The 288,358-nt window shown below is 34.8% G+C and overlaps 1 protein-coding gene across 1 annotated transcript; it reads left to right on the top strand.

Annotated features, from left to right (window-relative positions):
• Positions 1–143,427: 143,427 nt before the first annotated feature.
• On the top strand, positions 143,428–267,003 carry LOC150107734 (zwei Ig domain protein zig-8-like). Its single transcript, XM_090391504.1, has 6 exons — positions 143,428–143,614; positions 197,165–197,373; positions 253,863–254,073; positions 254,479–254,775; positions 257,235–257,426; positions 266,946–267,003. Exons 1-5 carry the CDS (start codon positions 143,494–143,496, stop codon positions 257,354–257,356), a joined length of 960 nt encoding a protein of 319 aa, XP_090247630.1. The 5' UTR covers positions 143,428–143,493; the 3' UTR covers positions 257,357–257,426; positions 266,946–267,003.
• The last annotated feature ends 21,355 nt before the right edge of the window (positions 267,004–288,358 follow it).

Below are 288,358 nucleotides of genomic sequence, written 5' to 3'. Positions count from 1 at the left end.
AAAAGTGTTGTTATACTCGTATATTGCCACAGAACTGCAAATGGATGGACGACGGTACATTGACCCCTTCGAGTGGAAAGGACCTGAGTTCGATTCGAATCGTCACGAGAGATCTTAATATGGGCTTTTTCATTAATAGTGTGTGAGTTAGCCGATCTCATAGGAAGGTAGAAGAGTTCCCCTACCCCCACCACTCGAGTTTTTCATCCCGCATATAGTCAAATTGGTCAGGAGAACACAAGCAATTTATTGATAAAAATATTATTGGTGGTGGGTGGTAGATGGCGTTGTGTTTAGTTGGCGAATTTCAAGAAGTAATGGACAAGGACAAGGTGAGATGTATGCAGTAGAGTAGAATGCCCATTTTTGATGAGTCCTCGAAATACCTTGCCTGAGCAATTATCACTCGCTCAAAGGCAAAGAGTAGCGAAAAACTCGGATTTTTCTCCACTCAGACCAACCGGCCCCTGTGAACACAAAAATCTATAGACATGAGACACTCCTGAAATAAGGATTGGCCAACCTATTCGGTAGGATGTCGGTTTTGAATGTCTGCACGACGAAGTGTGGGTTCTATTATCGAGACGGCAAGCACCAGGATCGCCAAATCTGGAACACAGCTTCCTTATCACGACAAGAACTTAGATTGGAACACTTAAGTCACCAAATGCTACACGACACAATGGTAGTCTTCCAGTAAACGTATATTTGCAGAATAATAATATATTTCAGTACGTTTTACGTGCAAATCCTGTGCTATACATTTTTTCAGCAACATGCTTTTTGGTTATCCAAAGTCCATCCTTCATTATTTATATTGCTGTACAATAGGCACTAATTGATTTTCAACTAGTCATTTTTAAAATTAGTTTTTTAAAGTATTCTTTAAATTAGAAGTCGTTCTTCGAATATTTCTACAGATAAATAAAAGAAATATATGAACAACTGAATTGCTTAAAAGTCTCTAATGAAAGTATGGGAAATATTATTTTTCTATTATTTATTTTCTAATTTTAATTGGTTTCCAATGCTCAGAAATTGGCGATTATTCTAATTATACTCGATTTTGGCTTCTAACACTCGCAAATCGAAGTTTGCTTTCTTTCTACCTATATATTTTTTCTTCCTAAGCAATGTTCATCTGCATAGAATGCAATTTTTTTTTCGATTAATTTGGCAACTTATTTTCTTTTACCCTTGGAAGCCAGAGTCCAATTTTCTCCTCTATACTTTAGTTTCTTAATGAGATTATCGTAACAGCTAGCTGTAGAATTATTCAGTTGCAAGGAAATTAAGATGTCAAGAGAATAACTTATTTTCGCCTTCATTTCCACTTAACCTTTCTAAAAACGCAATTTTATATACAGATTTCTTCTGTGCCTTAGGTAAAAGCAGCATTACAATTACCTTAATAGGTACGCTCACAAGGAAAATAAGCATTCTGAAATCTGTGGAGGATTGCAGACTGTTTTATTTTGCCTCGAGCTTCATTGTTTATCGGTAAAATAGAAAAACGCAACAGTTAATCTCTTAAGACTTCTTAGTCGAATTTAATATACTGATTCCAAGATAATGGCAACATTTCGTGGTCTTTACATTAAGGAATGCAAAGACCGAGAAATGTTGGCCGGTAATAATTTTTAAAACTATTATCTGCAGGGATTTACAGACTTTGTAAATAACCACCTATCTTTCTTAATAGCATTATCAGTGGAGGTACCTTCCCAGGAATTATGTAATGGTTTAAAATCTTTCGGTTAATGTTCTATTGTCTTTAAATATAGGCTGAAAGGAGACGAAATCCATTATGGAGAAATGCAGAGGACAAATATTGGGAATGATGGTGATGATATTGGGAAAATATTAAAGCACTATTTTAAGTACGTACCACGAAATTTAATTAGTCAATTGATTATAGGAGATTCTCTTTCTAGTAAAATAGACATAGGAACAAAATAAGATGGGATACAATAAATAAATCCCACCAAACATTGTGCTCTTATTGGGTTGTTTTCAAATTGCTTTTAAATTAAAAGCTGAAATGCTCCATTTGCACACCATTAACAGAATTGTATTTTTTTTCTTTAATTTGCAGATACATCGCAATAAAACCGAAACGATCAGGTAACCAAATACATTGCTCTCTTTCTTTCTTTCTTTCTTTCTTTCTTCTCTCTCGTTCTTTCTTGGTTGAAGTTCCAGTTTTCTGGAAAATGGATGTCAGCTATCTAAACATTTGCTTTCATTCTCTCTCTCTCTCTCTCTCTCTCTCTCTCTCTCTCTCTCTCTCTCTCTCTCTCTCTCGTTATATGTCACTATACAATCTGTCCGTGTCTATTTTAATGTTATAGCAATATGAACGATGGTTTCGAAGAGGCTAGGAACACATCTCTCCACACAGAGTATGATGTATTCATAGTCGCAACAGGGAAGATTGAAGATAAACTGTCGGATAACATTCGGTAAACAGTAGAAAGGTGTTGTCATAGAAACCATCTTTAACACTTGGTATTTTTTTATTTTTTATAATAAGGGATTAATGCACGCAAATATTAAGTGCGCATGTGTAATAAAAGATGATTGCCATTAATAGTTTAATAGCTGAGACAACCATCTGGAATCTACAGAGAGATTCGCTAATTTTAAACTAAATAATGCATAAAATAATTAACTTCTCTTCAAATTATGTCATCAAATTGATTAACATTCGTAGAAAACATCTTCTAAATACGAAAATATAACAACACGAAATAGTTGATATACAATTTTAAAAAATGTTGTTTTTAATATTATTTATGTAGAATATCAAGACGTAGAGTGAAAGAATGGTTGTGGATGATACTATTGCAAATACAATGCCCGTATACAAATAAAAAATCCTGTCGAGAACACATAATATAGACAACGTAATGCATACAACGGTTAGTTCCTGTTTCTAGTAATATGCGGCAGTTATAATCTCAGTAAAATTACTGAATCAAATGAGAGAGAAGAACATTATGTATTCTTTGGAAACAAGAAAAGCAAAATTTTTATCTTCAAATTATAGGATGTCGAGCAGTGAAAAGAAAAATAAATATCGCGAATGATCATTTTGATGAAATATTACAGTTCCACAACTGAAATCTCCACCATAAATAAAGCAATAGGTTGTCCATCTTGGAGTGTAGCGTGCCGTTGCCATGACAATTGTCGAATTTATCGGTTTCGAATTTCACACGGATCTTTTAGAGGAAAGTTTAACAACAGCTTTTGTTCTTTTCTAATTTATCTTTACATGACTAGAAGGTACTCCAATAAGAATTTATGAAAATATTTTCGTATTGCAATTTCACACAGACTATTGTATTATTCAAGAGGTCTCACTCTCTCTCTCTCTCTCTCTCTCTCTCTCTCTCTCTCTCACACACACACAAACACACTCTCCTACTCTCAGGTTACATGTCATATATATAAAATAGGAATTGTTTATAAGGTCAAAGGGCCAGAGTACCCTCTGGATCACCATCAAAATTCGAAACAGTAAAAATTGGCACCGACTTGGGAAAATAGCTTTGCGTCGTTTTGATTGTAATACGCAACGTCACTTCTCTCGGCAAGAAGTTCTGTTGATGTTAGCACAACAAAAGAACTATCTGCAGATAGTCCTGCTGCAGTTTAGTTATTTACTAATGTTTTATTTATATGGTCTTATTTAGGTTTTATTTATTTGTTTTATTTGTCAATTGCACTGTTCAATGCATTTAAAGGACACATACACACACACACACGCGCACGCACACGCACACACACACACACATTATGCATTAACGTCATTACTATTAGATATTAGACAGCTGATAGATTACTATATTGTTCAATACTATACGCCCACAGATGAGAGACCTTTCGACACTTCTGCGCATGTCAGAAGAAGGAGAATCCATTCCGATAATAGGGTAATCAATCCGTCTTGTGGGATGAGTTGTTTATTATTACACGTCAGTCTTTTATGATCATTGTAGTTTTTAAAGTTTTAATTATTTTGCTTGTATAACAGTTGAAAAATTTTACGTATAAAGCACATGATTTCGCATGTTGGTGGCTAATTCGTACATCGTTTATTTCTTTTTCCCCTTCAGCATGAATGGACTCTTCTTGGCAGATTGCCAGATTAGGGTCTCGGATCTGTGGTCGGACAGTATGTTGTTATTTTTTGTGCATAAATAGACAAAGAAAATGAAGAAATAAGACAACTCCAAGACAAACAGAAAGAAGGAAAGAAGTACTTTGAGTATGAATAAATCAAACTAACCTATTGAAAGCAGGGGAAGAAAAGAATCTCGAATACGTATCTGCATCCTCAGATCAGAGTGATAATCGTCAGTCGATGACTCTCTACTGCTAATTTGTTTAATCTCTAGCCTAAATTTAGGTCAACTTCAGGCTGTGATTTTTATGATAGGTTTGTCATTAATTACTCCTACTGTTTTCTTAGAAGGATACTGTCTCTGAATACATTTTATAGCGTTGCTTTACTTTAGTAAGCAGAAAGAATTTGCTAATTTGTAGAGATGATAATCTTAACGCTGTGGAATGACTGATGTTGCCAGTGTAAGGTTAAAACATAAACATATTTAGAAATACACACTGTCTGAATAACAGATATCTATACCTTGTTATAAAATGTACCTAAACGTTTAAATATAATACATGTACATGTCATTGGTTTCCGGTTCTCTGAATGTGTTCACGGATAGCCGCGAAATCCCTAACAACTGGCCTTCTTCGGTTCCACAGTCAAGCAGTCATGTCATGATTAGATAAAAGTAAAAAGACGCGTGCGTGTCTAAAACACAAATATATAAACGATCGAGACAACAATGAAAACAAGTATACCTTTACTGCTATATTAAAACCTTTTTCTCTTTCATCTCTTCACTCCTAGGAAGGGCTGAGTCTCCTAGTTAGGAATTTACAGTCCCATTTAATACTACCGATTTTCCATTCCTTTCCCGCATCGTCAAAGTATGAATGTACAATCTTTCTAGATGTGTGTGTGTGTGTGTTTCCGTAAGCTTGCTTGCAAGTAGAATATCCTAGGGAAATAAATGGATACCTCGATATAAGTACAAATGGATACCTCTACAATAAGTACAAAAGTTTGTATCATCGTCAACAGAGAACAAATGTCTCTGCTGAACTACAGATGTACATAAAAAATTTCTAACTGCAATATGAGTTTTCTCATCCTAAATAACGTTGGCTCACTTTAACATAATTACTCCGGGAATCGATGCTGCCATTTTTTCATAATAGGTACGCATTTTTTTCATAAAATTCTCCATGTTTAAAAATTTAAGAAAAATTATACTTGCCGTTTCCGTATCTAAATTTAACTCTTAATTGTATACTTAAGTGTCTTTATGGACGAATCACTTTTCTTTGTTTTTTAATTTTCATCGTTACACAGTTATCGGTAACGCCAATGTTTTTTTCCCTTTTTTTTTAATACAAAACTATTGCTTTGAATATTAACTACGGTCCTAACGACTTGCTTTAATGTACAAATTTTAGGTGTCTCCCTCGGGACTTCGCCAACTTTAAACAAAATTTATTGTCGATTCTTAGTTCTAAATAACATTTATTACCATCTTAAATAGCATTACATATCACGTACACTGTTTTGATAGGTCTTCATTAACAGCGATACAAAGATATATAATTATTATTCGCCTTCGTTTATTACAAGTGAAAAATATGTCTCATACCTGTCATTCTCTTACACTACATGTAAGCTCCTCGTGATAATTAACCCAATTTACTTTGTGTATACCTTGCATATTTTTAAACAACACGTGCTTCTTTTACTCGAAAAAACTTGAAAATATTAAACATGTCTCATTATCAGTGTCTTGAATAATTATAAGCGACGAATCCGTAGTCAATATCGCTGTATAAACGAAGGCACTATCGCATAGAGCCAGACATTCTTAGAACTGTGAACGTTTCTAAGAATCAATCGAGCTAAGCATCTAACGAGGAAGGAAAAGAAGATATATGTTTTGGTAAACAAGAATACATTTTGGCCATTTTGTCTGCGAATGCCATTACGTGTAATTACACTCGTCTGATAAAAATAAAGAGATTGCATCGAAGAAGATAAAGATTGCCGATGAAGGGAGATCACCCGCGGCAAAAATCAATTAGTCTAACCAGGCAGCTGGAAGATATAATCCTGGATAGAGTTTTGTTGTTGAGATTAACTGAATCCAATTCTTATACGAGAAAGTGCAGTGCATATGAGTACACCATCTTGAAGCAAGTCATCTCTCAATTAAAAGAGAGAGAGAGAGAGAGATTTATCTGGTTATTTCATTTATAAATTGGACAAATCAATGATTGATTATTTTCTTCTTAAATATCATGGGAAAACGAGAAATACTTTATTTCTGATTATTATAGATCTTGCATTAGTAAAGCATTGGCAAAATATTAATTGTATTATACAGATAAGTTTCTCTCTCTCTCTCTCTCTCTCTCTCTCCGACTTTCTGGTAACTGTTACATAGTTGATATTTTTATGTACACATATAACATATTGGATTGTGTTTAACCAGAATAATCAATAATAAGGCAAAAAGATTGCATCGCACCAGGCAGGTGACGTGGATTGGCGAACAATCTCTGAATGGCATTCTCCCATTTTTCGATCCAGCGAAACTGTTGCAAAAATGGCGCTAGGTGGCGTTGCAAGAGATAAGTCAACCAAACTAGTGATGAACGATCCATATAGCGAAACTTCCCTGACCAGTCATCCAAAAACACTTACACCAAGACAGATAATCAATCAGAGAGTTAGGAAACGATTAAATTTATAGCCCAAAATATTGCCATGGTGATCTACACAAACAGATAGAACATAGTTTTGGCATGTCTCTTCATCATCCAATCATCATTTCGAAACTAGAATTAAAACTATATGACGATGTTTGGTGAAGAAGGAACATGTGAGTGTTACATTTGTTCTACTCAAAGTTCTATTAATAGTTTCAAGAGAAGCGGAAATAAAAGTAAGGCATTCAGTTAGAATTATTACATATTAAATTAATATAGTATGGTGTTATAAGTAATACATGCATTTTCAGTATCAATGATATATTACTATATATTAAAAAAGTTATTATTGGTGTCAGTAGTAGTAGTAGTTGTTAAATTGTGCTTCAGGCTCATTTTAGAAATGTTTAGAAATTTTAATAATATAAGGAATGTCATTAACTTATAGTGCATTAATTAGTTCCGTGGGTTAGATAATCTGGAGACACTGTTCTATAGAAAAAGCTAGTTTTTTTTTTTTTTTTATAATCACTTCAGGCTTCCAGTAGGTACGATATTCTCCTAAGGCTGCGTTTACGATATTCTCACATCTCATCTTCTTTATACCCTCTTTTACCTTGCGGTGTTCAGGGTTTATTAATCATCGGACCTCAAACTGTTCACAGGATAAAGTGGTCAGCCCTACTTCCCCCCCCCCCGTGTATCCTGTGTTTGTAGTGTTGAGTTCTCAAGGCCGGTTTTCCTGCTTTGGGGGATGAAAAACCCCAGAATAAACTGGGGAAAAACAACCTGCTGTCCACGCCCAAGACCGGCTATCTTGGCTATCGCTGAAGAAGATCCTCCAACGGGAATTGAACCTAGGACACCCCTTCTCCAGGTATATGGTTGCAAGCGCACAGCCACTAAGCTAACCGCGCGGACTTTTTTATTATTCACTTCGCCTGGGAGCAATTAAATATTCTTTTCTATTTAATGAAGGTGACTATATAAATATGATATTATCAGCAGAGCAAATCCTTTGATTTTGCTAGTCTATTAAAATGTAGTTTATCAAGCGTTATTCTCATCGTTCCTGACTGTTACGAAATTCTTAATAACAGTCAGGTTATTAACAACTTCTTAATAAATGCATAATAACTTCTTCTCTAGTCTGCTTTTATGAACTGCACTAAATAATCGAAATAATGTCTAAGTGAGTTGGAAAAAAAAATACACAAACATTTAATAAATAGACGTACACATCAATACGTATTGTTATTTATAACCATTAAATTATGAACAGTACAAACTAATATTTTTCTAATATAATATAATATAATTCTATCTAGAGAGATAGAATTAATCGCTACTTGAATGAGTCTATTTTGGTCCCAAAAAAAATTTTTAAATGATATTTCAGCACACTGTAAAACACAGTAAAAACTAATATAACAACAGGCAAGAAGAGCCAGTAACAACAATAATAAGAATAATGTCTGTGAAATATTTTAAGAGTCTGAAGTAACCACTTTAGAAGCACACTCAAACAGGAATTGAAAAATACCACAAAAATAGCGGTTTTTTAACACTTAAATGAAAGAAAATTCATCATAAATATTAATCGGAGCTATGTTTAAGTACTCGTTTTAGTTTTTGAAGAGTTTTTTTCAAAGTAATTGCATTCTAACTTAGCAATTTATCTGCTCAGAATAAACTTGTTTCATTCAGCATAAAGTGTGTTTTACTGTTATCTAGTGTTTTTATTTTTTATTTTATATCGTTGTCCTTATTAAAATGTCCGGATCAGCTTTTTGTACAACATAAGAAGAGGGTTTTTTTTACATATTGCATTGAACAACTCCAAAAAAATAAAAATAAATAAAATAAAATAAATTGATTAGTTATTACATTTCCCTTTGCGTTGCTATCTTATAAAAACTCATTTAAGGCTTGAATGATGCTTAAGGGGTAAGAAAACTGGTATTTTTTATATCGAATAAAATATGTTTGGAATGGAAATATGAGAAGACAAACACTTCAATTTATTTAGTGGTTCCTCTTAAGGCCCATTGGAATAAATTAATCTAAATAACGGCACATCGACTTAAGAATGTTGTTTGGCATAATGGTTTTGGATTATCAGTGAACTGATGAACTTAAAGCAAACTCTGCATTACCTGAACTAAATTCATTTTCCGTACACAATTGACGTTGAGTACTGTGTTTATTTTATTAGTTGAGATGTTACGTCACTAATGTAATTTAATAGTTAAAAAGGCGATCAGGGTTCACATAGGTCTGCCAACTTGCAATTTGAAATATGTCTTTTCATAAAATGACAAATTTTAAATAAAAAAATTTGAAATAATTAATAACATGTTGATATACTGTTTAAATGGTTTTCGTTATCTTTTTGAATAATTTTGGTAAAATCGATTTTGATAAAAACACCTATTTTTGTTTTTCTTAATTTAATAATAAATAAAGCACTGCTGTGAGATGCGGTGATTGATGGCTGAATCAATCGACCGTGAGATGCGGTGATTGATTCATTCAATCCAACATTCAATCCAATACCCTTCGAGGGTAATGGATGGCAATGCTGTAGCCAAAGAAGGTGTAACTGAGGCTCGGCTATTGCTGTTACCCTCCTGCCATGATCAGAGCCTTAATAGCTCAATAACACCTTATCCTACACTGTCCTCTACAGATAACGGGGAATATGAAAAGCATTCTTGCTTCTCCCCTTTAAGCCAGTCCTTATTATAAGGATAAGGATGCGGTGATTATTACCCTTGGAGGGTAATGGATAGCAATGCTGCAGTCAGTGAAGTTCTTACTGAGGCTCGGCTATTGATGTTACACTCCTGCCATGATCAGAGCTTTAATAGCTCAATAACACCTTATATCTATATTGTCCTCTACAGATAACGGGGAAGATGAAAATCATTCTTGCTTCCCACCTTTAAGCCAGTCTTTATAAGGACTGTGAGAAGCGGTGATTAATACCCTTGGAGGGTAATGGATGGCAATGCTGTAGCCAATGAAGTTTTGACTAAGGCTTGACTATTGCTGTTACACTCCTGCCATGATCAGAGCTTTAATAAATCAATAACACCTTATCCCTACACTGTCCTCTACAGATAACGGGGAAGATGAAAAGCATTCTTGCTTCGCTCCTTTAAGCCAGTCCTTATAAGGAAGCACCAAAAATATAATTATAATGCTATTTGAATTCCCGATGCTTTGTAATGTTCAATTCTTATTCCTATGAAAAAAAACTGAAAGTTAACTATTGTTTCTCCTTGAACTCGCGCTAAGAGAAATTCTTTTGTAATTATTGAATTACAAAAGAAAAGGGCATTGAAAGATATATATATATATTTTTTTTTTCAATAATCAATTATTGGATGAGGTTAGTCTTAATGCCTTAGCGAGAAGGGAACGTTCGGTCGAAGATCACGTAAGCTGTCACTGTGAAGATCACCTGATGAAAAGACAAAAGAACGTGACACAAACTTTCTTACTTCTCAAAATGCTATAGTGAGTTGAACAATGTATTATCCAAAAATATTGCTGATAAATTTAATAAAAATACTGATTATTCATGTTTATCTTCAAATTAATACGGAGCACCGAATTCAGACGCTTGGTCGCAGTAAAGCGAAAAAATAAATAAATAATGTTTAGGAGAGAGCGGTTGCACCAGATTAATAATGACAAGGATGATATCCGAACAGATGATGCTGATGAATACATCCGAATTTGTAATGATTTTCGTAATTATAATTGTTGTCTAACGGCTTTCAATGCTAAAAGTGAACAGCGAAGCTCTTTTAGCCTTAAATGTTTGAAATCGATATGTAGCCAGTCTTCCCCTACAACGGTTTTTTTTCTGGCATTTTAGCATTATAATACCAGAACGTTGTCACAATGCTATTCACTCATAGTTATCTACATTTTTCTGTGTAAATAGTTCTTGATATTTCGTTTATTTCTGCAATAGTTTAGTAAAAGATCCGTTAATGATTTAGGATGAGGTTAGTCTTAATTGAAGCTTTGTTTTCGCAGAATTATTCTCGCGTTAGCGACCTGGAGCCGTAATTATCTTCCTCTCTATTAAATTTCCATAGAGCTGGCCTTGAATAAAATAATCTGCATCAATCCACCTTCTGGAGCTCATACTTTGATTTCCAGAAGCGGATTGATGCTGATGATTTGTGATCTTTAATTACTAATGTCAAGAAACGATCGCAATCTTTAGGTTAAACAATTAAATTCTTAACTTTTTGCAAACACTCCTGTAAACCAACATATGAAGTTTTACTCACAGCAGTAAAATAAATGACAACTTGAGAAATCAGCGCAACCTATATAGGTAGTTCACAAAAAAATTGATCTATTACATTTATTACAATTTTAATATGAGATAATTGTTTAACATACAAGATCAAATAATAAGAAATGCACCAGAAATTCAATAAATAATAAGCAAAGTATTAACGGAAGACATCCTGAATTATTGAATTACAAAAGAAAAGGGCATTGAAAGATATATATATATATATTTTTTTTTTCAATAATCAATAATGTACTTTTATTGCTCAGTCAAAGAAACTAATGCGTGCCGTAAAGGAAATATCTCAATATCAGCAAATAGCGAACGAACGCCGATTTTAAAGAACCGCAAAATAGTAATCAATCAAGTCAAATACAGTTTTTAGAGTAGTGAGACATTTTGTACTCCTAAACATTTACAAGATTTGCCTGCCTTTAAATCTTCTAGGAACCTCCGTAGCTCAGTCAGTATAGACGTCTTTCCAGTCTTTCGGCTGGAAAGACTTGGGAGTTCGAATTCCCTCTAGGACGTGAACAACCTTTATCACCGCTTTTCAAATGAAAGTGAGTTAACCAGTCTCATGCGGCAGTTGAAGTACTTTCCCTCTCAGAAATAAACTCGGATTTTTCATCCCGCAAACAAGCAAACTGACCAAAAGAACTCACTCAGTTTACAGTCATAACGTACACTGTAGATAGGATTAACTGCTCTATCATAAGCGTTATCAGTAGATAGTCGTAATAAACCCTTGAGTCTAATAAGAAATAGAAGATGAGATTAAATCCTCTACTTTAAATCTTGTACAGATTATTTCTATAATAAAAATTCTCAGATATTTCGACGGAAGAAATCAAAGTTAGAAGAACGGTCCTATGCATTATCTATATGTAAAATCAGAATATATCGTAATTTGCATATTCTTCATCATTGTATATCCCTCTTAGTGCAAAGGAAACGTGACAGAAAAAGATCGGTGCAAAGCAGGTTTATCGTTTTTACTGCTGTTATTTAGAACAAGCTCTGTGAAAGAGAGCGGCAGTCACCTTACAACATAAAGCGTGCTTTGAAGAGTTTACCAGAAATGTTGAAATAAACTTGGATTCTCTTCCCGGCGTATCAAATAAATCAAGTTTTTTGTTATTTGTTATTTTGTTATATAATGGACATAAAACAGTTTTAGGAAATTTCTATATTAATTTATTGTTATTTTTTTCTCATTCAATACTAATGGAGAAGGGCTCCATTAGCTACAAATTTCAATCGCAATGTACAATCCACATTAACGAATTCAATTAAGAATATACTAGCATGATTTTAAAATATTACAAGCAACAACGACGTATTCAAAAACGAAGTAACGAAAACGAAAACACAGACATAATTATATTAATAGAAAGAAAAATCGCTTAAAATGTCACAAGGAATGGCAAAATGTTTCGAACAAATAAATTACTTATTAATACTAAAAACTTGCATAATAGAACAAGGTTCAAGTTACAAAATTGAATAATAATTTAGCTAAACCAACGTACACATCCTATATTCCCACCCCCTCATTTTTACTTCTATCGCACCCAAAACGAACAAACGCAACAAGTATAGTCCTGTCAATAAATCTATTCAACTGCACACTTTCTGAAGAAGAAATTGAAGTACGTAACAAAGGTTTGCATTTCACTTTTATATGGGAGACATATATAAAGATATTTAAAGAAACATATTTAAAGATATCATAAACAGTAAAATAATTAAAGCTATATCTATTCCATTGTCTTTTTTTTACAAGCCATAAAATGCAAACATAACACTAATATTATTATCTATAAAGTAGATAACACAGTTATAATGGACAAGTCCAATTACCAGAATAAAATTCTAGACACCTTTAATGATACTAACACTCATAAAATAACGGAACCCCCTACTACCAATATAAAACATATTGAAAAATTATTATATGAAGGAAGAAAAAACATAGATAAATACAGCATTAAAGTCATTCCTTGTACAAGTGCTTCAGGCATATAAACACATTCATATCACCTGACAAGATCTCTACTTTTCATGCGTCTTGCGTATGTATCAACACAGAAATTCCAAACTCAGGACATTCTTTGCACACTGCTTATAAATTGCAGATATTAATATTATATTGAACACTTATCAGTCAATAGTCATGATTCTTTTTTTTTCCTTCAGAGGATAGCATTTAAAAATGCGTAGTGTTATGCAATTGAATCTCGTAAAGCAGAGTAATTCTAATTTGATTTGCAAATTTTAGCATAATACTTTGATATTTATTTGATACATTTTCTATATCAACTTTTTGTATACATTGTAGGAATTGGTGTCTGAAAAAATAAAATAAAAGAGACAGAAAAAAAAAAAACATCAATGTTTGCTTCAGCAAACTTGGAGACTTGAGGGTGTCCCAGTGGACATGCAAGGGTTGGGAATTGTCGAATCTGGTAAAGAAGATATAATTTCGAAAGTTGACTCGAAATATTCCTGTAAAAAGGATAAAAAAAGACACTCCAACAATATAATATTCTCGTACAAGGATGTCTAAAATATATTTTATTTAAGTTATTTGCAATAAACTTTATATTAAAAGTATTTATATTTAATAATTGTTTTAACTTAAAACATCAAAAATCTTAATCTTACAATAATAACAAAATAGGCTTTTTTGTTAGATTCAAAATCAGAATAATAGAACAAAAGCTCTCTTGAAAATTGCTTCTGATATTGAATATTTATTATAAGCACTCTCCAATAAGGGATTACAAAAATATTGCTTTATATATATTTTGTTTAATAGCACCATTAATGCTTGATAATTTTAATGAACATTTTGATATCTTGTTTGACTCTCTCTAGGTCAACTATGAATATCGCAGCATTGACTTTTCGATCTGAAAATTCTCTGTATAGATTCCATCTAGGAAGACGAATCTTTACTAAGCAGAAGGTGAGTGGATAACACTTACTTTCATTTGTGTGCATGCGTGTGTGTGTGGGGGGGGGGGTTCATCAGGAAGATGTACATCTGCTCAGCCATAGCCGGTGTTTTTAATTCTTGGACTACTTTCACTACAAGCAATAGCTTGTAGATCTCGGTGCTTGGATATCGTATCTTACCCACTTCTCCATATTTCTCGCTCTTACAGAAAGCGAAAAACGAAGGTTTTTAAGTTGAGTATGGGCCTCTAAGATAAGAGAATTACTTCTCTTGAATGTGCTATTCTTTCGATAGATCGAGCAAGTACTTCACGAGTATTGCAAGTTGAAAATAGCGAATCAGCAAAGTGAAGTGTCTCCATTTCCCAACTCTTGGCCTTGATAGATAAGAAAACTCGAGTGATTTTCTGTTTTTTTTTGTTTTTTTTTTTTGAAAAAAAAAGTTTTAAGCGAGAAAAATCTTCGATATTGCAAGAATTTGCGTTTAATGATATAGCCCCACTGTAAATGTGAACTACTAATACGAGATCTCTCAGTGTTTATTATTCTGAATCACTTCAAGTTATTACTTCTTAAGAACGCCATCTGGTGATGTAAATATAATCCATAGAAAGGAAGGAGAGGTGTTGATGACAAGTTTCGCCTTTGAGAAAACTGCAAATCAATTGATTAAAAAGATAAACAGGAAGAAAAACTTTTTTTTCCCTTTGCTTTGAAGTGTGGATTTAACAGGCTATCTTCTCAGATATTTCCCTTTTAAGGAAACTTTTTCGTAGTACTCAAAATATTTTCCAGAAAAGCGAGATAGGAAACTCAACATGGAATTTATCGGATGTAAATTTGTCATGTTTCTGTACTATTCACAAATAAAAAACGTATCATTTCAAAATACAAAATATCGACGATAACTAAATACGTTTACCATATTTTATTGGATTTCGTTTCAACTGCAAGATAAACACATTTCTAAGGTGAGATGTAAAAATTATTTAAATATTTGATTATATATGGTAATTATAACAAGCTTCGGAGGCAACTTACAGCCGTCCCACGGTAAAAAAAAAATTGCAGGGGAAAGATGTTAGCAGTGCACTGGATCTAATCAGCGGGTATCTGGGAGAAACAATATCGGAAGTATTCCAATGGTCTGGAAGATAAATAAAGTAGGCCTTAGACAGATGAGTAATAGTATTAGGCATGATTTACAAAAAAGAAAATGTTATGGAGAATTTACAAGGAGAAATGTGATCAGTTCACTGACGAGCAGTACAAAGCTCAGACTAGAAAAAAGGTTGAAAAACCACCACCACCAAAAGATCCCTAGGGAATGGTTGGAAGGTAAAATAGTTCCTTTTCATAAAGGAGGGTCTAAGACTGCGGTTAAAAATTACAGACCAATCACCATCTCGGAAGTGGTGGTAAACGTATTGGAACAATTGGTTAAACACAGAATTCATAAGTGTATAAAAATATGATACTCTATGGGGACCAACATGGTTTTGTTAAAGATCGGTCTTGCCTTAGCAATTTATTAACTTTTTATAATAGAGTGACAGCTGAGTTGGAAAAGGGGAATGGCTACATAGTGATACTGCTGGATTTTGCTAAGGCTTTTTGACAGGATCCTCCATGGAATACTCTTACGCAAATTAGAATAAATAGAGATAGATATTAAACTGGTGTTGTGGATAAGAGATGGTTAATGGACAGATACCAAAAAAGTAGTGTATGGAGGAGCAGAGTCTAGGATAAAGCAAGTGACCATTGGTGTGCCGCAAGACTCTGTGCTTGGACCATTATTGTTTAATTTGCACATAAATGCCTTGAAGGGAAAGTTGTTTTCTGATTATACAAATTAAGCTGATGTAGAGAGCTTGCAGGATGATTTAAATATGTTGGCAATATGGTCAAAAGATAATAGATGTAATCAATGTGAAAGAGTGCAAAGTTATGTATTTTGAGATTAAAATATTGCAGCATGTGCAAGGTAGCTCATAGGATTACTTTATTATTGAAAAACACACTAACCTCCAGAGATGAAGTTATTATTCCTTTTTATAAGACGTTGATAGGCCCACATCTGGATTAATGTGCTCAGGTCTAGTCGCCTGGATTCCTTGGAGATGAGCAAGTGGTAGAAAAGATTCAAAGGAGAGTGACCAGTTTGGTGAGTGGTGTAAGGAATGCTCCCTACATTGATAGATATAGTTTGTGTATTACAGAGGTTGAAGACGGGATATGCCAGAAACATTTAAGTTATTAAAAGGATTTTATAAGAATAATACAGAGAAAATATTTCAGCAGTGGTACAGTGATGGAAGAACAAGAGATCATCCCTGTAAATTAAGTAAGACTGTGGTTAAAAAGGATGTGAGAACTAGATTCTTCGCTTGGAGAGTGGTGAGTGAATGAATGGAGTATATTGACAGATTCAGTTGTGAGTGTTTCGTCTGTCAATGAGTTCAAGAAGAGGCATGATGGATATTGTGTGATTAGTTTGAGTCTCCCTCGATGAGGCTACGGTTTCCATGTTTACATTTATAGAAAGTAGATTGAAGAAAAACATTTTTGTATTTTAAGGTGCGGGATTTCGTAGTGCAATTGGAAGAACGGCGGTACGTTCTTCGATGAGAAAATGCGCAAGTTCGATTCTCGTCGTGACAAGAAGAATCTTTATGTGGGATTTTTCATTTGAAGGTAAGTTAGCTGATCTTCCACGAAACTAGCAGCCTCTCTGTTTTACCGGAAAATTCGGCTTTTTAATCCCGCGTAGAACAAATCAGCCATGAGAACACATGCAATTTACAGATAAAAATTACTGTTGTCGTTGTGGTGGTAGTAAGCAGTAGACGGTGTTGATGGTAGTAGCGTCATTGTGTGTATTTGGAGAATTAAATAGTAGGGGAGAATGTGAGATGTATGTAGCGGAGTAGAGAAGAGTGCCCTCCGCGATGAGTCCTTGAGACCACGTAATAATATAGTTTGGCCATTTCGGAGGAATGTTGCTACTGATGTTCATGGTCATACAATATGGCGCAAAGCACCCATCTTTGCGCCATATTGTGATAACTACATCGATGCATGTTATGGAGTAAACGGGTGAGGACGTTCAGTACGTTTTTTTTTTTTTTTTTGCTGCGCCATACCCTCCAGTTCCTAAAATGAGCCTGTTCATAACAGCACAATGTTTAAAATAGTTTTGCACTTAATAAAGTCTTAAGAATATTTATTATTAAGAGCATGTAAAACCATTGAGAAAAAACTGCAAACACATGAAATTACAAGTTTGCTCCGTAGTTAGCAACCGGAGCCAGAGAAGTGCAAAAGACACAGAAAGAGCTATAGAAGAAAGTTAATCACCATGAAGAGAATGCCTATGATAGCCATACCTTATCTGGAATCGACATCCATCCAGAAGTTAGGTTTAGAAAACCATAATTAGCGATTATAGAAAACATTCACATTCGGTAAGTCTACTGATGTTAGCGTTAATACTGATGTTAATGAATAATGGTATGTATGTATATATACTGCTTGGAAAGAAGTCAACGGACACCCCATGTGCAAGATAAATCCCGTCATGAAACGAGCCAGTATATATTGGAGGAAATATGATGGTCCCAAGTCAGTGCATCTGTGTCTGGGTGAAATCCTGCGGGAAGGAAACTGACGCAGTTTGAAAGAGGCGTTGGGATAAGATGCCATGTTGCAGACGTATCTGTTCAGCATATTGTTGACAAAGTGGGCCATCTTAGGTCAACAATCAGAGAAGTCCAGGGAGTCAACTGTAAGCGCTACCTGCAGTGGACGACCCACCACACTCACCGAATGTGACCGTGGGGTGTACTAAGGATAATATACAAAAACCGCCATTCTGCCGACAAGATGAATGCGGAGTTCCGGGCATGAACTGGAACACCAATCTGTACAACATAGATTTCTGAGGTTCGCAACATAGGTTTCTATGATAGCACCACGATGAGCAAGAGCCACATTACCCGAAGCAACAGGCAGCGTCGTCTTCAGAAGCGCAAAGAGCATGTACAGTGGACTGGAAGCTTGCAAAGTTGCGTTATGGAACGAGGAATCAAGCTACAGCATCTATCGAGGAGGTGGATGCCCTGTGGACGTCTCCTACTAGAGTGCGTAACCCGAACTATGAAATTCGGAGATGGCTGTGGGATGTATGTTCCTGTTTTTCCTGGTTAGGTCTTGTGGTTCCACAAGAATTAAACTTCGACATGTATCTGAACATTGGACAATGCAAGGCTTTCTACTTTGTACGATTCTTACTATCTTATTAAGGTAGTAAGTATCGTATGCAGCTTCTTACCATCTTATTAAGGTGTAGGCTCCTTTCGTGCTGCCTGTGTGTGTGTGTGTGTGTGTGTGTGTGTGTGTGTGTGTGTGTGTGTGTGTGTGTGTGTGTGTGTGTGTGTGTGTGTGTGTGTGTGTGTGTGTGTGTGTGTGTGTGTGTGTGTGTGTGTGTGTGTGTGTGTGTGTGTGTTCCTCACACTATTGTGTCTCTTGAGTTCATTGCAAGTAGCGTACATACGCTAGGAAAATGCCCCCTCTCATAAATGGCAACAATGATTTTCTTTGCGTTTTCTTAGTATTGATATTACTATTGTGCAACGAAATTCTAAAAAGGAAAAGAAAGAAAGAAATCAAGATATGAAGATAAATTAACCAAGTTAAAATAGCATATCTTACTTAAGATTTTATCTTTGCATATGCAGTGCTTTAATTTTTGCACTTGTGGGTCACATTCCCATTTACTGTAGCTTCATAATAAACGCTGAACTAAACGCTGTGAACTAAACGCTATGAGTTGCTGATGTCAGCAGAAATAAACAAGAGATGAATCCATAAACATTATGTGGAAGAATACATAATCTATTGAGTAATATTTATTATTTAAATGTATTAATTATAAAATTTGAATCCTCCGTAGTTCAGTCAGTATTGACGAAGCTCCTTGGGTCGGAAAGACATAGTTTCGATTCCCGTCAGTGACGTCAGGAACCTCTATCTCTTTCCACTAAAGGTGAGTTAGCCGGTCTTATACGGAGATGGAGGGTTTTCCCTGAATCTCGGATTTTTCCTCCCCCAGAACAGGCAAACCAGCCCATGAACACACGCACCTACATACATAGAACACACAGGGAGGCACAGGGCTAACCACCTTATCCTTGATACGGTAGCGGATAAATATAGAAAAATCCTCAACATTGCAAGGTAAAAGAGGAGGGAAGGAATAAGAAGATGAAATCTGAAGTAATTATATTTTTGTTATTATTTTGTTATCTGGTATGAACCACGAATAAGAAACAAGGAAGAAAGAAATCGCTTACTATATTTATTATTATTATTATTATTATTATTATTATGAGAGATATCTTATGAGAACGAAGGACGTCGCAATCTTTACAGTTGTCCAAGGGAAGAAAGGTGTGCCATGAAGTGCAACAAGTTCCTGAAGGAATTATCGTCCGACCGGAAGTCATATAACCTGCAGGAAATTCCTTAGGAATTTCACATTACATATTCCGGATATTCAGAAACAACATGGCAACGGAAATGCAATGCCAAGCGAGAGGAATGGAAATGCCTATACTGCAGAGAGAACAAAGAAACACCGCCACCCACGACACAACTGATTACGCCAGAGGCAGAATTGGATGATGAACTGAACAGACAACAAAACACCGGTGAGTCTTATAATTTGAGTTCCGTAAATTTATTACTAGAAAATAATTTAGAAAATATAAAAGCCAGCATGGTAGATCTTGTCCAAGAACTATTTGATAAACAGAATAAACAAATAACAAAAAAAATTAGCGAATATGAAGAGTTTGTTAAATTTAATAATTCAAAAGTGTTAGAAGTCTTACAAACGGTAAAATACATTAAAACCAACATTAATGCACTAACTGACAGGCAGCACAAATTGATAAAAGACACATCGGAACTCCGTCAAGAATTTAATTCCGTGAAACTACAATACGAAGTTTTCAACCAACAACAACATAAAGAAGACCTTGTCATAAACGGTCTTCCAGAAACTGAATCCACAGAAAATCTCAGAGAAGTAGTTTTAAAGTTAGGCCATGCAATTGACATCCCCCTACAGCATAATGATATTCAGACCATAAATCGGATTCCCAGGAAGAACAAATAACAAGGATTGCCACTACCCGCACCGGTAATAATCCGTCTGACAAGCAAGGCTACAAGAGACAATCTCATAAAACCCAGCAGACTGAAAAAACAGTAGTCAAGGATTTAAATGCATCGCAAGACAATACGCCAATCTTCCTCTCTGAGTATTTAACACCTTTCAATCAGAATCTTTTCAACCAAGCAAGAAAAGAAAAAAACAGAACAAAAGTATCAATTTTTATGGATCAAAGACGGCAAAATATTCTTGAGAAAGTCACAGACTTCAAAGTCTATACAAATAAAAAGCTCGGAAGATATAGATAGGTTGCCAGAGTGAAACAAAAGACTCCAACTTAGTTCAATAAGAAGACCTCAACACAACAAAAATGAATGTGAACCATCAGATAGATGTAATTACACCAGAATACATCAGTAATTGTACTTTCGAATCGCTTGATGCATGGAAACAACACACAGTACAAGCGAGAGGTCTCTCAATTTTGAATATTAACATCAGAAGCATCCGAAAACATTGGGTATTGTTACAGGCTTATCTGAGTAATTACACTGCTATTATTGATATAATGATTCTAACAGAAGTATCCATAACTGATGACGAAGCGACTGCTTTCCAAATTCAAGGCTTCCAAGAACATAGATCATGCCGTCAAACAAAAAGAGGGGGGGGGGATATTAATATTTATCAAACAAAAATTAATAGCAAAAGAAACGGCCTATCAGTTTGAGCATGCTGAAACCCTTTGCCTCGAAATCACTAATACCACCAATAGACAGCATCCCATAATACTAAATGCTATTTACAGGCCACCAAACCTAAACTTGATAAAATTCTTACACGAACTCAATTGCTGGCTTTCACGCCAAGAAATATGCTCAACCGAATACCTAAAGATAATTGGCGATATAAACATAAATATTCCAAACGAAAACCAGAAAAACACTGTACAATACCTAGACACGCTATCCATGTATAATCTAATACCAACAATAACATCATGTACTAGAGAAGAAATATTCGGAAATACTATCACTGCCCTCCTGCTTAGATCATATAAACGTCCGAGCACCACCAAACAGTTACACTGCATCAGTCATAAAGTGCAAAGTAATAGACCATTACTTCACCGCTCTAAACCTGCACACCAAGACAATATCCATGCAATGTCCCACAGAAGAAAAGCGACAGAAAACAATAATAGACGAAGAAATAGTCAACCACGAAATAAGAAAAACAGACTGGGAACACCTGGCATCAGATTCAGCAGATATCTTATACAACAACATTAAACTCACACTGGAGGAAATATATAAGAAAGCTACAAAGAAAGTCAGAATTCGTTCAAAAACAACACAAAATCCTTGGATAACACAAAACTTAATCCTTAAACACAGAAAGGAAGTTTTATGGAAAGAATTAAAGCGATATCCAAATAACACAGCTTTAAAAACTGAATATAAGATAACAAGGAATTGCCTTACAACACAAATCAGAAATGCAAAAAGAAGCTACTACAGAGACAAAATAACTTCTGCACAAAACAACATGAAACAAACCTGGCATCTGATCAATGAGATACTAGATTGTGTTCCCAACACCACTGCCTCCGAAACCATAAAACACCGCTTCATGAAAGACGCAAAACCTATCCAACAACTAGCAAATGACTTTAACCAATACTTTGCAGACTCCATCCAAGAACTGCACAGAAATATTCCCCCAATCTTAAAACGGGACCCTCCACTTGGACCACAATCAAAACAGACATTATGGTTCCCAACCATAAAAGAACCAGAACTTCTCTCTGCAATACATCAAATGAAAGCAAACAAATACCCAGGAATTGATGGTATATGACCTAAAGATATAAAGCAACATGCAACTAGTTTAAGTCCTATCCTACTAAAATTAATAAATAAAATATTTAAAACAGGACAGATACCAAGTAAGCTGAAGACCGCCATAATCACATCCATATACAATCATGGAAAAAAATTTTAATCAGCAATTACAGACCCATAGCAACATTACCAATTATCAATCAAATTATATAGCGGATCATACTGAAGAAACTCACAGCATTCACAGAGACCTTTCATATTATCCCCAAAACACAATATGGTTTTCAGAAAAATAAGGGAACAACATCTCTCTTGGAAGACTTTACAGACGTAATTAATACCGCCTTAGACAAACACAAAATTGCCATGGTAGTCTTTATTGATCTAACTAAAGCATTCGATACACTCACACATCAAACCTTGTTAGAAAAGCTGAGGCATGTTTTAATAGACGGGCCTCTTCACAGGTGGTTTACATACTACCTTCAAAATAGAAAGCATATCACACCTATCGGATCAAACCGAAGCAGAGAGCTACCAGTAACCTGTGGAGTACCACAGGGAGCTGTACTCTCCCCAACTCTATTCAACATTTACACGCACGATATTAATCGGCCACCACTCAAAGGTAAGATATTCCAATACGTAGACCATACAGCAATAATATCCATCCACAATAACGCCAGCATAGCCCAAACAAATATGCAATATGATATAAATCTGATCATAGACTAGCCCACCAGTTGATAACAAATATATAACCATCCAACATCCATTTTCCAACATAAAAAACACACAGAACAGCAAAACCAGTACAATCACTCAGGTTGAAACAATACGATACCTTGGAATTTACTTCAATGCATATATGAACTGGAATAGCCACATAAACAATCTACACAACAAACTCCGAACAATAAGTGGCTAATTCTATAGGTTAAAAGACATAGTTCCCATATGCCTAAAAACACCAATATACAAAGCACTATGCCAAAATATACAAAGATACGCTATAACGACGTATGCTTTCTGTGCACCCTAAAAATTAAATAGATTAATGTCGCTGCAGTACAACATGATAAAACTGATCTTTTGGGAACAAAGAGAAAATAACGACTTTATATATACTGCAATGTCAGAACACAAAATAATGAGAGCAAAACATTTATGTCACTATGCAGCTTTGCTAAAACATTATTTTGATGCCAACTACAGGACAGTCAGAAATACATACCGTATAACAAGACCTCAGGCAACTAATTATATCACATATAAATACAGTAATCACTACGGAAAGGCCACGCGAAATTTCTACATCGCAGACATGATAAACAAATTACCTTTTGAATACAGAAACCTTACAAACTACAATAGCCTGAAAATAGCTCTAAGGACATACTATGAACAAGAAACACCCACCCAAAATACCATACAAACTTAATGAAACACAATATATTCGTTCAGGTTTCCAGTTCAGCAACGCATCAAAGCATTCCAAATTATTTGTGTGTGTGTGTGTGTGTGTGTGTGTGTGTGTGTGTGTGTGTGTGTGTGTGTGTGTGTGTGTGTGTGTGTGTGTGTGTGTGTGTGTGTGTGTGTGTGTGTGTGTGTGTGTGTGTGTGTGTGTGTGTGTGTGTGTGTGTGTGTGTGTGTGTGTGTGTGTGTGTGTGTGTGTGTGTGTGTGTGTGTGTGTGTGTGTGTGTGCGCGCGCGTGTGCGTGTGCGTGTGTGTGCGTGTGTGTGCATGCGCGTGCGAATTTCTCAGTCATAGATTTCGTTGCTTCCCAACACGGCAAAAAAATAACCAATAAATAAAATCCAACCGGTGTCATCCTCAGATAAGCTTATATATAAGATTCGAGGATGAAAGCAGAGAAACTAGTTCTCATCCAAGATGTATCATATGTAGACAAATGTAAGTAATGTATCATATGTAATCAAATGTATGTTATGTATGTAATAACTGTAACAAAAGTATGTAATAACTGTAACAAAAGTATGTAATGTATGTAATAACTGTAACAAAAGTATGTAATGTATGTAATAACTGTAACAAAAGTATGTAATGTATGTAATAACTGTAACAAAAGTATGTAATGTATGTAATAACTGTAACAAAATTATGTAATATATGTAATAACTGTAACAAAAATATGCAATAAAAACAAAAGTATGCAATATGGAGTGATTATATCCATTGATATTGTATATATAGAGTGTAAAATTGCAAAGAAACATCTGTAATAATCAGTATTATGAATATTATAATAATATCCGTTGTAAACAGTTATTGTTATTATTATTATTTAAAAAAATTTTATGTACGAGAAAGTATTTGTTATGCATAATTGTGTTCCTATAATGTATGTAATTTATCTGAGAAATAATCAAAATGTTAAAAAAAATATTTAATTTTGCGCGTAAACTTAACTCATATAACAATCTTGGGACAAATATAGATATATATTAACATTACATTCTAAAATTACTGCGAACATCTTAAATTTAATATGAGAATGGTCTCATTGAGAGAGAGAGAGAGACAGAGAGAGAGAGAGAGAGAGTAAGGAACTAAATGGCTGCACGTGCTGCCCAATGGCGACGATTCCTATTTCTGAGACCTGAAGGGAGTCAAGGACTCGTCGAGGGAAGCTATAAATCACCCAACCCAGTTATTATGCCTTCCCTTAAATTCATTTACACTAGATGCACTCACTACTACCCCTAAGGGCAAATTATTTCACTCACTCACTGCTCTCTGGGAGAAAAACCTAGCTCTTACCTCTTTCTTGACTGTGAGCAACCTTAACTTCAATGGATGACTCCGTGTTCTCTCCCGCCTTCCACATAACGAATCATTTCATCAGTTGATATCCTATAACACCCACTCGAATGTTTATAGACCTCTATCATATCACTCCCTCTTTCTCCTGTTAACCAGAGTCTGCAATCCACATGCTCGCAATCTGTCCTCATAATTTGATCCCATAATCCGGATATAATTCTTTGTAACTCTTCTTTATACTCTTTCCACAGTTTCTATATTCCTTGGAACCGAGGAAACCAAGGTCTGCGCACAATAATACAAGTGCGGTCTTATCAAAGCCTTATAAAGAGACAAAATGACCTCCTTATTCTTGCTTGTCAAGGTTCGCTTCAACATCGCAATTATCCTCTGAGTTGTATTTGCAACTTTTGCTATGTGATCATTGAACTTTAAATTCTTATCCACCAAGATCCCTTGCCTCTTCAGTTTCTTGTGGCGTAACTCCACTAATATAATATGCCTCTGGAACACTAATCACGCCAAAATGCATAACTTTACACTCACTAACATTAAACAGAGCCATTTTCGTTTGCCCAGATTTCCAGTCTATTTAAATCTTTTTGGAATTGCTGAATATCTGTAGCATTCCTGATTTCTGCCCCTATCTTCGCATCATCGGCAAAAAACTGCACAGCTGATGATATACCCTGCTTGGTGTTGTTAATACAAATTGAACAATAATGTCCCAAGAACTGAACTCTGAAGTACACCACTGGTTACCTTAAATCAGGCAGATTCTCACCCACTGTATACCACTTTTTGATATCTGTCTGTCAACCATCCCCTGATCCAAATCAATATATTATGTTCCAATCCCATATTCTTCAGTTTACGCAACAGCCTTTCGTGTGGTATCCTATCAAATGCCTTAGAAAAATCGAACATTATCATAGTGCATCCATTCTCTTTATTCAACTCGGCCGTATCATTGTTATAAAATATGAGCAAATTGCTAAAACATGACCTTCCTTTGGTAAACCCATGCTGTTCCTTGCAGAGTATAGCATGTTTTTCTACCATTTTCTGTATGCGAGTCCTTACCAACTTCTCTAAAATCTTCACTACCACACCAGAGATAGTAATAGGTCGGTAGCTAGTAACAGCAGTTTTTGCACCACCCTTGTGCAATGGAACTATCATACATTCTTTCCATTTCTGTGGTATCATTCCTGAGCTGAGACTTACAGTTATATAAGTTATACAAATGTGTGAAAGGCCTAGCCAATTCAGCTGAACATTCCTTTAGCAAAACGGGCTGATATTCCATCTGTCCCCTATTGACAAATTCTTATCCAGTTTATACAAGAGCTCTTCAACCTCGTTTTCATGAACCTCTCACCCTTCATCCAATGTTGCAGTAGTGCCATGCTACATACACTTGGTTGATATATCTTAGCAAAGTGAGCACTCATTTACTGAACAATCTCCTTAGCTTCCAACACTCGTGTACCATCTGCATTCAATAAAGTTATTCTTCCACATTCATTCTTTCTTTTGCTTGCGGCATAACGATAAAATACTTTTGGATTGCGTTTAGCTTTCATGGCCAATTTCTTTTCATACACCGATTTAGCTTTCCTCACAATACTCATTACTTTTCTGGACTGAGCTTTATATATTTCATAACTCCTCTCACGATATTCTTTCCATATAATCTTCTTCTTCTGAATCTCTTGTTTAATAAGGTTGCACATCCATTTCACTCCCAATCTATTTATTGTTCGAACGCTTAGGGATACATTGAGATTACGCCTCATTCAAGCACTTTTTCAAAGATTCGCATGCATTGCTGATATTTTTTCCATTTAGTAACTGATATCATGAGACCAAAGATATTATTCTCCTATATTTATCATAATTTCCAGCTTTGTAGTTCTGAACTTTAATCGGAGCTTCAATACAAGTAGTACTTTCCAAGAAAGTACAGCATGATCACTGTCACCAGTTGGTAGTAAAATAGCCATATTCTTGGCAGAGATCCCTTCTGACGCTATGAGCAAACCCAACACTCTTTTACCTCGAGCTTCTTCTTTCACATGCTGCTTGAGAAAGTTGTCTCGCAACAATTCAATAAATTTCTGTTCTTTCTTATCCTGAGATTTCTCTTCTACTCAATCAATGTTTGAAAAATTAAAGTTGTCCATAATGATCATTCGCTTGGTACCCATAAGGCTAAATTGACGATGCATTTCCTCGTCCCATACAACTGACCGCTAAGTCTGTAGCAACACCCCACCATATATTTCATTCTGTTAACCTACACTTCACACCAGATAGACTCAAACTCATCGCTACATGGGACATTATTACCATCATTATTTTCTTGTATTTCTACCCTAACTGGAATTAAGTCATCTGATATCATTAGTAGCACTCCTCCACCTCTCCTATCTCTTCTTCCATTCCTAAAAATAATATACCCATTACACTCGATCCCACTTACCATATCTGATTCTGATAGCTAGGTTTCGCTAATGCCAACAATCTTAGGCCACATCGTATTCAATAAAGCAACAAACTCCACCCCTTTGTTTCTGATGCTCCTGGCATTTGTGTATAGACATAATAAATTACGATCTAGCCTATTCTGATAATTAGATTGCAATCTATTTCATCTTGTTCTATAATTTTATCTTTTACCTACCCAAACATACTTAAAAGGTCCGAACCCAAATCATATTTTTCCACTCCTTCGCTACACACATAACCACGTTCGACGGCATTCGTATCTTTATCATATTTGCATACCATAACTGAACTTTCACACACATTTTCCCATTCTTCCCTTGTTGATCTAGTTTCCCTGAATCTCTGTATTAGATCTCATACCAAGAAGTAATTTCTCCAGGTTTCTGATGTCAAATGAATTTAAGTGCAGGCCATCATTCTTATACAAATCTTTTCTGCCATCAAACACACCCCGCACGTCTAAAAACTCACATCCATATCTTCTACATAACCTTCGCGTGAAATCATTGCTATTATTATTATTATTATTACGTGACTGTCCCAAGGAGTCCAATGACTCATCATGGGAGGGCACACTACTCCACCGCACACCAATGAGCGTCTTCTCTACTTCATCCTTTAACTACACACACACAACGATACCCTACAGCGCCATCTACCATCAGCCACTACAACAGAGTTTTTGTCTGAAAATTGCGTGCGTTCTATTGGAGGTTTCGATTATACTAACTTATTACTAACTAAATATTGCAATAAATGTATTATTGCATAATTTTAATCAGAATACAAGGTGGCACATAAGTCAAGAAGAGGTTTAAAATAAGTGGCTTTTCATAACTAATAAAAAAATCCAGGTCCTGTATTTCATGCATAACAAAAAAAAGAGTAAAAATAATTAATAAATAAAAAAGTTATAAAATGTTTAATCTCCTTCGTAACTTATGGTCCACTGTGTATTATAGCAACAGGAAATGACAGTATATTTTAAGGGATTGTTTATTTCCATCGCCCATTATGAGATCACCGGCACATTGATTACTGAATATTGTAAGTGGATTGAAAAAGTATTGTTCATCTCTAGAATAAAGTGACGAAATTATTTAATTTCTACCTAGCAAACAAACAGTGCCAAAAGGTCTCATAAGTTTACAACCTGTTGGAGATAGTATTCATATAAAAATTAAAAAATAAGAAAATAATAATAGAATTATTTTTCCATAATTATCGTAACGGATGGTAAGGTAACTTACATTTATATGCAAGTTGCAAGGCAAGTTGTTCTATTGAGGCATGCGACCAGTATAAAACTCCTTATAAATTCAGTATTCTTGAATATGCAAATATCGTTGCAGATCTTAAGGCGGAAATGTTCACCTAAAAATATAATTAGTAATGTTTATGTACTCCCTAATTTTATTGACTCAGTAAAAATCTGGCTGCTTGTTGTTTCCCTTCCAAGGGAAGATATAAACCATTCTAAAAACTCGAGTGGTGAGGATCAGTTTTAATTTCAGCCGTCAATGAAGGCTCGATATTTTTCCAAACAGAATACTAAACATAATCATAAATGCCGTCTGTGTTTACACAGGAGTGTTCTTTTGAAATGATCTCAAAATACGCCGTAAAGGCTCGGCATTTTTACGCCAATGAAAGTGTATCTTCAGTGTCCCCTACATCAGCTACTTTAATGAGAGATCTTCAGCTTGGTTGACAACAAATGCAGCGAAAGTTCTTCCCTTGAGGCCTGTACCACACATCCAGAAGAGCTTTGGCGCCACACAAGACAAGCTACCCCAGCGTAACTAAACGTATCATAGTGTCGGAAGAAGGCTTGTCTCTATAGTCCATTAAACTGTCTGACTGAGCACTTTGTTAAGGGCTGTTTGTCGCCGCATTTAATATGACTGTCAGCTAAAACTGAATTCAGGGCTATGGGATTCTTAGATAAGAGTATTTCTAAATGTCTTGCTAATGTTGGACGACTGGCAATAATAACGATACACTTAACAGTGTTCAATCTGAACTACCGACACATGACAGGTAGTCTTACTTATCCGTTTTACGTTATACAAGAATCGACTTTCTCCTACACATGGGAGCTTACAACCGAATTAGTTGAGGTAGCGATAGATTCGAGGTAAATTAACGCTCAAGTATTAGAAGCATTATTAACATTTTAGTCATAAATAAATAGTTATATATGAAACTACAACAGAAATTAATTTTACAAGAAATTATATCAATTATTTAAAAGGTGAAAAAAAAATTAAAATCTGGACATATTTAAGATTTCACTGTGAATAGATATGATACAATTATAACTAATTGACTGAGTTATTTTAATGTGGGCAGGTACGATATCAACAGCTTTTAACCCATAAAGATAAAACAAAGGTTTGAATTAATAAAATAAACTAAAACACAAATGTCCGGTTCTTGTTTGTAACTGTTATAAACGTCTAACAGTTACGAACTTCTGTTAGAAACTGTTTGAGTAATTGGGCAAATTAGAAACGCAAGATTTCAGAGGAGAACTGTATTTTGCCTTTATTAGCATTGTTAAATTTAAAAAAAAAATCGCATAAGTTGAGTAATAAAGCATGAAGTATGGCGTGGTAGTGGAGTAAAATATTTATCTAATTTTAACCTTTAGTAAAAAATATATAAAACTTTTACCTAATTTCATCTTATTTTTCTTTAAAGCTAACTGTCTAAGATGAATGAAGTCGTCCATAATTTCAACAGTATTAGCTGCTAATTTCAGTTCAATGCGATCCAACTTGATCAGATTAATTGTTTCCTATGCTACTTCTTACGTATAGAAAAACATAGATTTTAAACCTTCCCTTTAATAAAATATGATAAAATTAATATGTGCATTATAACAGTGTTTACTGAGTGATACAAAGCCAACAGGAAGACCGGTTGAAAGTGGCTAATGAGACTAGGAAAGAAAAATATTTCACGTGAGAAAAAGATAGAATTAAACATAATAGGTATCAATGCGTAAGCATCTATGAATTGACAACATACTAGAAATGTGTTGTTGGTATTCTTCCACATACCAGATGACCAAAATGAATCGTGAAGTACTGCAAAACATGTAAATGGAGATGGATAGATTAATAGAAGAAACGTGGACAAAATTAAGCACTGAGTGGATACCAATAGAAGAAAAATAAACACAGAAAGAAAATATCAAAAAACTACGAGATGGAGGGAATGTCTACAAAGGACAATAGCTAGGAATTGAAACAACAGGAAGTTTATGGGGGAGATCTATAACCAACAACGGAAGGAAAGGTATTAAAAAAGAAGAAAATAAGTAAAAATACAGAAAATTCTAGTTTGAAAGAGAAAAGGATTGATGCCTGTACTAAACGTTTGCTGAATTTTAATGGCTATTTAGTTGTATATAAAAGGTATTGTTATATATTCCATAAATATTGAGGAATATATGATATGATTGCTTCACTATAGAACTATTGTCATATCTGTAATGTCCAAATAGTAGCACAGTAGGATTGCAACTTAATGCGCATCGCAAAACTTCCCACTGACACAATAAATCCTGTTTTACTGTTGAGAAAAGTAAACCCGCTCTGTTGTTACTAAAAGATTCAATCTCATTGTTAAGCATTTTAGTTTGCTGTTACCGTTTTGGTAAAATAAGAATATTTATCCAACTTAATTCAATACAAATCTTCGGTGTTTTTTTAATAATTCCAAAGAGAAATCATTCGACACTTAATATTACATTAAATTGTGTCCATATGAATTCATTTTTCGAACGTAAAATTATCTCCACCTAACCTATGAATAAACTTAAAAAGATTGAATTCGAGGGCGGTTAGCAGTTGATCTCACTTGGGAGGTGATATTTGATAAGAGTGATGAAAACTCTGATAATTGCATAACGATTTTCTTTTTTCACAACGCCTTGCGATTATCTCAGATGAAAATTTAATAACGGAAAGGATATTATTTGGACGAGTATTAATTCTGAAGGAGAAACCATTTAAGAAATTATTTTACGATGATTATAGGGTGGATCAAACAGCTGTTAAATATGACAGATACAAGCAACAGTTGTAATTAACTCAATTATTAATGGAAGTTAAAGTTAATTTTGAACCTGGCTTAAATAGGAGTGACAAACTGCATTGCGTTGTTATTTTGTTGATAAGAAGGAATAATAAACAGGTGAATACATACCTTTTAGGAAGAAAAAAACAAGCAAATGATCGTACATTGAATGAATACCCCGTATGTGAAGAGATGGCGAAAAACTGATTGATTATTGTCATCGTTCTACACTGACTTCTGTTTTATTTAAAAGTCAATAATTGAAATTTAGATGACGGACCGAGGACCAAATCACAGATTCGGTTATGACTTTAGATCAGTGTTCTACTAAACTCTTTTCCTATATTACCATTAAGACTCAGCTTCATTCTAGACCTAATTAATGAATAATGCAATTTATACTTTTAAGAGCAAGATGAAAGGTTCCTGTTTAGTATATTTTGTGTTATCACTCCGTATGACTTATCAATTACACCTGTACTAAAATGGCATTAACTGTATTAGGAATAACGGTTCTACACTCTCTATCCAAAAAGAAACCGAACTTTTTGAAAATATAAGAAACTAATGGGGACACCTGTTTTATCTTTTTTTTGTCGAAAGCGGCAACCTTCATTAGTCTTGTGTCAACTATTTATGACATTTGTTTCATTAAAAGTCGAGTTATGTGCCAAGAGTTACAGTGTGTTTTGACGATCTGTCGATCGTCACGATATTCATGCGGTACGCGACGAATTTTCGCTCTCAGTCGCTTCAAAACTTCGAAGTAAAACTCATCATTGACCGTTTGGCCAGCGGAACAAATTCTTTGTGGATAATGCCCTTTGGAATCGTAGAAACAAATCAGCATTTTCTTTACTTTTGACTTCTCAAAGCGACTTTTTTTTGCGATGCCCCTCTTCTTGGTCTCCACTCAGCATTCTGACGCTTTATTTCGGGCTCATACTCAAAAGACCACGTTTCGTCACCAGAATCGATCGTTTCAAGGAAGTTTCAGTCCTTACGAGTGGTTTTCATGAGTTCCTTGCACTTCAATCCTATACAATTTTTTGGTAGTCGGTCAACTTGTGGGATCAAATCGCGAATTCAATTTACGAAGGCCCAAACTTTCGGTGAAAATGTTGTGCACAACTGTGCACAATCTTACTGACGATTTCGGGTTTCCCGTGATGAAATCACGCACTTTTTGGATGTTAACTTGGCTCAGTCCAGTTTTTGGACCACGCTGCTTTTCGTCGTCCTCAAGCGTCTCACGACCACTTTGAAATCGCTTAAACCACTTGTACACTTGAGTACAGGATAAGCATTCATCACCGTTTGCTTTTTCAAGCATTCGTTAAAACGTTTACCAAGTTTAACACAAAAGTCAATCGCAGCTCTTTGTTTGAAACTCATTTTCTGACCGTTTGTCAATACACACTGTCACTGTTGTCACTATAACTCGGTTTCTAATGAAACAAATGTCATAATCAGTTGACAGAACACTAACAAACGTTGCCGCTTTCGACAACAAAAAGATACAATAGGTGACGTCACTAGTTTCTTCTATTTTCGAAAATTTCGGTTTCTTTTTGGACAGAGGGTGTATAAAGAAGTATCTATAAGGAATAGATATATATTTATATTTATATTTCAGAACTTCGAAGCTTAGTTTTAATTCCGTTTTTTACGTGAAGAATCTCTATTAGGAGTTTTCAATTGAAGGTGAGTTAGCCGGTCTCTTTTGGAGGTTTCGGTTTTTTTCTCACTGAAGCTGGTTATTTATTTATTTTTTTTCATTTCGCAAAACAGGCATATCTACAGGCATAAGATACTTGCCCGTATGGAATGCAGCAGGGGAATGGCATGCTGGCTGCATTAAATTGCCTAAATCTCCTATTTATCCCCAACACGTTTTGGATGGATGATAATTGGAATTGGAATTTCTCGTTCAGCATTTATTGTCAAACGTTCTTTGAAAAAAGAATTTAAAGCCGATTTCAAAGAGTAAGTGCTTCTATTTTAAGTAACTGCGGGCATAGTTGGGCGAGTGGTTAGCGTATTCGCTCTCCAGCCAAAAAAGCTGCGGGTTCGAGTCCCGCCGTCGGCATGGATGTTTGTGATTGTCTGTGAAAATACTAGTGGCGGGAAGTAGATGGCGTTAGTGTAGTTGTGGTTCGTTGTAGGTGGTGGAGACAGAGAGTTGTAGAGTAAGTGCCCTCCCTGGACTCCCTGGTGGTGTCATGAATAATAATAATATAATAATATATTTTTTAAAATCATCAGACTTCGACTGCCGGTGATTTACTTGCATTGACTGAGCTTTTCAATGCACATTTCCCAGGAAAAAAAAGGAATTTATGGAAATACGTAAGCCACTTAAACTAATCGATTCGGCAAAGACCGTTTACAGAGACCGTATGAAATTAAAAAATCAAAAAAGAAAAAAGAACTTGCTCGTAGATTTGAATTAGGAATTTTGAAGATTATATGAAAGATTATATTTGGATATATCATAATTCGGTAATGCTACTGTTGCTAAACGCATTCACTCATTGAAGTCTTCACATCGTTATCATGTAATTGATTTTTATGATAGTGTTTAACTCCGGATTGCTAGAAAGTGGCTGCAACTGGTAATCGGAAATGCTCTCTATTTATAGTTTAGCTTTATTGGTATTGGAAACCTATTTCATCATCTGATACTTCCGATAGAAGTTCATTAGAGCAAAACATGAGAGATGCTATTTTCCTTTGTTCTGAAGTACTTCATAGAACTTCTCTATTTAATGGTTTGGGATCGAATTTCGCTTAGCAACTAAAGTCTATGAAACCTGAATCAAATGAGCTCAATACAGAAGATTAGGATTATTTGGTATCAACAGTGTTTCAGGATGCGTTATTTTTTTCACATATGATTATTAGAATAAGAGGATATTTCCCAAGATTAATTATTCAACTATTATGTTAAAGTGTTATGAGAATCCCTGAAACTGTTAGAATCGTCTGTGTTTCTTCAAAGTTCTGTTGGTTTTTAATAAAGCCCTCAAGTAGAAGTTTTCATCATCTGATAGGATTTATGAAAATTATAATTGTTGGTTAATGAGCTGAAAGTTCTGGAATATCTGGAATAGCAGTCATTGCTTTAATCATACGTACGGTATTATTTACGAAAGCAAATTAATGATGTCATCTACTGAGAAAACTTGCTTCGCAACGATTGTTATGAGAGAGAGAAAGAGAGAGAGAGAGAGAGCTGTGTTGTGATTCGAAATAAATAAAATTGATTTTTGTCGTATAATTAAGATACGTTTCAGAAAATCTGTAATTCTTCAAGAAAAGACAAATATTTAAAAGTTTAAATTAAAATTAAAAACGTATTAAACTGTTGAATTATATTAATATGCATCTGAGGAATTAAATAAAGCAGTTTAATATCTTAAAGTAATTTCTTTTTTTATTTCTTATTCTTTTCTACTTTTTGTTCTTTTGAGAGATAGTACGTTGTTATGTAAATGATTTTACGATAGCAAATGGAACGATGTTAAGCATTATCGTTTTATGAACAATCAGAAACATTATTATTTGTAAGCTGATCGATTATGTCTCATTTCTTTACCTTATATATATTCCAATGAAAATTGGAATAAATATGCTCGATTGTGACATTCTCATAATCTAGAACACAATCACTTCGTAATTATCATCGCAACTGAGACATATCTTTCCAACTGTTCTTAAACTTTCAGCTTAAACATAATTTCACTGTGTTTATTTTACAAATGGGTCTTTTCCGACAGGTAGATATAAATTGTATTTGCCAGGAAACTCGAAATTAAGTGAATCTATAGATAGCAAGGTGGCGCTTAAGCTTGAGTTATTTCATTATCTACTGCGTGAATCTTGTGTGCTTAATTAGGGATTTATATTTAATTCCAACACCCTGGCATTGTGCATAGCTGAACACTTTTACGACCCATTAATCATGAACTTTTAAATCCTGTTAGTTGAACCATCTTTCAGGAAATGGACTTCAAAAGGATTTGGGGTTTAGTAAAGATGCATGCAGTTAACGCATAATAGAGACTTAGATTTTTTAATTTAAATACAGTTTTTTTGTGGGGGGGGGACGATCATCACTCAGAAAAAAACATCATGTAGCATTCGATAGTGTCTCAGTTAACCCTTTCGCCGAGTCATTGTATACTCTGTACTTCAGGTACTTTTTACTACATTATAAATTGCTACCCGTCCGTGTAATTATATTTCAAAATATTTCGTTATGTTTTATTTAGGTAACACAGTTTAAATTGCCCTAAGCCAGCTAAGACCATCAGACTAATGTGTTTGTGTCTGTCAACTGCACCAATTAATAGTCTAATTTAATCTTTTTTACTGTTAAAAGAGGTACAAGGACTTTTTGTTCACATGTTGAGTTTCTAGGAAGATGAAGAGGGCGGGGGGGGAGTAAATCTTCTTGTTATACTGTCCTAAAACCTGTTTATTCAGTGAAATTACTAGAAAATCTTTTTTGTGTATCCTTTACAAGGATCTTGTATTTTCTGAAATACATCGAAAAAGGTCAGTGCATTAAAATCTTTAAAAACACACGAATTAAGAATTTCAAACAGCTCTAATAACGCAGCTGAAAGGCCCACATAAACCAAACATGAGCAAGCTGCACCCATATGAAAGTTGTTGGGTTGTCTCCTAGAAACTTAGTTTTTTCCTTCCGCAGAATACGCATACTGACTGGAGAACATATAGTCGATAGGCATATTATTATTATTATTAAGAGAGACCTCCAAGGAGTCAGAGACTCATCGGAGGCCACATACTACACACACCAGCTATCAAAGTTATTCTTGAATTCATTCACACTGCTTGCACAACCATTCCAATCGCGCACCACCCTCTGAGAAAAAAATCTAGCCCTTACACCCTTCATGGAGGCCTTCATTCTCAGCTTCCAAGGATGCCCTCTCATTCTTTCCCCACTCTCCATAAATTGAAAAATCCCATGAATTGAAATCTTGTATGACTCTTTCAGCAGTTTGTAAGTCTCAATCATATCACCCCTCTTTCTCCTATTTGCTAGTGTCTGCAATCTACAAATTCTCAACCTGTCTTCATAATCAGTATTCCACAATCCTGATATCATTTTTAACACTCGCCTTTGTACTCTCTCCAACATATCAGAATCACATCGGAAACCAGGAGACCAGACCTGCGCACAATAGTCCAAGTGAGGTCTTATCAAAGCCATGTAAAGAGGAAAAATAACATCCTTACTTTTACATGTGAACGTTCGTTTGAGCATTGCAATTATCTTTTGAGTTCTATTTGCAATCTTTTCCACATGGCCCCTGAACTTCCACTTCCTATCTATTAACACTCCAAGATCCTTACCTTTGCCTTATCAGTTTCTTCTAGCCTAATCCCACTAATATAATACGACACTGGATATCTAATCATGCCGAAGTGAATGACGTTACATTTACTGACATTAAACTGACACCCATTTTCCCATGCCCACAATTCCAACTTATTCAAATCATTTTGCAAGTATTGCATATCAGCAGCATTCTTGATTACCCTACCTATCATTTCATCATCATCAAATAGCTGTATCTCGCTCGTCAAATCCTTCATGACATAAATATCATGACACAAAGATGAGGTTAACTATATTAACTGAAATGAATAAATTTAGGTGGTGGAAAGTCTGATCATTTGGCCTAAACAAGATGGTTAGCCTAATACTAGGTTAATAATGTCAAAATTATTATATTGACTACGTTTACGTAGTTTGAATTGTCCAAAAAGTTTAAAACTGATTTGTGACTTTTAATTATTTGGAACCCTCTACCACCGTATGAGACCAGCTGACCTACCTTTAATCGAAAGAGACCAGATAAAGGTTCCTCACTTCGCTGACGGGAATCGAAGCCAGGTTTTTCCTACCAAACGGCTTCGTCTATATCGACTGAGCTACGAGAGTTTACGCTGTTGCTACAAAATAGAATTCCGTTGTTTCTATTTGAATTCTAGAAAGATAAATGCGAGACACTCAATCTATTTTAATGGGGGTATAAATGCGGAATGACCTCCAGTTCCAAGTAATTAGGCGTGATACTAAATCGAACTGTTTAATTCCACAGAAGTGACCACAGCTTTTAAATCTTTCTAGTTACAAGTAGCGTACATTTGAGTAAGAACTAATCATGGAAAATGTGTTGATTTAATATATAATTCATTTTACTTTTAGTCGCCGACATGTGAATGGTATGTTTACATATAACTATATAAATAACATTGCTGATTACACATAAATATTATGTGTAATTTATCTCACTTTACTTTATATATTTTGTGTCACATTTCTTAACATGTATTGCATCGCTGTGCATTCTATCCTCCTGATTTGAAATTGTATAGAAAAAATAAGCTAATAGCTAAACAATTTTTAAAAATCTTGATTAGAACTTTTTTTTTCTTAAAAACAACACTTTTTTACTTCACTTGTGATAAATTTCGACCCTCTGATGTAATAATATTTTGTATGCTTTATACTAACTTCTCATAGACGCTCTTAATTTATTTATTACGTTCTTATGAATATTGAATTCCGAATCACGCCATAGATATCTTCAAACGATAAAAGCAAGAGAATAATAAAATAATTAATAATATCCTCACAACTATAGCAAACAAAACAAAAAGAGAAAAATTACTACAAGAACGAACTAACCTCATAAGGGACATAAAAGTAAAGTTGGCATCCGATCAAAATTGTGTTAAACTGCACTCACAAACCGTCCACCTCTAAAATCCCGAAATGCAGTTTCACAAGAAAAAGTGTTCAAGCAACTGGCGAAGACGATATTTTCTTGACACATGCACACACAAAGGCAGATGGGTTCACGTATAAATTAGATTTTCGTTTCCAATCGTAACGAAATGGGAACAAATCCATCAAATATACCTCAATGTATGTAGTATATGAGGTAAATTTGAGGGATGGATTTGATGTAGCTCAGACAGCATTCAAACGATAGAATTAACGCATTTTTGCACCTGAATATAAAAATTAGGAATATTCGTAAGAAACATCTTATTATTTGCAGCTCTGTGAATAAGGAACGAAGCTCCAAAGTGAGATGGTTTAATACAATTATATATTTTATGAGGCATTTTGCTGTTTAATAAAATCAAAAACATGGCAATGTTTCAAATGATTTTACTTCAGCTTTTAATAAAACCAAATAATATAATCACAATTTCAATGGAAAAGTAATTATAGCTTTGGTATTCTAGACTAAGTCCACTCCTGGATCATACTGCGGCTTAAGAACTTTTTTTTTCACATAAAATGGGAGACAACAACATACAAAGTGTGTTTCGGTTATATATCTTTGTGTATTTTCATTCGTTTATTATTTTGTAACACTATTTCATAAATGTATGACTTTTAAACTGTCTAAATATCATTTTTTTTTTACGAGCGGGGGTTGAATCCCCCATGTAAATGTAGACCATACTTTTTACATTCGGACGAAAGTCAGTGAAAAAGGAAAGGATGACGATGTGTCAGGTGTTTTTGTTACTTAATGTGTTGATAATTTCATTTCTGCTATTGCGAACTTTTACAGACAGAAGAAAAAGCTTGGAATTTCGATGAAGCCTCCTTACATCTTTGTTGAATGTGAACTTTATTACAACTTACTGCTGAATGAGAACTCTACAGTGAGACTTCTTCAGTGTGAGAGAATATGGCTGTGTATATTTGCCAGAATGGAGAAAACATTTTGGCAAATAAATTCCAACAATAAATTGTAATTTATATGGATATCAACGTAGGGCCGACACTACCAAATAATGGCGACTGACAACAAATTGATGTGGTCAATTTCATTACTTTGTCGCCATCAACAACTGCGGGTCAAGAAGCACTTAAGTGCCCACCGATCTTCCAGTATTTTTGAATTTCGTAACTCTAATTCGAAGACAATGTGGTAAGCCCTAGGCCTACAAGTATTCTTTTGTCTGTAAATTGCATGCAATTAAATTCCTCAACCAGGCAAATCTAATGGTAGATTTGTCTGGTTGAGGAACAAAAAAAAAATTGAGTTTTGAGGAGGAAAACCCTGCATCTCCGTATAAGACTGGCTAATTCACCTCCAGTTCAAACATCCTGATAGAAGTTCCAAGATGGGATATGAACCGAATCCTTTCCAACCCAAGAGCAAATGTTTGAACATTTGCCCTTTGGAGGTTTGAACTATGTTTGAACTACTGTTTGAACTGTGGAGGTTCTTTCATTACATTACAGAATATCATTTCTTAGAAGACGAAAATAATTTACTTTAAATTCAGTTTAACTTATTATATTTAAAACATTTTAAACATGTTTATAAAGTATATTGCATAAGCATATAATAAAAAATTGTTGTCATTACTTACTTTTCTATATTTTGTCATTTATAAATATAAATTTAGGTTGTGTGTGTGTGTGTGTGTGTGTGTGTGTGTGTGTGTGTGTGTGTGTGTGTGTGTGTGTGTGTGTGTGTGTGTGTGTGTGTGTGTGTGTGTGTGTGTGTGTGTGTGTGTGTGTGTGTGTGTGTGTAAACGATCACTTGCTTATCCGAACTGTTCTCAACAATAGAGAGATAGATACCCATTACCCATTAAGTTATTCGAATTACCCTTCGAGGCACACTCACTTCGAATTGTGATAAATCTGTTTTTTCTTAGTTCACGAAACAGTATCTTCCTAAGAATTCCAACAACAAAGATGACAGCAAGCATTATAAAAGAAGATTGCTTAACTTCAACAAAGAAATACGATGTTATTCCACAATCTCGGTTATCTATTATCCAGAAACATAACTTTCTGTCGCAGTTCACCATTCTTCTTTCCTTCCTTCATCTCCTTCAGTTACACATTCTCCGGGACTTTATTTCCTGTTCAATGTGCTAGCATTCAACTTAATCCGGTGACTGTGATTATTTCTCTTCCTCGTGGTTGCGATCATCCAGTCTAAACTTGTTGTCAGCGCAGTTTTGTTAGAATGTGTTCGCTCCACTGCTACATTGATTTGAAGCATTTCTTACAAAGTTTTCATGTACGTTGTCGAGTGTGAGTGTGTGTGTGTAGTTTTTTCTTACCTGTCTAGATGACTGTTACTATCAATTCTTGACTACCTCCCTCGGTAGTTTTTCATACGCTTCATTTGCTTCCACTTTTCTTCAGACTTTAGTTTTGGAAAATGCGAACTTCACTTCGTCTCAAAGTGAATCTTTTTCTATTTACTTTTTTTCTATTTCTTTCCTTCTTTGCAACCAAGGCGCTAGAAACCATCTGTGTTAATGGAACTTTTCATGAAACTGCTAGCAAAGTGAGAAAATGCCACGTTTACAAGATACGAAGGGATCAGCACGTACATTTGAAGAAATACGTTCTTTAAAATAAATATATTTTGGGATTTTCTGAGGTTCCATTATTTAATCTTGGAACTGAAAGACACGCGTAGACATTAAACATTAAACATAGACATAAATTAAAACTAACTTAATTTAAATAAAATCTAAGTAATACCGACTATAAGCCATTTTCTGAAACTAATACGGGAACTTCTTATAATAAAAAAAGACAATTATATTTCTTTTATATGCCCCCATATAAATTCCTAATACTTTATTACAATTTAGGCATCATTTATAGGAACACTAACTCCCCTCCCTGGGTCAGAATAATCTTCTTGATATAATATTGAAACTTATAAAGCTATAACACGAAATTCCAGCAAGAAGCTAGAGAACGACTTATGTTTCCTGAATGATTTGTTGACTTCTTGATCAGAATCCTATTAAAATTTATAGAAGGAAGTCGTAAAAAAATTAAGATAGTGCTACACGAAATTAGACAGGTGTTTCTAATAACGTAGATTAGATTATTATGATTATATTTTTAAAAAAATTATTCCAATAATAAAAATTAATAATATACATCATTATTATCGTACAATTTAACCTGCTGTCATCTTTCTTTTAGCCTAATTAAGAGAGAGAGAGAGAGAGAGAGAGAGAGAGAGGATACATAGCAGTGATAAAATTGCCATCACAATATATACTGCTATATTTGACACATATGCTATATACTTCTATATACAAACCACACACGCGCGCACGTAAGCACACACAGAAAACAAAGAAAAGCACACGTAAAACACTTCTTACACGGAACTGAAATCCTACGGTAGGTTGGTTACTCTTTATTCCTGGAGGTGTCGCATGTCTGTAGAAGCGTGTGTTAACGGGGACGGTTTCCCTGTTGTGGGAAAAGTGAAAAATCAAGTGAAAAAAGTGAAAAGAAAAGTAAAAATTCAAGAAAAGACAAAACGATTTTTTGAATATTTACTATTTTTAGAAGCACTTTGATTGAATGCCATTGGTGATCTCCGCAAAATATATTTAAATGCATATTTTTAAACAGACTTCTTTTTTATTTTTTTATTTTTATTTTTCCAAACCTATACGAGTATATACGAATGGGCGTATGTGTTTTCCCGTCATTTCATGTCTAAATCAATTCCTACCGTCTGCATGTCAGGTGCTATGCGAACGATTGCTTCCGTGGTATTTTCTTTTCATGTGTGTTCCTCAATCTGCAAGATAATGCAACGACCTTAGAGTAGGTACATACAACTGGAACGTGTGGGAAATCGAAATAACTTCCGACACTTTTTACTGCCTTGTTTTGCTTTCAGCGCTCGCCAACTGTTTGCAAAATCCTCCCGAAAAGGAACAAGTAAACGAAATTAGGAAAAAAAGATTAAAAGAAGCTTCGGTTAAGTCTACCGGAACAATATTTGCAAAGGTTGAGGTAAGTATATAGTTGGCTGGCAGTTTTTGACAAATGGATTACTAAACTATTGGAGGGTTTGGTGGAACTTAAAATATTCTCAACATTTCGTATTCTCCGAGTAAAAGGAATCGAATTTAGTAAGATATTTTTTCCTTTTCTCTCTCCCTCAAAAAAAGCGTTTAATTTTGCTACTGTTGTTCAGTTAATGGCCAACCTATTCTTGGCAGTGTGCCAACTTGTTTAGTGCGCTACATTCCCACCAAGAATTATGGACTTTATGGCTAAATATTACTTGTGTCATGGCAAACACTAAATATTATACTTCTTTTCATACACCGTATGAATATAAATGCAAAAAAAGCATGAAATTTTAATGGCATCGATTGTTCACTGCCGTAAAAGCTGTTTTCTACTTCTGTTTGCTTTCAAGTCCGTTTTGAAAATAAGATCATTTGAATTTGAAATACTGTAAATAAATAAATAAATAACAATTAAGTAAATCACATTGTTTAATAATGGGGCCCCAGGATGCATCCCTTTAATTCCACTACTAAATATCGAAGTAATTTTTCTGCGCACATTCGTCAACGTTCGCCCTCAGAAAATTTCGTACACCGATGTCCAAAACTTAAGCGGATATACCTTCAACTTCTCGAATTGCGCGCAATGGGTCACGTGATAGCACTCACCAGGATAAAAGGCTGTATTAAAAGGCTAGTGTTTGAAGGAAGCGCTTTTCGTTAAGGAATAAAGTTGCAAAACTTGGATGTCTTGTAATGTCTCAGAGACATCTTCTAGATCATAGGTTCCCAAAGTGGGCGGTACCGCCCCCGAGTGGGCACTGAAGCCTTCTAGAGGGGCTATAGTGGGATCAGAAGCATTTGGGGGCGTTCAGGCGGTCTAGGGCTCTTTATTGGTAATATATTTAAAAATTAATTATTTTCGTGATTTTGCGATTAGGTAATCATTTAAAATTTAAATATTGCATTTTAATTCATCTTATGCCGTCTTACACGATCAATTTCTTTATCAATTTTCTATTTCAATTATTTAATCATTTGAAAATTTACCATGTCAGATAGAAATAGATGTCAATTTTCTATGTCAATGAGAAAACAGATCATGTATATATGTGTGCAAAATAGGGAGGCGTTACAAAATTTATGTCTTGCAAAGTGGGCGGTGGCCCGAAAAAGTTTGGGAACCTATGATTTAGATGAGTTTACGCAGAGAATCATTATTGGAAAGCTTGCAGAATTACTGATATTGCATGAGAGTTTGGAATCTCAATGTGTCCAGGCTCTGGGAAGAGTTTCGAACCAATGAAATGTATTTCAGATACTTGCTAAGAGGTGGACCTCGCTCTACCACGGAAGAAATCAAGCTTCAGGAATAAGAAGTCAGAGTTGGAATGACGGTAACTATAGCGATAACAGACGGATAATGCATAGATTAAGGAACTCTTAAGCTAGGAAAGATCAAAACGTTGAGATTTAAAATTCGGCATCATCCGAAAAGGAGAATCAGACTGCACAAAGGCACATATACCACGTGACTAAGGAAATCACATGGAGAGTAATTGGCCAAATAAGATGGAATGTGACTGTTGCACCTTCCGTTTGTGGTTTCGAAAAAACAGCGTTCGGGTTTGAATGTTTTTAAGTGATAATACAAACTTTGAAGTTGATTTTTATGCCACGAATATCGGTAAAGTAGACGTAGGAGGTTTTTTTTTTTTTTTGCAATGTCTTCGTGTTTATGAATTTTTGAGAAAAGTTTTGTTCTTATGTTGACTGCGCCCACATTTTATTTGTTTGCGTTTGCTCTCATGGTGTTATTTCAGAAGTAAAAAAGGTACAGCGACATGCAATGAGACTTCTAGACATGCTTTGAATACAGACAGCATCCAATTTCCATGGCAATACGGAATCCAGAAAATTCACCGAAAACAATTCATCGAAAGAATTTATCGAACGATAATTTACCGATAATTTCAATAGCTAATCGAAAAAGCAATTAATCGAAAGACATTTCCTCGAAAAAGTAATTCATCAAACAGCAATTAATCGAAAACACAATTTATCGAAAGGCAATTGGTCAAAAACTAACAAATCACCGAAAACTCGCAATTTGCCGAAACCACAAATCATCGAATGAAACAGTTCATCGGATGAATTATAAGACATGCGAAGTAAAGTTTATCCAAAATAACTGCAGTTTTTAATGGAATAACTTGTGATGTAATTGAAGATTAGCATGATATTCCCTTTATATGTGTGGCAATTTTCTGAGGGATATTCCTTTCAGTCAGTATATACGTTTCGTGTATTTTGTGTGTTTTACATAATCTGGAAAATAGTATGTAAATAATCTTAATTATTATTCCCACGTGTGTTCCTCTGTCCTCACCGAATGGTCGGCGGGGTAACAATGCTGTTTTACCAGGGAATAATTAGAGAACAAGATGGTTTCCCATTGTGTTCTTTATCCGGTAAATGCTTTATATCTGTAGATCATGGGGACGAGATGACAAGCCTTATTTCCGGGGAGTAAAACCCTGCCATCCTCGTATCAGACCGGAGATAACTCATTTTCAGTTCAAGAGGTATGATAAAAATTCTTCGTATTCATTCATGGATTTGAACCCGGACTTTCTAACTAAAGAGCTTCGTTTATCCCGACTGAACTACGGAGGCTCCATAAGTATTTGCACGCCTGCAAGCGTACGCACGCACGCACGCATCCACGCACCCACCCACCCACCCACCCACACACACACACACACACACACACACACACACACACACACACACACACACACACACACACCAGTTATATTGGATGAATTTTACTCCGATTTGGTATTTGAAATGTTTAACAGTTCGACAAAAAGTTGTCGAACTGTTACAGTTTTCAGTTGAACTAAATTGGGGGCTACAAAGGGGCAACATGTCGACATTTTATATTGCAATAACTCTCCTCTCTGACTTAGTGGAATACGAGCAAACGTCGGAATTTTTAAAACGCACAAGAAGTCTGTTTGGTATAGTTTTAGTTCCAGCAAGATCACTTTTATTATAAAATTCTGGTAAAGAACTTTCGAAATGATATTAATAATTCCACTCTGGATGGATGAAATTTAATAAAATTTTATCGTTAAGCTCTACATTAAAACTTGTCAGTTTTGATTTCAATCTGAACATTGTTCTTGTGAAAAAAGTAGGTAGAACGAACCTTTTATATGTAGAGATAAATCACTGTCTACACAATGAAGTAGCTTGAAATGCTTACAGAAAAATGTTATAAAAACAACGAAATAATTATTAAGTCTCAGTGATTACCTACACATGTTATCTACATCTTAGGTGAGGTTAGGTATTGTTACCGAACACTTTAAAACAATATAGTATTCCAGAAAATTAATCTTTCGATGAACTATGAAAGAATTAATCGAAAAAATATCGGTGAATTGTTTTTAGATCAATTGCATTCCTGACGAATTGTCGTGCGATAAACTGTCGTTCGACGAATTGTTTATTCGATAAATTGCCTTTTCGATGAATTGCCATTTGTTACATTGTTCGGTTAATTTTTTATTCGACGAATTGCCATTCGGTAAACTGTCTTTCCATGAAACGGTTTTCGATGAATTTTCATGGAACCAAGAAGTCAAATCCTTACCCATGCTTCATAGAGAAAATATGACATCAGCCACTTTAGAACGGAAATAATTAGCAAAGTGGTGGTATTTCGCCAGATGAATGTCGTAATGCGAGCTAGTGTCTAGATGGGATTTCCTCCAGCTGTGACAGAACCCTTTGAAAGCGGGAATACTTATTGAGAAGAAAACGGCTGCAACACGAAACAGCAGGTTGACTTGCGCATCGGACGGGCTTAACATTATGATGAATTCGATTAGTAACCCGAATTTCTTTCCTTCTTCAGTGTGTGTGTGTGTGTGTGTGTGTGTGTGTGTGTGTGTGTGTGTGTGTGTGTGTGTGTGGATTAAAAAAAATAAAGGCATTATTTAGTCGTCAGCAATGACTCTAACAGGAGCTCAAGCCCCCACAACCTTCTAATTATCCTTGTATTTCTTAACCATAACTACAGGATAAGAATAACCGTATGCCTATTGGTATTCTTTGTCTGAAAATTGCATGTATTCTAATGACCAGTTTGCCTGCTTCGCGGGACGAAAAACCAGATTCTCCGGGAAGAAAATCCCTGCCATCACCGTAGGAGACTGGCTAACTCACCTTCAATTATAAATGTCCCGATAAAGGTTCTTTGTGTCCTAGATGAGATTCACACCCATGTCTTTCTAAACAAGGACTTTGTCTATACCAACTAAGCTACTGAGGTACTTGCATTATTTAGCACCACATGAGATGTTCAGAGTTTTAATAAAACCAAACATTAATGGTCTGAAACAAATTCATCAAATTGAAGGGAGCTATAAAAATATCCTTTACGGAGACTCTGTAGAATCTTAATCGGAGTCAGAATTTGATTCTGCGTAAAATAAGAGGTCATGCAACATTTGTAGTACTCACTCTGTTTCACCCAAATGAACAGACAATAAACACTCACCCAAGAATGGAAACATATACGGAAACACGTATTGCGACTCAGAGAATCGTGAGTGGTTATACAAAAATAAAATTAATAGAATGGGTTAGTGCACCAGAGACCCAAATGACGACAACAGTTCTGTATAAAAGATTCTGAAGGATATTTTTATGTCAGCAGAGGAATGTTGTCCTATTCCTTCCTTAAACAATTAACCAGATTATTTACAGAACATGGAGAGTCTCGATCTACCTTTGATTCTCTGCTGACAAACATATATGTGAGACTTCACAGGAATGAGATCGGGGCTTGGGGAAGAACAAGAGAAGTTTATCAGGCCATTCTGTTATGAACTGTTGAGTATGACAAGGAGCGTTATCTTATACTCGTTCATAACAGTTTTGAGGAATATATTAGTCTATTGTGAATGCGGCAGCACTATAGGGATGAAGGGTAACTCCTGTAGCAATCAGAAAATAACTGAAATAGCTTATTCCCGTAGAGAATGAAATGTGAATACGACTGATCCCAGGACATTAAACCTTCAATGAACTACAAAATTTTACGTTTAACTTCAGGAAAGATGAAAGAAGTACGCCAATGATGCTAACATCGTAACTTTTCCTAAACCATTTAACGTTCTAAACTATTTGGCATATAATATTCCGCTTTTGAAAATAAGAATAGAATGAAATTCCTTTCATTTTCGGAATATGCATGATCATCAGTTAGCATTCTCTTAAGAAGGTATACTCCCTACCTCCCTACTAAATTTCACTGCCTTTCAATGGCCCATAGGGCTTGACAATTTTTCTAATGATCTTATTCAATGTTGGTTTACACACGCACACAGAGAGAGAGAGAGAGAGAGAGAGAGAGAGAGAGAGAGAGAGAGAGAGAGAGAGAGAGAGAGAGACAGACAGAGAAAGAGAGAGAGAGAGAGAGAGAGAGACAGACAGAGAAAGAGAGAGAGAGAGAGAGAGAGAGAGAGAGAGAGAGAGAGAGGAGAAACAGAGGAATTAGTCCGTAGCGCCGATTACAGAGCCTTGGCCTCCGTAAATTATTCACTATGTTGCAAAAATTATGTTTTTTTTTTGCAACATAATAAATGCATGCGTGTATTATGTATACATGCATGCGCACATGCATGTATACATAATATTGTATACATACATTGTATAGAAAGAAAAAAAGAACTCCGAAAAATCCATTGAACGTTTACGAATGGAAGCATGGCTTTCATTTACTGTACATACTCCAAACGAATTGGGCTGAATGCTATTTCTTATTGAAGGAATAAAAAGTAAAAACACGAAACGACGCTAAAAATGCATCAGTAGCCTAACTTATTATATTCTGGAGTTTTCGATAATCATCAGTTGTCGGATATGAAATATTACACTACAAATCATGAAAAACCTATTTAATATTTATTTTATTCTTTAATGAGAATTCTCATTTCGTTGGCTTCCATTTTTCTTCCAACAGCTTAGTGAATTCTTCTCTTTCAGTGCTCCTTGTAGATATCCCTTACATCTTCCTAACAGTCCAAGAATATCTTTTAAAAGATTATTCTTTGTCGAAATACGTTCAGTAGCATAACCAAAGGTTAAAATGATACGTTTAATTGCAAGTCTTTCTTAAACTAGACACACACACACACACACACACACACACATACACGTTGATATATTCGGCCACGTGGAACAGCTAATTTCTTGAAGCGTGGAAAAGTGCTGAGTGGTAAAGCGACTGAGTAGGTGTGCCCCAGAGCTCATTAATTTTAATGAATGACATAATGACAGCAGTTGAGTCGTTTATTTTGTCCAAGGAACACGAATCAGGTGTTGTGTGGGAGCGTTTCATTAATGTTCTTATAGGATTCTTTTTTTTTCCCATACTTTCTCGTCCTAGCCTTCACCAAACGAAGGAGGTCCTCATACAAAAAAAGAAAAACTTAAATGTTAAATAATTGAGTGTACCCATTAAGGAATATCGGAGTTTTTCACGTTCAAGAGCCACATCACAATTTCGTATCGCACTCGATTCAGAAGTTCGTAGAAGACGAAATTCTCTTCCCCCATTCTGATTTTTTTTTTCACTAATCGATTCCTAAGATCTTTACGAACATCTACTCTCGTTTCTTTTAGAACCATATGTCAAGTAGATTTGTTTCCAGCAAAATAGCAAATGACCGAAATCAGTAATCCGTGTATGTAGCAAGTGCTTGTGCTTCCTTTCTTGTATAGAAAGGAAAAAATAACTCCGAAAAATCCATTGAACATTTGCGAATGGAAGCATGGCTTTCATTTATTCTACTTGTACGTTAACTGATAAATGGATTGCTTTACTTTTTTTAATCTTTTCCAGTGTATAAGACAAAACAAAAGGCAATATTCACAATTTTCTAGTTTCATGAACTACACTGGTGCCAGTATGGATAACATATATCGGTAGTGTTACCCGAAAAATGCAAAGGTCAGTTATGATTTGAGGTCACCACATTTCTTTCTGGAGAAAGAACAAAAATACCACTATTATTTTATATCTATAATCATTTCACATTGCCATCTTGTAAACATTTAACACCTCGTCCCCTAATAACACTTTTATGCTACTTCCTCCAAGTAAACATACATAATTCTCTTATCTCCTGTTCCCATCTCCAAATTAACCACCCAACCGGCCAAGACGTATATATATGTACGTCCAGGTTACCATGGACGCGAAGTGCATATTAAAATTGTAATACCATTGATATTACATTGAAATATATGATGGATACGAAGTGCAGAGGAGTGATGTATTTTATCCATATTGACGGCGACGTAGTTAATATTCGTTAATATTCAACTGTCTTGATACTACCTTCTGCACCCTATTTTGTGTGTGTGTGTGTGTGTGTGTGTGTGTGTGTGTGTGTGTGTGTGTGTGTGTGTGTGTGTGTGTGTGTGTGTGTGTGTGTGTGTGTGTGTGTGTGTGTGTGTGTGTGTGTGTGTGTGTGTGTGTGTGTGTGTGTGTGTGTGTGTGTGTGTGTGTGTTGGGGCAACAACAGGGATTCGGCGTCAGATTATATACGTCAATGGGGAAATTACTTCAGTGAGTGATATTATGGTATGAAAATTTTATGATATAAACGTACGACAGTGTAATATACATATAAATTAAATATTATAATGTACATGCATTAGAAGATAATGTCTCAAGGAAACACACACACACATAACGAGTTCTAGTGAAAGTATCAATTTAGCGTAACTCTTTATTATTATCGTTAGTTGATAAATATTTAAACTTTTGCAAAATATTCGTTAAATCGCGGCTGGCGATTAAGTAAACAACGGAATTGAAATTCACAGTATTGACAACCAAGTAGCTATTTGCTACTTGGTTGTGATTTGCTTTCTCTGAGGTCCAGAAGAGAGAGAACATAAATGAAATTTGTCCTGCAATACAGAATACAAGTAATGATAAGCAATATAAAAAATAACAAAAAAAATTATGTAAAATGCAGAATTAATAGTGATTATTAAAAAGCGAAACACACTTTAGAAAAAAAAATTAATTTAACTCCAACTATTCCTGCAAAATATAAATAAATATATTTTTTACAATCCTTCTTCTTCTTCTTTTTCTTCTTCTTCAACCCATCCCTCCTTTAAGACGGATAGAATCTCCTTATTAGGGATCATAGCGAGTTAATGCAGCCACTGCTCTATTGCACTCCCTAAGGGCAAGTATTTCTGCATGCAGATTTGTGCGTTCTCGGAGCCAGTTTGTCTGTTTTGATGAAAGTGCGAAAAACTCGAGTTACCGGGAGAAAATCCCCACCTCCGTATGAGACTAGTTATACCATCTGACAAAAGTTCCTGATGTCTTAGAAGGGACCCGAACCCGGGTGTTTCCGACTAAAGGGCCCGTGTATATCAACTGAGTTATGGAGGCTCCTACAGGGTGTTCGGGATAAATTTGACAGTTTCGTAAGGAAAAAGAAAATCTTCTTTGTAGCTATTAAATTTAATGAATTGACAAAAAAAACATTACAGGCAGAGTTAATTACAATACTATCAACAAGATTTACTCAAAATAACCACCATTAGCATCGATCACAGCTTCAATTCTGCTTCGGAACCTCGAACAAGCTGATGCTACAGTCTCCCTGGGAAGGGCCGCAAAAACTGTTTTAATTTTATCCATTAACTGGGCTTTTGTATTACTGGAAGTGCGATTGGTGTCTTTTTCAACTGCGCCCCATACAAAATAATCCATGGGGTTAAGGTCTGGGGAGTTTGGAGGCCAAACATTTGGACTGGTGAAGTCGTAGAAATTTTCAGACAACCATTTTTGACTTTTCCCAGAGGTGTGGCAAGGGGCCGAATCCTGCTGCCATACATACGGCCTACCATTGGCTACCCTTGTTATCCAGGGCTTGACTACAGTTAGCAACTCCACGAACAAAGCCCGAATTCCAATGCCAGGGTTCTTCAACACCTGTTCCTGCAGATTTGCGAGGAATTCTGCTGTACGAACGCAATCAGATCGTCTGCTAGGGATCTTTCTTCTTGCTACATCCTCGTAGTCACCATTGCAAGTCTCTAGTTCATGCCTGATTGTTTTTACTGTATTCAGGGAGCATTGGGCAGCAGTCGTAATATCCTTATTTTGATGGCGGGCACGAATCATCATGATACAAGTTATTCTCTTCCATGATTCAGGTGGGTTCCAGCTATCCATCCTTTCTGACATCTTGTATATGAATGAAGAAGGGTCTAAACTTTTAAATGAAGAGAAGTGTGTGTTAATACATGTAACTTACGGAAAAATATAATTAATTATAAATATGTCAAATTTATCCCGAACACCCTGTATATCAATATTCAATACTCATATAACAGATTACAACAGTACTTATGTAACCATTTATTTAAGAATTTCAGTAAATGGAGCATATTTAAAAAATCTCCTGGAGATTCCGCCATTTTTTACGAATAGAAATTAACTAACAACGAACATCAAGGAACATAGTGGGAAAAAAAGGTAACTGGATGGAATACTTTGCTTAACTTGCTTTTCGTTGTCTTCTTATGTGTGTAATATGGTGAGATATGCAAAATTAGTGAATTAGTTACATTACAAAAGATGAAGGAAATCCCCATTTCAAATATATTTGCGTACCTCAAAAGTGGTTTGGCTCTAGCGCAAAATATCTGAGCTTTTAATTTTGATATCGCTGGAATTTTCGAACTCAACTTAACCCTTTTTTCTGAAACAGAGATGCTTTCTTTATTAGTCTGTGTTGAACGTTATAGCATTTATAAAGAGAATATACTCATCATCTAACTGAAGATCAACGCTTATTTCAAAGTCCAAAATAAGTAAGAATGTTCTGTTTTATAAGGATTATAATATCAATACACATACATTAGAATATGAAAAAGTGTGCCTGTAATAAGTACGATAAAGTATTATATTATGCAACATATGTCATTTATCTTTCACTCTATTCTACTACGTCTTATAAATGATATTCCTTCAGAATGACTGACTGTAAGGAAGTTGCCTATTGCGTACACACTTTCCAAATTCCCTTGGTACTGTTGCTATTTTGGGGACCTGTATTCCCTATCTCTGAATGAATATTTGCGCAGATTCTTATAATGTAAAATTTATAGTCACCATTTCTTCGTTCGCTTCACTTTTCCTATGGAAGCATTGCGTTTTTTTGTTTAAATATTTCCCTGTCCGTATTCAGTGCTTTGCTGTCTTTCAGTCAACGGCAATTTATTTTCTATTCTAGCAACAAGCAAGCATCCAGTACCTTCATATATACGAAATCGTGGCAGGATTTAAAATAAAATGGGATAGAAAATTCACTTCGTTCACGGACAGTTACAACAATGGAGAATATTTTACTGACAGCATGAAAGATAACTTGGAACGTTCTCCTTGGTGTTTATGAAGCCATAGAGTTAGTTTTGCAAATGAGTTTTCATGGAATGAAAATGTGACCAATTTAGTATTAATATTTGGCCAATTAATTTGACATAAATGAAAGGATCAGGTGGTACACCAGCTATCTGATAATGAGCATTGCATTAGTAAATATAAAAAGATACAATGGTATTATTTGCGTTTTTATTTCTAAAGGTATAACTTTACAACCAAATGCTTTTTATTTATAAAACTTTAATTGTATTTTAAAAAGGTACGAATTAAGGCATTGTAAAAATAGAATAAAATAAGGAGAAATACAGAAATTTTATTTTTGTAGGATTTTTTCTTTCTGCTTCGTTGTAGTCTTCTGTTTTCCGGTAGGTCCCGAGATTGGAGTTGCTTTTCTCAGTAGAAGAAGTGATCTATGGTTGTTGTAACAAATGATGCTTACTATCTGGACCAGCATCATCGGCTCGATGGTTAAATTGCTACTTGCCTTATGAGTCACATGGATGAGTGGAAATAATCGAAGTCTTTTCTAAATTGTTGAGAGCAAATAATTATAGCATGTTAAGGCTAAACGATCATCTTCCCTTGTTAATTAGTTTTAACCTCTTTTCGTTCTTCTTTGCCTTACTGTTTATTCGTAAAATTCAAATTAATACACACAAAAAAGTAGCAAGGAAAAGAAAATGAATGAATTAGATATACTTTTTTTTTTGAAGACAATTCTCATCAATCTGCAGTTACTGCCAAAAATCCACACTTCAAATATTCAGTAAGTACGTCAAAGACATTTCGAATTCTGACAACGATTTTGCTAATGGGTCAAAAAAGTTTCAAATCCCCAGAGAGCCATATTTCTTGGAACTATGAAGAAACACAAATCTTTTTAAGCCACAAATCGTATGCTCAAAGAAAAAAGCATTTCTTTTTTCCACTACAGGATCGATATTTGGTTTCACAGTTTAAAGTGATGCATAAGTTGCTAACTTTAAAGATAACGCAAGCGAGTAATCACCCTCACATTCTGATGAAACGCTGTAAAAACAAATATAGTAAACAGCTAACGCTAAATGTACATCAGTATAAAGTCAATAACAATAATCATCACTAAACATGAATTCAAGAAATATAATAAACGTAGACCACCACTGCATTTATTTATATTTAAACAATTTATTTATTTTTATATTTATATAGATTTATAATTATTAATGAACAGATATTTTGTATATTAATTCATAAATAATTTTAGAAAATATCAAAATTTATTGTTTGTGTTTGTCAGCTAATCTACACACCTTTATTTTTATTGAATTATTTTAATTCTATATAATTTGAGCTGTTTCATCATTTGTTTTGGAAGAGAGGATTATCTAATACCCTTGGAGGGTAATGGATGGCAATGCTGTAGCCAATGAAGTTCTAACTGAGGCTCGGCTATTGCTGTTACCCTCCTGTCATGATCAGAGCTTTAATAGCTCAATAACACCTTATCCCTACACTGTCCGCTACAGATAACGGGGAAGATGAAAGCATTCTTGCTTCGCCCCTTTAAGCCAGTCCTTATAAGGACTATAAGGATCATTTGTTTTCTAGAGATATTTCATTTCGCATCTATTAAATATGTGTTGCTACATTAACTAAAAGATTCAAAACTGAATTACAATTGAAAAACTTGAAGATGAAAACGAAGTACTTGTGAAAAACGGAATTTCTAAATTTCACCATTTTTTGACATTTTTCACTATTTACTAAGTTTTCCATTTTTTTCTTCTTCATTAATAATTGAAATTGCTTTTATAATTTACTAGTATTCAGAAGCTTGGATATTCACTAATTGTATGTTCCACTCATATTTCTCTCATAAGTAATCTTAAAAAGAGCGTTTTTTTTGTATAATTAAGTAATTGCTTTATTTCATCATTACATTTCATATTTTATCTTTTTAGTTTTTATGCTAATTTACATATATTCTGAATAGTCATTCAACGACTTTTTTTTGTTCAAATTCTCAATACAAAAATTCTTGGAACAGTGTTAATAAGCAGTTATGAAGAGAAAAATATCTTTCCATTTGCGAAATTAAAAAAAAAATATAAGCTGTTTAAATGGGATACTTCCTCTCAACAAAATCTGATGTTATCCAATCAGGTTGACTGGATAACGCCAGAGCTCGCCAATCAATATATTATGAGTTCAAATTAAACAGTGGGTATGGATTTTTCGGAATGTGTTTAGATAGTAAATGGTATTCCTCATTCGGGAGTTAATAAACCTCCACACCTGTTTATTGGGGATCTAATTGGCTAGAAAGAATTCGATGTTTTGTCTCTAGAGAGGAATTCCCAATACTCTTTCAGGGGAAGATGATGATGCTAAAGATTATCTAGCTGCTTTACAACCTTTCGTGGGTGTAATACTCCTAAACATATATGTTCAGAAATATCACATAATCGAAAAAAAAACACTAAAAAAATGCATTTCATAGACAATACCAAAATAATGCTAAAAGTGTTTGAAATTTTACAAGGAATTTTAAAAATTCGAATTTGCTATAAATTAAGTCAGTAGTTTTTCTCATAATACAAATTAATGTTAAATTAGATGTCATCTAAATAATCAATGCTCAGCTGCAGCTGTCTTGATTTCGGAGAATTTTTTCCTTTAGAATTCGTTACCACAGATTTATACATTTTACACAGTTCATAAGCCTTCATAATTTATTATCAAGTCGAAGGAGTAAATGCGCTTCTAAATAGAGAAAATTGTTATGAATATATTGAGTGCTTCCCATAGAAGTGATACACGTTTATACACTGCTTCGAAAGAAGTCAACGGACACTATAGTGTGAAGAGAAAATACCTTAATAATAAGATATAGGATCTCCTTTCTCTGCGATAATTACAGCCATCCTACGGGGCATAATTTCCACAAACGTATGATAGCGACCAATGGGAATTTCGGACCATTCTTCCTGTAGGCATGTAATGAGGTCCTGGACTGTTATGGAGTGAACGTCCCTTGACCTGATCCGACGCTCTAGATCATACCACAGATGATCAATAGGGTTGAAATCAGAGCTATGTGGAGGTCAGTCAACTGTGGTGACTTTCATGTTCACAACTCACGCAGTGCAGCAGCCTTGTGATACGATGCATTGTCTGGCAAAGAGACGATGGTCATTTCAGTAGAAATGCCACAAAGTATGAAGCATTGCATTCCCCAGAATGTTCAGATATCTCTCGGAGTTCAGTGTTTGTGAAACCACGAACAGAGGTCTGAAGCCCAACCAGGAAAAACATGGCCATCACAAAATCGATAGTAGGTGTACCGTGATTATTCTCACCATAACGCATAGGTTCAAGCTTCCACGTCCCACTGTACGCGTTTTATGCACTGGTAAAGACGACACAGCATATTGCTTCGGGTAATGTAGGTCTTAGGGTGCAACCATGGAAACCCATGTTGTTAAACCTCGGTTCTGAATGTTTTAGCGCAGATTCGGGTTTCAATCGTTTGCTCGGAACTCCGCATTCAACGTCGGCCGACAAATTAAGTTTTTTTTGTTTTGTTTTATTTTACATATTATCCTTCGTACACCATACAGTCATATTCGGTGAGTGTAGTGGGTCGTCCCGCAATGGACGATCCACCACACTTTCACTTTCATCTCAGTATGGTATCATTGATTGTTCACTTGGAATGGCCCAATTGGTTAACATTTTGTCGAAGAAATAGGCCTCCACTCAGCCAGTTCCCTTCTCGCAGCCATTTCACAAGGACACAGTTGCACTACTTGAGAGCATCATATTCCTCCAATTTATAACGGCTCAAAACACGTGACATGGCACGATGCAACTTGCCAATCGGCGTGTCTGCTGACTTCTTTCCAATCAATGCTACACGTGTAAATCTAAATCCAACGATCCAACGAAAATTGCTGCATCCTTGTTCCTCATTAAAATAGAATCACATGCAAGGATAGTCTCACTATATAGTTTATTAAAAGTATTAACTAAAAATAGTAACTTAAGTATTTTTCATTGTTAAAAGTAAAAATGGTGTTTTATATATACTAATCAAATTATTGAATTTTTCAAGTATACAAGGCTTTTAATAAATATTTTTATACATTATAATGGTAAAATATATATTTTTATTTAAATCAGATAAAACATATCAATATGTAACTAAATAATAAGATTTTGATGGAGCAAGAAATTAAGAGCTGAAAATTGTAATTCATAATTCGCACTTTGACTACGCTTTTCAACTTTGTTATTTTGTTATAGTTTAGAATTCTCAATGAAATCAGAAAAACAGTTCTGATTATAATATCAGCACAGGAGAGCTTTGCACAGTAAGAAATAAAACCAATATGGTGAAATGGAGTTCATATAAACCGGCATAAGTCATAACATCCATTAATAATCATTACAATCGTGTTTTTATTAGATGGAAGAGAGCTAACAAGATGCTAATCATGTTCACTTCCGGTGGTCGATGCTCACTTCCGGTTTAAATATATATTGCATACAGTATGTTCATATGCATATTTTCTTTGCATTCCTTGAACAAATGGTTGGTTGCTGAAGCGGAAAACCGAGCAACCAAAAGTGTTTTAAGATCTAATTATATCTAAATAAATAATAGATTCAAAAATGCAGCAAATTTTAATTATTATTAAAATTTAAATTATTGTATGGCAATAATTTCTTTAAATTATTTGTTTCAGTTACGTCTCAAATGGCTATAATGATGAGTCTTTGAGAGGTTCTTTTGAAACTTATTCGGGCTTGATGATTTCGTTAAAATACTCAAGGTATAAGGAGAAAATGCGTGGATGGACTTTATAAATTCCGGTGATTAACAGAATCATGTGACGGACTTAAAAGAGAAGACAGATTTAATCGAATTGCTCAGATACCGCCTTTGTGTCTTGGAAAGTTAAGTGTCTTAGATTGTATTCCTAAAGAAAGAAGTTTTTAGAAATAATGCAAACATCTCTCCCGAGATTTTCATCAAATGAATTTATTAAAATTACTTTTCCTTACTCGGCAACTTTCTCCTTGCAGTCTGCAATCAGTAAATGCTTTCTTTATATCTTATCTAATGAGCTATTTCACCCTTGGGTTTTAAACGTTCTCGGAATCTTAATCAGGCTGCTTTATTATTTGTATTTTAGAAACTCCAAACGGCACTTTAGAAATGCATTTCCTACTCGAAAATGCTGTGTCATTATTCTGATTTTAATATTGGAAAACAATACATTTATTTCGTGTTTAACTTCGAAAAGAAATCGGTGGCATACAAAAGGGAAATGGTTCATTGATTATTGTCATAAAAGCACACGTTAAACATGGAGAAAACGAAGCGCCTACAAGTGCACGACTTTTTGTCTTTTTTATTTTGCATTCCACTTTTGCTTGCTTATTACAAACATTGAAATTCCACAATAACCTTTAATTTAAAGGTTGTTTTAGATTTTCAGTGATTAAAATTATCACTTTCTTCAGTCGAAAGACAAATTTCGGAATTTTGCCATCTCATTCTAAGTCCCTAAATCTACATACCATTTCTATTAAGCAGGTAAGATAATCTAGTCGGCACTACCCGCTCAAAAAATGTAAATAATTCTTTCTTCGTAAGCAAAGGAAAAGAAATTAGGTCCAACTGAATCTAACTTGTCATATTATCGAAATCTTCAGCCAATAGTAACAGTCCAAAGCTTCTCTACACAAAGCACATGCCATGAATCGCTCCTTTGTTATACTTCTATAGGGACTAAGTGACGTTTGTCCTTGAGTGAAAGGATCGGTAGGATCTTCCAAAAAGGCTTTTCAGCTGAAAATAAGTTAGTTGACTTCATGTGGCGCGCGGATTTCCTCCCGGAAACAGAGAAATCGGATGGAGAGCACAAAGAATTAACTAACAATATATTACCCAGGTGTCTGTTACCTAGAGTGTAAGTCCAACTAATCGCCACCCCGATGCTTAACAATTCTAAACAGTAAGACTTCTGTTCTACACCTGTCACTGCTATTTCTCACCTTGACTGCAGCTTACCGTCTACAAATCCCTGAGCAGTCACACTGATTGATTATCCTCACTGTTTAGTGTAAAGACACCACAAAGTGCCGATATATTCTTTAATGTCTGTGCGCCCTCACTTTAGCGCTATACCTTTTATACAAATAGCTTCTACATTGATCATCTGAGCTCGTATTTATAAGTCTATAACTCAGGTTTAATTCTATTAAATCTCCGGGTGTCACGGTCTCCACTCATTAGCATTCCTGCTTCTCAATTAACTGACGTGAAAAGATAGGATATCGTAAAAAGTTAACCTACTAACTGCCCAGTCCACAGTTTAAGTCTTCTTTTCTATTTTAGTTTTATTGGGCTAAAATCCCTTATGTTTATCTTTACCTTTCACAAACTTGAAAAGAGGGAGGGGGCAGCTAAAAATAATCCGCTGTCTTGTTAGGTAGCAAGTTCCTTGTTTTCCAATAAAAAATTCTCATTTTCAAAATTGCAAATAAAACGTTATTATCACATAAGCCGCGGTATTTTCTGAGGTGTAGTGTACGAGGGGGGGGGGGGTCTGGAACGTTCTGATAAACACCTAGAACAAAAATTGCCAAGTAAGGAAAAGTAATTTTAATAAATTCATTTCATGTTATATCAGTTGCTTTAATACAATTTTTGTTCTAGGTGTTTATCAGAACTTTCCAGACCCCTCCCCTCATCTATGTAATCGATTCACATTATAAAGAAATGAACATTTAACTAAGCATTGCAACTACAGTAATTAGAAAATCTTTCATATTCTGCCTTATCCAATTGATCATTTCGGTGATGAGTCCTCCTGACTCATTCAGAATATGGAAGTACAATCATTTAAAGAAACAATCGCTATCGTTGACTGGAAACTACAGTCTAAAGTTATGGCTTGTAAAAACAAATCTAAATAATGAGAAAGGTATCACACCGCAAAGAGAAAATCGAATCTTCTTATTGTGCTATCTTCTATCGAAGGTCAGCGACCATCTTGGCGAACAAACTGCGCTCTTGTGCTAATCTGAGCAGTTGTGCACTGCCCTTTCCTGTCCACGTCTTGATGTTGTCAAACCATGATATTTTTTTTCTTCCTCTAGTTCCTTTGCCATCAATTCTTCCTACCAAAATAGTTTGTAGAAGTTGGTATTTGCTGTTTCTCATGATGTGTCCAAGATATGATGTTTTTCGTTTCTTGATTATTTGTACAAGATGTTTAGCTTTGCCAATGGATTTTAAGACATCTTCATTGGTAATTTTTTCTGTCCATGATATCTTTAGCATTCTTCTGTATAGCCACATCTCAAAGGCTTCGATTTTCTTGATGGTTGTCGCCTTCAGTGTCCATGTTTCAACTCCATAGAGCAGAATAGACCACACGTAACATTTCAGCATTCGGCATCTGACTTCCATGTTTAGGTCTTTATTGCAGAATAGTGTTCTCATTTTCATGAAGGACTGCCGTGCAACTTCAGTCCTTGTCTTTATATCTATTTCTGGATCCCACCGTTCATTAAGCCAGCAACCAAGATATTTATATCTTGACACTTGATCAATATTTTTCCCATTGAGTGTCAGTTTCATTAATGAGGCTGGATGTTTGCTGATGATCATGTATTTTGTCTTGTTGGTGTTTATATTTATTCCCATTCTTTGGCTTTCTATGTATACTCTGTCAACGAGTTTTTGGAGATCCATAATGTTATCTGCAATTAGCACGGTGTCATCTCGAATAATAAAACTAAATTGTGAAGGATGCACTTGTAAATTAGTACATGGATCACTCCTTTTGCGCATCTCAGCATCTATGTCGCACTGTTATGTTGCAATATGCTTCCGGTATATCATGTTTTTGCCATTTTGGTCTTCCTACAAAATATATACCCTACTATTTATAGTGGCACAAATAGTAGGGTACAATGAGATATGTGCTACTAGAGTTAAAAGGGAAATGGTTTTGTCTTTTAAGCTCTAGCAACCAGGTTGAAGAGAATATTTCATCAACGCTTTGCGTCTCAGAGACCTTTTTGTTGTTGGAATAGTACTATGCTAAATATTTTCACCAAAAGATTATAGAATTCAGCAAATAGTTATACAAATTTTTCTAAGTTACGGTTTCCTGGTTATATACTGAGGTCTACGACTAAATTTCTTGAAAAGAGTTATCTATTCTATAGCTGCTTATATCGAGCCTGCTTGGAAGGAATATTAGTAATAACATAATTTTATTAACAGCTCCACTGCTTGCTGTAACTGAGTTGTCTGATTCTACTAGGTTAAATAATACTGAGAAATAATATGAGTAAAAGTAAGTCAAATACTAAATAGTCATGGGTTGGCTGTAATTTAGAAGCAGCTACTTTGCTGGCGCTATTTTTAATAATTAGCGATGCTATTGTTGCTATCGGGGGTATGCTCTAGTTTTAAGTTGGAATTGACATCCTCAACAATTAAAATAATAATGATGGTCAACCCCTTTCTTCCTCTTCGTTACATGTGGTATCATTTTATAATAACATAAGATGTTACTTATTTTCAGATGAAGAATTTAAAATAGCCTAGTAAGAAAACTGCAGAAATAATTTGAACGATGACACTTGTAAGCGTTTGTGACATTTTACCCTCTTCCCTCTTTCTCAGTCTCCATCTTCCGTTTGGGTCCAATCTGGAAATGTTGGTGGATTTAATGCAAATGTATTTCATATTTCTTCAAACACAGTTGAACGATGTGACTTTCAGAGGTGTCTGCAGAGAAAGGAAACCTACTACAGTCTAGTCTTCGTTTTTATCTAATTAGGCCGAATTTCTAAAGAACAGAATAGATTTATTACAAACCTTTTCTCCCTCCTGTTCGGATCGCCTCTTTTCTCAACAGGAAGAGGAGAGGACAGCGATCCTCGACAATGTCGATTAATTTAACTCCAGTAGGGTGAATTTATAAGATGACTATATAAGAATATAAGAAAAAACTATATTGAGAATTTGATGTAGATGTTGATTGAATGATGAGATGATGAGGCCTAACTGGAATATGTATAAAGGACGATTTCTTCAGTTTAGTCTTTTATTTCGTGATATCAAACTCGAAGAAATTTTGGTAGCTTGCTTTTAATAATAATTTTAATACAATAAAGAGCCACAAGACTTCTATTTTTTTTTTTTAGGCGACGTAAATTATTTAATTAAGGGAATAATAAATCCCTCATTATTTCGAAGCCGAATAAGAAACTCCGAGATTTTCATCTTCGAGTTTCTTATTCGGCTTTGAAATAATGAGGGATTTATTATCCCCTTAATTAAATAATTTTAATTTTAAATTTAAATTTCAAAATTATTAAAATTAATTTTAATAATACTACGACAAGGATATTTCGCACACCTAACGTCTAATAGTATCGTTTGGTTTTGACATACTATTTAATACTGATATATTAACGATAGTTAGCAGAACCAATGTTTTCTCTAGTGATAAACTACCGTGAATAAGAGTTAAGAACATTTCATATATTGATTTCATGTCATTTAAGAATGTCGAAATAACTAATCCTATGAGATCAGTGCATGATGTTTGTCAGCTTCTTGTATAGCAAGTTATTTCTTTTCTGTAGATGTGTTTACATATTTTGTTATTATTAATCTAGAAAGCACAATATGTGTTAAAAAGCTTTAAATGTGCTGAAATATCTTGTCTACCCTTCCATGTTTTATCTTCTCATCTGTAAGCGCATTATCAAAATAACACATTTCTCTTCTTCAAAAATCAGTGGTAGAGACCAATTCTATTAAGGACGCTACGAATATTTTAAACTTATCAAGTGAAGCTGATAAGCCGATCGCAGATGTATAGTAGAGAACTCTGAGTGTATCCTCATCCAAAAAAAGAAAGAAAAAAAAAACTACCGAAATAAAGACCCAAAAGATTTCATTTCCGCGATGCAAAATTATTCAAATTAGAGGATATTGAATCCTACATTGTTTCAAAGCCGAATAGAGAAACTACAAGAGTTTCGTGCCAAATATAGAAACCATAAAAGTTTCGGCGGATCTAAGCGTAAGCAAACCTTTCATGACAGGGGCAACTCGTAGTGGAGTAAGCTCTGAGTACTTTCCTTAGTATTTCCCATAATGAAAATGAAAAAGCACATCTTCTTGCAGACAAGTATGATGCTGTACATTACTACTGGGGGGTCACTACCCAGACCGGTTTCGGGTGAGAAAGTAAAGATGGCATCATCGGCCTGCTGAGATGGAAGGCAGTATTACTCAGGGGTATTTGATATTGAGGACAGGAAGGTCGAAGCCCCCCAGCTTCTCCAGAAGTTGAAGGAGCTTGATATCAACTTCCTGGCATAGACTGCCCCAGAAGAACTTCAGGGGTTTCCTGTAGAGCGGGATTTCCTGATCCTCGTTTATGTTCGTAATATTGACGGCGTGCTGGTAGGCATATGGTCTTGATCACAGTGGCCCTGGAGGAGAGAGACAGCTGTCCATTTGTCCAGTCCTTGAGACTTTCGACTGTTGTGTTTATGAGATGGTCAACATCTAGGTCAGGCTGTGCCGCAAATGGAACTCCGAAGATGGTGAGGGGATCTTCAGTAGGGACGAAAGCCGTAGGAATGATGTTCAGGACCTAGCCTCCATACGTTTTGATCTTGGTTTTGTCGGGGGTTCGATGTTAACCCCGACACTTTGAACTTCTCTAGGATGTTGAAGAAATTCCGTATGGAGTCGTTGTCCTTGAGGGCACCCACCACATCATCCGCTTAAGCTATTACTTTGGAATCATCCGTGATGAGAGGTAGTGGAATCCCTCTGAAAACAGGTGAGTTGTTAACTGCCCGTAGGAATGGCTGAAGGGCTAGTGCGAAAATCAGCGGACTGAGAGGACACCATTTTTTGATCCCTTTGATCCCTTTGTGGATGTTGATGGAGTCGGATAAGTGTCCGTTGATGAGGAGGCGAGTGTAGCTGTTGTTGTAGCCTCCTCCAATGATAAGAAAATAGCCCACTACTGACCGCGAATTTCTGCAAGATGTCGAACAGAAAGGAGTGCCGGACGCTCTCGAACGCTCGGTTGAGGTCGATGACAACAATGCCATTGAGTATTTCTTGATGTTAACCAGACGTAGCAGTTATCTGATGTAGATGAGATTGAACTCCATCGATCGGCCAGGAACACCATTCACTTGCGTGCTCTTGATGACATCCTAAAGGTCCCAGAAAGCCTTCAGGATGTTGGGTGTTGTGCTGTATATACACCTACCATCAGTGATGGTTTGCTCCTGTCGAAAATTGACATAGTGCCTGTTGTAAAACCCAGCCGATTGCCTGAGCGCAGGTGGAGTCGGATCTTCATGTTCTTTTCTTCCACCTGTTTCTGCTTTTCCATTTCTATGTCGAGATTAATGGATGGCGTTGTGACATGGAAAGCCTTGGCGTTGGCTGGCCACGAACCAGCTTCTTTTGTATAAGTCGCGGAGCCGAGATCGTCTGAGGAAAGCACGTTCTTGGCCCATTTAATCATATTTTCTTTAATGGTGGTTTTCAGTTGTGCCCACGTGTCCCAGTCCCAGCCAGCAATGTTCCAGGTGGAGCATAGTTGGTAAAGCTTGGCAGAGAACAGAGACAGAGACAGAAAGTCTGATGGTAAACTTCCAGGGACCCGTAACAACTTCTACTGTTTCTAAATGTTGGTATGGGAGCACAACTAATTTGTGATCCGAGATGGTAGAACTGATTCGAACGCGCCTTATCGCCTCGTTCTGAAAACAAGGGAATGAGACAGGTAGAAACGGCCTAGTCTTGTACCGATGCCTTGGCCTGTTCACGTATAATCCCGACAGTAAGGGTTGCTAGCCCTCCAGATGTCTGTCAACTGGAGATTCCTGATGTGGATTTCCAGATGCTTGTAGCCAGCAGTGCCTGAGTTTGGATTTTCCCCCTACTTTGTCATAGGCCCGGTCCGCCACGCAGTTGAAGTCCCTCATCAGGATGACATGATGGACACCATAAATGTAGGTGTCGAGTGATTGCAAGAATCTAGAACTTTATGATGAATCTTCCGGGGCATAGATGTTGCCGAACCTAGTGGTGCTGCCCCGGTACTACCAGCCAATTCCGAGAACTCTCCCTTCTGTCCCTTTGGATGTTATGGAAGGCTCCGAGGAGGGAACTAGCATAAGTGCCCTTACCACGGTGCTGTGTGTCTTGTGCCGAAGCTCCAAAATGATGTTAAGCGAGTAATTTTAGCTCAGTTGCTGCATGTCCCTGTAGTGGAAAAAGTGTGTTCCTTGCAGGAACAAGAGCCGGATGTTAAAAGCTATCATTAGCTTCCACACCTCCTCTTGGTTAGATGGCAAACGGAGCCCTCTGATGTTGAGTGAGGCAACACAGAAGGGGGTGGCGGTATTATGATGCTTTATGTTGTTATACCCGGCTTAGGTCTTTAATTCGCAGATGCTTGACATAACTTATTAGAGAGTCAATTCGTAGGGGGGGAGGCAGAATTCGTCATGAGTTCGAGAGGACCTCGAACTCATGACGACTGTTCTTGATCTTGAAACTGGTAATTTTGTTATCGACTTTGTAACAACTGAACTGGGAGCCTGTGTATTTTCTGATTTTGGAGTTGGTACTCTCCTACGGTGGAGAGGGGTTTCCACCTCCATTTCGGACTCGAATGTTGTGTCCGTGCTTCTCCTAGGGTGGCTTCTGTGCTTTTTCTTTTTTCTTTTTTGGGAGAAGCCTCCTTTTTCTTCTTAGGTGATTCCTTGGGGGGTTGGCATTGTTGTTCCCCCTCCTCCATCTTCATTTCTTGTGCAGTAGGATGCTGGCTACTGCAAGGGAGATCTTGGGAGCGTCAACAGATGAAGCCTCCTCTGATGTTGTTGAGTGGGTGGAACGCTAACCTTGTCTCCTCTGTACCCTCAGTTGTTGGCTGTTTTTCCATCGTATTATTGGTGGTGGTAAAGTGGAAGTAACTGAGGGAGGAAACTGTTTCCTCATCAGATGCTGCTGCTGGAGGGGGGGGGACAGTTTATTCTGCAGTTGTTGCTGCAAGACGAATTTTAATTTTACCCTAGACTGTCTGGGCAAATGTTTTTTCCCCGCTGGTGTTGGCAAATTCCGGAAATTCTGTGGCATCTGTTGCTGGCTAACTGATTCAACAGGCACCCCTTCCCGCTCTGCAAATATGCGCAGAGGACACAATGTTATTTGCTCGGTTCTGGAGTACTTTCGGCAGGGGTGTAAGCACTGGCTAGAGATGTGGCCCACGCCGACGCAGTTGAAGCACTTGGCTCGGGATCACTGCCGAGATGCTCTACCGAGCCGCACCACAGACACGGTCTCTGCACACCGGGGCAATTTACCATGACACGCGACGTACCGATGGTGACGAGGTTGGGCGCTGGTTGTCGTATGTCCATAGTAAAATTCACTTCTCCGGAGTACCAAGCGGGGTCCTCCTTGGAGACGCTCTTCTTTATGTTGCTCACTTTTCCCCACTTGCTGAATGTCTGGATGAGCACGTCGTCTCCCGCTTCTAAGTACTCCATGGGGAAGCGCTCGATTTTAAGTTGTTGCACTTGTTATCCCACCATGGTTGGGATCACCTGCTTCCCTTGAACAGGGAAACCCTCTAAAAGTTTATCTATCGATGCGATGTTCTTGACTACAATCGAATATCGCCCTCCTCCTCCGTAGGGGGTGAAGGAGTAGATATTATTAACTCGTATTAGCTCCTTGAGTGTTTTCGAAAGGACTCTGGGATCCTCCATACCTGGGATTTCCACTCCTAAGGTCCGGATCCTGGGGGTGGCAGGGATCATATTACTCATATTACTGGACTCTGCGTTCTGAAAATAGAAAATAAGATCAATTAAGAGTCTGGAGACTCTATTCCCGTAGCGCTATAAAACGCTACCAGCAGGTTAGTAGTTAGTAACAAAAAGCAAGAAAAACACAATATAACAACGTTAGTAAATATTATTAAGCAAAAACACAATATAACAAGTAAACTAGCAAATGAAAAAAAATCCTCTAGTAGCCAATAGCGTCTCAGTGGATCGGAAGATCCAGATTCAGAAGTTATACTTTGCATCTGGATGCAGATATATAACTTCTGCATCATTTCATCCTGGGTATTTACATCTGGATCTAACTATCCACTGATGAGACCTCAACACAGGTCAAAACCGGTCTGGGTAGTGACCTCCCTCATAATGTATAACATCATATATGTCTGCACTGAGATGTGCTTTTTATTATAGGAAATACTAAGGAACATGATCAGGACTTACTCCACCATTACCACGAGTTGCCCCTGTCATGAATGGTTTGCTTACGCTTGGATCCGCCGAAAATTTTATAGTTTCTATATTCGGCACGAAACTCTTGTAGTTTCTCTATTCGGCTTTGAAATAATGTTGGATTCAATATCCACTTAATTTGAAGAAACAAACTGGCTGATAAAGCACCATAGCTTTAGCTGGAATCACATTGATTCACATGTCATGAATAGGACTGGTATTGGCATGATACCACACATACAGATATATTTTCATATGTACGAGAACTTCTGTCTACACATAACTTACAACAAATAAAAGTTAAAGAAAAATTTAAAATTTAAAATAAATATTTAAATGCTTTGCTACAGTAGTTTGAATGAATGAAGGATATATTTTAATATCTTGAATCATTTGAGAGTGATTCAGGAATAATTTGTAGTCACATTTTAAAGAGTTAGTAACACTACTTTGAGATGATATATTTCTTATTTCCTGTTTTAGAAAATATCACTACTACAATACATTTTCTTTTTGAATTTGGCGCTTTTCTATTTTAGGCATCCATTTAAACAAATTTGCAACTCCCTTACCTAATAGCAACTGATATCTTTTACGGATATCTCATTAGTTGTCAACATACTGTTTCCATATCGTCTAAAATAGTAATAGTTCTATCCATAGTTTACTTTTGTTTAGTTTATATAACTGCGGATTAAAAATCCCGTTATCCCTACAGGAATTCAGATAGAATTAGAATTGCTTGATGATAATATGTTACCAGTGGCGGCCCGTGTCTTGAAATCGTGGGGTTGCTGCAAGTTTCGAAATATACATACACGCTGTAAGTACAGTGTATACGTGTTTGGATAAAATATCAAAATTATGGTAAAAATTTTAAAAATATTAAACATGAAAAAATATTGTTCATTATCGATAAAATTATACAGTTTGGTATAATTCAAAATTACTTAAAAATAAAATCCAATCTTCTTGTTTTTGACTGTTGACGAATTTTTTCTCAGTTGAAATCATCGCAAGTGCCTTTAACCTATCCTGATTCATAGTGCTGCTCAGAAATGTTTTTATTCTCTTTAATGTTGAAAAACAGCGTTCAGGCTCTGATGTAGTCAGGAATTGTCAACAGAATTTTTATCAATACAGTAATTTCGCTAAGAACATAATCTAAATTATTTTCTGTTATAAATTTTAACAAGTCAATTAATTTACAATAATCATGCATGTCGGGTCTACTGTAGAATACTCGAAGTTCAGTTTCAAGTTTCTCTTTGTTGATCATGGGAAATGCTTCAGTAGTCAATTTTGTTTCTTCTGTAGGCAATTTATTCTTAGAATTAGTTAATTTATCCTTGTTAAATAATTTAGCAGCTACTAAAAGTTTAGTAAAATAATATCTTTCCTCCATATCAACACATATGCAGTCGCATACTTCCTTTGATTCAGCAGTGAACGTCTTTGAAGGATGCTCACAGTAATTTGAATTTCTTATTGGCAAAATAGCAGTAAATAGTAATTTGCTATACGTTCATGTACTTTGAATACATCAATTTCACGAGATTGTATTTGATTGTAAATTACTTCAACATGAGGCATTATCTGATGAAAAAGCACTACGAACACTCTACTACTGGCGCAAACTGCATTTAAACAACAGTGGAACTGCATGACGGACAGTGCCGCATTACGCTAACAGCTCGCATCTCACTATGACGTACATATGTTTGCGAACGTAGCAATATGACACTGTGGTAAAGACATGCTGCTAGCGTCCGAATGCTGAGAACCTATTTATGAGATTGATTTTGTTTGTTTCGTCAGGTGTGATCCGATTTCGAATATTTTGTCATATTAGACAAGTTATTTAAGCCGTTCTACACATGCTACGCATACGTCACAGTGCGCGATCACATCTGTTGTAAGAAAGACTTTCATTTATGTTTTATTACAATGAAATAAAAATGTTTTTTTTTTCTATTTCCAGTTGAATTATACAAACTCTGTGTACTACAAAACTTCCGTTTTAATCAACAATACTGAGTATTCAGTATTCAATGAGTACTAAGAGATAAAATTGCTAATTATCATTTTCTCTCTTGTATCTTTATTTTGACTCTCACCTTTAACTAGGGAACTGAAACTATCTTTCCAAATGTAAATATTTTTGTTCTGAACAACATATACAGTGCGCGCGCATGCATAAACACACACAGATACACAAAATAAATAAATAATGTAATGTGAAAGATAAAGGTAAAAATATACGACATACAATACGTTTTGATGATTTCTGTGGTTTCTTTGACGTTGCAATATTAACGCATCTTCATTAACCGCATCTTCTAATTGTTTTGCTGCTATTGGAGTGCTATAAGATGAAGCCTGGAAGTAGCGTTATAGTAATAAGCTAAATGGGGAATTAAGACAAGATCTCACTTAGTCTGGAATTGGCCCACTATGACCAATCCAGCAATCAGATAATGCCTCGTTTAAGAATGTTATCACAGCCACAGTGTAATTCTTGATGGTATCATTGTCTTAAGAGGAAGCCGACTGCTATTCCGAATAATGTGGCATTAGCCATACCAGTTGGTACATTGCAGAAGGCTATACATTTAGTAGTTTTCTGGGGGAAGAAAAGGAAAAACTCTAAATGGTTTGGGAATAGTAATGAAAACAAATCTGAATATCAGTTAAAATATATGTTTTTAATCTTCAGATAGGAATGTTATCGTAGTTCACTTTTTTGAAAGCGAAAACTTTACTTACTCATTGAAAGCTGGATTGTTTTTAATTATGGCCAAACAAATAAAGGCAATGGGGCCAATTTATTATGCTTTTAGTGGCTTATGTGATTTTGACCGGTCTGCCCCTTTTGCAGAACGAAATTCCCGAGTATCCGTGAGGAAAATCCTTATAACGATTCTCATCATAGGCAAATTCGAACCCGGTCTTTTCTTACAAAAGAGAGCATCATCCTTACCGAGTTAACTGTGGAAGCTCAATAACTGAAAGTAGCGCTTTTCATAATGAGCTTATCTTTGAACAACAGCAATGTGATATATTAGTACATGTTCAACAGTTCTAATATGTTACATTTAGTTCTGATTATCTAGAATTTAACGGTTTCTGCCTGTAAATTGTTTGACTACAATACCGAAGTGAGTTATTCTGATTAGCTGGTGCTAATGGAGTTCAACTCCATTTACGATCAAGATACCATGCAATGTCGTGAATGCTCATTTTGTGATCTGTAAAGGAAATCAGATGATCGCTCAACGGTCAATTAGATCTTAGGTGTGTTTTAATTAAAAGTTAAAAGTCATGTCATTTGAAGAACACGTTAATACAAGTTACTGAGAAGCAGTTAAGCATTCCAGGCACTAGTTTGCGAAGCACTGGAGAAATGAAAATTTGCAGGTGAAACTGTTCCAAAGATGCGACTAGGTCGGATTAATAAACTGACTGAAAGAGCACGCGCTCCTTGAGAAGGATGGGTACCTCATCTCATAGTCAGACTTATAGAGGATCTGTATGGATTTGGCAGCAGCTATAAGCAATGTCCATTAGTCCTTAAGTGTATGAAGAGCAGCATGCAGTTATTAATTTGAGGAAGGGCTAAACCTCAAGAACCATTTCTTAACAAAAATCGATACATGCATTGCATTGGCATGAATTGCAATACAGAGATTTCGACCATTATGCAATGGAAAGTTTCCTATGAGGGTGAAGACCAGCTACACTATCCTCTATTGTGTGAAAAATCTCTTTGCTTACGGATGATTTCTGGAGAACGACTTTTACCTAAGTGAGTTTTCTCAATAATCACGATCAGAGTTGGCATTTTGATTGACGATATGCGGTTGCTTATCAAAGGATGGATGAAATCCACTGGCATGAGTACATCGCATCACGATTCTATGTTCTATGTTATGGATAGGTATTCTAGACTGTGTGTGTGTGTGTGTGTGTGTGTGTGTGTGTGTGTGTGTGTGTGTGTGTGTGTGTGTGTGTGTGTGTGTGTGTGTGTGTGTGTGTGTGTGTGTGTGTGTGTGTGTGTGTGTGTGTGTGTGTGTGTGTGTGTGTGTGTGTGTGTGTGTGTGTGTGTGTGTGTGTCAATAATCCCTAAATGATATTTAGTGATTATTGACTCCAAAACAGTCCTCCTAATTTAATCCGTGGAACATCACTGCGATGAACTGAAATGAAATTTTACTACAAGACTGAAACAACAATTTTCGTGAGTGTAAGGCACTAATATTTCAGTAGAGAAAAAACATAAAAGTATTTCTACCAGTTTATAAAAAATCCTGAAATCGGGAGATATTTTACTTAGTTCAAAGCAAGAAAGACACAACTTTTCCCCCGACGGGTTTTAATCTATACCATGAGGAAATGGTATGGATTATGACATTTGGTATTGTGCAGATTATCATAAATATAAGAAAAATAAAATAAATTAAAAGTTTGATATCAAAAGTTTTTCGCCATCGGCACATAATTTTGATGAAGTCGATTCACATATGACAGCAAACAAAGAATTAAATAGTTTCATTGATATACTTTCTTAGTTTTTGCAAACCTATTCACCTTTTTGATGATGTCATCATTTCCCTTGAACGTCTTGTTTCCTCAGTTACTCTGGATACTTTTGAATATGTAAAGAAAGTTTTCCAGTGACGTACTAAGCACTAAAGAAGGGCTTGTTTCCATTTTTTTTTTAATTTTTTCAATAATCAAGTTTTTCCTCCTTATATTAAAGACACTACGTTTTATGTACTTAAATGCTTGTACATATTTAATGATTCCTTCATGTTAAAGCCATAAATAGAAAATAGATTGATTAGATTCATTCATTCAACTGAATTCTTGAAAATTATCTTCTTTATTATTAACAAGTATCCGGTTGAAAATATTTGTGAATTGGGAATCATGCCGATACTAAAGTTGCTGTTTTTTGGTTACATCGATAATGTGGAATCAGATAATTCTCGTTAACTAACAGTTCGTGTATCTTATCTTAATGAATTCTAACGTTGATGATTTTGCACTATGATATTGCACTTATAGGAAAATGGGTTTCATTATTCACCATTTAATATCAAACATCGTTGGGTAAATTTGGAGTTCCACAAGTACATTTATTGACTTGGAATCTTTACTATCTCTTATTGACTCGTGATCTTTACTCTCTGTTCTCACAATTACTCTAAGAAAATAATTGTGCTGATTAATCTGATCACATATTTCTACAGCAGGATCGGTTCGAATTGACCAATCCAATCTTCACCTAACTATGGGATTAATGACGAAGCTAGCTCAGTCCAAACTAAAATTTTAATTATTATTGAATTATATGCATCGCTGATTCTAATAATCCAAGCATAGAAGGCTCTCCCTTGCGATAGTCAAATTCACAAGTTATTGCTTGTTTCTCTCTCTCTCTCTCTCTCTCTCTCTCTCTCTCTCTCTCTCTCTCTCTCTCTCTCTCTCTCTCTACTATGTTTCTACCCTTAGCCCTTAGTAGCGGCAGAAGGAGCACAAGAGGACCGGAAGTATGCCCTACTTCTAATGTTCTTAATAATCTCGTATCTTTTGTCTGTCTTTTATTTAATTTTTCTGCGAAATTTATTTCAGGTTATTATCTTGTCTTATTCCACGAATTTTCGTGGAATAAGACAAGATAATAACCTCGGAAATTTATCTATTTATTTTTAACTATAGCTTTGTCTTTGGTATGTGATTATACACTTTCTACCAATAATTGTTCGGATACTTCAGCAATTTCCAATTGATACTAGCAGGTGAATCCTAATATCGGGTATGTCCGTCCACCTTTGATTTTGATCACCTCCTGCACCCTTTGAGAGAGGCTTTCCACCAATGTTTGTGGCAGATATCAGGTGGAATTTGTCTCCATTCCTCTATCAAAGCAGCACAGAGTTCAGCAACAGATCGAAGAGTGCTGTTCTAGACCTCAATAGCCGCATCAGTTAGTTCCACAGGTTCCGATAGGGTTGAGGTCAGGCCTCTGTGCAGGCCTGGGCAGTCGTTTAACACCCATCTCCTCTTCATACCATTTCATAACAGCTGCAGATTTGTTTCATGCGGCATTGTCGTCTTGATAACACAGGTTGTTCGTGCCATAAAAACCTCCACAGTGTAGGCAGCTTCTAATTATCCAGAATATCAAGGTAATGAGCTGCCTTCATAGAACCACGGAGGACGACCAGTGGTCACCCGTCAAACCAGCTGAATGTACCCCAGTACCATTACTTCTCCACCACCAAATTTACTGTGGGTACAACACACTGTGTTAACAAGCGTTCACTGGGCTGCCTCCACACCCGCATTCTCCCATCAGACACAGGTGAACCTTGGTTCATCGCTCCAGAGTACCGTTTTCCATTGATCAACTATCCAGTTCGCAGGGTCGTTGCACCAGGCCAAACGAGGCGCCTTGTTTGTTGTTGTGATGTTCGGCTTGTGTGCCACTGCTATTCAGTAGAAAGTAAGGAATTATTTTCGTACAGTATTAGTTCTCACCATGGTGTTACTGGCACTCTGGAACTCATCACGGATGGTCTGTGATAAAAGATCGTATCCGGTTTTTGCGTGCCACCCGTTTTAACACCTTTCTGTCCATGTCAGTCATTTTCGACGGCCGTCATCAGTGTTTTCGTGCAGTAGTGATGCCAGAACGTCTCCATTTGTTGATAACATCGCTAACCTTTCATTTTGGATGCTCCAGTTGAGCAGTAGTGTATCACCAATGTGATAGCCTACGATGACACCTCTCTGGAAGTCACTGAGTTCTCGTTGCCATACCACCTGTATTCAACTGCTACGATGAAATATTGCTTCCTACTATCTGTACACCGGTATTTATGTTATTACCATAGCTAGAATATTCCATAACTTCAAATCATAGGGGTATCCGGACAATTATTGGTATATAAGCAACTGAAATAACCACCAGAAAGAAGATACGATGATATAAGAACATAAGTTACCTTCATAACTCTGCTGCTAGTATGTTTTTCTTGCGGTTATATCAGATGTTTTAATATCGTTTTTGTTCTAGGTGTTTATCAGAACTTTCCAGATCCCCCTCCCCCTCTTATATCTGAAAATAAAAGACTGTCATTGATAGTCTTCATATTTCAGCATGTTATTTTTTAATGCGATCCCCACCCACGAATTTGTATGCCTGTAGTATATTAGCAGTACATTACTGCTAGAAAGCAAACATGAAACTTTTCAAACCACTTCAGCTCTCCAGTAAGAGGGACGGTGGTCTCTCACAGTGGGAGGGAGAGAATTCATCTCCCACATTTTTAAAGACAATCACAAACATCTCATGTCCAAGGCAGGATTTCAACCTACAGGTGGTTAGAGAGTGGATATGCTAACCACTTGGCCAAACAGGCGGGCTTCATAGAACATAAAAATAATACCCAAAGTAGATATATATATATATATATATATAAATAAAAATGAATATTGGCAGAACAGTAAAATATCACAAACCAGTTTTATTTTTTTATTTTTTTTATTTATCTATTTTTTTTTGCTAATTAATTTTTTTTTAGTTCAAGTCTGTCATCATTGGTATGCAGAGCGTAAAAGTGTTGAGAATCAGTAGACAGTATAGAGAGGAAGATAGACAGAGTAAGAGAGTAAAAAGTTGAGCGAAAGTGGCGCAGTTGAGGAGTTTTAGCTGTTGCTCTCCTGGTTACTTCTAAAACGACCGTTTGACTTTTCTCCTTTTAAAGGAAAAAGGTATTTAGTATTTTCTCCATTTCTCCCAAGAAATGGAGAAAATACTAAAAATACCAAAAACACGTGTAAATGGAATAAAAATATAACACAACATTAAAAATGTATAAAACCCAGTATAGAATAAAAAACAGTAAATAAAATAATAAGAAAAATAATATAAAATAAATAAAGCTGAGAAGATCTTCCTCGGGAGATCCAGCCTTAAAACGGCTGAGGTACCGCCTCGATGTTGGCCTTGTTTAGGCTAACCCCTTTCTGTCTTGATATAAAATCAAATGAACCTAATTTCGATGATGAAAATAAAATGGATAGCGTAAGATAAAACGTATAAATCACTGATATTTACAGATAAATGCTGACTCGAATTTTCTCTTGTGTGATGTGACAGTCTGTTGAATGCATTTCCTGAAAAATCAATCTTCTTCCAACAGGTATCTCTCCTATTCGAAAACGAGCAAGATAGGTGAAGAAGTAGTTCCTAATTCGACGGTAAATTCCACTTTCCGGTGGGAAGATCTCTTCCGTAGCATGATGTTTTCCGTGCCATAGATGGTACTTCACTATATTCATGAGGAAAATCAGATTTTTTTTTATGTTTCCACACCTCCCAAAAAAAAGTTGGTTTGGGAATTCTAAGCGCCTCAGCCGACCTCTATTAAATGCGCTACGCTGGTAGACAACGAAAGAAGAGGTATCCCACTATTTCGATTCCGTGGCACATATTATGATACGCGTCGCATGGTTCTGGTCAGTACAGCGATTTCATCAATTTCACCGGAAGTGAATGATCTGTAGGGAAATTTCCAATATACGTTAAGGTGAAATGGCTGCCCCAACTGTTTTTGATGTTCATGGAGAGCCTCTCTTCATTTGTGCCTAGATCCGGCGTTTCGAAACCAAAAAAGTCAAATAGTTTCCTAGATAAATGTTCAGGGCTAGGTAAGACACGTGCATTCCATCTGCTAAGAGTCTTTCGATTATATGTTACATGTAAAATTCTACCACTTTGGCACATTTACCAGTGAGACCTGTGTTGCCCCCAAAAATTTATAAAATAAATCTTTTATCCTGTGCATTGGTGATGTTTGTAATGTTAATGGTGTAGGACCATGGGTACTATAATCGTTTTGATTACCGTTACTTTCCCATTAAATGACAAATAACTTGGTTCGAAGGGATTAGCTTTTTTACTGCAGGAATTAAATGGTTTATGTTGGAAGTTTATTTTTGACTTCGTTAGACTATAATAAATTTAGTTTAGTTCTTTATCCAAGTGTAAGCAAAAGTATCTCCACCTTTGGGTCTGCCTCCCACTGACGAGACCTCGATAAAGGTTGAAACCGGTCTGGGTAGTGCCCTTCCTTTAATGCATAGCAGTATACATGTCCGCAAGGAGATGTGCTTTGCATCATGGGAGATACTGAGACAAGGAGTGATGAGAGCTTGGTCCACTTTTGCTCGGAGTTGCCTGTTGTTGCACCACCTTACCTCAGTCCTGGAGATATTTTCAGGCGCAAACTTTGTTTGCTTACTTGGATAAAGGATTAAATTAAATTTATTAAATAGTTTATGTATAGACAGCATGAGGATTGCAAGGGAGAGTGGCATGGGATCTCTTTATGGTGATAAATCACATGAAAAATTGAAAATTGTTAGCGTCGAACTTTCCGAAAAATGTAAACTTAGTTTTGTCTGTTTAGCACCAAATCACTGACCTTGCTCATCTTCCTCAATATGCTGAAAACTATGTAGATGGATTCGAAATCCCGAAGGGTTCCAACGACATCATCGGCGTAGGCGGCTTATTGTCTTCGAAGCTTATGGGCAGCGGTATTCCTCTCGCTATGTGGAATCGTCGAATTAGCGTATAAAAAGAAACGAAGGAGGCTCGAGAAGAGCTCTGCCCATCCTTGTTGCGTACAGGAATGAGTTTTTGACAAAAAAAGCATTTACAACAATTAATATCACCAACCTGTCATAAGTATTTTTATATATAAAAATCACGAAACTTCTAATTACACACACAGAAAAAAAGGATTAATTGTACCATATTTATAGTTACAATAAATTTAGTAATGAATGATTTAATATTATTATAGAATAATTTTATTAAATTATTAAAGATTAATAAATTTTATTGCAATTTAATATTTACTACTAGATTGCAGCTAAATTTTTCTTAATTAATTATGTACAGAAAGCTAACTATAATTTAACTAAATATAATTTTCAAATGAGTACATCTACAGAAGACTGATTCTGGAAAAGAAAAAAAACTTTATTCTTTCTGACAAAAAAAAAAAAATAATTTTCTCGCAAGATCACTTTTATAACATTACTGTAATTGTAGCGCTTCTTGTTAATAATATTTGGACTTTTATATGCGTCCATATTCGCTTATTTTTGAACTCTTGGCAGATTATTCAAACAAACTTGCAAGGTTTATTGATCTTTATTCTTCTCAAGAGCGATACACGTGAATATAATGATGATTTGTCCGGTTTAAAAGGTTCATCCAACCGCACAAATGATGTAATCTTTGACTAACGTTCCATACTTTCATCTCTTCTCAGAAAATACCGCAATATTTCTATAAAACGAATGATTTCGTTTAAAATAATGAATATTCTTAAGATATTGGTACCTTACAATGAGCAGATGGTTGTTATTGCATCACCGAGGGTTTACTATAAATCATCATCATCTACATGAAAGAAACAGCAGATTTCGCTAGATGGCAAGTATTTCGGAGACAATGTGACATCGGATATTACATTTTACGTTTGTATCGCATTAAATGAATTTATTCTATCTGAACATCGAAAGTATGCTAAAAGAGGTTATGTCATGGAAATTGGAAATTACGTAAATTTAGTTCACGGCATCCTTGTGTTTTAATGAAGTTGAATGCCCCTCTTTATAACTCATTCATTGGATGAATCCTGGAACCACAAACGGATATTTATTCGTCTGAGTAATAAATTAATAGAATCAATACTCTAAGGCCAATAAGAAGTAGGAGTAATTCTTTTATCTATCATTTATCTAATCTAAATTTTGAAAATGCAGTAAGTGTCTTTACCCTTAACTGTCACTGACAATTAAGTTCAAGACTATCGACGATTTTAAAAGCATCAGAGCTAGAATAGCAGACGAGTGCTACCGAATAATGATCCTAAACCATAACTCGCATTATTCTCTGTAATAGGGCTGGTTTTGATTAGATTTTTCTGAGTTTCAGAAGAAGAATTCCTAGTTTACAGGCGAAAACGCCTTTTTCGTCAGAGACAGGGATCGATTGTATCGAACCTCTGGAGTCAACGTATTTCTTCTAGAGCTCTAGAATTATAAAATCAGATGGCTTATCAGAAGGTCATCCGTGAGCTTCGTCTGACTAATACAAACTATGCTCTAAGTACATTTGGACGTATTTTATTTAAAAAAAGGAGTGGATCCAAATTTTAAAAGCAAGCTTTTCTGATATGCGATTCTTGCGTTCTATCTATTTCACTTGCAAATTAACTTAATTTATATTTTATGAAAAACTTCATAATTAATTTATCTTTATTTAATATGTAAAGGAATGGAAACTCTTTTTTTTTGGTTTTTGACTGAAGAAGATATAGAAGTACTGCCTTCTTTGGCAGAATTTCCAGTTGACACTATCAGCTGCCATTTTATACCCCTACTCTCTGCCTCTTTGTCAAAACCAAGGAAAATTTCCATACTACTGAAATCCTGAACCATTCTCTTGTTCTTAACCATTTGCCACAAGCAGTATCCTCCTTATCTATTTAAAGTGCTCTGCATATGAAAATCCCCTCCATGTGGGTGGTATATTAGAATTCGTACAATTTTTTTAAACTAGAGAAAACAAATCCTATGACGTTCTCATTTATATCTCCTCTCGCTCAAAATATCATTCCTTCATTTTACTGAATGGGTTGATGAATATGCTCATCCACGCTCATCCACTTGTGCATATCATTCAATCTCTTTGACCTTTTATCTCTAAAGCTTAATTTTGGGCTATCAGAGCAGAAACATACACTGAAAAAGATACAGTTCAGTACATATAAAAAGGAATATACAAAAAAAAACTGTGTACGAAACTTGTAGCTGCACTTATAAAGTACCCGTGATTTGCATTTTCTGTTATCTCCTAAAATTCCAATGTGCCTTCACGAAAATATACGAATGCAAAAGACGGAAAAAGGAATTTGTGATCCTTCCCATTTCTATTCCTCCTGCTATGAAGGAATATAATTTCGCTCTTATTCTGCATACATTGCTTTGATATGTGTGCGATGACGTGAATATAACTGTGGCAAATCCAGAAACCTCTTATAGGGATACAAGAGATTGAAACAACAATTCGGGCTCTTTGAATTCTGATTTGCTAAGTCGACAGCTTATACGTTTCTTTTCGCTAGATAAAATTTCCTAGTAGTTCGTTTTTTTTACGTTTTCCAACAGGATGCTATTTTTTTTTCAGCTTTTCTTATAGTGGTAAATAGGATTATACCATGAGTGATGCAGAGCTGATTCTAGTTCACAGAAACAACAAAAAATATTTACGAAAATGTTTCTAAGCATAGCGGAATTTTCGATACCACCCAGCAGCTACCTTTCTTTCTAAAAGGTTCGTTAAATTATGGTAGTATAGTGTATTCATTTTTAATGAGAATACATTTAAAATATTCCATCGCATTCGTCTGTGCCTACACCGTGCATGGATTTCGTAATTGATCACAAAAATTCAATTTACTGCGCTTTTTAAAAGAGTCGACTTCTGGCACTCCTCACCAGCAAACTCTTATCTTTTTAGACTTAGCTTCAAGTGGAAATACATGTCTCATTAACAAATATATTTCGACGAAAGAAATGTTTTGCAGTAACGGATCGAAGAGCTGAACGATGCCATCCTTTGGGAAGAGTATGCAGTTAGGATATTAGAGAATAGCGAAAGTGGATTGCCGATAAAAATCGTGGGTAATTCCCAACAGGAGAAAACTAGACAGACAAAAGTCTCGAAGAACAAAAGTAAAGGAATCAACTATAAGAGAAACTAAGCCATCAGACAAGTTATGCTCCAACAAACGAAAAACAAGATTCTGTTTCTCAAAACTTGTGAATTACAAAGAAAGACAAAATGAAATAATGTCTTCTATTAGCTCATTAAAGTCAATATATAAATATAAATATCCTGAAATATACATATTAATAACGGGATTATAAATGTACAAATATTGTTATATTATAAATGAATATTAATATCAATTTAACAAAATCAAAATTTAAAACTAAATATATATAAAGTAACATAAACGCATTAATCATGGACATAATAAATGAACGCAAATAATAATAATAAAAAGAAGAAAAGCTTCTTTCCCTGGGGAAAGAAACATTCCCTGGGGCGATAAGGTAGTTATTTGCTATTTTCATTAGACAGAAGCGACTTGCATTAGGTAGCAACTCGACTCAATTTAATCGGGCAAGAAATCGATTTTAATCCAATTAAATATTTTGAAATTGGATGCTTCTGGAGACCGCCTTCATTACTATTAAAATTTTGTTTCATTTTAATACGTTATTGAAAACTGAAATAGGTCAATAAATATTATAAAGATGGCCATACCTAAATTTAAGTAAAAATCCATTCTGCCGGTTGCGTCTGTATATCCTTGTGTTGCCGCTAGAAGAAAGATCGTAGGTGCGATTCTAACCGCTTATCGGAGGAAATTTTTCAGATTTTTTTTTCTGAGCAAATCGATTTATATCACAAGTAAGGCTTTCTGTTGTTTTTTTTTTGTTTGTTTGTTTTTTAGCCTAATAAGTTAGAAAAATCGAACTGTGAAGTCAAGCCATTTCAAGAATAATACTAGTTATTGTTTAGGAACATGAAGCAATTGTCTGAGACATTCTCTCTCCAAACTCTTAGATTCGTGGATAGTTGCCATGATGGAATTAGCTACTGTCCGCAAGTATAGGTGGTGTTCGGCTCAATATCAGTTTTCAAAGGTTTGAGCTAAAGAGTACCACGTAGTCCCTATGAAAAAAAAAATATTAGTACATTTTATTTTATTTATCTATCCACCCAGAGAGAGAGAGAGAGAGAGAGAGAGAGGGAGAGAGAGAAACTCGTTAAACGTGTACATTCATCAATCAGAATAATATGAAGCATTTCATACTTTTTGATTTCGTTACAATATTCACAAAAAGATCAACAGATTCATTTACCCTAACTGTACATTATGTTCGTTGCTAATATCCTTTTTTTTTTCGTTTGTACACCCTCTGTCCAAAAGGAAACAGAACTTTTCGAAAATAGAATAAATCAGTGGCGCCACCTGTTCTATCTTTTTGTTGTCGAAAGCGGCAACCTCCATTGGTGTTGTGTCAACTGTTTATGACATTTATTTCATTAGAAGCCGAGTTATAGTGCCAAGAGTGAGAGTGTGTTTTCATGAACGGTCGAAAGAAACGCATCAAATGCTTCACAAAACATACGGTAATGAATGCTTATCCCGCACTCAAGTTTACGAGTGGTTTAAGCGATTTCAAAGTGGTCATGAGACGCTTGAGGACGAAGAAAAGCCAGCCTGTCCAAAAACTGGACTGAGCGAAGTTAACATCCAAAAAGTGCGTGATTTCATCAAAGAAAACCCGAAATCGTCCGTGAGATTGATTTAAGATGAATTGGGGATTCCAAAATCAACTGTGCACAACATTTTGAACGAGACTTTGGGCCTTCGTAAATTGAATTCGAAATTTGTTCCCACAAGTTGACCGACGACCAAAAAATGTATCAAATGAACACAGCAAGGACTTCATTAAAAGATCGTAAGGACTCAAACTTCCATGAAACGATCGTTGCTGGTGATGAAACGTGTTGTTTTGAGTATGAGCCCGAAACGAAAGCTCCAGAGTGCTGCTGAGTGGCGACCACCAGAACAGAAGCATCCGAAAAAAAGTCGCTTGGAGATGTCCAAAGTAAAGACAATGCTGATTTGTTTCTACGATTCCAAGGGTATTATCCACAAAGAATTCGTTCCGTCTGGCCCAACGGTCAATGGTGAGTTGTATCTCGAAATTTTGAAGTGAGTGATCGAGAATTCTTTGCGTACGGCAGGAATATCGTGACGACCAACCGTTCGTCAAAACACACTGCCACTCTTGGCACTATAACTCGGCTTCTAATGAAACAAATGTCATAAACAGTTGACACAACACTAATGAAAATTATCGCTGTCGACAACAGAAACGTACAACAGGTGGCGCCACTAGTTTGTTCTATTTTCGAAATGTTTGATTTCATTTGGACAGAGGGTGTAAATAAAGATTTTTACAATGTAGAAAAGAGAGATTTCTTTCTTTTCTGTTGCTTTGGAAGAAGAAAAAAATTGTTATAGGAACATGCTATTTCATAAAAAATATACCTGTTATTGTGACCAATGAGTATTTAATTTTCTTTGCAGATGAATAAGAGTCTGTTAATTCTTCGATCGCCGAAGTAAAAAAAAACGAAGCAAAAACACAACAATATACAAATTCACTTAAATGTTCCACTTGTTATGTAAGTAATGCCAAGCAGATGAGCGGTCGCTTTATGTTCTGGACTGTAATCAATTAATATCGAAATGAACAGCTCCATATAATAAATCAAGTTGTAATTATTACACTAATTAGAAACAGATAAGGTAAAGATAAACTGGACAAAGAACATTACTGATAAAAAGTCAGCCGGGTATAATTTCTTTGGAACATATTTCACATTTAATCACTCAGAAAAGACATATAATTATATATGTTTCGAAAAATGTTTAGTTATGGGTATTAATAGTGTACTTTAAAAGAAAAGGGAAAATTTATGATCCAGACTTAATGTGTTCCCGTAGGGTTAAAAAGAACTATGATTTAAGAGACTGGTAGCAGCAAAAGTGAGAGAGAATGGCCCTACCAAACGCTTATGTCTCTAAGGGCAATCAGAAACATACGCGTTGTAATTAAGCAGAAGATATCGCTATTCAGTGAAGCAGAATGCAGTAGAAAAGTGCTGCACCCTGGTTCACGATAAGATAAGCATTAGCTCATCTGCAGACTTTCTTTAGCCATGTCTAATATTCCTGTAGGTTCTTTGGGAGAATGAGGTTACGTGGAGATGGTTCTTTTGATATACTGTCATCGCTTCCAGCATTGTGCATGTTCAGACATTTTTCTTTCCGATGGAATGAAGTAATTAAGAGTAACTCCGTAAAGTAATTACAAATCAGACGAATCTCTCTTTTCTTCCTCTTTTCTTTAGGGGGGGGGGGATTAAAACAGAATTTTTATTGCTACTGGGCGTCAGAGATTGTCTCGAGTCTGTTCTTTTTGATGTACTTTAATTCCATTTTTAATCACGATCGAACTAATAAAATTATCCGAGTACAGGAAGGTTAATCTAACATAAAAATTGGATATCTGAACATACCATTCTTTTCTTACAGATTAACAGGAGCTTAACAAAAGTTGATATGAATTTGTCTGTATGGAAGTCTCGTCTCTCATAAATTGATTAGTATCATAATAAAATAAAACAAATAAAGATAATGTCTGTTTTGCGAATGATGCTGTTTTAAGTGTGTGTGTGTTGTTGTTGTTGTTGTTGTTGTTGTCGATGTTGTTGATTGGAACGGTAGAAACAGTACAGTGCATTGACATCAGGCTATGATGTCAATGCACTATATCAGTTAAATATGCGTGTTCTTCTTCTTCTTCTTCCCAGTTTGCATATATATCAGTTAAATATGCGTGTTCTTCTTCTTCTTCTTCCCAGTTTGCATATATGACAAATCCTTATAAAGGTTCTTCGGGTTTTATAAGGGAATCGAACCCATGTCTTTCCAAACAAAAGCCATCATCGATACCGACTGAGCCACGGGTGTGCGTGCGTGCGTGCGTGTGTGTGTGTGTGTGTGTGTGTGTGTGTGTGTGTGTGTGTGTGTGTGTGTGTGTGTGTGTGTGTGTGTGTGTGTGTGTGTGTGTGTGTGTGTGTGTGTGTGTGTGTGTGTGTGTGTGTGTGTGTGTGTGTGTGTGTGTGTGCTTTTCATTTTCAGCTACTTTCCTTGCTAATGAACTGTGACTTCGAATCCTAGCTGGTTAGCAACCTGAGTTCGAAACACACCAGCTCTGGGGCTTTACATTTATATTTACGTTTTATTTTCCACATGAAATCATGAGTCTAATAATATAACATAATATTGAATTATACGTTAGGTAGCATTAAGGGGAAGCATTGATGGTGAAGTGGATAAAAAGAACTTGTAACATAATATGACAGCTTACGTAACATAAATTCTCTATCCTGAATATAGAGAATTCACGTGACGTATGTTCACATAAATGTGACATTTATGTGAACATACACACTATACTGATAAAAGTATCAAGACACCTAGTTATAATCTAAAAAATGCGTTTTATTTACATTTCTGGTACCGAGTGGGACTACCTTTGGCCTGAATGACAGCAACTAACGTTTCGGAACATACTTTCAACCAATTCAACCAATGGAAGAATATTCCTGTTGTTTTCGCAAACAGGAGTATTCTTCCATTCCTCCCTCAAAGCTAACTCCGTTGCTGATGATCACCGCTGTGACTGAAGCGAATTCAGCGTTCTAATTCGTCCCCTAAATGTTCGATGGGGGTTGATGTCTGAACTCTGAGGCAGCCAGTTCAACACTTAAAAAACATTATTTTGTGGAAACTAGTCTCGGGCACGCAGTGCAGTATGATATGGAGCACTGTTGTGCTGAAACGGGTAAGGATCGTTGCCGAAGTACTTCTACAGCACCAGAAGCATGAATTTGTCCAGAATATCCAGGTAGCCATCAGACGTCATGGGTTTGGGCGTCCACCAATGAGTCAAGCCCCCCGCCCCATCCAACTGAAATCTTCCATACCATCACTGAACCTTCGTCAAACTTGATAGTAGGAATGATGCGGTTCTACTGCAATCATTCTCCGGATAATCTTCAGATCCAAACACGACCATTGGACTGACACATTTGAAAGCCTGATTCGTCGCTCCACAGAACTCTCTTCTAATCATTTACGTCCAGGAATTTGAAGTGGTGTGAAGGACACCATTTCAAACTTCATCTGTCATTGAAGGGGATCGGGGTATGTGTGGCTTGTTCACAGCGAATCTGCAGTAGTAATCTAAGGCATGCAACTCTCTGTGGACAATTCTAGTGATGACAGATATCCCTGCAGCATTTTCCAGGTTGACTGCGAGGCCCGCTGCTGATGATGTGAGGGATACTCGAATATTCCGGGACAGAGCTCGTCGATCTCGGTCGGTTAGTGTCGGTGGCCTCCTAGGGCATCAACTTTCCATCTACGAATGACATAAACAATGGTAGATTTCCGTACTGAGACGAAGAGCAATGTCACGGATGGAAAGACCACTGATGTGACACCCAACTACAATATCACGTTGGAGGTCTGTTAGTTTAGCTGAACGTGGCATCTTGGCATCGAGTATACACAGTGCAAAACCTGCAGCACATCCGCCCACTTTATATTATGAGACTTACGTAGTCAATCCCTGAATATATGCAAGTAGTAGGATCCGAAATTTGCATGGCATCTAAAGTGTCAAAATACTTTTCTCAACATAATGTGTGTATATGTATTGGTATCTAATTTTAATAGAACTTATCTTAAGCTTTCAAAGATGAACAACAAGAAGACTAACCTTGAGGAATGAACCTTTATCTTTTTATTTTCTATGCATAAAATGGGAGAAAGAAGATGTTGAAATTTCATATCTAATAAAGTATATAGAAAAGGAAACTTCTTCATAATATTCCAACAAACATTCGCGAAACCAATGTTAAACCAATGTATAAGACGCATTTATACTTTTGTTTGGCCTGAACATGACTAGCACGAAGAAATATTGTCTGAAACTTTCGTTTAGAACAGAATGTACTGTCATATAAACGTGACATTAACGAACATAAAATGTTTTTGAGTTAATAAAATGTGAACTAATCATTACTGAAGTTTCGCTATTCACATGACGAGTTTATGTAATTCAGTTTACACGCAAAATCTGGATTATTTAGGATTTTAAAATAATACCGGAGTAAGATACTTGCACTTTAGCGACACCTAGTGGCATATTCACTACTACGAGGCAAATCTATTATGTCTATTAACTGCATATTAATTAAGGACCTAATGATTTGTGATTGAGATTTGTCAATATGCCTATTTTGCTGAATAAAAACCCTCGCCACCTCAGCACAAGATCGATCAAACCCACTTTCAGTTTGAAAGAACTACCAACTGAGCTACGAATTGGCAACGTCAGATATTGATACAGTGAAGCACTCAGTAAGACTGCTTAATCATTGCTAGTTGATAATATTCTGCATTATCGATATATCTCAAGTCATGAAACACCAAAATTTCATTTATAAATTGCCACATATTTCAACTATTTCGTTTCTTTAATAGATAGTTCATTTAATAGATAAATTGACTGTTTTTGTGAATAAATTGACTCTTTTTTGTTAGCATATTTCAGTACGTAATTATAAACATAACACACATTATTATTAAAATAAACAATTGGGTTTCCACCCCGTACATTTTGAAGGTCTTTAATAAAAGCTCCATTGATTTCTTTATCTCTGAGCAATATGAATATACTTATTTATTTATCGCAAAAGTTTGTTAGCCCGCTATGCGATAATACGAGGGCGTTGTAAAGGTACATCAGCTTCGATACGAAGTTTTCTCATTTTCTAACCTTACACTTCACCGACTCTGCTTATTACGTGCGAATTGCAGACACCTTATAATTAATAATGGAGCTACGAAAGAGGGGGGATGCAGCCACAACAACATTAGCGCCATTTATACAGGCAAAACAAGTTTTGTCGATAAATTAATTTAGAAAAGCATGCTGTCATATTTTAACAGTGCTTTTTTTTTTAATTTCCTACGCTCTTGGCTCGAGAATGCACAGGAACTTTATAAGTAATTCAAAAATACGCATGAGAATAAAATCGATATTTACATGTTTAGATTTCGGTAAAACAGTATTAGCTGATTTTAAATATAGTTTATAGCTATACCAATAAAATCTGTTACCGGATGATCAGTTTGTATTACCCATGCTGCCATCTGATAAACGAAAAAGAAATATACATATCAAGTGTTAATTTCTTCCTGTTCATTGGTGTGGAGACTTGTATGGAGAAAAGGCTGGGATCTAACAAAAGATCACTGGAGAGCATGCGGTGTCGAAAACTATACTTGTATTTCAGAACAAGGTGCGACTGTTTCTTTTGTTCATCCTCCTTTACTTGCTACTTTTCTACAATGATATGAGATGAATATTATAGTGAGTATAAGAAAGTGGTGTTCGCGACTTCCTATATAAATTTGTCACTTTCACCTCAGGACAAAAGACAGCGGTGTTTAGGTTGTCACTACAAATAGTTAGACTGAAGTTAAATTTGAGATGTCTGATCAATATTATAATTGCAAGATAAATTTCATTACGTTAAACTAAAGCAGAATTGCTGTTATCATTCTTGAATGGGTTTGCTATATTTTGTCAATAAGAATCGTACCCAAATCTCAGCAAATTATTTTCTTTCCATCTAACAACTGAAGCGATTGTTTCGACTTAAACGAAAGCAGAGATATCTCGACATTTTTCCTTATTAAATGCTGAATTTCAATAGAGACGTCTAGTCGAAGCCCAGACAAAACGAACGTGATGGATGCTTCTTAATTCGCGAAACTCAACTAAGAAATGTAAGTGGTATTCGCATTATAGTATACACAAACGTTTTCAAATATGGAAACTGTCTTTATCTATCTTCTTAATTCCTTTTATTACATGCCATTCCATGAAGTGGACATTACCGAAGATTTATATTACAATAAACTGACTTAATCACGTTTCTGTTTTTCAACTGCACAAACAAACAAAGTTCGATGCTATTATTTCTTCAAGTTTCGGTTCGTTAATGAAAATCACTTAAACTGACCCTGCCACAGAGTGGGAATCTGAAACAGGCAAGATTAAGCAGATTAATCGTTCGAGGTCTTTTCTTAAGACCGATGTTTTATGTAAATTAACAATGTAATTAAGTAATTACCTTAATTAGAAAACAACTCATTATTTTTCTTGAGAGATGCGTTCAGGCAGTTGTTTCCACTTACGTAAAAATAACAAAATAATTGGTTTCTTTAAACATTGAGAAATAATTTAATTTTCTTTGATAAAATACTATTTTTTATAAAGTTGTTCGTTTGTAAAAATCACGACAGTCCTCTTATATAGTGTTCTATCTAAAATACCAAAGAATGGATCCTTCTGACTATGGAAAGGTTCATCCTCGTAAATGAGAATACTTCAATGAAGCATTCCCATTTTCCTATCAAAATATGAGAGTGATTTCAAAGCTTTTGCACATTGTATACTCCTGTTGTTAAATTAATAATTTATTTAGCAAAATCCACAGGCCTTCAATATGATCACTAGTTTGCCATATCACTGCTGATGAACGTGAGTAATGTTGGTTCACATTTTCATGCACAATACGCAATATCCGACCTGTGTCAGATTCTCTCTGATTTTGAAGTCTCGGTCCAAAAAGAAACCGAACTTTTCGAAAATAGAAGAAACTAATGGCGCCACCTCTTGTATCTTTTTGTCGTCGAAAGCGGCAACCTTTCTAGTGTTGTCTCAACTGTTTGTGACATTTGTTTAATTAGAAGCAGAGTTATGGTGCCAAGAGTGACAGTGTGTTTTGACGAACGGTAAGTCGTCACGATATTCATGCCATACACGACGAATTCTCGCTATCAATCACTTCAAAACTTCGAGATAAAACTCACCATTGACCGTTTGGCCAGGTGGAATGAATTCTTTATGGATATTGCCCTTGGAATCGTAGAAACAAATCAGCATTGTCTTTATTTTTGACTTCTCCAAGCGACTTATTTTCGGATGCCCTTCTTCTGGTGGTATCCACTCACTACTCTGGCGCTTTGTTTCGGGCTGATACTCAAAACAACACGTTTCGTCACGATTAACGATCGTTTCAAGGAAATTTGAGTCCTTACGGCCGTTTTAATGAAGTCCTTGCAGTGTTCATTTCGATGCATTTTTGGTCGTCGGTCAACTTGTGGGAATAAATCGCGAATTCAATTTACGAAGGCCCACACTCTCGGTCAAAATGTTGTGCACGGTTCATTTTGGAATCCCCAATTTATTTTCAATCTCACGGACGATTTCGGGTTTTCTTTGATGAAATCACGCACTTTTTGACTTCGCTCAGTCCAGTTTTTGGACGACCCGGCTTTTTATCGTCCTCAAGCGTCTCACGGCTACTTTGAAATCGCTTAAACCACTCATAAATTTGAGTACGGGATAAGAATTCATCACTGTATGCTTTTTGAAGCATTTGATGCGTTTCGGTAAAACGTTTACCAAGTTTAACGCAAAAGTCAATCGCAGCTCTTTGTTTGAAACTCATTTTCCGACCGTTCGTCAAAACACAATGTCAATCTTGCCACTATAACTCGGCTTCTAATGAAACAAATGTCATAATCAGTTGATACAACACTAATGAAGATTGTCGCTTTCGACAACCAAAAGATACAACAGGTGGCTCCAATAGTTTCTTCTGTTTTCGAAAAGTTCTGTTTCTTTTCCAACAGAGGGTATATTTCCCAAAGCAAGATTATCAGAAACTGAAAAAGAGCAAGAAACCATTTAACAACGAGCCTAGCTTGCAACTGAAGTGAAGTTGGAAACTATGATATATAAAACTTGTATATATATAATAAACTTGTGATATATAAAATTCGCATCTGGAATTTTGCCTTATTGACTAATAGAGATGAGAGTGTTGACGTTGCCCCTCATATTTGAAATTTGATAATATTTTATCTTTCCACGATCATTTATGTTTCTCTTGAGAATTTCTATTTGTCATTTTAATTATTTTTGCAATGATCACAATATTATAACATAATTAAATACATATCGACAACATACTTAAGATCGTCATCATTTGTAAATATTTGTCTTCTAAGGTGATTTTGAAACATATAGGTGGCTTGAAATTTCTCAGAGGGCAAATCGTATTTCTTGATCTGTGGTGCACTCTTGCGTCGAATAATGTTCCTTATCCATGTCAGTTATTGCAATAACAACAACTAAAGAAGGAGAATTGTAACTTGTTTTCCGATTGACATGGTTGCCTGACGCACCTTTCTTTTTAATCTTTGGCACTCTTTCTTACGTAATACATTCTTTTGGATTTGAGATACCATGTATGAGTGATCTAATCCTCCTGAGTAAGGATTACACCAAAAATGTTTCTCCGTCTTAGATACGATGTATGTTCGAAGATTGTTTCTAAGACTTATCTTAGGATTACTTTTTCGAGACTAAATCGAAGCACCATGTTTTTTCTATAGTTATGTCTGGAAAGAATTCATTTGTATATTGTGTAAACGTTCTTGTGATTAGTTTGGAACACTCTTAGGGAAATACTGGTTTTCATTTTATCACCCGTGCTGCATGGAAGATATAATCTCCATAAACGTGCAAACGGCTAAATTCCAATTATTGTGATTACGACAGCACTACTATTTTCGTATTCATATATGAGGCAAAACTCAATCAACCTATCAAACACAGCAAAAAATATTTAAATATGCATTAATATAACAAAAGAAAAATTAAGGGAGAATATTATAATTTTTGCTGCCATTCTCTGCCACTTTTTATTATACCAAAACGATTGGAATTATATAATAGTAATTTGTAAAAAATAAAAAAACAGTATTAGTATTCATTGTTGTATTCTTCCTATTTTAGAATTTCTGCACGGCTTCATCTGAGAAGACTAAAATGATCATGTAAATGAAGGTGACTTAATGACATGATTATTTGTAATTAATAATTAGGTGTTGAACACAATACGAAACCCCAAAAGAATCAAAGTCGGTCGCATAACAGTTATCTAAACACAGTTCTTAATTCTTCTTCTTCTTCTTCTTCTTCTTCTTCTTCTTCTTCTTCTTCTTCTTATTATTATTATTATTATTATTATTATTATTATTATTATTATTATTATTATTATTATTATTATTATTATTATAAGAGAGACCTCCAGAGAGTCAGGGACTCATCGAGGTAGGCCTCATGCTACACGCACGAGCTATCATACTTATTTTTGAATTCATTCACACTGCTTGCACTCACAACATCCAATGGCAATCCATTCCAAGCACGCACCAAAAGAATCAAAGTCGGTCTTCATTCTCAGCTTCCAAGGATGCGCTCTCGTTCTTTCCCCACCGTCCATAATTTGAAAAATTTCATCAACCGAAATCCTGTATGACCCTTTCAAACGTTTGCAAGTCTCAATCATATCACCCCTCTTTCTCCTATTTGATAATGACTGCAGTCTACAAATTCTCAATCTGTCTTCATAATCAGTATTCTATAATCCTGGGTATCATTTTTAATACTCTCCTTTGCACTTTCTCTCTCTCCAATATATATCAGAATCACAACGGAAACCAGGAGACCAGACCTGAAGACCAGACCAGACCAGATCGAAGAACAGTCCAAGTGAGGTCTTATCAAGGCCTTGTAAAGAGGCAAAATGACTTCCTTATCTTTACATGTGAAAGTTCATTTCAGCACTTCAATTATCTTTTGAGTTGTATTTGCACTCTATTCCACTCTATTCAAATCATTCTGCAAGTACTGAATATCAGCTGAATCTTTGCTGTCAAATCCTTTCCAATGTCATTAATGTACAAATTGAATAACAGTGAACCAAGATCTGAACCCCCTTTTTCACAGATATCAAAAAGGTTTTGAAATCTGTCAGTCAGCCATCCTGTTATCCATGCCAGTAGTTTATAATCCAATCCCACATTATCAAATTTATGCAGCAGTATTCCATGCTGTATTCTGTCAAAAAGCCTTAGCAAAATCCAAACGTATGATGGTGTATCCATTCCCCTTGTCTAAATCAGTGGTAACATTGTTATACAATGTGAGCAAGTTGCTAAAACATGACCTTCCCTTAGTAAACCCATGCTGTTCATTGCAAAGTATAGTTTTTCTGTCAACCCATTTCTGTATGCGAACCCGTAACCAACTTTTCCAAACTTTTCACCACCACCACTCCTGAGATATTGATTGGTCAACAGTTGGATACATCTGTCTTTGCACCACCCTTGTGCAATGGGATTACCATACATTTTTTCCACTGCTGCGGAATCTTCCCTGTTTTGAGACTCATATTATATAGCCTTGTCAAGGGAATAGCCAATTCAGCTGAACACTTGTTTAATATTCGTGCTGATATCCCATCAGTCTCTATTTCTGAATTCTTATTTAGTATGTGCAAAAGCACTAATACCTCCTCCTCCTACATCTGACTTTATTCATCCAGTGAAGAGGTGGCAGTAAGCTCAATGTTGCATACGCCAGGTACTGTTATCATAATGTTGATATCTCTTGTTTTTGTGTACATATCTGACGCATGGTTGCTGCAGCGTTTTGTCATGTGCTAAAGTGAGTATTGGGACAAAAATATCTTCACCAAAAATCAAAAAATCAAACTGCAATCATCCACATAATAATATCTACTTGAAATAAAACTTCATTATTTATTTCATTTATGGTTAGTTTCATTGCTTCAGCACGACCAGAAATTTTCTTTATTGAAACAGAATAAATCTAAACTTTTCCTAGCATAAACATATCATAATGGAAGTTGTCTCAGCATCCAAAAATGTGGGCTATCACCTAAACTAATTTTAATAGGATAACTCTTATCCAATAAAGATCCAATGTCATTCCTGGTTTGTAATAGAGATTTCTATTCTGGACTGTTCCTCCAAATGCTGCTTAAACGTTCATGATTCAGTTCAACATACTTTATTTGCTTTGTTTAATGAGAACACTTATTACAAAAGCACTCACTTCCTAAAAAAGAAACGATTCAGTTTCTGTTCTGTGTTTCTTCTTTAGATGATGCCATAGCAACATTCGTTTCAATACCATTAGCTCTGTTGGGAATATCATTGCCTGCTTACCTGCAAGGGGGGGGGGGGAATAGTTAAAATCTTGAGGCATACATTTTGTAAAATTCTGCTCAAGACCAAAAAATACAAAACAAAAACATGCCTAGATAATTCCTTGTCTCTTTCAAATTCTCTTTTAAGACCTAATCAGAAATCAGCCCTCACTCTTTCGTCGTTATTTATTATTATTATTATTATTATTATTATTACGTAACACTTGCAGGGAGTCCAAAGACACATCGAAGGAGGGCACCTATCTACAACTCTCCGTCTCCACCACTCCACTAGCCGCAACTACATTCATCATCTACACCAACGCCATCTACCGCCGACCACCACCACCATTATCTTCTCAGAGAATCAAAAACATCCATGCCCAAAGTGGGATTCGAACCCGCAGCCTTTTGGGTGGAGAGTGGATACACTATTCACTCGGCCTATCAGGCCGGCAATTAATTACTATATATAATATTTCGCACTCATTATCATTAGCATATTCAGAGAAACATCTCGATTTGTTCATTAGTAATTAGCAATGATACTTAACAGTCACTAACATTTTTGTTGAATTGTATCCTACTCTATCGAAGAAACACGATCACGCCTCATACACGAATAAGATATAAAGCTGCGTGTCTTCTTGTGTTCTGTTTGAAACTTCCCCACCAGTAGTATTCCCAGTAACTGAAATCTGCAGACATTCTCCTATTGTGCAGAATCCCTACAGTTCAGCCTTACTGGCGACAATCATTCATCGAAGATTCACCACTAAAATAGATGTAAGATGCGTTTAATGTTTTTTTTTTTTTTGCAGTTATTAAAAACAAACGAAACTATTTTGTTAAATTCATATAGTGACCTGTTATTCATTCCAAACAAGCGAAAAAAAAAAGAACTACCTTTATTTTCTATTATTTACTATCTACTAAACACTGGCTATATTCACGAACGATTTATTAGCAAATAAACGTATTAAAAAGGATCACATTTGACCAGAGATGAAGCGGAAAATATTTGTGAGATTTTCTTTGATATTGTGCATCACTCAAGCTTTACCATTTACAGGGAGATTCATATCACAATGTCTATTCATTCCCCGTGTTACTACTAAAATATTATCAACAAAAGAAGAACAAAAGACGTTTAATTTCGCTGCAATCTAAGCTACCACGCTATAATTCACATTTAATTAAAATGTGCAAAGTTATTTTCGAAAATTGGAAACTTTCTCGCCATAAGATCTATAACAAACGGGATTTTTGTTATGTACAAAATAACAAACTACATAAACGCAAAGTTATGGTTCAAATGGGAGCGTAATGTCCACAATATTTTGTTTTTTCTTTGGCCGCAAGCTTTCTATTGCAGTCGATATAAAAGCCCTTATATTCTTTCATCAACGGAACTAGCAGTAATTCCCAAGTGAGACATCGTCTTGTGGAGCAAATAGCATTTCATGACATATTCATACGTCAATAGAAAAAGAAAGCTTCTAACATGTGATATACGGCCATATATTTATAGGCTTAAGCCTAGAAACGGAAAACCGATAAAAATGCGCTTCGGTGTCTCTGGCCATCTTAGAAATGCGGCATATGAGTTATCTTCACATTTATAATCTGGAAAAAAAAAAGTAGATTTTTTCCCCATTCTAAGAACTGTAAAACACGTTTCAGATTTAAAGAGCATCGTGGCATTTTTTAAGACCATTATATCGTATTTTGTATAATGTGATACAGAATAAAATATCTTATCGCAAAGTGAAGGCATTTTGTTTGTGTTTTTTGATACGTCTTATACTTCCAATTTTTCATTCTATACAGGGATTTGTATTTTTTCTTCTTTATTTACTAAGTCTATTCTTCTAACAGTCTTTGTCATATCTGTAGGATATATAAAATAACATCCTAATTCACGGAATTGCAGAAATTTCAAAGATAAACACGTGGCAAATTAAAGATAGGTTTAAACAAAAACTATCTCTGTGATCATGTCGTGATTAAAAGAAATCAATAAATCATAATGAAAATCGTGATTAAAAGAAATTATCGAAGAAAATTAATACCCAGTTTTTTTGGAAAACTCTCAAGTCATAAGCAGTCACCTGCATGCATTATAATCCTGTCGATCACCCGGTAATCTTCTTGAATCTGGATAATGCCCTTCATGTTTAGACAAAGAGTTTGCGAAGTCACAACCGGTTCTGATTTCGAGAGCAATCTCTTAAGAGCAAGCACTAGTGAATTCCGCAAGTGCATTCAATGTTCGGCACAAAAGCTATATTTAAGTAAATTCCCATCATGCACTCTGCCTTCTGAAACTGAACTTTAACTATTATTTTAATGGATAATGTAGCCTACTTTCGTTTAGGAGTGGATTTTTTTTACAATATCACTGGCTCTTTAACCAAAATTCTAGGTCATTACTGAAGTGTTATTAAACTAATATATGAAGAATAAAAAAATAGGAGAAATTTTGACATACCTTTTTGGATGTTGTTTTCTGTTTCCTTATCCCTGCGATGATGTGCCTGTTAAGCTGTTAAAGGAAGGATTTTTTTTTTGGGGGGGGGGGGGGGGGAGTTGGGTGTAAAGTAATTTCCCCATTTTGTTTTAATATATGTATCGTCGTCGTCTTCCGGTAGAATCCTCTAGAAAGAGGTTGCAGCAGATGAGCAGCACTTCTCCATTTCTCTCGGTCTGTCGCCGCCGTGATTCTTAAACCAGTCCATTCCACGATGTCATTGAACCACTCTCTAGTTGGTCTTCCACGTCTTCTCTTCCGTTCAACTTTCCCTCGTAATATAGTTCTTGTCGGATGTCCTGAGGAACTTCTCAGAAGATGTCCTGCAAATCTGGTCTTTCTTTGCATAAGCAGTGTTCTCTTTCCATCCCAAGAGTTCTTAAAACTTCTTCATTTGATATTCTCTCTGTATAGCTAATCTTTTCCATCTTTCTACAACATCACATTTCCAATGCATTAATTCTTTCCATATCTCTCTTTCTGAGTGTCCATGAGTCACTTCCATAACTTGCAATACTCCAAACTGTTGCTTTAACTATTCCAACTCTAACACCTATTTTAATATTCTTGTTTATTAAAATTCTATTCATTTCCATAAATGCCGATTTAGCTTTGCCTATTCGATTTCTAATGTCCAACTATGAAGTTCTTTTCTCTGAGATCCAGCTACTTAAATATTGAAATCTTTCCACTTCTTCTAAAATCTTTCCTCCACATCTTATCTTTACATTATCTCCTATTTTTCTGCCCATGATCATTATCTTGGTCTTCTTTGTGTTAATTCTTAGTCTGTGCTCTTTACAGGAGTTTTCAATTCTTTGAACAATTTGTTGTAATCCATTCTCGCTTTCTGCCATCACCACTACTTCATCCACATAACTTAAGTTATTAATGATTCTTCCATTTATTTTTATTCCTTCTTCTACGTCCTCAAGGACGTAGAAGAAGGAATAAAAATTTCATTTACACTCTCCATTTACACATACTGACGCTGTTTGTGTCCAATATAATCTCTTTAAAATTTCTAAGTCATAAGAGTTAATATCAATATTTTCTAGAATGGCAAAAAGCCTTTCATGTTTCACTGTATCAAATGCGTTTTCAAAGTCTAGAAATCCCCAAAACAACTTTCCACCATGGTTTAGTGTTTTCTCCCCAGTATATGTATAAATATTATTATTATTAAGGGTGGATAGAGAGCATTTTGGGAGGGGGGGGGGTGTGAGAGAAGGATCTGAAGATTGAAATTATTTTTTTGGAGAAGAGGAGGGATTTAAGGGAAAAAGTCAGGGGTGGGAAAACAAAACCCTTCCTTTAACAGCTTAACAGCATATGAAGGCACATCGCCGGAATAAGGAGACAGAAAACAACATCCAAACAGGTATGTCCAAAATTTCTCCTATTTTTTATTCTTCATATATTAGTTTAATAACACTTCAGTAATGCCCTAAGCTTTTGGGTAAAGAGCCAATGACATTGTAAAAAAGGGGCACTCCTAAACAAAAGTAGGCCGTGTGAGCTATTAAAATAACAGTTTATTTTAGAGGATAAAATGGGAATTAATAATGATGCCTATGAAATTTAACTTCTTAAGCTATGGCCAACTGATGTCGTGGGTCCACAAAACCCTGTTCGTCCACCTGATCTCGTCGCCTATATATATCAAGACCGTCTGCTCTTGACTGCATTACTTATTCTCGTTTCATAAACCTTGCAGTCTTCAGATCCCCTTTACTTTCAGAATATCGCTGTGTAAAATCCTACACTTTCATCGTCATGCCATTCTTCAACAGGGTTGCTATTAATCTGGTTAAATTCAATGTCAGTAAATCTCAGCAATGTCTTCTTATTTCTTTCAGAAAAATTAAATTTTAAAAAAATTAATTAATTAAAAATAAATTTTCAGTCCCTTCAGAGTACTAATATTCTATAGGTTACAAAATTCACAAAATAAAAAAAATGCTTTTCTTCCATTCTTGACAACACCAAACCCACATCTCTGAATATGAGATGAGATTTCTCTTCTTCAGATAACTGGTAACTCTAAATTCCATTATTTTTTGTTGTCCGTTGTTATACAAAACGTTATCATGTTTACAGATAAAGAGATTTATCATCTCAACGTTTATTAATTCCTTATTTCAGTCATATTATAAAGTGGATAACATATAGCCTATAAGTCATTGAATACTATAATATAATAGATAAGTTTTAATCATTTTTAAATAAAATTGCTTAATTTTTTTAGAAATAGGTTAAGACACAATTATTGTTTTATATACAAAATAATAGCATTATAATATATCGATTTTATGTTATCAAATTAATTATGAACATGATATCATTTCGATGAACAGCTAAGGTGTTTTTTAGGTGCCCTATGGTTGGAAAGACCAGTTCATATTCCTTCAATGACATGAAGAAATGGAAGCAATCACTTCTATTGCTTATGGTCACATAAAACCTTCATAAGAACTTTTTAACACTTTCATTGCCAAGCTGAAAATTGGAATTTCGTGTGGTGGCCAAATTTTTTTTTTATTTAGTTAGCGACGTCCACGCGATAACACGTGATCGGCCGTTTGGTGAGAACTCGCATCGCGTGATTGCGCGATATCGTTCATTGCCAAGCTGAAAATTGGAATTTCGTGGTGGCCAATTTTTTTTTATTTTTTTATTTAGTTAGCGACGTCAACGTGATAACGCGTGATCAGCCGTTCGGTGAGAACTCGCATCGCGCGATATCGCGTGATCGGCAATGAACGTGTTAAATGAGGGAGGCGGTAAATGTCTTTACAAAAGTATTTTTTCCTACTCCCAGAAAACACAAAACGAAAAACACAAATAAAATATATATAATACAGACTTTCGCTTTAACTATGATTCCAAAACAACAGCTACTCGTGGGAGGAAATATTTGAACTAAATGTAAGATCGTGTTATTTTGCAAAAGGCGCCCATCTTCGACACATATTTGCTAAAACGTGTACGGATATCTAAAACTTATTGGACCGTTTTATTAAAATGCTCAAAGCAAAAGATAATCTCTATAGCGATTCTAAATGTTAAAGTTCATTAAATGCCATCAAACAAGCAATCAAAATTGCTATTATAATTTCAGATTGCTTTGAAAATAAACTAAAATTAGAAGTAAAAAAAAACATCATCCGGTTCTCTACCGCAATCGATTAAAAAAATGAAAATCAGTATGTTTTCCCTAATTGCTCAACCGAACATTATACATGAAAGGCTTTGATTGGATACATTTTGCAAAATACGAAAACACCTAACCTACAACCGTCGTTTGGGTCCTCGCAACACAAGTTATTCCAGATGATACGGATTTTTACTGAAATTGCGCATTCTAAATGCATATAGAAATTTTTTAAGCCATTCTAATGGTTCAATCCAGCCATTTCACGAGGCAAAAAGGTGAAGAATTTATTTATTGTAATTATTCCGCTCTGGCTAGACACAATGTAACAATTTTCTTATTTAGGATAGCATCAGTGCATTTATTTGGTAAATTTATTAGAACTAATATTAACATTCTCGTGACTAGCTGAGCTGAATTGAATTTAATAATATGACATTTTGGGATCATTATTAATTACTAAATATATGATATATGAAGAGCCAAAGGCTTCAATTCGGCGACGTAAAATTATTTAAAATAAGGAATATTACATCCCATATTGTTTCATAGCCGAATAAAACTCAAGGAGTTTCATGCCGAATATAAAAACTATATAATACATAATATAAAGTTCGGCGAGTCCAAGCGTAAGCAAATACCTGGATAGTGCAACACATAATCCATCTGGTAGTGCAACACACGGCAACTCATTGTAAGGGTGGAGCAAGCTCCGTTCACTGTTCTTGGTATTTTCCCATAATGTGAAACCCAGCTCCTAGGAGCTGTATTACGGTTCTACATTATGAGAAAAGGTCACTACCCAGACCGGTTTCAACTTTTTTGTATAGGTGAAGCGGGCTCTGAAAATAAGACGATCCCGAAAGATCGCCCAACTCAGTGTTGTTCCACTCAGTGACAGACTCACCCTATCACGGAGTAGAACTTCTCAGCATTGGCTCTACCCAGAGGCAGGTTCAATCCACCACGAAGCAGAGTCATAATCTCAACGGTGACCCCACTCAGAGACAGGCAAAGACCTACCTCCAAGCGGAGCCTCTCAAAGCCAGATCCTCCCCGCACCGGTTTCAACCCTATGTATAGGTGAAGCAGGCTCTAACAATAAGACGATCCCGAAAGATCGCCCAACTCAGCGTTGTTCAACTCAATGACAGTCTCACCACGTCACCAAGAAGAACTTCTCAGCATTGGCTCTACCCGGTGTCGGGCTCACCCCACCACCAAGCAGAGCCATAATCTCAGTGGTGGCCCTACTCAGAGACAAGCAAAACCCTATCCCCAAGCAGAGCCTCTCAGAACCCAAGCCTAACCCGCACCGGTTTCAACACTCCTTGGGGTCTCATCAGTGAGTAGGTAGACCTAGGTAATACCAAGTTTATAGCGAACAGAACTTATATACCCTACTATAAGAATTGCTAAGGAGGTGTTCTAAGAAATTACTAAATATATGAAGAGCCAAAGGATTCAATTCGGCGATGTAAAATTATTTAAATTAAGGGATATTACATCCGATATTGTTTCATAGCCGAATAAGAAACTCAAGGAGTTTCATGCCGAATATAGAATAGAAAACTATATAAAGTTCGGCGAGTCCAAGCGTAAGCAAATATCTGGAGAGTGCAACACATAATCCACCTGATAGTGCAACAGGGCGACTCATATTTCATATCCCCCGTTATTCGGCATGAAACTCCTTGAGTTTCTCATTCGGCTGTGAAACAATATGGGATGTAAAATCATTATTAATTTTTCCCCAAACGTTTCTATTCAATTTTGATTTAAATCAGTTCATTTGTTGCGTCAAAATGAGGTAAGGACAACATTATACAAGCCAATAAGCACACTGTTGCTTTTGGCATTCAGGAACTGTTTCGCTTTTTTTTTTTTTTTTTTTTGGCTGGATGGGTGAAGCAAAAATGCTTTTCGTATTCCCCGTTATCTGTAAAGAAAATGTATGGATGGGGTAATACAGAGCTATAAACTCTGATCATGGCATCAATAGCCGAGTCTCAGTTAAAACTTAATTGGCTACAGCATTGCCATCAATTACCTTCCCTATTTTAGTCGCCTCGTACAACATGCATGGGCTGCAGTGGGCTGTTCTTATCCCGATCCGGGATTGTTTCGCTATTATTTTCGAGCTACTTATTAAATTAGATGTAAAGAATTGTAGAGGTGTAGTTTAAGATTTCTGTCGGTGTAAAGGCATTGTTGAAATTTTCAGTATAATAATCCCATAAATGACATACATTAAAATACTTTATTTAACTATAAATGCCTGGCATTTACGTTTCACGTTTGAAGAGATACACTTCATCATCAGGGTGCATGTGAGAGTAAATAACTATACGTATAAGGTATTATCACAGTAAGCAATCAACAAGAATAAAACGGATAAAAATTAAAATAATGAACGAAGTAGCAGGTATTTGTTGTTCTCTAACAACTTGATGCGTACTCTCATCTGTAAGGTGTGTAAATGTGAGACTTCTTTTGATGACGAAACTTAGAACAAGATAATGTCTTAGATCTTACTGCATTGAGGGAGTGCAATCATTTCGGAAGCGTATATTTTCTGATTAAACAGATGCGGCATTTCTAATTTTTACCTAAGTACCCGATGGCTATCATTGATTAAGTTCATTAGAAACACTAAATAAGATCTATGTTTTTAGACATCTTTAAAATGTTCTGAACATGCATATTTCTCTGAAAACTGCCCCGTTTTACTAGCATTATAAATACAATGCCGCACGACCCGTGAATCTTTGTAGACACCTGGCTTCTTTGGAGGGAGGGATGAGGAAATTTAGGGCACTAAGAATTTCTAGATCTTGTCTATTGGAGAGAAAGCTACCTTCTATCCTCACAAATTCGGAGAGAGAGAATTTTTTTCTATAACATTGCAAGTGTAAGGAAGGGTGACTGCACTGTTGAATATGTTGATCATATTGGGTTCAAATCCATTCAGGGAAAGCGTATGGATAAGGTAACAGAGCTCTTTATTTATTTTCTCTTTATAGCTGTGGATGTTGTATTCTCTTTCTCTCTGTCTCGGTGCTTTGATTATTCCTGCCTTCTGCAAAGGATACTGGTAAGAAGAACAACCATGTAGTTTCTATACACTGAAAAATCGTATTTTTATCCTCAGAGACTTCTATTAAATGTCCACATGGTTAGCCTAGTGGCTATGAGTTTCGCAATCATATTCCTGTGGAAGGAGTGTCATAGGTTCGATTCCCGTCGACGACGTGAGGAGTTTAAGGATCTGCCATAACCAAGTTAACCAGTTTTGGACGTGGACAGCAGGTTTTTTTTTTCACCGGTTTGTCTGCGGTTTTTCATCTTGCTAGCAGGCAAACAGCCCCTTGAACACACAGGCTATAGTCATAGGACATAGTACTGCAGGGAAGGCAACGGCAAACCACCTTGCTCATAATCATTTTCCCAGTATGGTAGCATATAGCTACCCCCACCCACCGTATGACTGAGGGAATAGAATAGAATAGAAATAATATATATATATATATATATATATATATATATATATATATATATATATATATATATATATATATATATATATATATATATATGTGTTAAAGTTACCAAGCTATTTTAAACCTGGTTTATTTGTAATAAATTTTTTAACTTGGGGATATTGCATATTAGGATAACCAAGTTATTTTATATATATATATATATATATATATATATATATATATATATATATATATATATATATATATATTAATATATTAATATATTAATAAATACTTATATCATTTAATTTTTAAAAAAATTATAATTTCCCAACACACAATCATTTTGCTTAGTACGTAAACCCAAAACGGCTCCAATTTCAATTTTTGTGACAATGAATGGTCTCATGTTACAAAAGTGCTATTAAAATGCTAATAAAATGCGATAAAAATGCTTTTAAATTTGGAATGATCGAAATGAACACAAAATGATCCAATTGAAACCAAAGAATTTAAATCCCTATGCGTAGAGGTACTCGTTTGCCATCTTAGAACCGAAATATTAAATTTTATCGAACCACAACGGAGTTATTGTAATCTATAATTATTATACGATTGTTCCTGAATTGAAAGATAAACGAAGTTGGCGTGATAGAATTTTTGTAGGAATTCCTAATACGAAATTTTATTAAAGTCCGTCTAGATAGACTGCGGAATGATTTGAATATGGACCGATGGGAAGACCAAACAATTCTTTTAGGTACTGAAATATTTTTCAGAAAAACACTGGCCTCCTTTTATCAGTTTTATCATTTTTTCTTTCTCTTTCAATACTTTATTTATTTAGTTAGTTTTTGAGAGTTCCCATTTTACCGTTTTGATAACTGTTTTAATGAAGTTTATGACTTCTGAACGTTATGCCTTTTTTTTTTCATATATCTATATAAAGACTTGCGTTCTCATTTACATATTCCTTCTTAATGATGCAACGAGGAAAATGTAAGAAAATTTCAGCATAATTATTAATGACTAATAGATTGCAAATTAATGAATGAAGTCTGAAAAACGGATGCGACTGAGATGTATGTTTAACAAAAACGAGACGTGCAAAAAAAACAAAAAAAACATAAGCTTTAGCTACAAGTATTCAACGTAAAAAATGAGCAATCAGAAATAAATCATTGCATGTATGAATTAAGGCAAAGTCATGAGAAAAACCACCTGTGGGTGGTGTAATTATCCGGTTTTGGACCGACGTTTTGTATAAAAAATATTGCCCAAAGAAACAAAACTAAAATAAAATATTCGAATAACTTGATTGAATATTCTTCCGTATAAAATTAGATCTGCATTATAAAATGAAAACGAAATATGACTGGATAAGCATGCATAAAATATAGATAGAACTAGGCTTTTCACATTAACCTTTATCATTTACAATATCCTAGAAAAGAATCTACTTTAAATCATCAACTTCCCACACATTTAAGTCGAAATCCCCCAAGTAACATAGCGAGCTAGAAATGTTGTTGACATATCGATCCTCAAAATAATGAAGAGAAAATGAGTGAGTGAGATAATGTAATGGATACATTAATCGTATTTAGAGATAATCACATACAGCGATTCTACTGATGAAGAGAATTTTAAGTTGGGTTTTCATCGTCATAAAAATATGTGATAGATCAGAATACGATTATTACGGTTCGCCAAAATGCCTGTCTAAATCCTCTTTACATGTACAGTACTAATTAGCGTGTGCAATCATATCTAATTCACCACCTAACAGAACATTATTATAATTGGTCACCATAGTAACAGCACTGGTAGAAAGTGGACATTTATGAAACAAGATTTCGGAGATTATGATAGTTATGTTTTGTAAAATAAAAGACTGAATTCTAAACCCAATGAAAATATTGAATTAAAAAAATTATTTTTTCTTTTTGAAACCAATTGTTTTCATTATTTTCTAAGGAATAAAATCGCTCTGAATTTGATATTTTATTAAATCTTAGTGGGTAAAGGAAAAGCAGCGATATCATAGTCAACTGAGAAAAGAAAGTCAAGCTGAAAGACGCATGCCTTTCACTTGAATCGTAAAAGGTTAACCTCACCATTCCACTCGAAGAAAACCAATCACGCGTGTCGGGTATGTCGAAAAATAGGGTTCGGCCACTCCAGTTGGTCATACCACAGGAGAAAAACTAAAAGAAAACACTTTCTAAAACTAGAGAAGGAAATAGTAGTATAATATGTTGGATTATTTCTTTCTCTCTCTCTCTCTCTCTCTCTCTCTCTCTCACACACACACACACACACACACACACATACTTAGCTCAGATTGAGATTTCAACGACACCTCGCTGGATTACCCTCAAAAGCCAATTTCGGTGGAGAAGTCATCCCTACAATTGTGACCAGTAGCTAAACAAACTCACTAAAATAACTAAGTTTTGTTTTATACAAGCAAATGCTGTTGGTTTTCCATAAAAACGTTATGCAACTATAACTATAAATATGATAAACTATCTTATATTTTAATCGTTTACATGAAAATAATCTATTAAAGAAGGAAAGAACTTAAAATGCTTCTAAGAATCGTAACATTTTTTTTTTCAAATAGAAATTTAAATTGCAAATTTGAATTGACCATTGGTAAGAGTCACTGTATTCCAATAAAAAACAAACAGCAATGAAATTAACAGAAACTATTTCTGGTTATATCTCTGTGGTGCAACAAAAGAACGAAGGTATGTAGTCTTAGTAGGTATTCTAGGTTGCTATCTGGCATTTCGTTTAGAACCAGCTTTTCGAAATGAGGATGTTTTGCTCATAAACCTGAATATAAATTATTAATAAAATGCAGTTATATGGACTCTTAGGGAAACCGTGTCTTTTTACTACTGCAGTACAACATTAAATAGTGGTATGTCATAGCATAGCACTCTGACTTGGAATCAAAGTAGAATAGTATTATCATCATCATGATCAATTTCCTGAATGTGTACCTTCACGGAGTGTTCCAGTTATTATGAGAGTACTACATGACTAAATTTACATTATTATTAATCACCTGCCAACAATTTTCCTTCAAATTATTCTGTTACTTGTCAACACTTCAATGTTCTTCAATGTTCTTGTTAACATTTCGTCCTTCTAAGGCGCTTCTGACTGAACCAATCCACCTACATCTGAGTCTTCCTTATAGTATTCTTCCTCACTTATTCTATTTAAGTGGCCAATACAACCTTATATTAACTCTGCTTACACATTATTGAATGATAAAAATGTCTCTTTCATTTCTAATATCTTCATTTTTGATGATTTTGCCATTGATGCCATCTGTTCACTCCTAACCCTCATATCTATGGTCTCTAGTCTTTGATGAAGTGCATTATTTCTAACCCAACTCTCAGATCCATAACTTCAAACTGATTTAAACGCAATCTTCTATACTTTTAGTTTGGTGTTTTGGCTAATTTGACTTTATATCAATTAATTTAGCTGGCAACTCAAATTACCAGCTTTGCTTTGTTGTCTATTTCCAGATTTTATTTCCCATCTTCACTAAAACCTGTACCTAAATAGCTAAAATATTTTACTTGTTCTATAGGATCTCTTCAGAAAATCCTATAGGTGAGGTTTTCTATATTTCTGACGATTTTCATTGTTTTGGTTTTTTCCTTGCTGATTTTCATGCCAAATTTGTTACAGCTGTTATTCCTTTTAGTTAGAGAATACTGGAAACTTGCACAAGATGTGTTTAGGAGTACATCATCTGCATAAAACAAAGAGCTAAGTTTGACATCTCCAATTCTAATATCAGGCTTGATGCCACTTTCTTTCATAATGCAATCGATATAGGTGATAAATAAGAGTAGAGATAATGTGCATCCTTGTCTTATCCCTGATTTCACATCAAACCATCTTCCTGTATTTCCTTCAATTCGAACTGCTAAATGACAACTTAAATATAGATTATGCATTGATCTGTATAACGTTCCATTCATCCCATATAACAGTACGGTTTTGAAAAGCTAGCTTTTCTCATTTCCAGATCTACATTTCCAGATCTACAAAACGAAAGCACAGAACCTTCTAATATTCCCACGATTTCTTAACTATTTGTCTTAAAGAGAAAATCTGATCTTGACAACTTTATTTGGCCTGAATCCAGATTGTTGTCCAAATTTCTCTTCCACAATCTTTCTCAATCTCTTTTGAAGTATACCCGCATAAATCTTACCAGGGACATTTATATATTCTAATTTTATAAATTATAACATATAAAATGAATCCGTTATCGACTATTTTTCAATTCCCAAACAGAGTAGGCAGAATCCTTTTTTTGCGACTAACTTGTTGGAAATCAGTATGCAGCTCGCTCCCTAATCATATCTAGTAGCGGAGTTTATGGTTACTGAAACGTTTGAAGCCATCGATTACTCCTTCCCCCAGAGTACGTAGAGACTGAGGCCATTTCATGTTCCTAAACCCTAATTGCTATTATTATATGAAATGATGTAAAGTCGATAATATTTTCTTCTGAGTTGCGTTTTCCTCTTTAATTTCCTTGCGGGCGCTGAAATCGTTAAAACTGAAAGGAAATATATATTATTGATAATGATGACTTTTAGTGTTCAACTTTTATATTACCACTGATAAATAATCTATAATTCGTATAATACTTGACGGTATTAAAAATAGGTAAGTGAAATAAATAATTTTAAGAAAAAACAATAGCAAATTTTAAATAAATTTTTTTAATTTTCTTGTTCACCAACAAATTTTTTATAATAAGATTTACTTTAATACTCAAAATATCAATTGAGCCGCTTAAGGGGGATGAATCGATGAATCGACCGTGAGATGCGGTATTAATATGCTTGGAGGGTAATGAATGGCAATGCTGTAGCCAATGAAGTCTAACTGAGGCTCGATTATTGCTGTTACCATCCTGCCATGATCACAGCTTTAATAGCTCAATAACACCTTATCCCTACCCTGTCCTCTACAGATAACGGGGAAGATGAAAAGCATTCTTGCTTCGTACCTTTAAGCCAGTCCTTATAATGAGCCGCTTAGGGAGGGAAAAAAAATTGAATTCGATAAGAGAACGGTTTTGATAGTGAGCTTTTCATGCTGTCAGGCAGATGAGCGATCTTCAATACAGTGTTCTTGCAGTTATATTTTATGCGAGATAAGATTTTATCTCACTGAAATTTTCTCAGGCCCTCTCCTGTTCCCTGCCCAGTACCGGCAGTAGTCTTACGCCTTTAAAAAGGAGATTTCCACTGTCGGTCTACACTCGGTGGTAGGAAGGGACATGGCAGGTACTGTTCCACCCGAAACGCCCTTCAAACTACAGATTAGGCATAATCATGAATATCCCATATGATGACATAAACTTTAAGGAACTCCTTGCAGTTTTCAAGCATGTTGGATACCCCTTAACTCCAAATGGCCCGGTAGGGTAGAGATCGAAAAGATTACTGAAGTCGAATCAGACGACTACCAACCCCCTGATCTACTTTCCAGCACTTCTCAAGATAGCACCAGGGAGATTATGTCGCCAGCTATCGACCAGCCTCTAGTGGACTCAGATGACTCTACAGACTATCAAGTAGTCAGTAGAAAGCAGCGTAAGAAGGAGTCTCCAGCTACAGAACCTGAAACAACAGCCTGAAACTGAGGCTCAGCCCAAAGATAGGTTAGCACAGATGGAAACATCGGTACAGCTTGAAAGAGCGGCTTCAGGGAACACAGCGGCTCAGCCCAAAGAAAGAATTCCACCAGTGATTCTGAGATCTAAAGACAAATGGTCGACAGTAGCAGAGGTGATGAAGAATACCGAAATCAAGTTCACCTCTGCTAAAAATTCAGATGAAAGTGTCCGCATTCAACCAGAAGGAGCATCGGACTACTGTCGGTTTACTAAATTTATGGACGAGCTGAAAATTCCATATCATACATTACAGCTAAAAAGCGAGATAAACTTAAAATTAGTCATAAGAGGTCTAGTGGAAACAATATCATCAGAGGAGATAGCCGCTAACCTCAAGTCACAAGACTTAAAACCTATAAAAGTTTCGCGCATGTACCGTGCAGACAAACGTCCCATGCCCCTGGTTTAAGTTGAAATTAGTAAAGACCAGACCAATATATGACCTAAACATTTTCTGCAACCTAGTGATTAAGACAAAGCCTCTCCGAAGGAAGACATCTGCAGGTCAATTCCACCGCTGCCAGAAGTATGGGCATGTGCAAATGCTTTGTACAGCAGAGTACAAGTGCGATAAATGTGGAGGTTAACAACCCTCTCATACATGTTCTAAACCATGCACTACTCCCGCCAAATGCGCAAATTGCGGTGGGCCACACCCAGCGAATTACAAAGGTTGCTCATCCTGTCCATCTAATATATTTAAAGCTAGAGAAACAGGAGTACCATCAACTCAGAAGCATGCTACACCTCTTACACCAGAAAACCCTTTGCGAATTTCTACATTAACTGATCGCACGCCTCAGTGGTTTCCTTACACACCAAATCAGCAGAAACTATACCAAGCAGTCAAAACTCCGATGCGATGCTTGCCGCCACTTCAGGAGAAATGCTAACAGATTTTAGCAAATCAAATCCCAACCAGGCCGATATAAACAGATTTCTTAAAAATACTCATTAGCATTTTGGAATGCTATTGGGCTCAGTAACAACATTATAGAACTTCAAGAATTTGCTAATCATTTCAAAATTGATATCTTGTTAATTAGTGAGACTCATCTAAGGCCCTGTGATAATCCCAAGCTGAAGAATTACTCTTTAATCAGAAATGACAGGCCCAATGCCAGAGGTGGAGGTACTGTAATCTTTATCAAGAAAAATATCCGTTACAATGAAATAAATGAGATGCCTACAACTAATCTGTAAAAAACTGGCATAGAAATTCACATCATTAATGCAGGTATTTTAAAAATATATTCAGTCTATAACCCTCCAGGCAAACCTCTGCTATCCTCTGATCTTTCTCAACTGCTTGACACTACGGAAGCAGCAATAGTGGCAGGAGATCTAAATTCAAAGCATCCCTTATGGAATAGAAGGTGTGTCAATTACAACGGAAAAAATCCTTCACAATTTTGCTAAGCTGAGAAATATTATCATCGTAGGTCCGATTGAACCAACACACTATGGAACACACGGAAGGTCCGATGTATTAGATATAGCTATATTCAAAAACACATCTCATCAAATCCAGCTGCAAGTGGTTAACGACCTCAGTTCGGACCACAACCCAGTACTTTTAAAACTGGGAAAGGATCCGAACTCATTCCCAGTCAGTGATTTACTAATTTCACAAAATGCAAGGCTACAATCAACACTATCATATATTCAGTACCAAACATCTCCTCCAGTGAAGAAATTGATGCGGCAGTCAACAACCTAGAAAGCAAAATTCAAACTGCCATAGCCGCAGCCTCTTCTATTTCCACCCCAGCTCAAGTAAACCTACTTCCAGAAGAAATCCTTGCTCTAATCAGAAACAAAAACAAAATCAGACGCCGCTTTCATAACACGCTATCTCCTCAAGACTGCCAAGAGCTGAACAGAGCATCAAACTTACTTCGGTATGTACTAAAAGACTACAGAAATCAGCAATGGGAAAGAACACTTTGTTCCCTGAAAGCGGAAGATAACTCTTTATGGAAATTGGCAAAAGCCCTCCGTACAGATCGTTCCAATATCCAACCCATTCACGGAGAAAGAGATATAATTTATAGGAATGATGAAAAGGCAGAAGCTATTGCTGACACTCTTCAACTTCAATGCAGTCCTAATTATGCGCATGCGGATTTGGTCTTCATAGAGAAAATTCACCGTCGAGTCCGTATTGCTCTCTAGCAGCCTTGTAACCGTGAAAATATCTGTCCCACCTCGCCTAAAGAGGTCTACTCAACCATTAGGACGCTTAGCAACAAAAAAGCCACTGGCCCAGATGAAATTAACAACAAAACAATCAAGGCCCTTCCGCACAAAGCTGTCATGCATTTGGTAGCCATTATAAATGCAATACTCAGATTAAATTATTTTCCCGTCCGATGGAAATAAGCAGACATAATCCTCATTCATAAGTCAGGAAAAGCGCCTCAATTACCGCAAAGTTACAGTACCATCAGTCTCCTTTCATGCTTGGGAAAAATTGCGGAAAAAATCATCCTCAATCGACTTCAAGATGTGGTAAACAAAAATAACATAATTCCGAAAGAGCAGTTAGGGTTTCGAACCGGGCACAGTACTACACAACAAGTGCACAGGTTAATAGAAATCATCACAACTGGATTCGATTGGCGACAACACACAGGAGCTATTTTTTTAGATGTTGCAAAAGCCTTTGATAAGGTTTGGCACAAAGGCCTCATCTATAAATTGTTTACCAAACTTATTGACATACCTTACCAAACTAATTGGCTTCTTTCTAAAAAACCGGAAATTTCAGGTCAAGTTAAGAGTACTCAAATCCTCTTCGAAAAGAATCACTGCAGGTGTTCCTCAAGGCTCGCTGCTCTCTCCGCTGCTTTTTAACATCTTCGATGCTGACGTCCCTAGCACGACATCAACCACCACAGCTCGCTATGCGGACGACATGGCAATTCTGACCGAACTTAGCTATGCAGCGCTTACAAATCGCAGCAACAAACCTAGAAAAATGGCTCAGGAAATGGAGAATAGCTGAATGCGACAAAAATAACTGCTATTCTCTTCACAAGATGGAAGGCATCCCACTACGGAGAAGTCAAACTTTTCAACACAGCTATCCCATGGAAACAGCACCAAATATCTAGGTATTCAACTAGATAACCGTCTCAACTTTAACTCTCACATCGATTATGCCTACAACAAGTCAAACTCCGCAATTATGCAACTTTACTGTCATCACTGAAAACAAACTATGAATCTACAAAGCAATCATTAGACCCACATTGACTTATGGATCACCGACTTTGGGTCCCACCTCCCCTGGCAATATCAAAAAACCACAGGTCATCCAGAACAAATGTCTCTGTATGATATTTAATGCTCCGTGGTTTGTCAGGAATACTCTCCTCCACCGAGACGCTGACATTCCTGATATTCACGTTTCTTCGTGATACTGCAATTACATATTTCAGCAAAGCAGCTAACCATCCCAATCAACTCATTCGAGAGTCGTCTAACTACGATGAAAACGATAGGTGGAAACACAAGCGTCCGAAAGCGGCTCTGCTCATCGGTACAGACGGGCCCACACTGCCCTAAAATGGATGAGCCAGGGGCTCGATAAATTCTCATTAATTTAAGCCATATTTCATAGAGATGAAGGGATTATAATCCAAGGGATTGGGGTCCGTCGAGCCGCAAAAAGTTATAAGTAGAGCCGTTTAGGAAAAGAGCATTTTTTTGCACCACATGCACCAAGCCCCGCTCAACTCCAGTCTGCTGTGCAAAGTGCAGAGGACCTCACCCCGCCAACTACAAGGGATGCCTTTCCAATCCAAAAAATCGAGGATCAGCAAAATTCAATCTTGCTCCTCCACGTAACAACGTTTTAAGCAACCAAACAGGTCATCCCCCAGTCCGACACACCTCATCTTCAACCGCACAGGAAGGAACAACCATGACCAAAACATATGCTGAGGCTGCACGAACTAAGCCTCTTACATCTCGCGAGCTAGAAAGCTCCAACATAACATCAGTTTTAGCAGCCTCGCTTGCCACCATGCTGCAGAAATTATTCAGCAAGACATGCCCCTCACCATCTTTCAGAAAGAGAGATTCCTGCATGGCACTCAAACCATTACAATAGCCATCTGTCATGAGTAAAATATTCAAACCAACAGCTCTCACGATAATGGCATGGAATGCAAATGGATTGATGAATAAGGTTTTGGAACTTGTTCATCAATTCATCAAAGAATTTACGGCTCGTCTCAGTGCTGATATCATCCTGATTAGTGAAACACACCTAAGACCAGCTAATAACCCAAAAATCCTTGGATACACTATGTACGGAAACAACGTTATTGGCACAAGAAGTGGAGGCACAGCCATATATATATTAAGAGTTACTTGAATCATAATACAATAGCCAAGCCCCAAACAGTAAACCTGGAGGTGACCGGTGTGGAGGTACGTACCTGCAATGCTGGGAGTCTCAAGATCTATGCTGCTTATAATCCTCCAAGCATTCCTCTGCTGACAGCAGATCTGGACTCCATACTTGGTCCAAATGACTGCATAATAATAGCAGGAGACCTCAACTCAAAACACACAGCTTGGTGCAGCTCTTAAGTTAACACCAAACGCCACACACTATTCACTTTGCAATGCTCAACTCTGCTGTTGGGGCCGGTCCTACCTAGCCCACCCACTTCGGCCCTTCAAGTACACCGGCAGGTAGAAATCATTACTAAAGGATATAACTGGAAACTCAATACAGCTGCCATCTTCATCGACGCAGAGAAGGCGTTTGACAAAGTATGGCATCAAGGCCTTCTCTACAAACTGATAATATTTAATTTGCCAATCAAGTTAATAAAAATAATCCACTCTTACTTGAAAGAGAGATATATGCAGATCAGGATCAGGGAAACGGTTTCGACCAGACGTAGTGTCTCGGCAGGCGTACCTCAGAGATCTCTTCTGGCCCCCCTCCTGTTCTCATTCTACGTAGTGGACATCCCTCTGAACCCGAGAACCACATTCACTGCATTGTATGCGGATGATACTGCACTGATGGCAAGATCTCTGAGCCAAAACTGGCAACTGAAGACTTCAAACCAGCATACCTCATTTTAGAAAAGTGGATGGCAGACTGGAGGATCCAAGTTTGCCATCCACAAGACCCCCAGAACCATACTGTTTACTAGAAAGAAAATCCATAGCATGGAGGACATTTATTTATTGGGAGGAAAGATTCCATGGCAAAAAAAAATTGAAGTTAAATATCTTGGAGTGATTCTTGATAGTAAACTCCTATTCAGCAAACATATAACTTACATTACCTCGAATATATCCAAAGTCTTAGCACAGCTCTACCCTATGATCAACAGATAAAGTAAACTGGACACACAAACAAAATTAACAATTTACAAGAGAGTAATTCGACCGGTCATCACTTACGCATCCCCGCATGGAGCCACACCGCGAATACAAACATTCTGAAACTTCAGAGATTGCAGAATAGGTGCCTGAGGGTGATTCTGGATGCCCCTTGGTTTATTAGAGACTCCCAGATCCATAGAGAAGTTAATATCCCTTATATATCTTCCCTTCTCCTAGATCTAGCTGAAAAGTTCTTTACCAAGACAAACAACCATCCAAACCCGTTTATCAAGGAAGCTTTGGAATATAATGAAGCGGAAAGTTACAAATATAAAAGACCAAAGTCTATCTTAAGTTCAGCTGAACACAACTAATTTCACTGCCCTCAATGGGCGAGTATAGCTCACAAACACTCCATTCAAAGTTCTTTCATTACAGATAAAGGAAAATATGAAAAGAAATTTTGCTTCACCCATCTAGTCAGAAATGTTATTCGTATTATTCGTTATATTGTATATAGTATATGATATATTACTATAAGAAACACTATCTTAAAATATTATATGATATATTACTATAAATATATTACTATAAACATTATGCTATTTATATTTTATACGATATATTGCTATATGTACTATATTATTCATGTATTATATTATACTATAGTTTATTTACAAGTTTACTAATGAAACGCAATAATATATTACCCAAAATACAAGTGGTGTATTATTTCTGAAATTATAAATAAAATGCAGTATAAAAGAAAGGAAATCTGAATAATTAATTTTAATAAGTATTCTTCAATTATAATAAGTATCGATGATGTCGTTTCATCGAAAATCTTGAGTTCACAACCTGTTTAAAATGCGAATAACAAAGAATTTTCAAACTAAAGGTGATTCAGCCAGTTTCATGCAGGGGTATTTTTTCCCCTTTCCTTCTTAAACTTTGGTTTTTCATCCAGAAAGACAGACCAACGGCTACAGAATAAACACATCTAACGGACATAGCAAACTACAGAAATATGAGCTAGGAATATGTTTTCTACGTCAGGAGAAAACGTAGGATAATTTCCTTTTAAGTGAAGTGCATATACGATTCTGCCTCCGCATGTTTATCTATACAATCTAATAATCACTGTTACCCCGCACCTAAAAATAACTAATTATTATTTATTTTTTACTCCAGAGTTTGATTATGGCTAGTTTTATATTACCTAACTAAACATTAAGGGCATTGTTATTTTACATCACTGGATTATTACGAAGTGATCCCAGCTTTAAGATCAAGTATAAATATTATTAATCACGTGAATTTGAGTGTCTTCCCATAAATTACACAACTTATTATATTTATTAATTTCGAGCTTCACCTGCTTTACTTAATTTACTTATGAGTGGAATAAATATGTAAATCAACATGAAAAGGACCAAGTATTTTAGGCCATTGAATATGATATTGTTAGATGTGTATGAGACCTTATATTATGAAGAAAGGAAAATATTGTTATAATTACTAAAACGCAGAAAAACTATAAACCTATACCACTTATGAAGGAAAAAGTGGAAGGACCATAGTGAAACCAAAAGCAAAAAATCAAGGGCAAAAAAGCTGCGATCGCACACAGTCAATGGAAACTGGAATATAAAAAACATCGAGATGCACGAAAATCACCGAACATGAATAATAGATCGGAGTGATGGAATAATAACAAAATGGGGATCACCGCAAGGGGAAAAAATTGATAGAACACGGCGAAGAAGTTTAAAATCTTTTCAGTTTTATAAAGAAAAACTTTCCGAACTATTCGAAGGAATAATTCATTCTAAAAGAATTATTTCGAAAGGAAAGAAGTAAAATGATTCAAGAGACCTTATATATTCGCCATGCTCTTTCTTTAGGCAAGAGAAGAATCGACTGTATTTCTATCATGTTTTTCTTTCGAAAGAAACGTTGTTTGTACGCAAAGGACAGCAGAGATCTTTGTGACAAACGGAGCAGTCTAAACAATGTGGTAGACCATGACCAGCCTCCTTAGGCTATCGCGTGTATCATAGTTCTTTGGAGTGTTTCTAAACTGTAAACCCTTTGTGAAGTGTATTCGTACCTTATTTATCATGAAACTGTCTGCTCACTTGAATTTTCTCTTCCACCGCATGCCAAGTTTGTCAGGCAACTTTTGCTGAAACTGTAAACTATTTTTCAACGGGTGGAGATAATTTATTCACAGAATCTAAAAACACTTGTGTAATATACAGTAATTAATAAATGCTTAATATATAAAATCTAACACAAACGTTGACAGATATACAACAACGTATTAAATCTGATTCACAAAAATTAATACATACACAATAGCGCCAACTTATGTAATATAAAAATAAATAAAACTTTCATTTAGAAAAATCAATGGTGTAATATTAAACAAGCAAACTACATCTTATAAACGAAGATTTTATATTTAATTATATTGTAGTAGTAAACTAATTTCTTTTTATTATTGGGATTTACCTCATCATTACTATCATCCTTGTTATTTCTTGATATTATTATTATTATTATTATTATTATTATTATTATTATTATTATTATTATTATTATTATTATTATTATTATTATTATTATTAAGAGGGCGCTGTGTAGGCATACGAACGGATGCACGGTGATATCGCTGCTCAAGTTTTATATAGTTTTAAAGTGGTTCCAACTCCTGTTCTAAGTTGAAAGTGCTCCCAAGTAACCCTACTTATCACGCCGAAGACAGTGATATAAAATTCAACGAGATCGGCTAAGAAGAAACCAAATTTTGAAGTGTTGAAAAGGGAACAGAGAGGACCGTGGTCAACAACGAACGAAGAATAAAGGACGTCGCCATCTTTATAATCACGCCATACTGCCTAAGGGGAAAAAGGTGAGTCATGAAGTGTATCAAATGCCTGGAGGATTTATCGTCCAACGGAAAAAATATAACTTGTACGAAATGCAGTAGGATTCTACACTTAAAATGTGCCGGCTTTTCAGAAACAACCGGACAACATAAATATAAATCCGATGTCACACGCGAGGAATGGAAGTGCGTACTCTGTTGGAAGAACAAAGAAACGTACCTAAAGCAACCACCTACGACGCAGCCAATTATACCGGAGGAAAAATCAGACGACGAACTGAACAGACAAAAAAATGCAGGTGAGTCCTATAATTTCAACTCTTTAAATATACTAATAGGAAACGGTCTAGAGACCATAAAAGGCAGCTTAGTAGACCTTGTGCAAGAACTCTTTAATAAATAGAACGAACAAATAACAAAAAAATCTAGCGAATATGAAGATTTGGTAAAACATAATAATTTAGCAGTTATAGAAGTGTTGCAAATGGTAAAAGACATTAAAATGAGCATTAAGGCACTAAATGACAGGCAACACAATTTGATCAAAGAGACATCCGAACTCCGTCAAGAACTTCATTCCCTAAAACTACAATACGAACATTTAAATCAGCAACAACATAAAGAAGTTCTTGTCATAAACGATCTTCCTGAAACTGCACCTACAGAAAACTTCAGAGACGTGATTTTAAAATTAGACCATGTAATTGATATCCCCTACAGCTTAACGACATTCAGAGCGTAAATCGGATTCCTAGGAAGAGCAAAAACCAAGACTTGCCACGACCTGCACCAGTCATAATTCGTCTTAAGAGCAAGTCCACAAGAGACAATCTCATAAAAGCCAACAGGCAGAAAAAACCAGTTGCCAAGGACTTGAACGCACAGCAAGACAATACACCAATCTTCGTATCCGAATATTTAACACCATTCAAACAGAATCTGTTGTACCAAGCAAGAAAAACAAAAATGGAAAAAAATTACCAATTTTTGTGGACCAGAGATGCCAAGATATTCATAAGGAAGTCACAAACTTCAAAGCCGATACAAATTAAAAGCACAGAAGACATAGAAAGGCTTCCACGGTGAAAAAAAAGCCTCCTAAATAGTTCGAAAGAAGCCCAAAATAAAAAAGAATGTGAACCATCAAGACAGATGCAATAACACAGGATATATCGGCAATTTCACTTTGATCACACCTTTCAGATCATTCATTTGACCTCCCAAACATCGGCCTACTTCCAACACAGCAACCAAATCAATAACATATATATATACAGTGTATATATATATATATATATATATATATATATATATATATATATATATATATATATATATATATATATATATATATATATATATATATATATATATATAAAACCAGTATCACCTCAGATAAGCTAATTACAAAGCTTCGAGGGTGCAGTTCAGTTACATCCAAGTAGTAATATTTATCTAACATTATTTACTTAACATTCTGTAATGAATACTTGTAGTAAACAGAAAATGTGATAGTAATACTTCCGTTATATATTTAAATTTAAAATTATATATTTAAATTACATATTTAAATTTAAAAAATTATTATTATGTAAACTGCAACATAAGTAATATTGTTTAACTTGTGAGTTATTAAGTGTAAAGTATTACTATGATTATCACAAATGGTAATAATACACACTTTTTACTCTTGTGTCAATGAGAAATTCTGCAAATGATAATGATATTATGAGTAATTATAATTTTTACTGAACCATTTTGCAAAAAAAAGTTGCACTGTTGCCTAAATTTTAGTATATTCATGTAATTATTTGAGAGATAATAAACTATTATTATTAAAAGAAAAAAATTATTATTATTATCCGAACTATATAATTGTAAATTATTGTTATTTTAGAAGATAGCAAAAAAAACTATGTTATCATCATTATTATGCATAATAATGATATGCATTCATAATATGCAGCACTTCGTGCTGAACCTTGTAAAATAATATACTGAATGTTACTCAAGATGATAATTGTATATATGTAAATATTTGAGAGATCAATAAAATAAAATAAAATAAAATAAAATAAAATAAAATAAAATAAAATAAAGTATTATTATCTGACACCTCCAAGGAGTCAAGGACTCATCGAGAGAGGCTATAAATCACCCAAACCATATATCATGCCTTCCCTTAAATTCATTTACACTAGATGCACTCATTATCCCTAAGGGCAAATTATTCCACTCCCTCACTGCTCTCTGGGAGAAAAACCTAGCTCTTACCACTTTCTTGACTGTGAGCAAACTTAACTTCCATGGATTTCCCCGTGTTCTTTCCCCACCTTCTATATAACGAAAAATTTCATCATTTGAAATGCTATAACACCCATTCAAAAGTTTATAGACCTCTATCATATCACCCTACTTTCTCCTGTTAACCAGAGTCTGCAATCCACATACTCAATCTGTCCGCATGATCTAAATCCCATAATCCGGATATAATCTTTGTAACTCATCGAGGCTTATATATACGCTACAAGTATATACAGTACAATAATAGTAACATTTTTACTAGTAATAGTAACTAGTAATAGTTACTAATAATAGTAACATTTTAAAATTTTTATGTTGCTCCCACTAAAGACTGTTTGCAAACCTACGGGGCCTAATAATATTTAAAGAAAAACACTTATTAATGACTAAGCATGTTATTACTACCCATTTATAAGCATTTCCTTCTATAATTAATCTGTTTGTCGAGTCTACAATATTACTGACTGCAACAATCCATCTGAACATTAGCCTTTCTCTGAATCTTTTCCTACCATCCATCACCTGCTTTGCTAATCTTTCCTCTTCCGTTATGTTTGAGTCACCATACTTACCTAAGTTGCTTTGCTTACACACTTGTTTAATATGAATTTGAATTAGTATCGATATCAACTTCTTTTCTAATACCGAAAAATTTAATATTCTTCTGCCATTAATATCAGCTGTTCATTCTTCTAATTTCTAAGATCTTACATCTGTGTACCCTAGTGTTTGATCATCCATTTTATTTCTACCTCATCTCTCAAATCCTTAAGTAAAATTTCTTTTAGAATCTGCCTTGCATACTGCTCGTTTAGTGTTTTGGGTAATTTCTTTCTTATTATGTCTTTTTTGGCTCTTCTTGCCAAATTACCTAAACTTATTGTCAGTTTCTTTATTCTAGTATCATTCACTAAAATTGTGCCTAAATAATCTAGATGCTTTACTTATTCTATACGTTTTCACTGGTAATTCCATTCTTCTGCCTATCATTATAGTTTTTATTAATATATTTCAGATGCTCATACAGATTAATTATAGGTTTTATAGAGTTTGTTTAAAGGGATATGAAGACCTTTGGTTGATTTGTTTAAGACAATACCATCCGTACAAAGTAAAACGTTCCATTCAATGTTGTATCTAGATTTCGATATCAAATTTAATGCTACTTTACTTCATACTCTGACTCCTATTGATGCCGACTACAGTTAAGATGGCGTGAGTCCTTGTCTTATACCTGATTTTATATCCAACCATCTGCCTGCACCTCCTTCAATTATAAATAATGACTTAGAACTAAAGCATACAGCATATATTGCTATGTATAATATACAATTTACAGCATATACAATTGCACATTCATGTTCTTCTTTCTTATATCCAATTTACTGAAATCGATTACTAGCGGCTAAAATTCTTTTTCCTGAATCATCTGCTTAGGATTCTAGTTGGTTGCTGGAAAATCAACACCGTGACATGTTGGTAAGTGTTTTATTCGTGCTTCTCTTTCGCATTTTGTGTTAACAGGGAAGAAGCAAGTGCAACTGATAAACTCTAGGTCAATTACTGAGAAGCTCCTACCCCATGATCACATATTGCCAATTAGCTTTCTTTTCTTTTCTTCGTTAAGGGTGAAAGGAACTCGAGGAGGTCACAAAAGATCAGTACATATATTATAAAATTAATAAAACCTGAGCTGTGTAATATATTTCAAAACATTTTCAGATCATTGCATTATTAATAATTAATGAATAGATATATGGAATATTTATGGTTATTTTGTAAATGAGAGCAGTGATTAATGTAAAAATTACACGTTTATCTTGCATTAAATTTAGCCGTAATTTAGATTCAAATATTCATTAATTATTTAATTAATTAATTCAATGAATTAATTCATTATTCCGATCTACAATGTTTTATTTTGGTTTATCTCGGCCTAAAGAAGATTCACAGGCTCTGCCTTCTATGTGCCACCTGTAAATGCATGTCATTAACTCTTCATTAAAAATCTGTTTTATTCCCCTTTAAGGAATAATTCCGAAGGGTGAAATTATTTTCGTTACTTGATTTTACTCGCAAGGAAATCGACTTTACCAAGTCGATTGAGTCATTAAAGACATTCATTTAATTCCTAAATTACTATCCATATTTAATTCTTTGAGATTATTTGCGATACTTGTAAATATTTCTAATTTATTTAAATTAAATCTAGTTTATCTATTGCTTGGATGGCAGAGTTTGAATCTCTCAGGACAGTGTATCATTTGTTTGTTTTACTGGATTTAATTTTATGCTTCAAATCCATAATAATAATAATAATAATAATAATAATAATAATAATAATAATAATAATAATACCCCCGAAGGAACACAGCCTTGTGTGATGGGGCTTGTGTGCTTCAATAATGTTGAGAGCTATTCTGGCGGTAGCAAAGCTGCCAGCAAGGCCACCCTTGTCAGACAGGTCTCAACTGCGGAGCCAGACTACCAGTGTTCCATCCCCCATCGTAATGGTGAAAAGGAAGAAGAGATCCATACCGGATCAGTCGACGACCGGATCATCAAGGACTGCATCAGATGTTGGGGATCCTGGGCATCCGGCGACCAGTGAGCTACCGGACCCAGCTCTCCTTGCTGGGCAATTAGGGCAGGAAAGTGAAAAGCAACTGGAAGAAACCAAAAGCAAAAAATGGACTGTAGAAGGAAACAGAGAAGTTATGAAATGTTTTTACAGATCAACACCAGAAAAACGAGGTTTCAGAAAGCATATGCATTTATTTTGGAAACAAAAATTCCCAGAATTTCCAATAAGAGAACAAAGACTTATGGACCAAAAGAATTTCATTTTCCGTAACACAATATTTATTGAACTTGAGTTGCAAGAGTTATGTAATAAACCAACAACTCCAGTAACAGCAAATCATCAGGAGGTAGCAATATCAAATGGAATTCAACTCAGTAAACATCAAGCTAACGACATACATCAGAATGTTTTGACAGAAATGCAGTGTAAAATGAAGTCAGGGATATTGAAACATATGAACTCCATAAATGACCGTATACGACTACCACCATTAAACACTCTACAAAATTCTAAGCTAAAACGGTTCCTCTTAGACGCAAATGCTGTAATTGACACCATCACAACTAACAGTATAAAGGAAACAAATCAGCTCCTATACAGCACAGCCTATATCATTTCAGTGAACTTGGCTGCAAAAGCCGAGGATTAAACAATCTGCACCATGGAAAATCCGGTTAGAACGAAAAGTCAACAAACTTCTTGCTGATCTGAGCAACTTAAAGAGTTTTAAAGAAGGACACCTGAAAAATAATAACATCAAAAATAAACTGATTAAGACATATGGCCAATAAAACAATTGCTGCAGTTACCGAAGTGCCAAAACAAAGAATTACAGCGACTGCACAGAAAATTAAAAGATATGATGCAAGAATAAACTAATATGTACAAAATATATACAATTTCGATAGACCCAAGTAACTATCGTTCTTTCAGTCTCTCCAGAGAAATACAAATGCAAACCATCATTCACCTGGAAAGGAAGAAACACACAAATTTTGGAAGTCAATCTGGGATAATCCTATTGAGCACAATAAATATGCCTCATGGATTAAGGAAATAGAGTCAGAAATGAAACAAAAGCAAATGCAAAATGTCATTATCACTAAAGAAATGGTCAGTGCTCAAGATATAAAATTAAAAAACTGGAGTGCACCTGGCAAAGACAAATTACATTGATTTTGGTTAAAGCATCCAATCAGTCTATATGATTGAATGGCAGAACATTTAATTATTTGTTGCATTCAGGCTCAGTGGAAGACTGGATGATATCTGGGCGTGCTTTTCTCTTCATGACAGATAAGGGTGCAGACCCAAGTAACTATCATCCAATAACATGCCTACCAACTATGATTAAAACTGTTCACTGCAATCATAGCAAATTCCAAATACCACTACTTATCAGATAATCAGATTCATCCGATTGAACAAAAAGGCAATTTTCAAAAATCTAGAGGAACAAAAGACCAGATCCTTATTAATAAAATGATTCTTAGAAACTCCAAAAGACGAAAAACTAACTTAAGCATGGCATGGATAGACTACAAGAAAGCATTCGATTCCTTCCCACACTCCTCGATCCTACAATCACTAAACATATTTGCAATAAGCAAAAACATATGTTCTTTTCTGGCTGCTGTTATGAAATCATCGAAAACAATTTTAACGGTGAATAATGAACGATTTGGAGATATCAGCATTAAAAGTGGACTTTTCCAAGGTGATTCCTTGTCACCATTGCTCTTCAACATTTCTCTGATATCTTTGTCTATGATTCTGAAGAAAACAAAACTTGGATATGAAATTCCTAAATATAATATTAAGATTTTCACATCTTTTATATATTGATGACTTGAAGTTATATGGAAAATCGGCCCCACAAAGAGACTCTTTATTGAACACAGTTCGTACTTTCAGTCAGGACATCAAAATGGAATTTAGTTTAGAGCAATTTTATCAATTAAACAAGAAAAATTAATGATACTAGCAGTTTTAATTTTGGTCAAGAGAAATATATAAAGGTAGCTTCAGCTGACGAACACTATAAATACCTAGGAATATTAGAAACCAATGATATTATCCACTCGAAAGTTAAACAACAGGCAGCATCAAAATACATCAAAAGAGTTAGAAATATTCTGAAAACAAAACTAAATGGATTAACCACAATTAGAGCAATGAATTCTTGGGTTATACCAGTGATCCGATACACAGCTGGCATAATAGATTGGACAAAAGAAGACCTGCACAAACTGGACAGCAAAACTAGAAAACTAATGATCATGCATCATGCATTACATCCACGAATTGATGTTAACCGGTTGTACCTATCGAGGAGAATATGTGGACGGGGTCTACTGCAAATGAGATAGACTGTGGAAGAAGAAGAAATTAGCGTAAGAAGTTACATCGACAATAGCTCTGAGCCAATGCTACAAGCAATTACACAAGAGGACCTTCTAAAACCAACAGGAAACAAATCCAATTACAGAAAGGAACAACAAAATAACCGATATGTGCGCTTGAAAAATAAACCCTTGCATGGACAATTTCGTCGAGATACTGAGGACAAAATTGACGTGAATAAGACGTGACAATGGCTACAATAGGATATATTAAAAAATAAACAGAAGAATTTATTCTAGCAGCTCAAGAACAGGCATTACAAACTAATGCAATGAAAGCAAAAATTTTGAACATCGATAATAACAGCAAATGCAGATTATTCGATCAGAAGTTGAGACTGTAGAACATCCAATCAGTGCCTGCAGCAAAATAGCTCAAACTGACTAAAAATACCGCCACGATGAAGTGGCCAAAATGATTCATTGGCATGTGTGCAAAAAGTATGACTTTCCTACTTCTGATAACTGGTGGCACCATAAAATAGAGACAGTATTGGAAAACAAAACAACAAAAATTATCTGGGACTTAAGAATACAAACTGATCAGCATTTGGAACACAATAGACCTGACATCACAATTATTGAACATCAACAGGTTTGGATTATCGATATCGCATTACCCAGTGATAACAACATTAACAACAAAGAACTGGAAAAAATTACTAAATATCGAGTTCTGGCAATCGAAGTTAGCCGACTGTGGCATAAACACACCAAAGTCATTCCAATAGTTATCGGTGCACTTGGTGCAACTTCAAAGAACTTACTTGGAACAGTTCATATTTTACGACGCTACCTGGCGGACTATTCTTAGATTCTTGGATAGAATCTGAGTTGTTCTGTATCACCAGTCAAATTTTTGTTTATATGATATCTTGTTTTGACTGTTTATCAGTTATGTGAATAAAATAATAATAATAATAATAATAATAATAATAATAATAATAATAATAATAATAATAATAATAATAATAATAATAATAATAATAATAATAATAATAATAATTATTATTATTATTATTATTATTATTATTATTATTATTATTATTATTATTATTATTATTATTATTATTATTATTAAACAGAGTGGATGCAGATAGCATCTTTAGACTCTGCTGAAGCTGTATATAATAATCTTAAACTTGCATTTAACAAAATATACAACAAAGCATTAACAACAATAAAAATACGCCCCCAAACGAAACAAAATCCATGGATAACAGACAACATACTAACAGACATACAAAGAAAAGATGCCCTATGGAAACAACTTAAGAAGTCACCGAACAATATCGCTTTAAAAGCTGAATACAAAAGAAAACGGAATCTCCTAACAACCCAGATTCGAACGGCAAAAAAGAAACTATTACAGCAACAAATTAACAACAGCACAGAATGACATAAAGGAAACCTGGCACCTGATTAATGAAATGCTGGACAATATACACAGAACCACTGCCACAGAAACAATAAAACACAGCTTTGCCTGCGACCCCAAATCCCTTAAACAGTTGGCAAACAACTTTAATCAGCACTTCGTGAACTCTGTCCAAAAGCTACAAGAAACAACCTTTCCTCACACATACGAACATTCTCCACTAGGTCTACGAGCAACCCAGTCGATGTGGTTCCCCACAGTAACAAAAGAAGAACTATCACTGGCAATTCAACAAATAAATCCTAACAAAGGACCGGGGATAGACGGAATCAGACCAAAAGACATCAAGAAACACTCAACCGACCTACTTCCAGTTATACAAAAACTGTTAAATAACATCTTCGAAACGGGACACATACCTGAAACACTGAAGACTGCATTAATCACACCCATACACAAACAGGGAAAAAGAAACATAATAAGTAATTACAGTCCTATCGCCACGTAATCAACCAAATCATGGAGCGCATTGTACATCAGAAACTCTCCACATACGTTGAAAAATTTCAAATCATACCCAAAACACAATATGGCTTTCAAAAAAATAAAGGAACAGCAACACTCCTGAAAGATTTCACAGATCTAATAAACGCTGCATTGGATAAAAACAGAATAACATTAGTGGTATTCATTGACCTAACAAAAGCATTTGACACACTAACACATAAAACCTTGTTAACGAAACTTACCCATATCGGAATTGGAGGTCGTCTACTCCAGTGGTTTAAAGCATACACGAAAAACAGAAAGCACATCACACATATAGGATCAGCACACAGCAAAGAGGTACATGTAACCTGTGGAGTACCGCAAGGAGCTGTCCTATCTCCCATTCTATTTAACATATACACACGCGACATAAGCCAACTCCCCCTAAAAAGTAAAATCTTCCAGTATGCAGACGACACTGCCATAGTATCCATTCACAACACTGCAAAAATCGCTTACAAAAATATGCAACACAACATCAATCAAATCACTAACTGGTTAACCGAAAATGGCATATATATAAACTCTGGAAAAACAAAGCTAATGATATTTAAAAACCCCCAAACCCTGCCCATAGAAACTAAATATCTCACTATCAAACATTCATCCTCCAATACACAAAGTGCAGAACATAAAATCACAACCATCACACAGGTGAAAACAACACGCTACCTTGGACTTCACTTCGACGCAGATCAAAGTTGGAATATCCATACAAACTACCTACATACCAAGCTTAGGATAATAGCAAGCAAACTATACAGATTAAAAGACATTGCCCCAACCCACATAAAAATACTAATCTATAAAGCATTATGTGAAAACATTTTAAGATATTCAATCACATCATACGCATTCTGCGCAGACTACAGACTTAACAGGCTACAATGGTTGCAAGATAAAATGATAAAACTGATATTCTGGGAACAACCCACTCTTATGCAGGAAGCATGGACAAAACACAAAATATTTAAGGTGAAACACTTACGCCACTACACAGTCATGTTAAAACACTACTACAGCCCAACATATAGGGTAACCAGAACAACATATCAAATAACAAGACCACAGTCAACAAACTACATAACATATAAGTACAACAATCAACACGGCAAAGCCACCCGAAACTTCTACGTACCTGACATGATAAACAAACTGCCGTTCGACAACAGAAACCTAGGAACATACAGAGAGCTGAAACAGGCACTATATAAATATTATAGCGAGAATGAAAATTAGAGCAATTCCTGTTTCTCTCTCCCCACCACACATATACACACACACACACACACACACAAACCACAACAACCCCCCCTCTCAAAAAACCACCACTACAAGAACACAAAGAAACAAACACACCATGTCCAAATCCAACCTTATTTGCACAAAAAAAAAAAAAAGAAGTTAAACTGTAATAGCAGTCGAAGTCTTTCAAGCACGTACCAACAAACAGTAAAATCAACACCTGGCTTGTGACCACTATAGGAACACAACCATGAAACCACCACCCTCTGTCATCTATTATAAGCTCAGATAAGCTCTGCTAAGCTTCGAGGAAGAAAATTACCAACTTGCAAGAATCTGTTATACACACTTGTAATACGTTATAAATATTATATATATATAATTACTACAGCAACTATGTATGCAATTCATCTGAGACATAAAAAAAAAAAAATTCTGTATAATCCTTATTGTAAATACTGTAAATATTATTATTGCATGTAATTTATACTGAGACATAATAAAATGTTTAAAAAAATATATATATTATTATTATTATTATTATTATTATTATTATTATTATTATTATGTTATTATTTTTATTGATCTCTCAACTATTTACATATATACAATGATCATCTTGATTAACATTCAGTATATTATTTTACAAGGTTCAGCACAAAGTGCTACATATAATGAGATTTCAATAATAATAATGATAACTTTTTTAAATATATTTTTAAAATAACAATCACAGTAATAATTTGCAATTACATAGTTCAGAGTTACACAAGTTATATAATATTACATGTTGTAGTTTACTATTTTTTTCAAAGTTTGAGAAAGTGTGATTATACAACAGTATTTACACATATGCAACTAAAATATTATATTTCCTAATTCTCACAAATATACAATGTAAACTCATTATTTACATAATTTTGTAATGATTAGAATAATTTATTACATTATTTTTTCATGTTAGATAGTAGTATTATATTAATGGTATTATTACATAATAATCAGTATCTTCAGTATCTTCTCTATTGCTATATACTTTACTGACTGTTTTGGTTTTGTTACATAATCTGCATTCTTTGATTATAAGGATTACGTGTAGATGAGTGAGGCATGTTTTTAATACCACTTACTTCGAAGCTTGGGTTAGCTTTTGTGAAGAGAGTGGGATTTAGGCTTCACTGTTTATGTTGTTGCTACTGTTTATGCATGGGATGTAGGCATTGGATGCTAGTGATTTGTGATGTGTATATTAGTGTTAATGGTTTCTTAACTTTGTTGGTATATTTTCCAGAATTCGTGTTTTAATGCTCTGTAGTTATCTATGTGTTTTAAATTTCTTGGTAGGTTGTTGAGTTGCGTGGGTATCTGATATGATCTCACAGAAGAACCGTATGAGTTGTTGAAGGGTGAGGGATGTAGTTGGTGTAGGTCGTGTTATACGATATATGTCTCTGTTGTTTCGATAGATGATGTTGAAGTATTCCTTGTTAATGTCATGTATTGTTTCAGATTTTTAATGCTCAGGATTCTGTGTGTCGCCATGTACTGGTCGGATATTGGTTGTTGCGTGTAAGGTGTCCAAATCACTATTGACACAATTTTCCTGTGTAATGTTTCTAATTTTGTTAGGTAGCTGTTTGATGTTTTTGCATAAACTGTTATTCCGTATCTGAGTAGGGATTCACAGATACCGTGATATAGGAATTTTTTAACGTTGGATGGAAAAATGTCTTTTACTTGGAACAGTTTTCCTGAGATGATCCGGAGTTTGGTATATAGGTATTCTATATGTTTTGGCCATTTAAGGTAGCAATCTATATAGAGACCAATGTATTTTGCATGTGTTACAGGTTTGATTCCGTGATATTGGTAGGTATTTTTGTTGTTAATGCAGCGGTATGTGTGACAGTGTATCGATAATGGTGCTGGGCGCATAATTCTTGGGTTGTGTATTATCAACATCTGTGTTTTGGTGCCGTTGATTAGAATTGCGTTTTGGTGGAAGTATGTTGTGATTTCATTTAGGTTGTGCTTTGCAGAGAGCCGTGTTAATGTCTGTGTGGATTGCTAGTAATGCGGTGTCATCAACGTATTGAAGTATTTGACTTCTTATGGCCAGGTTATGAACATCGTTAATATATATGTTGAATAAAGTGGATGATAATATGGCACCTTGAGGAACACCGTTTTTTATATGTATACCTCGGCTGTGATATGCACCTATTTTTGTTACTTTTGTTCTGTTTGAGAGGTAGTTCTTGAACCATGTATTCAGTGTTCCTCTTATACCTATTGAATATAGTTTGGTGAGTAGTATGTCATGTTCAAGTGAAATCAAATGCTTTGGTTAGGTCCAGCAGTATAAGGACGGCGTACTTGCTTTTGTCGACAGCTTTGTTTATTGTGTCTGCGATGTCTTCTAATAAAGTGATGGTGCTTTTTGTTTTCTGATGATAATAATAATAATAATAATAATAATAATAATAATAATAATAACACTTTCACTTCAACCTTTAATACGGAGACTGAATAATATTTTTTAGTATTTAATTATTTCAGACTGAGAAATATAAGCAATGGAAGATATTCTTATGATGTCTTAGAAATATTTTCATCAATGTGACATGCTCTGAGCGATTCGGTTTCCATTTTGCTCAGGTCTTGGTATGCAATTTGTTTTTTTGCTATCTTCGGTTTGCAAAAGACGCAGCTGTGCTCTCTGACGGCGGTTTCTCCTTTATTCTGTTTGTTTGTTTGCTTTACCTACTTCTTTGTTGAGTGTTCTATTTGAAAGGTTCTATTACTTATATATATTCATGCATAGCGAGGCCCAGTAAGCGGAAGAGAAAAGATATCTGCCTCACTTTCAGTAATACTGTTAGGACAACGTTTTAAGCTGTGTGTTATTTTCTCAGTATTGTATTCTGCTAAGAGGTCTGATACGTGGAGGATAGGACGTTATTAAATCGAAATAGCATTCCACCATAGTAAGAAGATTTAAATTGAAATATTCAGATATGATAGTAACTACTTTATGGAATTATAACATTAGGATAGTCCTGTGTCCACATTACTTCAAGGTAAGGAACAGAATGATTTATTTTGCGCTTCAGGTGGAAGTAAAAAGGAGTAAAGTATATCAAATGGAAAAAAATAATGCGATTTGAGTCAGCGGGAGTCAAACTTTTTATAATGGCACATTTCAGTGGGGAAAAAAATTATATTGCCAACAGTTACGAAGAAGATATTTTAACTTCCCATTTAAATCAATCATACATAAAATTACCAAAACTAAAACAAAATCTTAGAAATCTTTATAATAACTGAACAAACAAATAGCCTAGACTTTATGTAACAATCTACAGTTTATAGATATCACCCACTAAATATTTTTAGATGCTCCCAATTAATGTCAAAAAATTTTCAAAATATTTCGCATTAAAATTTATATAATTAACTTGATTGTGCATATTCATTACAGTCTCTATTAGCCTGATTAATATTCAATTTAAACTATTAATATTTATTGTAAATCCCTAATTTAAAGATGAGTTTGTTAAGAAATCTATGGCTAAGAAAGGCTAACTTAGTACTGAATAAGTATTGGTGTGCATCAGTTAATGGTATATTTCATAACTACAAGAAAACATAAATACACCACAAATAAGTCTTGATAGTTTTTTTTTTCCAGTTATTTCACCTTGACAGATATGGAAAAGCTGCTGAACGAGACGATATTTGAAGACGTATATCGAGAATTCATTAGATTAGGTGAACTACTCAACAATAATTGGCTGGGAAAAGTGAAACGTTATTATAAGTCCCCCCTCCCCTCAAGTGTCGCAGATGCTGTCGCCGGGAAAATAGAAGATCAGTTAGAATCGGTGACTTCCACTCCTTCAGACTTTGTAGAGGTGCGCGCTTGCATAAAGCGAAGAACAACAGAAGAACCACACAAAGACAATGAAATGGAACAAGATGGTCAAGGTTCGGACGCCGCTGTTTCTCCCAAAGAAAAGGTGCCTCCGACCATCCTAAGAGAAAATCACAGATGGGCAGCTCTAAGATCTGCAATGTCCAATCTGCACATTGGCTTCATAAAGGCCAAAAACATAGATGAAGGCGTAAAGATACAACCGACAACAGTGACAGACTATAGAATGTTGACTAAAGAAATGGATGACAGAGGCATCTAGTATCATACCTTCATGCTCAGCTCCGAAAAAAAATTTAAAAGTAATCCTCCGTGGCGTCTGTGAAGACATTGACACAGCAAAAATAGTTGCTGATCTTAATTTACACGATCTGCCTCCAGTCAAGGTCAGCGCGGAATTGCAGATCCACCATCAAGAACGGTGGCACTGCGGATATCCTGGATGTAGCTATCCTGCGGGATATTAATCTTCAATACAGCCTAAAATCAATAAATGAGTTGTCATCTGATCACAACCCAATTCTACTACAGCTGGAAAAACAAGAATACCTGTCTCCTCCTTCTCATTCCTATATATCATGGGAAAGACTGTCAACAGCACTTACGGATTATATTGGACCAGTTGCTCGCATATGTACAAAAGAAGAAGTAGAATCTGCAGTTACAAACCTCACCCAACAAATTAATTCTGCTATATCAGTAGCTACCTCCTACAAACCTGCCGCAAACCAGGTCGTTTGCCCGAAGACATTATGAACTTGATCAGAGAAAAAAAAAACAGAGCCAGGAAAATATTTCGTAACACTCGTGCACCACAAGACAAAACAGCTCTAAATAGACTAAATGGGGCAGTGAGAGATGCACTCAAAGCTCACAGAGACCATGTATGGGAGGAAAATTAGCCTCTATTTCACTCCATCTGAGGACTACTGAGAAACATCAGAAACAAAGATAGATCGCTTCCCCTAATATTCTCTAACCGGGGCCTTGCTCACACAGACGTAGACAAGACAGAAGTCATAGCAAACAATTTAGAAGGGCAATCCAAACCTTTATATGAAAACCTAGATTTTGATCACTTGTACAAAATTCACAGACACTCACTCAAACTTCCAGATATCAGTACTGACCATATTGCACCTACATCACCTGCTGAAATATATGAAATTATTAAAACACTAAAGAATAAAAAAGCTCCCTGGCCAGACGGCATTACAAATAGGGTGATCAAACTACTTCCCCAAAACGCTGTAGTGTACCTGAACCATAATAATAAATGCAATCTTAAGACTTCACTATTTTCCTTCCACCTGGAAACTGGCTGATGTAATTCCTATACACAAGCCAGGCATGGACCCACGCCTGCCTCAAAGTTATTATCCAATTAGTCTCATCTCAAACCTGGATAAGGTTGCGGAGAAGGTCATCTTTCACGACTTCAAGCCTCAGTAAATGAACTAGATATCCTTCCTAAAGAACAGTTCGGTTTTCGACAACACCATAGTACTACCCAGCAGATCCACAGAATTGTGGAATATATTACAAACAGCTACAACTGATACCAATTCACGGGAGCGGTTTTTCTCGATCTATCCAAAGCATTTGACAAAAGATGGCACTTCTGTTTGTTACATAAACTCATCACAGCTGGAATCTCAATGCAAATGGTACGCCTAGTCAGATTATCCCTACAAAACAGAACCATGAAAGTCAAGATCAATGACACCACCTCATCTCGGCGCCACATCTCAGCCGGAGTACCGCAGGGATCTATACTGGCTCCATTGCTGTTCTGTATACATGTCATCCATCATGGACATGTATGCGGATGACACAGCATTGTTAGCCAGATCTCTACGATCACAAGTTTTTACCAGAAAGCTTCAAGAAAATCTTATAAAGTTAGAACGATGGTTCTCCAAATGGAGACTGCAAGTAAATCCTCAAAAATGCACAGCCATTCTCTTCACGAAAAGGTCAGTATCTCTTGCAGGAGACGCCTTATTATTCAATATTAAAATTCCCTGGGAGACAGAAACAAAATACCTTGGTGTCGTCCTCGACAAAAAATTAACTTTTAACCAACAATCAAGGCAACTTGTGCAAAAGCATCTAAAGCCATCGCTCAGATCTACCCCCTAATTAATAGAAACAGCAAGCTAAACATCAGAATCAAATTGCTTTTATACCAGCTGATGATTCGTCCTATAGTCACGTTTCTCAAGCCTGGAGCCACACCTCCACTACAAACTTTATCAAACTGCAACGTGTACAAAACAGGTGTTTGCGAATGATAATGAACGTCTCATGGTTCGTCAGAAATAATCAATTCTATCGAGACACAAATATTCCTTATATGCTCTCTTTCCTACAATATTTAGCAAAAAAATTCTTCCTAAAGACGTCCACACATCCCAATAATCTAGTTCAGAAAGCTGTAGCGTACGATGAGGAGGATGTATTCAAGCATAGAAGAATAAAATCTATTTTAACTTCCTATAGAGATGCATAATCTCCATGCCCATTCAGGGAGAGTAAACTGCTCATAAAATCCTATCTTCACTGTAGCCGTAACAGATAGCGCGGAATATGGAAAGCTTTTTGCTTCACTCCTAAAGACATTAATGGCAATTGTCAATTCGCTGAATGGTTGTTAATAATATGTTGACTATTATTTGTGCATTTGTCTCATTTTAACAGTTTTCTTTTAATTAATTCAATTGACTCCCTTAACGTTGAATTTTTAACAGTTTTCTTTTAATTAGTTCAATTAACTCGTTTAACATCGATTTATATTGGCTCATTTTGTCTCTTAACGTTGATTTTTAGCGACTGAACTGGCTCAATTAATACTGATTATACTTTGGCACGCTCACTTAATATAGGTCTTTACATAATTTCATTTGATTCATTTAATACTGATATTTAGTCAATAAAATTAATAAATTAAAATGTCTTCCGACTTTACACTGGCCCAATTAATAAAATAACGTCAATATAGGTTTTTACAATGGCTTAGTTAATGCAAAATGATAGTGACTGATAGTTAGAGTAATACATTATAAAGATTATATATATAGCTTTATAGGTTTTCTATCTTTGTATCAAACAAACAGGTTTTTAATGACCTGCATGGGATTTTAAACTAGATCGTACCAACCGACGGAACAAAGAGCAGAAAATTCTCCTTTGCGCCAGGAATAGATTTAGTCCCCTTCATTCAAATATCTATAATAATATTATTGATTTTCTAGACTAATAGATCTTTTCATCGAAAAATGCCATCGCCATTGACTAAGTACTGAGAAAATTGTGCATAATATCACTCAGTCCACCAGGTTAGCCACCAAATTGACCGAGCAGTTAGCTCATCCACGTCCATGCAATGTAGTATATATCGAATCGTACTGTCTCCTGGATGTCTATGAATTTTAGCTATAAGATGTTTTATCTCCCATGATGTATTACGTACGTAATGGGAGACCTCAAGTGGGTGGAAAAGTCCATGTTTTCTCTTTTTAAGACGAATTTCTGAATTATTTAACACTCAACTACTCATGATAGTAAGGTGTTACACATACCGGTCACTGAATTAGAATCTTTTATTTAATACACTGTTTCCGTGTAACCATGCGACTGCCAATACCGATCCTCTTCAATTCCCTGGGCACAGTTCGGTGAGATATGGGACGAGAACAGCGTCCATTAAATGCTACAGTCAACTGCTGTAAGGAAGAAGTTCTGTTTGTACGTACAAGCCTTCGTGTTCCTGACAGACTGTCTTATGATCGTAGTTACGCCTCTTAGACAAGCAATGCGTGTTCTTTTTCCACTGATTGAACACCTTGGATATCTCACTTTTTGATAAATTAGTCTGGACAGACACTCACATAAGCCCTTTATGGAATTCAAAGAGATCCTATGTTTTTTTCCATTGTAATCAACATTATTGACGATTACTGACATGCTTAAGTAGTTGCCTAGAATACGTGGCAAAATATTTTGGATGCGTATATATATACACGCACGCACACACACACACGCACCCACACACATATATATATAATAAATTTAATTATTACATCTAAATAAAATTATTACATCTATATCTCCTCCAGAAATTTTTATTAAAAATAAAAACACCTTGTTGCAACTTCTATAGGTAAAGTTGATAAGGCTCCGTATTACTATAACCTTGGTATTGGATTGGATGGATGAATCAATCGACCGTGAGATGCCGTGATTGATTCATTCAATCCAATACCCTTGGAGGGTAATGGATGGCAATGCTGTAGCTAATGAAGTTCTAACTGAGGCTCGGCTATTGCTGTTACCCTCCTGCCATGATCAGAGCTTTATTAAATGCTCTTATCCATACACTGTCCTCTACAGATAACGGGGAAGATGAAAAGCATTCTTGCTTCGTCCCTTTAAGCCAGTCCTTATAAGGACTATAAGGAACCTTGGTATTTAGGGTCTAGCTATTCACTGAGGAGACCTCAAAAAAGGTTGAAACCGGTCTGGGTAGTGACCCCCACCCATAATGCATTGCAGTATACATCTTCTAGTGAGATGTGCTTTACATTATGGGAAAATACTAAGAATAGTGATCAGATCTTTATCCACCTTTACAATGAGTTGCCCCGGTGTTGTGTCATCTTTACACTTGAATTTTGTTTCAGGTGCAAACTTAATTGTTTGCATACTTGGGATTAGGAGTTAAAATAACTTGGTCATCCTAATATATATATATATATATATACATATACACGCTGCGTATGTGGCGTTTACATGCATCTGTAAATATATATATATATATATATATATTTTTTTTTTTTTTTATGAAAAAAAAAATTGAATGACTAGAACCGAGATTTAATTAAAAAGGTTTTAATATAAACACACTACTAGTTTCGGCCTGTAACAGCCTTCTTCAGGTGACATTATAAAAGAAAAAACACTAAACATTGAGGGTTAAAAGACTATGAACAACATAGACAGTCTTAATACATAATTAGCATGAAAACGTTGTAGTTGTATTTGAAGCTGTTCTTTCATTTGTTGCATTGTTGGGAGAGTGCGTGCTTGCTGCATCTCGTGAACGCCAGTACATGATTACAGCTGAATGACTATCTGGGAGGTTGTAGCTTAAGTTGTTATTTAGATGAACAGGATTGAAGATGATTTCTCTCGATTCCACAATTTTTCTCTCTATTTCGTCACTGCAACGGAAGATGTTTGTAGATTTTTCCCAGCAGACTTTGTGACTTTGGTTATCATCATTAGGATTAGCCGAGAAGAGAATATGACTTGATAATGCACTTGCTCGCTGTCTCTTGTAAGTAATGTCTCTCATGTGTTCTTCCATACGCATTTCGACAGATTTGTCTGTCTGCCCGAAATAAGGAATATCGCAGTCACATAATATTTTATATACGCCAGGGTATTTGAGTTGATGATGACAAGGTTTTGGGTGGCTAATTAAGGAACGGATCTTTGGAAGTGGAGTGAACAAGGTTCTGATATTGTATTTTTTTAGAACTTTTGCTAATTTATGTGAAACAGTACTTATGTAAGGAATAGATATATTGCTTTTGAATCTATTTGTTTCTTCTGAGTGATGTCTGGGAGGATTAAGAAGGAATTTGTTTATGATTTTCTTGGAATATCCATTAACTTCGAAAGAAGTTTTCAGATGGTTTATTTCTGTAAGCAGTTCATTTGGATCATCAAGAAGAGAACGGGCTCTATGTCCCAAGGTGGAAATTATTCCAAGCTTATGAGGAGGGAAATGATGGGACTGACTGTGCAGATATCTGTTGGTATGTGTGGGTTTTCTATATATCGATATTTTTAGTTTACCAGAAGAGCGAGTCAATTTGACATCAAGAAAAGGCAAGGAATTATCCGTTTCAAGCTCAGCAGTAAACTTAATACTTTGATGTCGGCTATTGAGATGTTCGAGGAAAACCATAAGGGATTCATGTCCATGGCTCCAAACAATGAAGACATCATCCACATAACGTTTCCAAACTTTAGGTGTTAAAATAAAGGAAGAGATAGCCTTGGTTTCAAAATCTTCTAAGTAAATATTTGCAAGAACCGGAGATAAAGGATTACCCATAGCCAGTCCATGATTTTGTTTGTATATATTATCTTGAAATTTGAAGTAACCGGACCTGATGCAATGTATAAGCAAGGCTAACATTTTTTTGGATAACTTGTCCTTGAGTAATGTTAGGACTTCATCTGTTGGGACATTAGTGAACAAAGAAGTTATGTCCAAGCTAGCCATGATGTCATTTTCATCAACTGTAATATCCTTGATGTATGTAACAAATTCTGTAGTGTTCTTGATAAAGGAAGGTGATTTCCCTGAAAAACTTTTGAGGTATTTGGCAAGGTATTTTGAAAGATTGTATGTAGGAGAATCGATACCTTCTACAATTGGGCGTAATGGGGTGTTCTCTTTATGGATTTTAGGAACACCATATATGCGAGGAATTAACGGATGGCGAGAGCGTAGAGATAAACGGACGTTTCGGGATAATTCAGTTGTTGTTTTTAATAAGTTGTTTGTACGATTTTGAAGTTCACGAGTTGGATCTCTCTCAAGTATTGAGTAGGTATCATTATGTAGTAATTCAATCATTTTATTCTTGTAATCTTCGGAGTTCAGGATGACTGTTGCATTTCCTTTATCTGCAGGGAGGATGATTATATCTCTGTTGTTTTTTAAACTTTTAATAGCTTTGCGTTCAGTTGAAGTAATGTTGTCTGCAGGTGGTTTTGCGTTATTGATAATAAAGATTGATTCAATACGTAGAAGGTTTGCATCTTGTGGAGGGAGAAAAGAAGCAGCTTTTTCTATTTTTGTAAGTAGTGTCTCCTTTGGTATTAATTTTGGGGAAGGAATGAAGTTTAGACCTTTACTAAGGATGCTTTGTTCTACATCTGAAAGTATATAGGAGGATTTGTTGATAACGACTTTATCAATATTGATGTGTGGTTTTGAGTTCCTATTATTTTGTAATCTCTTTAACGTTTCAAATTTTCTTATAGGATTTACTTTGTTATTATATTGTATTCTGGCTGCTTGAGATTCACAGTATGTATTAACGGTATGCCAACTTCCATTAACTAGAGATTCTCTTCGCACGTTCAGTTGTTATGTTTTCTTTAAAGCATATAAATTTAGGAAAGATAGCATGGAATTGCGAAGAGAATCTATCATAAAGCTAAATTATACTAAATGCACTCTCGCTTTTCTTTTCAATAAAAAAAGAACCATAGCTGAAATACTGGAAGAATCTCTAGATGTTTATATTAAAACCTTTTTAATTAAATCTCGGTTCTAGTCATTCAATTTTTTTCCATAAAACTATGTATGTTAACCGAGTCAATGATCATTCTGTCATATATATATATATATATATATATATATATATATATATATATATATATATATATATATATATACACGCTGCGTATGTGGCGTTTACATGCATCTGTAAATATTTATATATATATATGTACGCTGCGTATGCGTTTACGTGCATCTATAAAACGTTTTCCAATTCAGTGGCTTGTCGCAATATACAGTAAGTACGATTTGGTTTTTACAATGCCTAAAATTTCTTTATTGTACCCAGAGCAGATGTTGTCCAGAACTCGACGAAGTATCTGTATGTAAAGAGTGGTAAAATTCAGCATACAATGGGAAGAAAGTTAATAATTCTAGCTGCTACTTTCATTTAAACTCAAGTTCATGTAACCGCGAGTAACACCTAAACACTCTTCAATTATATTACTTTTTCAAGACCAATTTTCAATTTTCTTATCGTGATTGATATTACGCTATTTAGGGATATTTAATTAATTCTAATGCTCAGTTTGTTTACACACCAGTGAATTCTTCGTTAGGTTTAACAGAAAAGTGAGGTTGTTTCCATACTCTTAAATTTCTGTAAGAGTTTGGAATTTTGTTGGAAGTTAATCATTTTGCTAATATTAGCATTCTAAACTAGTTTTAATATTTTAAGAATAATGAACATCTCCGAAACTTAATGAACATTTCCTAAAATGAATTGCTGATTATGTTCGAATCTTAACTGAGTCGCATATATCACATTCTGTGTTAATAGTAATGGTAACGTTTTTGTCATTTTCTCTGACTCTTCGACTTAGAAAGTCAGATCTTCAATCTAAATTAGAAGTAAAAGAAAAAAGGCAAATTATAATCTACATATGAGATATGCAAAGATTTTGAAAGTTTTTCTTCACTCTAAAAATAAAAGAAGAAACACACATTCTGTTGTACAAATTAATCTGTTTTTTTTTTTTATTTCTTTTTATTCGGAAGCCAGCATATTGTTTCGCTAACATCAACACGTGCGATTTTCATGGTAACAATTGATTCTGTTATCAATTTCACGAGAAAGGAAGGAAACGTGTAATTTGCTTATGTATTTTACTTTGATACTAGCAAAGGTGCTTTATTTCTAAAGGATTGCATCATTTCATTGGGCTTGAATCGAATAATCACGAAATAAATGCATTAGATGAATTTTTCTGATTCAATATTCATTCTCTCCTTCAACATCTTCAGTCTTCGAATGCACTGAAAAGAGCGGTTAATTGTTGTGTGAGCTTTATCCAAATTTGGAAATAATTCATAAGGAGATAAGAAATCAATCAAGGAAAGGAAATTGAATAGTATAATAGAATTTCAATCTGAAAACGTTGATTTCTTACTGTAATGACAAACATGTTAGCGGTTACAATCAATGGTTTGGCCTGAAAAGGTCCAGGTTGTATTTCTATAGTAAGAATCAACAGTACATGCTATCTTTTTCAAGCATTGTTCAGACAGAGTAGGGTGATTGTTATCCAGGAAATTGACGATTTATTCTAATTGTGGGATGGAGATTAGATTAATGTACTGTATGGTGCACAAAGCAAAGTGAATGTATCACATAATGATAACGCTACATAGTCACATCCAACTATGGACATCTGCATGATGAAATGAAATGAAAATGAATTCTGAGTAGTTAATCTCACATAGAGATGAAAGAGAATTTTTTCTTATTGTTTTTCGAAATGCCAAGATTAACATGCCAGTCTATAATTCTAACCAGAATCAACCAGACTTTACCTGCTACGATTAAAATGTAATTCTAGGCTTCAGTTAGAAAATTGTATCGAGATATTTGCGGCTAAGTAAATTCATCAAAAAGATAAATAAAATATAAAGTAACATTCCAAAGACCCTGTAGAGAAAGATTCGGTTTAGTTAGAAAAAAAAAAATCGGTCAAGATCGGAGACTGACAAAATTCTTGTTAAGCACTTTGTCAACTCAAACTGAGTTCATACAAAGTTGCAGAATATATTTTCCCTAAAACTCCCAGTTCGTTCGGCGATATTAAACCGTCTATCCTCGGAACCTCTGATTTTCATTCCATAAATCAGTCAAAACAGCCAGAAGAACACGCGGAATATTCCAACATAACACACACACACACACACACACACACACACACACACACACACACACACACACACACACACACACACACACACACACACACACACACACACACTGGCCACACAGCGTTCTTTGGTTCGGCCGTAAATCCAACATACCAAACAAAGCCTAAAATTCGGATATTTTCTCAGTCAGAACAAACAACCTGACCACAAAACACAAGTACCATTAACATTTGTTTAAAATGCGATATATTTATATTACTTTTCGGCGAAGATTAAAGCGAATATGAAGATATCAATATGAGTGAAGATATCAGCATACTGAAAAGTAATATTCCCCTCCTTCTTTTTCTTATAATAGGAAGACACATTTTCATGAAATAGAGAGGGGTTCTTTCTTCCGCATTCTTGTAGTTTTACATATCTGAACGTAATCGCCAGTGCACTACACACTACCGCCAATCGATTAATTTATGAGCTCGTGATGATAGAACAGTCATAACGGAATCGACTTACACTGTGTGTCTCCTCTCAGATGTTCCTTCATTATCGGTAAAAGTAGAAAATCATAGCCAGGACTGTGCTGTATACTGTACGAGGAAGAACTAGCCAGTTACAAAAAAAGCATGAACTTTGCAGTAGCTCAAGTTCTTATGCGATGTCATACATTGCTGTGTTGGAGAAAAGCTGCTGCATATCAGAATGAACTGTTCAAATCGATGTCTTAAATTTTTCCAGTATTTCAAAGCAGTGCTCAGAATTAATGGTAACTTTCCAGTGCGTGAATAGTGCCGTTCTCAGAATTCATATCTCTTGGCACCACCATGCGATTTTCTTTGCGAGTACATTGTCAAACGTCGAATAGTGTCGATGTCTACACACTTTTCCTCATAAATACCTTTAATTCGCTGATGAATGTGAATTGATGGAACTTTCGATCAACACACACTGCTTCATCAGTATTGACATCGTTCTCTTCATTTTTGTCATTTTCGCTGCTAATATTTACGAGTATAGAAAGTAACAAAACTGCAAAACCCCCAACTAAAACGAAAAGTCAAGCAAATCAGGGCAGTCACATTGCTATAAACAATATTACTTTTCAGCTTTCCTTTGGTTTACAAAGTACCTCACTGAAAATTACGTATATGAGTGGAGAGTTTCTAAAGCTTTAGCAAGTCGAGGATTCTCGATTACATTTCATTTTGCGAACCTCATAACACATTAGTAATGTAGGTGGACTAAGTATTCAATAATCCAGAAACCTATACTAAATATCAAATATGGGGCTTTTTTGAAGCTATTTCAGTCCTCCTGTAAGTAGAGGGGCGGCCTCACCTACCACCAAAAAGCATTCACAGAAATCTATTCGAACAGGCTTCGAATTTACGGCTTGTAGATTGAAATGCACAGGTGCTATACATTAAGTTGGATAGGATAACGGAATGATTTCTCTTTCTTCCTTTTTGTTTATAATAAACACGTCAGGAAAAATCTATCTATCCATCCATCCAATTCTGGTCCGTCTAAGGACGGCTGAACCTGCTTATTAGAGGTTTTAGGCCAAATAAAGCAGCCAGAGCACACCACTCCACTGCTGCATCTCCCTAAGGGTGTCCTCAATATATATATATATATATATATATATATATATATATTACACATCAGTAATATATTATGATTTCATTATGATTTATTCTTTTCTGAGTTCTTAAGTATATTTCTTATTGCTTAGTTAACCCCCACCCCAAACACACACACAAACGCCAATGATCCATTTACTTCACGACAGATCTGTCTTAATATTGGAGAACTACTGAGCTACTGCTATTATTAATAAGAAGCATATCCTTTGGACTGTACCGTGGACAAAGGAGATGCTTCTTATTTCAGTTTTTTTTTTTCTTTTTCATCCTCTAAACAACAATCCCGTCTTCAAATATACACAGTCGATAGACATCAAACTGATATCCTTCGTCTGACAAATTTAAACAATTCTCAGATGTAATTTCTATTCACCAAAACTGGAAACAGGTCATATAAATAACAACCAGATCATTTTAATGAAACGTTAGATACCGTCTGATGACCTTGAGTGACATACTGCCCTTCAGATAACCTTGTGACTTTCTCACTTGAGGAAATAAATAACAGAGGGTAGCCTTAAATATTACTTAGATTTCCAATAAGGTCCGAGCTTCTTTGAGACATTTCAAAATATAGAATTCTTTTAAATCAGACTGGGAGTTATTTTTATTCCCTATAGATCAAATTTTAAAAAAATTAAAAAAAAGAAGCAGATTATCTAAATTATCAACGGCTGTATTAACTAGGTGGTGCTGTTAACTTTTTTCAATTATCGAGAGTTTACTAGAAATAGGATTAGTTGTGTAATGGCATTACCGAAATATGTCAAACTTCTGAACATCTTTTTGCTTGGAAAATGCAAATTTTTCCTGCTCACTTGTTCGGAAAATCCAGTAGCTCGTTTAAACTGATTTTATCTTCCGATTTATTGCATAAATGCCATTAAAACTATGATCCACCACATTTGCGAGGATAAAACAAGAAGCTCACAGACATATTCGTGCTGTCATATAAATTAACTTGATCCAGAATTATCTAGCGATGATGTGAGGCCATTTAGCTACCGTACGCTCAATCGATTGCCTTCGTTCTTTTGTTTATTTTTGCCATTTCCAGGGATGACATTCGACTCTGTTAGAAGATCTTCGCGTAGATCGGTGCATGCCTTTCCTGACTATTCGATTTAATTTTTTTTTTTTCTCGAATGTTTTTATCGAAAATACGGAAGAGTGTGATTCGTTTAAAAGGTTAGATGTTTTGATCCACTTTTCAAAATTACATTCGAGACGTCTCATTCAATTTCCACATCTAACGCGAGGATATCTTACTAATTGGTATTATTTTATCTAGACACTAAACTCTCCGATCATGTGATCAAAATCACGTGTTTGTTTCCTTGTTTTCCCCTGTGGTAAATGCAAGCATGCTGTGCATGGTGGTTTTAGCCCAACCGTAATGCAGCAAAGATCTTCTCTGCTGGTGCGGAGACTGCGCACTACGCACTACAGCACTAACCGAACTCTGCTAGCTGTGTGGTTTGCAGAATACACAGCGAGAGTTTTCGCCCTTTGTCAGCTGTGTCGATGAACTGTTAGGAAGCAATTGGCAGAGAAATTACATGATGAATTAAACTTGGCAGATCTGATCCGGTTGCTATATCTTGTGCTACATATTTGGCCTACTTTTTGCCACAAAATTTGATTTTTATACGAGAGTACAAGGACGAGAGCATAGCCATTACCGTCCAGCTTAGGCATGCCGCTCTGTGCGGTATTACCGAGTGCACCAAGACAGAATATGTCAATACTGCTTATTTATGCTACAGTGGGGTTTTTAATAAGTGGCTGTCGGACTGCTCTACAAGCTCAAATCAAAGGTAGGTACCTAGTTGATCAGCTTCTCAAAAGAGAAAAAGTTTTTAAGATTTCTTAACAATAAGTCCATCGATGTACTTTGAAAATCGGACTAAAGATAAAATAAACCCAAACTAAACCAATAAGAAACAATCTAGTGTAATGTAACTCATTTTTTTCATTTGAATTATTTATAGAAAAGTTATATAACAAAGGAAATGGTATATTTTTGTTATCATGAAAATGTATAAAAATTTTGTTTATCTTAAAAAGAAATGAATGACACGTTCGTTTGAATAATTTCTAATACATTAATACTAAATACTTTTTCTTTCGTTTGGAAGATAAATAAACAATAAAAAATTAGCTATTATCAAAATAGCTCTTATTTTTGCAATTTGTTATTAAGTGAAATTGTATTAGATAGTTCCTTGAAATGTGTTTTTCAGGTTTTAGCGATATGTTTGTTTTGAAATATACTATTCATTTCAATTAAAGTATGCTATTTAAAAATGCTAACTTTTCGACTAGTATTTTATTTGTTTTAGAGGTCATTGTTTTACCTAATACTCCGTTTGCGCGTTATGCCTAATTCCCTACGATGGAATCTCGTTTCTCAGCTGTTTGAAAATAGCAGCGTCAGATAATCTAGATCCTGTTCTTTGTGGTACTCGTTACTTTACTAGGATTCTATTAGTTACTGCTGGGTAGTTTTATATAGAATACGTTGGTTAGATAATGTACAACATTATTCTTCATAGAAATGAAAGATAATTAAAATGAAATTTAACATCTTATTGTAATTAATGCTAAGATACATGGAGTAGAATTTATTGTAGAGTTCAAAAAATAAAGTAAAATAAAATAAAATTACTAACGCTCTCCCTTAGATTGCAATAGTTTATATATTAAAAATAAACTCACCGAAGATCTAACTGAACTCACTCTCTATTTGAAGTAACTGAAAATTCACATTGCGTCACTCAAAGCTAAACATTGATCTATAATTAGATTTTAAACCATCAAGAATGACAGAAGAAACGTTAGGGCATTGCAAATGAAAAATGCTTTCTTTGTCAATAAATATCTCTTTCAAAGCCATTAGATTATATTGTATTATATGTTGTTCGATGCGTATATCCAATTATTAGTAACCAATGAATAAGCTTTGTTACAGTATAAAATTGATTATAACAATCAATTCAGCAAGTCTGTATTTTTTTCTAAAGGAGATAATAGCGACAGCATTTAAAAAGAATTGGATTTATCAGAATACGACCTAAGAATAAACCTAATTATAATAGATGTGGCTGTTTATCACATCTGTTGCAATCGATGTGGTTTTCCTTTCATTACGAAAGTGGATTAGAATACAGACACATTTGTTATTATACTGGAAACACATTCAAGAAAACTTGCTAATTGCGAAACGATTCCAATGCTGAAAAATAAATTCACAGTAAAGTAATATAAATAAAAGCAGCAGCAGATAGAACGCTTTCTTTCAGCATTCTGGAATAACCCATTTACGAATTATAATTAAAACTGATTTTAATTTACTTATGGTGTTAGAAGTTATTTTGTTTTATTTGCATAAATCTTAAAAAATATAATTAAATTTTATAAATTTTTATGTAGAATTAATATTCCAATTAATTTATATAAATAGTTTAAATCAATTACACCGAATTTAAACCAAAGAATTTTTGATCTAAAATAATCAGGTATGGATAGAAGTATATGACATCATTAGTGGTAAGAATCATGACATTCATGAGTTAGCACTAAATCTATGCTTGTATCTGTGTAACTAGTAACTGATTAGTTGTGACCAGTAATTGCAGAAATATATATTTATAACACCGAATCATCAGGCCAAATCGTATGAAATCTTTTTAGTTTCATTTTAATTTTTCATGTGACTTAATAAGGATTACAAATAAGACGATTTTTATCACTTTTTTATGTCAATCATGAATTGCATCGATGGAAATAAAACGATATGCATAGTTTAACATGCATTATATTTATTTTAAGATACACTTCTTGTGAATGTAAATATTATCTGAAATATTTATGCGCAATTTAGAATTGTACATTGATATTTGAAATCATTCTGTTATTTTAATCTTATTTAAATTATAATTCGATTTTGAAGAGAACAGTGCTTTTAAATTATTACCATCTCTTGCTGAGGTATTACAGTCTACATCATTACGTGCTACAGTCTCTAATTGAATATGGCTTTGATTTCATAACATTTGTAGCCGATTATGATATCGAAGGTTTCATTTATTTACTGAGTCGATAATAGTAACAATATTTCGTATTAATATTAATTTTTCAATTTTTTTCCTTTTTTTACAGAATAAAGTTAAAGCATAGGAGTGTGCTGTAACGCCACGAATTAGTGTTTTCTAATGTAACAATTTTGAATTTGCTATTTTCTTTACAAAAATCACCTCAAGAGTAAGATATTATCAAAATATTAATTGAAAATATCAAACTCCAATAGGAAATTTTAATAAATTGCAATTACGAAAATATTTCAAGAAACAAAACATTTACATTAAAAATTAATACGCTTAAATTCTGAATATACTTAATAACCATTCGGAGGGAAAAAATCATTCCATGCTAGACAACACATTAAAGCAACAGCCTTTTTTTTTTTTTTTTCAAATCACAAGAAGAAATTATCTAAATGAAAGTCTGTTTGAAAACGAACAAAACAACTAAATCGATATAAATGCATTCTTTTTAACTGCTTCGGACGAATAGGACAAATGGTACCCACTAGTACAAGAATCTTTCATCAGATAATCAGCACTCGGTGAACTTCAAATTATCGATTACATAAAATCGAAGAACATTATGCGTAATTCGAATTATGAATAACTCAATTAATCATAATCTATAGCAAGATACATTGAATAAATATATTCGTATTAGTGCATGCTAAGAGGCATATATTTTGATTAATTATTTCTATTTGAACGAATAGATAAATCCAGTCAGAAATACGTAAAAATCTTTGATTCTGCATTTGGAATGACAGATAAAGTAACTGGTACTTCCATGCATTCAGTGTAATCCAAAAGAAGTCACATTATTGATTAGTCTATAATATAGAGTAGTTTTTCATTCTGTAATTAATAATTCAAATATCAGATGTATGGACGAAGTGTGCCTACCTTGTATGAATCAACAAGTGAATATGTATGAAGAATAATGAAAAAGAAATTGTCACTCCCGTGACAAGCACCAGATATCTGTTGTGTATTGCAGACTGTGAGAAACAGCAGTATACAACGTGCCCATTCTACATAAATGGACTGTAGAATAATACAAAAAATATCCGTATATTTTCGATTTCTTTTAGCCTAATCAATGTAACGCATTTATTTTAAATATAATACAAATATTATTTTAAAATTTGCTTAAAATATAAATAAAATTAGTTTCATTTGAAGCTAATTTTAATAAAAATCACTTTATATAATTTAATAATCTTGAAACCAAAATTTATATTGAATAATGCAAATATAATAAATATGAGCGTGCATTAGAATTTGTTTGATCAGAGCTTTAATAGCTCAATAACACCTTATCCCTACACTGTCCTCTACAGATAACGGGGAAGATGAAAAGCATTCTTGCTTCGCCCCTTTAAGCCAGTCCTTATAAGATATAAGATAAGGACTAGAATTTGTTTAGAAGTGGTACGGAGAACAAAGTTACCCAGGGAGGGTAATGGATGGCAATGCTGTAGCCAATGAAGTTCTAACTGAGGCTCGGCTACTGCTGTTACCCTCCTGCAATGAATCAGAGCTTTTTATAGCTCAATAACACCCTATCCTTACATTGTCCTCTACAGATAACGGGGAATATGAAAAGCATTCTTGCTTCGCCCATCCAACCAGTCCTTTTAAGGATTTGAAGGAGAATTTGTTTATACGGGTATTGAAGAACTCCAGAGGGTAATGGATGGCAATGCTGTAGCCAACGAAGTTTTAACTGAGGCGCGGCTATTGCCGTTACCCCGCCAAGACCAGAGCTTATAGCTCAATAACACCTCATCTATACATTTCTTCTACAGGTAAAGGGTAATATGAAAAGCATTCCTGCTTCACCCATCTAAGCCAAAAAAAAAAAGAATTTTTATGTTTGAATTTTTATTTTAATAATAAACCAAAGTGGCTTATTTTGAGATTGAAGGTTTCAATAGATAGCATTTCTTGATTTACTTTATTTTAACCTAACCAATTTAATATTTTTATTTTAAATATAATAAAATGTTATTGTTCTAATGCTTGTTTAAAATAACACAGTTTAGTTTTATTTGAAGCTAATTAATATTTGTTTATTTTAATGATCTTAGCACCAAAATTTATATTGAATGATGGATATAGAAGTTATTTTCAAATAAGCGAAATAATACTAGATCCGGGGATAGCGGGAATGAACATCTGATTCCCGGAAAAGTCATTTTTAGGACTTACAAGGTGACAAATGGCAATGCTATAGCCAATGAAGTTTTAACTGAGGCTCGGCTATTGCCGTTACCTAGCCATGACTAGAGCTTTTTAGCTCAATAACACTCTATCCATACAGATTTACTTCATTCAGATGACGGGATAAAGAGTCAAGGACTCAGTCCATCGTCCAGTTCTTTTAAGAACTTAAATAATACTAACATTATTAAGATACAGCGAGTGCAGAACAAGTGCTTGAGAATGATTTTGAACGCCCCGTGGTATGTTAGAAACAGCCAACTCCACAGAGACACAAATATTCCCTATATATTCTCTCTTGTCTACAATCCTTAGCTTCCAAATTTTTTCTAAAGACGTCCACACATCCCAACGATTTGGTTCAACAAGCTGCAGCATACGAGCCAACGGACATATTTAAATATAGAAGACCAAAAACTATATTAGCCTCCTATAGCGATACATAATCTCCATGCCCATTCAGGGCGAGCAAACTGCTCGTAAATTTTACCCTCACTGTAACCACGACAGATAGCGGGGAATATGAAAAGCATTGTGCTTCACCCTTAAAGAATAAATGTCAATTGTCAATTGTCAAAATCGTAATTAATTTAAGATAGACTATTATATCTTGGTTTTCACCCTCCATACCTCATGCTTTAAACTATGTTTTAAAAAAACTGTAATGTAATATTTAAACTATCCTCCCTCACCACTATGGCAGTTTTATTGACGTTTCGGTGATCTACTAGACTTATTTTTATTTTTTAGAAAATAACGAACTGATGAGATCGCTATCCAGTTAAGAATAGGATGTAGCATCAGTTGTGCCTCTAATTCATCGCTATGAGGAACTGTTAACTGTAATTGCCATATGCTAATGTAGGCAATTACCATTTCATATAGTGAGTACACGAAGTTAGAATTCATGTCATTTCTAATAACAAGAGTCACTAGATCAGTATGCATTATGGAAGAGAAGTTTCATAGATTTCCTCCTCACGAAGAGAAGCTTATACTGAGTACTCCTAGATTCTAAATATACCAAGGGATGTGTGATTCGTCATATGCTTCACGACCATGTTTAAGTAAACAGCAATTGCTCTAGCAGATATAGCAAGTTTTCGTACCCACAAGTCATAACCTTTCCTCTATAACCACATTAAGTAACAGTGGCAGAACAAGATGCTAAATTAGCTTTTCTAGACACCACGTGTGTCATTGTGTAGGAAACAAATTAGCAGTCAAATGTTTGCGTGGATAGAGCTCGTATTGCTAGAGAAACGTTTGCGTTTGGTGGCGTGTTCTAAGGTCATATCCCTTTATCACTTTATAATGTCCCAAGGCCTCTACGAATCCCCATACATGGCAGAGACGCATGATTTCAGAAAGAAACATCGTTCTTTTCGACGATGGCAAGTCTCTGCTTATCGGAAAGACTGTTTTAATATCACGAATTACTTGACTTATAGAAACAATGATAAAGATTGTGATAATATATCAATCCCAAATACGACTTTAAGGTGACAATACACAGATATTTATACGTTCACAAACAGTAAGGGTTATTTATGTCTGCTATATATCAATTTAGCAAAGAAAAATCGGAATCTCTGTCTCTCGATCACTGCTGGGAATAGGGAAAAAAAGCGACTTAAAAGCGAAAGCACTATATTCGCTTTACTTTTGACTTTACGTCCCAGTTGTACTGTACGATCTCAGTCTTATGTACACGAAGCAGTACTACTGTATAGCAATTCTTTCTGTGTTTATTTTATTAGTGTACATGTGTAGTTGTCAGTTCAACGTACTCTTTATTTTTGGTTTTCTTTCTAGAACGCAAGTAAAGTGTTTTCAACTTCTGTTTTCAGAATCAGACAGCTGCAGCTGTTTGTAAATTTCTTTATTCATAAATAATAAGGAGGCCTCTGTGATAATGATTTAGCTCATGGAAGTGCTACGCTTAAAAAGGGTATACTAAAACTAGATGATCGTCTCAGTGAAGAGTCGCTTTATACGATGGCAACTCAACCGTATCAACCATTAGCACAAGCACATTACTTAATTTACTCTCATCACCACAAGGATTTTCATTTCGTAATGTTGCAGAGCGAAAGAGTTCTGTTTGACTTCCGGAGATCATTTAACCTAAGAACTAGCATTGATGTGGGCTATAATTCTAAAATCTTTCTCTGATGGAGTTAACGTAAAAGAGAGCAAAATATATAATATTAATCTTAATAATAAATAAAGAAAAATGACTTAGTGATGACATCTTAACAATATTGGAGGTATGCACTGAGTACTGTGTGAAAGAATCTCAAGCGTAGACGACGCTACATCTGTGTAACTCAACAAATTATCACATGCCCTAGTTGGGCAATTTAGCTAGATAATGCAATCTAACAGAAATACACCATTTCAAATATTATTATTAAAAACAAACTAGCAAACAGATATGCGTTTAAATATCTCAAGTCTTCAATGACCGAGTTCTAGTTGATTTTATCGGATTTTAAAAGATCTTTCAAAAGTTGACTAGATGATATTATTCTTCTTCTAGTGAAAGGTGTGTTAATAAATCAGCGATGGATATCAAATAATCAACATTAATTAATCGATTAAGCAAAAGTGTGTAGCTCAGTGGAAGTGGCTCTTGCGTCCTTTGCGCTTGGCACGGGCAAACGAGCGTTTCCTCCCGGAAACTCGGGTTTTTCATCCCGTCAACTCAAGAAATTCGACCATAGTACCCACATAATTTCAGACATTGACATATCTTGTTACGGTTAGGTATCAAGAGATGGCAGCACTTGTTTGCCAGCCTCTTCATTAGTGGCTGCTATAATTAGTGATAGACATGGGCTACCTATCTCTGATTGGTTTATCGATGGAGATTGAAATGCCCACTCAGTCTCCAAAAGCTAGATAGGATATAAAGGCCTCGCCTACTCCCTATAAGCGAATAAAAGATGATTCATATTTATTTTATTTATCAAGAAATCAATTAGCCAGCCACCCGGGTTACCGAGTGGTTAGTGTATCCGCTTTCCAACCAAAAGGCTGCGGGTTCGAATTCCGCCATGGCCATGGATTTTAGTGATTGTCTGTGAAAATACTAGTAGTGGTGATTGGCGTTGGTGGATTGATGGTTTCTGATCAGAGTAGGTGCCTTCCCTCGATGAGTCTTTGGACTACCTGGAGATGTCATTTTTTTATTAATAATAATTTTTATTGATCTCTCAACTATTTACATATATACAATGACCATCTTGATTAACATTCAGTATATTATTTTACAAGGTTCAGTACTAAGTGCTACATATAATGAGATTTCAATAATAATAATGATAAAATTTTTTAAAATATTTTTTAAAATAACAATCACGGTAATAATTTACAATACAGTTCAGAGTTACACAAGTTATATAATATTACATGTTGTAGTTTAATTTTTTTTCAAAGTTTTAGAAAGTGCGATTATACAACAGTATTTACACATATGCAATTAAAATATTATATTTCCTATTTCTCACAAATATACAATGTAAACTCATTATTTACATAATTTTGTAATGATTAGAATAATTTATTACATTATTTTTTCATGTTAGATAGTAGTATTATATTAATGGAATTATCACATAATAATCACTATCTTCAGTATCTTCTTTATTGTTATGTAATTTAATGACTACTGTTTTGTTACATAATTTGCATTCTTTGATTATAACGATTACGTGTAAGTGAGTGAGGCGAGTTAATCCCACCTATTTCGAAGCTTGAGTTAACTTTTATGCAGAGAGTGGAATTTAGCCTTCACTATTTATGTTGTTGTTATAGTTTATGCATGGGATGTAGGCATTAGATGCTGCTGATTTGTGATGTGTATATTAGTGTTAATGGTGTATTAACTTTGTTGGTATATTTTCCAGAGTTCGTGTTTTAATGTTCTGTTTTAAATTTCTTGGTAGGTTGTTGAGTTGCGTGGGTATCTGATGTGATCTCACAAAAACCGTATGAGTTGTTGAATGCTGTAGGGATGTAAAGAGTTGTTGTAGATCATGTTATACGATATGTGTCTCTGTTGTTTCGATAGATGATGTTGAAGTAATTCCTTGTTAATGTCATGTAGTGTTTCAGGTTTTTAATGCTCAGAATTCTGTGTGTCGCAATGTGCTAGTCAGATATTGGTTGTTTCGTGTAAGGTGTCCAAACCACTGTTGACACAATTTTCCTGTGTAATGTTTCTAATTTTTTAGGTGGCTGTTTGATGTTTTTGCATAAACTGTTATACCGTATCTGAGGGATTAGAAGATACCGTGATATGGGAGTTTTTTTTATGTTGGATGGAATAATGTCTTTTACTTGGAAGAGTTTTGCTGCGATGATCCGGAGTTTGGTGTGTAGGTATTCTATGTGTTTTATCCATTTAAGGTGGAAATCTATATAGAGAGCAAGGTATTTTGCATGTGTTATAGGTTTGATTTCGGGACATTGGCAGGTATTTTTGTTGTTAATGCAGCGGTATGTGTGACAGTGGTGCGGGACACATGATTCTTGGGTTGTGTATTATCAACATCTGGGTTTTGATGCCGTTGATTATAATTGCGTTTTGGTAGAAGTATGTTGTGATTTCAACTAATAATAATAATAATAATAATATCCGAGGTGGAAGTTCAAGGCCATCGTAATTTCAATATTCACTGTACCTTCTCTCTCTCTCTCTCTCTCTCTCTCTCTCTCTCTCTCTCTCTCTCTCTCTCTGTGATTTCTAATTCCTTTGAAAATCTTATCTGAAGGGTGCGACCGCAAAAGCTTACATAAAATGACCCCTGAATTTTAATTTTTTGTATTTTCTTGCTTTGGGAAGAGAAAATAGACGAACTTCTTCGGGATAGCATGACACGGTGGTCCGAACCGAATTTACATGTTCAAAAAAAAAAAAAATCAATCATATCTTTTTGATAATCTTCTTTATATAGACACCATGAATTTCGGCAGAACAAAGTTTATCTAGCTATTAACTGTGGCTGCTGATCCCTCGTGAAGAAAACGGTTTTGTTATGCTGCATGCTCCCTTAGTCCAGAAACTAAGTTAGATGGATTACAGACCTACTTGATCGCGTATTTACTGCTGCGAGTAGCGACTTTCATTGCCACCTCGCTTCTACGTGTTACGAATGGTGGACTATTAATGTTCGAAGTCTGCTTAAGGAACGGACTTATTAAATGAAGGAAACCCAATCACCAGTGCTTCATAAAGAACGCCGCAATTTCTGTGCTACTTTCCAAACCATAGCGAGTCAAGTTCAGGAGAATGCTATTTATTTACCCATCGTAAACTACAGCAGGTGATGAATAACAAATTTAGCGCGATATCACTGAACGAATCCTCACCAGCGTACTCTCCTAGTCAGAACTTCGTATAGACAGCTGAACACTAAGTCATGAATGATACAAGAGAGAAAGATTAAGTTTCTGTTGGTTCGTGGGGAAACAGTAGAGGTGTGTGACACAAGGAGTCTTTCACAATTTTTATCTTTACTCGTGCTTTCGTAGGCGTAATCTGTGACGAAACACGGACTAATCTGGTTGAAAAATATGAAGAAAAAAAATAGTTCGACTTTTGTTGTAGAGAGGTTTCCTCCAAAAAAAACTTAAACTGTACTATAATCAAGGAGCAAAGTTAATTTCGCACATCGGGAATACAAAGAGGACGCAACAAGTATTCTCCTGGTTATATGATGTTGGCTAACAATCTATGGGATCGGCTTTCGATCTGGGGGAAGGAAGAGAAGTTTTCTTAAGGAAGGATGTTGAATTGGAAGGGGAAGCTAAGAAAATATCAGATACCTTATCTTGGTGTTGTATATCAGAACAGGTTATGGAAATTACGTAACCACAACATCCAGTGTACACGTCGTCATATCTTTAGATATATATTCATCTCTTCCTTGTAAACTATGATCAGAACTAATGTTTAAAAAAAATACTAAAATATGTTCAAAACAAGCTACTACACATAAACATTTATTTGCACTTTTCATATTTTTTCATATTTACATAAATGACTAAAACTGATACCTGGTATTCAGTTTTTGATCAGTAATCTGGTTAGCGTCTAGTGGATAGTTTACCATCTCTCCTACCAACAGGCTGTGGGTTAGAATCCTGCTACAGTAATGCGTATTTTGGGAATGTCTTTAGGTGTTAGACGTGAAGTTCCACACACACACACACACACACACACACACACACACACACACACACACACACACACACACACACACACACACACACACACACACACACACACACACATGGCTTTTATACGCTATATAGGTTTTACAGCCTTTCCTGCTTCTATTGGTCTTCAGATCTGAAGTGACTTGGGAAAAAAATGCTACGTCTTCGAAGCTGACGAAATGTACGATAGTATTATGACTTTCATGCGTTGGACTCAATGAATCTGAATCGAGGCACAAACTTGTGATCTATACATTGAAACCACTGACCTTTCCAAAAACAACCAACTAAGAGGAAGGCTATTATTCTACATCCGAATTCAGTATGTAAGCTAGTCTATGTTCAGTTATTCAGAATTTCAAAAGTTCGTTAAAACCCATCATTAAACTTTTTATTTGGTTAGTGTGCATTCTCTCTCTCTCTCTCTCTCTCTCTCTCTCATGGGTATTGTGTGTGACTTCTTTTTTGAGCGACTCCAGAGCACAGTTTGTCTTGATTCTTGTCGATGTTGAAGGCAAGCATGTAAGATCCTGTGGCTTCCTCTCGTTGAGAGGGTCGCAGCTGATTACTATGGAGATAACGACGCAAGGTGGTTTCCCGTTCCTTCCTTGCCGTAAGTACTTATGACTGTAGCCATGGGCGTTCACAGGACCGGTTTGCCTGTTTTGAGGGATGAAAAATCCGAGTTACCGGAGAAACTTCCACCTCCGTATGAGACCGGTTAACTCAACTTTCGTCGAAAGAGACCAAATAATGGTTCCTCACGTCATAGACGGGAATCGAACCCAGGTCTTTCCGACCAAAGGGCTTCGTCCATACCGACTGAGTTACGGAGGCTCGCATGTACAGTACCATATTTTAATTTTCGAACTATCCACAATATTAAACTGCAACACATGATAATGTTGTGACTTTCCAACAGGATGAAAGTTGAGTGATATCAAAATGTTTATTTTTAAATTGAATATTCTATTATTCATTAAAGTCAACAATGTTTCTAAATGAAAAACAAATCTCTAGAAGAGTTAGGTTAAATTGCTTCTAGTCATCTTCTTTACATATTTAATATCACGAGATTCTATATTAAACATCCCCTATTTAATAATGGACAGTATATACTAGTATTTGTGCAAGAATATTATTAAGATAGCTTACGAATAGCATTTCTTCTTCCTGAAATTTCGTCTGTGCTTAGTCTGAATTCATTTAACTATACTCAATGCATTTTCTTTCTTCCTCCTTCCCCTCAATTATCATAAAATAAGAAAATGTCAGAGAAACATTCTATTATGAAATACTCGTATAATGTTTTGTCAATTTCCATCAGAGCTCTGATGAATTGGAACGCTTTTGCAATTTCTTGTCCAAACATTAAAACATTATAACCAATGAAATAGCTCAAAAATGATGCTTCATTGATGATGTACAGGACGAAATTTATCATTCCTATTTACAAAGAAGATTAAATTATTTCTTCTCGTTTAAATATATCATTAATTTGAATACTATTCTAACTTTGTAACAATAAAATTGTTTAAGTTCTCAATTATAATATGAAATTTAGTAAAAATTGGAACATAAACCATACGATAGAGTTAGTCATTTTATTCTATATTTCATATTTTAAACTAAGAAGTGATTTTTGTTTGATGTGGAATAAAATTATCAATATCAACAGCGTTAAAGTTATTTTGCTGTGTGTTAAAATTCGCCTAGTAACTCCTTTCTTTATTACCATGAGCTACCATTTGCTATTTTGTTGAGCATACAATTAGATAGCATTAAGTATAATGTGTGTCGTCGTTTGATTAATTCAGTTAGTTAACAATTGAAACAATATAATCATCAAATGAATATAAATAGCGATGTGAAGTTTAATCTTGATTTTATTCCAGACCATCTTTAATGAATTATGCATGATAAAAGCAGAAAGAAATAAAAGTAAATTACTGAACCTGTTTGTTTCTTCCTTATGAAAAGAATAAATAAAATTTATCACCTAAAATTTATCACCTATATTTAAAACCAGGAGATGCGGTGATTAATACCCTTGGAGGGTAATGGATGCAATGCTGTAGCCAATGAACTTCTAACTCAGGGCTCGGCTATTGCTGTTACCCTCTTGCCATGATCCGAGCTTTAATAGCTCAATAACACCTTATGCCTACACTATTCTCTACAGATAACGGGGAAGATGAAAAACATTCTTGCTTCGACCTTTAAGCCAGTCCTTATAAGGACTATATAAGATTTCAAACCAGACGCCATAAGTTAAAAGTTAAATATAATTTGACTCATGATTTACGAATAAACTCGGTAATATTTAAATTTAAATAAAATTTTATATCCATTTACTCTTCTACTTTATGATGTAGATGAGTCTTGGAATAAAGTTTGAAAACTGAATATTCGCCTTTTGAATTGAACGATTGAATGATAGCCTTCGCCTTTTCTTGATCTTGAGTTTTCTAACTAGTTCAGACATCAATACAAGCCTATATATACAGGGTGTTCGGGATAAATTTGACAGTTTCGTAAGGAAAAAGAAAATCTTCTTTGTATCTATTAAATTTAATGAATTGACAAAAAAACATTACAGGCAGAGTTAATTACAATACTATCAACAAGATTTACTCAAAATAACCACCATTAGCATCGATCACAGCTTCAATTCTGCTTCGGAACCTCGAACAAGCTGATGCTACAGTCTCCCTGGGAAGGGCCGCAAAAACTGTTTTAATTTTATCCATTAACTGGGCTTTTGTATTACTGGAAGTGCGATTGGTGTCTTTTTCAACTGCGCCCCATACAAAATAATCCATGGGGTTAAGGTCTGGGGACTTTGGAGGCCAAACATTTGGACTGGTGAAGTCGTAGAAATTTTCAGACAACCATTTTTGACTTTTCCCAGAGGTGTGGCAAGGGGCCGAATCCTGCTGCCATACATACGGCCTGCCATTGGCTACCCTTGTTATCCAGGGCTTGACTACATTTAGCAACTCCACGAACAAAGCCCGAATTCCAATGCCAGGGTTCTTCAACACCTGTTCCTGCAGATTTGCGAGGAATTCTGCTGTACGAACGCAATCAGATCGTCTGCTAGGGATCTTTCTTCTTGCTACATCCTCGTAGTCACCATTGCAAGTCTCTAGTTCATGCCTGATTGTTTTTACTGTATTCAGGGAGCATTGGGCAGCAGTCGTAATATCCTTATTTTGATGGCGGGCACGAATCATAATGATACAAGTTATTCTCTTCCATGATTCAGGTGGGTTCCAGCTATCCATCCTTTCTGACATCTTGTATATGAATGAAGAAGGGTCCAAACTTTTAAATGAAGAGAAGTGTGTGTTAATACATGTAACTTACGGAAAAATATAATTAATTATAAATATGTCAAATTTATCCCGAACACCCTGTATATAGGCTTGTATTGATGTCTAATGATGAAAGCCAAAGTCACACAGTCTGCTGGGAAAAATCTACTGACATCTTCCGTTGCAATGATGAACTAGAAAGAAAAATCGTGGAAGCTAGGGATCTTCAATCCTGTTCATCTAAATAATAACTTGAGCTACAACCTCCCAGATAGTCATTCAGCTGTAATTATGTACTGGCGTTCACGTGATGCTGCAAGCACGCACTTTCCCAACAATACAACAAACGAAAGAACAGCTTTAAATACAAGCACAACGTTTTAATGTCAATTATATATGGAGACTCTCTATGTTGTTCATAGTTTATTTAAGCGTCAGCGTTTTAGTGTTTTTTCTTTTTTCTTTCTTTTATAATGTCACCTGATGGCTATTACAAGCCGAAACGATATATTATATAGTTTTTATAATATTATAATATATAATTACTCAATATACAGGGTGTTCGGGATAAATTTGACAGTTTCGTAAGGAAAAAGAAAATCTTCTTTGTATCTATTAAATTTAATGAATTGACAAAAAAACATTACAGGCAGAGTTAATTACAATACTATCAACAAGATTTACTCAAAATAACCACCATTAGCATCGATCACAGCTTCAATTCTGCTTCGGAACCTCGAACAAGCTGATGCTACAGTCTCCCTGGGAAGGGCCGCAAAAACTGTTTTAATTTTATCCATTAACTGGGCTTTTGTATTACTGGAAGTGCGATTGGTGTCTTTTTCAACTGCGCCCCACACAAAATAATCCATGGGGTTAAGGTCTGGGGAGTTTGGAGGCCAAACATTTGGACTGGTGAAGTCGTAGAAATTTTCAGACAACCATTTTTGACTTTTCCCAGAGGTGTGGCAAGGGGCCGAATCCTGCTGCCATACATACGGCCTACCATTGGCTACCCTTGTTATCCAGGGCTTGACTACAGTTAGCAACTCCACGAACAAAGCCCGAATTCCAATGCCAGGGTTCTTCAACACCTGTTCCTGCAGATTTGCGAGGAATTCTGCTGTACGAACGCAATCAGATCGTCTGCTAGGGATCTTTCTTCTTGCTACATCCTCGTAGTCACCATTGCAAGTCTCTAGTTCATTCCTGATTGTTTTTACTGTATTCAGGGAGCATTGGGCAGCAGTCGTAATATCCTTATTTTGATGGCGGGCACGAATCATCATGATACAAGTTATTCTCTTCCATGATTCAGGTGGGTTCCAGCTATCCATCCTTTCTGACATCTTGTATATGAATGAAGAAGGGTCCAAACTTTTAAATGAAGAGAAGTGTGTGTTAATACATGTAACTTACGGAAAAATATAATTAATTATAAATATGTCAAATTTATCCCGAACACCCTGTATATATATATATATATTGAGTAATTATATCTTCACACAAAAATAAACAACGAAAGTAGCAACTTACCCGGATGTAAATAAATTAATTTCCTTTTTTTTTTTTTTTTTCAATTTTTGAAGATTGAAGTATTAAAGATTTAGGCCTAAAATTATTTGTAATCATTTTTCTTTATTTTTTAAAAGGTTAAGGTTTTCTAAATTTTCTAATTTTATCAGAAAATAACTTATAAGCGAAAGTCGACACCCTTCTGAAAAGATAGAACCAAAAAAAAATTAAATTAAATGAAGCAGGAAAATAATTGTTCTTATTTTGTGAACATTGACTGAGGCGAACATTCTATTTCCGTTTTCAATCACTTTTTATAAGTAGCGTGATTTAAAGAAGCAAGATTCCTCTTCTTCCAATTCCAATATTTGGTGCTTCAAATTACGTCCTCGACGAAAACAAAGTAGTTACTCAAATACGCTTACCCTCGAATGAAAAATTATTTGCATCTTATCCATTAAAACTCACGTGCGCCAGTTCGTAATTTGTTAAATATGAGTAGAACTTGCAAAATGTTAAAGTGGAACATCACGCAGTTAAATGGTAGGGGGAGGGGAAGAGGGTAGAAAAATTGAACTTGCTTTCGTTTGAGATGGAAAATCCATTAAATTCTTAATTTTCTATTTTAGTTATACTTAACTTTCATATTTAGTTATCATATACGAATGAATTAAATATTCATTCGAATATTGAAGCCTGTTGGCTCTTTATATTTAAGTGAATTAAATATATTATAATGATGTGTGGCCGTTTTAATGACGACGACATAAAATAGAAAAATATCAAATTTATCAAGAAAATGTTTTAAAAAAATATATCACCTTAAATTACAATACTTAGAAAGCCCCATCGTATCTTGTTTTGATAGATAAAATCACGAATTCGTGAATAATGAATGAAATCTAATAAGTGTTGTAGTAACAAATATAGTAGAAAAAATATATAGCCACCAAACATTTTATTTTATTTTTTTTAATTAATGCTTTGGCAAATATTCATTTATAAAAATTAAAAAATAAATAAAAATAAATAAAAACAATTTAGAAAAATAGAAAATAGCAGGTTGATGCTTATTGTTGAAAATTATTTTTATTTGTTTAATTTTATTTTATTTACTTATTTATTTCTTTTCTTTTATTTTATTTTCTTTTATTTTATTTTTTGCACAGTAATCGTCAATGTATCTGTTGTTGTTGGTCAAATATCCTCAGCAAGTCATGTTCATTTTAAGTAAATTACGTTGTCTAAGATTTGTATAATGGTTACATCTTAAATAGCTATGTGCACAAAGGAAGACGATTTTGTGTATTGGTGTACATATTTATGAAATTTTAATTCTTATACTATAATATAATATATAATTTATAATATATTATACGAGTATATAATATAATATAATATAATATAATATAATATAATATAATATAATAATAATAATATCTGAGAAATTACAGAGGAATAAAGTTGATGTCCCACACAATGAAAATCCTAGAAAGGGTTCTTGATGGAAGATTGAGGAAGGAGGTGGGGATTGCAAAGGAACAATTTGGCTTCATGCCTGGTAGATCAACAACAGATGCTATCTTTGGGTTACGGCAGATGATGGAAAAGTTTCGAGAGAAACAACGGGAGCTACATCTGGCATTTATTGATCTGGAGAAAGCATACGATAGAGGGCCAAGGAAAGAAGTCTGGAGGTGTCTGAGGGAGAACAAGGTTCTGGAGAAATATGTCAGGTTGGTGCAGGAGATGTACAGAAATGTGAAGACAAGTGTTCGGACCTGTCTGGGACAGAGAAAGTTTTCAAGTAACAGTTGGCTTGCATCAAGGGTCAGCATTAAGTCCACTTCTATTTAACATTGTGATGGAAGTGGTGACGGAAGAGGTAAGAGAAGATGCGCCTTGGACAATGTTGTATGCAGATGACATCTTGCTGTATGCAGATTCAAGAGAAGAAACGGGAACTAAACTGGAAAGATGGAGAAAAGTACTGGAAGAGAGAGGTATGAGACTGAGCAGAAGTAAGACAGAGTATATGTGTTGCACAGTGGGCGGCGGCCAGGAGATAGACCTGGAGCTGGAAGGAAATGTCATCAGGAAGGTGAGGGATTTCAGATACTTGGGTTCAACAGTGGAAGAAGATGGAGGAGCTGAGAAGGAAGTGGGATGCAGGATACAAGCGGGTTGGAGGAACTGGAGGGAGATGGCTGGAGTGTTATGCAATAAGAGGGTGCCGATCAGTCTGAAAAGCAAAGTCTATAGGACAGTAGTGAGGCCAGCTATGACGTATGCTATAGAAGCTGTGGCCCTGAGGAAAAATAACATCAGCAGGATGAAAGTAGCAGAGAAGAATACTTAGGTGGATGTGCGGTGTGACCAGAAAGGATTATCTGAGAAATGACTATGTGAGAGGAACAGGGAAAGTTACTTGAGATGGGTTGGTCATGTGATGAGGAGGGAGGACGAATATGTGGGAAGAAGGGTCATGCAGATGGATGTGCAAGGAAGGAGGAAGCTTGGGCGGCCAAAGAAGAGATGGAGGGAGCTAGTAGAAGAGGACTTGAGGATGAAGAACATGGATGTGATGACAGCCCAAGACAGGAGGATGTGGAAGAGACTCATCATCAACAGTGACCCCACTTAAGTAGAAGAAGCTGCAGAAGAAGAAGAAGATTATCTGAGACCCCCTGGGAGTCAAGGACTCATCGAGGGTGGCTGTAAATTACCCAACCCAGCTATCATACCGTCCCTTAAATTCATCTGCACTGGATGCACTCCCCCCCCAAGGACAAATTATTCCACTCCCTCACTGCTCTCGAGGAGAAAAACCTAGCTCTTACCCCTTTCTTGACTGAGAACAACCTTTACTTCCATGGATTCCCCCGTGTTCTCTCCCCACCTTCCATATAACGAAAGAGTTCATGATTTGAAATACTATAACACCCATTCAAAAGTTTATAGACCTCTATCATATCACCCCCTCTTTCTCCTGTTACCCAGAGTCTGCAATCCACATACTCGCAATCTGTCCTCATAATCTAAATCCCATAATCCGGATATAATCTTTGTAACTCTTCTTTGCACCCTTTCCGCAGCTTCTTTATCCCCTTTGAACTATGGATATATATATATATATATATATATATATATATATATAATATATATAATTCATATTATATTATATTATGTTATATATAAAATGAAGTAAATACTGCATCGACGTAAAGATTGTTAAATCATGGGAGTACAACAATTTTGTTTTGGCTAGATGGGTGAAGAAAAAATGCTTTTCATATTCTCCGTTATCTGTAAAGAAAATGTATGGATTGGGTAATATAGCGCTATAAGCTCTGATCAGGGCAGCAGGGTAACAGCAATAGCCGAGCCTCAGTTAAAACTTTATTGGCTACAGCATTGCCATCCATTACCCTCCCTGGGTACTCATTTTAGTCGCCTTGTACGACATGCATAAGCTACATTGATGCTATTCTTATCCCGGCAACCACACGAGGAGAATATACTCATTTTAGTCGCCTTGTACGACATGCATAAGCTACATTGATGCTATTCTTATCCCGGCAACCACACGAGACGAGGAGAATATACTCATTTTAGTCGCCTTGTACGACATGCATAAGCTACATTGATGCTATTCTTATCCCGGCAACCACACGAGGAGAATACAACAAATAGTTCCTCAGCAGAAGTTATATGCTTATTATTATTATATGTACATGGTGTATTTTTCGTTATATGCTAAATGGAATGGTTTATTGATAAAGTTTTTGAATATATTTAAAAAAAGTTATCTATATTAAAATAAATTAAGAATCCTAACATGAATAGAAAGAGACTAATACAATTTTTTGCTTTGAATTCTCATTATTCTGGCAGTCTGGCTGTTACCCATGCTTTCAAAAATAGCAATGTAGATATAAAATAACTTCGGTTGAAAATTTAATCTACATATTCATTGATCATACAAATAGTCAATGAATATTTATACATTCACGGAGTATTTTTTTTTTTTGAATATACACTTTTTTGCAATGGGAACTTATTATTCATTAATTAAAAAACAAGTATATTTAAAAATATTTGTCTCATTGGCATAAGAAGTGTTACCTTTGGATTGGTTTTTATTTCTGAAAAAATAACTATGTTGCAGATATCTTGTGGATTTATGTTGCAGTGTGCTGATTCTCTAATGGGTTCCTTAAAACCACTTTAAAAAGGAGTCTGTTTTTCGGGAATGTGCATAAGATGGAAAGATTTTTCTCTTTCAAAATGCAACTACGAATATAGAACACTGTTTATATATTTATTTGCTGCATTTTCCTTTTGTAAGATGGGTTCGAATTGTCTTAGGAGTTTAATGCATAGTTTAATATTATCTAGGTTTACGAAAAGGCAGAGAATGGGCCAAAGTTTAGTTTATACTGTTTTATTTCACTTATCTAAAGAAATATGTGCCTTACATATTGTTCTTCGTAATATTCCTTGATACCTTTATATATCCATATGCAGAGGTAGCAAAACACACACATGGATATAATAACCACATTCTCCCGACAATTTACTTAGGTGAATGGTACCCTTGTGATCGATTTAGAAACTACACTTTTATACACAGATACTTTAGAAATGATGCAGAGATATTGAACATAGACCAGATGCAGGGACCTATGTAGGTTTTTATCACTGTGTTGTCTGTTTGTATGACAGATCTAGATCCTGCTGTTTCGGTAGCATTTTCTTTTCCGATTCAAAATACCTGTGGCAGCTGGAAGCTCGGTCTATCGATTGTTGCCATCATTATCTAAGCCACATGTCTACTTCACTCTGCAGCTGTCACACTAGAGGCTCTTGGCAAACCATACTGCGGCTTTCTTTCTGACACTACAGCGATCTGTCTCTGGTCCCGTTGTCAAAAGATTGAAGCAAAAAACACCATCAGATGGCGCATACTGTTTGGAGTGATCATTATTAAGCTGAAACTTAGGAAATCTTAGGCTATTCTAGTTGCAGTAAATAACTCTTAAATCTCTTCTATATTGAACTTTTACATAAAAGTTTGCTTAAGTCATTATATATAAATTTACTCTATAAAACTTTTATTATTACTGTATTTTACATTTTTGCTAATTAAAACCAATAAAAACAAACAAAAGTATTAAATATAGATCATAAATATTAAAAATAATTGAATAAATAAATATAACAAATAAATTATATAAAATTATATAAATATATTATATAAATTATATTCTTATTCTTCCTTCTACGTGTTAGGCCTAGGCCTGTTACAGAGCTATCTTAAGTCGCATCCTTATAAGTCGTACCCGAACCGAGTAAAAGGTGACTTAGGCCTCCCGGTATATTCTATGACTGTAATCCGCGTGTGTTCACGGAGCCAGTTTGCCTGCTTGCGGGAGGAAAAACCCCAGATAAACTGGGGAGAAAAACCTTGCTGTCCACTCCCAAGACCAGCTAAATTGGCTATGACTGGGTAAGAACCTTAAGTTCCTCACGTCGGCGACGAGAATCGACCCCCCGAGGACACTTCCTTTATCAGGAATATGGTTGCGAAGCGCGTAGCCACTAGGCTAACCGCCAGGACTTATATAAATAATAATAATAATAATTTTAGAAAATTTATTTATAATGTAAAGTTTCAAAGTTACAATCATTGCTTAAAGAATTAGGGAATTCTGATACAGTTTTTGTATCAGAATTATCTATCAAGCAAATTATTTTTACATATTGTTACTTAATCGGATCGCATTATGTGATGCATAATTTAGAAAGATGACATTATTATAATCACGATTCTAGATGGTCGCTACAGATTCACTACTGAAGGATTTCCATAGCTGAGTCGATATAGACGATGCGTTTTGGCTGATAAAGACTTTGGATTCGAATCCTGTCTTTGGACACAAAAAGCTTCTATCAAAGCTATTCAGCTAAAGATGGGTTCGCCTGGCTCATACGTAGCTGAAATGATCCCCACCCCAAAAACTAAGATTTTTTGTTTGCAAAATATGCAACGTGATGTCAAGAATGCACTCAGTGCATATATATTAACCATCCTATCACAGCAGCATTAGTCACGTTTACAGAACTAAGATACTTAGGCGTCACAAGTAATTGATTTAAGATGTTAAGGAGAAGATTTTTTTTTTTTGGGGGGGGGGGGTTAGAATTATGGCTGAAGTAACTAAGACATGCATGATGTCGGCTAATTGCGTGTGTCTTCCTGACTGGTTTGATTACTCTGTATGATAAAAAGAAGGGAACCAACGCTATCATTGCAGCACGATACTCACTTACACACCTTCATATGAAAGGTCTGTATAAAAATTCTTCGCATTGTAGTTCAGTTTCAGCTAAAAACATTTTCACATTATGTACGAATAACATTCATTGGACTCGTACAAATAAGTAACTCAGATAACTACACTTCGCATGCAAGTGATGAAAAATGTTCGATCTTAAATACATCATCAATCAATAAGGGTTGTTTACGAAATTTGTTAACTTTGGAATCAGGAAGACAAAGTGCCCTAGATTAGTTTTCAGAATTTCGATCGCTTTAGCGTGAAAAGTCCATGCACTTCCTGTTATCCGTTTATTTGTAACCCAGATTTTTTTGATGAAATAAAAATGAAATATAATAAATTAATAGTAACGGAAAGAAATTTATCTTTATGTTAGTTTTATATGAAAGCATCATTTTGTGCTATACTTTTCTTTTGTCTCTTGTACTCTCTCAATGCTTGTTAAAATCATCGGTTGTATATAAAAATATATGACTTGGTAGCGACAAATTTGTAGATCACTGAATTATGTTAAATAGATTTCTTAGCCCCGTGAGGTATTCATCCTACATATCGCAGCTTTCAAGTGGCTTGAAAAAATAAGTTCCTCATTTAGTCTACAGCAAATACTCGGAAAAAAATCCTTAGCTTTTTCACTCTTTAATACCAAATATGATTGATAATTAATCATTCATTATTGATAATTATAAAAATTGACTTCGCGGAAAGCACTACATCCTGACGAAAATCTATCAAGGTCATTACTGGCATTTAATGTTGCAATTCATATTTGTATTTTTAATCTTTGCATTTATGTTCGCTATTATTTCTTTCTAAATAATATCATCACCTTAATAAATAGTCTCATTTATATTTATAATCCCCATCCTTGGAAATACTGTTATGTTTGCATCATTTAGTTGTCTGTAACCAGAAAGAAGCCGCAAATCTAATTTTAGTGTAGTTGTTTCTCTAGCACGCTTATTGAGTTCTTTCGCATATCGTGTCAGTGGAAGTCATGTACATAATAAAAGAATCATAGCCGAAAGCATTGACCACTAAGAAAAATAACTGCATCTATCTGTTCTTCATTTCTTATTTCCTATATTTGTTAACCTTCCTATCGAAGAGCATCAAGCAACAGAAGAAAGGTTTGTCTCTTTATTTTTCTGAGCCATCGAAAAAATTCCTTAGGGGATTTGGAATGTAAGAATGAGAAGCAATCCTATTTGCCCGCAAAGCAAATATTTAACAACAAAATTTAAAATTCGGGGATTGCCTTTTTTTTTTATGTTATTTGCATTTTTATAATGTTGTTTGTTGGGATGTTTCTTTTGTTCTATGTTTTATGGTAATGACCTTCTAAAATTTATCACAAAGTGTAATATTAGTTCCACACACCCAAAAATGACCTACGGCGTTTTAAGTGAAGGAAGAGAAAGTGTCCCTTGCTGCCCCACCGAATAAATATTTTAAAAAAATAATAATAACAAAACACTTCTTCCGGGAGGCCAACGAATAATTGTGTGACTTCAAATTTTGAGTTTCTTTAACTTATTCCAACTCATTGGGGGATTGTTCTATAAGACATTACCTTGATTCGAGCTTACCAAGAGGGATCATTTTTATTAAAAAAAAAAGTGTAAACCTCCTGAAAGATCAGCAGAGGAGACAGGGGAAATAACATTATATATCTCAGATCTATTTTTTATTATTCACATATTTTTTTTTAAATCGAAGAACAGAAGAAACAAGGAGAAGGAGTCATTCACACAAAAGAATGCTTTCAAACAAGCTTGTTAATTATATTTAAAGGCCAAGTATTGTTTATTTATTATTTTTTTCTTTCTTTCATTTAATGAACTGATATTTTTAGCTTATGTTTCTGCCCATCTAGTGTTGCACTTGTATTTCATAAAATGCTTAAGCATCCATTTTTGTACTTTTTCGCCGTCGATTATTTTTTGGATATCTCTACACGGATATCTGGATATCTTCTAGATATCTCAATATCTTCGTTTTAATAGGCTCAGTAAGTTTAGTAAATGAAAGTGTGCAATACAAAATTATAATGTCTTAATACAATTTGTGTCAAAAAAGGATCGGAGATCAATTATTGTGAAAATGAATAAACCATTAACAACTAAAGTAACGAATGAACTATACGAGAATCTTGTTGTAAAAGCTGTATTATTTTATTTCCCCTGATATCACAGAAAAATCACACCACTTTTAAAAACTAGACTCTCGTAGTTATGGTGTGTCAGTTTGACACGAACGTTATAATTTAATTTACTGGGTTCCACTGACAGTTGCTGTTGTCATCAATGAAATAGACGACAGTATAATCTATGACAAACACAGGAAGTATTATATCACATCGTCTTGCCCAAGTAAGCATGCTGCACTCTGGATCTCAAGCAGCCACTCTAATCAAATTGTGTAGCTCTATAAAATAACAATCCAATATTTTCTTTTTTTCTAACCCTAAAATCTCCAAGTGTCGTATCAATGATTTTTTACCTATTTTAATCAATAAAAGCTTCGACTTGTAATTGTAAAAGCAGCATACAAAATAATTTAATTTTGTGTGCTGCTTTTTTTGTACTGACAACAAATGTTTCTGCTACTTCTGAATTTAATAGAAATGCAATCTGCCTGCTATGTTATATAACTTGTATTCTGAATTTCAGCCATCAACGCCACTATTATAAATGAATGATTTCTCATGTCTCCTCTAGGTAGTTCATCGCGAAACTAAATGAGATTTGTTGTTAAAATCGATATATTGTTTCCTACTAGAATATTCAGTAATACAAGCTTTCATAAAAAAGAGAGAGAGAGAGAGAGAGAGAGAGATGATATGTTTTGTTACTTTACTGTTTCGACTGCAGACGATTTTCCATTGCAGATAGTAGAGGTGTGTGCAGTCGAACAGATAATAGTTATAAAATTTTAATTCCTATTTTACATACTACAGCTCGCTACCGTATGTAGTATCCATAGCGCGCAGACTCAAGGTTTAACAGGTAACAAAATGTGCATTTTTTATTTGTTGTGATATCTTCTCGTTTTGTTAGGGCTCGAATTTGATAACAATCCCATTGTAATACTAAAATGGCTGGCTGTTATTTGTCTTTTACCATTAACTGATCTTTTGCTATAAAACGTAGACAATGTACGTAACACTAATATTATCGATTGATGTAAATGGTGTATATGTTTTTTTGGAAGCTATCTTTAATTTTGTCCATATATTACTATGAGGTGGAAATTATTCTGAAATGTATTTTCATTTCCAAGTATACGAATTAGGAAATTCAAAGCTGTATGTAAATCATCGAAATTTGAAACTAATCTGCTTCCCTTGAATGCTGTCTTGATCTCCTAGCTGATCATGTGACACGGAGTGCTGACAGTTAAAGCTGAACAACTGTTATCATCATGATTGCTTCTTAACTTGCTGCTAGCAATTCGAACAGTGCCTCATTAAGTTGCGCACAGAGCACAAACATCAATCGACTCCCGATTAAACTGCTCGTGCCTAAAATGGATTTTGTAGCTCGTTAAACAGTGGCCTTGCGTGAATTCGGAATGCGCACGTCATCGGTAATATATCGATTGTGTATGTACAAAAATCGATATTTATACTGACCGATTTAATTATTGCAATAAATAAGATGATTATAATAAAGAATTGAAACCTTAATTAAAAAGCTGAATTTGAACTTTAATAGAAGAAAATTTTTGATATAGCTTCAGATTTCTTAATTTTATTAATATACCATTCTGAAAATTCAATATATTATCACCTTATTAAAAAAATAAGGTGATAATATATATATATATATATATATATATATATTAGTATATATAGTATATATTAGTATATATAGTATATATATATATATAGTATATATATATATAGATATACTAGTATATATATATAGTATATAGTATATATATATATAGATATATATATATAGATATATATATATATATATATATATATATATATATTAGTATATATAGTATATATTAGTATATATAGTATATATATATATATAGTATATATATATATAGATATACTAGTATATATATATAGTATATAGTATATATATATATAGATATATATATATAGATATATTCGGCATCACATAAATATACTATATATACTATATACTAGTATATATATACTATATATATATATATATATATATATATACTATATACTATATATATACTATATATATATACTAATATATATTCTATGTGATGCCGAATATATATATATATATATATGTGTGTATGTGATGCCGAATATATATATATATATATATATATTCGGCATCACATAAATATACTATGTATACTATATACTAGTATATAGTATATATATATATAGATATACTAGTATATAGTATATATATATATATAGATATATTCGGCATCACATAAATATACTATATATACTATATACTAGTATATATATACTATATATATATATATATATATATATATACTATATACTAGTATATAGTATACATAGTATATTTATGTGATGCCGAATATATATATATATATATATATTCGGCATCACATACACACATATATATATATATATATATTCGGCATCACATACACATATATATATATATACACCCTAGTTGGTAAATATATTCGGCATCACATACACACATATATATATATATACCCTAGTTGGTAAAAAAAAAAAAAAAAAAAAATATATATATATATATACTATATACTAGTATATAGTATATGTGTCTTTATACTATATACTAGTATATAGTATATTTATGTGATGCCGAATATATATATATTCGGCATCACATACACATATATATATATACCCCAGTTGGTAAAAAAAAAAAAAAAAAAAATATATATATATATATATATATATATATATATATATATCCTGATTGGCAAAATATATATATATATATATACCCTGGTTGGTAAAAAAAAAAAAAATATATATATATATATATATATATATCCTGGTTGGTAAAAAATATATATACACTGGTTTGTAAAAAAAGATGTTTAAAATATATCCTGGGTGTGATTTCAATAGAGGGATTGGCAAAACTGCAGCATTTCTGAGCATGTAAAAGAATAGAATTTACTTGAGTCAAATTTGATTTCCCATACAATACCGTAAAATTACTTACAATAGATATTTTTTTCTAATACTGACTTAACATTTATTCTGCATATTGAACTATATGCTTGTAATATTCAGGGAAAAAATATAATTTTTCATAATTTATATTTATTTTCATTCATACTTTTTACGATCATTCGTTGCACTGTTGCTATCAGGGTCATGAACATATGAACATCAGACTAGCTTTAACGAGTTTTACATGTACAGGGATCTCTCTCTCTCTCTCTCTCTCTCTATCACTCGCTAGCTCGCTCACCGGGTGGAAGTTAAGTCGGCGTAGGCTTGATTCGTGTGGTGGAAAAGCTATTATTGTGCTCTGTTCTTTTAGTTTTTTCGCTTTTACCTTTTCAGAATTGTGAAAATGAATACATTTCCAAGGAAGAGAGGCGGATTCGTGTCTTTAGCGAATGCAGTCAATTCTCTTTCTAATTCAGCTATAAAGAGAAACAAAAAAGGAAAAAAAAAGTACATGTATTTACGTAGAAAAAACATTCTACGTCTAAAGTAGATGCAATATGGAACTCATATAATTTGTTAGGCAAACAGATTCGTTCTATTCAAACATCTTCCACTCTGCTTGCTGCAGAGTGGAAGATGTTTTGAAATATGTTTGATACGTTTGGTCGCTAAGTAATGAAACTAGAATGCATTTTAGGTATAAATTACTTGCGAGTGTGTTACGAATCACGAGAAACAGCAGACAGACCGTCCAGAAACACACACACACACACACACACACACACACACACACACACACACACACACACACACACACACACACACACACACACACACACACACACACACACACACACACAAATTTAACAAACCATGCTTTGGTTTATCCTATACAAATATTTTGCTGGCTATATTATTTGTGGACATGATAATACATGTTGTATACATGTGTCAAGGTTGTAAAACAATGCCAGAACATATTATATGAAGAAAATGCAGTAGTGTGCCAGTTTGCCTAACCTGAACCTAATGGGAGACCTTTGGCATGTGCTTCAGGTTAAAGTAGCATCAACAACGGAGGTAAAAAAATGGTCTGAGTGATGGGAAGTACAAAAAGAATATAACATCTAGAGAGAGAGAGAGAGAGAGAATGCGGTAGATAGAAATAAAAATTAATCCATAACGTGCACAGAAGAAGAATATTTTCTATAGTTGCCGAGTGATCCATTTCTCTAACCTGTGCATATTTCAAATAACACAAGCAAAGCAGAGTATCAGAAATGAGTTGTGATAACAGACACTCTTGTTCGCTATACAGTTCTTGATTTACAACATTGACAAAAGAAGCATCTTTTACATTCAGCTCGCATACTGTGATTATTTAAATATACATGACCCGTGCAATATCTGGATCGATATTGTGTTGTGCTTATTTGTCTTTTCATAGAGAAAAAGAAGTACTGGATTCAAAAATATTTTTCTTTCTCCTTTTATTGTTCAGACAAACATACATACAAACATTCACATACTTCAATTGGCGTTTTCATGTTTAAATATCTACCCAAGCAGTATTGATCGTCAAGAAGTGTGTATGCTTGTGTCTCCTATTAAGTCACAATGAATTATGTATTACTATGTGAAGTATGAAGTACCACTACGTAGCAGGAGCTATAACCACAACCCCTATTATTAGTTATTGTTCACCCTTGTATTTGAAGCTTGACTGAGTCGAAAACCAAGTCATGAGATAAATTATTTGTCTACGGTCGATAAACAGAATCCTTTTAGTTCTAGTGATTTTTTATAAATTTTGAAGTATATCCGATTAATTGACCTAATTATACTATTGGATGGTCTTGTTGACTTTAGCTTTAAAAAGTTATTCAAACATTTTTATTAGCCTTTTTAAAGAAGAATTTGGTAATCTCTTAATTCAAAAGTTGTTAACATTACTGATTTATAATATATACTAAGAATAGATAGTAAAAATGTTATTCAAGGAAGAAATCAAACAAACGTGAAAAATCCATCATTAATAAATCGGAATCATAAATATTAATCCATAACTTGCAAATATGCATTATTATTATTTAATAAAACTATTCTCCGTATAAATAATATAAAAACAAAAAAATACGATCATCAGACTATATTTGATTTTGTTACATTTAGTAATATGCTCTGTCTTGTAGTATTGTCGAACTGGCAGATGTGGTGAACTACTTGAGAAAGCAAAGTTAGTTAAAATCTGGCATATTAAAAAGAAATATTTATTAAAATCTTAAAAATATTAAATAAAATATTAAAAATATTAATAAGGAATAGAAAATTATAAAAAAATTAATACTAAAATTTAAAAAAATTAAAAAATTAATTTATTATTTTATCTTGCTTTAATAATAATTTGGACAATTTTAAAGATGCTAATTCTTTGTGTGGTGGCCGGGATAACAATAGCCCCAACATAGCCTATGCGTGTCGTAAGAGAGTCTACTAAAATAGACGCTGAGTTTCGAGTGTTTCGCTCTCTCAGGTTTCTTCCGGAATTTGCTCTCGGTGAGGGGGCGGCGGTTGTCTTGGGAGAGCATTTTGAGTCTCTAGGGAGGGTGTTCTCCAGCGTGGCCCGTGAAGGGCCTCGTCGGTGGACGCTTTTCGCTGGAATATGAGCGGTTCTGCTCGGTGGTGAGGGGCCGAAAAGTGTAGCAATACCAGAAATGATTGATCAATCATTTCTGGTATTGCTACGAATTCAATGAACGTGTAGGATATATAATGCATGAAAATCTCTAAACAGTGCTTGAACCGTTTTAAGAAGAATAAAACTGATTTTGTGCGTTGATTTGTTACGATGGATGGGACTCGGATTCACGATTACACACCAGAATCCAAACAACAGTCAAAACAGTGGACAGAAGCCGGTTGTTCAGCGCCAAAGAAGACAAGGTCATGGCATCGATGTTCCGGGATGCTAAAGGCATTTTTTTAAATAATTATCTTGAAAAGGGTAAAACAATAACCGGGAAATATTATTCCTATCTTTTAACCAGAAAGAAAATCATTACCAGAAAATGAAACATTTAGAAAAAAGTATTTACTAAAATAAAGAGCCAAAGGCTTTATTTCGGCGATTCAAAATTATATCATTTTGCATCGCCAACATCATTTCAAAGCCGAATACAGAAACTATAAAAGTTCGCACGCTGTCTGGTCCATTTTCGCACGAAACGTTTATAGCCGTATTTTGCTTTGAAATGATGTTGGATTTAATATCCACTTAATTTATATACATTTAGAAAAAATATATATTTTACCAAATGGATTGAATTAAAAACTGGATTGAATTAAGGAAATGGAGAAACAGAATATAATATAGAACTTGTAGAAATGCGATAGTTAGAAAAGAAATCAAAACATAATAGAAAACAAAAATTCTCTACAAGTGATTAAATGAAGGTTGCATGAAATTAAAAAAAAAATGGACTCCAAATATGAATAATAAACAATAAATAGAGAATATACAATAGTGAAACATAGAAAATATATTACCATATCTTTTCTATACAGTAATATATTGTCTAGAAAACATACAATAGAGAAAAAAATAATGATTTTTATAACGATTTGTATACAGGCAGGGAAACAAATACAGATCATCTAAATTTTGATATATCACACCTAATAGAAGAATTATGGAAAGTTCTAAAGTCAGAAAGAAATAATAAAAGTCCTGGAAAAGAATGCATATTAGCGGATCACAAAATCAGGAGGTTCAGAGTTCAGAGCAAACATCACTGAACATATTGGGTATGTTCAGTGATGTTTTAACTACAGAATACATTACATTCTGAGGACATAAATCATTGATATTTTTATTACATAAAAAGGACAGCAGAGATTATAACAATAGTTATAGATCAATCAGTTTGTATTACAAAGTAGAAAATATTTCTATAATCACAAGATTTTTGGATGATGAGCAGACACAAGACAAGCAGGATTCGTATCAAGATTCACTACAATAGATCATATTCACACTATAGAAAAATAATAATAAATGAACATCTCTTCCACCATATTTAGTGGTTCTTGATTTGAAAAACGCCTTTAATTCTTTATATCAGTCAGAAATAATAAACATCTTAAAACAATAAGTCATCAAAGTATATCAAATTATTGACAACTATCTATCAGAACTCAAAAGCCAGTACAAAGTTAAGATATCAGGGAACAGAATTCGGCATTCAGAGAGGGGTTAGGCAAGGAGATCTGTGTCATCCAAATTGTTTTCTGATCATTGATATTAATGGAAAAAACATCAATTATTTACGTTTGAAGATGATATTGTTCTTTTAGCAAAAATATATAAGAATAAGCTCAGAAAATGCTAAATGACCTTGACAAAGAAAAATGCTTAAATATTAACATAAAATCAAAACAAATTCAAATGAAATCGAATTAAAATTAGCAGATTCTCCTATTGGCATTGTGGAGGACTATATTTTCTTAGTTAATTAGGTAGTTTTAAGGAAAAAACAAGATAAAGAAATAAACCATTTTGGCTGTATAAAGATTATCTCTTAGGAGATTTACCTGTATGCTTTAATAGAATTCTATTGAATATGTGCATTATTCCAACAGAGAAACTTGGTCAATGACTAAAAAACAGGATAAGCAAGTTGATTGACCTAGAAGGCCTTGGAGAGAAGAATGCTCCACATAACCAATAAGGAAAATAAATAATACTTAAAGTGATAGAATTAGAAAAGCGACTGCAGTAGCGGATATTATGAAGTACTCTAACGCATATAAATAGAGATCGGCTGCCATGAATATTGAGAACTGAGTGGATACTAAGTGAAGGAAAAGTCGCCAAAGAACGAGGTGGAAAGATGATCTACAAAGATTTGTCATGATTTGGGGCAGTGGTTAAAGGGCAAAAGAAATGAAAAGTTAACGGGAGACTTATATCAAGCAATGGATGGAAATAGGCTAAATAAGAAGAATAGCGTTAATAACGACAAAGTGAATGCTTAGTAGAAACCATATCTTATTAATAACGATTAACAGATCTATTTATAGCAATTGACAGATGTTATAAATTGTTATCACGACGATATAAATCTTGAGAAGATTATCTCCAGACAGGTATAAATCATCTTTGCTGAAAATATGGGAAAAATTTCCTTGTGAAATTGATTTCAAACGTTCTTAAGGAAAACTGAAAACTGAAAACCTACCTCGATGAGTCCTGGAACCCCCTGGAGGTGTCAAATAATAATAAATAAATTGAAAAAATTACCTAAAAATATTATTATGAAATAAAATTATAGTATCGTAGCATCAAGAATACCACAAATGTTCGACAAAGATTTCATTAAAAGTTCTTGATAAATAAATGATATAAGTCAAAGTTAAAAAAAAAAATGAAGCATAAATTCCATGCTACAAAAATGAAGTTGTCGCATTAGCACACAGACACCCACACACATTATTACCTAGCCCAGATTTTCTTTGCTTTTTCAGTTGCAGAATAATAAAATAAATCAAACCACGCCTTCTTCAAATTGCTGGCCTTCTCTCAACTTTTAGTAAGTATACCAATTAGTGTACTGGGACAAAACCCTTTTGCCTTGGAGCGTTGCGAATAAAACGGACCTGCTTAACAATGAAATTTATCTCCATGCAAGATAACGAATCGCGTGTTCTTGCTTTCATAAATAGGTAGTAGTTACTCTATATGGTTAAACTGCTGAAATATGAATACAGCTAATACGTTATGAATTCCGTAGCTATGGAAGTGCACAGTTTTATGATGATTGTATGACTTCGTGGAATTTAAAGAAGTCGTTTAAATTAAACAAAAAAAAATCCAATATTGCAATCACTTATACAGGTAGATTATAGCACTTCGCATGGAGGATAGGTGCTGCCATCTATTCAAATGTTGCGCGTATTTATAAACATAAATATGTATTGCATTATATATGAATTGTTGATTTGATTTTATTAGCACAGATTTATGGCCTAGCGTGATCTGCTTTGCAAATTGGATACGAAAGTTCGCAACTGGCGGATAGTAGTCGAATACATGTAGCATGAGACTTCTTATGTGTAAAATTGCTTCGCATTTAACCAACCTTCTCCGCATTGTATGTTAATAAGATATAATCAAAAAAATTTTTCCGCATTGAATTTTTTTCCCTGATGTTGGGATTTGATACAGCGAATCCAGTGTTTTGCGATATTATTCGGAACATTTACAGAACTCTAATGTTTTATATGTGAGAGGAATCACGTTTGTTTTTCTTTGAGCTGGGGTATCATCAAATCTTTTTTCCTTTGCTGCTAAATTTGAATTTTTTTAATGCACAGCAGTGATGATTAACATATACAATTTTGGCCAAAACTTCCTACGGAGACAAAGCAGATTGAGAAAGTGTTTTAAGTCTTATGATAAACTGCTTGACATTATGCCAATGAGATTCCCAAATGATTAAGTAACTTCTAGATAATAATGAGCCAGACTCCATTGTGCATGAACAGATGCCAATATGCTTTTAAAATAACATTTATAAATTGTGACTGTGCTTTTTTTTCAGTTTTTCAATAACTCATTCTACAACTTTGAAATAACGAATGATATCCGACAAATTCTTCTGCTCCTATTGAAAGAGCCTTGCACTAACTACAATAATTTAATCTGATTCAATACATTTTTATCACCCCCCCTGGTACTTTACTATTAATACGGATTAATTTGATCGTATTCACAATTCATCCGTCTTTATTCTGATGTAAGAACATCAATTAATCATAACAATGCTGATTTCAGAACCAGAATTATCCGTGAACGTTAAACCAAAAAAACTAAGATTATCAGAAGATTGTATGATCTTCTCTTGCTTGTCTGATTTAAAATAATAGATATTATGAGATATTTCTTTCCTAGATCATCATATTAAGTTCATCGACTTTAGGGATCAAAACTTCGTAAAAAGAGGAAATGCCAGGAAGCATAATGTACGAGTAAATGCTAGGTTTACTGTAGCGCCAGTCTGACGTCTTCTGCAGGATATACTGATGAGATAAACATTCACTTCAATTCAAACATAAGTTCTCTAACATACGTTGTATGAAAAAGAAAATTATCCATTGCGAAAAAGAACCAGACTCTAACTAATACTTCCTGTGTACTAGGGGAAAAAAATGTCCAGTTATCGAAATAAGCCCTCTGTCCAAAAAGAAACCGAACTTTTCGAAAATAGAAGAAAATGGCGCCACCTGTTGTATCGTTTTGTTGTCGAAAGCGGCAACCTTCAATCGTGTTGTGTCAACTGTTTATGACATTTATTTCGTAAAAAAATGTCATAAACAGTTAAGAGTGACAATGCGTTTTGACGAACTGTCGGTCGTCACGATATCCATGCCGTACGCGACGAATTCTCGCCATCAATCGCTTCAAAACCTCGAGATAAAACTCACCATTTGTTTGGCTAGGCGGAACGAACTTTTGTGGATAAAGCCCTTGGAATCGTAGAATCTAAATAGAAGGCACGCCAACTGGCCGCCATATTGTCCCCAGAGTCCCATTCTTTGAGCACCTAATTCTTTCTTTTTTTTTCTTTAAATGTTTATTTCATAACGTTCGTTATTCGTGGAATTCGTAAAGGAAAGACTTGAACAATTTAAAACATCCTCTACGCTACGAAATACACTTTTAAAGAAAAAAGAAAGAATCAAGAGCTGAAACGAATTCGACTCTGGGGACAATATGGCGGCAAGTTGGCGTACCTTCTATATAGAGCCTTAATAGAAACAAATCAGCATTGTCTTCACTTTTGACTTCTCCAAGCGATTTTTTTTCGGATGCCCCTCTTCTAGTGATCTCTACTCAGCACTCTGGCGCTTTCTTTCGTGACCAGTAACGATTGTTTCAAGTAAGTTTGAGTCCTTATGAGCGGTTTTAATGAGGTACTTGCAGTGTTCAATTCGATACATTTTTTGGTCATCGGTCAACTTAATGGGAACAAATTGTGAATTCAATTTACGAAGGCCCAAATTCTCGGTCAAAATGTTGTGCACAGTTGATTTTGAAATCCGCCAATTCATCTTAAATCAAACTCACGGACGATTTCGGGTTTACTTTGATGAAATCACGCACTTTTTGGAAGTTAACTTCGCTCAGTCCAGCTTTTGGACGGCCCGGTTTTTCGTCGTCCTCAAGCGTCTCACGACCACTTTGAAATCGCTTAAACCACTCGTAAACTTTAGTACGGGATAAGCGTTCATCACCGTATGCTTTTTAAAGCATTTGATGCGTTTGGGTAAAACTTTTACCAAGTTTAACACAAAAGTCAATCGCAGCTCTTTGTTTGAAACTCATTTTCCGAACGTTCGTCGAAACACACTATCACTCTTTGCACTATAACTCGGCTTCTAATGAATCAAATGTCATAAATAGTTAAGACGACACTAAGAAAGGTTGCCGCTTTTGCCAACAAAAAGATAGAACAGGTGGCCCCAATAATTTCTTCTATTTTCGAAAAGTTCGGTTTCTTTTTGGACAGAGGGTGTATGTTTTAGCCCAGTTAATATAAAATGTTATGAAATAATTAATTTAAAAAAGTGTAAATGTCTTAAGTTAAATTATGATAAAATAGTCAGACAGCTAGCAAGACCAAGTGAATAATTTAGACATGCACTCCAGTAATTGCGATTTAGGAAAGCCCATAATTGCTACACGAAAACATTTCAGAAAAAAAGAGAACGGTTAAAATGCAACCCTAGACGTTAAAATCATTTAGGATAATCTGGAAAAACTAGATATTAAAAACTTACTTGCTATAAACTGAAACCTGTTAAAATCTAATTCAGCAATGTTAAACATCAAAAAATAATAATAATGAAAAATCACAAACGACCTTTTTAACTACAAAAATCTAAGTTTATCTGCATATGAAATGCCAAAATATTTGCGAGAACCTGAAATAAATTGAAATCTAATAAAGATGTCGCCATGTATTGATTTAATTAATTATTTATTAATTAGTTTAAAATATTATTACATTCTTCTGATATTAAAGTCAAACTAATGATCAAATTACATAATTATAACAATCTACTTCGGCTGTCTACTTCTTATAATTATTCGTAGATGCTCATAATTTTCACCCTTTGATTTTATTTGACATAAATAATGTTGTCAACAGCAGATTTGTAGACCTGGCAATTCTTTCACTCCTGAAGATCAGTAAATACAATAAATTTCGTATATCTAGAAATCTACATTTCATGACACCCCCCCACACACGGAATGTTGTCAACTCCATCTGAAATTGCCGTTTAATATTTCCGAAAAGCTTCTCTAGTGACCAAATCTTGTACACTTTTTATACCACTTCAGGCATATAATAAGGCACTTACAAGAACATCTTATACTATCTAAATAAATGCACGCATATTCATGGCACAACGAGATCCTAATCCACAGCCTGTAGACTGAAAAGTGAATACTATTATTCCCTCACCTACAACGTGGACAAGTAATCTAAATAACCAAAAATTTATACAAGGATAATATAAATGACGTATTGTACTTTGAGTAAAGCAAATGCATTACCAATGGAATATAATAAGATACTCAGTACGTATTCTTTTGAAATGCATAATTTTCATTGCAGGGGCACACCAGTAGTCACTGTAGTGAATGGCCAATGCACACCATTAACCAATTTTCCTCCGGAAAGGATTCAGCTTTTTTATCACCATTGTCAGTACCCAAATACGGGAAACAACAGAGTACAGAAAAGGTGTGAAACTACTATTGATAGATGGTTTTCGTGTCTCACTAGAGCTAATACACATGACCATATGGAAACATCATAGCCACACAGATGTTTAGTCATTACCCTGACATACTAAAAGTAGTAGACAACTGAGTCCAACCTACCTTTCACGGAAGGATTTCCATTAAACGATGCTAAATTAAACAAGATCACTAAGATGAGCTCTGTATTATAATTATGCACATGTTTTCAAAATACCTTAAAAAGCAAAAAGCAAAATGAAGATCAACAGATACTTGACATTTGCTGTTAAATTTAAGCCAAGTAGTGGAACATCAGTGAACATCTTTTCTACAGCAGCAATATTCCATTTTTCCTTATGTTTTTTGCACTCTTCTCAATAATTTCGAAAAATATATTTATTTTATTCAATGAAGGAAATCCATTCCACAAGTTCATGTTTATTGAACATATTAGGGAATAAATTGTTTAGAGGAAAGTGGAAGAAATAATGAGTCCCACGGTTAAGTACTGCGTACAATGAATCAGCTTTGAGATATTATGATGAGGGAAGTCTGCTTCAGATTCCGACAATGGTAATGTGTAATGAGATAAGGTAATAAAGAGAGATAGCCACTGAAGATAAAAATTAAACATTACATATTTTTTAAAACTAGATACACATCCTTTAAGCTTCCGTAAATTGAAATATCTTCGACAGCTTATATAAAGGCGATAATTTTTTCATAATAGTGGTTATTGAATTTAATATTCACATAAAACAGGGAACGTAAATGATAGAGAAGAAATCTCATATATTCTGATCAGCGGAGAGGGATTCCATAGATTAGGTGGTGACGACGAAACCGTTTGAGTGAAAAGGCCTAGGTTGAATCCCGTCTAAAATAACGTGAAGAACATTTTTAAAGGGCAGTAAAAATCGAAGGGAAAAAAATGCAAATCCGGAACTATTCGCATTACTAGCATTTACGCATCGATTTTGTATATCTACTGGATTCATTCATCCATTTCGTATGGTGATTCAACGTCCGTGAGTCCCTTTTACGGGGAGGTACGGTACTATCTCACCCCCCCTCGCTATTTTTATCCGAGCTCGGAACCGGCATAGCTGACAATTCAGACCTATGGCTGGAGGGATTGCCTTAAGTATTCCTGACTGTATCCGGATGTGTTCACGGGGAAGGTTTGTCTGCCTGCAGGATATAAAACCCCAGATAAACTGGGGGGAAAACCCTTTTGTCCACACCCAAGACCGGCTAACTTGGCTGTGGCTGAGGAAGATCCTTAAATCCCTCACTCATCTACTGGATGACGTTTCTTAACTCCATTTAATGTCTACTTCTATTAGCAATCTTAACCTGTTTAGTTTTAGTTAATTCGTATTATAGAATGAATTATAACGAAAACTATTAGTGGATTTGAATTGAGATAATAGATAGTGTGCCCACTGCATCGATTCAAAATCAGCCTTGACACCGTTGCTATACAACCAATCTAATTTGCATACTTGATCCCACAGACTAAAACCTACTAAATATTTGTGCTTAATAGAAAAGTTAAAGACTTTGCATTCTTGCAAGCTCATTTTATTAAAAAGTTAGGTAAAAATATTCACTTTAATTTAATTATATTTGATTAATTTTTTATCGTTTTAGTGAATTGCTTTGAAATATCGTGGGTTAGCTGAAAAAAATGTGCAGCTTTATGTTGTAATATAAACTGCCGCAGTTTGATGTATTGCTGTTTCCTCATACAGGGCTACATTTCTTGAAAAAGCGTGTTCAGATCCTCAGTAGATCCCCTTCTACACTCCACTGATATCCCACGCTATCACAAATAAGCATGAACATAAAACGGATTATGATTTCAATGGTTTATATTTATTAACACGTTTCACTTAGAGTAAATAATACGGTGTCACAGACACTTAAACTTTACTTTATTACTGTAATTATAGTAGATCACGAGTAATTACTGGTTTATTACTGAATTTTATAACTCGTAGTGCTGCCCCCTAGCAGGAAAGTCCTTAATCTGGTCTAACCTAAAGTTTATTATCAAAGTGTAATTTTATATAATGAAATAAGAATTTAGAAGAAATCATATTATGTCCTATCCTATTCATAGCTGTTTATTTTCTGTTTGGATTCAATAACTGGTAATAAACTGCAGTAATAAAGCTTTAATAACTAATAATAAACTATAGTAATAAAGCGTGACTTGATAATAATAAACTACAACAATAAACCATTCATTAATAATAACAAACTATACTAATAAACCTGTAATTATTAATAATAAACTGGAATAATAAATTGTTAATTACGAATACGACATTATCTGATAATATCTGATAATAAACTTTAGGAGTTTCCCATTTGAACCGACAATTAATTACTGCAAGAGAAATACTTCAATAAATATTGACAATTCAAGTAAAACAGCTTTTGATAACTTGAAGATGTCAGTGTATATACTGCTTGGACTGAACCAACAATATGGATAATTACATTTTAATTAGCCATGTCTTCCAACGAAGTTTTCGCAGGTTTTATTGGCATATATTGTGCATTATTAAAATGCTAAGACGTGACTGTATCAGCAACTATATAGCTGACAAGTATAGCTATGAAATACTATTGTATTAATTCTCTGAAATTGTCATATCTGCACGCCTATACATCCCAATGCACTTGCCTGATATGATTTTAGTATAGAAATTGGATGTTGTTGAAGAATAACGAAGGATGTACTATTGTGAGAACATGAGGTATTTGATCTATTCAAAAATTATAAAAGATATTGCCCACTTAAAAGATAAAATACTTTAGTATACACTCTGTCGTATGACTTGAACGTGTAGAACTCGCCAAAAGAAATCTTACATGGGATACCTTCCATAATACTAATGTCCAATGTTCAGGAAGAATATGCAAGATGTATCGATAACTGGGGTAGTAAGTTACAGATGTGCTGGCTACGACTGATACAATACAAACCAGTATTTGGAAAATGGCGAAGTTGTATCAACCACAGAAATTCAGCTATTTATAGTCTCTTTCAGTGTAACATTTGTTGGTTAAATAGTTAGGAGGCTCTCTTCTAGTCACACATAGTCAGAAATACAAAGTATAGCAACAAAAGAGAAATATCAGGAGGTTGAATTTGGAGTTGCTTTCACTGGAGATAACTGCAACATTATTTATTTATAGTTACATGTTTTAAGTGGTACGAGGATCTATCCAACCGAAAATAAATAAATAAACAAGATCGTACATTTTAATTGACAATACACTAATTAAACCTTCTTCATACGAAACCACAATTTTCGAAATATGATTCTTCGGCACTTAATTTTTTTCTGATGCAGGTAAACAATCTCAAAACAATTTTGAGCATAGATGTTGAGTTGCTTGTTAATATAAATTGTTTTTTGTTTATCGTGGGAAGTGACCCACAGAATGTTACAAATCGTAATGCCCCGCAGCCAGTGTAACAATTTTAAGTGATTTTAAACTTTCATGATAGAAATATTCAATCGTTTTTAAATAAAGCTTTTGAAAATGTTAAAGATTATATCAGAATAAGCAAGAGCCTTCCTACCTATAGAAACAAAATTCCGGGATTTGTAGTAGCATGTCTGACAAAGCAAAGCTCATCCATGAACTCTCATCACTTGCTTATCCGTACTGGATGAAGATTTAAGCAAGCTTAGTTACGAGATATTTCGTTATGCTTCGATTTCTGGATTTAGACTTTTCATAGTTTTTTTTTTCGTTATTGAAATTTCTAGATTTACATTTCAGATTGGATTTTTTTGGATTTTTTTATTGCTTTGTTAAAATAACTCTTCTGTATTTCCAGAAATTATAAACATTACACACCAGTTGCTTAGCAGACCAATAAAACATTAACATACCTCTATTTTCTTGTCAGTTTTTCCAAATTAATTCCTAAAGGTGGTAGAGTAGAAAGCGTGTCCTTTTACCAAAGGAGCCTCAGTTTGTCGGTCGGTATGGAAGATTCACTTTGGCTCGAAAGATAATAATAAGCTAACACCTTTTTTTCCCTTATAGGGAGTAGGCAAGGCTTTAAACACTATCTAGCTTCTAGAGAAGGGGCGGGCAGTTCAATCTCCATCGGTAGCCAATCAGAAATTGCTGGCCAATATCTATCACTAATTAGAGGCGGCCACCGATGAAGAGACCGGAAAACAAGTGCTGCCATCTCTTGGTACCTAATCCTAACATAGTGTGTTACTGTCTGAAATAATGGGGGTTCTACGGTCGAATTTTTGAGTTTCTGGCAGAAAAAATCGCTTGCCCGTGCCAGAGATCGACTAACTCGGGAACCGGTCGAAGAAAGGCTTATAAAAGGTTCATCCAGTCGGCAACTGGACTCGAACTATAAGTCTATTTTTGGGAGGCCTAGCGCAGAGGATGCAAGCGCCATTTGCACTAAGCTACACAGGTCTGGTTTGAAAGATTTGGTTTCGAATTCTGTCTAGGACTCGAAGAAAGTTTGTGATTCGATCATGATCTTTACACCCTCTTTCATTGAAAGGTAACTAATCTGATTCTTGCAGGCCTTAAGTCTCTTTACAAAGTAACATATGTCGTTTCTGGGAGGGAGCACGATATTTGGATTATGCATTTTCGTTTGCCTACGTAATTAAATGCTCAATATGTCTACCTTTAGACGTTATGATTCGTATGTCGTAAATAAAAAAAACAGATAGAAAACCTTTGATATGTTCCATTAATAATTCAAAAGTTTCATTATTGTGTCAAATGTAAATAAATGCTTCCAGTCTATCTGTCTAGACTGTATTTTTTGTTCTTTTACGACAATCTATTAACATACACAAGAGCAATTTTTGAAACTGTGTGGCTTCCTTTTACTAAAGCTCCGATAATACTTTCTGTAGGTCTAATTTTAGATATCTTAAATAATAAAAGATGATAAGGGAAATATAATGGAAAACTAGTCTGAGCTTGACGAAAATTCGCTCGCCATGAAGTTCTTCGCAATAACATTTAAACCCAGATAACGATTTTTGAAACATGTCTGAAAATTTAAAATACCCGCACCATTTGCATGTGAAGATAAAGTAATTATTCATGTATTTCAACCAGCATGCTGAAAATATCCATTGTAATGATGCGGGTGATGTCATTAAGACTCAACTCCATTACGTATTATATATTATTGGTAATAAAAAGGACATTAAAAATCAATAGGCAAACAGTTCGAGTTCAAAATTTTCTCACCCCATAAGAAAAAGAGAGAGAAAAAGTTCAGTGACACAACGCTAAACAAAATAAATGGATTAGCATTACTGAGATATTATTAAGAGAGAGAGAGAGAAAGAAAGAGAGACGTAGTTGTTATGTTGATACTTATTGTTTGAGAGGGTGGGGAAGTTTTCTTGCATTGTGTTTAACATAAAGATTTTTCAACAAAACGCGCATCTTCATATAACACACACACACACACACACACACACACACACACACACACACACACACACACACACACACACACACACACACACACACACACAAAGAGGCTAATGTTGCAGCGGATGTAGTAAATTTAACTTTTTTTCCCCACCTCCTGTGTAATCCTGAAACGAAAGTGATTCATAAGTACAAAGCAGTAGAATTCTTCGTCAGAACACAAAGCTTAATAGCCCTCTTATGTAATCTAAAATGGGGTAATAAATTGTAACTGTTGTAGTAGTAAAGTCGTCATAAAAAAGCGAAGCTTGAGAGAAAGAGAGAGAGAGAAAGAGATTTTCGAGCACTAGTAATTTCCATAATGTTTATCCTTGTTTACACGACCATTGTTCTGGTTCAAATAGCGCGTCGTTCGAAGAATAATGACAAACTCCTCTGTTGTTTAGAATTGTCAAAATTACGGACTAGTTGAAGATTTAAAAAAAAAAAAAGCAAAAAAAAATCCTCTCTTCTGCATATTTTTTCTTTTGTTTAGAAACATTATCTCTTCTTTTTAGCTTTGTCATTGTAATCACAGGAAAATCTAATCTAAAGCTTGGAGCTCTGCCATTTATTTTAAGCCTCAGAATTAGGTTTAAAACATATATTGTTGGCAACGTATTTCTGTATCCTTTATTATTTGCTTAATTTATTTAAAAAAGTAAAAGGAAAAAGGAAAAAAACTAACTACAAATAAATAGCAATTTCTATCATACATGGAAAATATTCAAAAACTTATAAAATAAATAAATCCTGTAACACAGTTTATTTCCAAAGAAATAGCCCAAGCTCTTTAGCAATAAAGAAATTTTTCAAGATCGAAGAAACTGGATTCCACCTCCATCGACGATGATGGCTCGAGACTCTGAATGAATCACGACTTTCAGGGGAAATGTTACGTCAATCCAGTGCGATCCATACCTAAACGTTCGTACTGTTACATGAAACTGTGTAAGGCCTGCCGCCAATTTTTCAAATGCCTGAAGGAAAAGCCATTTACTGTCCTGTGCCACACGTTGGTTATTCCTGAACCGGCCGAAGAATGGTGTAGAAGGAGTTCCTCTTGTCAAGGACTAAATCCGTATGGAAGAAAAGGCAATTTCCACAGGAGTACAGATATACCTGTCGTTGTTGTTTTTTTTGTTTGTTTGTTTTTGGCTAGATGGGCGAAACAATAATACTTTTCATATTCCCCGTTATCTGTAGAGGACAGTGTAAGGATAAGGTGTTATTGAGCTATGAGCTCTGATCATGGCAGGAGGGTAACAGCAATAGCCGAGCCTCAGTTAGAAATTCATTGGCTACAGCATTGCCATCCATTAATCCTCCCTTGGTACCCATTTTAGTCGCCTCGTACGACATGCATGGGCAGCAGTGGAGCTATTCATATACCGGCCATCATACGGGGAAGATATACACTTATTGTTCAATCTTTATATTATAAATCAGTCAGAAAATATCCTAAATGGTTTATTTTATAAATATAAATATATTATACCTTATAAAGATAAATATATAAAAATATTCATAGCTCTTTTTTGTATAAAATATAATAAATAAAATATTATATTATATTATATTATATTATATTATATTATATTATATTATATTATATTATATTATATTATATTACTGCTATAAAGAATGTCACTTTAGAAAGGTATATTCAATGTTCAAAATTAATGTTGCCCGATTAACCAATGCACAGCATCTGGCAGTATTCATAATAAATGTATAAACTCGTTTGCATAATCTAAATTTGTAAATGCAGCTATAGATGAATAAATAATGCTCAGTTAACTGACAAATATATACATTACATTCAGTTGCTATAGTTTTCTACTCAAAATATTCGCTAATATAAATGTACATATTGATTTATTAATGAACAAACATTAATAATTTATTAATGTTAGGAACAAATATTTTCTAAAATCGTTCATACTTATTAATTCGCTATATGCGTACATTTATGTGATCCTTCATAATTAGAGAATAGATTTATATAAGTAGTAATATGTCACTGTTTGTTTTTCTACACGAGTGTCATCTAGTAACGATTTCGTTAACTAACATTAGCATTTTAAGATCATTTCCGGAGATAATTTTTACTCGGCTTTGAAGAACATAAATAATATTTGCTGACTTTCAAACTCGCAAACAATGTGTCTTATTCTATATTACATTACATTATAGCTAATAAACCACAGTAAGATTATTACACGCTTGATTACATTGGTGAATATGTTACCTTTTCTTTTGTTTATTTTAGACAAAATGCAGTAGCTGTAATTGCAAATACTTCTATCCCTATTGGATGAAATTAGCAGTAATTATAAGAATGCATTAGTCAGGAAAAGCTCTACGAAAGGACAAGCAAAACATTCGAAGCACATCTTTCATAATGGTATTTAATTAAATCCCAATGTCTATAGGAATGTGAATGTAAGCAAATTACTCGCCTCTTGCTCAATAGGGGTTTCATTACCGGAATAGTTTGTTCACCATTGAAGTGAAGTAAAGCTTCGGACTCTAAGCAAATCTTTGACTTAAATCAGAGCGTATTGTACGCGGAAGTATGAACATAAATCTACATTTAGGTTGCCAAAATAAAATTCCAGAACAAAATCACTCTTCATTCACAAGCTAGTGCATGTACTTTAGTATTTGCTAATGGATAATGACTATTTTGCTATGTCACTACATTGTGGATATGTACTGTATTTATTCGTAGACACATAAAAGAAAAAGTCCATCCCCTTATACTGTACAAAGTTTCCCTCTTTGCTGACGTAATAGGCCGACAAGTGGAAATTCAAGGAACTCTCGAGTTTCCGCTGAGTCTAAGGGATCACCAATTATTTCTCTTTGTTGCGGTCCGTTAGAGGGTGGGGAGGAGTTGCTCCTTCAAAAGTGGATCACTTACTTGCCGAAAGTTAACGGAATATAGAATCATTAGTATATTAATTTTCAAAGCTTTAATTAATTTCATTCTATTTATTATTACATTTCTTCCTGTAAGAATTAATTTCACTGAGGCTTTTCATTGAAGGTGAGCTAGCTAGTTTCATCTGGGATGAGGTTTTTTTTATCCCGGAACCAAGCAAACTCACCCAGAAAATCCATGCAACTTACGCCAGTAATATTTATTTATTTAAAGATAAGACTAGCCGCCTCACGATTCTGCAATCATAAATCATCACATCGTCTTCCCTTCAATTACGAAAATCCTGATTTGCTAGTGTCTATGCCGCATGAGTGAAAATATTGCTAACTAGCACGTTATTATTCTCATTGGATAAATAACTATAAATCTCTAGATCTGACACTTCAGTATTCTCCACCATTTCCAGTACTATTTTACTCCAAATGGAAAAATTGAACGAAGGACAATTGACATTGTTAGATATCACACATTGCTCACAAGAACGTGACATCTTTTATACAGCAATGAATTATAACTTTGATTTTTCAACACACTGGCTGCTCAGATGCTAGCTCTTCAGTTTAAAAAGAACTGTAAAAGGGAATGCAACACCTACAGACACATTCACTCATTTCAGTTAAACTTCTCTTTTTGTGCGTGTGTGACTGCAATAAAGTGAATCATTTAATTGACGAATACATAAAACCTGTTTGCAAGCATAAGAGGTTTTAAAGAGCAGACAATAATTTTATAAGAAATTATTATTATTTTGGCTAGATGGGTGAAGCAAGAATGCTTTTCATATTCCCCGTTATCTGTAGAAGAAAATGTATGGATGGAATAATATAGAATTATAAGCTCTGATCATGGCAGTAGGGTAACAGCAATAGCCGAGCCTCAGTTAAAACTTCATTGGCTACAGAATTGGCATCCATTACCCTCAATGTGTACCCATTTTAGTCGCCTCTTAACATGCATGGACTACAGTGGAGCTATTCCTATCCCGGCCACCACACGGAAAATTTATATAAATTTTCTGTGTGGTGTATGAATAAATTCTGGATTAAATAAAGATTAAATAGTTTTATATTAAGATTTAGATAAATTATGATGAAAATTATTGTTTTTATATTCTAATAGAATAAATTCTAATAATAACTTAAACTCACTTTGCAGACTTCCTGGACAAAACATATCAGTCTGATAACTCAATTTATATATACGAGTAGATATTCACATAATATTATAAATGTAAAGTAAGTGATTACGTGTAAATACAGTTCAAATTTCTGAATGTTGATTTTAATAAATTAATTGCAACATAAGCAAAACAATTATAAATAACTGATATGGAATATTTAAAAATATTAGCTATACCTATGGCATGATAATTTTTTTATAGTTTAGAAAACAGTGATTTTGATTTTAAAGAAAATATAAGTTCTATTATTCTCTCTGACAAATATTATAAATTCCTTTTTAAACCTTGTGAAAATATTCTCGAGTTCACTTGCATCTGAGAATTTTAAACTCAAAAATGGTTAATAGATCCAGAGATGATATTATATAAATAAAATATTCACTGATAAATGTTGCAGTATTAATTTACCACTATATTAGCATCATATGCATGTTACAGTATTACTTATTACTTTATTATTATTGTACTTGATTGTATTGTGTTGTATGTTTCTATATTGTATTGTAATGCAATTTTATAAAATATGAAAAGAGTATAATATCTTGTTCTTAGAAATATGGCAAAGGACCTTATTAGTGTATCATGACAGTCACTGCAGTGTTATTAAGGATATCCGATAGTGATATCCTCAATAACGTTATGGTCTGATTCATTGTACTGGCTAAAAATATGTTAGCATCCCCATGCGAGAATAACAATTACCCTAGAGATCAATTTTTCACACCTCCAAAGAATATGTTGTCATTGTTATCTTTGATCAAAATTTTCTTTTATGATTTTGTAAGGTGCAACTCATACATCAAGTGGCAGCTCATGTACTACCTGAGCATAAAGTGTATATTAGCTTTGTCCTGGCATTCTATTTGCATTCGCTCTTATCTAGCTTTCTGGTACCATGTCAGTTCGGCTAGTTCCAATTCAACGTTTCTATGGCCTCTGTGTGATATTCCATCAACTGGTTTTGAAGAATTGTGGGTCAAATTCACTGCACGCAGGTCTTCGCCGGTAGTATCCAATCGTCTATCACGCACAAACTGACTGAAGTGAGCTACGTGGTGTTTGGATAACAAAAGCAAATGATGTACATTTTACAGTCTCAATAATACATGTGTAATAATAAAACTTCACGTACGTTATTGCTGGAACCTCATATAATTTTTTCTTGTGCTCAGGTGTCAATTGATTCATTCTACTATGGCAAAAAGGTCGTAGTAATTATGGCACTATTGAAAGCGACATACTATTGCTGGCATTGGTGTGATTACAATGCTGTTCGCTAGACAAACAGGAGTGTTTTACATGCTTCTGCATGATATTAGAAAGACAAATAGCCAAAATAGAACGTAGCCAAATCTATAAAAACCAGGATAACCTAAGCTAGAGTTTTTTTTTTCCTTTGCTGATTTTGTTTCAGGGTTACATAGCCGAACCTATTTGTGTTCTTTGAATATCCGTTCGCCTTTGGTAGTGTAAAACCGCAGACTTTGAAACCTAACCCAACATCAATGAAAGAATAGAACATGTAGCCCTAATAGTTTGCTTGCGATTGATAAACACTCAAAACTCATAAAATCTTAGAGGAAACATAAATATATCATTTCACGTTATCAAATTGTTTATCAGAATTTCACAACAGTGGAGTAGGCTTTTAAATATTTAGACAACGGTAAGGTATTAATTTTAAATACTTGAAATGCCATTAAAAAATTTGAAATACTTTGCTGCCTCGCCAGTAGATAAGTGGGTTCATCAAGGTTCTCCCAATTAGCAGTTCTTTACTTTTTTTTAGGAAGAGGGGGAGGGGGCTAGTTAAAAATCACTGAACACAGCATCACACACTTCCTGGAAGTTGTATGACACAATTTCTAGGATCATGCATCGGATCGACGTTATATCCTTGTAGCATTTATTTTATTAACGTATTTGAACTTCATTCTGTTTCTCATTCACTACTATTGCAATCATCAGATAATCTTTGGAAAGAAGCCGAATGAGCCTTCTTTATTTAAATATTGAAAATTCATGAAATGTTTTTCTGCTATGTATTTCAAAAGATTTATGAATAACTAAAGAGTCTTACAAGTTAGAATATGGAAACTTTAAATAATATAAGCTGCAACAAAATCGGATTCAATGCATGTTGATTCATCTATGAACTTTGAGGGGTTTGGGAACACGTGCTGCTTTAACCAAAGTTGTCCAAAAATTGGATAACTCTACCGAATGTTGAATTTCGATGTTTTTAAAATTTCCATCGTCTCCTTGTTAACAAGAAACACTGACCTCTTTTGAATTACCCGGATATGAATGAAAATTTGTCGCTGTCATCAACCCCTCCCCTTCAGTGAAATGAACACAGAACACCACGCATCTACTTAAATCAATAACTACGTGATATATCGATAATGTTGCTGGCACTCATGAAACTGCTCTGCTTGTCTCTCCCTACTGCTCTTTACTTTTACTGCTGCTATGCAAGGATTTGACAATCTGCGTGTACGTTATTCTTCTCATCCATTCTTATGCTTGCACATCGACAGGTAAAATTACCAGTTAAAGGCAGCAAACAATGGTGCAAGTCACTTTTATGCTGGGAACTCCAAAATTTGAAGTGTTCAGCTTTTATAAAACACCTTTAAAAATTATCTTTCTTTATAACCTAGTCATTGGAGTGTCTTTAAACAGTATATGATGATTACTTATTTAACAATAAAAATAAACCAAACAATCTTTTTAAACGGAACATAACATTACTTGAAACCAATTGCTGTGCTTTTTAAAGCAAAAATATGCAACTATTTTTGCTTTAAATTTGATTGTGGAACGAACGAAGTACTGAACAGCAAGTCAACTTTCCCATCTATAATCGTAACTTTACTGAGTTTCTGCTGCCATTAGCGAGGGGGGGGTAGTGTACACGCTGTAATAAAATGTACACACTATATCTCCATTTCGAGAATGTTTTTCGTTACAATAAACGTAAAACGACAAAATTATTTTGTCATACCTTCTCAAGCCGATGAATTTCATTGAACTTCAGTATTTGTAATTCATAAAAAAATAGGTTGAATCATCTGATTGATTTCAACGAGCATTTTCTGGCTTGTTAGAGTCATCTTGGCTGCTCGAGCTAAAATTCTAAGCAATAACCAACCCCGCTTAAATCAGAATACGAAAGCTAAAATATACTTAAAAAGAATAACCCTTTAGTTCAGTTAATAAAATAATCTAAATTATTTTTACAATACAGAGGATTTTTTTTTTCAATCCAGAAATTGTTGTTGTGCTTCATTACGTGAAAATAAGGATTTATGTTTGTTTTTAGTATTGCGATCAAAAGAATAATAAGAGAGAAGAAGAAAAATGATTAACTTTATCAGTGGGATTGTGCTCGAATCTGACAGTTGCTCATAACGTTTGCCGCAAGTTTTCTTTTCCAGATTTTTTGAAGTCCTTGTTAAATGCTGTTTTCTCTGCCTTCCAGATTACCGCCAACCTGCAAGTCTCAGTCAGTGGACTTGTCGACGTCTCTCCCTAGATATGCTGAAGTCTTTTCACGTCTTTCAACGTTTACTTTTCTCGTGAATTCTGAAGATGAAAACGTTCTCCGGTAATCTTCAATACATAGTTCGAATGATTTGACTTCGTATATATATATATATATATATATATATATATATATACTTTTCATATGTGCTTTAAGGGATGGATAGAGAAGGGTGTTCCTCATTGTTGGAGTATTTTAGAGACTTAAAATTTTATCCGAGTTAAATATCACCATTTCATCTCTGGTGATTTAAAAGTGGAGATCGAATAATCTGGAGTTTTTTAAGTAGCAATCATCAAGCAAAAACGTTTAAATTAATAGGACTTTAGAACGAAAACAATAGCCTATTTTTCTTCCCAGTTTATTTAAAACTTCAGTCATCAGCTGAGATGTTCATGTATTGGAGATTGTAGAGAAATGAGTGCATGGCTATCCACTGAACCTGAATCCACTAAGTACTCAAAAATATTGGGTTTGCATCAACGAACAGTTTTTGAAACTGTTGAAAGCTGAGATACTGAGATCTATATAGCTATATATTCTGTTAGGAATATCGAAGCCGCCATTAGATATTCGGCAGACGTCATTAATTTCTAAAGTCACCCAAGCATTCCACATTTCAGAGGGAATTAAAAGTTCCTGTAGGAACTCTTCTATATTAATTAAAAAAGCACTAAGGTTATTTATTGATGCTAGGCCTCGTGGGGAAGGAAAAAAGAAATTGGTTTGTTTTAATTACAGTCTGAGCAACTTGTGGTGATGAGCCCAGTATATTATGTGTGTTCATTTTGTATTTTCCGGCCAGTTTGCTGTTTTCCCGCAGTTAAAAAAAAACAAAAACAAAAGACTGCCATTTCTTTATCAGACAGGATAGCTCATTTTCGTAGAAAAGTTCTTATTTCGACTACATGATATTTTAATCCGATAAAACAGAGCAATTACAATTGCGATAATAAACGAAAGAGATACTCTTACCGTATTCCTGTTGAATATCTCAACCATAATGCACATGTTATCATTTAGCACTAGCTGTTTTTTGTTCTTTTTCATTTTTTATTATTAAACGCATCTTTTCTCTTCATTTAAGACGAACAATGTTTTACATTTAAGTATTCCCTTATAGCTAGCGAAAAGAAAAACAAAAAAATAATGCACTTGATTTTATTCATCATCGTAACACATTAGCCTATTATGAAAGTATTTTAAAAGATGTTCCCAAATGAGCTATTTTTCTCTCTTTCTCAGAAAGAGGGAACAGCTTATTTTCTTCTTTAAGAGACCACTTAATAATGCGAAAATGAAACTTTAACCCATACTGATGTGGAGGTAAAATCTCCTGTAAATGTCTATAGACTGAGAAGAACTATCTATTTAATTAGCAGTTTTCATAGCCGTCCCAAAACTATACAGTTAACGTTTTATTAAGCATAAAACAATTTTTTAACTCGGTTTTATTTTTCGGTAACGATATGTCTGCACTTTCTAGACGTGATTCCAGACATCTGATTTCCTTTTGTGTCGTATTTTGGCAGGATTCCAGAAAGTGAAATCATACAATATGTTAGTATAAGTTTTTTTGTTTCCTTTGCAAACATCCATCAGCTCTTTAAGGCATTTGTAGGCAGTTTTAACCTTCTCTCTCTCTCTCTCTCTCTCTCTCTCTCTCTCTCTCTCTCTCTCTCTCTCAAGACTTTTAAGTAATCATATCTGAACGGACTCAAAATCTATTGCTAACTATGATTCTAAATATACTTTTAGTAGTTTTGCTCGTATATATCAAGCAGTATCCCTTCTAGACACTGTCAAATATTTCCAGTGCATTTCTGGAAATAAAACAGATTAAGTGTTGATAATAAACGATAGATATGATAGCTGCAAAATGTGCTGTTTAGCTTCATAGTCATTCCTTCTAATATATTCTTAATAATACAGAAAACTAAGCTTAGCTTATTTTTGTAAGAGATTTTGAATACAATTCTTCTCATCATTAAAAGTCTGTTAAATATTATTAATTAACGTCAGTCGAGTAATGAAAAGATTCGATTATCGAATTGTTGAGACTCGGAATAATTCTAATTCCCAAAAAGAGAAAGTTGGAACAAAACAGAATGTATTAACATATCTTACTATAGTACCAAAATAAAATTTCATTTTAAGATGCTTAAATAGAATGTATATATATTCTAAACGCTTTGAATTGTTTATAAATTCATATTATAGGCGCAGAAAAGAGCGTTATCAGATGGTAATGTGTATTAACCCTTCTGTTAATCTGTGATCCCGTCTATAAAGAATTTTTTTTAGAAGTTGTGTGTACTCCGCTGACTACATAGATTCTCAATGTTATTTAACAGTTTAATATACTGAAGAGAAAATATTAAAACATATTTAACAAAATCATATTGTAAGGTGATGTGTAGTGAGAAGGCTAAATAGAATATTAATATTAATTCGATCGTAACATATTAATATGTTAATATGTTACAATCGAAATGTATTAATATAATCTCGAACGTAAGAGAAAGAACTCTCTAAATAAGGGTTGCTGATATCAGATAATATTATCGTGTGTGAATAATATACGTAAGTCTGAAGAAATTCAGTTCCTCTTAATTTTTTTTAAATAATTGATTCCAAGTCTAATCGATCTGTAGTGTACATACAGCTGCTGATGTTCATATAGTGTTATTAGAACGTATACTGAGCCGTTTCTAGATAAAGTCACTTATTCACAAATCCCTTCTCTTCATCATCATCTAACATGAGACGATGTCCTCTAAAACACTTCCAATCTTGTTCAGAAATTAAAGCCATTAAGCCAATTAAGCTGATTCCTGAACTGAGGAATTTTATAAAGCATGACTGGTGTACTCTCTTCAATAAACTTAAAAAAATTACCTGAGAATAAAATTAGGGACACTTGCTTTTCTTGTAGTAGTAGAACTACGTCAGGGAATATTTTCGATAACGTTATACCCAGTTGCAAAGCAATTAAACAGAACATTTATCTCACTTGAATAATGTATTAGTTTCGCTTTTCATTGCAATTTCTGCAACTTACGTTTCTCTAATAACATCAAACTACAAAAACGCCTAAACGGATACAGGGTCAGTGTTAAAGAAATGTCTTATTTTAATTAAAATTTTGACATCTAATTCTACACGATTGGCGTTTTAATTTCCTTAAGAAAAGTGTTTAAATCAATCCAATGTGTTTGTCAACTTCACTAGTTTTGAACCTCTAGAATGGATTCTTGATTTAGAAAATCTGAATACTCTGATGTAGGAGATTATGCATTTTATATCTTTCTAAATTTTGTGGGAATTTTTAATTATTTTTATTGCCAAACATATGCATTGGTCAAGAAAATTGTGTTGATACTGAAATTGTAAATAACAATGTATTGTCATTTTACTTTGCTGACATTAACCCAGAGATTAACAAAATTACAGTATCAAACTTTAATTAGAAATTAAATTAAACAGCTTAATTTAGAATTCCTTCACAGTTCAAATCGAATATTCATATATAAAATGTATTTGTGATTACAGGCAGTCAAACAACAGAAGAAAAATGTCGTTTTCTATCAGATTGCTTAAGAACTCCAGCTGACAGGCATAAATCATTTTTTAGAGGATTATCTACATTTCGGTACTTCCAGCCGCCTTCTTTTGACCCAGGCGTCCCTAAGAATGTTACATCCCAATTAGGTCGCACTGTTTATCTTCACTGTATAGTTCATAACTTGGGTGACAAGACAGTAAGTATTATTTAGTTAAAATGAAAGGAATTATCAGTTATTATTATTATTATTATTATTGTTGTTGTTACAAAAGACCTCGCGGTAGTCCGAGATTCATCGAGGAAGACACATATCACTCACCCCCACATGTCACACATAGTCTCTTCAATTGATCTTCAATTCTATCACGCTATCAGTTACTATCCCCCAAAGGCTAGCCATTCCATTAATGTACCACTCTATGAGACGAAAATCTAGCTCTCGCCACCCTTTCTTCACGACATTCATTCTCAACTTCCATAGATGCCATCTCGTCCTCTCTCTTCACCTTTCATAAAATGAAAAACTCCACCTGCAGGTATCCTGATGACTTTCGCAAACGTTTGTGTAACTCTATCATATCACACCTCTTCCTCCTGTCTGCTAGAGTCTGCCGTCCACAAATTCTCAATCTCTCCTCCCAGATGTGGAAGGTAATCTACCTTCCACATCTTTAACATCCTCTATTCCATCTTCTCCATTGTATCTCCATTACCTCGGAAACCACAATCTAGGTACAATCGTTCAGATGAGGTCATATCAAAAGCCTTCTAAAGGGACGAGATTATATTTATTAATATTTATTTATCGGGAAGTTTTTATGACATACATGTTAAATACTTCTCTCTACTTATAATCATTTTCTCGATAGATCATATATTTTATTTTTTTTATTCGAACTTTAGTACTATCATTTCTAAACTAAAAGTAAAGAAGCCTATTTTCAATTTATTTGTAATCCTTGTTAGGCCTTTCAGAAAATATGCATTAATTTTCAGGTTTTAATAATAAGCTATGCAATTAAATAACTCTTTAACGCTAAGATTCCATTGGTTTCAGTTAAGTTAATTAGGAAAACAGATTTTAAAAAATACTGAAATGCACTCGGCCGCTAAATATATTCGGAATGTATAATATAATCGGATAATTAATTATGAAAAAATAAAGAGGAAAAGAAAGTACCCATAGAATGCAGATCTTATTATTGATAAAATATTAAAATATTCAAAACATCTTGCGTTATTTAAAACAGTGTGTTTGTAGAAGAAACGTTTTTAGTTTTTTTTTTTAAAAAAAAAATAGATGCAGGAAAAATTCATAAAGTTGATCTCCGTTAGGAACTGAGTTTAAGTCTCATATGGAATTATGCATTATGCTAAAAAAAAGATCTTACATAGAAAGTGGCCAGTCTGAAGAACTTATCGAATTGTCTTCTCATTAAAAATAAAGAAATGAAACAGAACATAATTTCTGTTTTTAATATCATTACGAATCTCCGCCGAACGAGCTATTAAAAAAAGGGCGAGGAGGAAGAAGTTGGGGAGGTTGAAAAATCCATTGTATGCTCCACCCACTTTTGTAACGCAACTACAAATTTTAGTGAGGAAAACTCAAGTGATAACTCTTCAATCGAAGTTAAGTTTATTCGCCCATAATATGCACGTTGTTATGGGCGTAGGCTATAGAGATGTCTGCGTTCCATTCTCCTTTCTTTGTATTCGCCTTCGTGGAATTCAGCCTCCGATTTCATAATGCGCAACACATCACAGGAGGGAGACTATTATATCCGAAAGAACGGTGAAGAAAATACTTGGAAAAGTCATTTATAAGATGGGTGGATAGTCATAAAAGATTGTAATATCGCTGTTTGCCTGGCGTATGCATTTTCGCCAAAAAAAAAAAAAAAAAAAAAATTAATCTTCATCACCGATTGCAATTCCAACAAATCTTTCTCACAATACGCCGCAGTCAATACGAAGGAATAGTTTTCATAGAGACATTTAAAAGTTATGATAATAATAATAATAATAATAATAATAATAATAATAATAGTAATAATAATAATAATAATAATAATAATAATAATAATAATGAAAGAAAAGACGATTATGTACTGCATATAAAAGGCAAGGGTCGCCCTAAATGAATTCACAATTTAGGGAGGTGGAGACAAAAAAAAATTTGGTAACAGAATTAGGGAGAGTAATTCGGAATTGAGCACTGTTAATGCCAAATAATATCTGTGATATGTATTTTTTGTGCTAATGTCGAATATAAATGCCTATCTCTGCTGCAGAGTAAAGTGCCTCTGCTTCTCTAACAACCCACATCACGCACACAGTTGATCTGGTTGTAAAATCCTTGCGATGTGTGTGTGTGTGTGTGTGTGTGTGTGTGTGTGTGTGTGTGTGTGTGTGTGTGTGTGTGTGTGTGTGTGTGTGTGTGTGTGTGTGTGTGTGTGTGTGTGTGTGTGTGTGTGTGTGTGTTGCGATTTAGGCGCTATCACTGATGTAATATACTGCACTAGTAATTAAAATGAAAAGCCAAAAGGCTAGTTTTCTGGCAATTGAATAGATATTAAATGGATAAAAATCCTATATTGTTATATAGCCACTTACTGGCTATATAACAATATAGGATTTTTATCCATTTAATATTTATTCAATTGCCAGAAAACTAGCCTTTTGGCTTTTTATTTTAATTATAAAATACAAGCACACCTTTATGGCATTCGTATACTAAAGGTATGTAAGTTCTTGGGGAGAGAATCCAATACCCTGAAAATTTGTGTATTAAGCTTGTGTTGGGGTGGGAGAAAAAATGGCGGCCCGTGTGTTAGTGTTTTGTGTAGTGTATTATTGATGATGAAATTAAAGAGTCAGCTGAGTCATTGTGTTGTTAATTAGTGGCGATAGTTTTGAATGATAAATGATATATACAGAGGTAAGTGTTCTTCATTTCTAAGGTTTTTTTAAGGTGAAATATTTGCTACCGTTGCTGGTAGATCGATTTGATCTACGGGATATATATAATAGAGTAACATTTTATTGCTGGTAGACACCTAAGAGTGTCTACGGGATCTGCTAGTGGACCCTCAAAAGTTCACAGGATTGTCTTTGCCTGCTCGGGGCACCTGAGGGACCTCTACTCTTTCTCCGTCTGTGTCTCAACACATTTTTATTTCTTGAAATGACAAAACTTCTAAATGAGACCCAATTCGAAGAAGTCTACAGGGAATTCCTCAGACTGGGAAAGCTACTGAGTGATAACTGGCCGGGAAAGGTTAAACTGTATGACACGTTTCCCCCCGAATGTGTCTCAGACGCTGTCGCTGAAGATCATTTAGAGTCGATGCCTTCTACTCCTTCAGACTTTGCAGAAGTGCGTGCTCACAAAGTCGTCGCTGAAGATCATTTAGAGTCGATGCCTTCTACACCTTCAGACTTTGTAGAAGTGCGTGCTCGCAAAAAGCGAAGAACAACAGAAGAACCGCACAATGACAATACTGCAATGGAGCAGGATTCTCAGGGTTCGGACGCCGCTACCTCTCCCAAAGAAAAGGTGCCTCCGGTCATCCTTAGAGAAAAACAAAAGTGGGCAGCTTTACGATCCACAATGTCCAATCTGCATATTGGCTTCATTAAGGCCAAAAACATGGATGAAGGCATAAAGATTCAGCCAGCAACAGTGACAGACTACAGAAGGTTGACCAAGGAACTGGACAACAGAGGCATCCAGTATCATACCTTTGCGCTCAGTTCAGAAAAAAATTTAAAAGTAGTCCTTCGTGGTGTCTGTGAAGACATTGACACAGCAGAAATCGCTGCTGACCTAAATTCTCAGGATCTGCCACCAGTCAAAGTGAGCAGAATGTACAAAGCAGACAAAACTCCCATGCCATTAGTCCTTGTTGAGATTCACAAAATATATAAGGATATCTACAACTTAAAAACAGTCTGTGGTCTCATCGTCACACCGGAACCACTCCGTAAAAGATCATCTTCTGGGCAGTGCCACAGGTGCCAAAAGTTTGGCCATGCCCAGAATCTATGCCGAGCAGAATATAGATGTTTAAAATGTGGAGACAGCCACCCAACCAATACCTGCACTAAGCCAAGGACCACCTCGGCCAAATGTGCCAACTGCAGTGGCCCTCATCCGGCGAACTACAAAGGATGTACTCAACACCCAAAGAACAGACGGATGGAGGCAATCAATCAGCCCTCCTCCTACAGTACAAGAACACCAGCGGCCCAGACATCAAAACCGGAGACTCATCGACCACAGTCGGAGACCTCCAACCAAAAGCAAACAAGAAGTTATGCCGATGTGACCCGTACAACTAGGCCAATTCCAGAACAAAATCAACCAAGAGCACCTAAAAACCTAACAGCTATTATCACGGCCTCACTAGCAAACATGCTACAAAATTTTAGCCTATCAAACCCTACTGAAACCTCCACTAAAAGATTTCTTCGTGAAACACAGGTCATCCTCACAGCTCTCATAAATGAATAATAACAAACTCATTCCAGCATCTCTTCAAATAGTTGCTTGGAACGCAAATGGCCTCAAAAACAAAATCCTGGAACTCCGTGCCTTCACATCTAGGTATCAGCCAGATGTTATTCTAATCAGCGAAACTCATCTAAGACCCTCAGACAACCCTACAATAAGGGGCTATCACCTATACAGAAATGACAGACTACTCTACAGAGGTGGTGGCACTGCCATCTTCATTAAAAACTACATAAAGCACCACTCTGTGAGCATTCCTTCAACCACTAACCTTGAGATCACAGGAGTGGAAGTAGTCACCAGCTCCACTGGCAAACTGAAAATCTACTCAGCTTACAACCCTCCCCAAAAATCTCTACTTCACTCTGATCTAAATGCCATCTTAGGCATCAGAGGGCCCACCATTATTGCCGGGGATCTGAATTCCAAGCACCCTGCCTGGAATTGTTCAACCACAAACAAGAATGGTTGCATCCTTTTCAATTACTTAGGATCAAGCAACGCTGTTGTGGCAGGCCCCACCGAACCAACTCATCTCAGTACGTTCGGCACTGCTGATATCCTGGATATAGCTATCCTGCAGGATATTAAACTTCAGTACAGTATCATTTCTATGGATGAACTATCATCCGATCACAATCCAATACTGCTGCAGCTGGGAAATCAGGAATTCCTGTGTCCTCCTTCTCACTCCTACATTGTATGGGAAAGACTGTCAGCCGCACTCAAGGATCATATTGGACCTGTTCCTCACATACGCACAAAAGAAGAAGTAGAAACTGCAGTTACAAATCTCACACAACAAATTAATTCTGCTATAAAGGTAGCTTCCTCCTACAAATCTGCCCGCAAGCCAGATCGTTTGCCTGAAGACATCATGAACTTAATCAGAGATAAAAACAGAGCTCGAAAGAGATTCCGTAACACGTGTGCACCACAAGACAAAACAAATCTAAACAGACTAAATGGGGCAGTAAGAGATGCACTGAAAGCTCACAGAGACTATGTATGGGATGAAAAGTTATCCTCCATTTCACCTAGTGATCACTCCATCTGGGGACTACTGAAAAATACCAAAAACAAAGGCAGATCCCTTCCCCCAATATTAACTGATCAGGGCCTTGCTCACACAGATGTGGACAAAGCAGAGGTTATAGCGCACAGCTTGGAAGAGCAATGCAGGCCTTCGTATGGAAACCTTGACTTTGACCACATACATAAGATTCACAGCAAGGTCAGACACTCACTCAAACTTCCTATCACCAGCACTGACCATATTGCATCAACATCACCTGCTGAGATATATGACATTATTAAAAATTTAAAGAACAAAAAAGCTCCTGGACCAGACGGCATTACTAATCGTGTGATTAAACTTCTGCCCCGGAGGGCAGTAGTGTACCTGACCAGTATAATAAATGCAATTTTAAGATTTCACTATTTTCCTTCCACCTGGAAACTGGCTGACGTAATTCCCATACATAAGCCAGGCAAAGACTCACACCTACCCCAAAATTATCGTCCAATCAGTCTCATCTCAAATCTGGGTAAGGTTGCAGAGAAGGTCATCCTCTCACGACTTCAAACCTCAATAAATGACCTAAACATCCTTCCAAAAGAACACTTTGGTTTTAGGCAACACCATAGTACTACCCAGCAAATCCACAGAATTGTTGAATACATCACAACCAGCTACAACTGGCGCCAGTGCACAGGCGCTGTTTTCCTAGACTTATCCAAAGCATTTGACAAAATCTGGCATTTTGGACTCCTGCACAAGCTTATCTCAGCCGGCATCTCACCTAAAATGGTTCATTTAATCCACTCATATCTTCAAAATAGATCAATGCAAGTAAAAATCAACGGTTCTACATCCTCCCAGCGCCACATCCTTGCTGGAGTGCCGCAGGGATCTCTGCTGGCTCCATTGCTGTTCTCTGTATACATGTCAGACATCCCACACAATCCGATGACTTCCATTTTGGCCCTATATGCAGACGATACGGCAATACTAACCAGATCTCTCAGACCCCTTTTCATTACCAGAAAGCTTCAAGAAAACATTCTAAAGCTGGAGGGTTGGTTCTCTAAATGGAGATTGGAAGTCAACCCCCAGAAAAGCTCAGCCGTTCTTTTCTCAAAAAAGCCAATGTCTCCTGTAGGAGATTTGTTACTATTCAATATTAAAATTCCCTGGCAGTCAGAAACAAATTACCTGGGTGTAATTCTCGACAAAAAGCTATCTTTCAATCAACACACCAAGTCTGCATGCACAAAGGCATCTAAAGCCATAGCACAGATCTATCCGCTAATTAATAGAAATAGCAAGCTCAGCAACAGAATCAAATTGCAGCTATACCAGTTGACGATTCGTCCTATAATCACCTATGCCTCTCCGGCCTGGAGCCACACCTCTAATGCTAACATCATCAAAATACAGCGAGTGCAGAACAAGTGCCTGAGAATGATTTTGAATGCCCCGTGGTATGTTAGAAACATTCAACTCCACAGAGACACAAATATTCCCTATATCTTCTCTTTTCTACGATCCTTAGCCACCAAGTTTTTCCTAAAGACGTCCACACATCCCAACAATTTGGTTCAACAAGCTACAGCATACGATCCAACGGACATATTCAAATACAGAAGACCAAAAGCTATATTGGCCTCCTTTAGTGATGCATAATCTCCATGCCCAATCAGGGCGAGCATTCTGCTCATAAATTTTACCTTCACTGCAACCACAACAGATAGCGGGGAATATGAAAAGCATCTTGCTTCACCCCTAAAGACATAAATGTCAATTGTCAATTGTCCAATACCCTTGGAGGGTAATGGATGGCAATGCTGTAGCTAATGAAGTTTTAACTGAGGTTCGGCTATTGCTGTTACCCTCCTGCCATGATCAGAGCTTCAATTGCTCAATAACACCTTATCCCTACACCGTCCCCTACAGATAACGGGGAAGATGAAAAGCATTCTTGCTTCGCCCCTTTAAGCCAGTCCTTATAAGGATAAGGACTTTGATATTTTCCAGGTCTACCTACTCACTGATGAGACTTCAAAAAAGGTTGAAACCGGTCTGGGTAGTGACCTCCCCTCATAATGTAATGACAGTATTACATCTCCTAGGAGCTGTGTTTTACATTATGAGAGAATATCAAGAATAGTGGGGGATCTTGCTCCACCTTTGCTTCGAATTGCCTTCGCCGATAGTTTTTCGGCATTGAAACTCATAGATCGTAGTTATCGATCTTGAGTTTCACTTACTGGCTATATAAAAATATAGGATTTTTATCCATTTAATATCTATACTGCACTAGTATTACCAGATATGACTGCAACTTCAGAAAAAATCTTAACTTAAAAATCATATATTTTCAAAAATTTAAATTTTAACTTAACGTTGTAAACGGATTTTCAAAACCGTTTAGAAGGATATATGGATTTTAACTAAACTGACTTGTTAGTAGAATTCGTTCCTTACTTCTGTGGGTACAATTTGAATGCAGTTTGCATAAAACTGATATAACCGTGCAATACTGTGAATCTATCTTTAGGTTACTTGCTATCATGTTGTTAAAAAAACACCATTCCTTTAAATTTTATACAGAAAGTTATTTACGAATTTTCTTCTATAAAAATAATCTAATGAATAATTCCATATTTTGAAATCATGTAGTGGTTAGAAATGATCGATTGAATTTCTTTCTATTATACACATCCTTATGCGTGCTACTTCTTTTACAGCTATAAAATAGTTATTATTATTTGTTTTTTATTTTTTATTTTTTTGAATATTAATTTGTGTTACTAGGAAATTGGTACTGATGTGCTGCTATGGATTGTAGAAAAAGAGCGAATTAATTATTTTAGGGAAAATAATTTTAATATTGTTTTAATTTCTTATTAAAATTTAAATGTTTACCATTATAAGAATAAAAATTACCATTATATTTCCTAGCATAACTTAATCGATTATAAATTAATTAACTTTAATATATGCTCAGGAACAGTCATGCTTCATCCCGGAGTTTTAATGTTTGGATGTTCCCGAGCATGTAATTAAATTAATAGGATATAGAATAACTTATAATTATAACTTAATGTAATTCTTGAGCAAGTTATTAAATATTTATATATACATCCTTTGTTCAAAACAAACCAAACGTTTCGAATAGAAGAACCTAGTGGCGACACCTGATGTATCTTTTTTGTTGTCGAAAGCGGCAACCTTCATTAATGTTGCGTCAACTGTTTATGACATTTGTTTCATTAGAAGCGGAGTTATAGTATGAAGAGTGACAGCGTGTTGTGACGAACGGTCTGAATATGAATTTCAAACAGAAAGCTGCGATTGACTTTTGTGTTAAACTTGGTAAACGTTTTACCGAAACGCACCAAATGCTTCAAAAAGAATACGGTGATGAATGCTTATCCCGTACTCAACTTTACGAGTAGTTTAAGCGATTTCAAAGTGGTCGTGGGATGCCTGAGGATGACGAAAAGTCGGGCCGTCCAAACACCGGACTGAGCGAAGTTAACATCCAAAAAGTGCGCGATTTCATCAAAACAAAAACCGAAATCGTCCGTGAGATTGATTCAAGATGAATTGGGGATTCCAAAATCAACTGCGCACAACATTTTGACCGAAAGTTTGGTCAAAATGTTGTCCAAAATCCGTCACCCAAAAAATGTATTGAATTGAACATTGCAAGCACCTCATTAAAACCGCTCGTAAGGACTCAAACTTCCTTGAAACGATCGTTACTGGTGACGAAATGTACTGTTTTGTGTATGAGCCCGAAACAAAACGTCAGAGTCTTGAGTGGAGACCACCAGAAGAGGGGGGCATCCGAAAAAAAGTCGCTTGGAGAGGTCAAAAGTAAAGACAATGCTGATTTATTTCTACGATTCCAAGGGCATTATCCACAAAGAATTCGTTCCACTTGGCAATAAAACTCACCATTGACAGTGTCAATGGTGAGTTTTATCTCGAAGTTTTGAAGCAATTAATAGAGAGAATTTGTCGCGTACGGCATGAATATCGTGACGACCGACAGTTCTTCAAAACACACTATCACTCTTGGCACTATAACTCTGCTTCTAATGTAACAAATGTCATAAACACTTGACACATCCCTAACGAAGGTTGCCGCTTTCGACAACAAAAAGATGCAACAGGTGGCGCGAATAGTTCCTTCTATTTTCGAAAAGCTCGGTTTCTTTTTGAACATATATATATATACCCTCTGTTCAAAGCGAAGCAGCGAAGCACATTTTAACACACGAAACTTGTTGAAAAGTAACAGAAACAGAGCTACAACCACGATTATTTTATTAACTTTGGGAAAAATTGAAATTAACAACTTACACGTGCAAATGTTGGTCTTTATAAACATTATGTGTTCCTGACATTGTCAATGGGAACAAAATCGTTTATAAACTTTACTATTAACAAAGGTTTTGAGATTTCCGAAATCTCCAAATCAAGTATGGGTGGAGAACCGATAACAGTTTGTGAATTTTACCCGTAATACCCTATGGAAATTAAAATTTTCCATTGGCCCACACTAAATAGTTAAATTAACTCACTCTATTGTTTTAGGATATGTTTAATAGCGTTATCCTATCATAACGCATTTTAGAGATTGAAGAAATCGACGCAGAAATAGAAGATAAAATATGTTTTTCTTCTACACGTATGAATAGAAAGATGATTATAAATGGTTACTTAGTACAATATTAATAATACTATCTGTACAATGTTGAGCTTATCGAATCACACCTAACTTTTGAAGCAAATCGGTTTGATTTCTAAATGAAAAGTGGAAAAAATATAGCTAAACGTTGTTTAAGTTACACAACACAGTTTTAATCGTGCTTCAACTTCTAGAAACAACGCTAAGTCAAGGCGCATTTATTCAGATATATAGCCAATGCTGATGCTAGTTGAGCATTCACAATATGAATGAGGCATGGACATACATATACCCAGAGTGAACCGCATATCATCTAGAGCATTTCTCAATCTTTTTCGAGTCGCAATTCCCTTTTATAATAGCAAAGTAACCTGTGACCTCCACCACATTTGCAAAATTCGCGGCTGAATGTTTGTTAAAGCCAACTTCGTATCATCCTCAATAGTCCGTCTGTTTGTTGTATTTGAAGGGTTGAAAATCCACTCCTGCAGAGATATTAGAGGCAAATGGAAGTAAACGTTAGAAGGCAAGTATGGTGAAATTTGGATATGACTGATACAGAGCTTACCAGGACTGAGTCTGCAATTTTTCATGAAACAAATTACGCAGTCTTCAACTAAGTTAAGAGACAAACTCACCTTTATTCGACGGTCCGTATTCTACAGTCCATTATTCAGACATCGAGACACCGATTAAAAATGAATTATATTTTATTTTTAGAGAGTGAATGAAGGTTAGCAGCGGCGGATATTTGAAAAAATATTAAAGGCCGTCTATAGCAAATAATTAAAATAATATAAAATGTATAATATGTATCAATACCGCGTGCCTTTGATATTTTTGAAGTATCCGCCGCGGTGGAGACCTTAAGTCACTTCCCTTCTTTTATCAAAAAATCAGTCTTACAACCACTAGTAGAATATTGCAGTGTTGGAAACATTGCTGGTGAAATTTTCTATAAAATAATTGCAGCTAAAAACAACCGCGGCGACTCTCCCAGAAAACACTTTGCGACCTCCCTTGAGGTCACTGTCTACATGCTGGGAATCCGGGATCTAGAGACATAGGTCATCTCCTTATGGCCCTACAGTCCAAGTTGAGCCTTGGCGTCCTGGATTTGTTGCCTCCAAATCTATTTGTCCAAAACTTTACTTCTCCAGTTTGAACACTGTAGTATGATATTATCTTTACTAATGGTGTTTGTCCATCTTGTTCTAGGTTTTTCTTTTGGTCTTTTACCAATAATTTTAGGCCAGTCTCACTAAAACAGGTTCTCATTAATTCTGTTTTGTGTTTACCTTCAAAAGACCAATGCTACTTACAGATGTTAATATATGAAAAGGTGTTACCTTTAGTTTCATAACTAAATTAACATTTGCGTCAACATTTTTATTCAAAATTCGACACTATTCATATAAATAATTAAAATGGAAGTAAAGTTGAAATATTAAATACGGACCTTAATTGAAATATAGTCGACGATCAACTGCGTGGGTTTCTTGACCAAGTTGGGCTTATCTTCCAAAATTAACTGCAAGGTAAATCTGTACGTGAGGATCCGTAATCCCCTTGTTTTATAGTGCTAAAAGAAAATGATGGATATTTGTGTGTGTGAAAGATAGAAAGAAAGAGAGATAAAAATCTGCTATACTAAGAAGACAATAACAGAATACACACACTTAAACACTTCTAGAAAAACAAAACATGAGGAATTATACTTTTTTGAGAAAAGGAGAAAAGAAAAAATGAAAATGAGAAAATTTTATATAATAAGATTTATTATTTGGATTAGAAATGGTAAAAAAAGAGAAGTGGCTAATTTTCATTAAAATTTCTTTGCAAATTATTTTAGCAAGAAAATCGTCAATTTTCTCATTATATTTTCTTCCTACTTGAGGTTAAAAGAAACTCGTGTAATATTTATCTCAAGAACAATTTCATCTCACGCGATCTCTGAACTTCCCTAACAATATGACGTAGAACTGTGATCGATATTAGTTTAAGGCCAATATTTGTGCAACTTCGGCCTGTTGACGATGCTCGTCTAGTAGTATTGTTGTTAGATTTTTTTTTACTTCTTTATCATCTTCAGCATTAATAAAGTGACGCCAGAGCTGTAGAATGGACAGCTTCTTTATAAAGTACAATTAGGGGTTAGTAATCAATTCTTCACTGTCTACATACTGCGAAGGCTACACAAACACATATGGAGATAAAAAAAAAAAGAAAAGAGACAAAAAGAAAGAAAGAAACACAAAGAGACAAAAAGAAAGAAAGAAACACAGGCTTTGCTGTCTTTCAACATGTACTGAAAATCTCATTAATGAATTTTGCATTCTGCCTCTTGCACGACTAACGATATTCAGCATACAGACACCAACACTACTATTACATACTGGGTTTGTTAATTACTAGGAGATTTTTTTACGTCTGCGTTTATTTCCTGTGCAAATATGTAAATGCGAAACATCTATTAGTCAACCCCTTTGCAAGGGCTAATCTTTGCATACACACATACGTGCGAATTTTCGATGCTAAATGAACACAGAGTGATGCACAGCACGCACGACATTTTGTTTCATTGAAGCTCCACGGGCTTGACATGCCTAATAGACCTACAGTTTTCTTTTTCTTGTTTTCTTTTTTTTTTTTTTGGTTCTCAATTCTATTATTACAGTCACGGGCGCTCGTGCATAGGCACTGCTGAACTGCAGCAACCCCAGTTTTTCTCGATATATACATATATTTATCAATTTATTTATATTTTTTTGTAATATTTAATTTTATCATCAGGAATCCTATACAATTCTCTTATTTTGTATAAAAAATAATAAAAACCCATCTTGCAGCATTAGGAGGACGAAGGACGCCAGCAGCACTGTGTTTACCACAGTGTCATATTGCTACGCGCGCAAGCATCTGTACGTCATAGTGAAATGCGAGCTATTAGCGTAATGCGGCACTGTCCGTCGCTCAGTTCCACTGTTGTTTATATGCAGTTTGCGCCAGTAGTATAGTGTTCGTAGTGCTTATCGTGTTTACTCCGTCTCTTTAAATATTTGGAGATTACAATTAAAGGATTTAATTGTAATGTCCAAAAATTGTAAATCCATTCCTTTAATTACAATTAATGGAATGGATTTTATTTTTAAGTAATTTTGAATTATACTAAACTGTATAATTTTATCGATAATAAACAATATTTTTTCATGTTTATTTTTTGAAAAGTTTTTACCATAATTTTCATATTTTATCCAAACATGTACACTGTACTTACAGTGTGTATATATATTTCGAAAGTTGCAGCACCCCCACGATTTCAAGCACGAGCCGACACTGATTACAATTTGGAAAACTTTACAAAACTATGGCTCATGTTGATTGGAATTAGATTTACTGAGTCGCTAGCATATTCTACTTCATTTATGAATCCTAACGATATTTACATTAATCTAAACCTCAGATCTCAAACTCCAGTTGACTATGAAAATAATCCGTGTCTTAAAGGACTCATGTAAGGCTTAAATACCAAGGAGTTATGACATTTAGAAAATAAAGTGAAATTTGAAATCTTGAAACATAAGCTTTTTGGGATAGGCAAGATGATTCAGGGTCTTCCCTGTTGTTTAGTTCTGCTTATCTGGTGTCCTAATGATGATCATGATGATGACGATAATAATAATAATAATAATAATAATAATAATAATAATAATAATAATAAATTTGTCGATGACTGTGAATTAGGAGAGCTTCTTGTTCTTTCTCCTTTCTTTTTTGGCTTTGAGTTTCACCTATCTCATTATCCTCCATTTTTTATTTCTGTGGTATCCCTTTTATTACTGCTCCCTGCTATTATAGAGGCCGATCTTTATTCATCTCTGTGGCATCACGCCACTTAATTTGAATTGTTGTAAAAATATATATAGACTTAGAGACATATCAACTGCTCAGTGACCAGCAGTATGGATTCCGCCACTTGCGATCTATAGCTGATCTTCTTGCTTTCCTACCTATGGACTCAGGTCGTGGAGAAATTTTGGCCCTCGGCATTTCAAAGGCATTTGATCGGGTTTAGCACAGGTGCCTAATCACCCAACCGCCGTCCTATGCTTTGCCTTCCTCACTCTGCAAATGGATCGCCAACTTTCTCATTAGTCACTCACTATATGTCATGATGGACTGCTCACTCTTCTCAGATATCCCCACCAATGCAGGAGTATCCCAGGGTTCTGTTCTTTCACTCACTCTTGCTTTTGTATATAAATGACCTTTTCTCACATACTTCCAATCCCATCCACTGATTTGCTGAGGACGGTACACTCCATTCCTCCTTTTCATTCGACAAACCTTGTAGTGCTCAAATATCAGAATCCTCAAGAACTACCACGACTAGGGACCTTAACGCCGATCTGCTAGCAACGGCGATCTCCTATTTACAACCTTGTGAATTTCGATGCCACCAAAACTCAGTTCTGTCTAATCTCTCGCAAGAAAACTCGCATCCTTCCCCTTTACCTTCAGTAACACTGAGATATCCAAACACGATCAGATTTCTCTTCTTGGACTAACCTTCATCTCTGATCTTTCCTGGCACAACCATATTTCAACTATACGTTCTGTATCCACCAAAAAACGTGGTGTACTTTTTCTCACAAGACACTTCTTTATTCCTTCACAGCTGCTAAACTCTAAATCCGCCCAGCCATGGAATATAATTGCTCCTATATTTGGGGTGGTGCACCGACATCCTCGCTAAGATTGCTCGATTCTATCCAGAAGAGGGCAATCTCGCTAATTAATGATCCCTCTCTCATAGATGTTCCGCCTTGGGCCTCTTCTACAGATACTTTCGTGGACAGTAATTTGCTGAATTGGCCACTATTATTCCTCCGGTCTCCTCCAGACTCATTAAAACAAGAGCCACTGCTAACCAACACGCTTCTAACCAACGGAATCTAAATATTTCAGAATTTTTAGTTTTTTTATTTTATTCAAGTTTGCTTAACACGAACTCGTCGATGACTTGACTTCTCCATTTTTTATTGGCATGATAAGTTGTTATTTATATGATATTTGCGTAACATATTGATATGCTTCGGCGAGGTCGGATCCATTATATCTTTTTAAACGTTTTATTTCTAAATGTTACACTAAAATTATCGGACTAAAACCTATATATTGAGGAAGGTCGATAAATGTTTATAAAAGGAAGTAATGGACATATGTTGAATTTAAATAAAATCTATTCTGTCAGAATCGCAAACTAATATGCCTACTAACAGATAAAACAAATCTCATATGTTCAAGTCTTTCACAAACGTACATAAAAATGTATTAAAAATCGAGTGTGGATTTTTCTATTCTGCAACTGACTGAAAAGACTTCATTTTTAACATACTGCTGATATTTCCTATTTATCTGAAGACTAGTAACGTAAATAGGAAACTCTTAAGTAAATTCTTTAAAAGCTAACTTAGAAATGAGTGGAATTCCAGTAAGATTCCTTAACAAAACTCTTATTTGGAAATCCTTCGTACTAAGTAATTTAAAACTTCATTGGTGTAGAACAGAATGTCCTCAACCATCCACTTCGTTTCATTTTAATAGAAAGAGTTTCGACCTCTCACACGCTTTCCTGGCGTTTTATTTGCTAACTGTAATTACCCTTAAAGAATTTCCTACAAAACTGCCGATAAAAAGAGGGTTTTGTGTTTTATTGTGTCATTTCTTTGTATTTTTACAGACCTTCTGTGAATGCTACAAATTACAAGTAAAATGCCACTTTGTACCTCATGCAAAAATAACTAATGCGTTTAGTTTTCTACAAAGGAAAAGTGATAAAGGCACAATACAAGCAAAGATAAACAGTCGGAATAAATCTGTTCTACAAACAAACATCACATTCAAGGGAAAAAGCAAAAAAAAAAAAAAAAAATCACTTTTAAATTTTTGTCTCACTAAGCCCTGCAGATGAAAAGCAAGGACTTTTTTTTATTTTCTTTGTACGGGGAAAGAGTAAGGGAAGATAGTGCACTTTATTGAGGACGTCAAGCATTAAAAAATAACATTTAGTTTAAAAAATGCAATTAAATAGAGAAAATGGGCCTGATTTGTTTGCTTCGAGTTCTTTAAAAAAGAATACCCAAACGGCTTCGTTGATTGTTTCAATTTTCATAGTCCTATCGTAGTTTTACTTCAACATATGGGAAAATAAAAAGTCATATATAACCACAATTGCATTTGTTTTTTTTACGGAAAGAAGAACAATAATGATTTCTTCTTTGTAATAAATAAATGCTAAAAAACAAAATACAGAGGAAGCTCCAAGTATGGTTGTTCAAAGTGGTGAAAAAGGAAATGCATTCGTTGCACTGCTTTACTTTCTTATTCAAAAACTAAATATATATAAATTCACACCACCCTCTAGTTCTCATAAGATAAGAGTTAATTTACTTTTATGCTTATTTTTTACAAGGGAAATCTATGTAGAAAATTTCTATTTATTTAACTATACAAACAGAAATATGCTGACTGTTCTCAGTCGTAGATCTACTTGTGGAAGGCTTCTGTTTGTTTTTCCTCTCTCATGTTGCCGATATGAGGAACTCCAAAATTATAATGAAAAAAAAAGTAATACAATTTAATCATTAAGGGAAAAAACTCACAAGTCTTAGAAATGCTCTGGGATATCATTTTTCAACAGTGTATTTTTTCCCTTAGTTTTCTTATCTCTGTTTGCACCCAAAAGGCACCAACAAAACAGATCGATAATAAGGCTAGTAAAGTAAGATGTCACTTTATCAAAGCGGGCTTCAATTACTTCTAAGATACATAACTTTCAAAATACGACAAATATGTCTTTTGAAAGCTATCTACATATTAAACGTTTTCTCGCAAGAAATACATCCGCCTTGTCCTATTTGAGTAGTTGGTAAAGTTCTTTTTTTTTTTTTTTCATATTATTGATTTCGCTGTTTGTTTTTATTCTTCGACAGCCCTTCGTACTCTGTGGATTTTATTTTTAAAAAACCCTCTCAGGTAATTACCATGGTCAAATCAATGGCAGAAATATATGGACTTATTTCAGAGAGAATGGATCTCTATCGATCGGTGCAGCAAAAATAAAATAGTTGATTACTTACATCTGAGAGACAGCCGTCATTAAGGAAATTCAAAAACAAAACTAAAAGTGAACTCTTTTCAATCTCTTTCTCTCGTAATACTGAAATGACAATTCTAAAGGTTTTTTTTTCCTCCTCTTGAAAAGAGTTGATTTTCAGCCAGCATAATGACGCAAACTAAGGAATCATATTCCCTTTCACTATTATTGGATGAATCTAGAGAAAGCATCGTAAAAAAAAAAATAAAAATAAATCTGAAAGCAGGAATTTGAGGAATTATTAAGAATCTGTTGATACTGAAGGAAATCTAATTTTTATTCATTTATTTATTGTAGTTTAGAACAGTGAAAACATCCGTGTTTGCACCTTATCCGTTGTGTGTGTCACATGACTATTTTACGCGTCCCCTTTAAAAGCGTTGAAATGAACTTAAAAAAATTAATTTGATATTGTCTTAAATGTTTGCTAATTTTTCAATACTTTCTTTAAAATTGACTTTGACACGGTCGTAGAAAACTCGGATTTTTGTATTAGGATTCGTTGATTACTGAATCCATTGTTAATATATAATAAGCATGTTATATTTAGGTTTCAGGGAGCATCGTATCAGAACCCTCCACAATACAATGAAATATTACAAAACATTTCAGAAATATAATAAACAACAGACAGGGTCCACTTTGCTTTCCTTGGTATTCTAGATAATCTGCAAAAATTGATTCTCCTATATTGGTCAAATTGGAGAAACGCATTTGTCCATTCAAACGAACACAAAGTATACATAAAACACTACGATCGTTCAAAATCAGGCTTTGCAATTAATGAAGAAGACATTATCAATTGGAGAAGCATAAAATTAATACATGACCAAAATCATCAAATTCTTGCTTAGATTTTAATCTGAAGAATGTTATCTAAGGCTTCTGAAACTTTAATCCACTTCACATATAATGTAAAGAAATTCAAAGCTGTAGATCGGCCACTTGAGAATAAAAGAAGAAAATAACTGTGTAGTAACTTTGCACATTCTTAAGAAGCATACGTATTTAAATACTGATAGTTCCTTTAGAACTCCATTTGTTAGTATGTCGACATACTAATCTATAGAATACGAATATGTAGACTTTTGAGAAGCCTATTCGTCGGAATCTAGCGAATTGTCAAGTTTTGTATATTTGATTTAATTAGTTATCAAATTTACTAATATGCTCGCTTTGTTTCTAAGTACTTTCATTTTCGGGTATATTTTATCAGTATAATTTCATTAGCACTAATCATAAGATTTGGTATGTTTGTATAATTTAAGTATGGATGATTAATAGGATCGTTATGAAAGTTTTGGTATTAAATACTTTATATATTGAAACAATAATGCGTCCACACTGGAAATCTAAACGATAATGAAGTAGTGTTAGGTGAGACATTTACTATGACAATTATGGGGGTTTTCTATGCAAGCTTGTAAGTTTCCTCTTGATAACTTGTGTTTCTTTGAAAGAGGCAAAGAGAAAAGGCAAATATTTTCTGGAAATACAATGTCGATAGCTATTTTTCTACTATACTAAACTCAAATTCTCAGATGCGGTTACTCTTTTCTTTCAATAAAGATTTAAATGCTCCCAATATTAATTTCATTTTTTATGTTTATTTTAACGAAATATCTATTATTTAGGATGCCAGGCGACATGTCAGCTAATCCTTAAAAAACTAATGCAAAAGATAATACCATACTTTGTTTAAAATTTGTAGGATTTATGCTACGGAAATCATCGCCGACTTCTAAACTTACACGGTTGCACCGACAAATTTGTCAATGCTGATGAGTTTTAACGGAGCAAAAATGGCAAGGAAAGCTCTGTAAAATAAACTGAGATATTTACATGTTAACATTTGTTCAAATAAATTACGTATCTGCTAGGGAAATTTATCTTTTTAATGCATGACCTTCAGAAGTGCAAAAAGCACACGATAATCGAATATTGCATTAATTCAGTAAATTATGCAGAATTTTCAGTTAATTAACGAGGGGTTACTATCTCATGGAAGATTGTGGATGTCTCAGTACATCACTCCTCAACACTGTAAGATTCGTAGAGTCACTGGATATAAGTCTGCAGGTTTAGTCTGAAATATTCGACTATGAAATAGAAAGAAAGCAAAATACCTAACGTTGCGTTTAGAAGAAAACTGTAAATGTTATCTCATTATAGAATGCTGGATTGTTAGAAATTGGAAGGCTACAAAATTTGACTCAAACCACTGGAGGACTCGTGCTCCTCACCTAGCAAATGCTTCTCTCTCTCTCTCTCTCTCTCTCTCTCTCTCTCTCTCTCAAGTTTGCCGTTTCATCTGATTTTAACCAAATCAAATACAATTTTTCTCAATGGAATTATCTTTTGTTGCTGAAAGTAGTTGCAGTTAAGATTCTTCTTCTTCTTTTTCCTACTACGTATTGGGTCTACTGGCCTGTTGCAGAGGTATCTTTATCCCTTCTAAGTCGTACCCATCCCGAGGATAAGATGATTAGCCTTATGCCTCCCGGTGTGTGTGTCCTATGGCTGTAGCTGCGTGTGTTCACGGGATCGGTTTGCCTGCTTGCGGAATGAAAAATCCCAGCTAAACTGATGGAAAAACCCCTGCTGTCCACGCCCAAGACCGGCTAACTTGGCTATGCCTGAGAAAGATCCTTAAGCTCCTCACGTCAGCGACGAGAATCGAACCCAGGACACTCCTTTCCCAGGCATATGGTTGCAAAGCGGCCATTAAGCTAACTGCGCGGACGTTAAGATTCTTCAAACATACTTTTATATGACGAAGACACGTTCTTCCAGTATTATAAGCCCGCTAGATTAACGTGGGTGTTTTTTGGTTGGAAATACCTGGAGTAGAATTTCCATGAAACTTTATATACGGCTTTTCAACTGAAGGTGAGTTAGTCGATCTCACAAATATGTAGATGTTTTAATCTCTAAATCAGACACAGTGAACCATAATAATAGAGGCAACTGACTGACTTAATAGACTGGCCTCACAGGTTTTGATACTTTGGCAGAATTTCCAAACAACTCGACTCAACCTGATTTAATATTATGATTTTGGTCCCTTATTTCAGACAAAAAAAAATCGTTTTTCTAAGTTACCATCGATGAAATGTAGATTTCTTTCGGACAGAAATTTAAATCGTCTTTTGATAGAAGAGAAAAAATCTTGGCAAAATGGTTTTAGAATATTTTTTTAGACTTTCCTTAAAGATCGACATTATAACTGTAGCCAAAAGAAATCTTTCTATCTATGGCATATTTTTGTACACGGATTAGTTTTATCACTTGGAAAAGGCACATTTCGGTTTTCTATTTATCTTGTGTGCAGCTGTGTAACAAGTTCACCTAAGAAGCATTGGAAACCTATAACACATTTAGCAAGTATGGGACTGAAAGCAGCGCCTCTAGAGGCCAAACTTGGTCTCCTAAGCTTTTCGCCAGAGCACGTCAATTTTTAAAGGCAGGCGTAGAGTAAGTAATGTAATAGCATCACACCCGGCAGTAAAAATCACATCTAATTTAAAGACTGTCATACCACAGCAGAATTGGAATATGTTTTACTTATTAACATAATAATAAAAAAAGGAATCCGTTCTCGTCATTGTTTATTAATGTTAGCCGATGTGTTTAACTAGTTGATTAAAAATATTAAAGTTATTGTAAGGGGAAAAAATAGTCGGCGAATGTTTTAATATGCCCGCCTTCCCTCTATGTGTTTATCTGCGTATTGATAGACAGAGAGAGAGAGAGAGGGAGGGATTGTAAGAGCATTTCTGAAAGAGAATATCGATTATTATCGGAACCGCGGGCCGAGCGTAGCATTTTTATTAAAATAAGCATTCATCAAGGCTTAAGTCCATCTGAAACGATGTGAGTGCTTTTAAACCTCATTTTCGAAACTCTCTCTTATAGTCTCTTTTGTTTTTCTGCATATTTAGCCACCATCTCATTTAGATTTTTTAACGCTACTCCAGATCTTCTTTCCCCATTAGATGTAATTGCACGCCTCACTTGATATATTTTGTAATTTTCCAAATTACTTGCCTTATTTCCTTTTTCATCTGTTTCTTTTTTTTCTATCATCATCGTTCACTCTCTTTGACTGGTACGCATGTTCTAATTTTAAAACGAAGTTTTTCCTCTTTTACTTCTACTTGAGGCTGCTACAAGAGTACCTCACACATTTATCAGGCTAATACCATCGATGGTTTCTTAACCTTTTTTTTTTTTTGCAATTAAATCTTTCCCTCTATTGCACGAAGACTAATATCTTACTATTTCTTTTACAATTAAACCTGCCAGTCATTGATCTTCGGCAATAGCAAAAAAAAAAAAAAAAACTAACGTCAAAGGTTACATCTAATCTCCTAAAATTTGCTACAACGGAGAATCTTTCGATCAACTCCGAAATAAAAATTTTATATTTTATTTATAATGCTAGTATGAAAATGGAGGCTCAGGTCAGTCAATTTAATTATTAGGCGCATATACTATAGCACAGTTCATAAAATTGCTGTTTAAAAACAAAACTGACGCAACAGATAAATGTGACGCACTGTTTCTATGGCAACAGTTCATGTCTCTTTTAATAGCTCAGATATAATGTGCTTTACAATATTCCAGTATTGCTTGAGTAAGAGGTTAAGTTATTTAGAAGAGAAAAAAAAAAATTCTAAAAATTCTGCACTTGACGCATGCGTGACCAAGTAAGATTGCGTAATAGTTTCTACCCCTACATTAGTTATAACATATAAATAAAAACTTCATTTGTTTGTTTCGTGTTCAGAAAAATAAGACATGAAAAATACGAGAAAAGTGAAGGTTTAACAGATTAAAATGAGTTGAGTTTATAAAACCGATCATATTCACTAAACTGTTATTTATCATTTTAAATTCTATTTAAAATTATATAAACTACATTTCTGCCAACCTAATCATTGTTTAGAATTCTCCTACATTGCGAATATGGAAAAATGCACAGAAATGTTCATTATATTTTTTTTATATAATTTTAAAAATATTTATCCCATTTTCTTATTTCAAATCTCATATGATTTAATTATAAATCAGAAAGTAATTCAGATTTATAAGTCATTTTAGTTATTATACATAAATATATAAATAAAGATATCAATTGCATGTATTTTGTTTGTCTGACGGCATGAGTACAATAATAACTCCTATTTTTCAGAAAGGCAAACTCTGATATTTATAATTAAATGCATTCTAATTAATAATTTAATTAATTAGAATTCATTTAATTATAAATAGCAGAGTTTGCCTTTCCAGAAAATAATTTTGTTTAAAAGTTATAAATTTAAAAAATAATTTAAGAATTATAATTCTTTTGTAGAAACTAAAAATGTAAGTTTTTAAAAATAATTTAAAAATTGTCATAATTTAAAAAAATAAATTTAAAAAGTGTAAGTATTTTAAAAAATTAAAGTTAAAATGTAATTTTAAATTGCTTTAAAAGATATAATTATTAAAAAATTAAATGTAAAAATGTAACTAAAAATAATTTAAAATATAAGTTTTAAAATAATTCGAATCCTTTCATTTGAAAATAAAGCAACTCACGCTGAATTGGTTTTAAAAATGAATCTCATGTTCGTTAAAATTAACCGTTTTAATAGGAACAATCCTAACCTTTCGCTGTAGCACGTAAAAAACTATCAAATTCCACTCAGGCATGAATGGTGAAGTTGCTAGTTGGTAGATTTTTATTGCCTAGTTTCGGACTACCACCTAGTGATCGGAGGCATAAAGTGAATATAAAAATATTGCTTTTAATCACTAACAATAATCCTTATTCCAGTAAGGTAAATAGATCTAATGATCTCTTCGAAATTACAAACTCGCATAAGAGTATATTAATTAACACATACTTCTCAAGATAACTATTATTTGTTTCTCAAATATTGGTATATTAGATAAGTTCAATGCAGTATTATTATTTTTATTATTTTATAGTTTATCAGAGATCCACTTACTAGAGGACATTAGAGAACTTATTAGAAAACATTGTGTGTGTGTGTGTGTGTGTGTGTGTGTGTGTGTGTGTGTGTGTGTGTGTGTGTGTGTGTGTGTGTGTGTGTGTGTGTGTGTGTGTGTGTGTGTGTGTGTGTGTGTTTTGACTGACTGAAACCGAGAAAACAAATAACAAGTTAATTTAATGAAGCACACAACACGTTTCGCCAAAAATGACTTATTCAGGTGTGGGAACACTTAAAGCAAATGAAAAACCATAAACAAACACTGTACCATTATAATAACAGACTTGTAAACTGAAGTTAAATTTGAATTGTCGTTTATAGTCTGTGCTGTATTTCTATTGTTGTCAGGGGCGAATTCTCCATGCTTGCTATGCTTGCTGCGCAACCTCATTAATTGAGAAAGAAGTAATATTTATTTGTTAATAAATGCATGCATTTATAAGCATTCCATTTCGGCTTTTATTTTTGTAGACAGAAGACGTCTTTAGCTTGCGCGGCAATAATTGAGCTTTGCGTTGTGTATCGAAGGCCGATGCTTGCTCGTCTAGTCTAAGCTACCTTGGCTTGCTCGGTTGTAGGAGCTTCCAGGTTCTCGCTGCAGCACTGTAATTTCATGCGCGCGCATAGCTATTTCCGCTCCCTTCACGTCGTCTTAAACACAAGGCCATACGCAGTCAAAGTAGCTCTAGCCAGTGAACTTCAGCCAACCTTTACAACCTTTGCTTGGGAAAATTAAGTTACAACCACTTTTTATGGCGATGTTAATGACCAGTTCATAAAGAAGAACCGTAGGGTAGAATTTGTATTCAAGTAGCTAAATTAAAAAAATAGAATATCATTTGTAAAATAAATTTTGTATTTGCATGATTAAATGTACATAAATTTCTAAATATATAGTTTTAAATGGTCAGTAATTCATTATTCCGCTAATCAGACTTCAATCACAACTCTCACTTCCTGCATGATAACAAGAGCAAGCGTGAATTTCAAGACCAGCATTCGCCCCTGATTGTTGTTGATGTACGAGCCTATGAGTTCACGCGTACGCCAGTATCTAATGGCAGAACTATGCGAGTCAGGTAGACTATAACTGAAGTTGCTGTTGATGTGAGAAGAGTCTAGGATAATTTCTTTGGATTCAATTATGCGACGTCCCACTTCATAGTGACAAATATAAACGTCTGGTGTTGCATTTCAATCTATTCCGTGTTGGTGGCCTTCATCGTTTGTGTTCACTGAGAATAAGACGTGACTTGAGAGTGCGCTTGCTCTGATTCTGTTGTACGAAATGTCTCTCTGATGCTCCTCTAGCCGTAGGAGGATTACCTTCTCAGTATGGCCATAGTATGGCCTCCTACAATCACATATTATTGTATATACACTGGGGAACTGAAGATGGTTATGAGCTTGTTTCGGGTGGCTTAGAACTGACCTTAGTTTTGGAAGAGTTGAGAAACTTTTTTTATATTAATTGTTTTTCAAATTCTTCCTAGTTTCGGGGAGAGCGAGCTGTTGTAAGTAAAGAAATATAACCCTTTGGGGTTTAGGGAGTCTCTGTGTTGTTTCGAAAGCGCTGGTATAGTTGCATCTTGATGTTTTTGGAAGAGTATCCATTATTAGAGAAAGTTCTTTCTAGATATTTTAGTTAATTTTTTAGTTCTTCTTCATCGGACAATACTGAGCGTGCACGGTGGGCTAATGAGGAAATGATGCTTAACTTTGCACGCTCAGTATTGTCCGATGAAGAAGAACTAAAAAATTAACTAAAATATCTAGAAAGAACTTTCTCTAATAATGGATACTCTTCCAAAAACATCAAGATGCAACTATACCAGCGCTTTCGAAACAACACAGAGACTCCCTAAAACCCAAAGGGTTATATTTCTTTACTTACAACAGCTCGCTCTCCCCGAAACTAGGAAGAATTTGAAAAACAATTAATATAAAAAAGTGTTTCTCAACTCTTCCCAAATTAAGGTCAGTTCTAAGCCACCCGAAACAAGTTCATAACCATCTTCAGTTCCCCAGTGTATATACAATAATATATCTGGCCATACATTGCCAGACTGAGAAGTCAATCCTCCTATGGCTAGAGGAGCATCAGAGAGACATTTCTTACAACAGAATCAGAGCAAGCGCACTCTCAAGTCACGTCTTATTCTCAGTGAACACAAACGATGAAGGCCACCAACACGGAATAGATTGGAATGCAACACCAGATGTTTATATTTGTCACGATGAAGTGGAACGTCCTATAATTGAATCCAAAGAAATTATCCTAGACTCTTCTCACATCAACAGCAACCTCAGTTATAGTCTACCTGACTCGCATAGTTCTGCCATTAGATACTGGCATACGCGTGAACTTATACGCTAGCACATGAACAACAACAACAGAATTACAGCACAGACTATAAACGACAATTCAAACTTAACTTCAGTTTACAAGTCTGTTATTATAATGATACAGTGTTTTTTATGGATTTTCAATATCACTTTAAGTGTTCCCACACCTGAAGAAGTCATTTTTGACGAAACGCGTTGTGTGCTTCATTAAATTAACTTGTTATTTGTTTTCTCGGTTTCAGTCAGTCAGAAAAACATATTTACTCACCGAGTCTATATAACTGATGATCATATAATATATATCACATCCTTGCTCCCTAGAACAGAGGCTAATATAAACTTTTGTCATTTTGTTCATAATTTAAGCTCAAACCAAATCATTTTTATTAATTTTATTTATTTATTTATTATTAATAATATTCAAACATTTGTAAATAATGCAATAAATTATGATTATAAAAATAATTTTTCAAATCGATAAAATATGAAAATAAATTAGAAGTGACATAAACACACCAATTAATATATATAATCAAATATTCCTATAATTATCCTGGCAGAGAATATTAATATCTGTATCTGTATCGTCATTGTTATATAATTATAAGCGTAAGCGTAATTAAGCTCAGTTGAGATTAATACTTATAATTATAAGCGTAAGTGTAGCTCAGTTGGGATTAATACATACGATAGATGAGATGAAATACTATCACGTAGATTAATTATAACTCTGATTCTCACCTTTTTGTTTTCAAAAATCAGAAAAATGCTAAACACAGTGTGGTCCGTTCTATCTGATGAATCCCAAAAGGCGTATTCATAGTTTGATGAGTTTATTCTTGACCTATAGATGTGTGAATATAAATGAAGACGTGAGATGAATAATTTATCTAATTAGATTCACAACGAAATATTTCACAATCTGTGCCAAAAGTAAATGGGAGATGGTCTTGTGAGGATTTAACTTATTTTCATAAATTATTAAAGTGTTTATTTCGCCTACGTTTCTGACACATGCACACACAAAAACATGTTTAACTATGTATGAATTCTGTAAAAATGTCTGTTTTTTTTTTAAATAAGGATGAAATAAAACGTGACAGGTGGTTGTTTGCAGCAATAATTGAGGAATACTCTTGGTAACACGCAGTACTTTTAATAAAGTAATTTTTTAAATTTAAATAACTTTAAATTTTCAAGAAAATTTCACAAGACATAATTAAACTTGATTTAGTTTATATGAATAATGAAAGAGCAGACTTAAAAAAGTAAAATCCGAAGCAGAAATAAAATAAATTTAATTAAAGAATAAGAGAAATGAGAAAACAAAATTTATATAAGAATACAAAAAAAAAAGAACAACTTGTCATGACTGAACTGATTATACTTGACTTATTTTACTAACTTAACTGACTATACTTATTAATTTAATAGGTGATTAAGCATCGCCTACTAAATTAATTGTGAAACGTTATTGTCCCAGCTACAGAGATACGTTATACGTTGAATCACGTGCATTGTGAATATGGTTTTCATAAAAATTTGTCTTACTGTCCAAAGAAATCATCATATTTTGTCTATAACAACATTGCTTAGCTCTGGTCAATTTTAAAAAAGAATACTAATATTGTAAACTCTGCATAATTTTTTACATACATGAAAGAACATTTAAACACCAATTCAAAATATTTATAATAATTATATATTAAATATATTAAATAAACCAAATAAGATGGTGGGTGATGGAGGGAGGAATCAATCGACCGTGAGATGCGGTGATTGATTCATTCAATCCAATACCCCTGGAGGGTAATGGATGGCAATGCTGTAACTAACGAAGTTCTAACTGAGGCTCGGCTATTGCTGTTACTCTCCTGCCATGATCAGAGCTTTAATAGCTCAATAACACCTTATCCCTACACTGTCCTCTACAGATAACGGGGAAGATGAAAGCATTCTTGCTTCGCCCCTTTAAGCCAGTCCTTATAAGGACAAATTATATAAATGATGAAGGAAGATCACTGTCCTTTTTAGGACTTCCAGGGTAACAAATAGCAATGCTGAACCAAGGAAGTTAACTGAGGTTCGGCTGTTGCTGTTATCCTGGGTGATGAGTTTTTTAGTTCGCTCCCTTAGGGTTTTTGCCTTAAGGGAGCACTTTGAGTCTCCGGAGAGATGTTCTCCGGCACGGCCCGCTGAGGGGTTCTTGTCGGTGAATTATTTTCCTCGGAATTTGAGCGGTTCTGTTCAGTGGTCGGGGAGCCCGTCACTGAGTGGAACTAACGCTGAGATATGGACGGTCTTTCGCCCACTATGGAGTGGCCTAGAGATCGTCCGATTTTTTTGAGATTTTACCCTTTACTTACTAATCAGGGTAACAATTAGCAATGCTGAACCGAGGAAGTAAACTGAGGTTCGGCTGTTGCTGTTATCCTGGGTGTGAGTTTTTGAGTTCGCTCCCTTAGGTTTTTTGCCTTAAGGGAGCACCTTGAGTCTCCGGAGAAGGTGTTCTCCGGCACGGCCCGCTGAGGGGTTCTTGTCGGTGAATTATTTTCCTCGGAATTTGAGCGGTTCTACTCAGTAGTCGGGGAGCCCGTCGGGGTGCTAGGACGGGGCGGCCGACACTGAGTGGAACCAACGCTGAGCGGTTCTGCTTAAACGGGGAGCCCGTCGGGTGTTAGGACGGGGCGGCCGTCAATGAGTGGAACCAACGCTGAGACATGGACGGTCTTTCGCCCACTATGGAGTGGCCTAGAGATCGTCCGATTTTTTGAGATTTTACCCTTTACTTACAAACCAGGGTAACAATTAGCAATGCTGAACCGAGGAAGTAAACTGAGGTTCGGCTGTTGCTGTTATCCTGGGTGATGAGTTCGCTCCCTTAGGGTTTTTGCTTTAAGGGAGCACTTTGAGTCTCCTGGGAAGGTGTTCTCCGGCACGGCCCGCTGAGGTGTTCTTGTCGGTGAATTATTTTCCTCGGAATTTGAGCGGTTCTGCTCAGTAGTCGGGGAGCCTGTCGGGGTGCTAGGATGGGGCGGCCGACACTGAGTGGAACCAACGCTGAGACATGGACGGTCTTTCGCCCACTATGGAGTGGCCTAGAGATCGTCCGATTTTTTGAGATTTTACCCTTTACTTACTAATCAGGGTAACAATTAGCAATGCTGAACCGAGGAAGTAAACTGAGGTTCGGCTGTTGCTGTTATCCTGGGTGTGAGTTTTTGAGTTCGCTCTCTTAAGGTTTTTGCCTTAAGGGAGCACTTTGAGTCTCGGGAAAGTGTTCTCCGGCACGGCCCGCTGAGGGGTTCTTGCCGGTGAATTATTTTCCTCGGAATTTGAGCGGTTCTGCTCAGTAGTCGGGGTGCTAGGACGGGGCGGTTGACACTGAGTGGAACCAATGCTGAGCGGTTCTGCTAGGACGGGGAGCTTTTCGGGGTGCTAGGACGGGGCGGCCGTCACTGAGTGGAACCAACGCTGAGACATGGATGGTCTTTCGCCCACTATGGAGTGACCTAGAGATCGTCCGATTTTTTGAGATTTTACCCTTTACTTACTAATCAGGGTAACAATTAGCAATGCTGAACCAAGGAAGTTAACTGAGGTTCGGCTGTTGCTGTTATCCTGGGTGATGAGTTTTTATGTTCGCTCTCTTAAGGTTTTTGCCTTAAGGGAGCACTTTGAGTCTCCGGGGAAGGTGTTCTCCGGCACGGCCCGCTGAGGGATTCTTGTCGGTGAATTATTTTCCTCGGAATTTGAGAGGTTCTGCTCATTGGTCGGGGTGCTAGGATGGGGCGGCCATCACTGAGTGGAACCAACGCTGAGCGGTTCTGCTAGGACGGGGATCCCGTTACTAAGTGGAACCAACGCTGAGATATGGACGGTCTTTCGCCCCCTATGGAGTGGCCTAGAGATCGTCCGATTTTTTGAGATTTTACCCTTTACTTACTAACCAGGGTAACAATTAGCAATGCTGAACCAAGGAAGTTAACTGAGGTTCGGCTGTTGCTGTTATCCTGGGCAATGAGTTTTTGAGTTCGCTCTCTTAGGGTTTTTGCCTTAAGGGAGCACTTTGAGTCTCCGGGGAAGGTGTTCTTCGGCACGGCCCGCTGAGGTGTTCTTGCTGGTGAATTATTTTCCTCGGAATTTGAGCGGTTCTGCTCAGTGGTCGGGGAGCCCGTCACTGAGTGGAACCAACGCTGAGATATGGACGGTCTTTCGCCCACTACGGAGTGGCCTATAGATCGTCCGATTTTTTGAGATTTTACCCTTTACTTACTAACCAGTGTAACAAATGGCAATGCTGTACCAATGAAGTTTAAATGAGGTTCGGCTGTTGCTGTTATCCTGGGTAATGAGTTCGCTCTCTTAGGGTTTTTACCCTAAGGGAGCAATTTGAGTCACCGGGGAAAGTGTTCTCCGGCACGGCCCGCTGAGGGGTTCTGGCCGGTGAATTATTTTCTTCGGAATGAGCGGCTCTGCTCGGTGGTCGAGTTTCACTGAGTAGAACCAACGCGGAGATTTGTACGGTCTTTCGCCCACGAATGAGTGGCCTAGAGATCGTCTGATTTTTTGAGATTTTACCCTTTACTTAAAGAACAGGGTAACAAATGGCAATGCTGTAGCTGATGAAGTTTTAACTGAGGCTCGGCTATTGCCGTTACCCAGCCATGACTAGAGCTTTTTAGCTCAATAACACCCCATCCACACAGATTTTCTTCATTCAGATGACGGGATAAAGATTCAAGGACTCAGTCCATCGCCTAGTTCTTTTAAGAGCAAATTATAAATCTGGTATAAATCTAGTTGGTAGTGTTATAATGTAGAGTATTAAAGATATTCAAGAAGGCAATACATTTTCAATATACACCTTTTTGTTTTTGATTGTCTGTCATCATTTTAAATTTGTCCATCTTCGATGTGTCTTTGGTAAGATTTTGCGCTATTTATCATTTCGTATGGTATTAACATGACTTTATCATTTAACTACATGTCGCTTATTTTTGCACAAGGTAAAAATCTAGAACACTGTTTCAATTACAAATTTGTCTTTAATTGCATTAATGCTTATTACAATATAACGCTTTTTAGCATATCTAAACTGAACAGTTTCTTAACATAATTTATGACAGTGATTGAAATAGTTGTCATTTCTAAAAATATATTTCCCTTACTTCTCACTTACACAGAGATTACTTTTCAACAATATTCATGCTACGTTTTCCAACTGAATACCCAAGTTACGTTAGATATCAGTTGATCTGCTTCTTGAAGATTTTTCGCACACACTGACACAGACTGTTATTGTAGTGCGATGAGAAATGTCATTTGCCTGATTGGCAGTGGGAGATCCGATAATGCACCCAACTAGCAAGGTCTGTTACACTACTTGATGCTATTCATGTCCTCTAGTTAAACCCGAAACAATTATGTTCAGAATTTATATTCAAAATCCAGAATTATGTTCAGGCTCAACGATGATGTGTCTGATTTTGCTGAGAAATTTTTAAAGGAAGGCTTGCTCAAAAATATGGAAGGAGTATACACAAGACATTATGCAGGTAGACAGCGGTGCATAAATAGAAAGTGGAACACACGGAGATAAAGAATTATATGATGGCCTTGTCAAGGAACATGAAGCTAAATAAGAATAGGAGGCGGAAGCTGTTGCTGATCCATCAAACACAATTGTGTTAAGATGGAAGCTCCAACTGTCAGTAATCGAAACTATGCTACAGGATGTAACTGGGAAATTCAGAAACAGGTGCGCCATCATGGCGAATTGATGTTAATATAAAAGGTTAGTGCATGCCATCTAGTCTGTGGAAAACCTATTATTGTTCGCCTTACTAGCTGTTTTCATGGATTTACTGATAATTTGTGAAAAGTATTTACATTTTGTATGGTTTTAATTCAATAAACGAAATTATATGAAACATTTCTTTATCTTTGCTATAAATTTATTAATAAAACATTACATAAAGAATTCATTCTTTTCATGCATATGGAAGATATTCAACTGCCAATGCGTGCACACTTCTGTGGCAACACTACTCAACCAATGATTGTGTGTATGGTTAGTATTATAGTTAGCTATTCTCATGTGAAGTCATTATGGCACCGTATGGTCACTCCAGTACCTCATTAGGTTTTGGAAGTGAAGCCCTCTGCTAGAAGCGGTAGAATCACAGATGTCCTTTCCACAAGAAGTTAGCAAAATAATCACAAACATTCATGTCTATGGCGGGATTCGAACCGTGGCTTCTTCGCTGGAGAGCGGATACGTTAACCACTCGAGTAACATTGCTACATACTTATAGCAATAACATTCATAGAATCTTTGTAAGAATTGTTTAATATGATGAACAAAAGATGTCTGTTTTTTGTTTTATCTTTGTTATGAAAAATATATGGCTGCTAATTACCTGATATGTGTTTTACATTGTCTGTGATAAAATCCATAATATTCGTGAAAATGAATGAATTATTTTGCATTTATTTACAAATAATTTGTCTGTATAACAAAATGTCATATAGGCAAGCTTGAGAATTTGTTTTTACTAAAATAAAGATTGATGAAAAGATTGATGACTCGAAACGCCCAAAGAAATCAAATTTGTACTGACTTGTAGTAATGAGGTTAAAATTGTACTATTTTGCGTAGCTTCAAGTAAAGAAATTAATAATTTAAATACTTCTTCTTGACACATCAACTCCATCTCGCACCATCGCAGTATTCTAATGTATTTCTGCAACGTGCTAAACGAAAGGCAGTTTAGCATGTGATGCATATGAAATGGTGTATATGTTTTACCGTCAATATTCCTTAGTTACGGGACTGTAAATCCATGTGTTTTCAATAAGGGAAAAAAACCTACTGACGTCAGCAATCGAAGACTCGTGATTCAACTGAAAACTGACCTTGACAAAATACATACATACATACATATACACTAAATAAATACTAAATTTTAAATTTAGTTATTTACATATATTAATTTTAGATTTGTTTTGTTTGATTTAACTTTTCTCTTCTATAAAAAAGTCTGGTCTGCATTGGAGAGAGGGGGTGAGGGGGGGGGTGAGTAGTGAGGGGGGAGTAGGGAGGGAGAGAGGGATGAGAGTGAGGAAGAGAAGGAATTCTTCTAAACAGCAGTCTGCGTAATTTCGAGACTTCGTAGTTCAACGAAATTAAATATTAATTAAAACTCCCTGCGTAACCAGGGATACGAAGTGTCAGCGTAATCACTGTTACATGTCCAATCGGATGAGAGTTCTGTTCATTAAATACATGGCAAACCTCTGCGAGTGGTCGATGGTTGACTTTGCGAGATAAGTGGCAGTTATTTAGAAGACTGATGTCAATGTCATGTTCTTTGTCAGAAGGAAAGCTAAAATAGCTCTGTTCTGATAAGTGAATTATAGACGTCCTGACATTGTGACTTATTATGCTTACAACTTTCGTAAGAAGGGCTTCTGAAAGAAGATCTTTTTCTGTACCTTAACTTACGTTCTTGGTGGCCATGAGAAATAAACTTGAGTCGGTAAAGTCTGTAGAAATATCAACCCGTATAATTTCACTTGTGTTGATTTAAGTTAACATCGAATAAGTGCTGACGTTTGAAACGTGTCATCTTTTATGTCAAGCAAAGAGATAGTGACCCTTTCTTTAAAAGAAAGAAAAAAAAATTTTTCTACTGCGAATGGAAGTACTACATTATCAAGGAATATGTGAATATTCATGAAATATTAAACTAAAAATAACAGATAATAACATATTTCTAAATTACATAATATAAAAAAAATTATCATCATAAACTAGATTAATCGTTGTTGCATGTTACAAGATTTTATAACAGAATAAAACCAGGATGAAACTGATTGAGTGAGACTGATTTTTGAATTTATTTATTTATTCCTGATTTATTACATCAGCTTTTCTAACGCGTTTGTACGCAGGAGGTGATGATTACTAGAGAGTAATCATCACCAATTTTCACTGATCATGACCACATGTCACTCCAAATATCCATATGCAATTTTTCAATCAAAACAAATGCAGCAGTTCTTCATTATCATATGAGTAAATATCTTTGGAGACAGAATAATAGTTCTTTATATTTTACCATTTGTCAACAGGGAAGAGAAGAAACTTTTGTATGAAATTTTTAGTAGGTTTGGAAGAACATATACTGGCTTATAGATTGGTAAAATGATGAATACATCAGTATTCATTCCAATTCCAAAAAAAAAAAAAAATCAAATCCCAGAGATTGTGAGAATTAGAGAACCATCGCTTTAATTTCACATGCGACTAAAGTTATGCCGAAAGTGATCCAACAAAGGGTTGGAGCCATATGTGAGTAGAGAAATTCCACAAGAAAAGGCAGGTTTTAGCAGATATAGAGGAACTAGAGATCAAATAGCAAACATGAGATGGATTATAGAAAGAACAAGAGAATTTCATAAGTATTCATCTGTTTTATTAATTATAAGAAAGCTTTTAATTGCGTGGATCACGATAGACTGTGGATTGTAATGAGATCAATGGGAATACCAGAACATCTAATTATCTTAATAAGAGAATTGTATGACAACCAAGAAGCTTCAATAAAAGCAGTCTTTGAGGAAACAGTGTTCGTGTGGAAAAAAGGGCGCGGCAAGATTGTATACTGTCGTCCTACCTTTTTAATATTTATAGTGAATAAAGTATGAGACTGGCTGATTTAGACAAAAGTCCAGCTGGAATTAAGATTGGTGGTATAAAAATAAATAGTTTAAGATATGCAGATGATACAAACCCTCATAGCAGAAACTAAGGAAGATTTGGAGCGATTGATTCTATTAGTAAAGACGGACAGTAGCAAAGCTGGGCTTAATTTAAACATTAGCAAAATAAAAGTGATGGCTTGTGGGAATTTAAATGAATTTTTAATAGAGGAAGATAAAATAGAAATCGTTGAAAGTTATGATTTACTGGAGTCCAGAATCAGAAATGATGGTAAATATGAAGATGAAATTAAAAGAAAGATAGTTGTGAGGAAAAAAAGTAATGTTAAACCTGACAAAAATGATGAAAGATAGAGGTGAGAGTAAGGCCACGAAAGTCAGAACTGTCAAAGCAGTGGTATTCCCATTAGTGATGTGTGGATGTTAAAGTTGGATTAATAACAAGAAAGATAGAAAGAGAATTGATTCATTTGAATTAAGCGTGCGAAGAAGACTATTAAGAATCTCATGGAATGCATGAATCACCATTAAGAAGGTTTTAGAGAATATAAAGAATGAATGCTCCTTGGAGGCGATGATCGCTAAACAGAAATTGATGTACTTTGGTCATATTATGCGAGCTGATGAATCATTGGAAAAGGCAGTTATGTTGATGAAGATGATTCAGGGAATGAAAAGAAGAGGAAGACAGCAAAAGAGTTGGATGGGCAACGTAAAAGAACTTGGCAACTTGAACTTACAATTACTGAAAGAAAGGACAAGAGGTAGAGTGAGAACGAGAGCCTTTTTTCACAGGATCACCAAGAGTGTAAAATGACGGAATGGTAACAACAACAACAACAATATTTTGCCATATAGGCTTACTGGATGTTTGTATTGTGACTTCTTGCAAATCCAGGAAAAATATTTTCCATGGTATGCTCGATTACGTTTCCTTGGTGTGGAGGAGAAGCATGTGGGTCATGTATCATTGAGCTTTGTCTCACTTCAGTAGTGAGGTCAGAGGGTATCTGGATCAACAGTTTTCTAAAAGACGGATTAGTCAAGGTAGACTAATTACATGTTCTACTCGGTCGCCGACTTTAAACCTTGTCGATTTTTATTTGTTGGGCTATTGAAATTAATAATGTATTTTTATTATATCAATTCTAATTCTTCTAATTATATCAAACCTACTCCAATGCGAAATACTGATGAACTGTAGGAACGTCTCGAGCGTGCATTCATTGCCATCATGAGTGAATTGTCTCAGTTGAGATGTCTCAGTGGCTTTGTCGCTGACAACGGATGCCATTTTGAATACTACTTTTATCCTGTAATATTTCTTTTAACGTTAGTAATGGATTTATTCTTACTTCTTGACATTTTCCTTTTCTCTCCCTTTGCATGTTGCTGCCAAATATCGGAAATGGGATTTTTTTTTAAAATTTTTTTATGCAGAATTATTGGGATATTTCCGTTATTCCGAGGTGGGGAATACGTGATTTATCAGCAATAGTGTGGAATCACTCTGTGTGTGGGTGTGGATGGGTGTGTGTGTGTGTGTGTGTGCGTACCCATATAGTAACTACATTATAGTACTCGTATTACAATGCCCACATTATATTTTAATATAGTATAATTATTATTTATTTTATTATGATATAATGTGGGTATTTAGTTTACTTATATGTCTTGTTAGATTAAATACCCGCACATTATTTTAATTAAATACCCACATAGAAAGCTCTTTGGTCGGAAAGATCTGGGTTCGATTCCCGTCTATGACGTGAGGAACCTTTATCTGGTCTCTTTCGACTAAAGGTGAGTTAGTCGGTCTCATACGGAGTTATGGTTTTTTTCACCCGGATTTTTCCTTCCTCAAAATCGGTAACATTGGCCCCGTGAACATACACATCTACAGACATAAGACACTCTTGGAATAATGATTAACCTCAGTAGAATTATGGTTTCGAATGCCTACATCAGTGTGAGTCTCCGCGTTAGCATAAATCAGTGGGGATAAGTAAACGTTAAAAAAATAGTAACTAGCATCTAGTAAGGCATTTGATCGTCCTAATACACATACACGCATTGCATCAAGCTACAGCATTATATTTGAATGCATAAAGAATATATTCGATTTTGCACCTAGTTACACGGAGAAGTCCTTATAAGGACTGGCTTGAACGGGTGAAGCAAGAATGCTTTTCATCTTCCCCGTTATCTGTAAAGGGCAGTGTAGGGATAAGTAAGGTGTCATTGAGCTATGGAAGCTCTGATCATGTCATGGCAGGAGGGTAACAGCAATAGCCGAGCCTCAGTTAAAACTTCATTGGCCACAGCATTGCCATCCATTACCCTCCAACGGTATTGGATTGAATGAATCAATCACCGCATCTTACGGTCGATTGATTCCCATAGTCTACACAGAGAAATCAGTGTTCATTGATTATGAAGTATTTTATCAATAAAAAAGATAGGTAGATAATGGCGATGACTTTGTTTCATATTCAGTATCCAGGTAATTTAGTTCTTTGTATTCTGTATTTTTTTCTTATATCAGTTATAATAATAATTATAGTAAATACTAAAATACTATCTATTCTTTTTTGCTAAACATAGCATAATGTCTGTAACAAAATGTATGCTTAATGATGTAAACTAAGTTAATCTGAAATCGCTTTTTGATTACCACAAATGCTCTTCCATTTGACCATGCATAAAGACACATACTATACTTTTTCTCCTCTGACTGCAAATAAAAATAATGGTTCCGGTAAAAGAACTAAAAAAATATTTCCTTAATGCATTATGTGGACAATGCTGACTAATATATGTAGGATATGTTTCGTTTCTTTAGCCAATTTTAATTTACTAATTCAAGTTGATGACATTCATATAAACTAAACGAGCAAGCAAACATAAAAGCAACCGCTTTAGGATTTCGAAAACAATTTCATTACGAAACAAAATCTGTTTATGAGAATGGCAATTTCTTTAAATAGATTACAAACTTCCATTTGCAAGAAAGTAAATGTTTCTTTATGCTATCAGACAATGCACTTAATGTCAAAATGCGTAATTAATTGCTGACTTCAAATGCGTCTCGAAAATTAATGTTTTAGAACAAACATCAGTTTCTAGTCATTAATTAGTAAGTTCAATACAAAACTCTTCCGGCTATTCATTGAATTACTCTTCCCAATTGAATTTTGAATTATAAAAAATAAAAAAAATACTTTTATTTTTTGCAATACAAAGATTACTTTTTATTTCCAAACAGAGGATAATGAAAATCACGATCGATAATTATTGATCGTGATTTCAACAGTTAACAATGAATTATAATTCATTGTTAACTGTATTTTACGTTATAGTGTAATTACTGTATAATGAAAAGAGTGATTTTACTAAGAATATCAGACAAGTACTATTTATAAATATATAAATATATAGTTATTCACTTATTGTCAGTGCCCAAGTCCTGAAGAAAATAATAAAATCCAAATCCTTACTCTTTTCGAATGAAACCAACGACCTCTCCTTCATTAGCATCGACACCGTTTTTGGACAAAAAAATAAAAATAAATAAATAAATAAAAATAAAATATATATATATATTTATATGTGCTTGTAATATTTAATTTTATCATCAACAATCCTATACATTTCTCTTATTTTGTATAAAAAATAATAAAAATCCATCTTGTAGCACTTAGGAGGGCGAAGGAAGCTAGCAGCACTGTGTTTACCACATTGTCATATTGCTACGCGCGCAAGCATCTGCACGTCATAGTGAGATGCGAGCTATTAGCTTAATGCGGCACTGTCCGTTGCGCAGTTCCACTGTTGTTTATATGCAGTTTGCGCCAGTAGTAGAGTGTTCGTGGTGCTTATCGTGTTTACTCCGTCTCTTTAAATATTTGGACATTACAATTAAAGGATTTAATTGTAATTTCCAAATATTGGAAATCCATTCCTGATAATTACAATTAAAGGAATGGAAGTGATTTTGAATTATACTAAACTGTATAATTTTATCGATAATAAACAATATTTTTTCATGTTTATTTATTTATTTTTTAATTTTTACCATAATTTTGATATTTTATCCAAACACGTGTACACTGTACTTACGGTGTGTAAGTTGCAGCACCCCCACGATTTCAAGCCAAGAGCCGTCACTGGAAATGACTATGAGCAAGGTGGTTTCCCGTTGCCTTCCTTGCAGTACTATATCCTATGACTGTACCCTGTGTGTTCATGCCCAAGACTAGCAAACTTGGGTATGGCTGAGGAAGATCCATAAGCTCTTCAGAGTCGACGGGAATCGAACCTAGGACACTCCTTTCCGAGGCATATGGTTGCGAAGCGCGAAGCCATTAGGCTAACCGCGAGCACATATGTGATTTATTATCTATAATATCTACAGTTTGTGTATATGAGATATTTATGAATGAATGAAATCTTCTTTTGCGTGTGTGTTTATTCATTTTGCTCTTCTTTTAACATACGGTATAAGCTAATAATCACGTGACTTCTTATGATTCTTTCTTTGCCAACTTCAGTTTCAAACTGTTATTGAAGAAAATAATCATGTAATCCACTTTTTTCTTTCCTTTACGAAGATCTCAACAAACCCTTTCAAACAAACTCAACAAACTCATTCAAACTAAAAAATTAGTTTGAATGACAAAATACGAGAATGAAAAAGAATAAGGTCTAATGTTAAGATACTACTAGTTTCGTTGAATAAATCAATTTTTTCAGGTATCACAGGCAACGGAACAGAGACATGATAAAATTATTTTTCATTCTCGATATATAGTCATTCAAACTAATTTTTATAACATTATCTACCGAGTAAATATGAACGATAATATCAATTTTCCTGATGACAAGGAATTAAATTTGCTCATCAAAGAATATCAGAAAAATCTCAGGACCATTGGATTATTCATTAACAGACTAGTCTTGTTTAAAAGATGTAAGTGCCATTCTATCATCCCCCGTTTTATTAGTTTTAAGGAATTCATTAAAACAGCAAGAGCTCAAAGAATTTATCACAGAGCTAAATTGGAGCTTTTATACGAACGCATTTTTGATACCAAACGTAGTCTAGCTTCTTATTTTTCTAAGAACATCTCTCTTGAAATCCGTTTATCTAATTCTCCCACATCTCATCATAATTCTACCTTTTTAAAAAAAGTGGATGGGAAGAATAAATAATTCTTCCCATCCACTTTCATCGGCAGAAAAACGTGTAATTGCTAAAGTTCTTAATTTTGTTATCGCTCCTACTTCCATACCTAAAGAATTATTCTTAACCAAGATAGAAAAAGCAGCATCCTTATTACCAATCCAAGAAGCAAACCTTCTTCGTATGGAAGCTATATTCACCATAAATCACGCAAGACCGTCATCTGACAATATTTCTCATTCTGAAAGATCAGCTATTAAAAACTTAAGAAATAATAATGACATCATTATTTTCCCTGCAGACAAAGGGAATGCTACTGTCATCTTAGACAAATCTGATTACCATAACAAAAATTTTGGAACTACTAAACACTGACACTTACTCTGAACTAAATAGTGACCCTACAAAAGAACTGCACAATAGGACCAACAATTTACTGAACACCACCTCAGTGTTTCCAAGAAACATCTCTCTTTCCCTCAGGTCGATTCATCCGCTAATCACACGATTATATGGACTCCCAAAGATCCATGAATTAAACTTTCCACTCAGGTCAATCGTTGAAGGCATAAACGTCCCTACTTACAACCTATCTATATATCTAGCATCCTTTTTAAAAAGCCTATCTGGGAATTTCTTTTCTCATATAAAACATTCAGCTGCTTTTGTGTCCAAAATCAAAGTCATCAAACTTAACAAATCAGATTTAATGGCAAGTTTCGATACAGTTTCTCTCTTCACGAATGTACCTACTCAAGAAGTCCTCCATCTTCTCCACAACAAACTATCCAAGAAATTCGTTTCCTTACTCTTTCGCTGTGTAAATTCAGGATACTTCAAATTCGGAAACAAGATTTACAAACGGAACTCAGGATTGGCTATGGGCAGTTCGCTCTCTCCGATTCTTGCTGATATATTTCTTAAGGATTTTGAAGAAAAAGCAATTAATTTCTCAACTCTTAAAACCAAAATATAGTATCGTTATATAGACGATGTATTTCTCATCTGGGAACACGGTGTCAACAACCTCAATTTTTTTCTAGACCATCTCAACAAGTTTCATGAGAAAATCAATTTTACCTACGAACTGGAATCCAACGACTGTCTCCCCTTTCTGGACTTAAACCTTACGAGATGCGCTGAAAATATCAAAATCTGCATTTTTAGAAAACCTCCACACAGAGACAGATACAGATACCTTCGTGCTTCTTCCCATCACTACTCTCCGCAAAAATTGGGTATTATTTCAACCCTGGCACATCGAGCCAGATATTTACTAACAGATGAAACAGAAATTGAAAATGAACTCCATTTACTAAAAAGAACTTTTGTCAACAATGGTTTCTCTCTTAAAAAGATTGATAAATTTATCTCTTTCCATCGCTCAACTGCTATTGAAGATTCTTCTCCCCCAGAGCTTTTATATCGTTGCCATACATCAGCTCTCTCTCCCCAAAACTGGCAAACATTCTTAAGAAATTCAACATTAGAACTTGCTTCACTATGTTTCCAAAACTTCGCTCCATACTAAGTAGACCTAAAGTAAAACATCTCCCTATTCAGTCTCCAGGAGTCTACAAGATTTTGTGTGAATGTGGCAAACCATATTACAGCCAGACAGCTAAATCCATCCTTTTACGTATGGAAGAACACCAAAGAGACATATTATACAATAGGACCAGGGCCAGCGCTTTCTCTAGCCACGTTCGCTTCTCTATTAACCCGTATTAAGGCCGCCAACACCTTGTAGACTAGCCGCAAACTTCTAATATCCATGTGTGTTATGATGAAAGAAAGATTATCGAATCTAGAGAAATATCCCACGATTCATCCCATATTAACAACAGCCTTAGCTACAATCTTTCTGACGCACACATTGCCACTGTCTGGCGCACTCGTGACAGCTCACGCAAGTAGTCAACTTCAATTGGAACTCCAGCACGCATTCCTGTTTTAAAATGTACTATTGTCTTTTATACTAGATCTGTTGATGTAATTTTATCATGTCTCTGTTATTTTATATAATTCTTTGCCTGTGATACCTGAAGAAGTTGATTTGTTCAACAAAACTAGTAGTATCTTAAAATTAAACCTTATTCGTTTTCATTCTCGGTATATAGTCATTCAAACTAAGTTTATATATATATATATATAAACTTAGTTTGAACATATGGAGTTTCCTCCCTTTTCTCCCCCGTCTCTATTGGGGCGAGTTTAGTCCCCTCATGGGGGATTAAGTATTTATGGCTGTAGATCCGTGTGTGTTTACGGGGACGGTTTGCCTGCTTGCAGGATGAAAAACTCCAGATAAACTGGGTGGGAAAACCCTGCTGTCCACGCCCAAGACCGACTAACTTGGCTATGGCTGAGGAAGATCCTTAAGCTCCTCACGTCGACGACGGGAATCTAACCCAGAACACTCCTTCCCCAGGCAGATGGTTGCGAAGCGCATCGCCACTAGACTAACCGCGTGGACACAAGATCAATAATGCTATACTAATTAGGAATCCGATCTGCCCTGAAGAGAGTCACGGACAAGTTTGCGGATTCTGCACGGTGGTCTTTTAAAGGTCACCAGTTCCAAGTTTTTGCACTTCTGAGGTTTTGAACACCTCAATAAAGGTCGAAACCGGTCTGGATAGTGTCCCTTCCCATTACGCATAGCATTTTGCACGTCCGAAAAGGTGTGTGTGTGCTTTGCATTATGGGATACATGCTAAAGCAAGTGATGTGAAGTCATCACCCTCTATATACAAGTAACTCAGACGTGAATATATTTCACGCGCAAAACTTTGTTTTGCTTACTTGGGAAAAGGATTAAAACCAAGCATAAAATTTCTTGGTATCAGGGCGTATATTCAGGATGTGCTAGGTGTTCGGTGCACACCCACGGAATAACAATATCACCGATATTATATTTTTGCATTTATTCCTGTTCAAGATTCTTCTAATTGTTTCCTGACTTAGCGCGATTTCTAAAATTAAACACAATATACTAATGCTTTATGAAGAGAACACTTTTCGAAGAGTAAACATTATATCACATTTGTGTTAATAGTCCGGGTGTGCGGTCACAAATACAAGCACCTTTGAACAGGCGTATAGATGGCTCCAAGGTGCTTAGTGTTCCAGTGGTTTGAAACCACCCAAAAGGCGAGGCAGGGTGTTCGCTGAGACAATACGACCCAGAAATCAGTGGCTGTGATTGTATCAACTAATCCAGTTGATTAATTGGACCAATTAAGATGACCGCTGATGTGCTATACACTTTTAAAACTTTCATACATCAATAGAAATGCAATCATACAGTCAAACTGACGTGAATTTTGTATCACGGGCAGAAGTCACGCGACATCACACCCAACCGAAATGAGCACGCAACGCTACTGATATATATATATATATATATATATATATATTAATGATGAGCAGGTAACTGCACATAGCCTAGTAATTACTTTGAGGATGATAAATTGGCAAAAGAATGAGATACACATTCCCTTCTAGTCGCTGTCCAGAAGTACTTCTTCTAGGTTTCCTTTTTCCATCCGATTCATGGTGGGTCATGCTTTGGCTTAAACAAGTATCTTTACACAAGAAAATCTCAGTAAACTAGACGTAAAATCCACACGATAATATCAATAATATTAATTAGGATTAGGAACCCGATATGGCAGGAGTTGTCTTGTGTATTCTTATGTCATTGTTCATCTGTCCAGGCCGGTGTAGAGACTAGCCACCAGCCGGTGTTTCCAAAACGTTAGGTCGGTCAACTAAAGAAGGCCACCTTCAGAGTTTCCTTTAAGAATAATAACAAGTTTTAAGAATGTTTTTATTGACTGCTTAGTAAATATTTAGCGTAAGAAATTTCAAAATAAATTAGCGAGGAATTGCTAACTACACCTTTAAAGTGGTAATTACTGTCATGTCTGAAGAATAACTGTCCTTGACTAACGAAGGAATGAAGCTAGTTGTGGTCACATTTCGATTCCACTTGTTCGGGTTGGATTTGGTTTTTCTGCTTGAAAGCAATTTTTTATGTAGCGTAGGTGACACTCATTAAGGATATGAGTAGTTTTGCAGGTCTCCCGCTAAATGCTATATGAGATAGCTTATACTGTCGAGTTCATGCAGTTCAATTGAATCACTTTTTTTTATGTCGTATGCATGTATAAAGTTGTATGTATTAATGGAAGCTGCTGTACCAACCTGGCTAATATCATTTCTACAGTTACCTCTTAGCATGTAATAAAGACAAACATCTAGCGATCATGACATCTAGGTCGACTTACAAAATCTACAATCTTAGGCTCCACATTTGTAACTAAATTACTTAATCTACACACGGATTAAGTTCTCATCCTTATGGAACCAACTACTGGACACCTTCTATTCCTTTTATCTTTGACCTCCTTTCTCATACTGTTTTCCTGAAGGAATATGCGCTCTGGATGTTCAAGAATACAAATTAATACACTGGTTACTATTTTTTTTTCTTTCTACTTGCCCACACACTGGCATGTTCTGTTATAGGTGTTGTAACCTTCCATCTGGTGAAATAATAATAATAATACGATTCTCTTTTCTGGAAGCTTTACATCATGCTATGTTGATTTTCCTGATTTCATGTGGCTTGGAAAATATGATCTTTTTCTCTAAATTAGGAATTTTTGAATTATTCGAATTAAAGTATAGCCTGCGTAGCTCAGTGGATGTGGCGTTTGCATACCACGGCGCTTGGCCGCACGAAGGAAGACTTGGTTTCGAGTCTAGTCGGCGACTAGATGAAATTTTTCTAAGCCTTTTTTCGACCGGTTCCCGAATTAGTCGATCTCTGGCACGGGCAAGCGGGTTTTTCCTCCCGGAAACTCGGGTTTTTCGTCCCGTAAACTCAAGAAAATCGGCCGTAGAACCCACATTATTTCAGACATTAAATATATTGTGTTAGGGTTAGGGACCACGAGATGGCGGCACATTTGAGCCGTCTCTCTTCACTGTGTACCGCTTAATTAGTGATAGCCTTGGGCCATCTATCTCTGATTGGTGCCAGTGGAGATTGAACTGCCCACTTAGTCTCCAAAAGTTAGATAGGGCTAAATGGCCCTATCTAACTCCCGTATACGGGAATTAGATAGGGCCTACTCCCGTATACGGGAATAAAATGGCGTTAGCTGATTTTTTTCTGATTCGAATTAAAGTCCAATCGATTCATGAAATATACAGTTAATTGCAATAAGAAGTGTAGTATTACGAACTTGTAGGGGTATTTCTTCCTCCCTCAGATGTTAATGGATGGTGTACATGTACATTAGCACACATCCGCATGAGGAATTTGAGAGGGGTGAGAGCAAAAAGGGCAGAAGCAAGAAGAGGGAGCCCTTCCTTATTAGTATGGCACTCCCAACTTCGTCCAATGTATCAAGATTTCCTTACTATGATTGTCGTTCTTTGTTCCTACAAACACCGTCAGAATATTCGTCTTCGTCAATGGCATTACAAACGTTTGTAGAATTCCATTCGTACAATGGAAACTGACTTTCTTCAAGATAGAAAACAGTTTGTTTATTTCCCGATAGTCCAGTCACGGTCCATCTTAACCCACTGTGGGAATTTCTTCTACATAACAGTTGTCGACAGGAGCTGTTTTTGAAATCTCTTTTGCTTGAAATCTAGTATCTCAAAATGCCACTGCTCGTTGAGCACAACTGATGCCTGCCACTCATTTGCTAACCCCTGGGATGTGGTGAAAGGATTTGTTTTGCTCCTTGAGGAGAATTTGTTGTCTGTGACAGAAGAACGTCATGGATTCCTGTGTGAGAAATTGCACATTTTCACACTTTGTCGTATCGAAGAATCTCAATTTGTTTAGCTTTGCTGGAACAGCGAAACAAAACAAATTGAGATTCTTTTGTATCAAATTGAGATTCTTTGATATCGATGTATACAAGTATGCATCGATATCAAATTATTAATGAAATTCTTCATGTAAATAGGAATATTCTCTTTTCCATAGGGTGCAAAGTGTAATTCTTATTTATATTTTGAATTACTTTGGCTTTTGGTAAAATTTCGATATAATAGAAATCAATATTTTTTTACCTTAAGAATATATACATATTAGCATTGCAACATGAGCTCACGCAAATGGATATAAATCGTTTTCTTTTAGTATTTACAACATGATGGTTGATCGTCGTTCGCCTCGAGATCGTTTGTTGTTTTTATTTATATAACATACACTGTAACATAATTTATTGAACATTGATCGCTTACGAAATAGGCGATTGTACAATTCGAATGAGAGAAACAGAGAAAAAACGTGCATTAGTAAAAATTCAGTTCATTTCAAAACACTTGTTTCCATAGTAACAAACTTTTTCCATTGTTGTGCATATCGAATTGCGATCAGTTTGAGCAAGTTCTTAAAACTAGATGCTACATGATTGTTGCAGACCCCATAAAGAAATAATCTCTATTATTTGTCCAGTTAAAGCTCCGTGTATAATACTTTTGCGGCAATCGCCACGAAAGCATAAAATGTAATTATCGAGAACGATAATAACGGACGAAATGAACGCCCCTCAATGTCGGAACAATTTTCCATCCCCTCCCCTTTACATTAGCATGCAGTTTAGAACGAGCAGTCCTATCTCCAAACATCTGCGATATGATATTAGTGTTAAAACGAAGGTGACCTTCAGAAACTTAAATTGGCTCAGTAGAATTGATTTGCAATGTATAATAACAATTTTAAAGTATCAGTGATAGAAGGATAATTACTCTCGAGTGTAGTTCTAGGATCTGTCTCATGTTTACAACTCATGTCGTGTTGAATACCACGTGGTGTCGATTGTAATCATGAAATACACTGCAGTGATTCCCGTCTGAAATTAAAAAAGGGCGTCTACTGATGCAAAATCGATCTAACTACTTTATGTGTTCAAATCAGGATGATGTCTTGGATTGGAATTATTTGTGTTCAAATAATTCAAATTTGATTTGAATGATTTGTTTTCAACTCACTATGATTTGAATGATTCATGTTCAACATTAATGTTTTCTTTTCAAATCATTAACTTAATTCAGGAGCTCCATCAGTTTAGGCGCTCTTAAGGAACAGTAAAGCAATATTTCTACATCCTGGTTGGCCGACTGGTTAGCGTATCCGCTCTCCAGCCAAGAGGCTGCGGGTTCGAATCCCGCCATGGATCTTTGTGATTGTCTGTGAAAATACTAGTGGCGATGTTAGGTGGTAGATGGCGTTGTTGGAGATGATGATGATGATAGTTGCTGTTCGTTGTAGTTGGTGGATTGAGTGGTGGAGACAGAGAGTTGTAGAGTAGATGCTCTCCCTCGATAAGTCTTTGGACTACCTGGAGGTGTTATGTAATAATAATAAGAATATAAACACAACTCGGGTTTAAGGTCAAGCTATGTAATGTAATGAATATTATATGAGAATCCAACCCAAAAAGTTGCAAACCTATTTTGCATTTAGAAAACAAGACACATTGCATAATTCAGGCTCTTCCTGCTTTAGAAACCAAACATAGTACTTTTTATTCAGACATCACCACATTTAATAAGCGGGGTGGTTATGTTATTTCCGTCAAAGTAAATACCACCTAAAGACTTTCATACATATCCTCATCACCGTGGTAGCCAAACTCAAGGCCAGTTCGTTGGCATGGAGATGTTATTCACTCGGACAACCTGAGTATTTAAACAATTATTTTCAGTGTCTATATTGGAAAGAATTTTTGGAGAGGTTGATATTTCGGTTCTTTCCAGGAGCCACTATTTTCAGTGTAGTGGAATGGAGAATATTAATGAAGTAATATCATTCTTTTTTTTACGCTCAGTTACCGAGGTAGGCCTTTTCTTCGAAAAATCATTAACGTTTATATCAGTAACTTTTGTGGTTTTTTAAACAGGTTCTCAGTTTAGAAAACCACAATGTAATGAAGCAAAGTAATCAAATATTAATCTCTCTCTCTCTCTCTCTCTCTCTCTCTCTCTCTCTCTCTCAATATACTTCCAGAATATAATCAATTTTAGTTTAATCCTTTATCTAAGTGTAAGCAAACAACGTTTGTGCCTGAAGTATCTTCAGGACTGAGGCAACTCGTGGTAAAAATGGACCAAGCTCTCATCACTCCTTTTCTTAGTATCTCCCATAATGCAAAACACATATCTTTGTGGACATGTATAATGCTATGCATTAAGGGGAAGGGCCACTACCCAGACCGATTTCGACCTTCATTGAGGTCTCGTCAGTGGGAGCCAGACCCAGAGGTGGTGATACTAGGGTGGAAGCAATGGAGAAGTCATATTCACTTATACGAGTTACCAAAAGGTGTCTCACCTTATTATTAAATTACTCTAGATTTCGAGAAAGATGGTGGAAGTTTTTTCTACTTGGCTAGATGTGCTTTGCATTATGGGAGATGCTAAGACAAGTAATGATGAGAGCTTGGTCCACCTTTATCACGAGTTGCCTCAGTCCTGAAGATACTTCAGACACAAACTGTGTTTGCTTACACTTGGATGAAGGATTAAACTAAAATTTATTATAGGTGTAGCCAAGTGTAAAAAACATCCAATACTTCCAGAATATTGCGAAAAAATGACTATAATCATAACTCCAATTTTCTGGGCTGCATAAAACTAAGCATCACCCAATAATACATTTATTGCCAAATATCAAATAATCAATTAATCAAATAATCAAATAACCGAATATCAAAAGAGTGATTTAGCTCTATGCACTCTTTCAACATTACGTTTTGAATAGGTGATATTTGATTTTAAACTCCAGTTCAGATACTTGAAAGAAAAAAAAAAAAAAAAAAAAAACAGCACGTTGCATTGAAACCATATTATTCGTTTGTATAAAACCAAACAAGCACATCGCTTAGTTGATGAAATTTCAACATGAGCTCTCCGAGATCCATTCACCTATATGGTCAGTGACATAATTTCAGATTCCGTATTTACAGCACGAAGAAGATCCGACACGATAAAGATTTATTAATTTCTCTTTTAAGTCGTTCATCACGATTATATAGAGAGGAGATTTCTGGTTAATGTTCTACAATTTCCGAAAGTTTCGTCTATAAGGGGGACCTTTCGATAGAAATGCGATTAAAATTTTTCTTCCGATATCCGTAAAAAAAAAAAAAAAAAAAAAAAAAAAAAAAAAAAAAAACATTTGCTTGAGATTGATTAAGCGAATATGTCTGCTGTTAAAAGAAAGTTCGTCGTCCTACGCCAATCGAACGAAAATTTTTACATTAGAACGTCGATGAAGTTAGAAGGAAGGAAGGAAGACACTTGGATACGTATTTCGTTTCATCATTATCAAGAACTCGCTGTGCGCCTCACTTATCTTTCCACTTGCTAGAAACCGCCCAGGGAGAAAATGTAGTTGAATTGGAGCAAGTCTCTCACTCCTCTACGAATGATAACATTCCTCTGAAAAATATTCGATCATTTTTTTTAATATTTTTTCGCCCGCTAAGCATTATCGAAAAGAAAAATTCGTTTGGTAATCGAACATGGCTGATGAAAGATCAACAGGTTCGTAAAAAAAAAAAAAAAAAAAAAAATTCAAATTACCAAGCGAGATGAAAATATGATTAAGTATCTGGTACTCGCTAGTCTTCAGGAGAATTTAAAATAAATGAAACAAAAAATTGAGTTAGTTTTAACCGAACAATGAAGTTTCGTACTTAAGTTCAACAATAGCCTTGCATATTTCAATCTGATCAGTGTAGCATAATCGTCAGTGGTTTGAAAAATGGATTTTTATGATTTATTGAATAAAAGTAAATATATTTCTAACCAGACATTGATTATTATGGAGATAGAAATGTCATTATAACGATGATCCGAGAAGTTATCGACGAAAATCTGAGATCTATTGAGTGAATCATCTAATATCACCATTACGTGACAAATCATTGAGTGTATTTCATTGATTCAAAGAAATGGACACCTCGTGAAAGAAGGAGAGAATTCTTATGGTATTAGTTATGTCAATCTCGAGGTGTTGTTTGCTTCATGTCTACAACAGACTCAAAGTGGCCTTCCTCACTTATTTTTGAGTATTGAAAACATATTTGTCGCAAAGGAATAGATTAAAATTGTAGAAAGGATATTTCAATGCCTCTCAAATATTACCGCACTACGAATAAAATCTGGAAAAAACAAATCCTGGAGGAGAAAAGTAATGAAGCAAGGTGAAAAAAACTTGAACAAATCGTATTTTGATATTTTAAGTTGTGATATAATGGGGGGGGGAGATCTAATCGTGTGCACGCTTGCATTTCTAGTGATTCGATTTATAATATGGTTTTGGAACAGCCGGAAAATGTAATTAACAAATATAATATATAAATCGGCATAAATCTGGGAAAGAAGTGTCCTCGGTTCGATTCTGGTCGTCGATGTGAGGAGCGTAAAGATCTTTTTCAGACAGAGCCAAGTTAGACAGTCTTTGGGCTTGGACAGCAGGGTTTTTCACCCCAGTTTATCTGGGGGGTTTCCCTCCCGCAAGCAGGCAAACTGGTCCGTGAACTCACAGACTACAGCAACAGGATAGACCGGGAGGTATAGGGCTAGTCACCTCATCCTCGGGAGGGGTACGACTTAGAAGAGCTCAAGTCAGCTCTGTAACAGGCCAGTAGGCGTAATACGTAGTAGAGAGAAGAAGAAGGGAATAACCAACCTATTCCGTCAATTATTCGAAGCAATATTTGCGAATTGAGGAGTGAGTCTACGAATAATGAAAGAATTAGCAAAGAGAACGAACGGTAACTATTGAAATGACTTGATACTTGATATTGAAACTTATTGATGCTTCGTTGGGCTTAACGAAATAATTCGCGAATTCCCTCATTATTTCCGGGGAATATCAATATATAAGATAAAAGAGAAAGAAGTTGGACACATTTAGAATCAGCCACAGAGTCTTAAAAGAATTATACAGAAATATAGCGATGTTACGGAATTACGAATCAAATAAAGTGAATAAATTTCTCACCTTTGATTACGCAAATATAGAAAGGGAAGTAAGTTTGTGAATAAAGTAGACTAGCATTCAACTAATGGCTTTTAGAAATCAAATATTAATATCTGTTAATGACGTACGAATATTAACACATCATTAATTAAGAATGGAATATTAAAGAGAGCAGTATTAGGAACAGAATTAGCAACTGCCATTGGAAATCTTCACAGAAATTTCTTTTAAAATTAGCGTTGCGTGATCTCTTAATTCATTGCTTCGTTAACAGCTTTTTCCCTTGATTAGTTAGTTGAAAAGGAGGTTTAACAATTCCACTTTAGACAGCTCTGAGAACTTAAGAATGCAAAGAATCTTAATTCAGCGAAGAGAAGACAAATGCACGTATTTCCAGCCATCGCCTGAACACTTCAAAGTTAAAGCGTTAGCGCTCGCATTTCTCACTTGGAAGATTCTATTTCCGGAGGCTACATTCAGTAGGTGATATGTCAAGTCTCTTTGGGAGAGCTCGCATTGGCCCCAGGTCACTGCTGTCGAGTATAAAAGTCAATGTTGGAAAGGCGACCTTTTCACTACACCAGAAATTGTACCAAAAAAAAAAAAAAAACACGAAGATTTTACACTTTGCGTTTTTAGGTCGGATATCTGCGCCCAGATAAGATAGAATTTGAATTCTCTACACGTGCAACGATTTGCTGGTGGCTTTGGAAAGGCCTTAGAATTCAAATAATGCGATGTCGCAGCTCAAGCTAGCTACTAGCATTTTTCTGTGACTGCAATTCAAGGATGATTTATCGAAATATTTGCTAAACAGGAAGAATAAAAATGAAAAAAATGCCGTCGATGAAATCTGTAATAAAATAACTGAGCCTAATAATGAAATATTTTATTATTGATCTAAGTAAAAAGTGAAAAATTGGGCGAAAAAAATAATATGACTACATCGTGGTCTTTAAAGTTTTCTATTGAAATGAATAATAGCATTCTTTATTAAAATCAATAAAGAAACAAAAACAAAATAAGGAAAACTAATTCATCAGCAGCAGTTGCAGTAAACAATGGGCCTTGAAACAATGAACTTCAACAATTAGCATGAATACGATTGAGATTTCATTACAAATGCTTCAAATTCATTAAATTGCTAATTTATATTTTTAAATCTATTTTATAGGTTTAATAATCAATTCAGATCATTCATAATGGATCCTGAAAACGGGTTTTCATTACTGAAGGTGAATTTAAACTTCTCTTTCAACACTGTATTGGTAGATGTAGCAGGAAATATCTCTCGTATACCGGAAACAAATGTAACACTTTTGTGTACAAAATCAAATGGATGGCATTGTTATTAACAGGAAATGTAGGGGAAATGTTATTATACGCCAGCAACAATAGGAGAGCTAATAATAAATGAAATTACTCCATTAATTGGTTCTACGCAATTGTGTATTTATAAATAATAAACAGAATAAAACAATTCAGACGAACTAGATACAAATAAATTATAAAACAACAGCAAAAAAGTCCGCATGGAATTTAAGATGAAGTAAGAAGTAAAAACATAGTAATAAATTGGATAGACAAGAGAATAAATGGAAGAAAGTAAAAAGAAAAAGTTCTTAATGATACATAAGAGATAATTTAGGATATGCATAAAGAAATAAAAATAAAGAAGAATTATTATCAAAGGAAATTTAGAAATTAGTTCAATAAAGGAAAAATAAAGGAAAATTTATGTGCAAATCTCCTTCGAGACAATACTGAAATTAAACATTAATATATTCTTTAAATAGAAAAGGTAAAAGAAATGCTAATCCAAATAAGACATAGACGGCTTAAAAAATTGTCATGAGGACACAGCAACCTGCATTCAGTAGTAATTGGATAAAAATATAGTAGAAAAGCAAGTTATGCAGTATCATACGAAGCCTTTCTAGAGAAGCAATGAACGATTAAGGAAAATATCTTGTATGAATTAAAAAACCGTATGGAAAAGTGGAAACAATACTTAGTTAATTCTTAAACAATAATAGTCATAGAATACAAATAAAAATTAATTAAAATGTATAATATTAATAAATTTTGTAAACTGAAATAAAAAGGCTATCAAAGAAATAAACAATGGGAAAGCAAGACGATAGGACAACAAAAAAGACTAAAAAGGCTCTTTGTTGACTAAAATACAAGGATTACAATAAAATCATCAAGCATTTGCGAGAGAGAGAGAGAGAGAGAGAGAGAGAGAGAGGGAGGTTCAGGACATTGTATTTATGGGATGGACAAATGTCTATTGTTTTTTTTTAGAATTTTTTTTTAAATTATATTTTCAAGAATGTTTAGTATTTTAGATACGAACAGACAGAAAGAAATTGTAACGTATTCTTAATAATTATCATTTTTGAAGCATAAACACGTTAACACCTTAAGAATAATAATTGAAGTCCATTGGTGAATTGAATTCGCTTTTATATTTAATTCATAGATCTTGAAAAAAAAAATAATTGGACTACATTGAAGAAAAAAGCGTATGAATTACACTTCGAAATAAAGGAATGCCAAAGAAAATAATAAACGTCATAAAAGAAAGTTATAATTAATGCCAGCGCGAGGAGTTTGTATGATGAATATTTGGTGTTTCCAAACTACCTGAAATAGTTGACGCTATCTGGACGACGACAAGGATGTTTGTTATCTCCCTCATTATTCACACCGGCGCTTGATCGTGGTTCAGTGCAGACAGAAATGATAAATATCAAGGGTATATCGTGGAAAATAAATAAAACTCGAGGACCTCGATTATACTGATGATATATGCCTGCTAACTCGGAGATATGGAGATACCCAAAATAAACTACTCCCATTACAAAAAGAATCAAAAGCTGGCGAACACATCCTTAGCTCAGTCGCAAGGATATATTCCCTTCAGTTGGGAAGATTTATTTTTTATCTTGTCTTAAAAATTTCGGTAGATAAACAAGATTATCAGGAAATTGTGTATCCTTTGAACAAAATCCGAAAAGGAAGAGCAAATCCCGAAGTTTTACAAAAACAAAGGAGATCATCCTCAATAGAATGTGAAGGGGAGAAACTGGTCGCTGTATTAACACTAATTCCGAAGGATTATTGCATGCATAGAAAGCATTTACAGACCCCAATGTTTCCCGTAGGAACAAGAGAAAGAAGTAACATAAGAAGAATGTCTTTCACTCTTAGAGTCCCATCTTAAATGAATAATGAATCTTCTTGATTTGTTATTGATAATTCAACTTGTTTAGGAAACAACAAGCTTTGCATTATATTGTGTTGCATCTTTTTCAGCTTACAAATGTATAAAGAATAACATTTTTTTATTTATTGTTTTCGTACAGGCAAAACTCCTCTTTAGTGTATAGTACGCCCACACTTTGTAGATCTCCGCTTGGATTTCTGCCAAGAATAGTCGCTTCATGTTGAAGGGGAGAAAGAAATGTACGAATGTACAAATTAGTCTCCAACATGCGAAATCGCGTGCTTTCTTGTCTGTCGCTGTACTAGTTAAAAAACCACAATGTTAGCAAAAAAAGCTAAATTTCCGACCTGTAATAATAAACAAACTCATCCCAGAAGACGGATTGATTACCCTATTATCGGAATGGATTCTCCTTTTTGTGACATGCGCAGAAGTGTCGAAGGGTCTCGAATCTGTGGGTGTACTATACTTATAAGTGGCGTCTTTAAACTTTCAGTCAAAGGTAGATTATTTAGATTATTTCGAAAAATCAGTGTAAAATGGTACATTTATGTTGACATGCACCGAGCCAGCAAGATAGAAAGAAAAAAAATAATATATAGGTTATATTTATTTCTTCACCATTAAGGGAAATCTTGAATGATGGTTTTCAAACAATTCCTAAGCCAGCAGCATGATTATGAAAAATCCATTAATTCACCCATTTAATACTAAAATCTCCGTTTGATATTCCATACAAAATCTCCTGGCTTCCGGAAATCCTTACAAATCAGAATTTTGTTTAAACACCAACGTGAATTGCATAAGCTTTAATATTAACGTATGTATGTTTAAAAACAGTCTTCAAAACTATGGAGGTTTCTTCGTTCTTTTCTTTCTTTATTTTTTGAAGCTTTTTCCGCTTCACTTTCAAGTACTTTTAAAATAGTTTACTTTACAGCTTAACGTATATAACAGCTTAATTCATAGCTGGCACTTACGAGTATTTATATAAAAAATAAAAATCCAAACTGTGATGTTTCTATTACAAATCTATCTGACATTTGCCTAACTCTTATTCACATATAACGTTTTGGCACACCAAAGTGGATTGGAATGTTTAATTTTTGACATATTTTCTAACGTTAATTAAATAGTTTTGTTTTGTTCTGTAAAAATATATTTTGTCTTATTTCAGACATCCTTGCTAGAGGGTGTCTAATTTAAATCTCCCCTTTTTGAAATTCTGTTTCTTAAGATTTCCCGTCTTATTATAATGTTCATCTTCCTGCTAACACATCTATCCCCAATTTTCAAAATAATTTCACCTCACTGACTTCTCATCCTTGAAGTTCGGCTCCCTGCAAATCCGTCTATCCTAACAGTGAAGTCATCTTCTTCAGAATATGAATGTCCACAACCCCAAGTCTCCCAAGTTGCTCCCTGTTTCCAAAGCTGAAGATAAACTCTAATAAATGACTTCAAAATCGTTCATCAACCAATCAGAATGCCTAACAATCTTCTCCATACAAGAAACGTTAAGAAAAGATCTCTGGATCCTCTCTTAACTCTCCTTCCAAGTTATTGTGGTCACCATTCATCTCAGTAATTCATATCTCAATCTCATTCATCTTTCTTCTGGTCCTTTGCAAAAGTGTTGTATACAATTTCTGGCCATCTCTCTCTCTCTCTCTCTCTCTCTCTACTACCAGATGGCAGTATTGTAACATCAACAAAACATAAAGCTCACCTGCTGTCATCATTCTTTTCACCCAACTCCACCATAGATGAGATCAAGTCATCTGATCCCTCCTGTTTAACTAGAACAGGAGGGATCAGATTGCATAGCATGCTTCCTCTGACCTTCTGACAGATAAAAACATCCGACAAATCTTGAACAACTGGAAAAACAAGACTGCTTCTGCTCTGGATGGTATTCAACCAGATGTGCTCCGAAATTAATATTTGTTTCAGCGTAAACCACTTTCTGATTATAAAATAAAAATATTGTCATGTTAATAATGACATAATATAACATCCTTTATACCATATATTCTATTGTTGTATAATGATGTGATATGTTTTCTATATATCAGTCATATTTATGGCATTATACTTTATCTGTCTCTCTCTGGTTTTCCCTTCCAGTCGTTTTCTCCCGTAGGTGACTTTTGTAGGCATTACCCATAAGGTATTCCTGATGAGATTTTTACAGGGTATTTCATCATTGCTTTCCCCAACTTCCCAGTTTTATCCGGGCTTGGGACCGGCATATGGCTGGCACATATTGATAACTGTATCAATGTGTGTTCACGGTGACGGTTTGCCTGTTCTAGGGGACGAAAAACCCGAGTTTCCGGTGAGAAATTCACTCTCTCTATATGAGACCGACTAGCTCACCTTTCTGTCGAAAGAAACCAGATAAAGGTTCCTCATGTCAATGACGGGAACCGAGCCCAGGTCTTTCCGATTAAAGGGCTTCGTCTATACCGACTGAGCTACGGAGGTTCTTGATATTATCCTGCTATGTTAAAAAGAAATTATAATATTTATGGTTTGAAAATATTGGCCTTCTTAGCATCTATAGTTTATACTTTTATATATAATTGTATATCCATATAATAATAGTCATTGCTTTTTTATGTTCGAATTTCTAGAAGTGGAAAGCGTGCTATCTCTTCATTGTAAACTCATGGAAAGGTTACTCGCGATAAAGATTTGTATTCAAGATCTTCTACTGCAATTTACGAAGCACTTCATACAATATTCTTCAGAAAATATTATATTCATTTAACATGTTATTCGTTTCGCTCTTTCCAGGTTTCTTGGATCCGAAGACGCGACTTCCACGTACTCACCGTTGGCCTGACAACGTACACAGGCGATGAACGCTTCCAGGCTGTTCACATAGAGCGGACGAATGACTGGATGCTACAGATAAAACTCGCTCAGTTATCTGATGCAGGATTATACGAGTGTCAAGTGAATACTCATCCCTTAATTAGCTTATTTATTTACCTCACAGTCATGGGTAAGTGTTTCATTCTCTCTTTCGGTATTACACTTAAGCTACGTTTTCTCAAACAGTTATAAATCCCACTACGGCGAACTGAAGAGCAGAGCAATTCAGATCAAATTTATATGCAGCAGCTCCTCAGTTATCTAACTAAAGTTTAATACCTTTGTTTTAATTACAAACGGATAATTAACCCTTCCTATAATCTGCTGATATAAATTAGATTTCCGAAACTATAAACACCTGGTTTTTTGAATAACTTGTGCTGCCATCTGGAAAGCAGTAACAAAACTAAAATGACTTAGCTAGAATTCATTGTTGCTAGTATCTTAGAACTATTTTTCATATAACAATAATTTTATAGCACATTTAATTAAACAAAGGCGTAACTGTTTCTGTTTAATACATTTGATATTGCAGTTCCAAAAGCTTACATTAGGGAAGCTCCTGAACTGTATGTGAAGACAGGCAGCTCCATCAACTTGACGTGCATCATTACCAGAAGTCCGGAGCCTCCTGAGTTTGTGTTCTGGTATCATAATGACCGCATGATAAACTACGATCCTTCGAGAGGGAAGATCACCGTCCAGAAGGCCAGGGAAGACATGGCCATCAGCCAGCTGTTTATAACAAACGCTCAAATTAGCGACTCTGGAAACTACACCTGCTGTCCGTCTAACGCTGATGCCACAAGCATTATCGTTGTTGTATTAAATGGTACGTAAACATATTTTAATTTGTCACGATGTTCGCATCTTAATTTAATTGCCTTAGTTTTATCATTATCTAAGTATTAGTTTCAGTACTCAAATTAATACGAAAGTCGGTTCTTTCTCTTTTTTATTTCTTCTACCATTCTCGTTTTTATACTCTCTCTCTCTCTCTCTCTCTCTCTCTCTCTCTGTGATATTTATTTTATAGACAACATTAAAGGCTGTAACTCATACACATCAAGCAATAGTTTACGAACACTCAGTAGTAGTGGAAAAATTGTCAAAAATTTAATAATAAATCCTGCCGTGGGCATGGATGTTTGTGATTGTCTGTGAAAGTACTAGTAATGGTAGTCGGCGGTAGATGGCGTTGGTGTTAGATGATGAAGGTTGGTGGAGAAGTGAGAGGAGGAGTTGTAAAGTAGATGCCCTCCCTCGATGAGTCTTTAGACTCATCGAGGGAGAGTAAAAATTCGAGGAATAATAATAATAATAATAATAATAATTAATTTAATATGAATATCAAATCGTTTGAGAATACAAATACTGGATTTGATATTAATTAACTAAGATGAAAAATATACATTCAAATCACAATATCTCAAATAACGTTCTGGTGCGATCAACAGCAAAACAATCACCACCTACCCACCGACACACACACACACACACACACACACACACACACACACACAGTGCGGCATTGTTGTTCGCGACTAAATACTAAAGAGCTGTGGCATATACTATTGAATAATATAAAATATAGAATTCGTTGTCCACAGTGTAATATTGAAACCTAATCATGTATACATGGAAAGAGAACGATTTGCTAGTGTTTATATGCTCAGACGCATTAAGGATACAAGTATCATACTAATAGAAGAAGAAGAAGAAGCGGTATAAAAAAAAAAATAACCGCATAAATCTAAAATTGTATATAGCATGTTTAGTGTGTCCGTGATGCCACTAGAACATACCCTGGCTCGCACATTTTACCCAAAACTTCGCTGCTGAACATGTACTTTCTTTGATGCAGACAATTTGTCACGTGATATTCTAAAATAATACTTACAGAATAAGAGCTGGACGTCTCTCTCTTTCATGATTTTTAATATATAATGCATAACTAAACTACCCATACATAATCCACATAACTACACATACACATTCATACTATCACAATTTAATTCTCAGCGAGATCATTAAAATTCTTTTTTTTTTTCCTTTACCATATTATATGGATAAAAGCAAATCTGAAATAGGAAGAAAAATAAAAAGACGAAGAATGAACTTCACAATGCTCCGTAACTGGAAAACAAGTGTGAATGATTGTTCGGTAAACTCATTCTTCACCTCCTATATCAATTTTATTTCGTGTCATTAAATAAAAGAAAGCTGAAAAAGAGACTTCAAAGCAATCGTCTGTCTCTTGCCTGTTATATCTCTAGCAGATGGTGTATGGCGTACTTTTAAGTACAAAATAATAGCTCTATTATTCGATCGTTAGTGGTTTCCAACACTGCAGAATATGAATTAAAAAAAGCAACAAATAGCTCTTAACAAATGATCCAAAAATAAAAATTGTATTGTAAAGAAAAGAATGGACTTTGATAGAACAAGGCATCTGTCGGCTGTTAATATAATTTTTCTTTCATAATTTTAGGAAACGAAGTTCTTTCCTTAAAAGTAATATTAACGTTAGTAATGCTCCTATCAAAGGCATTCTTTATGTAGAAGACACTTGCATATTAAAATCTTCTTGGACGACTGAATACGATGTTAGTCATTAAAAAATAATATTGAGTTCTCTCCGAGAAATACATCTGAACTGTCTTTATAGAAATTATCACTTTAACTAGATGGCGCAAGTGTTTGCTGAAGTCCGAATCAGTTTAAAGAAATTTTTTCATATTATTTTCAACTATTAATTGGTTAAGTAAATAGAAGATTATAAAACATCTTTATAATTTATTAATGTTAAAAATATTGCTAAAGAGTTTGTCTTTTTTTAGGTAAACTACAATTTTCTTGAAATTATCTTTAAACAACATTTTGTAGATTATATTATTTATTTTAAAATAAATTTAACCAATCGTAAGAAATGCATCGGGTGAGGGATGTCGACCGTCAGATGCGGTGATTAATACCCTTGGAGGGTAATGGATGGCAATGCTGTAGCCAATGAAGTTCTAACTGAGGCTCGGCTATTGCTGTTACCCTCCTGTCATGATCACACCTTTAATAGCTCAATAACACCTTATCCCTACACTGTCCTCTACAGATACAGATAACGGGGAATATGAAAAGCATTCTTGCTTCGCCCTTTTAAGCCAGTCCTTATAAGGACTATAAGAAACGCATCGCAAGTCATTAATCCTTGCATGTGTATTATTACTTTAGGTCCTGGTTATTAACCGTTGGTTCCATTTTTTTTATTAATAAAATGTTTTCGTCAATTTGCAGGTGAGAAAAGAGCCGCTATGCAACACGACCTTAATGTTTCACCCGTGTCTAGTGGCAGAAATTTGATCTCATCATCTTATCCTGTCTTGGCTGTTTATGTTCTCTTATGTGCATTGTCTTGACATCCCAATCTATACGGACCACCGCATGTGCCAAAATGGAGGAATAACCGTCCACTTACCATCTGCTAAAGTAAGAAAAATAAAACTCTTCGAAGAAATTTGTTTGCATGCCAACTTATTTTTTATATATCTTGTAAAGAACATTTTTATTATCTTGATTTTTAATACGGTACATTTCTTGATAACGTATTCTGTCTATTACTCTTTTACTTCTCAATTCTGGGGAATGGCTATCAGACATTCAATAATTACTTTCATACCTCAGGCGTGGATTGTTTGAGTCCTGGAGCAAGTGGGAAGTTAGAGAGGATAGGGTGCGTTCATTGGCTGTACTGTTTTAAAAAAAAAATTCAGCGCTCAAGTCAACGTTAAAAACGAATTGTTAATTCTAATTAGCATGAACTATATCGAAGCAGTTTTTCACGATAATAATGTATAATGAAACCAACATAATTTTTTTAACCTGGTTTTAAAAGAGATGCACTTATTACGTTTCATAAATATCAGAACATAATGAAATATTTAAAATTTATAGTTGGATAGATTATCTATTTTTTCAAGTTTAGTTTATAGAAAATAAATCAAGAGTCAACAGTAATTCACTGTTTTTTTTTTTTAACATTTACCCTAAATTATTCTGAAAAAGAAATTGATGGCATTTTTTGGGGGCTAGATGGGTGAAGCAAGAATACTTTGCATATTCCCCGTTATCTTAGAAGAAAGTGTATTGATAGGGTGTTATTGAGCTATAAGCTTTGGTCATGGTGGGGTAATGGCAATAGCCGAGCCTCACTTAAAACTTCATTGCTATCCTGTATTATGTGCGGGGTTAACTCTCCAAAAACTCGTAAGATACCCCAGTGAACCGAAGGATCATTTAACTTAACTCAGCATTGTTCCACTCAGCAACAGGTTAACCCCGTCACTGAGAAAAACTATCTGCGTTGGCTCTACCCAGTGGCAGGCTCACCCCATCACCGAGCCGAGCCGCTCATATATCATCTGAAGATCATCTGAAGAGCAACAACAACAGCCGAGCCTCAGTTAAACTTCTTTGGCCACAGCATTGCTATCTGTTACCCTCTGGAATACCCTCTGGAATAAATATAAATATCCAAAATTGATGAAAATTAATATATATGTATAAAATGTATAGTAAAAATTCTTTGGATAATAATTGATGTAATTGATTTTAATAATAATAAATAAATAAAAAGTAATATATTAAAAAATATAATAATTATCTTTTTACTTGCAATTTTTTGTTATAAATTAAACTTCTTATTTCTTTAAATAATTAAAGTAAACATGTTTGGTCGTTTTATCATTAAAATCGTTTTAATAAATGAAAAAGTCAGACAGTTTGCTGGCGAACTGGTAGGCTATAATGTACGTTTGTTTGTAAATGGTCAGTATTAAATAAGTTTGTATTTCTTTAAATAATGGTAAAATCAGAGTAAAATCTTTTGCCGGTCTTGTAGTTAAATAAAACCATTTATTGTATTGTTTATTAACTGCATAATTTACCTGTCTTCAATATGGCAGACATTCGGCTGTTTGCGTATGTTGCAGTAATTGTATTTATGTAATGAATTCAGCTGCAAACACGAATAACGAAGTTGGGTAATATGCTGGTAGAAACTTGAGAAATTGATTCCAAAAGATACATTCTAATTCCGAATAATGTGTGTGTTAGTGTGGGTTTCAGAGTCATTAGCAGTCCTGATGGTAAGATGGGTCATGTAATTATGCCATTACGCTACACTTTAATAGCCGAGTTTTACAATTTACGAGATTAGCGAATACAATTCGCCAAGTGAACCAGACTATTGTATTGTTGTGCGCACAAAGTCACCATGTTTGCAGCTAATATCGACACAAAGCAGATGGACGACTCTAACACTTAAAGGATCCATTACTATCTACCCTACCTGAATTTAATTACCTCGGTTATCACTCAAGTTAAACAATTATGATGCGCTATTATTTAATAAATGATATGCTGTAAACAAGGATTAGTAGTCCTCAATAGAAGACGATAACGAAACAAGCTTCGAAAACAGATATTTCGTCCTAAATAGGAATTATACCTTAAAGGACTTTAGGCTTCGTAATGAATGGGTGATAATGGTCTCTCTCTCTCTCTCTCTCTCTCTCTCTCTCTCTCTCTCTCTCTCTCTCTCTCTCTCTCTCTCTCTCTTTCTCCCTGTACAGAATATATATTCAATTCGCATTTCCCCTCTAATATGGAAGTCACACATTATACTTAGTTTTAATCTTTCAGAAACCATATTTATTCTCGTATCAAAACTAAATAGCACAAGTTATTGTGATTGCCATTCATCTGTGACTACTCTTCAATTATTCATGTTTTAATATGTTAAGAAAAGTCAGAAATTTATAATATGATTAAAAGATTTTTGTGGAAATTTAAAATAATTCTAAATTCATATTTGATTTAAAAAAAACTCACTTAGTGTATAAAACACAAGGGTAACCGTTGTGTTATATGCTGTAATTTATTTTTTTAAGTAAAAACTGAATATATATTCCTAGGAGTATTCTGAAAGAATCTCGTGTAACAGCAGCAGCAACCTAGAATTACTATGTAGGATTCAATAAAGTAGTATTTTATTATAATTGTAGTCTTTGGATTCTAATCGCCAACTGGCATCGATCTTCTATGGTGTCGTTTTTTTTTTTTTTTTTTACCTTTAGGCATGAAAAAAGAGAGAAAGTGCAAAAGAAATGAGCTTGTAATAGTTCTTTTTCATACCAGAAAAAAAAAAAAAAAAAAGGACGCTGTGCACTCAGTTTCGCCTACTAGAGGAACTTTTTCTCACCTTCTTTTGTTTTTCTTTTTCTAGTCAGTCCCCTAGCTAGTTGATCTTCACAGTAGGCGTGATTTTTCCTCCTGTAAACACAAGTTAAAAACGTGACTGATTGTATGAAAAAAAGCAGGTAGCCGAGTGCACAGTGTGATATGTATAATCTGCATTCGAATTAGTACTGTTTCATTGACGGAAACACTATACAATTGACCCTTAAACAACTCGGGGATTAGGGATACCGACCCCCTCTCTGCATTGTTCGAAAATCCGCACAGAACTTTTGACTCACCAAAAACTCAACTACTAATAGCCTATTGTTGGCTGGAAGATTTGCTGAAAACATAAACAGTCGATTAACACATATTTTGTATGCTATGTATGTATTATGTATTATATTCTTACAATAAAGTAATCTAGAGAAAAGAAACCGTTAGTAAAGAAAATCATAAGGAAGTGAAAATGCATTTAGAGTACTATACTGTACTGTATTTATCGATACAGTACAGTATAGTACTCTAATTTTAATAATATTCGTAAGTTTACGTCGTCTGTTTACAAGATGAATCGTCGGTCTGTCAATACCTACATCATGATAAAAACACTGCAGATGCTATACATAATATTAACACGAGATATTAAAAAGGAAAAGATAATGTGAAAAAAAGATTCATATTTATTTACAGGTATAACGATTCACGCATTGATAACGAAGCAACAGCAGCAATAGGATTGCTTTATAGTAGCTTAATGTAACCGATACGACTGCTTCATTGTAGTCGAGCCTATACACTAATGAATGAATCGTTATTATTTTTTAATTTTATGCTAATTAACTAATAACAGTTAATTAGTTAACTGTTATCCTTTAACACTACATCTTTACGTTTGTTTGTATTTCTCTCGACTGCGAATGGCGATGTGCGGTCTATAAGTGTTCGCGTGCGTAAGTGTTGATAAATTTCGAAATTTTATAATAGATTTGTGTATATTTTATGGTAGCAAATAATAAACTATACTAGTATCTACATATATTTTACTCATTCATAACATACCTAACTTTTTTTTAATTTTTTTTCAATATTTCTAAGCTACGCAGTTCGTCTGCGAGTTTTTTTTTTAAATTGCCGAAATCTCTAAAAACATTTCCAATATATTTATTTTTAAAAAAAAATGCGTTTATCCGCACAGCTCAAACCCGCTTTCTTCAAGGGTCAACTGTGATTAATATAAATATTCTCGTGAATAATATATGCATATCATTATAAGCCTTGCACTCGTTAGTGCAGAGAAGAGTACAAAAATGAGAGAAATATAGCTCAAGGAACACTTAAAGCAGGTGGTATCAATCTTGAAAATCAATCAGTACAAACCGTGAGCTTTACAATGACAGTAGGACATCAGAAATTTGACACTCTGTAAATAAGCTGTGATTACTTTTAAAAGTCTCGGAAACCAAAAATTCTGTATACCTGCCCAATAAAAATGGCTCCCATTATTAATAGGATAGAAGGAAAAATCTTAAAGAAAATATTTTATTCCGTCTAAAGAATTGAGTAATCGAGCAACACTCTTTTCATCAAAATACAAAATCATGTTGCTTTAATTTAAATTTTTATTTGATGATTTCGCCTGGTATGACATGTTAAATAGAGAAAGGAGTTTGGATCACGAAATATCAGGTAGAAGGTGAATTGTTGAAAAGCATATACAAAATCTCTTTGTTATAAAATATATACACGTTTACACAAGAATATTTTTTAATTTGCCAAATATTTCAGTCTGAATATTACAGACCATCTTCACCGGCTACATAGGAATAGTTTTAAAAAACAAGGTGGAATACGAACAATTGATCATTCACAAATAGAATGAGTCGCGTGATGTCATATCGCTAAGTATTAAAAGAGTAAACATTTTTTATCAGAGTCATGATTAAATTAAAGATATTAACTCACAAATTCATGTAATAATCTTAAATAACATTAGACTAATATAGGAAATTTAAAAAAAAATAAAAAAATTTAATGTATTATCCTGATTGAACTTTCCCAAATGTTTGATACAGATATACAGTCATTACGATTCAAGTTAGGACGTTGAAGTAAGGCTTCCACACTTTCTTTAAATAAAAGTTCAAATTTATAGCGACATCTGTGTAGGAGGCGAGTCTTGGACCAAAGGATGTTGTGGCTTGTTTCTATTCCGTGCTGAGCTAATCCAGATGTCTCGGGTTTGTTCTGTTGAATGGATGATTGATGCTCTTGAATTATTTTTTCTATAGAGCTTTAAGTTTGTCCAAAATAGGAATGATTACAGTTACACGGAACTTGATACACACCAGGTAGAGACATAGTTGAGCGTTTATCTTTAGAAGAAGGAAAATGGGTGGATTATTTGTTAATATGTGTATAAGTGGCTGTTAAATCATGTTTCTTCAGAATTCTTGAAATTGGTTCTGAAATCCCTGAAATGTAAGGAATTGGAACTCAACGTATTGAATCTTTGCTGTTTTGAATTGGATTGTAAGAATCGAAAAGATGTTCTGTACTCTTTTCGGAGAAGCCATTTAGTTTCATGTCATGTTGGATAGTCGAAAGTTCTTTCTGTAATAAATGAGAAGTTGAACAGTTAGTTTTGACTCGTCGGATTAAACATTTTATGATTCCTGTTTTTTGAGAAGGATGATGGGCTGATTCTTTGAGAATATAACGAACTCTAAAAGTTGGTTTTCTATAAACTGTTGTTGTAAGAATACTTGAAGGTGAACGGATGAGGAGGACGTCTAAAAATGATAACTCGTTGTCTTTTTCAATCTCCATGGTAAACTTTATACGAGGATGTAAGGAATTGATAAGGAATTGATACTGCTTAAAAAGGAAGGTAAAGAGTCTCTGTTATGAGGCTATACAGCAAAGATGTTCGTCTATATATCTAACCCAAAAGGATGGTTGAGGGAATATAGATGAGAACAAGACTTCTTCTAGATGTTCCAAATAAAAGTTGGCTAGAGCAGAAGAGAGTGGACGTCAAATGGCTGTTCCTTCCACTTAGTTGTAAAATTTGTTTCGACATAATAAATATCCAGAGTGCATTACGAAATCAAATAACTTTATAATGTCTTGTGGGAAGATGTCAGCAAGTAATTCTAAAGTCTCTTTGAGAGGTACATTCGTATATAAAGATTCTATATCAATGCTAACCATAAGATCTGTAGGTTGTATTGCGATATTTTTCAATTTATTTAAGAAATTCGAAGAGTTTTTCAAAAAAGAGCGTGCGTTGCCTATGTGTTATTTCAATAATTTAGCTAAATATTTGGCTATGTGATAAGTAGGAGAATCAATACAGTTCACTATAGGGCGAAGAGGAATATCTGTGGTATGTATTTTAGGTAGACCATAAAACATAGGAGGCCTAGCAAAATGAGTTTTTTGCCTTTCGATCGTGTCTATATCCAAACTTATGACCTCATCTAGCAGGGAGTTTAATTTCTTCAGTTGTCTGTTGGTTGGATCGTGATTGAGTTCTTGGTATGTTGAGCGATCTCGAAGTAAAAGGGAAAGTTTTCTTCTATAGTTTGAAGAGTCCATAATTACTGTCGCTTTTCCCTTGTCAGCTTTAGTAATAATGAGGTGACTGTTGCTTATTAAGGAATGTAGCGCTTTCTTTTCAGAAGGAGATATGTTCGAATGAGGAAGCTTGGCTTTAAGTAGCGAAGAAGCAACTTCTAGGCGGAGAGCATTAGCTTTTTCACTTGACAGATGAATGTGGTTTCGTTCGATGTTAACTAGGAAATCTAGGTATGGAATCGTTTTAGGGACAATAAAGAATTCATCTCCTTTTAGATGAATTCTTTATTGATGAGAAGATGAGTATTTCACTATTACTTAAAGGGCGACCTGATACGTTGACGATCCAATTATCTGGACCTTGGAACGGCTCGATTTGTTTAGAAACAAGAACATCATATTTGCGGTTTAGATGTCGATTCTCTTTTTATACGAACGTTGTATAGAACGTTTAGCCACATTGAGAACTATGTTTGAAAGATGTGGTTCTAAGTTTGTGGAGATTTAGGTACGGAGATCGGAAACCTGATGAATGTTAATAGCCAGATCATGTTTAGCTGCTCTGAGTTGATTACGGATTAAAGATAAACTGGTGTTCCTGTAAATATTATGAACTCCAGGAGATTTAATGGTTTCTTTAATCTTGGCGAAATTAGGAATTATCTTGTTGTCGCGGCATTTTTTTCAGAAAGATGATCCTCGCTCGCAACTTACCTTGAGTTACTGATAGTTTACCTAATTTACAGTTTTGTTTGGTAATGTTTTCCCTGTGAAGGAATAAAATTTGATTCTTTAAAGATATTTGTGACATTAGGATTATAAAATATATACATGCTTACACAAGAATATTATTTAATTTGCCAAATATTTCAGCCTGAATATTACAGACCATCTTCAGTGGCTACATTGGAATAGTTTTAAAAAACAAGGTGAAATACGAACAATTGATCATTCACAAATAGAACGAGTCGCGCGATGTCATATCGCTAAGTATTAAAAGAGTAAACATTTTTTATCAGAGCCATGATTAAATTAAAGATATTAATTCAGAAATTCATGTAATAATCTTAAATAACATTAGATTAATAAAAAATAATTCAAAAGTATCAATCATCCATTCAACATAACAAACCCGAGAAATCTGGATTAGCTCAGCACGGAATAGAAACAAGCCACAACATCCTTTGGTCCAAGACTCTCCTCCTACACAGATGTCGCTATAAATTTGAACGTTTATTTAAAGAAAGTGTAGAGGCCTTACTTCAACGTCCTAACTTGAATCGTAATGACTGTATATCTGTATCAAACATTTGGGAAAGTTCAATCAGGATAACACATTACATTTTTTTAATTTTTTTTGTAAATTTCCTATATTAGTCTAATGTTATTTAAGGTAATTACATGAATTTCTGAATTAATATCCTTAATTTAATCATGGCTCTGATAAAAAATGTTTACTCTTTTAATACTTAGCGATATGACATCACGCGACTCATTCTATTTGTGAATGATCAATTGTTCGTATTCCACCTTGTTTTTTAAAACTATTCCTATGTAGCCACTGAAGATGGCCTGTGATATTCAGACTGAAATATTTGGCAAATTAAATAATATTCTTGTGTAAACGTGTATATATTTTATAATTCTAATGTCATAAGTATCTTTAAAGAATCGAAATCTCTTTGGTTTTATATAGTTTGGAATAGCGGCTGAAGCAGCTCAGGCTATGAGTATATTGTGTTATCTGTTGAGTGCGTGGTTTCTCTGGCCACGTCTCTTTACAGGAAAAAAAATACCTGCCACATCCGTATGAGATCGAACACTTTATTTTAAAATGAATCATCCTCGACTTAAACTGTATTCGAAGCTAGATCTTTCTAACCGGTAGACATGAATTTAAATAATGCAGTATACATCAAAAGAATTGGAAAGCGAATGTCCTATTCTAATGTATTAAAACTGAATGATATATTTAAATACAGTCATACCCCCGAAGTTACGCAGAAGGTGGGACCAACAAAAAAGCGCGTAAGTCGAATTAGCTAAACACGGGGTATAATTTTGCATGTAATTTATATATACAAACATACAAAATGTTAATTATTTGGGACCAAAGGTGTACAAAAATACCTATATTTTGTAAGAAATATAATCATAATATTAGTTTTTCGTACATAAAAAAAGAAAGTTATTCGATGTCGATGGTTTCATAAAATCTAATAGATTCGTCTGAAGGCATAATGTCTTTTTCTTGTCACGCAAAATTTCTTCATAGCAAGCTAATGATTTTTTTCATTCTTTGCCTTGTGGCTACAATTCGTTCCTCGTTAGAATCCATGTCCTACAAAATCTGTAAACCTTTCTTTTATGATTGTTCTTACTGTGGATTCCTGTAGATCGAACTTCTTTACCAGCTCACAAATTTTGATTCCGCTTTCAAAATTTTTAATAATTGAGTTTTGTTTCCAAAGTCAATGTTTTTCTTTTCTTGCTATCTGTAGAAGAATCGAACTTGCTATTTTTGGACGACATTATTATTTTTTTATGTGATAAAATTTTTATCAAGAACATAACATTAAACAATCCCAAGGTTTGTAGACTATAAAAATCGTGTATGAATGGAGACCGCGCAAAACACGCCAGTGCATGTTCACAGCATGTGCGACACTGACGAATGCGGCCGGCACCGGAAAGATACGACTAGTGGTGAGGCGTGAAGGGAATACGTACATATAAGAAACCGCGTAACTCCGGATTCGCGTATATTCACATTGATAAAACATAGAATTCATAAGTTGAAAAAAACCTTATAAAACCTTATAAGGACTGGCTCATAAGTTGAAATAAATGTTTAATTTTATTTCAATTTTCAGATTAAAATAAAGATTAGGTGTTAGAAGATTTTTCATTTAATTTAGAAAATTTTGAAATGAAAGCTAATTAATTATTAATTAGTAAAATATTTTATAAATATTATAAGTTTTTTTTAATTTATTAAATAGTAAATATTAATAAAAATATATTATATTACCTACTTTATATTAACACATTCTTAACTCAAACCGAGTATAAATCAGCCAACGGTTATTTATGTATTTTATATACTGTACTATGTATGTATTTATATTATAAAATCATGGTAATATATTTTGAAAACAATTGTTTTAATTTTTATTTGATCATTTTCAGCATTCCATCATGTTACTGTCCGACTCATGACTTCACCAGATGCGTTTGTACATTGAACGATCAGGAAGATGTAATTGCCTCATATCTGTGTGTGTGTGTATATGAGTGTGTGTGTTCGTTTTGTTATTCGGAAGACTTTTAGGAAATATTTGATTATCACAGTTCCTGTTTGTACAGTATTTGTTGAAATATATATAAAAAAAAGCTCAAAGGGCTGCATATCTTGCTCATTTTAACTGTATGCAGTGTCTTGTTATTTCTCGAGAATAAAATTGTAAATTTAAATAATTCATGCTTATTTAATAAATATTTCACAGTTTTTAATAACATTCCCTATTGAAAATCTTATAAATTAAAGAATGTTTGCTAATCAAGGAGTAGCTTGCACAGGAGTTATTGCAAAGAATTTTTACTTCACATTAATTTTTTGCCTTTATTACATTAATTAAATCAATTAAATCTGTCACTGCACAGTTTTTCTTTAAATATATTTATTTTACAGATTAATTAAGTCAGTTAATCCGCTGATGTATACTTTTTTCTATTCGTGTTTTTTAGGTTTCGTACACAAGTTTGCATCTTTTCACATTCGCAACAAAAAGTCATCGTAATTTTTCTTTCATATCTCCATTTTAAAATTACTCATGAACATCTTTTTACATTCATCATTAACATTGCATCATTAATAAATAAGCTTCCAACTACAGAATTTGTTTTTGTATTTGGTTTGAATTTTTTATAAATTAATTATAATTTCTAAGAATGGGTGTTTTTATAATAAATTTATTCCAAAACATTTATAAATTACTCATTAAGTTTTTGTCTAACTTAATTAAACGAATTAAATCTATCAATATACAATTATTATTTGTTTGAAATTTTTTGCTAACTTTCTTATGTTTAAATATAAGTGGTATTTTTTTTTCCTCAGAAATCTATTCGACTTAGAGATAATTATCAAAATATTTTGTATATCTTGCACATGTGAGTGATTTTTTCTTGTAAGGAATAGAAGGCAAATACCCTTGATCAACTCCATTATTTGAAAGGTATCTGCTATTGGAATTTAAAAAGTATGTTTTCCTTATCAATCAAATGGCCACATAATATAATTTAAATATAATTAACTTACAATGAGGAGAGCAAAATTCATTATGAAAATTAGTGATTGATTAATGTTTATTTTAAAGTGAATTTAAAGGCGCAGAACCTTATATATATAGTATAGTATAGACCAGTAGTGAGCGGTGTACTAACCTCACGAGAGGAATGAAATTCATCTCAGCTTAAAAAGACATTTACAAAATTCTGTGTCCAGGACAAGATTGTATCACGTAGCCTGTTGATTGGAAGGCGAATATGTTAACCATTAGGCCAACCTGACCAAAAAGCGGGTTAATCATTTAGTGGTTTATCACTCTTTCGAAGTTAGCGAGAGAAATGAAGTGGATTTTGAATAAATAAATAAAACATATGCTAATCGTGATGCGAATATCAATATCTTGCTTCACAACAATAAGAGATCTTATTGAATGAATACGAACTGCATTTATGGTTGTAATTGTTTGTATCTCAGGTGATCATGGCTTCCCTCTAAGCGGACTCATAGATCAATGATATGTACAGTAAGGATGATATGTGCTGCTCTCTGAGAGAGAGAGAGAGAGAGAGCCTCCCAACAGTGAATGTTTCTAGAGAACTCAACGTTTAGAATGAGGCTGTCACTGGATTTTGCATTTTTGAACATTTCAATACACATCTCCGTCAAGACGTTAAGCATAAAATACGCAGGAGAGAAAAGTTTTATTCCTAATTTAAGAATAACATAAAATTAGGAAGTAGACAAAGTTGACACTATCTTACAATATAAATCATTAAAACTCATCAAGCAGTGTAATATTTACTGAAAAACGCCAAGAAATTATTCTAGAGGTAACACAGCGATGATATTTTGAAATACATCATTCATTTGAGGCCTTTAAAAGGCTGATTATAAGTCGCAATGCAGGTAAGAGAAAGTTAAAAATTCTGGCGTTATTAAAGAACTTTACAATTTTATGCCTTACACAGGTATGTATTAATACATGCATTCGGGAGACCTTGGACATAACCTATATGACACAAACGATATGAAAATAAATAAAACGGTCTAATTTCCCAACTGGTACGTGAACTACTTTATAAGAAGCGAAAGATCTAAAGGGATAGTAAAAGTTAGTCATGTAAAATAATGCAATAATGTAAAAATAAAAGAAAGAAAAGAAAAGAAAATATATATCCGAATAACTTTATATAATATATACATATACACATGAAATATATATGAAACATGGATCTCCTAAAAAAAAAGCTCGTACCATGTTATTATAACAAAGCAAATTTGATTTTTTTATCGATTAGGTTGAAATCTTTCGAAAGGTGTATTGTTCTTTCTGATAAATGCACATGAGCCTTACATAGAATAAAAGAGTACGATCCGTCCTGAGTCTTCACAAGCAGTTCAACTGCTCTCACTGAGGAACTAATTAAGTGCATAAAATTCATATTTCATAATTTATTTTTATATAAATCTAAATATTTGTATATACTTTGGGTATAATGGTTACAGTTGGAAATAAAATGTTACAGTTTGGAAAACGTTTCAAATAAAAATGCCGTATCGAGAAGTCACTCATATATATATATATATAGTACACTATATGTCAGGGGTGGCCAGAGTTTTTGCAGCAAGAGCCATAGTTACCTACCAGAAATTGTTAAGAGCCACAAATTTACTTTTTGGAACATTTTAAGGACAATATCAAAAGCTTCCTTAATATTAACGCCACGAGTACTATCTTTTAATGCTATTAAATCTAATAATTCTTCTCGCGTCACTCCGTCCTCAAGAACAAAACGAATAAAAATTGCTAATTGGGGTTGATCTGTAATGTCAGTTGATTCTTTTGTATCTTTTACTGTATCTTTTTAAATTTTCTGACAAGGTAATATAATTATAACTACATTGACGAACAGCAATGTATTTAATTGAAAAATTAAATTAAAAAGAATAGAAAATTAAGAAAAATTATATTTTTTTTTTATTTATTAGTTGAACTGCAATAAAACTTAAGAAGAGCCACATGCGGCTCGTGAGCTGCAGTTTGGCCACCGTGGATATATATCATCATCTTCACGAACCATGGGCTTATTGCCCGTTGTTGTCGGATGCCTCCTTGACTATAATCTTCCACCTTTTTTTCCACCGCACAGTGTCGCAGTTTCTGTACATCCATTCTACACACCAGTCCTTTATGTCGTCTATCCATTCTCTGTATGGTCTACCTCTTCTGTTTACACCATTCATAATACCAAACATGAATGTCTTTATCTTAATGTTACATATAATCACGGTGGCCAAACTGCGCCTCTTCTTAAGTTTTATTGCGGCTCAACTAACAAATAAAAAATATTTATAATTTTTCTTAATTTTATATTGTTTTTAATTTAATTTTTCAATTAACTATATTGCTGTTCGGCAATGTAGTTATATTTATATTACCTTGTCAGAAAATTTAAAAAGCTACATTAAAAGATACAAAAGAATCAACTGACATTACAGACCAAGCACAATTAGAAATTTTTATCCATTTCGTTCTTGAGGACGGAGTGACGCGAGAAGAATTATTAGATTTAATAGCATTAAAAGATAGTACTCGTGGCTTTGATATTAAGGAAACTTTTGATGTTGCCCTTAAAAATGTTCCAGAAAGTAAATTTGTGGCTCTTAACATTTAACAAAAAGTAAATTTGTGGCTCAACAATTTCTGGTAGGTAACTATGGCTCTTGCTGCAAAATTTCTGGCCACCCCTGATAAATATCATGAACTAATCATGAACTAAGAAATTGCGTTTTCTCCAAAATGCTTATTATCTAAAATTTTGTTATTTAAAAATTAGTGTGGGAGTTATTTCCTTAAAATGATTCTAAAAATACGCACAACATATCTCTTTAAATATTTATTTCAAGTAGAATAATAAATTAAATAAATTAATATATAAATAAAATAAAATTATTCTTTAGACAAAATATATTTTATTATAACCCAGATACCTGCAAAAATATTTTAAAATATATTTATTTAAATGAAATAATTGAAGATATTTTCTTTATGTCAACCTATTAGCGATAAAAAAAAGTATGTTAATTTAAATAAAGGGCATATCTCTGTGAAAATTATGTGTTATAAACTAATAATTAACATGTTCGATAATTATTAAACAATTTTTAATAACTAAAATTATTTTAATTATTTCTAAAATCGCTCCAAAATGTAAATTGACCTCAGGCAGACAATAAGTAAGCTATAATTCGGCCCCTAAACTATTTTATATTTCTTCTTAAAGATGACAGATAAATAGCAAGATAATCATCTAAATAATGAGAGCGGTTTGGCATCAGATAATATAATTCTTAACGACTGCACATTATTAAATTACCAATACTGCCGTCGAAGTTCTGTACTGGAGCTTAGATTCACCAAGTAAGTTTTCAGTAAGTTTATCAAGCAGTTAAGGTATGTCATATGTCAAAACTCACTTCTTTGTTTCACAAATAACGCAAAAAACCAACAACTAACCTAAACAATAGAAATAGAATAAGGCTATAATCCATGACGTTTCCAATAATTAAAAATCCTGATTAATATAATACTTTTTGGAAAAGTGAAATAATTTTTGAAAGGTTGATTAAGTGCCTGTTTGATGCAAGTAATATCGATACAATTATTTAAATATTTAAATGATAACTTCGGGGGTGAGCAAAACAGAGAGAGAGAGAGAGAGAGAGAGAGAGATGCCTAATATTACTGTGAATTGTTCAACAATAATTATTGCTATTTACATTTAGTACATATAGAAGATATAGTGTTCATTTTATATTGCTTATATAGTAGGGAAGTTGTTTATTATGTATTTTGAATGTGTGTATATGGAACTGAGATATCTGAACATTTTTTGAGATTTTTGTACTAAAAAATATTTATGTAATAGGCTTTTATTGTTTTTTTGTACATATTCATGAAGATTGTAGATACACGGATATCCACAGACATCCATGGACTATTACAGTTGAAAAATGTGTCATATGTAAATTGTCAAGTACATCTTTCTTACATGATAACCTTCTCCAGTGGGCTTTTATTTCTTTCTTAGAAAAAAAAAAGACAAAAACTATTCTCATCATCATCATCATCATCAAATTCCTGACATGTACCCTCAAGGAGTGTACAGGATATGACAGTACTACATGAAAAATTCACATCATTACTAATTTTCCTATCTTCCTATCTACAATTCCTACTAAACTTCCTATCTACAATTTTCCTCCAAATCAGCCTGTTACTTGTTAAGACTCCAATATTATCATTCTATCGTCTAAGGCACATTGTACCGTTTCAATGCACATTTATCTTGATCTTTCTCTGGGTCGTTTTCCTACCAACCTCGCAGAGAACACTTGTTTTGCTAATCTTTCCTCTCATATTCTATTTAAGTGACCATACCACCGGAGATTAGCTCTGCTAACGCATTCCTGGATGCCGACAATGTCAAGTTCTTTCCTAATATCCTCATTTTTAATATGAAATTGCCATTGATGCCATCTGTCCATGACTCTAATCTTTCTCAGGACTCTCATATCTGTGGTCTCTAGTCTTTGGTCAAGTGTTTTACTTCTGACCCAGCTCTCAGATCCATAAGTTAAAACTGGTTTGAACACTGTCTTGTATACAGCTAATTTAGTGTTCCTACTAATATCTCTCTTATTCCATATGAATGTATTCAATTGACTTCCTTTGTTAATTCTGTTGTCTATTTCCATAGTTAATTTACCATCTTCAATAAAAATCGTGCCTAAGTAGCTGAAATGTTTTACTTGTTCCACTGGTTCCCCGTTCTCACAACACAGTTGACATTTTCAACAACTCTGCCTGTTTTTACTGTCTTTGTATTTTTAATGCTGACCTTTATACCATACAAAAGTTATTCAATTTAGTCAGGGAATTTTGCAAACTTGTAGTGGATTTATTTATAAGTGTAACATCGTCGGCATAAAGCAAAGAGCTGACATTAGCATCTCCAATTCTGATATCATGTTTAATACCACTTTCCTTCATAATGTGATCCATATAGATAATGAATAACAGAGGGGATAATATACATCCTTGTCTCACACCAGATTTAACATTAAACCATCTTCCTGTACTTCCTTCAATTCTAACTGCTGACTTACAACTCAAATAAAGACTAAGTATTGCTTGATATAATACCCCATTGACACCATATAACTGTAGCGTTTTGAATAGCTTCTCTCTTGGTACCTTTTCATATGCCTTTTCCAGATCGACAAAACTTAAATACAGATCTTTAATATATTCACATGATTTCTCAACTATTTGTCGTAAAGTGAAGATCTGATTCTGGCAGCATCTACAAAAACTATTCTGGCATTAGGAATTAAGTGGTGTTCTCTTTGAGCTGGAAATAAAACTGGAAATTTTCATTAATGGTCGCTGTACATAAGAAATAATCTCCAGGGTGTTTCAATTAAAATACCCCAATTCAGATTAATTACGATATTGCTAACCTTCAAACTTGGTGGATACCCTAACCAGATCTTAGGGAAGCGATTTTGATGCTGATGATGATGATGTTCAAAAAAGACCTATAGGGAAATATAAGTGCTGTGAGCGGAGGTAAATTTCATTAATATGAACTGGATGGTATGTTATCGTGAAATGATTCGGAGTCAATAACAAACGAAGCTATTGATTATCATTTACAGATGACATGCTGCAAGGAGCGTCAAGAAGATCCCAGTGATCAATATAGTTGACGCTGTGTGTTGGCCTTTGTGCAAGACCAATAGCTGATACGGACATACAGCATTGTCTGCAGTGCAACTCAACTCATTGTCGTAAGGTTTCGCCATGATGTGCAATTTTGTCTTTGAAATCTGCCAAGTGAAGAATTTTCCCCAATACACCTGCGTTTGAGGTAACCTCCAAAGCCAAACGTCACAGGGGTTAGGGTCTGCTGAACGCGGCGGTCATTTAATAGAACAGATTAGTCTCACTCCTTCGTTTATACCGCCTTATAGTTCACGCGGTATGCAAAATCTTTTCGCACTCACAGCGCCATATTTCTCCTATCAGTCACTTTTGAACTAATTTTCGTTTTATTCTCAAAATATCTTTCCTGTAATCTGGTTAGGGTACTCACCAAGTTCCATTTGAAAACGATGTGTCTGAGCGTGCTCAATCTCTAATAGAGGCGGGGGAATGGACTTTTACCGGCAGCAATGAAGTCGAATAAGGTCTATCTAGCAACGATGCGAACCTTCAGTTATAGAGTTTGAGTTCAGTTTCTTGTTTAGTATCATTCCGGCAAGATATGCAAAACTCTCCTGAGCGCGCGCGCGCACACACACACACACACACACACACACACACACACACACACACACACACACACACACACACACACACACACACCAATTGGCAGACATAATACTGGTCTCAACATAATCTTAAAAATAACAACGGTGCATTATTAAATGACTTGGCGAATTTTATAGATCAGAACAAATTGCCTTCCAGCAAATTCTAAACAACCAACCTAACTTTTAATCACGTAGCTAATCAAAGAATTCTAATGACACATACTCGATATAATATATCCCCTCATATGTTCCTACTTTATTAATTTTGTTTATCATTAGTTCGGTTTTTCTAGTTTTTTTTTTTTTTTTTTTCAGCCTAACATTTCTTTATTGTTCAATACATGCTTGCATACTTTGCTTGGTCATGAAATTAAATATTGATTTCCGTTTAATTTTGGTCACATAATTAAATTAGATGGACCCTGCTTATGGTCTTTTAAGATGCCTTGATTCATGTGATATTTTATTCGATTCGGAATGTTAATAAGATTCTTCTTTCATACACCAATTAAGTTCTTTTAGTGCAATGGTTTATCCAAAGAAAGTCTTCATGGATCTATAAATTCTATTACGCTACTCTCTCTCTCTCTCTCTCTCTGTCTCTCTCTCTCTCTCTCTCTCTCTCCCTCTAGCTGGTTAGAGAAATCACTTTCTGTTATGAAATTACTCAGAAGTTGCACGACGAAAGCCAACAAGATGAAAATTAATTTCGGTTATTCTAGGAGAAAGAGTTGTAGCGTAAATCTTTATGGACGAAATAGGGCAATAAAATAATTTGTATAAACAGATAAATAAAAAAACCAGAAAGAGCATTAAATAGCTAATTGCAAATTTATGTCCATGTTGACTGCATTTTCCGAATCCCAGCTTGTTAAACGTGTGGACAGGATCCTTGACTTCGGAACTCAGTTAGAATGACAAGTACCCTTTTGTCGGAAAGCCCTGAATTTGAATCCTGTCTAGGACGTATAATTAGCAAGAGTTAGATCCCTATTCCCGCTTAGTATTAATAGACCTTATTTTTGAAGCCAACTTAGCCTGACATGTGATCCAAACATAGATCCCATTTTCATCAGATCCACAGCAATCAGCATTTGAAATATAGCTTTCGTGAACTTAAGGAAATATTGGAAATATTATTGAAAAATTTATTTATGCGATTTACTACTCTATTGTACTGGAAATTTATAAATTACACTGTTCACGTTAATATGTATATGTACAATTAGTTAATATTTATACGTACAATGTGTTCACATCGTCAGCATGATTGCATATTCTGGGGTTACACATAGAGGATGTAACTTCCGAAAAACTTCGACATGGGTCTCCGTAGCACAGTCGGTTTTGACGATGGCCTTCGGTTGGAAAGATCTAGGTTTGAATCCCTTCTAGGAAACGCAAAACTTTTACCAGGACTTTGTAACTGAAGGTGAGTTAACCAGTCTCATACGCAAGTAGAATGTATTTTTCTCCCTGACATTCAAGGTTTCATCCCTCAAACCCATCGAACAGGTCTGCGCTGGGTGTAAACGCCTCCGGTTTACGACCATTCCTATTAGAAATAAGCTCAGAAACAAAACTTATTTACTTATGGGAACCTGACATTGTATAAAAGGAGAGTTTTAAAATTATATTCCATGAGATTCTAATATAAGTGACAAAGAGTAATGACAATTGCGTTACGCAAATATGACCATAATGATAACCCGAAAGGTTTTCGCTAACCCGCTAGTAACCCGAAAGGTTTGAATTATTTACAGTTAAAACCGGAGTAAATCAGACTATGTGCCAATTATGCTAAAGAACAATATTAATTGTGTGTCTACAGGCCGTTCTTTAGAGAGAGAGAGAGAGAGAGAGAGAGAGAGAGAGAGAGAGAGAGAGAGAGAGAGAGAGAGAGAGAAGAACAAGCATTTTGGCCTAGATGGAATTCACACCCAAGTCTTTTCAAAGTGAAATAAGGGTTAGATAAAACGCTTTCTCTACTCCAGAGACCAAACAATAGGACGGTTTCAAGTCACTTCCATCATGAAACCCTGAATCGATTTCCTTATGAGTAAAGTTAACAGAAAATCATAAAAGCAACTTTAATCACATTTGGCAGTAATAGAAACACATGTAAATAAGATAGAAAGTAGAAATTTGTTTGTAATTTGCGACGTTCGTGGCAAAACCACACTCTTAGATGAACTGAAGTATCCTGGTAATAGATGGGGAATAATAAGGAGCAGTTCACAGATTCTCTGAGGTAGAATATTTGGATATATCACTTACAAAATTGTTTTGAGATTCTCTGTCTCCATTAAATAAAGATGTAGGACTAAAGAAAATAATTTAACCATAACAGAACCAAAAATTAATAAAAATAATAATAAGGTTGTTTATATATTTTGATAGGTAATAATTATTTATCTTCTGCCAAGGTGTTTTGTATTTTCAATTGTTTTTTTGTTCCATTTCTTAAATATCGGTCTGCATGTGTCGAAGTATCTGTGTATCCACGAGTATTATTTACATATACGATTACCTAATTTTATTTCGATGTATGTGCATGTGTGTGTGTGTGTGTGTGAGAGAGAGAGAGAGAGAGAGAGAGAGAGAGAGAGCGAGAGAGAGAGTCAAAAGCAAGGTTATATTTTACACTAAGTTAATACAGTTAACTTAAATATAAATGAGAGTTCAGCTTAATAAATAACAAGCAGAATTCATCGACATTTAACATCATGCAAGTTCAAATTTTCTGATCTCACCCAATCTGCAAATCCAAGATTTATCTGTAAGTAGATCACTATTATACAATTTTGTGCCAAAATTCAGAACTAATTTGATAACAAAAGATAATAACTTAGAATGCACAGAACGATTGCTACTTTTAAAAAATATTGAATACGCTTAAAAAACTCATATTTTCTTATATAATTTATAGATCGAAAATACTTGTAATTTGGAATACATATTCTCTATTCGAATCTAATTTTTGAAGAAATGTATAAAAATATTGTATATTGTTCAAGGGGTATAACAATCATAGTTATTTACACTGGTGTCCAAAAGCTAAGGACGAACTACATTTTTACCTGTATATGAAACAAAATTCATTGACTACAGACAAATATGGATATAAATTGCCAGAATACTAATAATCACCGGTATATTACACAAAAAATGCGTTATAAATTTCGTAAAAATTAAATTTCAATACGTTTTGGCAAAAGTTACAAATTTCCGAAGGACGTAGTTAAGGAATTAATGTACGGTGCTTACAGAAAACTGCTGTGCGGAGAAATATTTCAGTATAATGGAGTATGTCTTCACCCAGCACTGCAATGCAGTTCTCACAACGTCGTGACATGCTTAGTACCAAGTGAGAGTCACAAATTCTTGAGACAAACTGGCCCACTCCTTTATTGCGAGGATAGGGCCTGGTTTGTTTTCTTGAAAGAAATTTCAAGCAGCAATTTGTTTCCCGATTGCGTACCAAACATGTTCTATGGGGTTGAGATCTGAACAGCATTGCCACTCGATTCGATTAATATTCTCCGTCTCCAGAAGCATCTCTACTGCTCCTGTACAATGTGGCGTGGCATTGTTATCCATAAAAATGAATTCTTCGCCTATAGCGTCACGAAACAATCGAACATAACGTTAAAGAACTTCGTTGCAATATCATTCACCAGTCATAGTCCCTTTTTCCAGCACTTGTAGTTCGGTACGTCCATTAAGAATAATGCCTCCCAATTCCATGACCCCCGCACCGCCGTATCTGTCCCTTTCAAAAAACGTTCTCGCAATGATAAGTAGTACACTTTCACGCCAGATCAAATGTGGTCTAGAATCGGAGGAAAGATTAAACCGACTCCCATATCTAAAGACTACATTACACATTGGTGTCTTGTCCAAATTATAGGGATAAAAACTACTGAAAACTTGCTCTACGCTGAGCTGATAAAGGGACGCAGGGCACAGTACTTCGGTGGTATAGACCTGCTTGTTGCAGACGTGATGCCACAGTTTCTCAAGATATACGCGTAACTGTGTTTTAATGGAGCCACTTGCAAGCTGACCTGCTGTTGAACGTCGATTATTCTTTGCTGCTATACCCAGACGTATGTCTTCATGCAGCGTGGTAGAACGAGGGTGACCCTTTAGTTAAAGTCTGGAGCACAATTCCAAACTTTCTGGCAATATCGGTAATTCTACGACCTTCTTCAAGTTTTGCAATAATTCTCCCCCACGAAAAATCTTCTAGTGATGTCTTTGAGGCATTACGAGACATCCAATTTTGCAAACTTTATTCCTTCTTGAAAAGAACCTCCTTCAAACACAATTCGCTTAGCGCAGCCTCTTTGACTTTTATTCTATTGAGGGATAAAAAACCATGTGACCCCTCTGTGCGCGATTCTTAAATTTGAATGTGTATTCGTTTTCCATTCTAAATCGTCAGTTATACAAATTCCCACAAGCTGATTCGTCTGAATTTGCGGTTGCAATCTTCAGAAATAGTGTTCGTCCTTAGGTTTTGAACATCAATGTATTTTGAAAATTTGAAAATAATCATGTGCTATATTTTCAAGTGATATGGAATTATCATCGGCGGACCACACAATACAATGTTTGTGTGAGAGAGTATTTTTTGGGACGGTGGGGAAAAAACATTTGTATACTTTTTTCTAGACAGTTCTGCACAAAGAGCAAAGTGAACAGGAGAATTGATATGGTGGATGAATCAAGTCTTGTATGACATTTCTTGGATTGGCTATTACCGCATGCCTTTGTTCTCGCACATAATACATTTGCATATAGGCGCGTCAGTTTTCGTTAACTGAAAACCAATGTTTGAGTCCCGTTTTCTCTCAGAAAGGGAGCAAATATCAAATATTTCGGTAACAGAATTTGTTATCCAAAAAAATGAAAAGAAATTGATGAATATGGGTTGTTCTTTGAAGTTTGTCCTGACTGCAACATTTGAAATAAAACCAAATCTCCTTTAGGTATAGGCGAGAAGAATCTAACAGATTCTTCTCTCCTATACCTAAATGAGATGCTTTACATTACTATTACTACTATTGTTAAAGCCATCTTGGGGCCAGTTCGGCGACTTTATAATCGCTCTTCTTATACTTATAACTACGGTTAAAGTAGATAATCCGTCTTGAATTAAATCATGTCTAACAGATATAGTATCAACAGGAGAAACTATAAGAATTAAATGTTATACAAAGTATAATATTATTAACTCAAAACAAAGTAATTCGATCTTCACAAGGCAACTTCCCAGTCAATACTAACGCCAATTTTAAAACATTTTCAATTCTTAAAATATTTTAAATCTTGCTATGAAGTAAGCGTCAGATGTTAGAAAACGCTTCGAAAAACGTAATGTGTTGTGTGTGTTAGTGTGTTCCGGGTCCATGACTTCACTGATATCAAAATTACTGCTTCCAAATTTCAACTCAAAATAGAATCTGCAGAATTTATATCAGAATGTACAGACATTTTTAACTTTGCATTATCATTTTTACAGAAGGTACATTTTTGGATTCACTATTTCGTCAGGCGTCAGAGCCATCACTTGTTTTATATGTCCCAAAACACGCTCTCTATCTTTTCATATACCGAAGAACGTTGTCACCGTTGAATAATGGGAACCAAAAATAGCTTCATATCGTCCAAACGTTTTCAGTTCTATCAGCCAACCACACTCAATGTAACGAAAATATCACTAAAAACAGATCTGTCTTCCTTCATTCAATCGATAATAAGATTCTGAATTAGAAATGCAGTTATTTAATAGATTCATTCTTATTGGTATTTTTGCTTGCATTAAGCGTTTTTCTGATTTCAAGTCTTCAAGTCTGATTTATGCATCTAGTTATCGAGCTTGTAAGATATTCAACAATATAACCGAACCCTTATTTCAATAGTCCTTTCTTAGAGTCAGGTTTATAAGACATCTTCTTAAGTTTACTAGTTTATGATGCAGTTTTAAAATCAGCACAACTACGAGATTTAAATTGATGATATTCTGTGATAAAGGAATTTAATGAGGCGTACACAGTTTTGAAAAGTTCAACCAATCATCTAGGTTGATTTTAGAAAAACAGAGAGAGAGAGAGAGAGAGAGAGCATCAGAACAACGTAGTCCTTAGAGTGTGTTGGAAATTCAAGTGAGTAACGTATTTTGGAAGCATGCCCATTATAGGGGGGAAAAATTAATATGGCGCAGTCTTCTTTTTAGTTCGCGGAATATTTTTAATACACTGTCTGCGAATGAATAACTAGTAGAGAAAAATTCTCTACTGTCAAAGAAATAGAATAAGAAACTATTTCTTGATATTGCGTCCACAGAGGCTATGCCAAAATTAAACTGAGATCTCCGACAATTTTTATTCCATGACAGTTTGGAAGTTTCATACTTCATAGATCTCCTTTTTTCCCTGTTTGAAGCTAATACAGTAAATTTCAGTGAAATTTACCATATATATTTGCAGTTTTCAACTACCCTTTCATTTACTTTCTTTCGTACCAAGCCATAAATTATGGAGGAACCTGATATTCCTGTCATCTAGGTATTCAATATATTATAAAATAATATCATTGCATTATTTGAAATCATAACCAATATATTTTATGATAAATTAATGCAATAATATAATTACTTGATTTCTAATAGTATGTCTTTCAATTTTTAAATTTTTATGAAAAAATCTAATACATTTAAACATCCACCTATTTTTTTATTACATATTTTTACTATACAATTTAGCATCAGAAATGCGATGTCGTAAATGATGAAAAGATTAGATTGGGAATCAATCGACCGTGAGATGGGGTGATTGATTCATTCAATCCAGTACCCTTGGAGGATAATGGATGGCAATGCTGTAGCCAATGAAGTTCTAATTGAGGCTCGGCTATTGCTGTTACCCTCCTGCCACGATCAGAGCTTTAATTGCTCAATAATACCTTATCCTACACTGTTCTCTACAGATAACGGGGAAGATGAAACGCATTCTTGCTTCGCCCCTTTAAGCCAGTCCTTATAAGAAATAAGGCGGTGTTGTATGACATTTTTATTTAATGCTCACTCCATTTGTAGCTTTTAACTCACTCCATTTTATAAAGGCATGGTTGTAGCTTTTAACTAGTGATTGAAATTTTTGATACTACAAAATTTAGTCCAGTAGCAAAGAGCTTGTTGAAGCATCGTCTATTTATTTCTTAAACGAGTGGTATACTTATTTATATGTAAGTTAGAATCAGACACAGAATATTTGTAATAATGAGTACCATATTACTAAAATAAAGACAAATCACCTCTTTTGGTCTTTAAGACATGATAATAAATTCAGCTAATAATATAGCAAAAAAAAATGTCCTCACTGCTCATCCATGCATCATCTGTAGACAAAAGCAGAAACTGCTGTTACCATGGAAACTGGAAACACAGAAACATTAAATCATATCCATCTTTAGCCAAATAATTTCAAAAGAAGTTATTGTGTTATATAGAGCGACATTAGCGGTACTTTATACAATTGAAAATTGCAAAATAAATAAATAAATAGTTGTAAGAGTAAGTTTGTTAGAATATAATAAAAGGAACAGTGTAAACTTACATCCGAAGAATAATCATATTGGAGTCTTATCACAAAGATATGCAACTATATTTCGTCAAAAAGATATTCTTTTGAGTTATTTCAATAATAATAATAATAATAATAATAATAATAATAATAATAATAATAATAATAATAATAATAATAATAATAATAATAATAATAATAATAATAATGAGTTATTTGTTCAATAACGTTTTGATATATTATATGCTTTTATGAAATTGTTATCATATATAACCATATCGATGGGTTTTCGTTTTATAAGCTCCGAATTCTGTGTAATCCAGAGTAGTCGAAGAGAAGCAAACAAACATTGATTTTGAAGAATGGGTCACTTCAGTAATATCTTCTTGGTGGTTATTGTATTAAGGTGTCATAACACAGACTGTAATGCAACGGAATTTCGCTGATATTGTTACAAAATACAAGTACTTGATCAGGATATGTTCATCCGGGAATGGATGTGTGTAAGTGCTTTCAATCAGAAACTCGTGTGAAAAAATAGCGTTACTTTCAAGAGAACTTGCATAGGTCAATGGGAACACTACCATACAGCTAAGGAAAACAAAAGGCAACTCGAGTTTTCTTAGCTGTGAATTCCCATGAGAAACCAAGAATTCGGTAAAGTAACATATAAACTATCCACTTTGTTCAATTTGTTATCACGAACAAAATCGCTAGAAGACCTAATATTTTCTTTTGAAGAAATTTTCCACTAAATTCTCTATAGATAAAAGCAGGTTACACGTTTTACGCAAGAATGGTCGTGTGTGCAATTTCTATTTCCGTTCTGAGCAGCAAAAAAATCGGTGTCTTACACATTTTCCTTTACTGGCAATGAGTTTGGAAACTGGAAATGCTCTATCTTTGAGTTTGTTATTCAGTTTTAAAACAATGTGGGATTTAATATCCCCTTAATTTAAATAATGCTTATATCGCCAAAATGAAGCCTATTGGCTCTTTATATTTAAGTAACTTAATGGGCGCACCTGTTTGACAACTCGTATAGCAACGTATATAAGTTCTTTTCGCTATACCCTTTGGTATCTATTTAGTCTAGCTACTCACTGATGAAGCCTCAAAAAGGGCTGAAACCGGTCTTTTGTAGTGACCTCCTGCCATAATGTAATAACAGCATACATTTCCTAGGAAATGTGTTTTTACATTATGGAAAATACCAAGAATAGCGATCAGAACTTTACCACCTTTGCTACGAGTTGCCCGGTATTGTACTACGTACTAGGACTACTTGCATTAGCTCACGCTAGTGGTCGCCGATACTTTATAGTTTACTATATTCGGCAAGAAACTCTCTGATTCTAATCTTTGAGTTTCTTATTCGGTTTTAAAACAATGTGGGATTTAATATTCCCTTAATTTAAATAATATTTTTATTTATTATAATGATTTCCTCCAATACAAATGCACATTGTGAATCTTGCGGCAGTGTACATTAATACCGTATTTACATACGCTATTTGAATTGCATTTTAAAACATTTCCGATGTGTTATATATACATTAATTGATAATCAATCTTTATCTCTCGCAGGCAGTTCCATTTGAATCTCTCTTTCTTTCTTCAATTTCTGCCTTATATCTCTTTTCTACAGGTGCTTTCTTGGTCAGTGCTCTTTAAAAAAATGACCAACATTCTTCCTTGAGTTTCTTCTTGAGTTCATTTGCTGGTGCATACTCATTAACAGTCCAACATCAAATACCGAACCGACTTCTCTTTCCCCATTCTCTTCTTTCATTCCACTTCCAAGGTTTCATTATAATAGCCTCCCACAGTCTGTCTTCCTCAAAGACAACAATCTTCAACTATTCGAGATAAAAAAAAAAAACACTCTACTTCCATATGAGACCGGTTAACTCACATTTAATTTAAAGATACTAGATAAAGGATTTTCAATTCATGGACTGGAATCGAAGCCAGGTATTTCCGACCAAAGAGCTTCGTCTATACCGACTGACTTATGGAAGCTCACAAGTCAACTGATTCATCCTCATTTCTTATCTTTTTTTTCCCATACACTGAACTTGCTTTCTATAGATACTGCGACCTTGCATTTGCGAGTTATAAAGAAATGGAAGACTTTTATCTAATGCATAATATGCATTTTCAACGAAAAAAAAACGAAAACGAACATTTAATATCGTGTCCAAATTTCAATGGGAAATTACCTACTTTCGGACAGGAAAAAGTTATCGTCATCGGACGAAGGGACCTTTATTAAGTTGTCAAAAAACCTCAGCCATCCGAACAGAAAAAATCTAAAGATTTTATAAATTTTCATTTATCTCAGAAACTACCTGAAGGTCTTGCAATGAAATTTATTATTTCCAGGACACTTTCTGTTTCTAGCAATAGAAACAAAATAATATACACATCCTATTTTGAAATAGAGAATATAATGTTTTAACTGACAATGCAGATCGTATTTTTATAGAGATAAATGAAGTTTATGCTTGTTTGTTGATTCTTCTAAAACTAGATTAAAAGCAATTCTAAAGCGAAACCTTCCATTCCTTTAACATGTGCAATGATTAGGAAGGAGACTTTTCAACTATGCCAAAATTGCTGGAAGGAATACGTTACAGGGACTGTATTGGAAGATATGTGGTGATTAAATAATGCTTATTGCACGAAGTTTTAGAAAAACAAATATTACTCATATGCGAAACAGCAAACATCGTTATGTCAAGAAAACATGGCCTTCCCTAAAAGATTTTACACTAATGATAGAGATGACATAATACACGTGCACCATGTACCATGTCCAATCAAACCCACAGTTTGTTGACTGGATCTAAAATTACGATATTTTAAAACTTTTTAGTGATCCGCTATATCTATTGAGATATGATGGCAAAGAGTCAATATGAAGATTATAGATAGCTATTAAATTAAATTATGAAAATGTCACTAATCATTTTTCATGGATTCTCATCCGGATATACTTCTTGAAAACCTTGGTATAATAAGTGAGGATCAGGATGAAGCTTTTTCAACAGGACATCCATGATAATATTTAACTAAGAGGGTAAGTGGAATGCTATTATGATAGGTTTCTAGTTGTTCTCACTAAACAATACTTGACCAACTTATGTTTTCAGATACTTGTGGTGAAGAATCTGACGGACTAAAAATCGACTTCCATTTTGAAGTTATAAAATACATAAAATATACCTGCTTTGATACTAATTACCAAATCGTTATTAACCAATGTAATAGTTCATGTACCTTTTAGTGGACAATGGGTACCTTCGATGAGATGTACAGAATATTATGATTACTGTCCGACCACAGATGCGAGACCCTCAGTTGGCAGTGTTCAAGAAGAGTCAATTCATGCTGAAGGGGAGAAAGGAAAAAGGCGATGTACGAATTCGTTACCAACACGCGAAATCACGTGCGTTATACTTAAAATTTTCCAACTGTTTCACAATCAAAATAGTTACCACGTTAAAAATATAATTTTCATAAAAGAAAACCTAATTTTACGATATAATAAACACTCATCCCATGAAACGCATTGATTACCCGCCTTCTGCCATGCGCAGAAGTGTCGAAGGGTCTTGCATCTGTGGTCGCACAGTACAGATGTCCAACGCAAGCAAGTTTGTAGTTTTACTGGCACCACGCCAACAGAATTGTTATTAATTCATCTGCTGTTTCTTAGGTTTCTAATAATATTAAATCTTATACTTCGTCTTCTAAGGCATTATTTAAACATCAATTCACTTAGTTGATCTTCTTACAACGAAGATCAAAATCGAATGCATGGCTTTTTCTAGGCATCAGACACTGTTGTTGTTGTTGTTGTTTTAATCTTTCCTCTTTATTTCAAATTAAAGTAACGCAGCATTCACGATTTCTTTTTTTCAAACATTCTTGCATGCATCGTGGTCAGGATCCTTAATATCTGCAGTTTTAATGTGATGATGCCATTAATGCTGTCTGCGTACTCTCCTAATTTTTCTCAAAATATTCTGATGTTTTAAAAACTTTCTACTAAATCTCGGATTCAATCCATAATTTAAGATAGCTTAAACACTGTATTCTATTAGTTAAGTTTTTTTAACTAATTTAGCTCTGTTGTTCCATATAAATTTTTTCCACTCGTTTTCCACCATATCAGAGGGTTTGATTCTACTCTTATATTTCCATTTTTGAATTGCTATATTGACTAAACATTATGCGTAATTTAACTGAACTGTTTTACAGATTCCTCACAGAGTGAGTAATAGTGAAAAATTAAATAAATACACTGTAAACGTTCGAAGTAATGAACTACTGGGTTTTAGGAACATGTAATAGCAGCAATCGTGTAAATTACCTCTTCCAACAATCTTGAATTAGCAGTAATGTCTATTTTAGTCTCTCTCTACATTTATATAGAAATAATCATTTCAGTTTATTGTATTTGAGAAATTTTATATTTCTATGTATAACAAAAACGTTACGGCATTTAATTTTGAGATAAGTAATTACATGCATCAGTAACACGAAAGTTCTAATTGTTGTAACTCTGCAGATGGAATAGTATTTTAAGATGAACATTATCGATACATAACCTAATCCTCCCCTTCTGTTTTCACCTATCTGAATGAAATTTTCAGGGTGATGGAGATGAACGAGGAGGAATTCTCTCTCTCTCTCTCTCTCTCTCTCTCTCTCTCTCTCTCTCTCTTTCTCCACAAACATGTCTGTAACAATCTCCGCAAGAGTCAAAGATTTTCGAATAACTTTAAAATATAATTATTTCACATGTAGCAGATATTAAAATCGCATCATTCAATTGGTATTTAAAATTTCTTACTTGACTACTTCCTTTTATTGTCTGTTACTTAATTTAAAACAATAATAATAATAAATCAAAAATAACTCCATGAAAATATAGGAGGATAATTGCAATTCTGTAGAGGCTTCTTACCAGAATCATTGTTTTAATGTTGAAATAGTTGTTTCTATGTTGAAAAAAAAATAAACAATAAAAACAAAAATTCTACTGTCCTTTAATGCTAATTTGTTTATGTGTTTTGTTTTCTTTGGAAATTCGTCTGGCATTTAAAACTGTATTTTGTGCAGCGATTTCAAATGGTTTGGCCACTGACAAAGTAAGTCACTTGTTCCATCCAATAACTAAAAGCCATTCAGACATGCATTAAATTGAATTTCTGAAATAATTCTTTTCTTCGTTTGGCTTTGTCACCCAAGGCTTACACATGCAAGAATTACACGGAATAAAAAGAGTGAATTAAAATCGTTGCTTCCTCTTCCGCCTCCCATGACAATGGGATATCGAAATCAATAAAAATCCATCTGCTACCGAATGACGGCTACTTGGATTAAAAGATTGTTTCTCTGTGTAACAAGTGCAACAGCTGTTGTCAAAACTAAACCCCTCATTTTGCTTCTAGCTTTCCTATTCGAAGACACATTTCTCTTCTTGTATTTTACTCATTCGAAGCTTTATTACATAAAACAACTTCATATTTTGAACAGCGAAAAACGTAACAATATCAAATTTGCAAATTAAGCCAAAAACGTTACGAGTTCGAAGAAGCATTCCCAATTAAACATTTTGGGTTTTTATTAGTATTTAGTTTCTTAAGTAAATATAGATGCACTCGAACATATTTGCTGCCAATAATACTTCTTGGAATAAAATACTATTCTTTAAATACTGAGATCGCTGACACTTCAGTGCTTTGATATCAGTTTTGTAGGAAGTCAGTACGTCATTGGTACTGGTTTCAAGCAGTTGTTCTCAAGTGTTTCATAGAAATTGCGTAATAGGAGCTTTTTAGCATTTGGTTTCAATATTATTTTATTACTGAAGTACTCCACTCCAAAAACAAAAGAAAATTAACTATATAGTATAAATTTCAATAAGTAAACTATACAGATTCCACCAAATTCTAGAAAGAGTCTCAATTTAAATTAACAAAAAAAATAATAAATATTGTGCTAAAGGATATATCCGAAAAGCTTTACTTTTGCATAAATAAAATATAGAAAGGAAGGATATTATAGATCCACTCATATTTTATAGGCAAATATAGTAAGAAATTTAAAGGTTCGAAATTAATGTTTTCAGAGAGTTCATGAGAACATAACTTTCGAAATTGGATTTTGCCAGGCTTGTAATTACGTTAACTTTGCCAAAGATCCCTTGTCTTTTACGTGATGCAAGCTAAGGCTACTCCGATGTGAAAGTTATATTCTCATAAATTCTCTAGTAAATTTCGAAGTTTTAAGATCCTTTCTTTATTTGGCTATAAAATATGAATGGATCTATA

This window comes from Typopeltis vanoorti, chromosome 4 (assembly GCF_054136105.1).
Source record: "Typopeltis vanoorti isolate ZY-2024b chromosome 4, IOZ_Tvanoo_1.0, whole genome shotgun sequence".
In the NCBI taxonomy this organism is placed as follows: Eukaryota; Metazoa; Arthropoda; class Arachnida; order Uropygi; family Thelyphonidae; genus Typopeltis; species Typopeltis vanoorti.
Note: the sequence above shows the minus strand (reverse complement) of the source record. Positions and strands in the feature narration are given on the sequence as shown.

Bases quoted from the DNA above. Each gene is read 5' to 3' on its own strand.
- LOC150107734 (XM_090391504.1), top strand. From the start codon at position 143,494: ATGCCGCTCTGTGCGGTATTACCGAGTGCACCAAGACAGAATATGTCA. The intron at 143,615-197,164 runs GTAGGTACCTAG...TTGTGATTACAG, and splicing joins TCTACAAGCTCAAATCAAAG to GCAGTCAAACAACAGAAGAA. The intron at 254,776-257,234 runs GTACGTAAACAT...GTCAATTTGCAG, and splicing joins TATCGTTGTTGTATTAAATG to GTGAGAAAAGAGCCGCTATG.